The following is a 243,901-nucleotide window of genomic DNA, read 5'->3' on the forward strand; positions in this document are numbered from 1 at the left end:
TCATATGTGGCTTCCATGATAGCTTCCCATCCAGGATGAACCGTAGATATTTCACTATGTCCGCCGGTTGCAGACGGACGTCACCCATTCGCGACAGCGGTGGCGGGATCTTGTATCTTCTAGTGTATAAATTTTTATTTGGATTGATGGCGAGACCGTTTACGACTGCCTAATTTGTTACAACGCTGAGGTAGCCCTGTGTCAACTCGTAAACGACCCTCAGGAACTTTCCTTTGACCACAAGCACTACATCGTCTGCTCGGCAATCAATTTGCAACAATGATCTTCAAGTTTTTTAAGCAGATCGTTAACGACCAGGATTCATAGAAAAGGAGAAAGAACTCTACCTTGTGGGGTTCCGCTATTCACATTTTGTCAAGCACGTGTGTTCCCCCATTCCGTTTCGATCACTTTGTCACTCAGAAGACTGAAAATGAGGTTTTTGAGGTTTGATTCAACCCCAAAAGCATCTGCTGCCGGCAGGACATTATTGATAGCTTCCTCTATATCAAGGAAGGTCCCAACAGCGCACTTCTTAAGCCTAATGGCTTCCTCAAGGCATGACACGATAATATGTCTTTACATTAATCAAGTTGCTCCTGATAAATGGTCTCTGGGAATGCGCCCCTTATGTACCAGTCAATCAGTCTCTCTAAAGTCCGTGGGAGCCCTGCTAGCTTTCGAGATGGACAACACTTCCTTACCTTATAAACTCACAGCATCCATTAGCTTTAAAATGTCGCAAATTATATCTGGAAAGCGTTGAAAAATTCTATATGTTTGTTGCTGTCTGTACTCTATATATAAGAAGACTTCACCTCAATTGTGTCGCCACGACGTCATCGATTTTCCAACAATAAACGAGATGAACAACTGTCGACAGTCAAGTTAAGTTTCTTCCACAGTTTATTAAGTAACTGTCACTCAAAGGTAAGAAAATGGCCAAACAAATACACACATATAGTAAACACTCCGAATAAAATAGATGAAGAAATTCCGGCAAAAGCGCTGCAAACGCGTTGCGTTTTGAACAGATGGTGCAAGGGGTCAATGATGTTTGTGGCACACAAAAGTTGAAAGATGAGCTTTAAAATTATGAACAAATGACAAATGCAACCGGAGATGCCTTATGAATAATACTCTGGGCCATTTTGCAGAAAGTGAAAGAGAGCTTGCTTATAAGAGTCGGAGAGGAGAGAGTCAATAGGTGTAACTAGTTAGACTTTCGTTTTTGATCTTAAGTGTTATGAGCAACGAAATACAAGTTGAAAGTTACAAACACAGACACATACAACATATACATACAAGGAAGCCAGAACTATTGTTTCAGCGCAGAAATTGTTGTCCCGGACATCCAGAAAATACAAAATAAATATATATAACAACACATAAGTACTATAAGCATCCTCAAATTCTACCTTAAGTGCGACAAAAACTTTGAAGCCCACACCGTTGCCAGCATCTTCGCCGTCGTCAGTGGCAACTTGAGGTTTGGCTTATTATGACCAAGGTAGCGGCTGCTAGTCAACCAGCCATCGAACCGAACGATCACCCAACCAACACAACACCGACTCAGTCATGCAATCAAACCAACCGAGCAACCCAATTAAATAAACGACTTCAAATCCTTTATAATAATGAACATTTTTGCTTGGTTAGCCAACGAACGTAACTAAAATTTACAACAGCAACAACACGCATAACGGCACTAGCAATACAAACGGCCATATTCTCATACAGGACATGAACGAGAGTACCGAGCATACGCCAGCAATTTACCTTTAGCAAACGCTTTTAAGCTGATTTACTTTTACTTACATTGACAGACAGTGTGTGCGACGAATAATGGTACAAAGAATAGTTTGTGTATTGAAGTGAAGATTTGTGTTTCTAAACGGTTTAAAATCATTGACCATTCGCTTCTCCGAGATTGAATTCTGCGCGAGATCTACGATTACATCCTTCCGGTTTTGAAAATTTGAGAGTACTTCATATATCATTGTAAGATTACCCGAGCTGTACCTTAATTGTAGTTTTTTGCTGTATTCGTGAACCTAACCCACCCTCAGCTCTTGGTTCTGGACCATCAGACCGCTGACTGGGTTCTTTATCTACCTCCTGTAGGACAAGTGAAATAGCCATGATATATTTTACGTCGAGATCCTTTTCTACTGCACCCGTCTTCAACGTGTTTTTGTTATCGTCCCCGGGCGGCATTTCTTGAGGCGAAGGCAAACGCTTCCAACGCCCCTTGCCATCTTCCTGAACCTTGCGAACAGTATATCCTCTGCCGCCTTATTGATCTGGAGGATGTAGGTTTGGCCTCCATTTTCGTTGATGGATTTCACCACGCTTAGCACCCTCCAATCGCTAGTTAGCACGTCCGCAGAGCATCTTCCGGGTCCACCACGCGAGGTATGGTTACCTTCGCCTTGGACACCGATGGAATACTGCTGCGGTCCACCACCTCCAGTTTCGATCCTTCCCACAGGTTTGGAAGTGTTCTGACCGCTTCTTTCAGCTATGTTAGCGTCAGGCCGTCATCGTTTCATTTCAAGATTTTGACTACGCTAAGCCATCCTGCTCAATCAAATGACGGCATTGGTGCCCTCGGTTCGGCGACCATTCTCGAAAAGAGGGCTTCCAATAGATTCATTTCCACTATTTTCCACCACTCCTGTGACGGGAGTGCTGTGTCTAGCTTCCCTGCTACGTCTTTGCACTTATTTTTTTTTCGAGGGCGCCTTCATTTCCTTCCGTCGAATGCTACTTTTTTGCAGCGGTTGCTCCTCAATGCGGTTGGCATACGCTGGATTCGAGGCATTGAACCTTTCTAGACCAAGCCAGCCGTTTCACCTCCTCTTCCTACAGACTGGACATGCCCTTGAAACGGTTGTATATTCCTACCGCCGCATTGTATATCGCGTTTGCTTTTAACCCCTCCTTGATTGGCTTCTTCCGGCCATCTCTTTTCTTGTCAGAGTTGGAACCCTCGGCCGCGTGCAAAAGTGGGCGAAGAAGCTCTTCTTCCGCGTTAGTGCTTATAGCGCTTTCTTGGTCCGAGTATTCTTGAACTGTGGCACCTGTGTGCTGTGGGGCTGGTTTGGCGGTAGTACTTCAGCCACCGCAACTTGCTCCCGTTGCAGTGGAGGTCTGGCCGCTGGCGACAAGCTCCTTTTTTGTCCTCCATATAGAGTTTTAATTCCGGGAGTCTCTAACACTAGCGTTTTATACCTATCCGCAGGTACCTCATTAGCAATGGCCGTTGTATTACCCATTCACCTACTTCTGAGGATGCATAAGGGAATGATTGGGAAATACATCAGTCTTCCTAGGAACCTGAATGTAATAACTCTGCCAGGATCCAGCTTGAGATCATGACATTGTAAACAGTGACATCCATAGAAAACACACATTTCTTGCACCGACTGTGTCTGCAGCGGTTGCTGTCGACGTTTTATGGCAGCTATTCGACAATATGGTTGCTGAGCGCTAACACATACTGAGTGTCAAAGGTGAAATGATTATATGACAGCAGACACTGAACCCGAGCATAGAGAAATCATAAACCAGACAAAAACCGCCGAGCAGCCTCCCACCCAACGAGAGGAAATACATTGTTAGCAAAGTGTTGATTTCGTTAGAAATCTTTCGCAACTTTTGAGGGTATTTTCTTCATAACGGTGCACGGCTGAAAGCACGATTACAAACTGCTAGCATACATATAATGCTTGGTTGCCATATGTCACCAAGTTTAAAATTAAATATCTATCGCTCGACACTCATCTTCGCCACTGCGCCTCTCCACCATCCGCTCACCATGTGTTTAGTATGTTAATTTCATTTCTAATGTCCTGCCACAGACACGTTCACCACCCGCTCACACAATGAAGACTCAACAAACGGCGTGTCCGAGCTTACATAAATGTAGAGGTTGAAAAAGAGAAAGGGAGAGTGAGAGCTGTGTGTACACATGTATATGGTCTCAGCTGGCCGTCAGTTCCAGCTCATAAGTCAAGTTAATTTCATGTCATTTGTTCTCGAAATTTTCAACGCTAGATAAAATTCTTCTTATCTTTTGTGCGAGCGCCCAAAAAGGATACATTACATTAACTAAAGGATATGTGAAATGTATTTATATATATGTATATATCTATGAATATGCGGACGATTTATAAACGCTCTGGATTTTGTGGATACTCTTGTCCTTTCTTCTGGTAATGCACATTTGCATTAATTTTAATGGGATGTTCACAAATTGGAATCGACTTGGAATTCAAAAGGAAATGAAGATGATAAGAAGAATCGTCGTCATTAAAACATAAATAAGATGCATGAGGATATATATTAAATCCAGTCGCTTCTTTTCACATTTAGCGCCAATTCGAGATAACAAGTGCAGCCTGGCCCTTCTACACCTGATCTCTCCAATGGTGTGGAGGTCTTCCTTTTCCTCAGAGCCGGAGTATTTTCATCCATTCCGATTACATGATCTAGCCAGCGTAGCCGCTGTCTCTTGATTCGCTGAACTATGCCAAAGACGCCCTACATCTCTTACAGATTTTCTCTCGAACACTTCTACGTCCGAATCATCAGATGATGTCATTGTCCATGCCTCCGTACCATATAGCAGGACGGGAATGATGAGGGACTTGTAGAGTTTTGTCTTCGGTCGTCTAGAGAATACTTCACTTTTAAATCGCCTACTCAGTTTGAAGTAGCACCTGTTGGCAAGAGTGATGTTGCGTTGGATTTCAAGGCTGATATTGTTGTTGATGTTAATACTGGTTCCAAGACGAAATTAACTACGACTCTCACTTCACTTCATTATCCAGCCTGAAGAAGGCAGAACTAACAGCGCGGTTGTTGAGGCCAATGATATCAATATCATCGGCGTACGCCAGCTGCTGTGCACTCTTATTAAAGATTGTACCTTCACGATCTAGCTCGAATTCTACAGCAGTAGAATGAAGAAGTCACTATATAAGGAGCCTTGTCTGAAACCTCGTTTGGTATCGAACGGCTCGGAGAGGTCCTTCCCAATCCTAATGGCGCTTTTGGTGTCAGCGTCAGCTTACACAATCGTAATAGTTTGACGGGCTATCGAAGGAGGCACCTTCAAAATTAACGAAGGAATGGTGTCTGTCGATCGTCCTTTCAGGGGTCCGTTCAGTAGGCTGACGATATGCTTCCCCCGTAACTTAACTATGTTCTGAACATCAGCCATTAGATCGCTACTTTAGGTCCTACCAGAGTATGCTCCGGATGTTCTCAATCAGCAAACTATTCACTGAAAACTGTTTTCTAAGCTAGATCTGAATACTTCTGCCGACAACGGAAAATCAATAAAGGATATAAAGGTTTTTACATTGTTTGTAGGTCAGAGATAAGTACACAATTGAGTTGGGTTCATAACTGTGATACTGAAAGTGTAAAAGTACCCATTCAATGGCATACGAACGTTGCAGGCCCTGACAAATAAATTTGACATCAGTTCTCTCCTGGAACGTCTTGTCCTTCCCTCGGCGTATTGTTTGAAGGTTATAGCACGAGATTATGGCTATCGTATGGTCCAAACCTAGTCGCTAGTGTATATATCCAAGTTGAAATAAAATGTTTAGTTAACACTTTTCGGTTGACCATTAGCTTCGAAAAAGTTGAAAGCTAAGGAAAACTTCTTGTTCCAAGTTCAGATAACATTTTAATGAAAAAATATTTTCTGATTACCAAAACTCAGGGAAGAAAACTCTGTTCCAAAATTGAAAAAAAAAATTCTGTGAAACATTTTCTGATGAGCAAAATCTACAGATGGAAAGCCTACCCAGCTTAAGCGAGATATTTGAGGTAGTATAGCAAAGCCTTATTTATTTCTATTATGGTAGACTAAGAACAGAACATGTTCTGTCCTTCCTTCAATAACTTTGTATCTCTATTTTTCTTCTGCGGTTCTATGGAGTCGATCACACTTCTATCTTTCATTTTTCCATTTCTACTGTATTTCTATAGATTCCTTCTCAGTCTGCATATAAGGATATAAAGTTTACATACGTTTTAAGTTTACCTAAAGATGTTATCTTCTATATAAACTGATGTATTTCCCAATTGTACTTTTTTCTCTTTGCTTAAGGAGTTTCATGTGTTTACGAGTTTTAAAAATACGGATTTTTTATTTTTTTTTTTTAATTCTACAACATTTCTAGAATTTTGTCCTAAATTTTCAAGTTGATCCGAGTAATAGTTTCGGAGACACAGCCTTGAGAACTTGTGTGCTCCAGGCTAGCTATGCGGTTTTCTCGAAACTGTATTTTTGAAGACAGTTGGCTCAACCGATCTTCATCAAATTTTGCACAGATCTTTGAGATGTAATTCTCAAAGACTTGAACGAAGGGTTTTTTCTATCACAACTATTTGAAAAAAAAATTCTTGAAATTTTAATTTTTTTTTTTTGTAAAAATATCTGCCAAAAGCCAATTTTCAGTTTTTTCCTTCGTCCAAGTTCTTTATTCCGCGGAAATCCATGTAACCTCTTAATAGGAACTTCTGCAAACATAAACAGAAGCCACTCGTTTTAGTTTCTTAAAAGAAAACATGAGAGAACTTTGCTAATTTCAATTATGTTACTTGCCTGATCTATTCAACACTCTCAAAGATTTGAATATGCCACTATGGCATAACTGTTTGTTCGATTCGCCATTTATAAAGCCAAAAATTATTCAATTTTCTTTTATATCCGCTCAAAATCAAACAAATTTTTGCATCTTTAGAATGGGGCTTACTTGAAATCTATATATATTTATTGGATCTTTTGAGTTTTGTATTTTTATAAATATCAACAGAATATCTTAAACTATTGCTCACAGCGAACTGGGTGTTTCTCCAGCAGCTAATGGCACTATGAGATACTTATGAAATCGTTATAATTTAAAATTTTTACATTTCTACTTCATATAACTGTACATTTACCACATTATGTACGTGAAATGTGTATGTATGCATTCTAAACTAGAATTACAAAACATAATAGACTTTACATATACACGCATACATGCACACGTCACTCAAATATGCTTAAACTTAAGGCTTAACTTAACAGTTAGAGTGAAATTTTGATTACGTTCTTAATAATAACGGTAATATAATTTGTTTATATTGATTTTACATTACTTGCTTTAATAAATTCGATATGTGATTTTCTTCGTTTTATAAAACGTTAAATTTCTCCCCCATTTACATACTCTAAGCGAGTACAAATCTAGAACTTTTTAATTACATATTTATTTTACATGAAATCAGTTTAAAATCTCGCAACCTCGTCACCGCTCCGCCAACCGGCATTCGCTAAAATACGATATGAAAACTAACTGCTCGTCCTTAATGACACTTTTCAACCATCCGCTCCACTACCCTACCCGAAACACGCAATATCACTGCTTCGTGTCGAGCAGCAGTTCTTCGTGTGTCTCAACTTTCTGCTCTACGAGCACTTGCAAGCCCAACGCCGTCACCATGGCGTTACGCAGCCGCTAGTATGGACGCCACACGTCCGTCGCTCGAGGTGTACGGCAACGTATAGGTCCGAACTCACTGCGCCACAGCTCGGTGCGGGATGTGGTGCTCACATCGTCCAGATCGATGGTCTCGACAAGCGCCGGTGAGTGTCGCGTTGAGGTTACGGGCGGTGAATCATTCGGATTCGCATTCTCCACACCGGGTGAATGTGAGATTAGCGTTAAGCTACGCTTTACCAAGTTAACGCCATCGCTACCTCCGTCCGTGGCTGTTAGACTCGTTACATTCGGCACTTCGGCTGCTACCGCACCGGGTGCGGATGGCGTTAGGCCATCACCAACAGCATTACCGGCGCCACGAAACCAGGGAAACTCACTGTAGTTGCCATACAATTGCGTATACAGCCATTGACTCGGTTGCGGCAAAAGCGGGTTCTGCAGGAAAAGCTGTGCCGCCAAAGCGGGATTGAAGCTATTCGCCGCGGGTGTGAATTGTGATGCGAAGCCATTGAGCAGTTCGTTCTTACGCAGCGTTTCATTGCGCTGTATAAGGGATGTGAAGGCACCACCACCACTGGCGGAACCACTATTCGAAGGCGGTGAAGTGCTACGTCCATCGTCGTCTTCGTGCAAAGAGGAGGTCTTTTTGGACGAGCCCGTCACCGAAATGCTATCACTCTCGAAACCCGCATCTATATTGTTATTGTTATCGTTATCACTGTTGGTCGTGGTTAAAGGCGGCGATATAGTTAATGTCGGTTGTGCGCCCAAATTAATAGTTGTGGTTGTCGGCGAACCCTCGGGACTGGTGGTGCTATGTGCCGCTGATAATTGACGCAGTTGTGTTAGTTGAGGATGGGTTTCTGTGTGTGAGTGTGAGAAAAAACATATTTAAAGAGAAATCAAAAAAATATTGTAACAGTTAGCGTACCGTTTAGCGCCCGCAGTCCATGTCGTTCCAAATTGCCAGCGATGTTGTGCGCTTGGAAAGCGGGATGCTGATGATGAAAGAATGCTGCGCCGTGCGGAAAGGCCGGTCGCGCCAAAGCCGCTGGGTTACTCAACGCCCGCCAATCGGGCGCATGCAAGTGACTATGCATGCCGACGAGATGATGTGCGAAACCTGGAAAATATCGGAATATGAATGTAATATGGTGAGAAAGCAGGATATATTTAATAAAAATATTTGAAGTTGTTATACTATAGAATATAGAATATTTAAAAGATTCGCTCTGGTTATAGGAATTTAAAATATGTATTTATATAGTACAAATGCGGCGCCGTTCCGATTATGTCATTCTGACTGTTGTGGCTTTGGATCAGGGGTGGTCCTTTTTATCGAAACTTTTTTAGACCTCATAAGGTGCTTTAACTGACCATTTTCCGAAAAAAATAATCGCGAAGGCCCGTCACAATCCGAAATTAGCTATTCTATTCTAAAAAAGAGTTCCGGAATGCGACACTGAGTGGTAGTCATGTACTCCACCAACCTTCTATTGGCAGCTTTTCGACTTATGCCATGAAGGAAACGATTTTATCTCGTTATTAAATTGGACACATAGAGAAGAAATGATGAAGTCCACATATCATCACTGGAATTTTTAAGAGATCGAGTATTTGATCACAGAATTGCATATTTTTAATTAAATATTCCCAGAAACGTAAGGCCAAAGATCCCAGATCCCACATATGACGAATGATTATGATGAAACATAACATTCTCAGATATTATATACAACTTTAAAACTGCCTTACTGGGTCAAGGCTCAACGAATTGACTTTAGCCGATCCAACCAATTTGTCTATATGACATCAGGGTACCCACAATCCAGGTTTTGGATCGGTTATTCCAGTTCCTGATTTGCTAGTCGGACTGTGTAGGCAATTGGCAAAGTCCTCTCTCCACGAACAAAGACCAAATTTTAGAAGTCACTCATCATCCCCGTCCTTCTATATGGTGCAGAAGCATAGGCGATAACAACATCTGAAGAGTCTACGTTACGAGTTTTTGAGAGAAAAGTTCTGTGAAAGATTTATGGTTCTTTGCGTATTGGTAACGGCTAATATCGCCTTCTATGGAACGACGAGATGTACAAATTATACGACGACATTGATATATGTAGTTCTGCCAATTTAGAGACAACGGCTATGCTGACTAGGTCATATCGCTCGAATGGATGAAAACACTCCAGCTCTGAGAGTATATGACGCAGTAGCCGCCGAGAGAAGCATAGGAAGAGGAAGATCTCCACTCCGTTCGAAAAACCAGGTGGAGAAGGACCTAGCTTCACTTGGAATCTCCAATTGACTCCAAGCAGCGGAGGGGAAGACCGACTGCCGCGCTCTTGTAAAGTCAGCTAACGGGTGATTTTTTTGAGGTTAGGATTTTCATGCATTAGTATTTGACAGATCACGTGGGATTTCAGACATGGTGTCAAAGAGAAAGATGCTCAGTATGCTTTGACATTTCATCATGAATAGACTTACTAACGAGCAACGCTTGCAAATCATTGAATTTTATTACCAAAATCAGTGTTCGGTTCGAAATGTATTTCGCGCGCGTGTTTTGTTCGGCGATGAGGCTCATTTTTGGTTGACTGGCTACGTAAATAAGCAAAATTGCCGCATTTGGGGTGAAGAGCAACCAGAAGCCGTTCAAGAACTGCCCATGCATCCCGAAAAATGCACTGTTTGGTGTGGTTTGTACGCTGGTGGAATCATTGGACCGTATTTTTTCAAAGATGCTGTTGGACGCAACGTTACGGTGAATGGCGATCGCTATCGTTCGATGCTAACAAACTTTTTGTTGCCAAAAATGGAAGAACTGAACTTGGTTGACATGTGGTTTCAACAAGATGGCGCTACATGCCACACAGCTCGCGATTCTATGGCCATTTTGAGGGAAAACTTCGGACAACAATTCATCTCAAGAAATGGACCCGTAAGTTGGCCACCAAGATCATGCGATTTAACGCCTTTAGACTATTTTTTGTGGGGCTACGTCAAGTCTAAAGTCTACAGAAATAAGCCAGCAACTATTCCAGCTTTGGAAGACAACATTTCCGAAGAAATTCGGGCTATTCCGGCCGAAATGCTCGAAAAAGTTGCCCAAAATTGGACTTTCCGAATGGACCACCTAAGACGCAGCCGCGGTCAACATTTAAATGAAATTATCTTCAAAAAGTAAATGTCATGAACCAATCTAACGTTTCAAATAAAGAACCGATGAGATTTTGCAAATTTTATGCGTTTTTTTTTTTAAAAAAGTTATCAAGCTCTTAAAAAATCACCCTTTATAACCGCGTATGCGGTGTCTAAGCCAGTAAAGCGGAAGAAGAAGGCCTAATAATGCAGGTTTTGGTGGGTCATTGCAGTTTCTAATTTAAGAATCGATGAAAGGAAATTAATTGTAGACAAAGTGGAGTTTATCAAAGGGTTTTCTTTAATAAATGAGGCGCTTTAGCTGTAAAGTCAGTATCTCGTCAATCCATAAGAGTTGTAAGTACTATATGCTAGATCTTTTATGCTAACAAGACTATTTCTCAACATATTCTATTAATTTTCTCGACTTAGTAGAGACATTCCTCTATAAAACCTAGACCTAAGTTCTCGGTGTACATAAAGCGGAATGATAAAGGACTGCACCGAGGATATTAGATGAGTAGTTAGAAATTAAAGAGTTCTAAGTTCCGGACTATAGCCATTATGAGTTCCCAGAAAGTCTATCATTGCCAATTCAAACACTAACCACCAAACATATAACGAGGTCTACGCAACCTCCACCGAACCACTTTATCGACAATCCTTTCACGAGTGAATGCTATGCACTCACTTCAGCGGCTAAGGCAGTGCTGGCAAAGAGTCTGCCGCCGATACCACAGAAATACGAGTACGACACTTGAGTTTAATGCCTGAGTATGAATTCATACTAACCACTTGCCAGCTCGTGTGTATGCATGAGTGTATGTGTGTATGTGTGTGTGGTAGTGTAGATATTAGCCAAGTTTGCAATGGCAGTGGCTTTGCTTGCACTCCCACTAAAACCTTAAATATGCGGTCCTGTAAGGAAACCCATGTGCGATAAAGGGTTAGCCACGTTGGTCGCAGTTTGTGTTGTGTTCTTCGGCTTCGCCAGTGGGTTGGAGCACGAGCGCAACGCAACGGCAGTGAGAGAGATAGAAAAATTTCAGAGGGCGGAGGGACCATATAGAGCGACTGACACGACAATTCGGTCGCATGTGAGCTCGCCATACTTCGGCTGCCTTTTAAGCCTTCTTCGTGGTTAGGCTGTGTATACAAATGCACGGTTGGGTGTGAGGGTGGGGTGCCACTGTGGTAGTGGTGGTGGCATTGGTGGCGGCGGCGAGAGATGCTACCACAAACACATACGTTAATTTATGTATAAATATATGCTCGTTTGTGTGTGTGTGTGTGTTCGATTGCGAAAATATGGGTCGTCGATGTCTCGTTGTCGCTGTCGTGTCGCATATTTTGTTGGTAGCTGAATTGTTTGCGTCGGCTGCACCGTTATGTGTGTGTTGGCTTTGTTGCTTGTTGGCGGTGGAGCCGACGGGGCATAACGTGGTCCCATTGGTGCGCCGCAAAGAGCTTTCTTGCTTTTGCTTTCACATGCCACACACACACACACCTACACATACATACATGGAGTTAGACTGCAGTGTGTCACAGCCTTCGACAATTGTTGCCACTGCCTGCCTGCCTGCGCCACCAGCACAATTAACATGGCATGCTGTTGCTGTTGTTGCTATTGCTGTAGGAGCAGCCAAATCTGCCACTGGCAGCCATCTCATCGACGCAAGTCTCAGTTGCCGCTGTCTTATTGCCTCCGCTATGTGCTCTGTGTGTGTGTGTGTGCGGACTGCCACTGCTGGCATTTTTCTAGCTGCGCTGCGGCGCTGCGGTCGGACAATCGTTCGGTCGGCAGCCGCCGCCAGTTGACTGTGTGACTGTGGTGGCATTTTGTGGCAGCAGTAGTGGTGGTAATTGTATACATTAGTGTCCCAAACAGCGATGCTGCCGTCGCCTCCGTCGCCACGGCCGCTGCAGCCCCTACCGGCAGGCAACCATGCGCCTGTGTATAAGTATGTGTGTGTTGAGTGTGTATGTGCTTGCTCGATGTATGCCACAGAATTCCAACACAAATTGGTAGCAGCTCCCCCCACAAACTGGTGTGGCTCCAGCCAAACCAGCAACCAACCGACCAACCGAAAGTTCCATGCCTGCTTTCGGTTGGTTCACATTTTCTCAGACGTTTTCGGCGTTTTTTGCCTTCTTTGCTTTCGTTTTTCGTTTTTTGTATTTATTTATGAAATTTTATTTTATTACCCCTTTTTGTGGGGATCGATGTGTGGGTAAGATACACCCACAAATGGAATATTTTACGGTGCAATAAAAGTGGCAGAAATACACGGATTTATGGTGAAGTTTCATGCATGTGTATGTATGTGTATGTGTGTGTGCAGGCGAAGATTGAAACTTGAGGAAATGTGTGAAGAAACTTATTTTAAATGGAATTAGTTTTTAATGCAGAAAATAAAATTTAAATCACTTAGAAAAATGTGGAAAATATGGCAAGTGCGCTGTGCTTCCTGCTTGAAACCGGAGGAAAAGCTTTGCTTGGAAATATATTAAAATATTTTTTTAATAATTTTAGTTATAAACATTTGCTATAAATGTTTAATACATAGGTAATTGAATTTTTAAGTAGCTTTTAGCTAGAGCTTTTTCACAGCAAAATATTTTTATGGAAGAAAAGGTAAATATTTCTTTTAGTATGGATACCAAAAGTGCCAAATTCCATGTCTGTAAAGGTGTAAATGTCTAAAATTAAAATAATAGCAAAAGAAAACGATTAAAATGGTTTGAAAAACATCTTTTTTCTAAAAAACAATGTGTTGAACTTTTCATAATCACGTTTTGGGATGGTCTTCCGCTCCTTCTGTCTCATCTCTCGATCGACTGAAAACGGGTTCTACGAAGCAACAATTTCAGTTTAGGGACCAAGAAAAAATTACACGGGCCGAATCGGGTGAATAAGGTGCTTGAACATTGGTATTCATTGCGTTTTTGGCTTTGTATTCGGTCACAATCGAGCCTCGATGCGATGCTGTATTATCAACACGTAAAATCCAGGAATTGTTCTTTCACAATTCCGGCCGTTTTCGACGGATCTTCTCATGCCAATGCCTCAATACGGCCAAATGGAATTCCTTGTTGACCGTCTCTCCCTCCATTTCGATGATTGTTGACTTCTTTGTATGTCAAACTCATATACCTATATCTCATCGGCAGTTATAATACTCTCCATGAATGTGGAATCGGAATTCGCACGATCAACGATCGCAACGATCTCTCGACCATCTTTAAAGACTTTGTAGCACTCTTAGGTTGTGCTTTTGATAAAATTGAATCACCGTTTAACCAACATTCGCCACGATTTCGCACATGAAAATTGGTTAGAAATATAAAATTTGAGACAAATTTTTTGTTCGCTATTTTTATTTAAAAACAAAATGTATTAAAGTATACTAGGGCGCGTTTTATACTTCGGGATTAGTGAACAAAAACAAATTTTATTCATCAAAAATAGCTTTATTGTTTCTAAGAATATTCTCCATTAAGATCTATACACTTCTGCATGCGTTTAAACCAATTGTCGAAGCACTTTTGACACTCCGATTAGGGTATCTCCAGAACATGCCTTTTGAGTGCATCAACTGCCTTTTCAAGTATCGATGAACGTTGACCTCTTTATATTTATATTTTACGTGCTGGAATAAAAAGAAGTCATTCGGTGCAAAGTGAGGACTTTAAGGTGTATTACTCATCAAATTGATGTGTGAGAACTCGCCATTAGCCCTGAAGTGCTTCCTACGTGAACAACTTTTGTTGGTTTCGGCTCATCTTAAAACACCCATACATTCGACTCCTCTTTACTTTCGGACTCATACGAGTAAATTCACGATTCTACAAATGTCTCGATATCATTGATGTATCGTATTTTTTAGCCTTTTTTGAGCGATTGACAAATTGTGTTGGATCCAACAAGAACAAATATTTTTTAGGCACAAATGACCATGCAATATTGAATGCAATGGTATGCTGGTCCCACAATGCCTAAATTGGGTCTCTATTTTCCGATAGATCACATGAAGAACTGGCCATTTTAGTTTATGCACGGCATCAAGAGTAGTTCCGAAACAAAAGCTGCTTTTAAATGACCGCCACGAAATTTGTCTAAAAGTGATCTTCGACCTCGCTTGAATATACCATACCATACCTTTATGGGGCTTCATCGCCATTAATTAAATTATGTTCTTCGATGCAATGTTCGCTGTATTTATCCACGTAAAATTGTAAAAAATAATCGCGCAAAGATATTCGTGATTTAATTTAAAATTTTAGCGGAGATGAATATTTGAAGTAACTGTAAATAACATATACAGCGCTCTCATGCCAAAACGCTTTGAGTATGCATAGCATCGAAAATCTTAATCTTTACAATAAAATTGTGAGTTGCCAGTTTGAAACACTTGGGTTGCCAAATCCCGAAATATTAAAGTCAATCTACATATAACTATAAGTACTAAGTGATCAGAGTGACGAGTTGAGTCGATTTAGCCATGTTCGTCTTTCTGTCTGTATTTACGAGAATTGATCCCTCTGTGTGCGTCATTTTTTCTCAAAGAAGCCGCGCATTTGTCAGAACCGCTAATTCTTACAACTAAAGCATGTAGTTGTCAGACAAATTGAATTATCGGAATAAAGTGCTTGTATGGAAAGCTTTTCCATTTGAGTAGGCATTTTCACGAAATATAGCACAGTTTTTTACCCAAGACAACGATATACTCTCCAAAGAAATTGTTTAAATCGGTCTTTTATAGCATATAGCTACCATATAAATTGAACTTTCAAAATGAAGTGCTGTTTGGACGAGTTTCTTATTTGAGAAGATATCTTCCAGAAATTTCGTATGGTTCATTGCTTCAGACAAAGATGCAATCTTCGATTAAATTGTTTATTTCGAGACACAATAGCATTTAGTTGCCACACAAATTGATCAATCAAAAATGAAAGACAAGTTCTTGTAAAGAGAACATGATCCTGTAAAGAATTTTATAGCAGCCCAAACTAACACCTTTTCTTGTTTAAATAAAAAATTTTATTTTTTCAGAAATTATGAAGAAATTCATTTCAAAAACTGTTTACTTTTTTGAAACCAAAACTTGAAAACCGTATAATGCCAGAGAATAAATAAAACAAGCTATTTAAACGAATTGATTGGAATACTTGCGTTAAGCCTTCAACATTTTTCCTCGAAAAAAGTTTACTTAAATTCTTTAGCTTTCACAGCAAAGTCCTTTAAAACTACTAAATTTTAAGTAATTCATGAAAAATATAATTGCAAAGCACCAAATACTTAAATCTTCAAACTGTCTTCTTGAAATCGAAAAACTCAAATCTTGAAGTTAAAAAAGATTAAAAAATGTTTGTCTATTATCGCACAACAAAATTCACTAAGTTGAAGTGAGTGAAAGAAAAATTAAAAAAACAACAAAAACTATCGAATACCAAAATCAGTAAATTAATATATACGTATTTCAAAAAATCTCATAAAAATTCTATTTGAACATTCCACCCAATTTTTTAATTATTATTTTAATATTTCTTCAATTTTTAATTAAGAATAATAACCTACAAATAGTACTTTCAGAAATCCCTAACATTGTCCATAATTTCCGTACATGAACTCACTTTTACCGTCGGCATTTGGTCGCTTGATTTTCTTATGCGCCGCAAGTTTCTTAGCCGCAAATTCACCACATCTTGAAATATGATTCCACTCAAAAATCACACTCAATGCCGCAGAGCATTATCCTGTCATGCCGTTAATCGCAACCACATGCCACTACCACTACCACATTTCCATAATAACCTCGACTTTTCTCCACAAACACCCCTAAAGAGCCACAACTACCAGCTGAGGAGACACTCAACAGCGCGGCAATTGAGTGAAGCGTATGCCACTCACTCAACTCAACAGCCAGCGAAACAGCTGTTTCTTGTGTGTGCTCACTCAATAAATGCGCATGACCGCAAATATGAGCGAGGCGCAGCGCAGCGCAGCAACCACAATCAGAGCGAGAGCGACCGCAGTTGCTGCAAACACAGCGAATGCTTTGTAGTTTTGCTGAAACCACCTACTTAGACATCTATTGGTGGCGAGCACGGCCTCGGGTTGCCAGACGACAAGTGCAACACAGCAGCCATCGCCGTGCAACACTATGATCCACTCACAAACACACCGAGCGAGCAAGTACAACCCATAAAATTTTATATCATTTCGTTGTCTTATTTTATTTTATTTACAACTTTTTGCTATTTATCTGTTCACTTTTTTGTCTTTTGTATGTGCTTGTGTGTGTGTTTTACTGGAGAGGTTCTTGGCTTTTTTGGTCACATTATTTGGCTTTTTGTTGCTGCATTCGCACTTATTCGGCTTTTTTGGCTACCCACCCATTTCGGGTATCACATTCGGTGGCATGTACACGCAGCTGGCAAGTATATAAAATTAGTTTTATGTCTCTATGTATATGTAAGTATATTAGTTGTGGAATAAAAAGAAATGATAATGCGATGTCTGGCTGGCTTAAAGAAACTAACGGGTGATTTTTTTGAGGTTAGGATTTTCATGCATTAGTATTTGACAGATCACGTGGGATTTCAGACATGGTGTCAAAGAGAAAGATGCTCAGTATGCTTTGACATTTCATCATGAATAGACTTACTAACGAGCAACGCTTGCAAATCATTGAATTTTATTACCAAAATCAGTGTTCGGTTCGAAATGTGTTTCGCGCGCGTGTTTTGTTCAGCGATGAGGCTCATTTCTGGTTGAATGGCTACGTAAATAAGCAAAATTGCCGCATTTGGGTGTGTAAGAGCAACCAGAAGCCGTTCAAGAACTGCCCATGCATCCCGAAAAATGCACTGTTTGGTGTGGTTTGTACGCTGGTGGAATCATTGGACCGTATTTTTTCAAAGATGCTGTTGGACGCAACGTTTACGGTGAATGGCGATCGCTATCGTTCGATGCTAACAAACTTTTTGTTGCCAAAATGGAAGAACTGCACTTGGTTGACAAGGTGTTTCAACAAGATGGCGCTTAATTCCACACAGCTCGCGATTCTATGGCCATTTTGAGGGAAAACTTCGGACAACAATTCATCTCAAGAAATGGACCCGTAAGTTGGCCACCAAGATCATGCGATTTAACGCCTTTAGACTATTTTTTGTGGGGCTACGTCAAGTCTAAAGTCTACAGAAATAAGCCAGCAACTATTCCAGCTTTGGAAGACAACATTTCCGAAGAAATTCGGGCTATTCCGGCCGAAATGCTCGAAAAAGTTGCCCAAAATTGGACTTTCCGAATGGACCAGCTAAGACGCAGCCGCGGTCAACATTTAAATGAAATTATCTTCAAAAAGTAAATGTCATGAACCAATCTAACGTTTCAAATAAAGAACCGATGAGATTTTGCAAATTTTATGCGTTTTTTTTTTAAAAAAAGTTATCAAGCTCTTAAAAAATCACCCTTTATTTCGGAGTCCTTGTGGAGAGAGAGGAAAAACTTAAATTTAAATTTAAACGAATTTACTAGTCTATAAGGAGTTGAGTGCTCGGAATATTAAAGTTGCTTTTGATACGCAATCCTTTTTAGGTTATAATATGATTTTTAGTAGAATTTTGAGTAACAGAAAACTCATAAATTTGAACATTTTTAACCAATATTTGCAGCATGTGCCTGCAAAGCCACAAACTCTTGTTAATATAGTAAAAATATTTGAAAATAGTAATAAAAGTATTCAAGATGTGCCAATAACTACTTAGTATGGCCAATATGATTGCCTTAAAGTATGCTTCTAATACCAGTATCTTTATGTGAAGCAATTACAAGTAGGGGCGCTACTCTTAACAAAGTAATTCTGCTGCAGTAATTGATTGCTTGCTCTTATACCACTTTCTAACACCACTAGCCATCTTTTAAGGTCAAAGAAGATACTCAAAAACAATGAGCTTTATACATAAGTTGGATATATTATAATATACATAAAGTGAATTTAGTAAGTTTGGACGTATTTCTATCTATAGTATTCAAATGGTGGAGGATGGAGTCATGTAGTTGTCATGTACACACAAGTGTGAAAAGTTCTCTGATCGCCAATCTTGGGAGTGGCCAGAAAGGATTCAAATACAAATGGCTCAAGCAACTCCCGACTTACGGTCTTAGACCAAGTATCCTCTGGGTAGCCAAAAACATACGTTTGAAGGCGAGTTAAAGTAAGAAGGCGAAATATCCCCTCATCAGGGTTGTGCACGGGGCTTGGAACTTGCTACGTGCCAATGAAATGAAGAAAACCTCCTCGGATAAGAGACTTTAACGGTAAGCACGAAGACTGGGGTTCAACATTGCCAAAGTATAAGAGAGCTTTGAGACACTGAGGCATAGCCGATTGATTGGTGCCGAATAATTTGGTCTTTCAGTTCAGTCAAGAGATTAACTCTGAGATATCAGATAACTTCCAAGTACAACCTGAAAGTCTTGGGTTTAAACTGTACAGTGCTTCTTTCGTAATGGAAAATCGCAACTTTTCTTAGAGGAATTAAAAAAAATCTCATTCTTGGAACTTCGTTCATCCACATTAAGAAGGAGAAATCGAATGATCGCTTGAGCGTCGGTTAGGCCTGCATTCCCATTATTTTTCAAAAGTACATCTTCATTTTCACCAAAAATTTCCTCTTAATCTTTCAAAAGACATTTAACTCCGGAAGACTTGGCGACAGAGCGTCAGACATACATTAGTCCAAAAGCCTAGGTAATTTTGCAATTCTGGACGTTTCTTGCTGGCTTTCCAAACTTTTCGATATGATGAACTGTTCTTGTCCCTAAAAATGGTCGGTAATTTTTTAGGAGTCTCTTTAAGCTTTGCTCCAAAGTGCAAAGAAGTAACTATTCAACCTGATAGTTGGGTGACAATACTAGGCTTAAGTTCACTAATCGCTGTTTAAAAAATGTCTAAACTCGTTATCATTGGCAGCAAGTCACTTTGTGATAAGACTAGTAAGGGTGCAAGTGATTACAAAGCTGACGAACTGGTAAGGAAACGGGCCTTAGCACCGCTATCATAAGCATGGAAACGGGTCGGTGCTTCACTCTGCTAATGTGTTCTACTACTGAATAATGGGCTACGCGGAAACTTGGTCAACACTGAACCATCGGTTTCTTTTGGCACAAGTTCGATCACAAGAGGTCCAGTTAGTTCTCTGCTATCACTAAGTCTAAGCTCCCTCTGGTTCTAGGGATTCTGACAGGTTATTCCTTTATCGGCGTACACGCTGTTGGGTTGAGAATCGTATCGAATGCCAGCGGCAGAAATTATTTGGAAGAACCCGATGAATACATTTCTCAATACCTCCTTCTTGATTGTTCCGCCTTTGCGAGTACAAGTCATAAACACCTGGACACCTGGGAACTCATTCTTGTAAGTAGATATCTCACTGAGCTGGTGGGTTCGGCATTTTTTTCGGGATGATTTCTTTCAAATGTTGTTCACGGCTACGTCTCAGATGGTCCATACGTGGTGTCCAATTTTCGATGACACTTTCGAGCATTTCGACAGGAAACTGGCGAATGGCACGTGAGCTCTTTTGCTCCAAAGCCTTAATCGAAGTAGAATGTCTGCAAAAACTTTAGTCTCTATATATCCTCACGGAAAAAAGTCTAACAGTGTGAAATCACACGATCTCAATGAGCAACCGAAGTGCTCTCTCAATACATATTGCGATTAGTGAAAATTGGGGCCGTCTTGTTGAAACCACATGTCCCCTAGATCACGAGTTTCAATTCCAGGCAACAAATACTAGTCGGTTATGATTCCGCGATAATGTTCGCCATTGACGGTTATTTTCTCCCCGGCATCATTTTTGAAGAAATATAGACCGATAATTTTACCGGCCCACAAACCACACCAAACCGTTGTTTTTTCAGGATGAAATGACAGCTCTTGAAACTCTTTAGGTTGCTCTTCATCCCAAATGCGCCAATTCTACTTGTTCACAAACCCATTGACCCAAAAATGGGTTCATCCCTGAATCAAATTTGACTTGGAAACGTCGGATCTTCTTGAATCGAAGATCCATAAAGCGAAGCGATGTAATTTCGGAAAATCGAGCGGCTCCAGTTCTTGCACAAGCTGTATTTGGTGAGCTTTTAATTTAAGATCTCTACGTAAATACGCTGAGTTGCAGCGAATGGCACCGAATCGATACTCCACCGTCTTCGTGTACACTGTCAGCTAGAACTGCTATGGTATTTTCGTCACTGCCTGCTAGACGTGGTCTATACGGTCAAAAATTATCCAATAATGAATGCTGTACCTCAAGAGAGGTGTTGGTGTTGGGAATAGTACGCTCAGTAGACCGATTATGTTGACCATAAGTTGACCGCAGCGCGCGAAATATGCTTTACAGAACATAAATTTTGAAGAAAAGTACAAAAAAAGGCTGTTGGAGAAAGTACCTTTATTTGGATCACCCGTTGTATGTTGAATAGAAACAATGCATTTTCAAAAAAAAAAGTTTTATTTTTTCTTCATAATTGTACCACAGCTTTCTCGGTAAATCGCTTATGGTTCGCAGATCATGCACTTCTTGTTGTAGTCAATTTAGTAGAACTTCCGTTTTATTATGGTATGTCTCCTATATTTTTTTTGCATACACACGGTCACATCGCATCAATGAATGACTACTTCATACCTCATATATGCGCTTTTTTAGTATTAACCAATAACAAATTCAATTAACTGTTGATTATTTGCAAATACTTCAGAGCAAATAGAACTCGAAGCACTTCTTTGCTACTCTCAGCAAGCGCCATCGCTTGTTTATTCGACTGTCTACTCGAGTATTTGCTTATTTATTTGACTACAGGGGTTTGCGACAAGTGTCAAAAAGTGTCTATAACGGTATTATTAGAGATGCCTTTTCCAGCGCGAATTTCGCCTCCATAATTCAAAAGCGTCAAATGATTATTTTTAGATGAGGCAGATGACAGATTCAAACACATTTCTTTATATAACCTATTAGGTACACATACTTATACGTATGAACGTATGTATCTATGTATGTCTGTGTATTTGTGCAACAAAGTTGCTATGTGTAGGCATTCCCTCCTTACCTTGCCCCGTTACAATTGGCTTTTCGCACCCAATTGCAAATTTCCGCACCACCAACGCAACACCCGATTTAAAACCGACAAATTCGCACAGAAACACCAACAACAACACCAAGCGATTATAACAGTAATAACAACTACAGGAGTTGACAACGTGTTACACACAAAAATTTACCGTTACACAAAATGTCAACACACGCAGAGAATGTCAAAAGTGAGACGTGTCGGTTGGGTGTCTACGCCGCCGCTGTTGGTTTTATTGTTGCTGCTTGTTGTCGTCTATCAAGTGGGTAGTTAACCTTAAATTCAGCAAAGAAATTTGCACATCTTCGCAGAACGGGCGAAACACTGGCAAATAATGTTGCGAAGGACTCAATGAACGAGTCAAGGGGCGCAGGGGCGTGCGCTGCGCTGGTGTCGGGGTGACAAAGGTTAAACGCCGGCCGGGACGGGCGGTGAGGCGAATTTCGCAAATGTTATAAATAATAAGGTGAACAAGTTGTCGGCTGCCTGGCATGTGGCATATGTGGCAGCTGTGTGCGTGGAGCGTTGCCTGGCGGCAACTGCCAACCTTCGTACCCCCACCGCCCGCAATCTAACCATTTTGCAAAGTAAGTGTGCGGTAGTTGTTGTTGCTGTTGTTGTGCATATTAGTATCGCATTGACACGCAAATTGACAAGAAATTGAATCAATGCTGTAATATGTCCTTGGGGGTTGTTGCTGCCCTCGGCTCCGTAAGCGTCTTCACGCTGCTTAAAGCTTGCTTGGTTATATTGGCCGACCGCCGTCTACCGGCTGCCTCTGCCGATGACTTAAAAATTTCATTTCACGTTTTTAAATTGAGTCGTATTGAAGTGTGGCCCAACACAGCTCAGTCCAATCGAACATCCCCCGGCCGGTTGCCCGCCGCCTGCGTGTCAAATGGCCAGCTTGCCGAGCATACATGTAATATTTAGCAAGTGATATAGCACTTCCGAGTCAATCAAATGTTCGTGTGTGTGTGCTTGCTCAATAAAGTTATGAATTCTTAGTGTCGCCTTGGCACTTGCGTGGCATTGTTGTTGCCGCTGTATCCTCGTGGGAGGTTAAATTTTCATATCACTTTGTTTGCAATTTTTTATATTCCCTCGGCATTATTCTGCTCGGCATCTTTTGCCCTCCTTTATTAGTTGAGCGTGTCAACAAGAATTTATGATTATATATATGTATCTATGTCACTGTATGTGTGTGTGTGTGTGTGTCAGCACCCTTCCTCAGTTGCACACTTTATTATTTGGCTCTACGATTTGTCATCGGTACATGTTTGTTGTGACATTTTTTAAGTTTTGAAATTATTATTAAAAACAGTTCCGCATGTGTTGCCGTTTCACCCCCCGGTGTGGCATGCCTGCTTTGCTTGTTTGATAATGATGTGTTTTAAATTGCTGTGAAAATCAGAAACTTGCCACATGGATAATTGATGGTTTAGTTACTTGCTTGTCAACGTGTCAATCTTTTGTTGTTGGGTTTTGCTGAGGGTGTGGGTCGATACCGCAATACCTTGGTCGAGGTTTGGAAGAAGTATGGTATAGAGACACTAAATACAGCATCGTACTTCGATTTTTTATCGAAAAAGTGAGAATTAATTTCTCTAACGTTTTGAAAATATCCCCGAATTCAAGCTGGTTACCCAACTTATGAAATAGGAGGTTACTATTGTATAGTATAGACATAAACCCATAGAAAGCTTGCCTCAAAACCATTATATAGAGTGATTCAAGTAATTGTACTTATTCCAATAGCTATTTCTTGACAGATCACGCTTCAGTCGTGTCAAGCTGTCATATTATTTTTGTTCAATATTGTTTGGCATTTCATTCGCAGCATCATCATCCATCTTGAGACCCAGCATTCTTTATTGGAAAATATTCGACCGAATGGAACACGTACAGCTAGTGCAAGAACTAAAGTTGTTCGGCCTTCCCAAGGAACATAGCTTCGCTTTCTCGCCTCTTAAGAAGTTCCAAGAAAATCCGAGTTTTCGAGCCAAATTTTGTTCAGTGATGAGAGCCTTTTCTGGCTCAAACATACAAAATTACCTTATTTGTGACGAAGAGCAAACTGAAGAGACTCAAGAGCTGCCATTTCATCCAGAAAAAAACACCGGTTTGGTGTGGGCCAGTGAAATCATCGGTCCATATTTCTTCAAAAATGATGCCGGTGGGAACGTAACCGTCAATGACGACCGTTATCGCGTTTTGATAACCGATTATTTGATGCCTGAAATTGAAGCTCGTGATCTTAGCGACATTTGGTTTCAACAAGTCGACGGTACTTCCCACACAACGCATCAATCAATGGATTTATTGAGGGAATACTTCGGTGAGCAGATAGTTTCAAGTTTAGGGCCGATCGATTAGCCACCCAGATCGTATGATATCTCACCGTTAGACTTTTTCCTGTGGGGATATGTAAAGTCGAAAGTCTATTCGGATAATCCCGGTTCGATCCAGGCCTTCAGCAAAACAGCACGCTTGTCATTCGCCAGTTACTAGTCGAAATGCTCGAACGAGTCATCGAGAATTCGACTCAACGGATGGACCATCTCAGGCGTAGCCGCGTCCAACATTTAAAAGAGATAATCTTCAAAAAATAAATGCCAAAGAATGTTCTTGCTTTTCGACAATAAATAATCCCCTTTAAAACTGAAATGTCTGTGTTTTTTCTTTAAAAAAGTAGGGAACATATGGAGGTGGATCACCCTTTATAGGTATATAACATATTTATTACTTTTACCGTATGTTAGAGCTTCTACTGCTGAAAATATTACAAAAAATTGCTTTTTGTAGGAATTTTGTTAATGTTATTGAATTCTAAATAATTAATAAGCTAATGAGCCATATTTGTATATGCAAAAAGGAAAAGGGACTAAGCCACTTGAAACACGCACAAGGAAAATCAATTTATACGTAAGTATGTGGGGTACATCTAAGCGCCTTTCAGAGGCTTCAAAGCCAAAACGCGAGTTCTTTTTTTTTTCGAAGTCGCGACCGAAAGGTTGCTTTCTCATCTTTTCTTATGCCTTTTTGCATTTTTAATTTAATTTTTCACTAAATATTTTATGCCGAAAAATGGCTGCCGCGAATGTCAGCTCCACCCCCACCACCCGAGCAACGCGCGAAATAAAATAATGAAAATTTACCGCGGCATCGTAATTTTAATCACATATGAGGCCGAACTACAAGCAAGTATGACCCGCCACATAGCTAGCTCCCAGCAAACAAGCAAACAGGCGCATGTGTTTGTATGTTTGAATGTAAGTGTGTATGTTTTAATGTACGTACATATGTGTGTGTAGGTATATCTCCATGCGAGCCTGCATCAAACAGCCAACCTGTCAACGCATACTCGTTACTTGCGCAGCATTAGAGCGTGTGGGGGGCGGGGGTGAGCTTCGTGAAAGGAAGTGGCGCACTTGAGATGCCAACATGTGGAAACAGGACCTTCGCCATTAGGACGCGCGGGTTGGGCAAATTTATGTAAATTATGTGTTGGTAATAACCCTTTACCGTTAGCTACGGCGCTGACTTGTTAGGCGGCCACACACACATACATATTTTTATGTATACCTACTTAACTGCATGTGTGTGCGCTGGGCGTGCATGTGTGTCGGTAATCGGGTCACACGCACACACTCACAACTGACACTTTTTAACTTGCATGAGTGTGTGTGTGTGTAAGCTTGTTGGTTGTGTTTGGTTACGTGCTCAACACTTTTAAGCAAATTTTAATATATTTTTGGTGAAATTTCATCAACGCCTTGTCAACACTTGTCTTCTGCGCTCGTCTGCACCTCCATCCGCTTTGTTGCAACACACTCTCCACACACTCACACATGCTAGCAAGTGTGGCATATGTGTGTGTGCATCAGTAGTTACATAATGATTTTTGAGAAATTTTCAAATTTGACTTTCCGCTCGGAAAAAGTTTAGCGCCCAACCCCAGTTTGTTCGCAGCTATGTGTGTATTTGTGTGTGTGTGGAAGGATTCAAGGACTCCGTGCATGTGTAAATTAATTCAAGTTGAAAATTCATTTAGAACATTAAAACACGCACACAGCCACACATCAACTCAAATGTATAGGTATGTTTGTTAGAAGAGACCCTGTCGGAAATGCGTTTCATTGGATTTGAGAATATATATAATCCCGAAATTTCGGGATTTTCACTTTTTTATTCTCTTCAAATTGCTCTTTTTTGTTATTTAACAATTACGAATGCACTTTTAATCCCGAAATTTCGGGATTTTAACATTGACATTTCGGGACTCCAATTTAAAGTTTCAATCAATATTTCGAAATTTCGCGGTTCTCACCTTGTTAACCTAAACTAACCTTGAACTCAATAGCGAATTATATTATAATCCAGAAATTTACTCAATTCTTCATCTTCTTCTTCTCCTTCTTCTTAATTGATGTAGACATCGCTTATGCGAAACTCAATTACTCAACTCAACTCACGGTACTTTCAATCCCGAAATTTCGGTATTGTTGAACACATATTTTTAACTTTGAAACTGCTTTTATAGTATTGAAAATTACGAATCCTCTTTTAATCCCAAAATTTCGGGATTTTAATTAATATTGATATTTCGGGACTCCGATATTTTTTATTTTTTATTTTTTATTTTTTAGAAATTTATGCTAAATCAAATTTATTACTACATATAACCTCTTTTTGGAGCATAAGGCAACCGAAGCTTAAGTGAACGACCGAGAAAACTGGTCTAAAAGTGAATAAGTATGCTTGTGAACCGGAAATTTACCGTTTATTTTTTCTGCAGCTATTAGCTTAACATTAATTAAATAATAATTCTTAGACCCTGATTTTTTAAACAGTGTTCTTAGCTTATAAAAACATATTCGAAATCATAAAAATAGTAAACAAATTTCCTACAGGGTCCTTATATGCATAAGTGCATATGTACTAACGTATGTATGTATGTCTGAATATGTAAAAATGTTATATGAGATCATGCATATGAAATTACTTTCGCAAATGAGCAAGCACAAGTCCATATACATATTGTCTGCGTAACCGTGTGAACTCTTTTGAAGGAAAGTGCCAACAATTTTCATAACAAAGAGTACTTCAAGTGGAAAATTTTAATGTAATTTTCACTAAAAACGTCAAACTTTTCTCCTCCACACTTTTTAGACACACTGTGTAGTGCGTTACAAACATACATTGACAAGGAAAGTATGTTTAATATATACACTTGTACATATGTATGTGTCAAGTAGAAGCCGCTAAATATTCATATGTATATATCTACATTTGTGCCAGCATAATTACAAGCATAAATATTTTTAGTTTCAGCCATGATTGTATGTTTGTATGTCTCAGTATATTCCCTAATGCCATCCCATCATCCGCCATTTTGGATCCTAGCAAGTGTAAGGTACATCGCTAATGGGTTGCACTTAACTGTATTTAAGGTATATAAGTATGTATATACGAGTATATATATGTATATGTATATAATGCGAATAAAGCTAACATACACCAAGGCACCGCTAAATACTTACATAAATGGCATAATATAAATAAATAACTCAACATAATAATTCTATCGCCGTAAAACTTCCGCAAAATAAAATTTTTGTCATCGAAAAATACGTACGACCTAATCAAGCGTGTTCTCGTAATACAAAAAAAATTCTATAAGGTCGAATCTTCAAAAGTTTGTCAAAATCTTAGCGGAGTCTAACCGGTACATATGTAAAAAAAATACTTTGAATTTTATATTTCCAGTTGTTCTTTGAAAATATTATTCCAAAGAGGAGCTTCCGTGGTTATTTGCTTTAAAGTTGATGATATGGTGGTAGATTTTTTAATTATATTCCCGCCTGAAGGCCTGTTCGGTTTGGTATATAGTACGTGAAATCACTTCAAGTCAGTCGGAGAAAAGAGGTGTTTTGCTGAAGATCTAAAAATCTCTCTCTTTAGATGCATTCTCAACATATCTCTTTCCATTTTCTCTATTTATCCATCTCTTCCTATATATTATTTCACTTTCTTCTTCTCTATCTATCTTTGCCTTATATCTTTTAACAAATTTTTCGAATTCGACATGCAAGTGAGAGCTCTCTTCTTCTCTCTACCTCTCTTCCACTCCTTAGCACTAAGCTTTTTTCTCCGAAGCTTGCCGATGCTTGCTTTTTTTTTTGAAATTCTAAACACCTCGCTCTCTGTCTATATCTTTTACTGTTTCTCTTTCTATCTCATTCTCTCCCTCTCTTTCTCTATCTCTTTCTATATGGTAGTTCCCTTTCAACTTTTCTCTCTACCTTTTCCTTCTTTCTTTTTCTCCTTCTCTTGTCTCTCTTTCATTCCTTCATTTTCAGCATTTCCTCAGAAGCTGCAATTTCTTTATTTCGAAAATCTAAAAATCTCGCTCTCTATCTATATCTTTTCCTCTTTTCTCTCTGCCTTTTCATTCCTTCGTTTAGAAAATTCTTCGAACTCGACATGCAGGTGATAGCTCTCTCTTCTATCTATCCCTCTTTCGTTCTGGTATCTAGCCAAATGGAGATAACAGATTTTTTTTTGATTTTCTGCAGATCTCGCTCCCTGTGTCTATTGCTCTTCCTTCTTTTCTCTATCTCTTTATATTCTTATCCATTCTTCTTTTCTCTCTACTTTTTTCTGTTTTTCTTCAGCAAGCTCAAAAAATTTGAAGAGCAGCTCGTAGTTGTAAGATGGCGATATGATTTTTTTCCGAAAATCTGAAAATCTCACTCTCTATATATTTATTCATGTGTCTCTTTCCTTCTATATTTTTCACTTCCTTCTTTTCTTTTCTTCTTTTCTTTATTTTTCTCCTCCTCTTTCTCTCTTCCGCTCTTAGCTAGTCCACTGAAGCTTACACTCTCTCTATATCTAGTAAGCCAAGGAAAAATTATGTTTTTCCGAAAATCAGAACACCTCTCTCTCTCCTTATCGCTCTCTTTACCACTTTCTCTGTATCTCTTTCTATTCAATTGTTTTCTTTGTCTCAAACTATCTATTTCTTATACTTTCCTTCTTTATCTCTTCTTCCCTTCTCTCGCCCAGTAAGTTCCCCACACTCAAAAACAGCTTGTATATCCCGCTATTGCTATCCCTCGGGCTTGCTTGCAGCGCTACGAACTCCAAGGGCAGTTTTTATCTCTCTTTCTTTATATTTTTATCACGGTAATACCTTCGAACTCGACCGTTCTATGGTTTTAATAGTCCAAAACTGTAGAAAGTAATGATGAACCCAACTTGACTATAGATTTTCAGTTCTAAAATTAATTATCATTCTCCGGGTCATCCTAAACCCGGCATTTAAAAAATACAGAAACGAGAGTAGTGATGATTTAATAAAGAAAGTGAAAATTTCAAAGAGAGGCGAAAGCAATTTGACAAATCAAAAGAGTTGAACTTCTAAGCAAGTCAAGCCTCCGAATTTTTATCGCGAGGCACTCCTCCCAGCCACCAAAGCACGCGTCACGCGGCTCAATAATAATCAACGAAATGATGTCACTGCATACACTTATGTCATCAGCTATAATCACTGGCAACAGCAACTAGTTGCCAGAAACAATAACAATAACAACAACAGCACTTAAAATAATAAAGCAAATAGCAAAGAAAACAACAGGCAAATGCACAGCAGCGATTAAAATAACAAAAGACGGCGAAACAAGGAGCACCCGGAGGCAATGTGTCGCGATTACACTTGTGTGTGTGAGTATGAGTGTGTGTGGCAGCATGTAGGCTTGCCACGCATATGCAACCTAAATAAGATGGTATTGCTAAAGACGGCGCGCATAAAATCCATTAAAATGTTTAATCCTTTAATAAGGCGACGACGAAATGTTTATGTGTGAGTGTGTGCATGTTCGTTGTACACTTCGGCAGTTCCAAGCTTGGCACAATTTTGTTGCGTCGTTTAGTAATTACGAGGCTGTCGTTGGCTGGCGGCAGAAAGTGTTAAAGAGCGTAATTTTATTACTTTGTCAAGAGAAGTTGGTAAAGCGATGGCTTTTCGGGCTTAACGGTAGATTTCGATGTCAATAAAGAGGCTGCGAAACAAATGTGTGAACATTTTTGAGTCAAATTTACCTACTTTAAGACAATTGGAAGTGTAAAGGGAGTAGGAAGGGATACATATTTCGAAAGTGAAAAGTAAGCAGATCCTTTGTAAGTCTTAGACGCTCCTAAAGTATCATAAACATGTCTGTTATCCCCAGAAAACTAATACCGCTGTGTAAACTGACGTTGAGCAATACCAAAAGCTCCGTCAGGATCGGAAAGAACCTTTTCGAGCCGTTCGATACCAACCGCGGTTTCAGGCAAGGAGACTCCTTAACGTCGCGCTGTTGTAAACTCGGCTATAACCACGTATGCGATGTCTAAAGAATAATATGGTAAAGCTGTTTTCGGTTCACCAGCATTTAAAGTGTGGCGAATCGAACAGTCGTTTTCCAAAACTTAGAATTTTTCAAATAAATGCTATAAACCTCGGCTGGGATGGCCTTCACCGGCTTTGGTTAATTTTGGATTTTTCGGTTTCGGTTTATTTTTCGAGGACAATTCACTAGATCAATTGACCATCACACTTTAATGAGTTATCCAGTTACTCTCTTGTACTCTTCTACATCACAACCAAAACTTGTTTACCAAAAATGTTCCAAGAAATCGAACAGAACTGTCATACAGCAAGTACAGCAAGAAGTGGCGAATCGAATGCGCCTAACTCAAAACAGCTAACAAATTTCGTAGCTGAAATTTCACCGAACTGCGCCCCCTAAAGGCAAATTTCAATTCGAAATCCGCACAAAATCAGCCTCAAATGTTTCGTAAATTAGTTTTAATGATTTACTTAGCCGATGACTTTGTTTGCCTATTTTATGGTAATTTAATACTTTACGACACGCCAGCGCCTTGAGCGATTTTTCATGCGCAGCCAATTGTGTTGCTGTCGAGCCTTGGTAGGCTAGTTGACTGGTAGGCTGGTTGACTGTTAGGTTGTTACGTCGGCAAGCCACTTTAAATATTATCCGCATAATGCCTTTGAAAGCAAGCTCGATGACAACAAAGTGGCAGTCGTAGAGCCGCATGTGTATTTATATGGTGTATGCAAAGTATCCCTTCAGCGTTGGGAAGCAACAGTTTTACCAGCAACAACAAGTGATTCCATTCCTTTTTTGCCGCTGGCATCAACAAATCCCTGACATGATGCAGTGAAAGCGGATAATCGACTGCTGATTGGCGTGAAATTTTCTCTGAATCGCCAAAATCTAGCATTGGAAAGTGCTGTTAAATTGACGGAAGTGAAATGAATACTAAGCTTGAATTTAAAGCTTTTAAAAGTGAAAGCTGTTTATGGTATTTTTAAAAGCTTCCGGGCTTGTGGAAGGTTTTGGATAAGATATTTACGTTTTACTCCTCGTTTCTTGAAACAGGATCGGATACATTTGTGTATATATAATACTATGGAGCATACAAGTCATCAATTCTTTAGTTATTCCATTAATCAAGGATTATTTTCGATGTTTTATACCAAAAGATCCAGAAATCAGTCGATGTACAGCTCCGCTTTCATAAAAGTTACCATTCACTGTAATGCTTGGCATCTCGAAATCAACGGCATCACATCACTTCTTGATAAGACTAGTAATGGTGCCAAGCATCAACGGAATCGGAGATAACGGTAAAGCGAGCTAGCAAGAAAAGCAACTTAGTCCCACTGTCAGAAAAATGGGAATGGGTCGAACCTCTGCTATTTTTTTGCGTTCTACTAGTGGATAGCTGGGCTTCGCGTAAACTTGGCCCAAAGTGGACCACAGCAGACCTAATGACCACTTCGCTCTCATCAAGGTAAACCTTTTTCCAATTGGAGAGATCCTATCACTCGGTAAGGTGTAAATTTTACCGGATGCCAGTTTGTAGAAGCTGTTTAGAAGAAGGCGTAGTGGGAAAATAGCATAATTTCTTCCAGGTTTTGCGAAATAAAGGTTTAAATACCAAAAAACTTGCACATTCGAACATCCCGGTGAACTAACAGGAGTAGAAATAAGATTCCGAAAATGATTTGGCCTCAATGCGCCTCGTCGACTTATAAGATCTGATTACTGGTATCACAGAAGACTATATATGTAGTCAAAACGCCACGTCCATCTTGACGATCAGTCATTAAACCTAAACTCACCTTAACCTGTTAATCGGGGGATCATGATATCGGCAACAGGTCAAAAATCTCTAACTGGGCTGAGTTAATTCTGATCCTGAAGTGCTTTAATATCTTACATCGCTCTTACACAATATACTACGGCTCTATATGTACATATGTATTTACCTGGAAACTTAAACGGCAGTCCACCCATCAACGGATCACCGGGTCCGAAACGCTGCGGTCCGAAGGCAAACGGATGAAAACCCGGATGACGCACCTTGGAGCGTGGTTCGCGCGGACCATCCACCGTCACCTTGATCGCCTTGTTGTAGGTAGCGACCTGTATGGGATTGGTCGATATCACAATGCTCAGGGTGAAGCTTTTACCTGCAAATGAGATGAAATTCGCGTTCGCATCAATGGATGAGAGCTAATTTTTGGTATATTCAACTTAAAACTAATTAATTAAAAGCGCGCATGGATAGTGTTGCATGAATTATGTGCCTGAAATTGCCGTAGCTGTAAAAATGTAAGCGTTAGAATTTACAGCGCGCGAAATAACCATTCAACGCCGCCATAAATTGTGTAACCGCACGACGCACCGACAGCCGCGCGGCCAAACTGGAACGCTTTTCCTGCTGAAATTTCACTGCGCGCCGCATTTATTATAACTTGCTGTGCATGTGAGTGCGTGTGTGTATGTATGTGTGGGTGTGGATGTATGTATATATACAATTCGTCGACAAAATCTAAACAAAGCGCGCGTTGCTGCATTTGTTGCAAGTTATAGGTAAAGTGCCACGTATGTGAGTATGTGGAGTAGATACGAGTGGTGGTCGATAAGTCAGCGGATTTTGAAGGCGAGGGAAGCTAATAAAAGTGTAAAGCAAGTATGAAGGTAGGTCGACAAACGTGGGAAGGTTTTAAGCGCACTGGCAGGTCAGCTTCACTTGTCCATATTTTCTGCAACGAAAAAGCAGACCAGTTAGTCAAGTCAGGACCGTCTCCAGACGAGTCAGAGACAGAAACAATATCACTCCCGCAAGGAACAATCGAGATATCAACCAAATATGGCCAAAATATGACAATACATATACTTAGGACTATTTAAATGGTGCCAGGAAAAGTATATTGCCATTAGAAGACCACACGTTATAAATGGGAACACCAGATAGTAATATTTCCCGCAGCTGTAAACTGAAAGAGACTGAAAAACAGGCAACCTTTTAAGTTACCGGACCGTTATTGCGAAAGCCGGCCTCTAATGCACCTCCAGGCAATTCCAGCATCAAGGCAGTAACCTCGTATCCAATATCGGCCAGAAGTGTCTTAAGAAGCAGGTCAGCAGTAGAAAGTGTTGCCAGAAGCAAGCAACTTCACTTCGACTGGGTGCCAGACCACAAAGACATCGAGCAATGAAACCAATGAAATAGTGGACGAGGTTGCCAAGAATGGTGTACGGCTAACATCCGAAAACTTGATCAATAATGGGAAACCCGTGCATTCTCTTTACGACGATTTCAACAAAAGCATGGTGACTAAAATATAAGCCCGATGAAACGAGCTAACAGGATGCAAAACTACAAAAGTCATGTGCCAAAAGGTAGATAGGAAATATACAAAACTCCTATCGGCACTCGAACAGAAGAGACTGTAGGAACATTATTAGAATACTAACAGGTCAATGTCTGGTAGCGACACACGCCCGCAAGATGAAGCTAACAGATCGAGAAGACTGCAGGAAATACCCAAAGCAGAGCACAGGGAAACAATGGAGCATCTCTTTTGCACTTGTCCCACATTGACAAGACTATGATGTAAGCATCTGGGGTCCCCACAGTATGATACCCTGGAGGAGGTATCGGTAGTGATACAGCAGAGTCTGTTAAAATTCGCGTCAAACGCAGGCATCCTAAACGTTAACTTCTCCTCTTGGACTTAGCAAGAGAACTCCAATCTGGTATCGCAAAGGACCAAACTGATCTATGCGTGACTTATAGGCCTACCTGATTAAACTAACCGAACCTAACTTAATGCCCTACTCGGTTAATCCGGCGGGTCGATTTGTCGTATACAAAGAGCTCTTGTTTGAACACAACAATGGAATGAAAAGTGTATCAAAGCTCGAAGAGGCTGCACTCTTACCTACCAATCCAGTACTGTTGCATATTTGAATCACTTATTATCAGCGTGGGAAGTTGAGTCGATTTAATGATTTCTGTCTGTCTGTATATAAGCGGATTAGTCCCTCAGTTTTGAGATATCGATCTGGAATCTTGCACACGTGCTGTTCAACAAGCGTGTTATTTAACGTTTTAACGATGTTCTCTGGATAAAGTAGCGTATATTTATCGATATCCAAAGGCCATTTGTAAAACATTCCAAAGTTTTGGACGAAACATACAATACCCACAGTTGATCCTGGATCCCGATAATGGTAGATTTCTTTAAATGAACGTGCCGAAAAGTCAAGACAATAGTCTTTCTGGGTGAACTTGGGGATCAAAATGTAGTGAAGAAGCGAGAAATTGTCTCACAGAATTTGAGTTTGAACTTCATGCTGAAAGAAGGTGAGCTTTATAAAATTATTTCGAAATTCTCGCTCATTCGGGATGTTTTAAAAAACTTGGTACATAAAGAGCCCATCAGTAACTAAAGCGCAGAGTTTGAGGATCTTGAAGAAATTTTTTAATCTCGATCAGAGTCCGTTTGAAGGAAAGATACATATATATTTCTTAGTCAAACACCAATTTTCGAAACCAAAACCCACTAACTCATCGAGTTGGCCTCGCATTCATATACACACACACACTCACAAATCCCTGCCAGTGCGTTCGCACCACGTTTGGGGGCATCCATAACGCATTCCCGTATGCATGGCGCAACACAATTATTTTATGAATTTATGGATTTTCTATGCGCGTACACTACCGTCCTCCCCCCCACCACCTGACACGATTGCAAATTTGCGCTAAGCAAAAGCATACAGCTAATAAAAGCGACGCTGCCACGGCACAGCGTCGACGCCTGCAACACATTTTGTTGCGCGCAATGAACTTGCAAAATCATTAAATTAACCCCAAACATAAAACGCGAAATATGCACAAGCCATGCCGCCAACGCACCCCACCCGCGCCTAGCCACACCTGCAACATAGCGCGCCACATTGAAACCGAAACTGAATTGTGCCGAAGGAGACAATGTGGCAGTCATGCAAGCCAGCACACACACAAACACACGCACACCCACCCATCCCGCTGCTCATATAAAATGCTGAAATTTTTGCAACCGAAAATGAAGACATAAAATTTTCAAATGTTTCGAAATTCCGTTGATTTCCCTTTTATTTGTGGCAATTTGTGGCGCGCGCACGCACACACACGTACCAACACCACTACAGGCGCATAGTTTCATTTCGCACACACACACGCAGACAGCGCGTTTGCGAATTGCAATGCCGGAAATGCTGAAGTGTGACTAAGGAATCCAGCGCCGAGCCAAACGCACCGTTATAAAGGCACACATACACGCAGCACGGACGCAATGGCAGCCCTGCTAGTTGCACAGTCCAAACTCGGGGATATCATAGCCATATGTACATATATACATACACTGTATGTATGTCATACAGTTAAGTATGTGTGTGGCCCTGCATTTGTATTACGCTCGCACTTATCGGCCCAGCCCTCGACCGAAAATCACATTTCGCTATTGTTTTCGCAAATATGAATCTGAAAAATTCATAAACTGCACTCCACCCACCTTGCGCCCTCGTAACCAGCGCTCGTCCTAACAACCGTTGCTTCAGAGCTCACCATGCAGCGTCATACTTCGGGTGCATTGCATGCTCTCTCGCACCCGATGCCAATGTGTCTGGTTGGCTTGTCAATTATGCAAGCCAACATCTTTATTGGCTGGAGTTGATTTCTTGCTGCATGTTGTGCGGGGTTATTAGGATTCATTCAACGCGGTTTGGGATTTGAGGACTTTTTAAAGCTTTCAACAAATTTAATAAAACTGTATATTGAATACTATTTGGTCTCTAAGGCATATGACAAGATCGAACTTTTGGATGCATTTCACAACTCAAACACCGAAAGGTCGACCTTGTCATGTTTGTAGGTTTTGGAAGTATTTGAGTAACGAACTACAACCAAACTCTACTTAGATTTAGACTTCGTAACTTAGCCACCATAAACACTCTCATAAATATCACATATATCATACATTTGAAACTAGAGGAGACATGTTTATTATTGAATTTTTTCAAACTTATTAGAAATGTGAGATAAAAATTTCTTTAAAGCGAAACTATTATGACATCGCTCATCTATGGTGTAAGCAAGGAAGAATATTTCTAGGTTATTATGTTGTCTGTGGACTTCAAACTACTTGTCCGTTTGATTTCAAATTTGCAGGTAATATTTACACTTCATAGTTCATTTTTTATAGCTATACTTTATTTTGGAATCTCAACATGTTCCCGAGATAGACATAGATCTTTACGTAGTTCCAGAAAAATCAAGTTATCTACATTGAAATAAAACAAAACCAAACATAATACAATATGGGTATCAAACAAGAAACGTTTCCGAAGTAATAAGTCTGTAATGTGACACTATTTGGAGTAGTATTGCCACCTGTTAAAAAAATAAAATAGAAATACAGCAAAATATATGACACATACCAACATTTTCTGAAAATTATGAGGAAAGTCGTCAATTTAGCTGAAATTTAGAACAGAGTTACCACTTGTCAAAAATGTAAAACTATACAAAATCTTTTCAAATTCTTGCCAAATGTAGAGCATCTTAACAAAATTTCGGGAACATCGTTTTTCTTGAAATATAGGTCTGAAAGATCCACAAATTCCTTAGAAACTGCATAATTTTTTTCTAATGAGTGTGTTCATTTATTTGGTACGACAAACGCTCGCATATAACTAAAGAGGGTCTTAAAAAGAAAGCTAACCGAGATATGTGATAGGTAGGAGTTATTCAGAAAACTCCAAAGTTCGCCTCTAAGCCTAGAAAATCCGCTTGGTACAGGCTAACTGTGCTTAGTTGAAGGAAAAAGTTAGAGTTATCAAAATTTTCGCACGGTAAAATTTTTGAAGTACTCGTCTCTACTCCGTATTCCATTTTGGGCCTGTTGGTATAGATTGAGGAGGGATACTACCTCCTTACTTCTGCGAAAAAGAAAGCAAAACAAGAAAAAATCATCAAACGAAAGGCCTTGGATCCAAATGCCGAAACACTTAGGAAAGTAATCAATAATAATTAGGAACGCGTTTTAAAAAAATTGTATTTCCTTGTTCCCGTAGACCGGATCATTTGAGATTTCTTAAAAACAATGTCTAGAGATGTGGAATATTTTTCTGCTCAAATTCGACAAATTGGCTTTGAAAAAAAGTTACAATTAAAAATTATCGGAAATCTTATTCCTTCGAACATTATCTGACAAATAAAACTATGAAGGTCATATAAAAATTTCACTTGGGAAAAAGGGCTACTTGAGAAAAATTTTTTTTACTTGTTCTGAAAACAGCGTTTCGAGGAAAACAAGCTTAAAGTGTTGGCAACCAACCTCAAGATAACCTCATTTAAAGACTTAAACCTATTTCAAGTCTTAATATAATATAAAATAACAGAATTTTTTCAAATCATTTGCCGACAAAAAAGAGATACCAAAAAGCCTGAGCACGAAGAGCTTGACAAGCTGGCAAAATATGATGCTCGAAAATTCTACGAAAAATGCGGCGACAAACCGACGGTTTCAAGACAGAAGCATACTCATGTAGAACCGCCAGAAGTGATCTAGTGCCCAGAGTATACTAAAATTATGTAGGGAATATTTCTCCAGCCCGCTGAATGGCAGTAAAAGCTTAACACAGAGAAATGGTGAATCCGATTCCCCAATCGATGACTATGGAGTAGACGTTCCCTTGCCCGATCATACGCATAGCAATTGCCCATCTGAAGAACAACAAAGTGGCGAGGGCCGATGGAATGCCAGTCGAACTAGTCCATTACGGCGTCGAAGAATAGATAAAGAACATGCACCAACTTCTTTATAGAATATGGTCGGGGTTTACGTGTGCTCTGCCCAATCCACATAAAGGCAGACACCACAATCTAAGATTTAAGATCTAGGATTCCTCAACATCGCATATAAAGTTATATCGAGCGTACTGTGGAAAATTAAATCCCAGATTTCAGACAAGGCGACCTGCTATCGTGAGACTTCTTCGATCTACTAAAAATAATTCGAGCTGCAAAGCTAAATAGAGGTAGTACCACCTTTTATAAGAGTGTACAGCTGATGGCGATGGCCGATGACATCGATATCATTGGACAAAGAAGCGAAGCAAATAAGTCTGGTAGAGAACGAGGACAAGACAAAATATCTCGGACTAAGTAGGCAATTGGGAAGAAAAGTCTTCTCTCGACGAACAAATACCAATTCTACAAGTCACTCATCAGTTCCGTCCCACTATATGGTTCAGAGACATGGACGATTACAGCATTTGATGAGTCGGAGCTAAGAGTTTTCGATAAAAAGGTTCTGCAGAAGATTTTGGACCTTTGCGCATTGGCATAGATAAGAGACCCCGCCTACGCTGGCTAAGTCATGTGGTCCGAATAGATGAAAACACTCCAGTTCTGAGAGTGTTCGACGCAGGAAGCAGAGAAAGAGGAAGACCTTCACTCCTTTGGAAAGACCAGCTGGAGAAGGACCTGGCTACACCTGGAATTTCCAATAGTCGTCAAGCAGTGAAAACGAGGGACGACTAGCGCGGCTATAATCACGTAAGCACTGTCTACGCTAATAAAGAAGAAGAAATGTGTCACCAAGATCGAAAATCATTCCTACCACAAATGTGTAGTATATCCCACTTTCATCTTCTTAACCTCATTCGAGGAACACACGCTTTGGTAATAAAATTAAGTTAAACGAAGTCGAAAAACTCGCACATTAAATGCGACATTGACCAAAGACAAGCAGAGACATAACAGAAACCGAGGCAACAATACACAGCAACATACCTGCAACCACTGACGCAGATCAAATGAACGAAGCAAGCAAGTGACTAACCCGCAACAACAACAAAACTGAAATGAAATGAAACTTTTTTAATTATGCAACGCTAAAGACAACTGTCGACGCCAAGGAGAACGCCAACCAGCACATAAAGTAAGGCAATGAGGGGGAGGGAGGAAGTGATGCTGCATTGCGAGCAACTGATAAACGGAGACGAAGACACAGCAAGCGGCATGGCAAGACAGGGAAATTCGCAAATAAATCTGTCGCCATTTTTAAGCCAAGACATTAAAGCGTAAACAAGGATAAAGAAGAAGACTCCACACAAACAGGCACAAGTGGAAGAGAGAGGAGAGAGAAAAGGCAAGGTTGTGATGGTGGCAGCGCAAATGAGCAGCGGCAGGCTGGCCACAGCGCCCAAAAGGCGGCAAAGAACTTTCGCTAATAAGACTAAAATTCACAGAGACGAATAAGGAGGGGAAGTGAGGTGAAGGAAGCAGCTAAAGTATAAGCAAACAGTGGCAGAAGCTAAGTGACAAAGTGCAAGAACTCGCGGAGTGGGAGCACAAGCATGCTTAACTACAGATATATGAGAATGAGCCGACTGTTTAACTGTAAGTGTGTGTGAGTGTGTATGTGTGTGTGTTTACCACCACCCTTTGGATTTAACAGACATTTATTTTAACAAAGCGCAAATTATCACCACTTTGCTAAGGCGACAACGGCAACAACAACAACAACAACAGCCACAATTAAAATGCCAGCAACAGTCGAAACAACAGCAACAACAACAAAAATAATTATTTCCATTTAAGACTTTTAAAACAAAGTTGAAACATTCGCAATGAGCAGCGAAGGCTGGCGGCTTTTTCACTTTGCCCGCTAATGAAAATGAATATTGGAGCGTTCCCCACTGCTGCCATTGCTAAGATACTTTCTTGTTGTTGCTGTAGGTGTAGGCAATTTGCAACGCATTGTTTGCGCCCGTTAACTTAGTTTTGCCGTAGCAACTCTGAGGTCTCACCGGTAACTTCTTTCAATTCGAATTGCTGTTAGATGCCTTGTTGTTATTTTTATTGTTGTTGTTTGTTTGCTTTTAGCGGTAGCTGACGTAATTTGACATTAAACAAGTCTGAGGCTGACAACAAAATGACATTTTAAATATACAACAACAACAAACAAAGCAGCGCTAATGGCGTCGAAGAGCGCAAGCAACGTTGTAGGCTGCTCCGCTGCCTCCTGCGGCCGTGCACCGTTTGCCCTGTAGCCGTCACCTGTTGTTGGTGGTTCGTCAAACGTGTTGCCAAAAAGCAAAACAAAATCACTCAACTAAAAGTGCAAGCCATTTCGCAATTTTAACACTTTGAAGCCTGTGCGTTTTGGTGGCCTCCGTGTGGCATGTACTCCTGACCTTGCCACAACTACGCTTTATTTGTGCCTTCCGTGGAGGCTTAACTCAAAAAGCCGTTTTATGCGAAAAGAGTTGAAATTTCAGAAAGCATTATACCTAGCAGCTTCTAATGTTGTTGTTGTTGTGGGTGGTGTTTTTCTAACGCTTAGCGCCCGCCATTGCTTTTGACAGTTTTGACAAGCAACTCATTTGTTGTTGTTAAGGGCTTCAAAAAAGCATGTGTGGATGAAGGCGTGAAGGGAGAGGTATAATGGGGTTCATACAAATTAATGTGGCAAGCGCAGAAAGGAAGAATTTTTCGAAAATTTATGGAGCCAGTATAAATACAGTATTAGGGTTAGAGCCCCTAGACCCCTAATTACACTGTTTTATTGTCTTATCAACCAATAAGTAGAGATTACCCCCTTAATTAATTAATAAGACAACAGACTAGCATTGAAATTTGAAAACAAGTAAGTAGAGACCTTTCAGTTATTTTCTTCAATAGGTTAACAGTCACTTTAACCGGCGGTTAGGTAAATTTCGCCATCAGTCTAACATTGAATGTTGGAAATAGTTATAAATAAAGACCTTTCTGTTAATTTTCCAAATAACTTTTTAACCGCTACTTTAACCGGCGGTTAGTTTAATATAACTCTCATACAATATTGACTTTTGGTAGTCATTATATACAAAAGCCTGTGAGATAATTTTCTCAATAAATTTTTAACCGTAACTTTAACCCTCGGTTAGGAAATTAAACAACAATTAATCGTCATACTAATATTGAATTATGGAAGAATTATAAATAAATAAATGCTTTTCCTATAATTTTCTCAATAAGTTTTTAACCGCCACTTTAACCTACGGTTAGTTAAATTTAGACATCACTTTAACAATATAGTTATAAATAAAAACCCTTCTGATAATTTTCCCAATAATTTTCTTAACCGTCACTTTAACCTGTGGTTAGTTAAATGTAAGCTTCATTCTAATAAGTTTTTAACCGTTACTTTAACCTGCAGTTAGTTAAATTTAGGCATTAATCTAACTTTTAACCGTCACTTTAACCCGCGGTTAGCTAAATTTATGGTCAGGAAATAGTCATAAGTAAAGGCCTGTTAGAGAATTTTCCCAATCAATTTTTAACCTTCACTTCATTCTGCGGTTAGTTAAATTGATCTTCATCAGCCTCAATCTTTCGCCCAAAGACGGCGAAACTTCATTATTGTTATCAATCATTGTTCCAAAATTCCAAAAAATATATACATTTCGACAACTTTACTCCCAAAAAACCAACCAAAACGAATATCTACGACGTCAAGTTATTTATATGTATTTGGTGAGATGAGAATAGCATGCTTAATTATAAGCTTCTTAATCCAAGTAAAATTGTTAATGAAAAATGCTACCAACAATAACTAATCAAACCGAAGTGAGCAAATACCGAAAATAGTAAGGAGTTTGGGACTAGACACGAGGCAATAATTTTCCATCATGACATCGACCTCATTTTGCAAGAACGGTTAAAACTTTGTTTAAATCAGTGCCTGAGAAGTTTTCCCTCAGACGCTTTTATCAGTACTTGCCTCTTCTGACTAGTTAATACATAATGCTATCCTTGAAATGCGGTTCTTTTCATGAAAGTGTATGAAAAATGCTTAATTCATACTTGGCATCGTTGGAACCCACAAATTGTCGGAAAGATTTGACTATACGAGTATCATAGCTAATAACTATAGTAATACTATTGGATTTCACCTAAGAAAAAATGCCGCACATTAAATAGTTATAGTCTAATAAACATATAGGGTGGGCCATATAAATTTTTAAATTTCGAAGATAGGGCGTAAAAGATTGAGTGTAGCGTTTGCTGTATGGCACGTAGCGCCGTCCTGCTGGAACCAAATGTTGTCCAAGTCTTCCTCTTCAATTTGCTTGAAGAAAAAATCGGTTAACATTGTGCGATATCGCTCACCATTGATGGTTACGGTTCCTTCTTCATTTTCGAAGAAAAATGGGCCGCTGATTCCACCAGACCAAAATCCGCACCATACAGTGATTCGTGCTGGGTGCATTTGCTTCTCGGCGATTACGTGCGGGTTTTCTGTGCCCCAAATGCAACAATTCTGCTTGTTAACGTAACCATAGAGGTGGAAATGAGCCTCGTCCGAAAAGATGATTTTTCGGTAAAATTGACCATCCTCGGTCAAACGATCTTCTGCTCAATCTGCGAACTGTTGTATAGTAAATAGCGACCCATTTCGTAAGTTTTGGACTTTTTACTGAATATCTGCCAATTTCCGTATGGTATTTGACGTTTCTAATGTCGAAATAGAGATAAGTCAAATTTAAAACGTTAGATGGTCCACCCGTTACTACTGTGATCAAATGGAAAGATAAAATTATGTTTTTTTCATCTCCTTCAAAGTGATCCCCTCCCGCTGCAATACACTTATGCCAACAAATTTTCTAGTCATCATAGCACTTGGATAAATCCTCCGCCGTGATGGCCATGTGGCCTTCGTCTATTCAGCTTTTATATTCCAATTGAGTCAAAACGGTGTCCTCGGAGTCGTCATGTGGATTTTCTGAATAGCCAGAAGTTACACGAAGCTAAATCAGGCGAATGCATTGGTTCTGACACGATATTAGTTGAAAATGTGACGAAAAAGACATAGTTTTAACTGGCACTTTAACTCTCAGTTGAAAATATGTTTCAATATATGTATGATCGTAATATCTCAATAAGCTATCTACTTTAAATATATGTAATATTTAGTGAGCTTTAACCGGCACTATAACCACCGGTTAGTATAAATAATAATTTAATTATTGTATTTTATTCGTGTAGGTGCAAATTAACGTTTGTTTAACCAGCACTTTAACCGTCGATATCGTTTTAAAAGGCTTATTTTGAATCTTAAATTAATTCACTAATTTAAAGATATACAACTATTGAGTAGAATTTAACCGGCACTTTAACCGTCGGTTAGGAAACATATGATTTAAAAAAAATATTTTGATTAAGATCCATATAATTAAAAGAAGTTACTGCTCTAATGCACGTTTGAAATATGTGCGGTTGGTAAATAGGAGATTTAACCGCCGGTTAAAGTCAGAAGTCAGGTGAGCTTAAGGTAGTTATTTCTATAAGTTCAAAATTTTTTTAATTTTTTTTTCGGAATACAGTTCTAGTTTAACTGTTAATACTACGAACCGTATTCATCTACCTGAAACTTTAACCACGACTTTAACTGTCGGTTAGTGTAGATATAATCATTAAGGTCTCTGCGTACCACAACTGATCCCAAATTATGTAGTTCTGTTTTTTTTTTTGTTTTAAATTGTGAAACTTTAACCACAACTTTAACCGTCGGTTAGTTTAGATAACATTATAAAAGCACTTGTGTACCGCAACTGATCGTCAATTATTTATGTATAATTTTATATGTATATATCCAGTATCAAGGACATTCATCATTACCAATTTTAACCTTCGGTTAACCCTTACTATATATTTTTTCGATATTTTTGTGAATAGGTCTAACTGCTACACAGTCTAATCATTAAATTTCCAAATTAAAACTATTTCTTGTATAGAACAAACCTCGCTATTCAAAAAAGTTCCCAAGCACTTTTTTTTACTGCCTTATTGGCGTAGAGAAAGCACTTTATAAAAGAAAAATTTAACCTACAAATTTCGGTTAAAATATCTTTACCAAACACTTTAAAGTTTTGCTCACCAACAACATTTAAACTTCGCTACCAATAAACGGTTCCCATCAAGTACTTTAAACCGTTAAAAGAGCAAAACGGAAGTTAAAAGTCGCGCAGTCACCCAAAAAAAGGGGTTACAATTTATTATCATTAAACCTTGTCCTCATGTCGGGGGAGAAAGTCAAATATCACACAGCAAACAAAAAGAACAAAAGAAATACAAATGGAGACAAATAATTCATAAACAAAACGGAGGACAAAGAAAATTCATAATTCCCAAAGCAGAGGAGGAATACAAACAGACATGCTTACTTATTCATACACATACGAGCCAAAGTATATAAAATATATAAGTAGTAAGGATTGGTATATATATACATACAGATGCATATATAGCTACACAAATAAACATTTTATGACTCCGTTCAGCGAATAACGCCAAAAACGGGTCACAGCATGCGCTAACAAAACACATTTGTTACACCAAATGTCGCGAAGCCAATGCGCCAGCCAAGCCCCACCTCGTTCACCAGCTTTTAGGGAACAAAAAAACGCCAAAATTTTATAGCAAAAGTCCCCGCTACTCAATTCAACTCTTTCAACACACAACGAATGTGCCTCAAGCAATGGTAGCGCGTTCGAAGGGCACAGCGCCTGGCAGTATGCAATGCTTAAAGTAAATTTGTTTATTTCTTGTTGAATATATACAGTTTCTAACCAAATATTGCACACATAATTTATGGTTGGAAATTGAAGCATTTTTCCACACTAATGTGCATACATAAACAAATTCATATATATGTGTGAGTACATATTTACATATGTATGTTCACACACACACATACACAAACGGTTAGCAAGCGTTAACCCTTTTATTGGAAACATGTTTTATGGCTTAGTTGTGAACGCACCGAACAACTGTGACAATAGCCGCCTTTAAGCTGAAATTAATTAATGCGACTTTGTTCTTAGCCAAATATCCCAAGACAAGTAATTAATAAGCGAGCGCACTCAAACACCAACGCTATGTTTGTACATACTATACAAATTACAAGCATATTTACCCAGGCGCCTCGAGCGCCAATCAGCTGCAAGAAAATACACGCACAAGCACACACATATAACGGGACAGCTAAGCAGGCAGCGCAATATGACGCAAACACATAATGCAATAGATTAAAGTTGACTCATAGACGGGCATACAAACATACATATTATCTCTTGTGGACATGCAAATAGCAACCCTGGAGTAAATATTCTATGTAATAAAAAATATACCTACGCTGGGAATAAAACACTGCTGACTAGTGACAAACTAGTGCTTTGAAGTCAAGACCAAGAAATAATCACAGCATGAAAAAGGTTTAGACCGACCCAAATGCTCAGACGACGAAAAAAGTCCGATCAAGGACACGCCAAAATGCTCACCTCGTTCAACTGCTTTCCGAAAAACACTCTGCTCTGCCGAAGCTACTCTTTGCTCCTTTGTCTCCGCTCAAATACCGTCGAGAGATAGGTGTGTGGATGGTGAGGAGTCACAGTGAGCGTAAAACCAAGATATAATCACAGCATAAAGAAGGTTTGGACTGACTAAAATGCTCAGAAAATGAAAGAAGGTCCAAACAATGACATGCCGAAACTCTCACCTCCTTCCACTGCATTCGGGAAAACACTCTGAGTCAGCGAGGCAACTCGTGGCGTCTTTGTATCTTTACTGATGTGTCGAAACTAGGAGTGAAGGTTCTGCGCCAATCTTAGCTTTGGGCTACTGGACCACTATAGCGTTTTCCATGCAGAAGTGACTGCTATTAAGAGGGCAATAGATGTACTCCTACGAAGTTCAGTCTCAGCCAAGGAGCGGAGTATGCACTCCAACAGCAGAGCGGCAATACCAGTGTTGAGCTCGCTAACTGTGTGCTCAAAACTAGTCAAGGAGTTTCTATCGTCACTAGGAATGACATCAAGCTACTTCAACATCAAACCCGTTTTATCATAGAGGATTCGCTGCAAAGTCGATGAGCTAGCCAGAGGTGGCAGCCTGGCCCCGTTCACATCGGAATGAGATCTAGTTGAATTTCACTTGACAACTTGCGTTTTAACACTGGATCAATGAACCTCGCGTGTACTTAGCAGGCGTCGGTCGACGACGCATTCCGGAACGACTGCAAGATCCAATTGGCCTCGAGTAGAAAGCATAGTATCTTTTGAGCTACTGGCCCTTACAATACATCTTGCCATAGCAATAGGGGGTCTTACTGGACACTGTCCAATAGGCATTTATGAGTTTAGGCTAAAAAATTTGGACGGACGCTAATTGTCAAAGTTGTATGGAGGATGAGATGGAAACTTACAGGCACTTTATCGTCCCTTGTTCAACTTTTGATAGATTTAGGCTAAAACAAATCGGCATTCTTACCTTCATTGTACCCGAAGACATAGCAGTCACAACAAGTTGCTGGCAGGCGAAAAGCGCTTGTCGATTTGTGAGAATTTAATGATCTATTACAGGAGTTTTAGGTAAATCAGTTGACCGGCGTTCTAAGCTGTCCAAGTGAGCTCCTTGTTAGGAAGATCGCTTAACCTTACCAAACCATACGTAAAGTTCAGTAAAGTTATGAAAAGTTTCAGTAGTTGGGCCCAATATCTCGTTAGTAATTCGTGCCGATTTCTTGGTAGAGATGGCAACTAGTCTAAAACCGGTATAAAATCAGGCAGGTAAGTTTATATAGCGTAGAAAGAGAGTGTTAGTGACAGATAGGATGCAATTTATCATCATTTTGATGGTATCACTAATAGTCTTTGGCCGTTACTGAATACTCTTCGCTTTAACAATTTGTTAGTCAAGAGTGATAGCACTATAACCAGAACCAGTATCTAATAAGTTTCAGTGAGTAAAAAAATTTACTGCTGGGATTTCCAGTCGCAAATTATAATACAACAAATACATACACTGCCGTATACTTAAATAAAACAAGCTCGGATGAGCAGTGAAAGCAATAACTGGACCAACATGATCCTGTGTCAACACAAACATATGCTTAAGTAAACAAAATATATATATAAATATACGCAATATATCAATGAATATGAATTTGTATATTTGTAGGTACATTCAAACAAATTCTCATATGTTGGATGCCATAAGTTATGTAGTATCTTGAGTTAGCTTGACATGGGTGCTCGAGTACTCTTGTACTTGGGTGCCTGATTGTGATATAAATACTTATATACTTTCTACTTATATATAGTATATTCATATATGTATGTATGTACTTATAGTCCATGCATAATGAGATTTATTTGGAACGACAACGATTGAAATATTAAAGCGAAAGCTTACTTAATACCAAAAGTATACTCTGGAAAGCGAAACTCTACTGAAAGACGGTTTTATATTTTGAGGAAATATCAACCTATTTATCGAATTTTTCCTTCAGTTGCAAAGTTTATCTCTATATTTCCTAAAAAATGGTGAAGGCTACAACTTTAAAGCTTCGAACGACTGCTGGGCTACATATAAAGCTATCTTCCTCTCGATCACAACAAGCGCTGCTTAATCTGACATTATTCTGAGCCAAATAATTGCGAAAATGGTACAGATTGGCTTAGGATCGTATATTTGAAAATTATTCTACAACTCTGCCATCCCCTTCAAAGTAATCCATTTGGGCAGCTATACAGCGATTCCAGCACGTTTTCCTTGCTTCCTAACATTCCTGGAACGCTTCGACCGGGATGTCCGCGAGTACCCCCGTCACGGCCGCCTGGATGTCCGTAATCGACTCAAAATGGGTTCCTTTGACCACCGATTTTGTTTTATGAAACAAAAAAAGTCACAGGGTGACATGTCGGGCGAATAAGGCGGCTGTTGCAACACGGCGATCGCTTTAGAGGCCAAATACTGGCACACGCTGAGGGCGGTGCGGCACGGCGCGTTGTCGTGATGAAGGATCCAATTACAAGCGATATCTGGGCGCACCCTGTTGACTCTTTTTCCCAATCTTTCGAGTACTTGGCAATAGTAGACTTGATTCACAGTTTTCCCCGGTGGAACGGATTCTTTGTGGACGATTCCACGGCTATCAAAAAAGGCAATAATTATTGTTTTCACCTTCGACTTGCTCATGCGAGCTTTTTTCGGGCGGGGGGCGCGCGGAGACAACCATTATGGGCTTTGGCGTGACTAAGAGCACTACCACAATACACTCTTACAATTTTAGCGTACGTTTCCGAAGCTATTTCGCCCAATCAACAGACGAACACGGAAACAACTGACGGGACGCGGATAAACTGATACACAGCAAAGACCAAGAGACTGTCAAATGGTCGACGTCGGCGATGTCGCTTTCAATTCTGTATCTGCAAGGTTTCTTGACCGTCGACGACATACATTTACACTGAGGAACCAAGCGACTGTCAAAACGGTCAACTTCACCCGACGAACCTGCTTCGAAGAAGACGAAAGCTATCACATCGGCGGGAAAAGGAATGACCATCGTTTGCTGGGGTTCAGCAGCTGTTATACTACTAAGAGCAAAAAATTTTAAGACTTCATAATTTGTTCATAATTTTAAAATACTTTATTCATTCCGCAAAATCTATGGCATCATTCTCAAAGTAGTCGCCTAATTCACTTGGACACAATATTTTTTTTAATCTTGTGCCAACAGGTTTTTAAAATCAATTCTCGAATCCTTCAGTGCTCGAGATTCACGTTTAATGTCTTCAATAGACTCAAACTGGTTGCCCGAAGCGGCCGTTTGAGTTTGCTGTATCTCAGGAGACACACGGAACTAAATCAGATGAATACGGTGGCACGATATATACATATTTTCCAGTATTCCTAGGTGGAACATAGGGTTCATGGCGGCACGATATGGTTGAAAATTTCGCGAAATGCTCAAGAATCAATGCAGTATGCGGCGATGCATCATCGTGGTGCAAAAAACCAAGAGTTGTCCGCCCATAATTCCGACTCTTTTTACGAATAGCAAACGACGGATAACACTCAGTCTTCAAAGTTGACAGTCGGAAAGGAATTCGCAGTGCAAGACAGCTTGATAATCGAAATAAACTGTCAACAAAACCTTGATTTACGACCTGCGTGAACGTGTGGGCGTGTTTTTTCGGCTTTGGTTCCCCTTTGCCACTTTATTCAGTCGATTGATCGTCTGTTTCCGGTACGTAAGCATGGATCCAAGACTCATCGCTAATATTAATACCTTTCATGACATCCTGGTAATCGGAAAGCATTGTTTCACAGACGTTAGCACGATGCTGCTTTTCGAAAAGATTGAATGATTTTGGAACCAATCGTGCTTTCACTTTCCTTAAAACCATATGATCTTTCACTTTATTTTCTTGGTTTTCACTGATCCTTCCGATATTCCAACGATGCTAGTAAGATCTCAGACTGTTAATCGTCAATTCTCCCACACCAATTCTTTAATTTTATGGACATCTTGATCATCAGTTGATGTGGATGGCCGTTCTGGACGTCGTTCGTCGTCACTGACAGTCATACCAACCAAAAAAAATATTTCTATTACAAAATGAGCTTTCGCGAGAAATTTAAATTAAAAAGTACTTTTACTTACCATTTTTTTACTACCTGGAAAAGGACAAAACAATCACAGCGCTTCACCCTGCTAAACTATTAAGCTTTCTCTTTCGCAAACCCATCAATCTTGCCACTCACACAGCTCCACAAAACTGAAAAATCTGACGTTCATCTATTGACTCAACAGCCACTGCCGCCGCCGCCATCTGATTATTTGCACGTAATCTAAATCCTAAATAATTACATTTCATTCTACACAATAACTTGGTCAAATTGGATTTGCAAGCGAGCGCCGAAACGTTAGCAGCGCACAATGAGCGGCAAAAAGCGTTGACAACGCGACTATTTAACACTTAAAAATCAAACTGAGAGGAAATTAAATTTCGCCAAAATCAAAAATGACAATGAGGCAATAAAGGCGACGAGACACACGATGCCGACACACACTGCAATGAATTTGCCGCTTCCTGCGTAGCGCAGCCCGCGACCCAGTAGACGAAAGGCTATGAGGGCGCGAGCCTGGAGACACCACAACGGCGCTTATGCCGCCAACCAGCAGTTGGCAGACAATGAAGCCAGCACGCGCTGTCAGATAGTCAGGCGGGGCGGCTGCAGTGCCTAGTAAATGAATGTGTGTTTGTGCCTCGCGCTGCCAGAGTCAAATAAGTAGACATAGGAAGCCAACGGAGGCAAATATGGCAAGAAGGAAACGACGTTTATTAAAACGGAAACTCGAGCAAATGGTAGACACACAAACGCAGGCACTATATTATATAAGTATATGTAAAAATATACAAACACACAAACATACATACATACACACTTAAAGCAGCAAGAAAAGCTCGCGAGCGGCGACTGAAAATAAAAGTTGGGAAATACTTGAGCAAAACAATGTCTTTAGGCGTTAAAATTAACAACTAAATCAACAATGCGTATCAGCAGCGCAAACACAACAACAACAATAACAGCCAACGAAAATGTTAATAATGACAAACTGAGCAAAAAACGGCGCAGACACGAAGAGACTTCTCTGTAGGCGTTGAAAATGGCAGAAAAAGCAAAAGTGTTTGCGTCTAACTTGATATTGGCAGTGGCTAACAACACAAACAACAATAACTACATTATGGCTAGACTCTGGTGATAATAATGACGGCAGGAACAACAAAAGCGTTAAAGACGCAGAGTGGCCAGTGTTAGAAGCGGCAATAAAATTACAAGTTAAGGATAATGATGGCGAGCATATGTTTGTGTGTGTGCATGCGTATGTGTTTGTGTTTGTGTGTCGAAAAAAATTTTCGATAGCTTAAAGAAACAATCTAGGGGGCTCCTCACATACATATGTATGTTCAATATTTTGCTTTTGTTTACAGCCAAAGAAAATTGCTAGATATTGTCAATTTTATAAAAACAAAATTGGAAAATCATTACTAATAATATTCTTAAAACAAATAAGCTTAGCTTAGGTTCGGACAGTTGAGTCGAGCTCCTGATTCGTGCCCAACCCTGGCTTTGAACATAAGATCGCATAAAGACTTGTGACCTCGCAGCTTTCTTAAATAACCACGGGGTTCATAAAGGGCAACTTTTACAACAACAAAACGCCAACAGAAACAGCAGACGGAACAACAAAATAATGATGATCAAAAGGAGGAATACGGGACCGTGTTCCAGAGAAGTAGCATCAGAGGAAACTCCGGCACACAAGCACCATCAGTAAAACAAAGAGAAGGGAGAAAAGAGTGCTCAGTTGCCACCTCAGAAGGACCTCAAAACTTATCCAAACAAGAGAACATTACACAAATGAAATGGGCAGAAGAGGAATCTCTAGAAAAATGTAAGGGTATCGTGCATATTATGGAGACAGCGATGGCAAAACAGAAGAACGTCAGCATGGATGTTAAGAACGGAGCGGCACAGCTATACGAACTCCTCGACGTTATCAAGAGCTACCGAAGAAAATGAGAAAAAACGGGGATATTTAAGCTGACGCATCACGACCCCCGTATAATAGTCAATAAGAGTCAATAACTTCGAAACGGCCAGGATGGCCAGTGGCAAAAAGGTTTGCCTAAAAAAGCAAGAAAGACCCACGTAAACACGCAAACGAAGGAATGTTGGAGGAAGCACATTAAAACGCGAAAGAGAGATAACAAGGGAGGAATATAGCTGCAAGTCAAAGAGCAAACAATAGGCAAACCACATTCAGAGGCCGTTATCATAGAGCCAGCAGAAGCTAATAGCTACGCCGTGATCCTTAAGAATATCCGCAGTATCTTAAAGAAGCAGTGGTCAACACCAGAGGGATCCACAAAAGAAGAACCGGGCTCGTACTATTAGAGCTGGAGGAGAGACAGTATACAAAAGCCAGCTATTGCGATGTACTTAAAACCACCCATCAAGAATCTGCAACTGTGGTTGAACTTCATTCAAAGGCTATTATAGAGATTAGATACATTAACTCACTTACAACAAAAAAGGAAGTAAATGAGGCTGTAAAAAAAGCGCTAGAAAACCCTATCGAAGACTCGATGATAAGCATAACCACGCCTAACACAAGAGAACAGGTAAGAGTAGTATATATGTATAACGCTCGATCAGGATAAAGTTGAAGTATTGATGCGACAGGAACGCATTAAAATTGTCTGGGTTAACTTCAAGCCTACAAGCTTCCGCAATACTGTAGTATCTTCCAGGCGGAGGTCTTTGCGGTTGGCAAAGCGACCGAAATAACTAACAACGCAGAAAACAACATAAAAAGAATAAATATATACGTCGATAGCCAGGCAAGAAAGAAGACAATAATCTCACATAGCATTACGTCAGAGAATGTCCATAGAACCAATAAATGTAACAGCTGCTTGGTTCCAGGCCAACAAGGAGTTACGGATAACGAAACTGCTGCAGAAATTGCAAGAAGTGCTATCTAGAACTCATCGTAATTATCTGAATATCCACCTAGTATTACTAAGAACCTTTATTTATGTCGTGATAGCCGACCAGGATAACCTGATCTAACCTAACTGTCCGAATTTCAAGTCAATCTAAGTATTCTGCAAAAACAATAACGGGTTCTAATACATATGACCGGGAACATAGTTCGCTCTACCAATTCAATACATCTGTTCTCTTCATAGACGCTGTAGGGAGGTTGTCTCTGCTCCTCTGTTTCATATGTCAACTCGAATATTTCTCAATAATACCTTGATCTAAAACAATACTCTCAAATGACCATTTGACTAACGGTTTTGATTGACATATTGTATCCTATGTCTAATGCAACCATGAAAGTTGGTCACCATACCAAAATACCGTTGAAATAGCGATTATTATAAAACAACTTCAAAACTTTTTTACTCTTAAGTAAGCTTACAGCTTAAATACTCTCTGGACCACCAACATTTTCCCTCGAGTGTAATTTCGTAGGCAGCAGACGCTAAATGTCACATAAATGCCGAAACAATGGAAAAAATACGAGCGCACATACATACATTGTAACGATTATGCCAGTATAAAAGAAGCTTAGCAACCGAAGGCCAAGACGCCAAATTCAAGCACAAACACACAAACAAATATATACGTATATACAAATATACATACATACGCACATATATTCAAGTATACATACATACATAGAGGAATATGTTCAAGATTTGTCATACATCTTAGCGAGGGATTGGCGTTGACCGGCGGGTGGGCGTGCGCCCCCTCTAATACTACACAAGCATTTTATGGCATTTAAGATTTCAGTTTGAGGATTTGATTTTTCACTGCCAATTTTTTTGTTTTTACTTTTCTCTTGCTTCGCCGTTTATATTGGCTCAGTTTAAATCCGCTCATCCCCTAAATTGCTAAATACAATAAAACAAGCAATTTATTCGGTTTCGGGCTTTGCTTTGCCCGCTCGCTTTACGTATTTTGTAAAATTGCTTGTTTTGTCGCAGATTTAAAGTGATTTGCGATTTTGTTGTTGTGAAAATTTATTATGCCAGTGAATTATTTGTGACTGCTAGCAAATTGGGTCAAAACGGATATGGGAGTTTTATTGAGAGACATTTTAAAATATGGCCAATTATGTTCGTGGGGTCTTTTGCGGTTGTGTTTAGGGTTATTTATGACTGTTGGATCAATTTCATTTGTGATTGTATATATGTAGGTATGTATGTAAATAATAGTACTTTGTGTAAGAAAATATTTAATTTTGTTTCCTTTTTTTTACATAATTGCCTTTAAAAATTATCATATATGTATACTAAATGCATATATATTTCAAGGTTCGACTTTTCTGTAGAAAAATTTATATTCGAAAGATAAGACCAGCTTAATAAATTTGACTATTAAGACCAGTCTTTGCATTTCCATCCATTAGACATAGCATTCATTAGACATAATTTTTTAAAGGTAATAAGCAACATGTTATCTTCCTTTCCGGGTGATCTCACCGATTTTCTTCCGAGAAAACTACGAAGAAAACGAAAAATTATGTTCAAAAGACCTTGTTATCTATATGGCAATCAAAGAATAATCATGTAGTTTTTCAAAGTGATGGCATTGCAGATGATGGATTATATTAAGTCTTCTCTTCGCTGTAGACTTATGGAACTAGAAAGGATTCCTCTACAAGTTTTAATATGAAAAAAAAAATCCATACTATCTTCTGTTCTGAAATCTTGAGAAATAAGTTCATTTCGTTTTATCTGCTTTTACGAAAAATATGATCACAACTTGTCTCTGGAAGACCCTGCACGGTCAATTGCTGTTAAATATTTTTCGGGATCATACGCAGAGATTAATTTAATGTGACGATCTTAGAAAAACGTTTTAGAAGCACCGCTATCGTATCTTTTCCAGCATTCTTTAGAACACCAATCCACAAGCCTTTTTTTTGAGCGAAAAAATTGTCAAATTGTGCGAGATCAAATTCAAAACAACCCTTTTTTACGGCCATTTTGTTCATGCAATATCGAACGTTGAAGGTATGTTACATGACGGTCTTGCATTATATTGCATTTGCGGCATCGATGTTTTCTGGCACAAATCTTACAGTGATCTGGTTTTATCACGACCTTCACGGAATTCGTCAATGAGGATACAAAGCCTTCAAAGCCATAGTCGACAGATTCGTTGTAACAGTTTTTTCACCGTGCTGGAGGACTTTCATACCTCTACAAATTTATGAAAATATTAGTTCATCGATGCACTCTTGTCGTGATAATCCACGTCGAAAGTTGTAAAATGTTATCGCCCGAAAATGTTACGAGTCCGTTCGAATGATTTTTATTTTGGAGATCATCAGATTTTTTTAATTCTGTAAAATAACAATTCCGATTAAATGACAAAAACGTTTTTCTGAGTCAATCGATGCCAAACCAAAATGTCAAACTTTCCAATGAGAAAGTGTTTCGAGGATTGGAAAACCTCGTTGCAGCACTTAGTGTTTTCAATCGAGTCCAGATATATATAGCAGCCTATGTAACAAAATATAAACGTGACATTTGCGGAATCGTTGCGATAAAGCTTACAGTGATTTAGTTTTATCATTAATACAAGCCAATGATGGGTACAAACTATCAAACAAAAAATCAGACAGACTCGTTGAAGAATTCTTAAAAAAATAATAACGAAATTATAACAAAAATGGCTTTCTTAAAGTAAGCTAGGGCAACTAAAAGGATTTTAAAAATCTTCAAGCAAGTGTTAAAGAGATGATTACAAGACAACTCCACATCTCTCGCTAGTCTGTTCGAATGATTTTGGGGATATTTTTGATTTCGTTCAGCACCGTCTTGTTCTTCAAAGAAAAATTGCAGCACAGCGCCTTACTCGGCATTGGAACTCGTTTACAGTGGCGATCAAAGAGAAGCACTTTTAACCAAATCTCGACTATTTGTAGGAAGCTTAAGGCCATTCCTTCAAAAAGTGCTTATGATAAGTGTTTCGAGGACTGGAAAACTCGTTGGTATAGGTGTATTCAATCGACTTTTATGGATATCAGCAAAAAAAATAATAAAAACGTAACGGTATGTTTCATTTTATTTTATTTATCTTACATATCAATAATGACCCAAAAAATGACTTTTCATAGCTAGCAAAATCAGCATTCATGTTATGCGTCGTAAGGCGTTAAAAAATTATAATGAATTATGATGCAAAAATGGCTTTTTGGATTAAATTCGGCGTTGGGAACTAAAACTTAAATTCAGCAAACTGTAAAGATACTTTTCCACTAAAAAAAAAAACAATTTTATTTATCTTTTTTTGAATGAGAACAAATTAACGCCATTTTTCTGGTGATCAGTCTATGTATCGTTTTTTAAATTAAACTGCAGCACAGCGCCTTGACATTGATTCCACCAATTTTTGGTAATCTTTATGGCGGCTTGTACTGCAAGCAAGTTATTTACCGTATCACCGGCAGCTCTTAATCCGCGAGTTTCAGCTTTATTAGAGACTTCCTTCTTTATGTCTGTGCACAATTTTTCGATCGGATTGAGATCGGACGACTGGGCGAGCCAGTCTTTAAGCACTTTTATGGAGTTATCAGCAAACCATTTCTTTGCCACTTTGCTGGTATGGTATGATATCATTATCTTTCTGGAAGACCCAAACCAATGACCTAAAATCGCTAGCACTAACTCATACACAATTTTTTTTTATACAAATTTATTTTATTTGTTAACAACTGCAATTTTTTCATCAATTTTTTTTTTCTTCTTCTGCGTCTATAAATAAATTCCTCGAAGAGTCTTAGCCGCCCGTGACATCTGCGCTGCCTCTTTCAGCACACGCATGCGATTTCTGTACAAAACACACACATTCTTATTTAAATATATAATTTTATATATATTTTCACTTCATTTCCCTTTCGGCAGCCACTCATCCGTCAAGTCACCGCCATCACGGCTGGGCGTTTATCACTTCGCTACTATTAATTAAGCTTAACGAGGTTACAACACCGCCACCGCTACGGCGAGGACGACGGTGAGCAACAGCCCCAGATAGCGCTCACTCCCCCACCAACAAAGGTACTATACATATAGATGCATATAAACACATACACACACATATAATATATACATGTGTTAGACTGATGTATCGAGTGCTTAGCTCCTTCGGTCGGCATTTTCTTCATTAACATCCGCTCCAGTTGCTGCCATTGCCGCCATAAGCGTCACTAAGCTACAAAAACCTGGAGCAAAGTAAAACAACAACAACAGCAACAACAAGTTGCATTAGAACACGCGCTGCGCTGTCTTTGGTGGCATCAGCTGCTGCTTACTTAAGCCTTACCTCTTTAACCCTCACGCTTGTGTACGTTTGTGTGTGTGTTGTTGTTATAAGTTGAAACGCAAACTTTTTGGCGAATCCATCCGGTGGCATAATGAAATTTCGCCCTCATCTCATTAGTATTTTAAAAGTAGCAAAGTATCAGCGCAAGCAATACGCTCATGTTTACTTATATACAGGCATATTTACTTACATATATGTATGTATGTATATTATATATTTAAATGCATACATATGTATGCCACCGCAATCACCACCCATCCTGCCAAAGTTCCTTTAACCCCTTCGTAGCCGCATGACACCTTCGTTTCTGCGCTCTTCAACTGATTTAGTTCAACTGTTTGTTGTTGTTTTTATTATTATTCTTGTTTTTATTGTTATTTTTGTACTACTTGTTATTGTTGCATACTGCTCCATTTGCAAAAAGTTGCTGCAGTTCAAAGTATTTAACCTTTTCTTTGCCTTGCTGCCTCCACTCTCCTCCTTCTTCTGCTTCTTCTTCGTGTTCTTTTGGCGTTCTCTCTCCACGGCTCTTCATTACTTGAGTGTCCTTTGCTTTCAACCCTTTTTGTGCTGGTTAACGCCCGCACCAGGCTCACCACATTCATTTGCCTAAGTATACTTCGCCCTTAATGGCTCCGGCCTGCCTTTCTTCCTTCCTGCCTGTCTTCCCTGTCATTATCGGTATCCTTTGACTCTGGCCTCTTGGTGTATTTCGTTTTTAATAATGATAATCATTCGTCGCTTTTGCTAGTCGCTGAAACTTTTCCAAGTTGATATGTTTTTGCGTTTTGGTATTGTTGTTGTTATTCTCACTGTTGTTGTTGTTGGTGTACATTTCACAAGGACTTTCTTTAGTTTGTTGACACATTAACGCGATTAGCAGCTTTTGAATTTATTTGTGAAACACTAAACGCTTTCAACTGCTTTTTCGGCAGCAAAGTTTCGACGAAGTTGTTGTAATTTCAAGTTTAGAAAGCGTATTTGTGGGATTAGAGATTACTTTTAGTCGCTTTTTATGTGAAAGGGAAGTGGTTTTGATAAAGTATTACTATACCAACATATTTAGACTTTGCTGTAATAACTTTGGGTTGATTTGGTTAGAATCGGGAAATTATTTTTCTTTATTGGAGACTTCAAGTGTAGCCAGGCCCTTCTTCACCTGGTGTTTCCAACGGTGAAGAGGTCTTTCTCTGCTTTCCCCAGTGAGTACTCCGTCGAATACTCTAAGAGGTGGAGTGTTTTCATCCATTCGGACGACATGACCTAGCCAGGGTAGTCGTACAGCTCATCGTTCCATCTACTGCGATATTCGCCGTTGCTAATCGTGATATGTTGTACAGCTCGTAACGACGTCATCAATCATCGACTGCGCCTACTCAGTCAGGCCGTTGCTTATGTGAATCTCTCGAAAACTAGAATTCGACGATTCATCTGTGGTGTGTTTTGTCATCGTCCATGCCTCAGCATCATTTAGCAGGCAGCTGAAAATGACTTGTCTAGATATAGTCTTTGTTCTAGAGATAGGCCGCTTGTCATTGCCTACTGCGAGTCAGGCAGTTCCTTTTTGTGCTATCGAAGGTGGCATTCAAACAATAAACTCGAGGAAGAGGTGGTGTGTGTTGATCTTTCTTTGAGGATGGTCTTTTCCAAGATTGGGCGTAACACATGAAAATTCTCAATCTATAGTAGACATGCTTTCGTAGACCGTAAGGTCTACACAGCTGATACCTTATCAGTTCAATCAGTTTGTATGAGCTACGGCATCCGGGGCTTTCATTATTTTCACTCACAATATACTCGTACTTGATTTTTAGAACTCTACTTATGCGATGTCCTAAAGAGGTTTCCGATTTGTGAATTGGCAGAGTATTTTTTAAAAATTCCGAATCGTCGGACATGCTTTCGTTAGACCATAATACAAAGAAGCTGATGCATTCATTAGCAGTTACACTTTCAGAACTTCAGGAATTTTGGATAAACTTTTTTGTGTTTCAAAATAGTTTAGTTTTTGGTGCTTCCGGAAAACTTACAGTAATTTTTCTTTTCTTGTAAGAGTCAGCTCCGCCCGGCATATTTTACAAAAAGACCATGTATGTATCTCCCCACATGAGGCAGCATAACTGGGTCCATTATATGTAGTATGTAGCGATTTTTCCGTTCAAGGATTTAGAGGATCTTAAAATAACCCTAGACCTTTTTAGCTTTTAAACTGGACTGTAATTTAGGGCCGAGACAGCTTTGAGCGATAAGCGAGGCTTGATCTTACTGAACTTGCTGTTTTTAAAATCCAGTACATCCTTATTGTATTATATTTTATTCTCTTACAGGAAATTATTCTGCAGAGATGTTAGAATAAGGAAAGGCTGTATAAGCTCTCAGTTCTACATAATCTTCTGCATGGCTTGCCATGCCATCTGTGAGTGCTTATACCTACTTATATAACCTCAAAGTTGACATCTCAGTGGTAAACAACTATCCACTTAAACGTTTTAGTTCCAATGTTAGTGACATAATGCGAACTTGAAGTTCTCAGGAAAGTTCAATGTTTTACTAAAGGGTGATAGGAAAGCACTATAAAGTTCTGAGACCAAAAAACGCATAAAAACGAATTTGGTTGAAGATAATTTTAACGATCCAAACTGTTCGGAAACACACTGCTGCGTCTTAGGTGGCCTATCAAGAAAGTCCGGAAATGTTTGGGCAACTTTTTAATGGAGCATTTCGGCCGGAATGTCGGCATTAGAGTGAACTATCTCTTCGAACCTTCCTTGGCTTATTTCTGTATACTTTAGACTTGACGTAGATCAACAAAAATTAGTCGACTCTGAAATCGCATAAAAGTTTGGTGAACTTACGGGTCCAGGTTTTATACTTAAAGCTGAAGATTTTTCCCTCAAAATGGCCAAATAGAATGTCATTATGTGGCATTATTCTCCATCTTGTGAAACCACATGTCAACCAAGTTCGAGTATTTTTGGCAATCAAAAAGTTTGACTTAAACGATAGCGATCGCCATTCACCGAAAACGTTGCGTCAAACAGCATCTTTGAAAACAATGCTGTTCCAATGATTCCACCAGGATTTTGAACAGTGCATTCACATGGGAATTTCTTGAACGGCTTTTTATTTTTCACCCCATAATGCCACAATCTTCTGTAAATAAGAAGAAATACATACCAGAAATGAGCCTCATCGCTGAACATAATCACGCTTTTATGCGAAACCATTTCGAACCTGATTTTGGTAGCTACTCCAAAGGTTCTTGCAAGCGTTGCTCGTTAGTAGGTTATTCATGTTTCAAAAAACTGAGCATCTTTCTCTTTGAGTACTAAAGATGTCTGAGTCGGCTCACGTGATCTGTAAATACTAATGCATGAGAGATCCTAACCAAAATAATCACCCGTTATAAGTAGTCATCTGAAAGCACCAATTTCTTGCTTAGACCAAAAATATAGTTTTTTGGAGATTTATTTTTATTATACGATAGAACTTCGGAACATAGCTCGGATTAGGAAGTAATGGCAAGAAAAGAAAATGTTTTAAATCTTTATCGCATACATTATCCGGCATTTCAAACTGTGAATCGAAGATGAACAAAAAGTCGACTCTAATAAACATTATGAACTGGAACGATTAATTTTATACTGAAATATACTGTCCAGAGTTAGGCATTTCAAGTGAAACACCGTTCTATAAGTTACCAGATCACATGCAGCAAATCAAAATCATAAATGACTATAAGCCTTTGATATGAAACAGAGTTTTTGCAGAGCAAAGCTACCTTGGAGAAGTCTTGCCAGAAGCAAGTAACATCACTCTGAATTCCCCACAAAGCATTTTGAGGGCAATGTCAAATATTTGGCACAATCTTCTGTAAATAGAAAAAATATGAAGAAATACATATTTCCGGAACATGTGATCAACCTTCCTTCTTGGAATCCATACTTGTCTATACGAAAACTAGCTACCCGATAAGGCCAATCGATAGAAGAGACGGAATCGGCTTATAAAAATTACAAAACCTGTTGTCAGCTAGCGAGACACGCCTGCAAGAATGGAGTCGGCTCAGACATCGAAAGACTACGCAGGAAATATCTAGAGTAAGGAAGGTTCGAACAATCTCGGCAAAAAACTGTGCCTCGCATTGGCAAAACGGATAAGCTTTATACACTGGAGAGGTTCGACGGTGAGGCACACGTATCGGCTGTATTGAAATCCACTTTTCGCAGGCAACAAATAAATGATGACTGACCCATCATGGACTTAGCCCAACCTCCATCTGTTCGAGAGCAAGGGACTAAAAATAAAATAAAAATAATCCGAGTGTCTAGGAACTATAGAGAAGAAAATTAAGTACTCTTAACTAGCCTTGATGTTCAGGAACTATGAAGAGAAAAAAACAAAAGCTCTCAGCTAGCTTTGAGGAAAGCTCACCCCTGCTAAGGCTGACTAGAGCTTGATTTATATTGAAATACCGCAAGCTGCCTACCATAGCATGGAAGTTTTGTGGCGCACAAGCGACTATATTAGTTATTAATAACACTTTACGTCTATTTTATGCCGTACGATACTCAGCTAATTCCTACAATAATCAAATAAAAGGAAGGTTGCCACTTAGAAGCCAAAATCAAAATCTCTAAAATCGTAAAGATAATCAAATTTCCCATTAATTGAAAGAAAGAAAAAAATCTTCTTGAAGCAAAAAAATCATTTTAGAATTAATTTAATCTTTTCAAGTGATTTACTCGCCCATACACACACTCACCGCTTCGCACGCTGCACGTTGCGCGCACAATGACAATCGTTTTCTCAAATATTTGCCAAAGGACAAGTATTCGCAATTAAATTTCCTCTTATGCAAACGCGCATACATACCCACATACCCCCACACACACAAACACACGCTGTCGCGCGGGCATTCGAATTAATATGTGCATACATGCGTGCCAATAAGCATATGCAAATGTGTGTAAGCAAACACCAAACACATACAGTATCCAATTTCGAAATTACTTGACGTTGAGGAATTCGCTCGGAAATCGAAGGAATTTAATTGAAGTCACGATTTCGCATTTGCCGCAATTGCGAATTGTATGAGTGTGTAGTGTGAGCAGGCACGCATGTATGTGTAGTTATGCCTACAATATACCGTAATGGCCCTGTAGGAAATTTTTTGAGAATTAAATTATTTGAAAAATAAAATTAAGATTTTTTTAATTTTGGATTGATATGAGGACATAAAGGCAGTGACCCTGTAGGAAATTTTTAAAAAATTTAATTGTTTGAAAAAAATTTTAAAATTTGTTTTACATTTTCTATGGATCGGTATGAGAACGTAAAAGTAATGCCCTGTAGGAAATTTTGAAAAAATTTAATTATTTGAAAAAAAAATGTATATATGTACATATGTATGTATATTTCTTTAATTTTCTTTGGGTTTTCTATTGTATAATAAAATATTCCCTTTCATAAAACTTCACACAAAAATAAAAAAAATTAAAAATATAAATAAAAACGTGCGAAAGAAAAAGAATTGCACAAGTGTTGCATATTGGAAAAAAAATTAACAAAACCTTTTCTATAATTTTTTTAACCTTTAATATAAAACACACAAGTGCTCGATGATCCTGCTTTAATAAATTACCATAAATGTAAAAAAAAAAATAAAAATTTATTAAAAATGAATTTTTGCAACAGGACATATTTTTCCTACAGGGTCTTACACAAATGCAAAGGCGTTGCAGTCACACACTTGCCCGTCTCGATCACAAGACAATCGAAATCTCATTTGCGTTAAATCAGTCACTCACTTTGTATGGCTGTACGCATGTGTGTGTGTGCTTAAAAGTAAATCAAGCAATTACTTTAGCGTGCAAAGGCATGTCCGTGTGGCCTTTTTTCGGTTGCTGCTATTTGCTTAAATTCAATTAAATACGCATTTATTTCAGTGATATCTTTGCGATTTTGGATTTTTGATTTTTGCGAAATGTTGACAAGGGCGGTAAGGAGTTTTGCGCTCAAAATAGAAAAGGAGTAGGAAAGATTTCGATATGCCAATAATAATAATTGAGGTTTTGCCTATGATCTAGAGTGCCATCTCCTGTATGGCCATAAAGGCCATAAAGGCTCTGAATAATGCTAGGAGTTTGCTGCAAGCGGTTGAGATGATGTGATCCCTGTTCCTAGAACCTTGAACCTGCTTCTACAAATTGCTGGTAAATCTGGTCAAGAAAGAAGTGTTGAGTTGTTTCCACACCGTCAGCTTCTGCAGATGGCATCTGGTAAGATTCCTAACCTTACAGCATAGACGCCAACATGGCAATGGCCTATAAAAAGTTCCATAACTTAGAAGAGACCAGCCTTAGCGCTTTTGGGCTTTTGAAAAGCGCATGTAACCGACTGGTGGCTCAACGCCGGCCAAGTTTTCCGCTTGAAGCCTAACTGCCTAGTAGTAAACACAAGTTGAATATGAGGAGCTATTTTCCTTGTAAGTTCCACAACCTTTACAATTTCTTGACCCATAGTAAATTAGCTCACTACCTTGACCACCCTGACTTCCGCACTGTATATGAATTCAGAGAAAGTATCCGCCAGAGTTCGGTTTAACGACTCCATGACCCAAGGATCCGGAAGAAGCTGGGTGTGAGGAATTTCCTAGTAACTTTAGACACTGCTACTTCTAGGGACCCAGATTTGGAAAACACTGCAATAGTTCGCTGCCATGAAGTTGGATTGACAGAGAGCTATGTGACAGTAAACCCTCAAATTAAGTCTTGCCCCCATGGATAGATGGACTGTTGCCCTAGATTCGCCGTAAAGCAGACGGATTGCTCCCATTTGCAACGACGTTCCCCACGGGACTCTTGTATGTTATGAGCAGAGAATAAATTCGGTTTATGTGGATTCCATGCCACTTCCAAACTGTACCGTCGAGAACAGTCCTGTGAGGATAAGCGCTAGTATCGTTTACACGTGTTTTTCTCGGAACCACGATTCCCTCAAGCTTTTTATAGCAACTTTCGCTGCCATAAACCTTCATACAATGCCTACGAGCACTATGTGCACCTAGTGGAACACATGCGTTGCATTAAATGCCATACGTTGGAGTTGATCCATTTCAAAGTTGCACCTCACAGCCCTGAAGAGCGCTCCCTGGAAAATGAGGTCTTTCTTTGAGGTTCGATTTACCCAAAGCCGTCAACTATAAAGCTCTATAGAACATAATGGATTGAATATGGTGTCGTACAGCCAGAGAACTATTTTCGATGAGAAAGTCCCATCTTTTGCCCTAATGGCTCCTCAAGCAAGTCAGAATAAGACAATCGTTGCCTTTTTTGCTCCCTCATCGATATTCGGCATCCTTGAAAGATTCCTGTCCAGGATAAGCCCAAGATATTTCACTGCATCCTCCGGTTGCATACGGATAAGAAGGAGAAGCAATAGCTCAAGTGGTCGAAAGTGGATGCCCCTACCAGCCTTTGGGATGATCATATCTCTACTCATATTTGAGATTTTGAAGAATGAATTCCGTTTAATAATCTGTCTCACAGAAGACTGAAAATGAGGTGTTTGAGGTTTTATTGCATCAGACTGTAGACTGAAAAAGACGCACAAGAGCAAAGCTTTCCAGTGAATTAATGGAATATTGCAACAATGGAATAATATTCAAATTACGTCGTCACTTGGAATACCGCACGAACTTTTTAGCCTAATGGCTGCCAGATTTCACTTTTTTCCACGGAACTGGATTTTAAAATAAACATATTACGCTCCTGATAAATGATGCCTCGGAATGCGTCTCCTTAGGTCGATTCCTCGGTCATTACATTGATATTTATATCTCCAGTACTTATTTCTTATAATCTTCTAATCAACAGATTTTTAACCCACCAATCACCTACTTAAGTCTCACAATTCCTCTTCCAAATCTCCCTCACAAAAGCAGCTAAGAAAATTTAACTCCCCTGCCACCATCATTAACCATCCAGAAGTAACCGCTGCATAGCTTTTTAACTTTCTTCCAATACTGTCATGGCCACCGGCATTGCCTAAACTGCCTAACAACCTAACAACCACTTAAGACACACCTGCCACTTAGGCTTCGGCGGCGCTTTCGCTACGCTCACTTTATTTGTAACTTCCTGTTTATTTATCTATGCCGTTGCTCGCCGTTTTCCTGCTTTTCCTTCGCACATTTTTTCCACTTTTCCAGCATTTATTGTGCTTAACAGTTTTTTTCTCAGCGTCCACTTCATTTCTTGCCGACGCCACGTTTATGTCTCGACTTTCATCCATTTTTGTCTAACGACTTCCGCCTTTTAACTTATGCCCCTTGGCTGCCTTTACTGACATGCTTCTTCCAGCATTGTTGCTTTAATACAGTCACTTTGAAGGAAGATTTGGCTTTGCCGGTTGCGCGTGCTTTAAGCTTCCGGCATCCATTAAACTTCATTAAAAATTTAATATTCTCCACTCGCATTCATTATTATTTTTATATACTTAAATTTTTCTTTTCGACATATTCTCCCCAGTTGCCTTTTGGCCGTTTCGTGCCTGCGTCGAACCACTACTTCGGTTTCCTTCGGTGTGGTCATGGTGTTGGCTGCGGAGCTGGAATCGCTCGCGTGTCGAGTGGCGGTTGTTCAGCGCGTTCCACTCACCTGCTTTTTATTTATTATTATTTGTTTTTTTTTGTTTTCTACTTTATTCACCGTTGTTATTCACTTCATTGTATGCAAATTTGTATTTTCTTTGTACCCCAAAGTTTTCTTCATTGATTTCGTGCTCATTTTAACTTTTGATTCAAAATTGGATTTTCTTGTTATTGTTGTTTGTTTTTGGTTGTTTATTTGTTCGACTTATTTAGGCTTGTTAGGCTACTGTTGGGGTCATAATTTGTAATTCAATTTTTTTTTATTAGAATTCTGTTCTCTTCGTTGTTGTTTCTTTAAGACGATAAGGCCAATGATAGAGCCTTAGACACGGTATTGATTTAAGTTTAAAATTTTCGATACATTTCGGGGGTTTGTGGCGGAACGAAATGAAGATCTTAAGGAGTGTCAAAAGAATCAAAACGTACGAAGGAGTTCTGATCGGATTGAGCTGATTTTACCGCGTGTGGAGGAGGCCGTGCCGTGTTCGCGAAATTTAAGGTCGGTAATTCGATTCTGACTTTATCAAATCAAAGAGCGCTTAGATTATATATTATAACAATTAATGACGACTGTTCTTTAATGAGCTCCAACATGAGAGCACATTGGTTGAAAATATGCCCGGATCTTGCATTGGTGTGCCTAAGATAGTTAAGACAGTAGACATCTCAAAAGACCACGTCGGTCATATTCTACGGAAAAATATTTGTACTTGAGAAAAAGTCTTCTGATCAGTGTTTGACGCTCCCTAAGCCCAATCTAAAGGAGTTCGTTCCCTTTGGAGACCGTGAACAAAATATTAGTCTACTGGTACATTTAAGATTCGAAAACTGTTATAATGGCCTGAAAGATCAGAGTGTATAAAGCTAAAAAGACCACCATTTTTTTTTACTTTGCTTTCCTTTTTGTACTCTAAGTACCTATCGATCATGTCAGGTGCCTCGAAAACGGCAACCGCATTGAAGAAGAGCCCACGATCTCGCATTGGCAGAGCGCATATTAAAGTTACTCGATATATTTAAGAGCCTGGTGCAGCTGAAAAGACGGCGTGGATCATATTCTGTACCAAATATTGGACATGAGAGTGATGTCGACGCAATGGTTGCCATATTTGCTTGGAACAATCGCAACCGTCGGACCGATCCAGAGCAGTATTTGACTTTTGAAGCAGTGCTCATAGCAGACAGTCCAAATCGGGAACTAAACGTTCAAAGGACTCTACTTTGCCGATTTATTGAGCCGATTCAATGTGGATTTGAAGAAAAATCAGTCCAATTTAGCGAAAAAGTGTCTTTCCAATATGACAGCGCACCGTTTCACACCACCGACAACCATTGATCGAACTTGATTAAGACTATTGCTCCATTCACTGTTAGGTTCAGTAGTAAGCTCTCCAACTAAAAAAGGCAGGCTACAAAAAGAAGCTCGATGTTTGGGCACCACATGAATTGATCGTGAAAATTTTAATGGAACAAATTAACATCTGCGATTCTTTGCTGAAACGAAATGAAATCGAACCATTTCTAAAGCGAATGGTAACAGGAGATGAAAAGTGGAGCGAATACGACAATAATGTACGAAAAAGATCATGGTCCATGCGTGGTGAGGCTCAACAAATTGTCGCAAAGCTAGGATTGACGCCTCGAAAGGTTATGCTGAGTATCTGGTGAGATTAGAAAGGAATCATCCACTATGAGCTGCTCAAGCCTAGTCGAACGATTGATTCTACATTTCACAAGTACTGTCAACAACTGATGAGATTGAAACAAGCAATCGAAAAAAAAACCAGTCAGAACTGATCAACAGAAAGGGGTTCGTCTTGCATCAGGACAACGCTAGACCACACACATCTTTGATGACTCGGCAAAAACTGGGAGAGCTTGGCTGGGAAGTTTTGATGCATCCACCACATAGCTCTGATCGTGTACCATCGGACTATCATTTGTTTCGGTCAATGCAGAACTCCCTTAATGGAGTAAAGTTGGCTTCAAGAGAAGCCTGTGAAAATTACTTGTCGCAGTTTTTCGCCGAGAAAGCAGAAAAGTTTTACACTGATGGAATAATGTCTCTAGTGGAAAAATGGCAAAAAGTGGTCGACCAAAATGGTACATATTTGGGTCATTAAAGTTCATTGTAAATAAAATATAAAAAAAAATAAGTTGAAGTTTGATTAGAAATACGAAAAGACTTTTTCGACTATCCTATATTGATTTCAAAAGTTATTTACCATATTACCGGAGCTTACTACTCATCATAGAGACCCCTAATACCTTCCTCCGATTCTCACATAATTAAAATTCCTATCGTTTATAAAGCTTCCCTCCAACCTACTACGTGCCACGTAACCCCCAACAACCCGTTAGCACTTGAGAGCTTTCATTCACTGCACTAAAATCACATGAAATTAATTAAGTCTGCAATTAAAATGCTAAATATTGTAATAATCAAATATTAATAAAGTGTTTGTCAACGCATCACTGATTCCTCAATGAGCAATAATCATCAACTGCAGCGAGCAACAACAACACAACATGCGTAGCAAGTTTGCAGCCCAATCCACAAATGCCGCAACAATAAAATGGTTACACATGTTCATCTATTGGCCACACTGCCACACACACACTCTCACTCGGCCTCGCCTGAGACAAATGAAGTGCGGCAACAACACTTGGCTGCAGCCGCACTGATCCGCATTAGTTTGTATGAGCCACGAGTGTGAGTGACTTACATGGAATGCAAATTTGAAAACTTCCACTTCTGCCACTTGCTACTTGCCACACTCGTAGGCGCTCGTGGTGTGGCAAGCAATTTTCCAAATGCATTTCCTGTTAATCAGCAAGTATTTAACGCTTAACGGTAACAATGCAACAAAATAATTACAACGACGCTAATGATTACTTCAAGTGATTAAATGCATTAGCTGTTTGTTTGTTTGTATGTGTGTGTGTGTGCCTATCCACAACAAAGGGTTGCATTTCGCTTGCTATTGTTGTTGCTGCTTTAGCTCTCTTCTTACCAAGGCAATATGGCGAGGATTGGGAGCGCTTATTGACAGCAGCAAAACGCTAAGTCCCCACAAAACGCAACGGGCACTAGAAAATGCAAAGATGCAAAGCAATGCAGATCAACTTAAGTGCTTTGACGACGCCGACAACGACGACGACTACGACGACGGCGGTCCAATCTCCGAAATGGCCAGCTCTCACTGGTCGAAGGCGCACGCAGTAGTTGTAGCGTGAAGTAATAAAGCTTGTACATACTCAGAGAGATTATTCGATGCGGAGCGGTAAGTGCGAGACGGGAGGAGGGAAAGTGCTCACCTATATTGCATTTCAGGAGCTGCTGCTTTTGCTACGCCTGGGATTATGCATTTCCGGTCGAATGAGCACATGTTCATTACCATACATCGGTTTACATGTATGTATATTTGCTGTTACATATAATGGGTTGTTTCATTAGAGCTGCGGAATGTTAATCTGCAGGAATGTAGACAGGATAGTCATGACTCCGACTCTATAAAACAGTAAATATGTTGTTAGGTAAGTGAGAGAAATTTTCAAGCTCAAACTACGGTTTCGTTATTATTAAAAACAAAAAAAAATTGAATTCGGTTGCACCGAAGCTATAATCCCTTAACAAATACAAAAGATTCCTTAAGTTAGGATGAGTTATCTTAATGGTCGATCCTGAGAGGGATCACACTTGTTTAGTCTGCTAAGCGCACTCGAGGTCCATTGGTCTAGTGCTACCAGGCAAGATGCCAGCGATTCCTCTGTGACCAAGCACCCAGTCAAGTCTGATGAAAGGAGCTTCACGCTATTTCCTAGTGATATTAGATACTCCTTGACTAACTTTGAGCATTCAGTTAGCGAGCTCAGCGCAAGTGTGTTTCTTAGCAGCACATTTACCACCAACTGTATATCAGCCAGTTCAGCTTGAAAAACACTACAGTGGTCCGGTAGCCTAAAGCTAAGACTGGCGGAGAGCTGCTTACAGAAAACTTTCCTTTCAACCTTCTCTCTTAGCTTCGACCCATCCGTGAAAAATCTTACTGCGTCTCTTCTGTAGCAACTTCTCCTCATCAACATCTTTAGAGAACCAAGTTTTCAGCAATGCAGTTGAAAGAAGCAACAATTTCGGTGTGTTCTTCTTATAAATATGTACACAGCGTCCTTGAGCCTTAGAGCACACTTCGGACCGTAGATGCTGATGAGAGCCATATATCGTTCCCACGACAGTCGGGTCTACGTAACCGGAACGAACCCGAGTTTTTATACAGCCAAGGACTGTTAACTCGGCAGAATTCTGCTGATACAACAACAACAAGAGAGACACTCTTTGGTCCCGTTCAAACTTTTAAGGAAGTGTAGCCTTTAGAGCCCCCTCAACGTGACTTATACACCATAAAATATTATTGGCTCGATTACGATTTCGTCGAGTTAAAACAATATCTTTGATGAGAATCCACCTTTTCCCTATGGCTCCTCTACAGACAAACGTTTCCTTCCTTACTCTCTCCTCAATATTTGGCCTCCGTGAAAGTTTTCTATCAATTAAACGCTGTAGATATTTCACCTCATCAGTTGGTTGAAGAGGTGAGGCTCCGAATAAAGGGATAGGGAAGCCTGGGGTTTTGTACCTCTTGATAAATAAAAACCATTTCGGTTTTACATGTGTTGACAGCTGACCAGTTGATCTTTTCGACCAGTTGGAACTTACGACAATTTTTTACCATACATAACCTTGATTTTGACCGGTCCAGATCGTCGTATATACATGAATTGACCAATGTTTATCACGTTCTCGAGTGTTAGCCGTCCACCATTCTTGGCAATCTCGTCCACTTTTTTATTGCCTTCGAGGCGTTTGTGGTCTGGCACCCAGTAGAAGTAAAGTTGCCCTGCTTCCCAAGACACTACTAGCCGATATGTGATACGAAGTTACTGCCTTGATTGCTGCCTTGGCTGTCTACGTAGATGTTGACTCTGGAATTGCCTGCAGGTGCATTGGAGGCTAGCTCCGCAGCTTTCGCAATAGCAAAGTCCTAAGCTTGAAATATACTGCAGTGGTCCCGCAACTTAAAAGATTGTACTATGCCTAACTCTGGACCGTGCTTTCCCGCACCAACTTCATCATCCATTTCGAGCCATGTTGAGCGTAGCTAACATACCTCTACACTAGTCATCTTTTTCTATGTTTACTTTGAACCTTCTTTCCTAGTTGAAAGATGGGGTCATGTAGTGGGTAATTTTCCAACCACCATTACCCACCAAGGAATGGCTGAAAGTTCTATATGTAAATTCTCCTGCAGCCAGTAGTCGTCCCGCCGACTGGACTGTACAGAGAGTAATGACCATAACACTGCTAATGGTCTGTAGACAGCTACCCGTTATTTAAAGGGCAACATCGTCCTCATACGCCACCATCTTTAGGGCTTTGCCTTCCAAGTTCCTTAGCAGTTTATTTACCACTAATATCCATAGAAGCGGAGATAATACTCCACCTTGCGGAGTACCTCTAGAGACTTCCTTGGTCTGTAGTAACAAAAATTGTTCCTTGAAACATACAATGCATAACCCTGTAAAAGCAATACCAAGCTGCACCCACACATACATCCATAGCTATATCAGTTGGTTGCACTGGCGATCTTATCATTAGCTTGGAAAATAAATTTAATTAAAATGGGGCAACAACAGCAGCAGCTGCAGCGTGTGCAAGCAGTTCATCAACACACACACGCACATACATACATAGAAAGCTAATAAGCAAGCGATGGCTGACAGACGCATACAAAGAGGCAGCAGCGCTGTGGAATGTTGTTAATTAATTACTAATGCATTACTAATGCTCGGGGCACCCAAAGCAAGCTTATCACACACAAATACCAAATGAAAATTACAACAACAAACACAACAATTGGTACAAAGCAAAAGTGCATAAAATTATTTGTTAAAGCTTTGACGAAGTTTTCCAGTGGACACACGCAACCAACCAAAACTAGAACCAAACCACTCAAGCCTCTGGTCAACACCTGCTAATGCTAGAGCTCTAAGCTCAAGACACAGGCGGTGCCAATGTGCGTCAGTAATATTATATTAAGTGCAGCATTAGATATTTGTGGCAAGGTTGTATATTACAAATGCTGAGAGCTTACGCCAACCACTCGCCTTAATATGCAAATAATTTTCGAAATGAGCAACAAATAATTTGGGAGCTTAGCAGTTAAGCATTAAAAATTACTACTTAATCCGCAGAGTTGCTTCTCTGCCTGGGACTAAAAGGATTTTTCCGGATAATTCTTATTTGTTTTTACTTTTATGCAAACCTTTTTTTTTGCGTTTCGAAAGGATTGACATTAAAAGCTCGCGCGTAACTGTCACTGACCCTAGTAATCGCTTTGTAAATATGCCAAAAGCAAGGCAGGAGAAAGGGTTTAGATTTGATTATGACCAGCATGCAATTTAAATTCATTTGTTCGGCAAGTTTTTCGCTACAAATCCTATAATAAATAAATGAAAGAAGGGACAATTCTATCAAAAGCAAGAAAGAGTGAAGAAACTGTGCTACAACCCTTAAGAACTTCCGAAAAAAAGGAATGATGATACCAAATGCAAATCAGTGAAGGCGAAAAAGCGTATTTGCTAGCAAATCCTCGGGCATTATCGGCCACTTGGCTCGGCATTTAAAATGTCACGCGGCATTTGGGGCGACATGAAAAGTTTAACGGCTGAAAAACATAAAAAACATATAAAAAAAATCCAAAAAATACAGAAAATTAAAAAAAATACAAAAAATAAAATATAAAAAATACAAAAAAAAATATAAAACAAAACTTTCAAGGAAACAACTGTAGAAAACTCCCGAGAATCAGAAAAAAATCACAAAAGACACACGCTTAACGAACCGGCATTGCTTAATGAGCAAATTGTCAAACGCCACAAATAACCTTCCAACCCAAACCTCAGCCTTCGCTACAAACCAAACCTGCCCAGCAAACAGCCATCTTTGCTACCCCAAATTAAAAAGTAACTTCAGTTTCCCTAAGAAATGAAAAATACAGAAATTCTTCCGAAGAAAAAGCTTTGCTAGTTTGTATTTTCTTTTGGCTATCGGTGTGGGTAGTCACTTTGTGGAGCTCAAAATAAACAGCTACGGTGATTTAATTTTCTGTTTAGTGATTTTCTTGTTCCTTTCCCCCACCAGCTACCAAGCTCACACTCAATCAATCAGTTGGTTTGTCTTTTTTTCCTCCCGTTTAGCTTGCTCATTTCGCGTCACCCTCGATTTGCTTTCAGAAGATGATGGAAAAAGGAAATCTTAGCACAGACAAACCAGCAAAATGACCTTCGAGTTGCGCAGGTTGAAGTGTGGCAGCTGCACGCAATAGATTGATTGATGGCAGGCGGACAGCAAGCGTCAGCTTGGAGACTTGGCAGATCACATGCCGACCAGTTATGCAGTGATTGAGAGAAGTATGATTCGTTAGCGAAGACAGATACCATTTAATTCAAAATTATGAAACTTCTTTAGGTCTCAAACCTAAAGAGCAACTGTTGAAAGTCGGTCCAATGAAAATCCTCTACTCATCGGCTCTTAGTAACTGCGGAGTTATGTAAGCCGACCAAAAGGTGTTTAATAATTTTTGATCATATGATGCATGTCTTCGCTAAAGTATGAGACGTGTCTTCACTAAGTGTTTAAGTAATTCCGAAGGTCAGCTTTACAGCGATTGTGAGAAATCGGTAGACCCAAAGCAGTTTAATAATTTTTGATCAAGTCGTGCATGTCTTCGCTAAACTTAATTCCGCAATTACTAAGAGTCGATATGTAGAAGATTTTCGTTTGGAAGACTTTCAATAGTTGATCGTAGCTTGATAAAAATCGAGCACAATTTACCATAAAACTATAAGCTATGAGGTTATTAGAGCTTCGAGAGATATTCTCGCGTGAAGTCGAATATTCGAACAAGATTATGGATTAAGAATTCAGTTTATTTAATGGGATGCCAGTACTTGCCTCAATAGATCGACATTTTTTTACAATCTAAGGGTACACATATAATCCGTCGAAACTAAATAACTGATAGCGTTCCAAATACTTGCCTCAAAACTCATATCGCAGATCACGTGGTTTCTTTATAACGTAATTTCGGACTCAAAGTTGATGAAGCCTGGTCTGGACCCCCATTTCAACCAAAAAAAGTAGCGAATACCTTCTCTTCAAATTCCATCAATAAATAAACAATATTTACCGCCACGCACTTCAACACACATAACTGCATCGAATGATTACAACACCTTCCCCCAGTCGCTATCAAACTTACCACGTCCACTGCGTCCAACGAAGCGCAAATCATTGAATTTGGCCACTTGATTTTTCATAACGGCCGTACAATTCCGCAACTCGGCGCAGTAGTTCTCATCGTTCCCCGCGCGTATTGTTACAATCGTTCCGTCCATTACCTCGCCCAAGGCGAGCACTTTAAAGGCAATTGGTAGCGTTTTGTTCGAGCGCCAATGCGTGGGCAGCGTTGTGCAGACCTGTGGAAATAATGGACAGATTCAATTATATTTCCCCATTCTGTTTGGAAATAAGCTAAATGTCTAGTGTCAATAAATTATATGGTTCGGTAATAACAGATTTGATTGGCGGCAGTTAGACTGCGCTATGGCGTCAATACAGCAAAAAAATTTAAAAATTAGATTTAAAATATTTTGTGAAATAAGTTTTTAAGTCTAGCAAAGGGATGGTGTAATACGGTAGGGTTAAATATCAACCCGTCAAAAAACATCCGTTTTCCTTTTTACAAAGCGAAGATCTCTTCCGAGCTTGAGGCTCCTAATACTCGATGGCTGGGAGTTAGAGGTGTCTTTAGAGGATAATTTCCTTGACATTATTTAACACTGTCCAAAGTCACCAAGGCACTCATAATATGCAGACGCCTAGTCGGCAGATCCTGGGACTGCAAGTTAGGTATCTTAAGATGGCTATTTATCATGATCGTAAGGCCTATTGCCATTTATGGAGCGCTTGCTTGGACATCGTAGGCAATGTAGTCTTCGGTAGGCCTTCAATTATCGAAGCTGGAAAGGCTCATCCGTGTCTCCGCTCCAGGGAAAATGCGCACTTGCTCAACCGCAGCACTTGAAGTCAAGATTACACCGCTGCATCTAGTGAATAAAAAGATAGCGAAACATACCATGCTGCTCATGGCATGGGAAGATAATGTCGTCTCAACAAGTCAAGGACATAGAGGAAGACACAACACTGGCCCTTCATCCAAGGGACGGCTTTACGAAGAGGGTTAACTTTACCAAGAAGTTCAGAGTTACTCTTGACAGTATGGCGGAGTGGAATGATTCCACGCTCGACCAACTACTGAGTGGCAGCACTATCTAGTGGTACACTGACGGCTCGGGAACACCGGAAGACATTGGAGCAGGCATTGCGGGACCGCATACCAAATTATCCATACCAATGGAACGTTTTCCGAGCATCTTTCAAGCAGAAGTCTTTGCTATAAGTCAGTGTGCAGAAATCAATACGACCTTAGTGCTTGAGGTTAAATCGCATTTAGTGGAGGAGTGTATTGGAAGGCTGAAATGTCTATTAGTTTGCAATCTGGGTGTATAGTCTCTTGCGCAAAGTGCCGGTTCTGCGACATAGAACAGGAAACTCCAGAACACATGCTTCTGGATTGCCCAGGAATTTGCAGAAGCAGGCTCAAGGCACTAGGTTTAATGTACTTGGACAGGGATCGCACCATCTCAGTCGCGCCTAGCAAGCTCAGCAAGCTTGTTCAGAATTCTGAACCTTTATAACTACATGAAAAGTAGGAGAGAGCGCAATAGACCATAGGTCGCAGTGCAAATCCTCAATTTTTCTATCTATCTATCGATTGAAAAACAAGTTTCGTCATTTATATTTGAAGAACCAGGACACCATTTACAACAGGTCCTTACAAAACTGCATTTCCGAGTTCGAAAATCTTATTGGTACTGTAATAGTCGTCGTTAGCTTCGTTATAGATTATGTAAATGATGACAACTCTCAAAGCTTTTAAACTTGAATACTTATTCTGTCTTCTGAGTGGAATTGTCCAACCGTTTCTTGGGGACAGAAAGGCATTGCAGTATATGACAACACTGACTGGACTTCAATGCTTCATTCGTCCGCAGCAGCTATAATGAATTTCCCATTGGATTGGTATTTCAGAGAAATGTTCAATCCAAAAATGAATTCTGTGTTTCATACTATTCACGAATCCTCAAAACCGAAGTACCGCTTACATTTCGGTCGAGCTTTCACCAAACTGATTTGACAACCATCTGTTTTGAGAAGGACGGCAGGTAGACTTATCTTGTTCGGGAGCAATATAGAGTTCATATTGGATTAATAATTCGAAGGAATATTCAATCCAAAACCATTCTACAAGTATATTCACAAATCCACAGTACCGAAGTGCCGGTTACACTTCGATCGAGCTTCAAATTGATTTGATAACTATCTGTTTTTACAAGGATGGCAGGTAGTCACGCACAAGTTCTCATTACTACCTTCACGAATTTGGTCAGCTTAAAAGCTTTCCTAAGCTTTAAATTGATTTTGACAACAGGTTAACTGCAATATTGCTTTCCATGAAGGAGAAAACCGATGCATGTATTACCAAATATTACTAAAGCTTAAGAACTTCGTGTGAAAGCTCTAAAAGTTCCTCCTTTTCCATAAAGAGCTTTCATCACATATTTTAATTCTATCTTATAAAATCACACGGAATTAATAAACAGTTAAAGTTGTACATTTAAAGTTACAAATTTCCACACTTACCACATGCGGTGAGCCGGTCTTCACCAATTCTCCCGGATGTTCGGCCAGCAACACATCAACAGTACGCTCGAAGAGATTCTCCGGTGTTAGATATGGGCTGGTATCGATGACTTTCTTATTACCACTGCTCGTATTATTGTTATTAACACAATTGTTGTTGTTGTTGTTGTTATTTGTATTGTTATTGGCATTAGTGGCTTGACGTTTCGACGGCGCACCGCTAGCGGGCGGTGGCTGCTGATGATTCGTGGTTGAACTCACTTCACTTGAGATGTGCATTTTTCCGGATTTTCACACGAGACACAATTTATTTGGGGTTTATAAGACACGCACGTTTACGTCGACGAACTGCAATTGGAAAATTTCGAAAATCACTTTATTTAATTTTTTTTTGCATTTTTTTTTTTTTAATTTTTTTTTTTTTTTTGTATTTATTTTTTTGTTTTTTTTTTTGTGTTTGTTTTGTGCTTTTTACTCTAGAAGTTTGCTGTGTTAAGCGATTGGCACGAATAAACTTTGAACTTCAATTTGGCAAATGAGGCGCATATCCGCACTTCATTTGCATACCAACGGGGGAAGGAGGGGTATAATACAAAGTTAACGGCGTCAAGTCATGTGTTGAGTGTTTGAGTATACATGTGTGTGTGCTTCAGAGTATGTTTGTGTTCCTGTGCTTGGAAGCTTTGAAGTGTGTGGCCACAGCTATCAAAGCGTGTGTGTGGAACCTGTTGAATGGCAAATTTGCAAAACGGAAACGGAAGTGAACTTTCGTCAATTTCAAATGCGCAGCAAAACGCACGTACACACATTCATATAAATTATTGGAAAGGTAGTGGCATTTTTGGCGCTTTTGAAGTTGTTCTCTCTTATTTTTCCGCCACTTTTTCCCCTCTCTCGTGAAAGGGTTGCAAGCACAAGCAGAAAAATTCACAAAAATCGTCAAAAAGTTGAGTTCAAAGTATTGTCACACACGCACACATACGCACGTATAACGGCACCGGCACACAGCACTGTTATCCTTTGATCTGCGCGCTGTTTTCGCGTGTCGCGTCGCTCAAATTGAGTGCAACAATTTTTCACCACAAAACGGCGCGCACGCAACTTTCAGCTGCAATTCAAATGCGGCAAAAAGTCACACAAAATTTACAACAACAACACTAACTTTTGTTGCTTTGATTTTTTCGGCGCTTGCCACGGCATTCTTTTGTTGCGTCCGCATCGTTATGAATCCGTCATTCGATTAAGCAAATCAACTGCCGAACGCCGACACCAAACGCCACACAAACAAACACGCACACACTCACACATGTACAGGGCGGCGCATGAAATGAAAAGTGATTGCTGCGTAAAGTTAAAAGCCAAAAATAACAAAAAAAAATAACAAGAAATCAAAAAACGAAAAATAAATCGGCGAAAACTGCAAACTGCCAAACCGTGGCTGATAATGTGCGGCGTTGCCATGTGTTTTGCAATCAAACAAAAGTCATGCAGGCGCGCTTGAACATGCCAAACACGCACACACATGTTAAATACTCACACACACGCGCATTTGCATACATTTGTATATGCATGTATGTGTGTGTGTGTTTGTGCAACATAGTCCCTTACAATGGCGCATATCCTGACGGCTCGCAGCTGTTTCCAGTTGTAAGCATTAATATTGAAAAAAAAAACATATTTATATCAATGCTTATATGCTTGTATATGTGTATGTACGCATGCTGTTAATTGCGTGCCCACTCTCATTACAACAACAACCGCGCCATTTTACAAGAACATTTTACAATTTTTATTTTTTTATTTTACAGTCTTTTTATTTTTCAGTTTTTTTCAGTTTTTATTTTCCATTTCCTTCTTTATTTACCGTTATTCACTCATTTATTCACTTGTACACGTATTTGCGATTTTTATTTTCGCAATTGTCGCACAGTTTGTTACTCGTTTGCCTTTTTTGTAACAATTTCCGTTTTCATACTACTTTTTTGTAATCAATTTGTTGCTGTTTTTACTTGTAATTTTTATTTCCATATCAAGTGCCTGCGGTGGACCGAATCGCCGTAAATGTTTACGCGTGCTAATGTACCGCAAGAGAGTGTTGATTGTGCTCAGTAATGAGAACTGACAAGAAGTTTCAAAATAAAAAAATGTTTAAGGGGTTACATGGGTTTACGGGTTTCAGAAAATCGTTTTCTTTTATTGTCTTATTAAATTTTACAACAACTCTAAAATACTTTCCTAAATTGTCATGTTGGTGCGCGCAATAGTTTCGGAGATACAGCCTTGAGAACTTGTACGCTCAAGGCTAGCTAGGCTAAGTGACTCGGCTTTAAAGTCGTTTTCTCGAAACTGTGTTTTTGAAATCAGTTGGCAAGATTTCTCGAGAACTACTCGACCAATCTTCGTGAAATTTTACAATTCTTATACGAAGAATTATTTTCGAATACAACTATTTGAAAAAAAATGTGTGATATTTTCACTGAAATTTAAATTCTTTTTTGTAAAAATGTCGGTCAAAAATCCAATTTTCCGTTTCTTCCCCCTTCGTCCGAGTACTAAGTTAAGGTTTTAACTAAAATACATATTTTTCACTTTAGATGCTTCTATAAGGAGTTATCCTGCCAACGCGGGCGCATCTTTTTTCCGAGGGGTCACCGAAAATGACGTCGCAATGGTCGAGTTAGAAATATTTTTGTTCAAAAATTTCAGAACTTGTTTGTTGATAGCGAATGTTTGTAACTATAAAAAATTCTAATAAAATATTTAATTTTTTAAATGAGAAAAAAAATGCTGTTTTTTAACCCAGGAAACCCATTTAAACCCTTAAAGAAAGATATATGAAATAATACAGGGTCATTAATAATAAATAATTTTTAATTAAATTTTTCTGACTAAAAAAATTAAAAATTGTCTCATAGATTCTTTTTAAATACTAAAAATATATATATTTTTTTAATAAAATTGTATGTAGAATGGCGCAGCAGTCATATTTAGAAGACAAGAAGGTAAGTTTCCACCAAATTTCGTGAAATAAACACTTTTTTGCAGAAGATAAAAATGAAAAAAAAAATAAAAAAAAAATTTGGTTAGGCGAATTTTTCACATGAATATTGAGGTTAAATGAAAAAAAGTATACATATTATATCGTCACCTAAAATGCAAAATTGCGTAACATCACTTTTCATTAGTTTACAAGGAAAGGAAAAACAATATAATAGGAACCACTCATATTTAAACAAAATTGGAGTTTTGGTTATAAAATGGTTATGCCAACTGGTTAAATAGTGGTTATATGTATATGCTATGAAATGGTTATGCTAACTGGTTATATAGTGGTTATATATGATATGAAATGGTTATACTAACTGGTTACATATTAGTTATAGATTGGTTGTATATATAGCCGATATCGGTTATATCTGAGAGCGAAAGCTGCAAAAATTACGCTACATACATATATGTACATATGTGATGTAATATAGTGAATCGTAAGCAAAAAAAACTCGATTTCAATTTTTTTTGATGATATTTTGTTTTGCATTTTAGTTGACGATATATAATTTTCATTACCTACAACTTTGCTATACTACTCTTTTCTATAGGACTCGTAGTTTTGCTGAAAATCAAGATAAGCCCATCCTAACTCTAAAAAATTCACCACACCCCTCCCCTTTCTTTTCAAAACGCCCGTCTTTCAGATCTCCTGTAAATTATTTTTCTCTCCATGTTTCTTATTTTAAGTTTCGTTGCCGATGGGTTTCGATCTACGATGAATTTCTTTTTTTTTCCAGCCTTATCTACCCTCTTCTAATTTATTCGGCAAAAAACTCTTGAGGTATACATAAGGTATACATAAGTTTGAGTTCAGTTAAGTGAAATAAAAATTACCGACTTTTACAATTATATCTATATTTTTGAAACCAAATCAATTAACCTAATACCTATCCCAGAAATAATATACCTATCCATTGTAATATATAATAATTGCAATAACTACAATATATTATTATTGGAAACACCTTATAAGTAACCACAAGTATGGAAAACTGGTTAAACTAACGGTTATAAGTTGAGAATAGATTATATATATATGATTCATTGGTACCACTAAATGCTAAATGTATGTATAGTGATGCATTTTAAAAACTACTTGCATACCGCTCTACTCGCCTCCGACAAATATGTTACTCATACGCCACGGTACACATTGCTATAGCGTGAAAAAATAAGCGAAAATACAAAAAATAATGAAAAACACAAAATCGAACAACGGAAAAAATAAGCAAAAATTCAAAACTATTTCTAAATTTCACAAACAATATACTAACGGTTAAAAAAAAAAAACAATTTTCATTATAAAGAGTCTGTATAAGCCAAAAGTAGTAATAATCAAAGTTGGATATTTTTATAACCTAAACAGGGTATATTAAATTTGCCATGAATATGAAGTCGAAGATACTATAAAATTTTTAGAAATGATCAGCATGATGAGCTGAGTCGATTTAGTCATGTCCTTCTGTCATCCCCGTCGTCCTTTTGGCTGTATATACACGAACTAGTCCACCAATTTTTGAGATATCGATATGAAACTTTGCATACATCCTTTTCTGCAAAATAAACTGCTCATTTGTCAGAATCGTCAAAATCGGAGCACTATTGCATATAGCTGTCATACAAAATGAACGATCGACATCAAGGCTTTGTATGGAAAACTTTTTCATTTGACAAGATATCTTAACGAAATTTAGCATGGAGTATTATCTAAATCAAGAATATAATCTCTGAAGGGATCGGATCCCTATAACCTGTAGATGTCATACAAAATGAACGATCGAAATCAAAGCTTTGTATGGAAAGCCTTTTTATTTGAAAAGATATCTTAACGAAATTTTGTGTTTGGTATGGTCTAAAGCCATGGGGAAATATCCGAAGAAACTGTTGTGATCGTACCACTATTACATATAGCTGCCACACAAACGGATCTTTCAAATTGAAGTCCTTGTATAGAAATGAAAGATTCTCATCCGTTTCTCGTTTTCCTCTCTGCAAAAGGGAGGAGGTACGTCGGTATAGATCAGCTTAGTAGTATACACTGAAACCTAAGTACAAAATTGTATCCAAAATTGTATTGGAGTTCTCTATAATCATTTTATGCCTACTTTCCACACACTTAAAAAAGTGAGAAACTGAAATTTGAAAATTGACATAAAAATTTCGATTATTTTTCATCATAATATGCGCCGCCTTACGGTACATTTCTCACATACGTGCGTATTAAAATGAACTGCGAAACTGTTGATGATGACAATAATAATAGCGACCCCATCACCGGCACCGCACTTCATCAGCAGCAGCTCGCATGAGCACCAATTTCGCCATTTGTCCATACAAAATGCAGCAGCTGGGCAATAAACGACAAACTGACGAGCGCGTTAACACTGTTAACCATCTGCTCTTGTCTGATTTGCTGATTGTCTGCGTGAAAGGACATCCCGGACATGCGACCCCAGCGCCACGGCGCGCCTACCGCGCGAGCAATGATGATACCGATGAAACGCCAGCTAATATGTGATGCGGCCGCCGCCTGGTTGACCGGCGATATCCGCGCATATTATTGTGAGGCATTTAAACTTTTGCGCAACTGTTTCATTTTTTTTTGCATTTGTTTTTGCATTTGTTTTTGCAATTTTTTTATGTTTTTTTATTTTTCAAATTTTTTTTTATTATTCTTTATTTTCTATGGCAGAAAGCTGACTCCTTACCATTTGCGGCTTTTGTTCAGCACTTTTTTAATGAAAACACAGCAGCAACGCTGGCACGACCAATAAAATTAGCAGCAAATGCTGCCACACGCGAACACACACACAGACACTAGGACTCTTAAAAATATGCGAATAACCTGAAAACCGATTACCGGCATATCCGGTTTGCAACCGGTATATTAACCGATAATATTATTCGAATAGTTGCAAAATTTACAATATTGTGCTAGTATTCGTATAGTCACTCTGCGAGTGTTTGAAAAAATGGAATTTTTGAATCCGGTTAGCCCTACTCGGTTAATCCAGCTAGTCCTGGTTAATCCGGTTAGTCGATTATTTGAATACCAAGAGCTCTAACTCACACGCAACTGCAAAGTAATTCAAATGCCACACAACGAAAGCAATACTTATAAAAAAATATAAAAAAAAAAATATAAAAAAATACAAAAAAACAATAAACAAAAAGTTGAGTTGTTGGCCATAATGCGTGTTGCCACACCGGTCGCGAACGCGGTCAGCAGCTGCACTAACACAGACACGCACATATATTCCTAGAAAAAATAGAGAACGCTGAAACCGCCACTCGATCTCAAATGGCAAGGAGGAGACCCCAACAGCGATCATTTAATATTGTCCTGCAAATTTTACAACAAATGTATTGCTATTGCACAAGTGAAGAGTGAGATGAGTATGTGTTTGGTAAATTAACAGTTGCGGCAAACAAATGGTTTACCGACAAAAAAAAGCCGGTACTAACACATGCATATGTAAACAAGCACATATGAGTATTTTAATAAGTTCAGAAGTAAATTACTGTCAACGCTTGATAGCGACAAATATTGCGTGATCTGAGGCGAGAGAGAGGCTCATTTTAGTATTTTGAAGTATTGTATTTCATTATTCTTCTTTTTTATATTTGTATGGAATTATTATGCTTTTCAGTCACTTACAATACAGCCATATCCATAATTCCTTCTTAGCCCTACATTAAATTAGTATACAAGGTGAGCCAAAAATTAATTTATTTTTCAACTGAAAGTTCTTCGTGTAATCTTAGTGATTGGAATTTGATGCTTTACGAGTTCACTTGATTGGCTCGCTCAGTAAAGAATAAGTATATCGGAACCAAGATAGTTCAACCATAAACAAATAATCGAAAACAAAAGCTTGAGGAAAAACAGGAAACATGTGGAACGACGAATGAACCACGATCCGATGTACCTAGAATTGCTATAACTTCTGAAAGCGTTGCATATAGCGAATTTTTCAGTAAGAACACTACAAGGGTAGAGCAATAGGGACATCAAACGACGCCAAATTTTTTCCCGATCTTTTGACATTTCTCTTCAGTAGGGTTTGTCATTTGATCATGGAAAGATATAAAATTCGAAAACAAGTCGAAATTATTAAAAATTACTACCGAAATGACTCCGAATTTTGCCAGCCTCCACTTTAAAAGCGCAACGTTCAATTTGTGGCCGTCATAATCGTTCTTTCAGATTAAAAATTGAGGGTTTAGTGGAAAAATTTTAATCCACAGGCACAGCACAAAATATTTCTATGCCATTGACACAAAGAAGTGCCCGTAGTGTCGAGAATAATGCTGCCGCTAGCGCATCAATTGAGGAAGACCCAAATCAGTCTCTCACACGTTGTTCTCAAGCGTTGGGCATCTCTGTGACGTCGTTGTGGTGAATTTTGCGCGAAAAGATCTTGGCCTACATCCTACAAGATCAAATTGACGCAAGAACTGAAGCCGCTTGACCACTAGAATCGTCGCATGCTCGTGCTCTAGGCAACAACTTGAAAGCAAATTTCATCGAAAAATCATCTTCAGCGATGAGGCTCTTTTATGGCTGAATGGCTTTGGCAATCCGCACGAAAAATGACGCCTCTAATAACAAATTGACATTTCATAAGCGTCCACAACTGAGAATACTTTATGGTCGACTTCATCCACAAAAACTATTTTTCCCAGGCTACAGATTTAAATACAAAACAAGGCTTCAACCTAATTCAGCAACTCATTGTCTAACAAGCCAGTGTCTCCTATGAAACTTAATACATTTACTACTGTGGGCAAAAAATAGTACGACTTTTTTAATTGAAATTTCGCCCGAAAACCCATTCTTCGAAATATTCCTTTTCCAGTTTGGTATGACTGTCAGTGAGGTCTGTGCCAAATGTCACATCAAAATTATCATTACATAAAGTCCATTCGGCGATTTTTACGATGAGTGATATTATGTTAGAAAAGACCTTCAGTAATGATTGTTTGTAGCTAACAAGGACGGCCATCAACATCAACTGATGGTCAACTCGTCAATAAAATAAAGGAATAGATAAGTGTTTGGAGTCGACGATTAACAGTCTGAGATCTTACTCGTATCGTTGGAATTTCAGAAGGATCGGTGAAAACCATTTTAAAAGATCATTTAGGCCTAGGAAAAGTGAAACGCAGCGAAGTGTTAATGTCTGTGAAACAATGCTTTCCGACTACCAGGATGTCATTAAACATATTATTACTGGTGATGAGTCTTAGATCTATGCTTAAGGTGAGCCGAAGCCGAAAAACCACGTCAAACAGGGTCGAAAAAGGAATACCATTTGAAGTGTTATACGTCGTTTGCGCTAATCTTTTCGTAAAAGAAGTGTTTTGGGAGACTACTTTGAGGGGAACGACTTAGATTTTGAAGAATAAACTAGGAAAATTAAAGAACAAAGTCTTAAAATTTTTTGCTCATATTAGTATACCCCTCGCAAATAAGTTCCAGAACAGTGCTCAAATTTTGTAACTTCTGATTCACCCTGGTATATGCAAGTTGAACTGAAAACAAATATCAAAGAACATCATACTCTTTTAAATAGCAAACCAAATTTTATTTTGTTTGTATGTATATTTTTAAAATATATCGCGAGTTTTGACTGGTCACCCTGTATGCATTAAGCGCATAACCAATACTGCTTGCAAATAATAACCGCTTCTAAACTATGCTTTACTATTTGTATAAATCCATAATTCAAATGTAATTTTAAAACGGGTGATTTTTTTGAGGTTAGGATTTTCATGCATTAGTATTTGACAGATCACGTGGGATTTCAGACATGGTGTCAAAGAGAAAGATGCTCAGTATGCTTTGACATTTCATCATGAATAGACTTACTAACGAGCAAACGCTTGCAAATCATTGAATTTATTACCAAAATCAGTGTTCGGTTCGAAATGTGTTTTCGCGCTTTACGTCCGACAAATTTTGTTCAGCGATGAGGCTCATTTCTGGTTGAATGGCTACGTAAATAAGCAAAATTGCCGCATTTGGGGTGAAGAGCAACCAGAAGCCGTTCAAGAACTGCCCATGCATCCCGAAAAATGCACTGTTTGGTGTGGTTTTGTACGCTTTGGTGGAATCATTGGACCGTATTTTTTCAAGATGCTGTTGGACGCAACGTTACGGTGAATGGCGATCGCTATCGTTCGATGCTAACAAACTTTTTGTTGCCAAAAATGGAAGAACTGAACTTGGTTGACATGTGGTTTCAACAAGATGGCGCTACATGCCACACAGCCTCGCGATTCTATGGCCATTTTGAGGGAAAACTTCGGACAACAATTCATCTCAAGAAATGGACCCGTAAGTTGGCCACCAAGATCATGCGATTTAAACGCCTTTAGACTATTTTTTGTGGGGGCTACGTCAAGTCTAAAGTCTACAGAAATAAGCCAGCAACTATTCCAGCTTTGGAAGACAACATTCCGAAGAAATTCGGGCTATTCCGGCCGAAATGCTCGAAAAAAGTTGCCCAAAATTGGACTTTTCCGAATGGACCACCTAAGACGCAGCCGCGGTCAACATTTAAATGAAATTATCTTCAAAAAGTAAATGTCATGAACCAATCTAACGTTTTCAAATAAAGAACCGATGAGATTTTGCAAATTTTATGCGGTTTTTTTTAAAAAAGTTATCAAGCTCTTAAAAAATCACCCTTTATATTTCATAAGCATTTATTAAATAAAATCTCTATATTTACCTAATCCAGCACTTGAATAGAAAATATGCAAATACTTAAACCGAAAGTATTTATTTCTGCGTGGTAATTACCTAAGTATGTTTGTAAAGCACTCAGGAAATACTCACAAACATATAAACCGTTAAATCAAAATAAAAACTAAATAAACATGTATATATTCAAATAGTATTAATACAATATATAAAATGTTTGAAATTTCTATGAATGATTGAATATATTTTACCATAAGCGTGTTTTTTAGAAATGTGAGGCATTTGGTTAGAAATTAGTCAGCATATGCTTCATTAGTTCATTTAATCTTATTTTGAAATAAACTTTCCCACCGAATAAAGAGGAAAAGAATAAGCTTCTTGGAAATTAATAAAAAAAGAGAATCTTAAACTATTTTAAATGCCACAGCAACAAATTCTAACAATATTTTACTACATCGTTGAGAATGTTGTAAAAGGCTTACGGTGGTTCAGTTGTATAAAAAACACAAGTCTGTGAGAGGTACAAAGCCTTCAAAGACGGTCGAGAGATCGTTGAAGACGTTCTGAGCGACCTTCGACCTATTCAACTGGTGAAAATATTAAAAAAGTGAAAAATGTGGTGCTTGAAAATCGTCTGACAATGTTAGAGAGATGGCAAGAGATTCAAATGAATTTGGTGGATATTTTGAGTATGAAACTCGTTCCGATAAAACTGAATTTTTCCAAAAAGAGAACCGTAAACAGGTCTCTTTCGACATGCTTGATCATGAGAATTCCGATCCCACATTCATGGAGAGCATTATAACTGCCTTTGAGACATGGATTTATGAGCTTGACATGCAAACTAGACAACAGTCATCGTGAAACTCATTGTTTTTTTCGACATTCGTGGTTTGGTGAATCATGAATTATTTCCGGAGAGAAAGACAGTCCATAAGGACTCTATTTGGCCGTATTGAAGCGTTTCCATGAGAACATCCGTCAAAGACGGCCGGACTGTGGACACCCAACAGGCCACTTAAAAGCGACTACCTCCGCTGGAAATGATTCAGAAACCAAGAACGTGGATTCTTTATGACCACAATACTAAGATAGACACGAAAAAGTGATTCTTCGGTATGACAACGTTCGGCAAATCCATTAAAACCTACCTGGAAGCGCTTAAATGGGAAGACCCAACGCAACCAGCACTAAATTTCCCAGATATTGTACCGTCCGATTACTATTTGTTGCATTCTATGGCACATTTTCAGGGGTTTCAAAAACCAATTTTTCATTATCTACAACATCTCTAGAATAAATAAATCTAAATTCTTAAGTTTTAAGTTGATCCGAGTAATAGTTTCGGTGATACAGCTTTGAGAACTTGTACGCTCGAGGCTACCTAGGCTAAGTTGTCTTGAAACGTATTTTCTCGAAACTGTGCTTTTGAAGTCAGTTGGCAAGATTTCTCGAGAACTACTAAATCGACCTTCATGAAATTTTACACAAGTCTTTGCGATACAATTCTTAAAGACTTGGACGAAGGACTTGGACTTTTTGAAAACAAAAATTGTCGCGAATTTTCACTGAATTTAATTTTTTTTTTGTAAAAATGTCTGTCAAAAATCCGATTTTCAGTTTTCTCTTTCCTCCAAGTTCTAAGTTAAGGTTTTAACTAAAACACGTATTTTTTCACTTTAGATGATCCTGTAAGGAGTAATTCTGCCAACACGGGCGCATCTGTTTTCCGAGGGGTCACCGTAACTGGCGTCGCAATGGCCGAGTTTAAAATTTTGTATTTTCAAAAATTTAAAAATTTCTTTGTTACACCACAATATTTGTCCAATAAAATATTACATTTTTTATATGAGAAAAAAAATTGTTGAAAAAATATTCTTTTTTACCCGCGAAAACCTATGTAACTCCTTGAAGAGTTCCAAGCTCCAAGGGTATTTAGACAAGTAAAGTCTTTTCAGAAAGTCAATCGAATAGGACACGATTCAAAACCAAAAACATTGTCCAATTTTAGTTAAGCGTCATGTCTGATTGCCCTTGTATACCTGAGAGGGCCTGGGAGGGCCTCGTGATAAAAATGTTTCCTTCTGCTTTATACACCAGATAGTTATTTTGATTCCAACAGAGACTTTCAGGACAATCACTCACTTCTCACATGACTTGTAGCCGTTTCTTTAGGGATTTTTGAATATTTGCAACACAATTTTTTTCAATAACAATTTTCATATTTATGTCTAACTTTTCTAGGCCATGATTGCGTCTGCTTTTTTCTTTTGAAATCAATATTTCCTGTATATACTAATACTTATTAACCATCTCCAAATGCATTCACATTTCTTTCATAAAAGTCTTCCACGCGAAATTCAGACTTTAACACGACACTTTGCGGAAAAATCACAACTGACAGCTGTCACTTGACAGACCGTACACCGCACACGAGAAACTTCACGGAAAACGCACTTGAAGTCTTTGACGGCCGACCGCACACCTGCGATAAACGCACAAATTGCAAGCGCAGAACTAAAAGGACAGCGGCTAAAGCGCGTCAGCAAGACACACACGAGCGGATGCGCGGATGAGCGAGTTGCGCAATTATCCTGGCGATCAAATCAAGCGACACGACGATATTAAACTATTTTTTGCGGTAACCATGAACGCGACCGCGGCTATCAGCGGCCAAAGTAACGGCAACACCACGACTATGTGTAAGTATGTAACTGGTATGTGGCACAACAACAACAGCAACACGTGCACGCGCATCAATGTCTAAAACGGATGTCAACCAGCGATGATGACAGCGCCGGCCACGGCAACGGTGATGACACTAAGCGCTTAGATACGACGACAACGGACGACGTGGGCGACGCAGCAGGCGCTGGTGTTGGGGACGTGTGCGGCTGCTGGCAAATTGTTGCGGATAGCGAAATCTACAAACGCGTCCGTAAGAAACACACCCGTAACTATTGGACTGCTCCGGCTACGCGCGCTGGCTGGCACCACCGTACAGAGCGACCACTATCAGCATTTGTGGCGACGGCGATGGCGATGACAACAACAAATTGCCAACGGAGTGGCAGTTTCAGTAGTCAGCGCAAGGGCAACAGCAGCAACAACAACAACAGTGGCCTCACCACCACCGCAGAGCAGTCATCATCATCGTCAACGACACCGCCACGTCGTCGGAGTGGCAATAAGGCCAACAGCAGGTTGCCGCAGTGACGCATTTGGTGCGCAGTGGCGAGCGGCAGCGTGGAGCGGGCAGCGGAAATGGTAGGAGGCGGCAGTCAGCAGGCGCGCAATGCACAAATACAATGTGATGCAACACGGCAATTACAACAACAAAACCAACGCGACGCTTCGATACGACAAGCCAGCCAAGTGTTTGCTTCTCCTTCTTCTTCATCGCGCGCCGTGTTTCTTGAGTTGTTGCTGTACTTTTATTATTTTTCTTGGCTTTGCGAGCTCACCGCGAGAACCAGTAGCAGCGGTTTCTCTTGTGGTGTGACCCGATACCGCACGCCGAAACCCAACAATGGGCCACAATTGCACCGCACACCGTTAACGGCTGACGCGCAGAGCAGACTTTGGCAGCCGCTGCAGCAACAACAAGCAATATTTATTTCGAAAAAAGCAAAACAAGAAACCGAAAAGACTCAACTCAAAACCGCCGCCACCATAGCAATGCAAATCGGCGCAAGGCGTAGCAAAAATGAGTAGCAAAAAAATGAAATCAAAAACTCAAACCCACATCGCCATTTCTCCTGTGCCTCCTGCTTGGGCGCTCCAATTTCCCACGTCTCAAAGCTCGTTTTGAGCATTTTCGCCTTCCATTGCCAGCATCTTGAGACGCAACAACGAAAAACTCAATTCTGAAAAAAATCCCTTCGCCAAAATGTCCTTGGTAGGGGTGGCGCCCCCCATTTGGGCTTTCCATGCCCACAAACACACCGTAATAGCAATGATATTTTATGCCTTCCAAGCGCCAAAGGAAATTGTGCTCACAAGCAGCATACCCCCGCAACATCCAACGGCGGCAGGGGCGACTAGCGCTCAGCATCCGCATTATGGGCAGGTGGGGCACTGCGGATATCAAAAAATACGCGCACATTTCACTCAGCTCAGGCCAGCAGTCGTTCGTCTGGCGCTCCGGCGTTCCCAAATTGAGGGTGTATTTTTTCGTTACTTCATTTTTTCTTTTCTTTCGTTTCTTCTAAGTACCAGTTATGTCAATATTTCTTCTCTCTTTCTTGGCTAAGCGTCGTTACTGCGGCGGGGAGTCGTGGACACTCGCGCGCTGCCGCCAACGTCTTATGTATTGGCTTATGTAAGAGTGGGTATGTGTGCGCTGACAAGAGAGCCAGCTTTGAAATAACTCTGGTCGTTGTGGTAGTAAGCAAAGAAAAGTATTTTAAGGCAAATAGAATAGCTGTCATTTTGGTCGTATGATTAAAAGGCATGTGGTTACCAAGAAGTCTTCAATCTGAGAAGAATTCCACGAGTAAATTTAAAATTTTCGAAATGACACTAAAATGAACGTTCACCATTCCTGGAAATGTGACTAAGATTAGTGATAAACAGGTGCTTAACTGTTGGTAATCAAAGTTTACTTAGTCCTTTGGAAAGCCTTACAAACATCTTCCAAAAGTCATCCATTCTTTCAACTTTTTGGTTTCAAAACATTTGAACGCCATTTTAATGGCAGTCGAGGCTGAAGACTGACTCTACAGATCTTAATCCAAAATTGTAATTGTAATTTTTATTAGTACTTTCGTCTCTATAGACAATTTCGAATATTTCTCGACAGAACCTTTCATCTAATCGATTATTTGTTCGAAGATGATGGAAAGAGCTCGCCCGCAAAGCTTTCAGCTTCATATTGGTTGAGTTGTGGGATGCGTTTCTCGCTTTAACTGTCATCATTTAATGGCTATGAGGTGTTTCATCCACCAATAAAAAAGAAGAAGAGGTGTTTCATCTATTTATCAAAAGTTTATAAACCAGTTTTCCAGGAATAAGCTTCAGAATTGAGAAAACTAGCTTACTACTTCATTTCTGGATGATATTTTAGGAAATAGATTCTATCCTTTGCATTTCCAAGCTCATTGCGACCACATTTTGACAAGGTCTTACCTCCATTGTATTATTTTTACAGCAATCAGGTTGTTTGAATCCAGCACTTAAGCCGTTTGAGCGCTTTAGGTTAATCACTTCAAAGCACAAAAGTTTTTTGAGCTTATTCCAGGTGAGTTAACGCAAAAAACACTCATGGACTGAATTTTCAACTGCGAAACGCTACTGACGAGGATGGTTAGGTCCCATACAACATTGTAAGGCGAAAACGGTCGTGGTCGAATTGCAGTGAGCCGGCGAAAACGATGACCAAGCCAGGACTGACAGTAAAGAAATGCTTCCTAACCGGACGTGGATAGTTACGGCTGATGAAAAATAGGTTCCAAGCCGGAATTGAAAGGCAAGGAGATTTCGTGGGTTTCACAAGAAACCGTCTACTTGATTCCCTACGACTAAACGTTTATCCATGTTCTATCAGTAACTGGACCATCTGGAGGAAGCATTCGCCAGGAGCAACCGCCTTGGGTAACAGGAAAAGAATTTAATTCCCTAAAGACAACGACAGTCCACATACATCGATAAAAACCTACCAGAAACTCCCGGAACTTGGTAGGGAGGTTCCTATCCATCCAACTTATAGTCATCGAACTGCAAATGAAGTACATATTTTCAGTTCTGTAGAATCTACCTCCATTCGCTTGACATATTCCAACAATCAGAGTAGTTCACTTTTGATCCACTAAGCTTTTTCTACAACTCTTGTTATCGACCTCCGACATGGTTAAAGCCCGTAAGTTTGCAAGCTTTTCAAACAGATTTCTCGCAAAACAACTTTCGTTCAATGGTCCTTCACACTAGGACTACCAAATATTAGGAGAACAACAACAGCAACAACGATGAAATCCATAGACTTCTATTATGTCAGCAATTCTGGTTCTACCGTTTCGAAGCATTCAATCAATACAGAATTCTCACTCAGATATGCATACCTACATTCCGAGGCATCTAAATGGACTCACCGAAGTAATTCTTAATCGGGTGGTTCCATGGTAGAATCTTGATAGATAGTTAGATTTATCGAATTAAAGTTCCGCCTTCCGGCTATCGATACTTCCCCCTACCAAAAAAAGATATGTGGGACCTCTGCTTCTTTAACCATGTATAGTAGTTCACGTCAGTGTGGAAAGCTCTCTGAGCGCCATTCACTTGTGAGTGGCCAGAAACAATTCTTTTACATATGGCTCAAGCAGCTCACATCTTCCGGTCTTAGACCAAGTATTCTCTGGATAGCCAAAGAACATTTGTTTGAAGGCGAGCTAAAGTGAGAAGGCGAACCATCCCTCGCCAGGGTTATGCGCTGCGTTGGGGACAAACGCTCCCTGTGAACAAAACAACAACCTATATGGACCATAGTTCCTGATAATTTCGATCAATTTTAGGGATCCATATAGAATTGAATATCTACCTTAATATAATATTTACAAATACAAGGTATACGTATGTACTTTTAGACTCCTGCCGCACATTATCTCTGCTAGTATACTCCCTTGTATCTCTTTATAAGCAAAAAACTACCAAAAAATTCGTGAGTCCATCACACCAGACCGCCAATTCCTCCCCGCACTCAGCAACCACATGAAATCTTTCATTGCAAATTATTGGGTGTCGATATATTGCCCGTGTGGCATTCTTCGTATAGCTTTATGTACATATGTATATACAAATACTGTTATGCGCGGCCGGAAGTGCGAGCGAGTGCGAGAGCTAATGTGCGAACGCAGTAGCAACAAGTTGGGAGTAGCATAGTGCCTCAATGTGCTTGTGGCTTCCATTTGTGGCTAAAGACAACCCATTTACTTTTTTGTCGGCTAACCTCGATATCACCAACTGCGGCGTCTTCCTTTTTTCCTTCATTGCTTGCTCATTTCTACACACGCTCGCTGCTGCTAGGTATATAAGATATTCGGTGAACCTATAAAAATCAAGTTGATGGCTTTTCACTGTGTTTGTTGTTCGCCGCAGTGCTGCAGCTCCTCCTGCATATGGATTTTTGGGCTGACACAGCCGCACGCCGCTGAAACCACATGTGTGTGTCTAGTTAGCCACAGCCTCGGTCTCGATAGCGTTGTGAGTACCGCTAAGTGGGTGTTGCGCTCACGACACACGAGAAAATGCCAGCTACCAAAGTTAGACGCAGCTTGTAATTTCTTAAAACATTTTTGTTAATGTCGATCAAAATGTCTCAAGCAACGGGGCGGAGTCTTTGCGTTCATTCCTACTCACACTCGCATTCCCACATTTGCAGCCAAAATCTAAAACAAAGTCAGCGCCCTCCCTCTCCTTCTCAATTAACTCTTTTCTGGGCTCAATGCATTTTTCACTTGTGGTTTTACAAATCATCCGCCGAAAGGGTGTGTGCCAACGCCTTCCCTCTCACTCACTCACTCGCTGACTGGGAGCGCTACGCATTCGCTGTGCAACATCCACAGTCGCATTGTCTCGCCGCTCACCATGTGTGGTTGTGGTTGAATTATAAAACCGCAAGAATTATTATTCACTGCGGTCAATAAGTGTATAAACTTGCCGACCAATGAGGTTGTCTTGCGAAAAAATGTCGCACGACGGCACTCGGAGTGCAGGGTTGAACTGATTGTGGCATTTGAGAAGATAAGAAATGAAAATGGCGTAGCTACTTGCTGTCGCGGTGCCAGGGAGAACGAAGTCGCTACATAACTAAAATTATTTATAAAGGGTCTGGATAGTAAATTGTTGTGAAAATATTGTAGGGGGTTATTTGTGAAAAATATATATTTTGATACCATAAAATACATACATATACATATGTACCTGAATATATACATAGATGTAGATAGTGGTAGGAAATTCGAAAATTTTTGCAAATTTTATGCTGTGTGCTTGAGGTTAGCCGACAAATAAAGGGATCTTCACAAATTTCTAATCTGAAATGTTCAAAGCCCTCTTTAGAGAACTCCACTCTTAGCACTTCTCTATAATGAACTTAGCTTTAGTCACCTAGCGTAGTCAAAAAAAAAAACTAAGAGTGACTCTAACGGTTCATATAGCAATTAAGAATGTTCAAAACTCTCCAAAAATCAATTTAAAAATTATTTGGAAAATTTAGTTTTGAGTACTAAGCGTGAGAAGCGTGAGGCTTAACTTTATAATTATTTTATTTAGGAGGAGAGGTACCAAAGGCTCTCTAAATTACCCTGTTGGACTACAATCGTAAACTTAATCAACAAAATATTGGCGAAATTCAGTGAAAGGTTGAAAATATGTATAATGATATCAAAGATACCAGAGCACTTTATTAGATCTTTCAGTCTATAAAATATATTCAATAGAAGATTATTTTTAGTTGAAGGTTGATTTTTTAGAAAGTCTGCTTAATACATACATACATATATGTATAATGTACTTGACTTCAAAAGTTTTATTTTATTTTTAATTTATTTTAATTCAATTTAATTTATTTTAATTTTTAATTTATTTTAATTCAATTTAATTTATTTTAATTTTTTTTAATTTGCTTTATTTAATTTAATGTAATTTAATTCAATTCAATTTAATTTAATTTAATTTATTTATTTTATTTTATTTTAATACTTAATTTAATTTTTTAAATTAAATCTAATTCATTTTAATTTAATTTATTTTTTTTTTGTTTTATTTAAGTTAGTTAAATTTAATTAATCTTAATTTAGTTCAATTTAATTTAATTTATTTAATTTAATTCATTTTAATTTATTTTAATTTTTTTATTTTGTTTTATTTAATTTAATGTAATTTAATTCAATTTAATTTAATTTAATTTATTTTATTTTATTTTATTTTATTTTATTTTATTTTATTTTATTTTATTTTATTTTATTTAATTTTATTTAATTTAATTTTATTTAATTTAATTTAATTTAATTTTATTTTATTTTATTTTATTTATTTTATTTTATTTTATATCATTTTATTTTATTTTATTTCATTTTATTTTAATAATTTTTTTCAAAAAAAAATTACAACATTCCATCACCACCCTGTATTTGCAAATTACACAGCCTTTCCACAGCAACTCATTGCGGCTACACACGAATGGTCTCCCACTGACAACGTTTCGTGGTCCACCGAAAATATGCTAAAGGTACATAACAACAGCGGCGGCATAGTCCTGCCAACTCGCGCCGCACTTACTCTTCGTATTATTTACTTAATTTCAGTATGAAAGAATGTGCTAAATCCTTCATCCTAGTATATTTCCGGTGGTATATACCTTAAGCACATAACTAAGTGTATATATTTCAGCTGAAACATTGATACTCACCTATTTCATGCACTTATGTATATATCGAACTAAATATTTCACTCAATTTTCGTATATTTCTTATATATACTTATAAGTATATAAGTATTTCCAACTACTCGCACCACAGTGGCACCCAACTACGAGTATATATGTACAATTAAACAGCATCCGAACACTTCCAATGAACTTTCTTTTGGACCTTACACTCTCCCTCGGTTGCCAAGTCAAATGTTGCTAAGCATTTTCTCGGCATTTTTATTATTTATTTCACTTTTCCTTTTTCCATTATGTCCACCGACGTTCTGCTCACTGGAAGCTGCTTTTATCACGTCTTTTTAGGCGATTTTCTTGTGTTCATAAAAGTCTCACTCATTGTCTTCTTCTTCAAATGTCGTTACCGTCGGCATGTCATCGCGCTTTTCGGTTTAATGTGTGCGTAAGGCGAGCAAATTGTTCTTGTTAAACGATACTTTGGTTACGCCGACGGCAAAAACAATATTCGTTTAATAAAAATTAATAGGGTTTCTAAAGAACCAAAATGATTGTGAGATGGTAGAATTTAGACCACACTTGAGTACACAGATCTAGTTAAAAGTTGGAGATCGCGTAACTTCTTTTGCTTGCCTCTTAGCTTTCGCAAAGCCACAAGTTCTTGCATTATCCTAGCGAGCAGTACCGAACATAGAAAGCAAAAGCGACTGCAATGTGGTTACCATTTCTTTGAATTTATTGTGAAGCTTTGGAAGGTGGAAGCCTTGCCAATCTGCTTCGAAATATTCAATGAAAATTATGGTGTCACTATTTAGGGTACAAACTGATCTGATTTGTTCGAATAGAGCCGACGATACACAAATTGTTCGAAAGTTATTACAACGAAGTTAGGTCAGTCTTATGATACAACTATTCACAATTCTCCAAGAACCTTAACCTTGGGAGTGGATCTGAAGAATATAGAGATATGTTAAAAGTTTTCACATTTCTTCAAGAACCTTAACCTTGGGAGTGGATCTGAAGACTATAGATATATGAAACAACTTTTCACACTCTTCCAAGAACCTTAACCCTGGGAGTGGATCTGAAGAATATAGAGATATGATAAAACTTTTCACACACCTCCATGAATCTTAGAAGTGGATCTGAAGAATATGGAGAAACATAGAGTCGAATTTTATTTACGAAATTTTCACTGAATGAGTTTGGACACGTTCTTAAGTAGGTTAGAATTTTGGAATATTCCGCTGAAGACTACTTACCTCCTAGCTTACTAATGAGCTGAAATACGGAAAGTTGGAAAAGAGTGTAGAAAGTGTAAATTGTCAACGAATGTGAAAAAGTCTCTCCCTAAGAATTGTTTATTTTTACATATGTAGTTAATCTTAGAATGTTTTAAGGCCTGTTTATATGAAGAAGACACTTTAGCAAAGCCCACAATCTTGGTCCTACACTTAACGACCTCGCTTTCAAAACTTGCTTAGGATTGTTTGTGTTCATTGCAAGGCCGAAGAATTATTGGAACTAATAAGGTCTCTTGTAAAAAGAGTTCCGGATCTCTGCCCTCGAAGCTGTGCAGAAGGTGCTTTGGTGGAGTCCACTCAATACCTTCTTTTTGACACAATCTTGTGAGACCGAGGTAGAAAAACTTTAATAACAATTTCTTCACTTCTTCATGGCTCCACTAGATTATACATATGTATGTTTAACATTAATAGTATTGGTGGAACTGTGGCGAGCTGAAAACTTTTGTGTGATATAGATCGAGACTATTCGCTTTAGCAATATCCTAGAAAGAAGACTACATTCTCCTAACTTCATTTAACAAACGATTCCTTAGCAAACCTGGGACCATCTCCATTTTACCGTCTAGCTCAAGATCTTTAATATTACTGTCTCAGCTTGATTTCGAACTTACCCCACAAAATGCCGTTAGTATTAATAATGATTAAAAATTCTTCGACATACAAAGTGCTTACAAATCTTCACATTCGTAGCCAATTAAAATATAACCCAAAAACACGCATTCTAAAGTGGCAAGCACTGAGAGGCCGAAAGTGTGTCTCGCGGCAATACTGTTGGTTCCGCTTACATCACACCCACAAACAGCGCAAATTAAGCTAAAGAACAAAAGGAAAACAACTGTGACAATATACCCAAGGCGAAAGCTCAAGCACCTTGCATACTATACTTACAAATGAATATATACTTACCTAAAAGTGGTAGACCCCTTAGAAAAAATTTGCACTAATCTCTTCTCGTTCCTCATTTGCTACCAGCTAAACTTTGGAAGAGTTATTGCATTAATTATTTGGATCTAGATTCTAGGTGGTTTAATCCAGCTACTTTTTTTTACAAAATGCCGTCATAGAGTCGAATCTTACGAAGTTCGAGCAGAATAAGCATGGACACATTCTTAAGCGGGTTAAAAGTTCGCACCAATCTGGTTAGGGGTACTCACCTACAGACTCCATCATTATCAGAGAGAGCGAGATCGCCGTTTCCATTATAACCTTCCTCCTATAAGTCCAAAATGAAGTCTGCTGATAGTATTTACAGCTTATTCAGATGAGACTTACACTCCAATTTCCGACAGGGCGCTCGCATATTAAATAAGAGAACATGCAGGAGAGTACTTAAAAATATTTTACCAAGGAAAGCCCTGCAAAACAGAAACAAACACATATAAATGCGCCAGTTTCAAAGGCTCTTGCAGTTTTGTTTCTTCTTCTTTTTGCAAGAATCTACAATTCTTGTATTTCTTCTTGTTTACATATTGCATAGTTAATACTGTTGCATTGCTGCTATTGTTATTGGTGTTGTTGATTTTTCTCTCTCTCCCTGTTCGTCTCTCTTGTAGTTGTTAATTTTAATTGTTGCGGACTTCCATTCTGACACATTTGTCAACCTCAGCAACAATGACAGAAGGGTAACCTCCGAGTCGCGCACAGGGATATTTACACGGTAAACACTTGACGGCGAAAACACACGAAGCGGTTCAAGTACACTGACATACATACATATGTGAATACGAAATGTCAAATGAATGAAAGGCTTAGCAATGACGAATGCCGGTAAGCTAAGGCAGAGTGAGGAGGAGTGGAGAGGGGTCCTTTTTTTAGCGAGTTGGATGTAGGTGATGTCCACATACTGATATATCAACATATAGATATGTATATACGTACATATGTATATGTTTCAACGGTCTGCAAGTACTGGAAATGCCGCCGGAAATTTCGAAACCCTTTTACAACTAATGCCCTTAAGGTATCGCTTTGTCTCGAATATGTCCACAAAGCAATGTATTCCTTATGATGTATGTTGCAAGTGTACTGATACATATGTACATACATTGGTTCGGAAGCTCTTTATACCGATACAGATTACATCTCTTTTGTCATTTGTCACAATTTCCTTTGTACAGTGCTCATTGAATTATCAAACGAAATTAGTTCAGGTGTTACAACATAAAAATAAATATTTATAGGTTTCTTCTTATTCTGTTATGACGTAGACACCGCTTACACGGTTATAGCCGAGTTAACAACAGCGCGGCAGTCGTAGTGGAGGTCTTCCTTTTTCTCTTCTTCCACCGGCGGATACTGAATCGAAAATCTTCAAATCTATAGTGTTCTGTTCCATCCAGACAACATGACCTAGGCAGTGCAACCGGTGTCCCTTGATTCGCCGAACTATGTCAATGTCTTCGTATATCTCGAATGCCTCATCGTTCCTATACTGGGGTATTCACCGTTGCCAAACTGCAAAGAACCATAAATTGACCGCAAAACTTTTCTCTCGAAAACTCCTAAGACCGACTCATCAGATGTTTTCATTGACCATGCCTCCACAAAATATAGCAAAAAAAAGAGTGAAGAGAGACTTGTAGAGTTTTGTCGTCTAGAGAGGACTCTACTTTTTAAATGCCTACACAGTCCAAAGTAGCACCTGCCAAGAATGATTCTGCGTTGGATTTCAAAGTTGTTATTGTTGTTAGCGTTGATACTGGTTCCAAAATAGGCGAAATATTCTTCAAATTTATGACTGTCAACGTGACATGCGAGCCAAGTCGCAAGAGCAACAGCTGTTTGTCAAGTCGAAGGGACAAAATTGGGAATCTTCTTATCAGAAACATTGGACGACGCTTGGTATCGAACGGCTCATAGAGCTACTAACCGAACCAGAACTTTTGATGTTGATGTTGCTCAACGTTATCTTACACAGCCGTATTAGCTTTTAGGGGATTCCAAGTTCAGACATGGTGTTATAGAGGCACTTCATTTTTGTGCTGTCGAAGGTGGCTTTAAAATCGACGAATAGATGGTGTAGGTGGTTTCCAGGATTTGGGGCATGGTGAAAGTCTGATCGATAGTAGAATTTCCAGTTATAAAGCCACATTGATAAGGTCCAATCAATTTGTTGACGGTGGACTTTAATCTTACACACACTACGTTCGATCTCTAAAATTTTTTACCAGCAACTCTAAGTACTTTTCTTCGCAGAATGTCCTTTATGATGGATATAATGTATATTTTTGAATCTTGGGGGAGTAACTCTCCATAGTTCACACACCTAAACCAATCAAACCTACCAAGCTCTATTCCACCACCATTCTCCCTATTCTCCACTTATAATGTTCCAATGTGGGATCGGAATTTGCAGGATGAAACATGTCCTATTTACGGTACTCTTTTTGAAAAAAATTCAGCTTTATCGGGACGTCGAGCAAACATGCTTTTTATACCCAAAACATCCACCAAAATCATTCGAACGGACTCGCGAGAGATGTCGAGCTCCCCTGGCATCTATTTAGCACTTGGCTGACGATTTTCAAGCACCATATCCTTCAGTTTTTTAATATTTCCATCAGTTAAAGAGATCGTCCAAAACGAGGCATATCTTCAACGATCTCACGACCGTCTTTGAAGGCTTTTTATCACTCGTAGGCTTGTATTTTTGATAAAACTGAATCAACGTAAAAATATAATAAAAAACGTAGTATATACTGACGTATACCGACTTAAGCAGCTGCCGTAGACAAACTGGTGGACAGATCGCTCTCATATTTAGCATAGCAATTAAGGACAGTCCAACCAACTTACCAAAATACATTTTTTGAAATATCATTTACCCGGCGAATACTCGATCATTTGGTATTCATGGATAATTATATTTTTTATATTACTAACCATTACCTTCAGCGCCATCAGTAACTCCATTTAGCTTCTTTCCTCATCAATGACGGCTCAATATTGCCTAATTTCGTATAAACTCGCCTTTTCTTAGCGAATCCAGCGTCCGACACAAAAGTAGGCATATGTTTGTATGTATGTATAAGTAATATATGCCAGAATACAAAGTACTTACAGCGACTTGGTTTCGATTACACACATGGGAGCCGTAACCGCGTTTTATGGTTTGTTTCCATTGATCAACGGTATTTATTTCCTTTAGCTTCTTTATTACGCCACTCTTTTTTATTGCCGAAATGGCAAATTGTATGTAAGCACGAGTATATACGAAGGTAATTTGGCAATATGCCGCTTAAAAAGCAGCCCCCTTCCCGCCCGCTGTAGTGACAAGCGCTAGCTCAGCCGCAAGTTTTTGTATGAGAAGGTGAGTTTGAATGCATGTATGTGTGTATGTTTGAATGTATGTATGTTTAAATGTTTGTATGTATATTTGAATGTATGTATGTGTTTGTGCATATGCTATTTTTCGCTATTTGCGGGGAGTCATTTTTTGCGCAACCCCCTTTCGCCAGCATTTTTTTGCAACAAATTACGGAGGGTTGCGTTAAATAGCCCTTTTCTGCGGCGCTACTATGTTCTGCCATCGATAACTGTAAATACAAAAACATGTTCTCTTTTGTTATGCAAAATTTATTTGAGAGAAAAAAACGTTGCAATTCATTTATGTGATTTGTAATTTGTAATTAATTGGAACTCTCACAAAAAATACCGCGGCTCTTTTCAAACTACCTTTATATACATACTTATACGAGCTTGACCGAAAACCTTTCCACAACCAGCTCACCCTCACTCCTTATTGGGCCGCTCAATGTCATTGGCATTTTGCTGCGACCCGTTACGTGTGGTGAATGAGCAAAACCACGCGCCCTCTCCCGCTCCGCCTTTTATGCTACTCAGCTTTTTTTTAATAAGTTGCCGCAATACTAAGGTTCTCTGGTGCCGAATTAAACTTCGTCAATAAATTTTTGTTGACCATTGGAAAAATACAAAAAAAAATATTATAAAATGGTCCTCATCGATAGATATTTAATACATATCCACACACATATGATAATCTCTGACGAAAAAAAAAACAAAAAAATAATGATGTCGGAGTCGAGTTCTTCCACCTCTGTCAATAAAATTTGCCACAACAACTGTTACTATAACAACAAGTGATGCTCAGAAATAATGACCAAATACAATAAAATTTACCATTCTCGTTCATAATCTACTGCTTACTGTCCATCCGATAACAATCCACCGATAGAGTTGGGGTATCGCACAGTGGTACATATTCTCGAATTAATAAGCAAATGTATAGAAAGCTAGGTTGGAACCTGCAGTTCCAAAATTATACCAAATTCACGCTCTTCAAGATTCTGCACATACATAAGATCAAACTTTTCAAAAAATGCAATAACCAACCCTTTTGAGACTCTGGTCCACAGTTCGTTGAGTGTGAGCTTCAGCGGAGCTCTCTAAAATATTCCGATTAAATGTCCGTAAAAAAAAATAGAAATGATATTTTTTATGTTGATCATTGCTAAGGAGATTTCTAAGCCTGCTAACCCCAACTCAAGAAATACATTAGACTAAGCAAGGACTATCGACTATAGTGAGCATGTAACGACGAGTTTGAGCTACTTCCTTAAGACTGCTTCGAAGAGCGCTATCATTGACCACATTGAATATGTGTTACGCCAATGATCGATGAGTCTTCTTAAAGGTAACTGGTACGCACACCTTGAGCGAATGAATTTTTTTCTTTTTGATCCAACCAGCCAAAAATGTATTACCGGCGACTAAACTTATGGAAACAGATCGAGGTAGATCGAAATGGCAGGATCCCAATATTAAAAAGTTACTCTTAGTAAATTTACAGCCTGACCCAGCTGAGCAACGCCGTCATCCAAAAAACAGAGCTTTGCAATATCCAGAGTCTATCTATGATCTATATCGTTGACCTCAGATACTGTCATCTTGTAATCCAAAATCGATGGGCTTTCTTCGACGAAATATACAACGAATCTATCAAAGAGTTCTTAGCAAGTAAGTTGTCTTTACTGCGAATATCGACACTTATGACATCAGATCGAAGCAAAGATACTTGCCTGTGGTTAGAAACATGATTCGTTTAGCATTATGGATGGTTCTGATATAAGACAATACCTCAAGCTAAATGAATATTGCCGTACTGAGATTCGTGGAATCAAGTCGAAAACGTCGTGTTGGAAGAAAAATATTGTTTTCAATATCTACGGATTTTAACTTAAATCTAGTCTACATAATAGAACATGAGTACATGCCATAAGCACATAAGAGGAATCAAGATGGAAATTGGATCGCCTGTCATGAGATCAGCTATCTTCATATGTCTTAGAAAGCTCTCTCGATTATGGCGGTAGAAAGTGGAAAAACACTTGACTACTTATTTGACCTAACTCATAATGGAATACTTAAAGATTTGATAAGGACCCAAGAGAAACGGACCAAGAAACAATATACAATTTGAGACCTTTAAACGAATATGAAAACGTTGCTGTGTCAGAATTGCAAAGACAAGTTCTTCTAGCCATTTAGTGCAAAAGTTGGTAGATTAGATCCTTAAGTTTTAAGTTTTGAAAATTCGTAAAACTACCCGTGAAAAGAGGATCGACACCACCACCTTTCGTCGATTTCAAAATTGCTTTTGACAGCACGAAAAGGAGCTGCCTTTATACCGCTTTGTCTGAATTTGGTATACCCGCAAAACTAATACGCTTGTGTAAATTGACGTTGAGTAATATCAAAAGCTCCGTCAGGATCGGAAAGGACCAACTTCGAGCCGTTCGATATCAAACGAGGTTTCAGAAGGCGACCAAACGTGCGACGTCTTCAATCTCCCGACGAACAAAGACCAATCTCTACAAGTCTCTCACCATCCCCGTCTTGCTATATGGTGTAGAGGCATGGACGATGATAAAATCTGATGAGTCTTCGCTACGAGTTTTCGAGAGAAAGATTCTGCCGGAAGAGTTATGGTCCTTTTCGCATGGCAACGGTAAATACCGCCGACATTGACATAGCTCAGCGAATTAAGAGACAGCGGCTACCCTGGCTAGGTCATATCGTCTGAATGGATGAAAACAGTCCAGCTCTGATAATATTCGACGCAGTACCCATAGGAGGAAGCAGAAGAAGAGTGAGAACTCCACTCCGGTTGGAAACACCAGGTGGAAAAGGACCTGGCTTCGCTTGAAATCTCCAATTGGCGCCAAACAGCGTAAAAGAAGAACGGTTGGCCCGCTGTTGTAAACTCGGCAATAACCGTGTAAGACATGTATACGCCAATAAAGAAGAAGAAAAAGTTTGACATACTATACTTTAAGATTTTGAAATAAATATCAAGACTACAGACCCACTGTACTCTTTGTAATACAAAATTGAATTGAAACTTCTTTAACTTTCAATTGAAATGGAAACGCTTGTGCGTGGTGAACAATATCCTTAAGGACATCGGATATGAAGCCACACAATCACACGCGCACACCAAGTAAACATTGCAAAAACAGACACACACACGCGTCGAGCAATTGGGATCATCATTATCATCATCGATTTGGGCGCACATGGGCGAAATCGAACACACACGATCCGAAATGAAGTGGACGAGTGATGGAGAAGGCCATTGAAATTCGAGTGACCCATTCAATTAAGCATGAAAAAATTGCAAAAAAAGGCGAAAAAACACGCAACCCAAAGCACATAAAAAATGTTGCAAAAAAATCGAACGAGACAACAAGGACATGGCAAAAGGACACTTACCACTTAAGGAGTGCCGCAACAAAACACGCATCACTTGTCACACAGCAACCCTGCGTGCCTTTACTTACATGTGTGGATGAGTGTGTTTTTTCAGTTATGCGCGTGTATTAATGTCTTCGCGTGTCCAGGATATCGCCATGTCCTGACCGTTGTTATTGAGGTGTAATACAATTTCGTGCCATGATACCCCGATGATGTGCGGCGACGGACACCTCCAACACTCCGCAGCAGCCGCGACACAGGCATACATACTCATTGCTGAAGCTATGTAAGCATATGTTTGTTATGTGTGTGTGTGTGGTTGGAGACGCAGTGTTATTACAATGGCGCGCAAACGTTTATTATCCTGATGACAAAGATACTGCGCGCGGACAGACAGCAAAGCGCTTGTTGTTGCCTTACCCACATGTCAGTAAATGCGTGTGTGTGTGTGTGTGTGTAAGTATGGCGCTCGTGTGCGCGAGGGTGTCGAGTAGCATCGTTGGCGAAGTTGGCGGCCACATCGCATTAAGTGTAGTGACCCGACCGACGACTGCCCACAATTGGACACATATGGCGGTAAAAGTTGCTGTTGATTCACTTTTTCGGCGCACATTTTGTCTTCTTTATGGCCTTTTTTTCATTATGCTCGCCTGTGTTTTGTGCTCGTTTTTATTGCCTCGCTTGACCGAACCGTAGCAACTGAACGACTCCAGTGAGCGAGTGGACAAGTGTGTGACATAAAGTTGCAATTGAGCCAATTTGTAAAATGCGAAAAGGACATTAATACACTTACACACTGGCAGCTGCACAAACATACACACATGTGCCTGTGTGTGTGTGTGTAAGTGTTGCTTTAAGCGTTGAAGTGTAAGTGCGCCGGAAGCGCATGCGGAAGCATATTGTAGTCACAGGTAGCCGGAAGGAAGGAGTGATTGAGAATATTTGCTTTAAGTAAAATCAATGCTTAAAATAATAAATTGTTCGAATGCCAGTCACAAGCCGTTAAGGCTAGTAAAATTGCCAAAATTAATAAGAAACTGTAAGAAAGCTTTAATATGCTTTCCTATTTGTTATTATTTAAGTTTAAATATTGTCAGCTTCAGGCAAGGCAAGGCTAAATTAGAGGGCTTTCGGTTTTAAATTTTCAGGTTTTTAATGAAAATCACGGTAACACTTAGAACTTTATAGACTTTTAGATGAACTTTGGCTTCAATATTAAATGTCAAGCTTCAAAGCCCTTCTTACTTATACCATCTTTGGGAAGATTACAAAGAAAATGATTACCGATAAAAACCGATTTACTTAAAAGTAACCAGAATCATGTATTTCAAGCTCCCTTGTACTTACATATAAAGGTCAGGGACGGATCCATGGATCCAAGTTCAAAATTATACATTATTTCAGTCATAAGCCATATTCTGCGAAGAAAAGTACTTTGAATTGCAAGTAAAAAATTTTATATTTCCCCCCGCCAAAACTCCTCTCCGGATCCGCACCTGATAAAGGGTGATCCATTTCGAGATTCCCTACTTTAATCATTCGAAAGAACACAGAGCTAAAGAGGCATTTATTTTTTAAAGGTGATCTCTTTCAATGATTGGCCGCGGCTACGTCTGAGATAACCCATCCGTCGAGTTCAATTTTCGATGAATCGTTCAAAAATTTCGAGTGGTAATTGGCGCGCGTGATGGTTTGCTCCAAGGCCTGAATAGGAGCAGGATTGTCCGCATAGACCTTAGACCTTTACACATCCCCATAGGAAGAAATCAAACGGAGTGTAATGATTTTGGTGGCCAATCGAGATTATCTGCCCACCGAAGAGTTCTCCCAATAAATCCATTGATTGATGCGATAATTAGGAAGTGGCGCCTTCTTGTTGAAACCAAATGCCACCGAGATGACGAGCTTAAATAACGCGCGATAACGGTCGTCATTAACCGCTACGTTCTCACAGACTTCGTTTTTAAAGAAATATGGACCGATGATTCGACCGGCTCCCAAACCACACCAAATCGTTTTTTTTTTTGCTGAAATTGTAGCTCTTGAAACTCTTCAGGTTGCCCTTTGTCCCAAATGCGACAATTTTGCTTGTTTACATACCCATTGAGCCAGAAATGGGCCTCATCGCTGAAAAAATGTTGGCTCGAGAACATCGGATCTACTTGGAACTTATCAGGAGCCCATAGAGCGAAGCGATGTCACTTGGGAAGGTCGAGGGTCTTCAATTCTTATACAAGCTGTATTTATTACGCTTTCAATTTAAGATCTCGACGTAAAATGCGCTAAGTCGTTCCATACGTCAGTCCGAGTTGCCGCGTACGGCGCCGAATCGACGCTCCACAGTATTCGTGTACATTCTCAGCTTTTCTTCATCGGCTGCTGGGCGTGGTCTCTTCGGTCGAATGTTATCCAATAATGAATGCTGGGCCTCCAGATGGGTGATGGTGTTGCGAGTTTCATATTATTAAACTAAACACAAAACTAATCCCCACCAGATGTAATACACTTATGCCAACGATTTTTCTAGTCCTCGAAACACTTTTCATATGTACTTTTTTGGATGGCCTTCAGCTCCTTCAGCGAATTTTTTTTATATCTTCGATCGACTGAAAACAGACTCCACGGAGCAACAGTTTTCGTTTGGGGAGAAAGAAAAAATCAAACGGAGCAGCTTTACCGGAATGAGTCGAGCAAGGACGCGTTTCATGCCCAAAATATCCACCACAATCATTGGAACGGTGTCGCGAGAGATGTCGACCTTTCTTTCCATCTCTCTAATAAATACTTACCTGATGATTTTCAAGCACCGTATCCTTCACTCGAGGATGGAGTCATGTGTAGAAGTTCACGCAAGTGAGGAAAGTTCTCTGATTGCCATTGGCTGGGTAGTGGCCAGAAACGATTCTTTTGCATATGGCTGAAACAGCTCACGACTTCCGGTCCTGGACTAAGTATCCTCTGGGTAGCCAAAGAACATCCGTTTGAAGGCGAGCTAAAGTGGCAAGGCGAAACGTCCCCTCCATAGGTTTGTGAGCTGAGTTTGGGAACCGCCACGTAAGAAAAGGCCCCAATGAAAAACTCCCAACAGCCTCGGAAGAGAATACTCGAAAATTCTACGAAAAGATGCGCCGGCAGACAGAAGGTTTCAATACCGGAGCATACCAGCCTGCTGAATAGCTCCTTGTAGAAGTTCGAGTAGCAGTTACCCGCCTGAAAAACAACAAAACGGCGGGAGCCGATGGATTGCCGGCCAAGCTACTCAAACTTGACGACAAACAACCGATAAGAAGACAGCACGAAAAGGAGCTGCCTTTATGCCGCGACGTCTGAATTTGGTATCCCCGAAAAACGAATACGGCTATGTAAACTGACGTTGAGCAATACCAAAAGCTCCATCAGAATCGGGAAGAACCTCTCTGAGCCGTTCGATACAAAACGAGGTTTCAGACAGGGCGACTCCCTTTCGAGCGACTTCTTCTGCGAAAAATTGATGGCCGTTTGCGCGTTGGTCACAGCAAATATCGCATTCGATGGAACGATGAACTGTATGAGACGATGTTAAAAGACAGTAGCTACGCTGGCTAGGTCATGTCGTGCGTATGGACTCTACCGTTCTGCCAGTGCGTTTCATATTTGACTCGACAGTTCTTATATGGATCTTCTGCATGCTCTTTTCCGGCTTTCTACCTCATCTGTGAATGTTGGTGCAAAGTCGTATCTGCTAGCGTGTCTCCGCTGTCCACTATCGTCTGAACTTTTTCAATATAGCTAAGCGCTGCTCATATTTGCGCTTTGATAACCAACTAACCTTAACGGACAGCACCGCTTTACCTCCACCACTTCCACCACATTCGTGTATGAAATCACTTTGAACTTGTCGACGCTTTTAAGGAAGCGAGCAATACTCATTGAAGGCTTTCAAAAGTGTGTATTTGTAATCGTGCATATTTTCGAATGTATTGCATTAGTTTTGCCCACATAACTTTGCATTTATTTGCATGTGTTTACAACAACAACAACAACAAATTCATATAGATTCAAGTCCTGCATAACTTTTACGAAAGTGGTGAGTGTCCTTTTCAGTGCACATGTGTGTACCTGCAGACATTTCTATATACTTAAGTGAGTATTTTGTATTTTACTTTCAGCAAAATGTTGGAGCAAGCGGAAGAAACCCTTTCGAGGAGTGTGGGCGGAGTTAAAAGAAAAGTTTTGACAAATTTAAATAATTTCCGCATCCTTCTACGCATTTCATTAAATGAAAGCACACAGGCACACCAAAGCGCTGATTTATTTGCATATATACACACACACATACATATACTCGCTTCACACACATACACACATATTTGCCTCACGCACACATACACACGGCAGCTGCATGCGCTCAAACAAATCAGCCAACAGCTGGGCGCGGCAAGCAATGCTCTCAGGTCCTTTTTTATCTTTGCCGCACACACATGCGTCAGCAGCAGCATTATCCTTCATCACAGGTCCATTTGCAAAGGACACGGAGGTGTGCGCACATATGCAAATACATACATATGTATGTATTTAATGTGTCTATTTATGTGTTTGTGAGTATATCATTTTCAAGCAGCTACACATTTAAATGAAATCAAATAAAATGACATGAAAAAAATGACAAACACACACACACACACGTACATGCTTTAGAAAGTGCTTAACATCCTTTTGGACCCCACAAAACTATGAAAGCACTCACTTGAAGGCGAAATGTACTGCCAGGCAACTTTAGCTTTTGGCTCGAAAAGACGACAACTCCTTCGTCCATCAGCACTTAGTCGCATTACAGTGTCTTTCGTTATGCTGGCAAACACATACTCACACACACAGACACAGAGAGTCTCACACAGAGTCTCACATAGAGTCTCATGGTTGCATATGACGATTTGTGTGTCCATTGTGGCAGCTTGGTCATACCCACAGCCACGCAAAGTGCCTGCTCGCTCCACTATGCCCCGCTTTCTCAGATAAAAACAACCGTTAGCGCTTACTCGCAAAGCATATCCATGTTATGTATATCCTTCAGCTGCATCAAGAAATGCAAATGCTGAACACATTAAATTTTCTTTCAGTTGCACATTAAAGGAAAAACGACGGAGCGTGGAGGGAGCTATGAGTAGAGCATGGTTCTACTCGCTACTCTGTGGTCCCATTCGAAGTGTGCAATCGTATATTTGCATAAGACATGTTAGCTGGAAGTAAAAAGTTGCTTTATTTGTTTTTAAATATATTTTTTTTAACCTCACTTCTAACCTAACTTAATATTCATGTAATAATGTCGAGAAAATTCTTATTAATAAATCGTTGAAAAATCATGTACCTGATGAGAGGTCTCTCGAGAGCTATAAAATTAAAAAAATATAGAGAAATATTGTTAGTATAATAGAGATAGCAGAGATTCCTAAAACCTCTCAGGGTTTTAGTTAAATATTTTGGTTAATGTTTTGGATATAAACGGGAAATCGTCACAAACCTTTCATTAGGGCTAAAGGGTTTGGAAATAGTTGGTGTCCGATATTGATTTCCATCGACTTTTTCAAAGAACCGTCCCAGTCAGGCAGTTTTCATCATACAATGGCGTATCAAGGATCTCGAATGGATTTTTTATTCCCCAAATATGGCTTCACATACTAGATCAACTCTGTTTCGGAATCTATGCAAACTGATCTTCGTTAGTTCAAATGAGGACTGCTCTCATCGAAGTACTTACACAGTGTTCGACTAGATCTCAGTTACGCAAGGGTTATACTGCTTTCATAATACAACTTAAGTTCTTCAACTCGACATCCCAAGAGATAAAGCATGCAATAGTCTTGTATTTTAGAGCAAGTCGACTTTTTTCTATAAAGCAGCTGTACACTCTTATAAAAGATAGTACCTGCTCGATTAATCTCTGCTCTCAGTTCAAATTATTTTCTCCAGAAGCAGATTGAAGAAGTCACACGATAGGGAGTCGCTTTGTCTAAAACCTCGTTTGGTATCGAACGTCTCGAAGAAGTCCTTTCCGATCCGCAGCTTTTGGTGTTGCTCAACGTCAGTTTACACAGCCGTATTAGTTTTGCGGGGATACCAAATTCAGACATCGCGGCATAAAGACAGCAACCTTTCGTGCTGTCGAAAGCAGCTTTGAAATTGACGAAGAGGTGGTGTGTGTCGATTCATCTTTCATTTGGCGCATGGTGAATATCTGGTCGGTTGTTGATTTGCCAGCTCTAAAGCCACACTGAGGGCCCCCGCCGCTTTGTTGTTCTTCAGGCGAGTAATTGCTATTCGAACTTCTTCATGGTCGAGCAATGGAACAGCTGCTCCATCGACATCGATTGGGGAATCGGGTTCGGCTTTCCTTGCGTTGCACTTTCGCTGACATTCAGCAGACTGGGGAAGTGGTCCCTCTCTAATTTTAGTATGCTTTGGGCATCGGTCGCTAGATCACCTTTGAGGTGTTCTACAAGACACTAAGAGATCATGGACCTAAAATCGGTCTCTAGCCAGCAATATGACATATGTATGTATATGAGAGAGAATATAGTCTAAGATTTTCAAAGAAAGAATGTTACCTAAAGAGAACTCTCAAAATGTGGATTTTAGTTAGGGCCAAGTTGGGTACAAAAGGCCCTCAGGTGTCCTTCTGAAGTTGGCAAGTTTATCACCGTTCATAAATGGAATTGCTTTTCTAACTGTCCACCCATCAATTATCTTAAAGGCGGCACACCGAATTGAGAACCTCGATAAGGTAGATTATCACCGCTGGGTGCAGAATTTTTAACTTTAACATGAGATATTATCTCTCGTCCGGAGAAATGGAAAAACAGTACAAATACCATTTGCAACAAAGAAAACATGTCGACCTTAATGACCCGTAGGTGATCCTGGGAGTGACGGAGTGCTGTATAGGTAATTGGGGTGGGCGACGCCACTGTTGGGAGTTGCGGGGGCAGACTCTTGCAGCATGGGGCAACATACGACACCCTCCACTGGTGCACAGGCCGGAACACGTCGGAAAGTGACACCAGACAGTAAAAGAGTTGCACTTAACTGATGCAACGCTCCGACGACGGTCTGTCACACGGAACAGACACTCGCACGAGGGTTGGAGCGAGATGAAAGTTAGGGGAGTGATCTTAATGGGATCAAGCTGCCTATTTGAGCCCCTATGGACCGTGGTGGTTCTCTGTTAGCGACACTGCTGGAGAGGCGGTGCTGAGAGCGAACTAGGTGCAGATTCTACCTTGGTGGAACGGGGCCACGTTACTCGTGGTCCACTTCTTGTGTTTCTTAAGGCCTGAGCAGGTCTTAAGATGGGTCCATCCATTGCATGTATTACACCCAACCGAGATAGAGTTTGGATAGAGCCTTTTGGCGCAGATGCACTAGAAAAATTCCTCCGGGCCCGGACTTAACTCAATGCCAGCACGCGTAAGGAGGATACGGAGCAACCCTGCTGCAATGCGTTGCTCCAGTGGTAACAAACTTATACTAAGACTTACCGATCTAAACGAGGTTAGATCTCCGAAATAACAGCTCTTGGCCGGAAAAAATCAGGGTCAATTTCGGTACCGTAGAACTTGTGGTTGTGGGAATTGACCCCACCCATTGCAAACGAAAATCTCGAGTACTGTAGTAGGTTAAACTCTTACTTATCCTTAGCGTACATTGAGTCCCCGCATGACACTGGTCACCTCTATGCATGACCTACTAACCCTACTCATCTGACACCTTTCTCCCTTTGGTCCGACCACGAGAAAGCACGTTTCCTGGACCTTCTGTTGGATGACGTCAAGGAGAACTTATCTAATTTTTACTATCCTAACGGGGATGAAGTACTTGTTACAACAACAACAACAATCATATGCAGAAAAGCAAACCCTTAATCACCCATCCCCACGACAATCGGGTCTACGTCACTGGAACAAACCTGGCATTTAATCCACTCAAGGACTTACCACTAGGCAGCATTCCTTCAAATTATACCATTACTCAAACAAAGCTTAGAAAAGAATTTGTATGTGAATTAGACGTAAATGTTTTGTTTACCGAGTTGTAGGATGCCGCTACAGGCTTCCAACAGCGGCACCTCTTGGCGAAGGGATATAACTTACCAAGGTTGACGACTCAAATATAAGATGAAGTGAATTATCTAAAACAAATATAAACACTGATTTTTCAATTACAACAACAGATTTTAATTTTGAAGCAATCAATGTAACATTTTCTATATAAATGTGTAAAATTATTAATTTTTTCGTCTTATTTTCTTAGTTGAAATCTTTTTTGGCTACACGTAACTGCAACCCTGTGCGCTTTTCACAATTCCTTTTATTCCGCTTTTGTTATTTTGCGTATTACGTTTTGTTGCTACTTCGCTATATTTATTTTATCATTCAAACAAGTTGCGCATGCGTATTTTTGCCCCAGTCTTTTACACCAGTTTGTTTTCTTTTCGACTTTTGTGTTTCTGCATTAATTTTTTGTCTCAACTTTCACTTTGTTGTGAATCCACCGTGTGTGCACATTCGACTTGATTGTGGAATTCAATCAAACAAGGTCAACGGAAAAGAAGTCCAAAAACAAATCGTACGCGTCAAGAATATTAGAATTCTTACCAATTTCGTGACAGCAAGACCATAAACCTTTAATAAACAATTTTAGTGTGTAGCTGTAAGTGACAAGCAAACCACCTGCTTAGTACTTGCCAATTGGGAGTGTATGTCTTAAATGTTATTGTTGTTGCTTAAGCTCCAATTGAATTATTACGGAGCCTACAGCAATACACGAACTGCAAGTGTTGGTGGCAAGTCGTAGACAGCTAGACAACTCGTAACAATCATATTTTTAATTGCATGAAGACAACAGGTGATTTTGTGGAACCGTAACGCTACGCAATGACCTCACGATATGAGCGCATCAAAGCTGATTGTGTGGCACGCAATATCCTATGGGAGGATCCCGATTTTGCCGCCGTGCAATCATCAGTTTTCTACTATCAAACACCGCCCTTCACATTCCAATGGCGGCGCATAGCCGAAATTGCGGAAGCACAACAGGCGTGTTTCGTGAATGAAGGAGAAAATTTTGACGTCATTCCTGGCAAAATGGGTGATCGCTGGCTGGTGTCATGCTTGGGCGTTTTGCATTCGCTGCGCAATCTATTCTACCGTGTTGTGCCCGCAGATCAGAGTCTTGACAAAGCACACGGTGTATTTCGGTTTCGTTTGTGGTGGTGCGGTGAATGGGTGGAGGTGCTCGTTGACGATCGCCTGCCTACCATAAATGGGCGCTTGGCATTCCTACAGCCACAAACATCACACTGTTACTGGGCTTCGTTGCTGGAGAAGGCGATTGCAAAGCTGCACGGCTCTTATGAAGCACTCAAATATGGCACGCGTTCTGATGGTCTCAGTGATCTGCTTGGTGGCGTGGTAGAGTGTATACCACTGAAGACAGGCACTAATGCCACAGATCTGCTGCGGCCGCAACAGTTGAAATCGCATCTGGAAACAACCTGCATAGTGACGTGTATTGCAGTAACGGGCGGCACAGCGAGTGGACAACATAAAAGTACAGCTGAGCGACTGGTGAACGGTGTCGCATTCAATGTTAACTACAGGTGAGTGAGCGCGTGCGTAGGTGGACTAGTATTGCCTTAGCAGCACTAACGCCTAGCCAAATACATTAGTATTGAACTAAATTTTTTGCATATTTATTTCGAAAATTTTTAATGCTTTTTGCAGACTTTCTTCGCTGGATAAAGTAGAGACGTTGCTGGGGGATGCGGTGCAGTTGGTGCGTTTGAAAGATCCGCTCGCTTGCAATGGTTTCGACAACAATGCTGTATTTGAAGGCGATTGGTCAGCGCTCTCGGCATCGTGGGAACGCGTTTCAGTGCAGGAGCGTGATCGTCTTTTCGGCCAACTCGATGCTGGTGAATTCTGGATGTCGTTCCTCGAATTCACGCAGACATTCACCAGCCTCGAATGCATTTATCTGGACGCTGACACAGCCAAAGACGAGACAACGCTGCAAGAACGCCCTAAACGCTGGCAAATGAAAATGTTCCAAGGACAGTGGAAGCGTGGTGTCACAGCCGGTGGTTGCCGGAATCACGAATCCTTTCACATTAATCCACAATTATTGTTAAACATACAAGAGCAGCAGGAAGTTGTAATTGCATTGAATCAACACACAGCTGTGGAGCCCAAAGTCATTGGCTTTTCAATGTACAAATTAAATGGCTTGGCAAATGGCGGTAAGGGCAAGTTCAGCGAATGCCTACCAAAAGATTTCTTCAAAACACAGGTGAGCTTCCTGAACTCAGACTACGGCAATACGCGACACGTAAGCTATCGCTGCCAGCTAGAAGTGGGCCAATATGTGCTTATGCCCACCACATATGAACCCGGCGAGGAGACCAGCTTCACCGTACGCTTCTTGGGCACTGCAGCATTGCGTCTCTCACTGCTTGAAACACAAACAATGATGCTGCTAGATCCATTCCCAGCTTTGAAGACCGAGGTGGAGACAACAAAAATCAAAAATGTCTGTCAATATGAGCCAGTGTTCATGCAGTTGGCTGACGAGAACAAAACAATCAACTGTTTTGAATTGCACGAGCTGCTGGAGGCGTGTTTGCCCAACGATTACATCAAAGGTTGCGCCAATATTGATATATGTCGTCAGGTGATTGCATTGCAAGACAAAACCGGCACAGGACGCATCAATTTCCTACAATTCAAAACATTCATGGTCAATCTGAAGTCATGGCAGGGTGTTTTCAAGATTTATACAAAAGAAAAGGCCGGCATACTGCGCGCCGAACGCTTGCGTGACGCACTCTACGATGTCGGTTTCCAATTGAGCACAGAGATAATGAATTGTCTGATGCAGCGCTATATAAGGAAGGATGGCACATTGCGGCTAAGCGACTTTGCATCCGCGGTGCTGCACCTGACAGCCGCGTTCGATTACTTCCAACGCAAGGATCACAATCAAGACAATGTTATCGAAATTGAAATGTCCGACTGGATAAAATGTGTGCTGAGATGCTAACCATACTGTTAGAAATTGTTATAAATCTTACGATTGCTGCAGCAGTGGTCGGTCATTTCTAGGTTATGTCTGAAATTCTGTTTATTTTCGGTTCTATTTTGAGCGTAGTTCAATTTATATGTGCAATTCTGACGTACCTTAAATCAAAAAGACGAAAATCATAATTACTATTTAACGTAGTGGCGTTTTTGAAAACAAATACTCCAAATACTGTTGACAATGTGGTTAAAAATATTTAATATTTACGATCATTAAAAGTGTTACAAGTTTTACCGAAGCTTACTTCGTTGCAGCCAACCCAGTTACCCCAAATAAAAGCAGACAAAGTAAATTGTTGTTAACACATTTTTTTTCTATATGCACGCGCGCACATACTTACATTTTAACACTTAGTATATACTTATGTATGTAAGCAAGCAAAATCTCATTATGTTCATCGTAACAAATTTACAATAATTAAATATATGTATGTATGTATTTACATGTTGCCGTTATAATTACTATGCTACTTTATTTTGAACGCTAAATAATTTTGAATTTCGTCTTCCACCCCGCCAACAACACGTCAGCACTTAACGGCAACCACATTCTTTGGCGACAATGTGCGAGAAACGCATCAAATTCACGCTATCTTCATTGACCGAGTACAATATGGATATGGAGGCCAACTTGACTGGCACGCAACATGGTTTCGGTAGATTTGGGCGCTTCAAATGCATCAGCGTCTGCACAATGGCATGATTGGTGGCATTATGCATCGGTGTGCCCAAGGGGAAATTGCATTCGCCAAAGCAGTAGAAAGCCTCGAAAGTTTTCGGTGCAATCACCGATTTCTCCATGCCCAAATATTTGAAATCCAATGTGAAGTTGCGTCGCTCACATGCTTTGGGTGGCTCAAAAACGATTTCCTTGTTAATATTTATATTGTGCGGCAAATGCGGCGCCGGTGGCTGCCGAAAGGAGTCGGCATGTCGCACGCGACGTTTGTTTTGTTGACTAGAGCGCTGTTGCATCTTGGTCATCAAATCGGGACCATTAAAGTAGCCAATAATGAAGGGCTGCAGGTCAAGCAGCTCCGCTTGCATTTGTGGGGACACTAAACCGACATCAGTAGCAGCAACCTGTTGTAATTTTGCGTTCGCTCCCGCCTTTCTGTGTGGCGTATGCAATGTGACGCCAACCAGCAAGTCATTGCCGTAGAGTATCTGCTTAAGCGTGCGAAAGCGTAACCACTGATTAAGCACATGCGTTACATTCAACTCCAGCCAACCTTTGAAGGCGGTTGTGGCATTTAACGATGCAACACGATGCATATACTCGCCAACGGGCTTGTAGACGGTGATTGTGTAATTATACTCAGCATGCGTGTTGTAGTGTCCCAGTTGCGGATCTTGGTATAAGCGCATAGCGGCATGTGTTAATTCCAAGTCGTTTGGTATGTCATTCAAATTAAAATTGACGAGCATGTCGCCCAAAGGTGCAGAAATCGAATTAAATGACACGGCTGTTAAAGTTAATGAGTAAATAAAATGTATAGCTCAAATGCACTCGAAGACCAAAATATCAAACTCACGTCTGCTGGCGAATGTGATTATGTTGTTGCTCAACTCGATTTCTCTCCGGTCGAAAGGTGTTATGAAGTTGTCCTCGCTGATCGCTCGCCTATGTCGCGTTTTGTGTTGTTTCTGTAGCACTTCTGGTAAATTCTTTTCATCCTCTTCACTGATTTCTTTGTAAACTTCAAGCAAAAATTTCGCCGCTGAATTGCTGTGAGTTCGAAATTGTTTATCAATTAATTTCACTTCAGCACGAAACGTTCCAAGCGATTGCAAGTACTCACCTTAACGATGGTTGTCTTTTAAGACGCGCGCTCGCTTGACTCAAACCTAATAAATCGGCAAGTTGCGCCATTGCGTCTGGTGTGTTCTCTTGCTGTGCAAATATAACTGCTAGACAGCACGTCAATAAAATAAATACGCGATAAAATAATGTTTGTTGTGGCATTTTTGAAGTTTGTTTAGTTTTAGCTAAAATTTAAGTGCGTATGAAATATTTGTTGCGAAGTTATGTTTAAATAAAGCAGCAAGCAGGTACTAACGGCGGGTGTTAAACGGTGATTAGCGTAAGTGCACATAACTACAGGTAGCAAACAACAAAGGCAACAACATAAATGAACGGTCGTAATTTTTGCAGGATTATTAACCCTTGACAGTTTTAGCAAAACTAAAGAAGTAATTAATAAGAGGAGTTTACTGTCAGTAGTGAAACTTAATTTATTTTTAAACTTTTTGCTAAGTATAAGTATAAATGTTTTTTGTGATTTTTATATTTCACAGAAATTCTTAAATTCATAACATAAAATGAAAAAAGGTGTACACGCTATGACAACAAAAATTTGTAAATTTTAAATATCCGCCAACGGCATTATATAGAACTGTACATACACCTCCGCCTGCTCCTCGGATTGCATCATAAAGTGCATTTCGAGCAAACCACTTGCATCCGTTTTGATGGCAACTTTTGTGGCGGCCGCCAGTGCCTTGTGTGTCATACGCATTTCTGTATTGCGATAACATGCCGACGTGGTTTCGCGGCAATTGAACAACATGATCATATCACTAGTTTTGGCCACTTCAACGAACGTCTCGGTTTTCATCACACCCAACGACTCGATTTTAAAATGTGGCGTGCGCGGCGATAAAGTTATTCGCAACTCATCAGCCGCTTTATTTAACTCTTGTATGAGACTCGCTAGAGCCGGACCGCGTATAAATACCACATTTAAGCTAGCACTATCCTCATCAAGATTGTAGTCTATAACTTCATCGACATTGGTAGTTTTAATAGAACATTCTGCTGATATATCAGGTTCATCGTTTGGACGCAGTACGAGCACCAGTGGTGCACCATTGCCTTTGTAGAACATTTTCAAGCTGCATGGTATGCCGGCGAATAGACCCAAACACTCGGAGATGATATTCATATTTAGACCAAAGGTCACCGTATCGACAACATGGAACTCGGCAAAACATGTTGCAGTCATATAAAGATTTGCTTGCACACAATTACCCTCCTCCACGGTGACACGTAGGCCTTCTTCGCTTATTTGAAACTTGCCATTCTGTTGATAATTTATTTAATTAATACTTTTTTATTTATTTTTGAAACTATTTTACTCACGTTTTCAAAATTTAAAGCCTTAATCCCGGTGTAAAATGTCTTGATCTGGTCCAAACGCGCTACAAATTTGAAATTCGAATATTGACGTTGTGTTAACATTTTTAGATTCTTTAAGAGTCCCTTTTCATAGAGGGTCTTTGAATGTTGCATTCGTTAATTTTCACGGCGAATTTTTCTTAAATATTTCTAAAAAGCTGCATTCCATTCGTTCATTCAAATTATTAAATTGTTGTGTTGTCACCGCTTCCACTTTGTAAGTACTTGGCTTTGGACGTAACAACTGTGCGAGACGCAATGCCAATACATGTGCACAAGTATAACTCCGATGCACGTTTTCGCTTTGTGTGGCTGAATTTTGTTGCTCTAGCTCATTTGACAATCCCAATACACGCTCGTCGAATTGTTTACAATTACAATAATTCACACCAGGAAACAACCAAACAGAGCTACTGTACTGTTGATGTTTGATCCGTATCTCGGCAAGAGCACAACTTTCATTAGTGTATAAAATTATGCTTTGCTCATCCAAAATGCACAATGCATCTAAGAGTATATCGCCCAAAAGTGCTTTGAGCTGCAGCAATAAATGATTTGTGTGCACTTCTATATCTGAAAACAGCTAGGAATAAGATTTTTGCTATTTCCATTGAAGCATGCATGAAATTTACTTGACTCTATATCCAGCGCGCTCGTATTTCGTTCGTATTGCTGCAGTGCTTCCTCGATTAGCTTAACAATTATTCGTTTCGCCGGAAAGGTATCCTTCGCTTCCAATTGCATTTGACATATAGAAGCTAGCTTTTCTTATAGAGTTTAAACTTGATTTCGAATTAAATATTTCCAACACAATAAGCCGGGAAATCTAAAAGAAAAACATGTGTAATTTGTTATTCTGCTTATTTACGCTCATTCGTAAACAAGTAACAGAGTTGCAACAATTTACATGTGTTAATCGATAACTAAGAACTTAAATTACTGATGCGTTACGTTTTTAAATTATAAATTATTGTTGTTGCTTATTTTTAATGAAAATATGAAGACATCTTGTCAAAAATTTACTATTCTCAATAAATAACGAAATGCTTACTTGATTAGAATATGTGTAGTAAAAGTTTGGCATAGTTTATTATGTTCCCTGTTTGTACATTCTCTGCTCTCTGTTTATTAATCGAAACAGAAACAGAATGCCCACCAACAGAAATAATCATAAATTCATATACAGTAAACTTAACGTTACCAACTACAGAAATTATCATTTCAGCAACAATAGCAGAAATAAAGCAGTATAATAATTATTTGTATTGTTTGTGTTGTGAAGTTTTTTTTACAAATTATGACGAAAATTAAGTTTACTACTGAGGATGTGGAGAAAATAATAGATTTCGTAAGAAATCACGAAATTCTTTATAATAAGCGCCACAAAGACTTCCGTGATAGAGAGAAGAAACAACGCTTGTGGCTTGAAATAGCAGAGCAGCTCGATATTACAGGTGAACAGTTATGTATTTGTTTTTGTTCTATTTGCGTTTACAAACAAATTTTTTTGATATCAACTGCTGCCAGTGATTTTTGGAAGACCCAAGCACTGACAAAGCCGATATACGCTTGATCGCAGCTTTTTTCAGACTAATATTCATTTTATGTTTTTTTTTACTTAAAAATGTATACATACATACATATATGTACATATATAATTACAACCTATCATATGAATTATAGCTGAAGCCGTTAAGGGAAAATGGACTACCATGCGAGATTACTTCATGCGCACCATAGATAAGCGAGGCAATGGCTCGGTAGCGCCACTTACTAAACGAGACGAATCACTTAAGTTCTTATTGGACACTTCCCCGCAGAAGAAACCGTAAGTCACATTCATGTAAAAACATAATTCAAAGTAAATGTATTAATATTCCTCTCCGCTTTAGAAGCATGAAAGCAAACACTAGACCTTCAAAGCAGCACACTGACAGCGCTAAGGTACGCAACACCGTATTAACAACGAAAAATGAACGCACGCCAGCAGCGCCACCCGTAGAATCCGCACGACGTGCAGGAAAACGAACCAGAACTGTTGCCGAAATCCAGCAAACTACACCGCCAGAATTAATTAGCAAAAAACGTGCAACTTTGGTGGAACCTTTACCGCCTAAGCCGTCGAAAACGCCAAAATTAGCGCAGAATAACAGTTTGCAAATCTTTTTCGAATCTATTGCCAGCACTATGCGCACATTCCCGCCATTGTCGATTGCGAAAGTGAAATTGCAAATCTCACAGCTAGTGGGCAATGAGGAAATTGCTTTGGCTGAGCGAAACGCCAATACTGAGGTGTTCTATCTGACAAAAAATCAAATAGTCTATGAAAGTGAGAAGGAAGCCGAAGTTGATTATGATTCCAACAATGAATCGGTTGTTTAAATACTGAGTAATATGTACATGTGTATGTTTATAATTATTAATTTTTTGTATATTAAGCAAATCGTATAACTGCATTGACTATTCTGCTTCTGCGTGAATTTCAGCGAAAGCAGAATCTGTTGCTGTTATAACTGAATACTGTACTGACCTGTTGCTCAAAATAAGCCGATAACGTAGCATATTTCCATATGTAAATATTATACATATATGTTTTGCTGTTTAAAATGTATTCCAATTTTTATTTTACTTAGATATTCCTCGATTTTTTTTTTCTCGCCAAAAGCTTGTTTGCTTTTCCTTAATCTATACAGCTAGAAATTGTAAAACCATCTTATCTACTATTTATTACATTCATATAGTAAACACTTTATAAAAGCATTTTACACGGACTTACAATAAACATTTTAGTTGTACACTAATATCTTTAAGAATATACAAATTACAAATATAAGCTGACATATTTACAAATACCTAAACTGTATATTTACATGCTGTGTAAACTTAGACTATTTTACAACTATTGCAATGTTCGTTGCTCACATTTGCTTATTGTATATTTACTAACTAAATCGGTGGAAAGACATAATCATCACTCAGACTGTTAATATCAACATACGCCGCACTGGGGCTTAACGCCTTGTAGAGTTCCTCGAAGGTAGGGCGATTTTCGGCGCTCTCATCCCAACATTGCATCATTATGGCATAAACCTGATCCGTGCAGATTTCAGGTTTCTCCAGTCTTTTGCCGGACAGCAAAAATGGTATGAGTTCATGATTGCTGATGGTTGGATATGGTGAGGCGCCCAAAGTGCCGATCTCCCACAGCACGACACCGTATGCCCAGACGTCGCTTTTGTTCGAATAGATATTGTCACGTATCGCTTCAATAGAGAGCCAGCGTAGTGGTAACTTTAAAGAGAAGAGCATACATATATTATATTAAATAATATTGAGTTGTCTCAAGTCGTGATTAGAAACGATTTTTTGACTAAATTAAACTTTAATTAACTAGATTAAAGTAGTACAAATCTTCCGGTTCTTAAAAAATATACATTTTTAACCTTAAGAATAATTGTCAGCAAACTTCGTTAAACAGCCCTAAAAATTTGTAAAATGTATTCCGGTTTCAAAATACGAACCTTTCGAGTTTTTGTATTTGTATAAATACCATGGCGGGATAGACCAAAATCTGATATTTTCAAGGTCTTACGATCGTCAATGAGTACATTACGCGCAGCCAAATCTCTGAAATTTAAAATAAAAAAAAAATTAAAGCATTTTTTGAAATAAAAAGTTTAAATTTTTACGACGAGAAATAACTCACCTATGAGTTATCTCCTGCTCTTCCAGAAATCGCATGCCATTCGCGATTTGTAACGCAAAATTATGCAATTCCTTGTGATCCAAAATATACTCAAAGGTTTCATTATAGTCCTCGTCTTCAACTATAGTATAGGTCGCTATAAAAGAGTTTTCATTTTTACAAATTTATTCACTTTTCGTTTATTACAAGACATTTCTACTCACTCTCCGCGACAGATGTCTTCGGCTGACGTTCAGTCTCATATTCACTATCCACCGATTGTGTGGATAATTTCAATTCAATATATTTAACCTTCGGCTTTGGCTGCTCGGCTGTTTCGCGATTTGTGTACGAGGCGACGTTGCCGTTGGGTTTGAATTTCGTCGAACCCTGACGCACGGTACGCAGGTAAGTTAACTGTAGAAAGCAGTAGAAAATTTTACCAAATACAAAAATAAATGCAACCATAAATATTACCAAATCGCCACGACCCACGAACTCCATGATCATCAGATATGGCGGTCGTATGGTGCAGCAGCCGAAGAAACTCACGATGTTGTGATGTGTGCCCACACCCTTCAACATTTCGATTTCACTTAGAAATTCGCCCACTTCATCCGAAGTTGGATTTTCTGTAAAATTTCACAATAATTAAATATAAAACATTCCATCTATATGTTGTAGATCCTCTCTCCGCACTCACTTTTCAGTTGCTTTACAGCAACAACGGTGCTACCGCGCATTCGTCGTATGTTGACAGCGACGGCCTTATAGACACGTCCGAATGCGCCCTCGCCAATTTCGGGTCCAATCTGTATGGCGGTGTGTGGTATTTCGAATACATCAGCCAAGCCCTTCGCTTGTGCCTCCTGGAGAAAGAAATATATTTGGCTTGTTTAAACTCAAATCCTCAAATATTGTATAAAGTGATTGTACATTAGCGTGGGTTGATTTTTTTCTATAACATAAAGTCGCTTATGCGTGAAATGATCTACGGGTCATTCTGATCTAGTTTGCCTGAGGGACTATAGGTCTAAAACCGGTTTCGAGACAGCATGGGAACACAAACTGATTGGACCTTACTATTGTGGCTTTAGGCTTGGAAAATCAACAAATGACTAGATATTCATCATGCGTAAAATCTTGGAAAAGACCCCTGAAAAGAGGATGGACACACACCATCCCTTCGTCGACTTCAAAACTGCTTTAAAAAACTAATACGGCTGTGTAAACTGATGTTGAGCAATACCAAAAGCTCCGTCAGGATCGGGAAGGACCTCTCCGACTCATTCGATACCACACGAGGTTTCAGATGAGATGATTCCCTAGCGTGCGACTTCTTCAATATACTTCTGGAGAAAATAATTCCAGCTGCAAACCTAAAAGGAGAAGGTCCAATCTTCTATAAAAGTATGGGTCTGGTTGTGAACGAGGACAAGACGAACTATCTCCTATCAACAAACAAGCAGTCGTCGTGACTTGGCTCCGAAGTAGATAATTTCGTCTATTTTGGAACCAACATCAACAACAACGTCAACGAAATCCAATGCAGAATATCTCTTGCCAACAGGTGCCACTTTGGACTGAGTAGGCAACTGAAAAGTAAAGTACTCTCTTGTCGAACGAAAGACCAAATTCTACAAGTCCCTCTTATTCCCCGTCCTGCTATATATGAGGCATGGAAAATGACATCATCTGATGAGTCGGAGAAAAGTTTTTTTAGGACCCGCCGGGGGAAACAGAGCAGGAGGAAAACATTCACTCCGTTGGAAAGACCAGATGGAGATGGACCTGAATACACTTGGAATCTTCAATTGTTGCAAAACAGCGAAAAGTAAAAATAAAGAAGAGTGAAACGTTTGAGAATGGAAGCATCAGTCTTTCACTGATTTTTAACACTTTCAGGGGTTTTCGAGATAAAAGAGATATAAAATCAGATTTGTGGCAAAAGCTGCTTTAAAAAAAAATGTGTGGAATGGCTTTATGTGACTTGCTTTTGGAATATGATTGAACTTGAATGAAGTTTTCAGACAAACTTCAGATCATTTCTTAATTCATTAAATTAAAAATTAATTTCATTCAATTACTCACCTCAACATATTTATCGACGTAGTTGATGTTGTCTTCCATTCTAAAAGTATAAGGTAAATAACTTTCTTAATAAAATATAAAATGGCAACTCTGCACTATTTTATATAAAATTATAACAGTAATCTTTTCAAATTCAGTTATATAGTATATATTGAAAATCATATGATGAAAGCGCAAAGCAAACTTACTCGACCATTGTGGAAAATGGCGCCAGGCAATGTTCTTCCTTCGGTAGAACACCGTTATGGAATTTGGCAATTTTATTACGTCTCCAACAGCAAAATGTCAAGGCCAAAACGACGATGCAAAGGAAAAGCGCGCTGAGAATAATTAAGGCAATGCCCTGTAGAGAGAATAACATAAATGTGTATTTAGAGAGTATTTTAGGGTAGGGTGGTATAAATATGGGGTTCCTAAAGGTTAGCGGTACATGCAGTATTTTAAAATTCCCGTTATTTGTTTTACCCAACGACGCATAGGAATAAAAGTAATAAGAAAAAATGCTTTTCGATGCATTTTTAAAACCATTTAAAGGTTGTCTGGCATGTTTAGGAAACCCACGGTAATTATTAGGGTATAGGGTTAGTACCATTTTGTGATCTTTTCAAGAAATTTTTTTGCTATTTTTTACTCACCAAATCGAAGTCAGCAGCGTCAATGTTTTCGTCCACTTTAAAAAAATCAGGAACTGTAAAAGTGCAGAGAAATGATAAAATAACCTAAAAACATAACTAGCATCCCTGTAGGAAATTGCAACTTACCTGTAACATTTGAGAAATGCTCTGGGCCGCCGCATTGCAAATCGTCTATTATATATGAGCGTATTTTGAGCACAGCATTGGCAACTAATTGCTTCTCTTTTGGTATACGTATTTTGAAGACACCCTTCATGGTGCCCTTGGTGTTAAGCTGTGTCACATTTCTTATGGGATACAAATGCTCTGTGATGGGTAAGAGGCGACCGCCCCACGATAGAGAAGGATTTGTTTGTTCGCTGATGCTGTGAATGTTAAAATGTAGTTACATTAGAAAAAATATAAAAAAAATATAGTTTAGTTCTCAAAACATATATTTCTAATCATAAATTGACAGTTAAACTGTCATTTAAGCTTTCATTAGAGCAAAAGCTCTTTGTAAAAAATTTCCTTACTCACATTAAATATAATTTCCAGTGATGATTTGTATCTATGGCTTCGTGATTATGCTTGTCCATTATTTTTTCATATTTAATCGCCCAATCAAAGATAATCGTCTCATTATCGGGTATATTGACGGATGATAAGACCTTCGGTAGCGTTGCGGCATGTCGGCAGGAACACACGCCCATTATGCAATCTACGAAAGACAGTTATATGAATGACGTACTCAATCAGCAAGTTGTTTCTCTTACATGGCACAGACACGGTCGCCCGTTCGGATATCATCGTATTCGATGTTTCCACTAATACTGTATAATCACAGCCAAACATGAAGCCACACTCGTTTTGATCCACATGCGTCATTGGATTCTCTGGTATGATCATGCTTTTGGTGTCCTGCATTTGAATAATTATGAATTTATGATTTAAAGTTTGAAAAATTTTCTTCAAAATCCATGGCGACTTGAGTTTTAGCGCTATATTTTAGTAACTCTTACTAACCTTAATAACACCATAGACACTACAAGGCGGCTCACTGCACTTCGTGTAGTTTGTGGCAGTCACAATGACATTGTATGAGGTACCTATGAGTCCACATACACATTAATCTTTATTTTTTTGAAAATATATTTTATTTACCTTTTGGCAAATTGTCTTGCCAGCTGATTAATAGTTGCACAATATCGCCTATTTCATGCAATGTTACATTGGTGGTAACACCTGTGAGGAATTATGAAATTTATATTTAGATATGCAGCTTATTAAACTTGAAAGTATGGTTCAATAGGTCTCAGACACTTTATGCTTAGACTTAGAGAGATTTATGAAATTGATATTAAGATATCCTTAAATGAATGGTTCAATAAGTCTCAGAGATGCCTAAAACGCTTGTTTAAAAATGTTAATTTATTGAAATCATAAATGAAAAATTCTCTGAAAACCACAGCAGCATGAATTTGATAAAACCGTTTAAGTCAGCACTGGTGACAGACTTGTTATTCCACTACCTCTACTGACTTATACCACTTTATGCGGTTTATACCAGTATAATGTTCTATTCGCTACTCTCCAAGGCTTAACGCATCGGAGACATCTCTTCTATAGAGTGCTTTCCCGCTTCAGGATTGATTGTTCTTTACTTAGCGTTCTTATTATTTTCTCTCAGTATGGTGTAAGTGATATCAAAAGATGTAACGTCATGTGAATGACAAACGGACGAATAAAAGGAGGAGTTCAAGTTTATTATTACATTTTTTAAATGAAAAAGAACATATTATATAAAAAAATCTTATTATAGATATTTAAGATCCATTTTATTACAAAGTCAAAAGATTTAATGAACCACTCTCAAGAACTATACCATGACCTTTTGTATATAGATTGTGACAAAAAAGCACCCGGTATGAATTTTCTAAGTTAGTAGGACTGTTCTTAATTACTAATCCAAATATAATCGGGATCTGACAACCAGTTTTTGTTCAGCCTCTGCTTAAGTCGGTACATCTCAGTAGTGCGTTGCGATTTTTACAATGGATAAAAATATCGAACAAAGAATTTGTCTCAAAATTTGTATTCTTAACCAAATTTTGTTTGCCGAATCATGGCAAATGTTGGAAAAGGTTTACGGTGATTCAGTTTTGTAAAAAACACAAGCCTACGAGTGATACAAAACGGTGGAGAAATCGTTGAAGACATGTCTCGTTTTGTACGACTTTCGACCTCTTCAACTGACAAAAATTAAAATAAAAGTTATTGATATGGTGCTTGAAATTTGTCAGGCAATTCTTTGAGATATGGCAAGAGAGTTTGACATTTCTCGAGAGTTCGTTCGAAAAATTTTGGCCGATATTTTGAGTATGAAAATCGATGGCTTAAATGTTTTATATCTGGTGGCGATGACTTTGAAGGCGAGAAAATAAATATTGATGAATAAATAAATATTTTGTTTTATTTACAATTTCCAGGTAATTTTTTGTCAGAATGTATAATACGTGATCAACTTGAAAAACGCCGATATCGTAAAATTTTTGTCCATTGCCAATTTACCTGTTATTCTGCCAGAACGAGTCAATCGCTGTAATAAGAAAATTTTATTAATTTAGATTAGTATTATTCGTCATTGAAAAAAAAAATATATAATATATTATAAAAAAAATTTAAATTGCTTGGCAGCACTATTAGTTTGTTTAGCGCACATACTATAATATTAGACGTGGATTTATAATTTTTGAAAATTAAAAAAAAAATCATAGTAACAAGCGAGTTGAAAAGTTCAAGGAAGGCTAACATACGGAAATTTGTTTTTATTCGAAGCACAATTCATTGAATTTCGGCATCGTGACACGATGTTTTGTCTTAAAGAAACCGCACTTTCCGTTTCTTCGGATTTAGTCTGTCAAACCCCTCCAATAACACAATGTAATAGACGCTTTTAATTGTTTTTCCAATTTGAAGTTAGTGTTTAGTATTATATCACATTCATCCCAAAATACGTATGCCATAATTTTACCAGTCGAATTTTGCTTGTTCCCACGCTTTGGGGTTGGTTTGTTATGTGCAGTCCACTCAGCTGACGGTCGATTGGACTTTGGTGTAAAATAATGTAGTCCATGTTTCATCCATTGCCATATATCGACACAAAACTCGGGTTTATTGCATTTAAAGAGCTTCAAATACTCCCCAGAATTAACAATCTACTTTGCAAAGATCCAAATATTTATTCAATACGTTCATTGGTATCTTTAAAGTCTCAGCCCTTTCACACAATTTGATTTTACGGACATGCGATATTATTTTAGAGTGTCGAAAACTCGTTGACGATGAACCACGTCCAGGACGGCCATCAACATCAACTGATGATCAACACGCCAATAAAATAAACAAATTTGTGCTTGAGAATCGACGATTAACAGTCAGAGATCTTACTGGCATCGTTAGAATATCGGAAGGATCAGTGAAAACCATTTTGAAAAATCATTTGGGCCTAAGAAAAGTGAAAACATGTTTGGTTCCAAAATCACTCAATTCAATCAAAAACAGCGTTGCGTTAACGCCTTTGAAACAATGCTTTCCGATTGCCAGGACGTCATGAAACGTATTATTACTGCCGAGGAGTCTTGGACCTTTGCTTATGACCTAGAAACAGATGATCAAAACCACGTCAAAGCAGATCAAAAATCAAGGTTAACTATTTTCTTCAATTATCGAGGTATGATGCACTCAGAGTTTCTTCCGACCAGCCAAACTGTCAACAAGGAAAACTATTTAAGTGTTATGCGTCGTTTGTACGAAGCTACTCGTAAAAAGGGACCGGAATTATTGGCCGACAGCTCTTGATTTTCGCACCACGATACTGCACCGTCACCTATTGCATTGATTCTCCGTGAGTTTTGCGCTAAATTTTTATCCAATATCGTGCCGCAACGATCGCATTCGCCTGATTTAGCTCGAGAATTCCGGAAAATGACTTTAACAACTGTTTCGGGTATTGGAAATATAGTTGGACAAGTGTATTGGGGCAAATAGGGATTACTTTTGAGTGACAGATTTAGAAGCATAAATTAAGAATTTTGAAATTGTGAACAAAGTCTTACTATTTTTTCTCATAGTAGCCTCAATCTACTAAGTACTACAACTTTGCCAAAAAATATTTTTTATTAAATAATTTTTATTATTATTTATTTTATTTAATTTACATATAATATAATGTTAACGGCGTTATCAGCTTTATTGTTGGATGTAAGAGTTTATTATTTTTATTATTTAATTGTAGCCAATAATGACAATAATGACAACAGTAAACAAACATATCTTTGCATAATTTTTTTTTTACAAATATTTTAGCTTTTCCCTACACATACACACATACATATGTGTTACAGTTATATATGTATGCATGTATGTACAGGTGTACTATTAGTTCGTTCTTCATTCGTTTGCAAATATTTACCTTAGCAGGAGCGCCAGCGGCTTCTGCGCCTGTTATTGTTGTTGTTGTGGATGTTGCCAATCGCAAAGTAGCGGTCGTTAATATTGAAAGCAACAAGATGGTCACACACTGCAGATACAAGAGTTTCAAACACATTTTTACACACTACTCATTTTCCAACGGCACCAGTCATTTTGTTGTGGATTTGAACCATTGACTTCTGCTGGAAGATAAATGAAGAAATGCAAAAATTAATTTTATGGATCTTGAGTGTAAATAATAATTAATTATATTGTTTATATAATATACATATGTTGGAAAATATATGTATGTAAATATCAACTCATCTAGGATTGGCCCAGTAGTTGGCAATTTTTTTTATAAATGTCAAACATTTGTTTAATAAGGCCTGATAAGATAAGATTAATAAATGTGGCTTCCAATGTGACCTAAGGTCTATTGTGCCTTCTCCTAAGTCTCTTTAATTCACAACGACCCACTTAGCGCAGGCATATTGATAAGTTCCAATACACTGCTAGGCACTAATGAGACGGTTTGATCCCTATTTCGAAGCATGGATCCAGAGGCCTATATCCTGCATTAGCAGGTGTTCTGGAGTTTCAGGCTCCCTGTTGCAGAGCCGGCAATTTGCAAAAGAATCTAGGCCCATGTTCTGCATTTGGCTCTCTAACCTTAGATACAGAGGGAGCTCTAGAGCATAAGGAATATGCCTTGGATATTTTTCATAGTATAACATAGATTCCTGAAACTTTGAACAGGAACTCATCAAGTATCGATATTGTCGCCTCTCCTGTACTCACTGTAACACTGTAGCAAATAAGTTTCTGCAAAAATTTGAAGAAAGAAAACCCAAACTGATAGCCTTGGTAGACGATGTAGCTATACTATTGACGGGTAAGTTCCTAGACACAATGAGTAGCGTGACAAATAACACTAGAAGCATTTAGACGGTACTGATACGGTACACTTTAGAAAGAGGTACAAGATCTCTTTACAAGGCGGTGCAAGGAGGATATGGAAACCCCCGAAACTCAAAGGTGTACAGCTAACATCTAAGGATCACACCACGTATCAGAGAATAACTTTGAACAGCAATCTGGCGTGGAAGCTCAATGTGGAGGAGAGGTGAAAAGTCGACTGGTAAGCAGGGGCTCAGTGAATAAAATATATCACATATCCGCACTCTTAATATGGGAGACAAGGTTTCAAATCACACTGAAAGTGGGTGGTTAGTGTAGAGACACGTGATCCACCAGCAGAACTTTCAACATGCTTGTATAAATGAATGGATCAAAAATGGCTGAAGGATATGCGCCGAGATCTATAGCGCGGAGCTAGATCTCAGGCGACCCTTCAAGCTGTCGGAATAGAAGTACTGCAGTATCTTCCAGGCAGACGTCTTTGCGGTCATAAAAATCAATATATACGTCGATAGACAAGCGGCAATTGAAGCAATAATCTCCCATTGCAGCATGTTCTTAGAAGCAGGGAGGCAGTAGATATGGTGACTGCGTTCCGGGCCACAAGAGTATTTAGGCTACCGAACTAGTACATGAAGCAAGTCTCTAAAAACCATACACCATAAAACTTGCAAGAGTGCTATCAAGCGGATCAGGGTGATGTGGAATGCCTTAAGAGTAAACAGGATCTCCAAGGTTAGCTGCAGAGAAACGGAAGACTGTAAGGCGGTCTAGTCACAGTTCAGAACCTACTGGAAAGAAAACTATAAAGGGGAGTTAAGATGATTTAAGACTCGTTTAACTCCTACGTGTACGCTCTTTACTCCCCAAAATATAAAATATGTGCCATACGTAAATCCGGAAGGTTCAGTACAGTAAAGAATGAAGGTATTCCAAGTCTTTAAGTACGAAAGTATGACTCACCTCTAATACCTGCTAAGCCTTAGGCTTATAAACTTTATAAATTTAATCAATTTTAGCATTAAATTTTACAATTTTCCTTAAATCAATCGTAGATATGTAAAGGTATATATGTACATATTTATTTTGCAAAGTATCGTATCTAATCCAAATGCATCCGAAATGTCGTTTATCATTACATTTGTATGTGTCATTTGATACAAAACAAATTACGATTTGTAACCCCCAAAACCGCCGCGAAACGACAGTAAATTAAATGAATAAAAGCTCATCAATTAAAGTAACCTCCACGTTCTGGGAAATTTAGCGTTAAAAACTCAGAAACGTTCATCAACTTGCATTACACATATAGAGGAGGCGAGCAGGGGCGACCACCTGTGTGGCGAAATGTCAACATGCGGTAAAAATGCGTGGATGGATTGGTGTTATAAGTACACCGCCCACCCTTAAGATTCGCATCGATTACATAGTACGACTGTTTAAACATATGTATGTATGTTGTACATAGGTACTTATAAAGGGTGATCCATTTCGAGGTTCCATACTTTTTAAAAAAAAACACGGAAACTTCACATTTAATGAGGAATGTTTATTATCATTCGATAGAACATTCTTTGGCATTTATTTCTTGAAGATTATCTCTTTCAACTGTTGGCCGCGGCTACGTATCAGATGGTCCATTCGTTGAGTCCAATTTTCGATGACTCGTTCGAACATTTCGATTGATAACTGGCGAAGGAGACGCGTGATGTTTTGCTCCAAGGCCTGAACGTGAGATTGTCTGCTCACCGCAGTGTTCTAGCAATAAATCCATTGATTGATTCGATGCGATCTGTGGGAACTGGCGCCGCTATGTTGAAACCAAATGTCACCGATATCACAAGTTTAATTTCAGGCATCAAATAGTCGGTTATCATGGCGCGATAACGATCGCCATTGACGGTTACATTCTCACCGGCGTCATTTTTGAAGAAATATGGACCGATGCACCAAATCGTGTTTTTTGTCTGGAAGGAATGGCAAGTCTTGAATCTCCTCAGGTTGCTCTTTGTCCCAATTGAGGAGATTTTGCTTGTTTACATATTGAACCAGAAATGGGTGTCATCGCTGAACAAAATTTGGCTCAAAAACGTCGGATCACCTTGGAACTTTTCAAAAGCCCATAGAGCGAAGCGAGGTTGCCTGGAAAGGTCGAGCAGCTTCAGTTCGTACACAAGCTGCATTTAGTACGCTTTCCATTTAATATCTCGGCGCGAATATTATCCAATAAGGAATGCTGGGGCAGAAGATCGGTGATGGTGATGAAAAAAAATAACTTGACAATTTGACAGTACTCGCGTGATCTGTCAAAAAAGGCTATTGAAAAAAGTACCTATACTTGTATCACCCGTTATTTGCTTTGTAAATATGGGTACCTTGTAGAAACTGTTTGGAGTAGTGACGGTTTAGATAAACTGCTTATGCTTTGACATTAGCTGTAGAAAAGACTAACATTTTCTGGAACTTCAACGCTTTGATGACTACGCTGTTAGACGGCTCGGATAGACTAATTCTTACGAGGATTACATATTAATATTATTAAATAATCTGGTATAACGAATAAATTGTCGACGGTATGAGACTCCCAACAAAAATTCTACTCCAAATTTCTGTCTTCTTCGCTTAAATGACGTTTTCACATTTAGTCACCAAACTTTTAAGGTACATGTCTTTAAATCAGGACTGGTCTAGAATATCTACCATAGAACAGATATTCATCAAGCTTCAAATTTTGCAAAAGACCCCAGAAAAATGGATCCGTTCCACTTATTAACATTAAAACTGCCATTTCGATAGCAAGCAACCGGGATTATATAGCTTAAGATAGATCATAATAAGATCTAATATTGCAGCTTTGAAGATATTGAATGTGGATGAGTTCTAGTTAGACAACATATTCCTATAGGCACATGCTTTGAATATATATAATATAATATATGTTTGTATAATTGTATATATGTACATATATGTAAATATCGTCCTATATACACTCTTAGACTAATGACAGTAAGACTAATTACTATATACTTCTTCGATGACAATGTTGATTGAAACACGTGCTTTCTATTTTGTGTTTATTGATGTGAACTGAGCTCTTAGGGCTACATACAAGTATGCTTATGCAATACATAGTTACAGGTGCATGTTACGTAGGCGGTCTGCAGAAAGCGAAATAAGAAAAAACTTAAGTGTTCTTATCAGTAATTGCATAGACAATGTAATGAGTTAAGGAATTTTCAAATTTAGCGCTTTAAATGCGACACTGTATCTGTCTATCTGTCAGTTGGCGCCTATCAATACTATAAATTAAAACAGCTTAAAGAATTACGCCAACTTAGGAGCCTAAAAGTGGATAATTTTCAAAGTTTATTCTGGGAGTTGCAGTCGTATATCTCCAGTGCTCCCAATTTTATTTATTTTAGGCACAAAGATCCATTGTTATGAGTAAAACAGGCTCTCTCGTTTTCATTGAGATAACTCAAATATTGGACGATATAAGCAACATAAAGTTACCCATAAGTAAGAAAATCTTTTTGTTAGGTATATGGGGGCTCAGGGAAGTATTGACCCGATTCGACCAATTTTTAGCATACAGACATACCATTGTCAGAGAAGTGACTTGAAAGTAAAAGACTCAAATGGAATTTAAATTTGTGCTATATGGGAAGTAGACGTGGTTGTTTTCCGATTTTGCCCATTTTCGCACTGAGACATAAGAATGTGAGAGGAATACGTCGGACTAAATTTTGTCGACACGACAATAATGCGCAAAAAAGATCATGATCCAAGCGTGGTGAAGCTCAACAAATGGTCGCAAAGCCAGGATTAACGCCTAGAAAGGTTAGCTAAGTTTTTGCTGGGATTGGAAAGGAATCATCTACTATGAGCTGCTCCAACATGGCCGAATGATTAATTCTACATTTTACTGTCAACAACTAATGAGATTGAAGCAAGCAATCGAAAAAAAGGCGAGAACTGTTCAACAGAAAGGGCTCCGTTTTCCAACAGGACAAAAACTGGGAACGCTTGGCTGGTAAGTTTTGATGCATCCACCATATAGCCCTGATTCAGCACCATCGGACTACAATTTGTTTCGGCCAATACAAAACTCCCTTCATGGAGTAAAGTTGGCTTCAAGAGAAGCCTGTGAAATTTACTAGTCGCAGTTTTTAGCCGAGAAACCAGAAAAGTTTTGCACTGATGGAATAATGTCTGTAGCGGAAAAATGCCAAAAAGCGGTCGACCAAAATAGTACATATTTGGTTCAATAAGGTTCATTAAAAATATATAAAAAAATAAGTTGAAGTTTGAATAGAAATACGAAAAGACTTTTTCGACTACTCAATATATCCTTGATAGGGTGTCTGGCATTTCCTTTTGGTCATTACAAACAGCGTGACAAATCTGTATGTCCTTTTCAGGGTATAATTAGACGGATTCGAACGAATGCTGAAGTTCGAATCTGTCTACCAAAGTCGGAAAGACCAAACTCTATTTATATTGCAGGTACCATGACAATACGGAAACTTATTCTAAAAGACTGTGGGTCGTAACATTTCCAAGATAAAGTTTTTAAAACGACTTTGACGCCGCTGCACCTCATCTTTTGCTCTTGTTAAGCATTTTCTTTATCCTTCTTATTTGATTTTTTATTTTAGTAAGCATTCGAAAACCATCGAGTCAACCATTCTTAGACGTATTAAAATCCGCGTTATTTCCGTTTACGTATTCCTGACACTCATGGGAACATACTTAACCCGCACAATACTCTATATTTTTGAATATTTAAGGCTAACTGCTGACTTAGTTACTATTTTCAAATCTTGTGGCTACTTTTGGTGAGTTGATATGAAAACGAAGGAGTCAGTGCGAGCTAAAACGCGTAGGAGCATTAATCTCAGAAGGAAAAATGTATGCCTCCAACATAAAGTTTCTTAGAAACCAAGTTAAGAGAGTAGAATATAGGGCTCTAAAAATAACGCTGGCATATTTGTCATATTAATTTCACATCAATATTTGTGTATAGTAAGTGGCAGACATTTAAATCGATATCCAATTGTATAAGGCCAATACTGCTTAGCTATTCGGCCGGTTTGTATATAAAAATAGACCGAAAAGGTATATATCGGCATTGAGTGGAAATTCCCAGTGAAGCTTAGGCATGATTACAAAATTATTACGTACTCAAACATAATTATTTAAATGCTAATGTGAAATTATTTACTGCGCACTCGCACCTGTGCACCTGCATTAATTGAAAACATATTAAAACCGCGGTCAGCAAACAGCCTGAAGAAGTGATATAATATATACTACATTTATGTACATACATACATACATGTTTGTGCCTTGGTCTCACTAATTACCCATGGTATTTGCATATGACTGCCCACCAAAATTTAAAGGACGCCAAACATTTAAAAGCATTCCACCAGCATTTAAGTGATGTCCCGCTCCGTGGACGCTAATGAGCGCTTACCGTTCTGCTTGGATACGAATTATTTAACATTGCTTTGAGTGCTGCTATCCTTGTGGAGAATAAATGTTGTGTTGGCAAAAAATAATTATTTTTTGATTACATAATTGCACAGACCACTAAATCGTACCAATTAAACAGACGACATCAATTTATGAAGAAATTGAATGCAAGACACCCTGGATTAGAAAAAATTATAGCGGTCGTATATCACAGTAGACGTGTAATACAGCTTGAAGGTGATTTAGAACGCGCAGTGGATTTTATGGGAGAATCTCCACATGCTGAATATACAATTTAGTACTTAAGATCACATGAAATACGTTCGTGGTCTTGCTTTATCAATTTCGTGTAACTATACGTTGGTCAGTGAGCCTTCTCGATGACGTTGGAGCACAGAAAACAGTATTTTAGATAGGATGTAACGAAGTTAGATATCTTAACTATGATCGGTCGGCAGCTTGTGGGCCTGTCGAATACGAAGTTTGATGACTTCACTGCAGCTGGATCTCCGGCAGCCGATTCCATCTCTTGTGTAGTAGCATTTATTCAGGCAAGGACTGTTACTTAGGCAATACCAGTTTGTAGTCAATCTGCGACTGTGATGTTAGAGGCTGCTTTTTGCTAATTTTGGGTTGCTAAAATCGAAATTGATAGTATAATTTTCCTAACAAACCACCATCATTTACTAAAATGATATATAAAATTATGATATTGAACTCAAAATCGCAATCAGCACACCTCAAATATCCTAAAAACCTCTTAACACGTCAGTCGTAAATTTTTCCTTCCGATTTTTAAAAAGTGTAGGATAGGATAAGATATGGTTAATAGATGGAGATTGCACCGCGATCTTAGGTATATTGAGCTCTCTCCTAAGTAACAACGACCCACCTAGCCCAAGTATATTAATAAGTTCCAATATAGTGCTAGGCGCTAATGAGGCAATGTGATCCCTATTTGGAGACATGGATCCAAGGGTTTTTATCCTGCGTCTGCAGACTTCTATGCAGTCAATTAGCAAGTGTTCTGGAGTTTCAGACTCCCTGTCGCAGAACCGGTAATTTGCTCAAGAAGTTAGGCTGATGTTATACAAGTCTTGTATAAGGGCTTCTTGAGCTTAAAGTGACCAGTATAGAATGCGACAAGTTTGTCCCTAGGGAGGTATTTATATATATTTAAAATTTCAACCTCCTGAGGTTGTCACCAACCATTAGCAACTTGGCATGGCACATGTCATGGAGTTGTTGCCTAATACTTCTTTCCTTTATGGAATGAGGACCCACCGCGATAAAGAGTTCAGGTGCTACCATGTCAGTGGATGCTGCGGAGCGAGCGAGCTCATCAGTCAGTTCATTCCCGGCCATACCTCTGTGACCGAGCACCCAGATAAGGTGTACTTGGGTACGTTCCGCTAGACTAGTCAGCCGTTCTCTAAACACCTGCACCAGTAGAGATTTGATCTCATAGGCAGAGATTGCTTTAAGTGCCGCTTGACTGTCGCTAAGTATGGTTATACGTTCGTTGCGATAGTTGCGTTGGAGGTTTATATCTACCCACCGACTTATGGAAATGTTTGAAAAATGCAGGGAAAACATCCCACAGATATGGAGAATTTGTTGCGTGTTCCTGCGACTCCTGCATCAATCCTCTCCGACGTTTTCAAGCCGTCGGTGTACTACTTGTTTGTACTATCCCTAAACAGTAGCTCCAGAGTGGGATCATTCCATCCAGCTTTACTGTTTAAGGTAACCTAGAACTTCTTGGTGAAGTTTATCCTTTTGATAATGCTGTTCCTTGGGAGAAGAGTCAATGGTATTACACCACTTAATTCCTTCACCCGTTGGGTTGAGATTATCTTATCTCTACCACATACTTCTGCTGTCATTTGGAGCAGTGCGTGTTTGACTACCTGTTCGATTACTAGCTGAAGTGGTGTGAGCTCAAGCATGACTTCAAATGCTGCCGTCGGACATGTGCGCATGACACTCGGCATACAGATGCAAGCAAGTCGTTGCATCTTCGATAGTTGGAACCCTACAAAAGTCTGCGATGCTTTTGTGGCCCGAGGCACCACCGTATACTATATACATAAGTTGTTCAGCGAACAAATATTTCATTCAAAAAAATCATTAAAACAATATACCGAACTATTTGAATTTAAATTTTTTTGTATTTTTGGTGTCTTTATTGTTGTAAATAAATATTACACTAATAAGTACAATTCCTTTGTAATTTCCACTCGTTAGTCTAGAAACATTATAGTAGTGCTTTCACCACAACAATTAATTTTTAAATACATACATACATATAAACCATAATTTTATTAAGAAAATACATATTTACAGAAGTACTTATAGTAATGACTTGTAATGCTTTTTTACGATTCCTCTTTACTCATGGACTTTCCTTTTGTCTCTGGCAGGAATATGGCTATGTAGAAAAGGCCGAGTGCGGCGAACGAAGCGCAGGCCCACATTGACGCTGACAAACCGAAGGCCTGCATGAATGGTGGAAATACTTTGATCAAAATAAATGTGAAAAGACTCAGCAAGCACAAGCAAAAGGAGGCGCCTTTTGAGCGGATCTACATGGATGAGGAAGAAAAGCGATTATTTTTAAAAAAGGTTGCATTAATTAATTAAACTTGTTCATTACGAATTACTCGACATTTTTGTGCTCCTTTGTTATATATGCTCAAATGAGTATTACTGTTTTTGATTTTTATCAATACAACTCTTTGAATGGGAGGTCCAAATGTTTACATAATTTATAATTTATATAATTTTGTACTTGCAACTCAAAGTCCCTTTCTTCGCGGAGTGTCACTTATGATGGACATAATGTATTACTTTCAACTGTTTGTAAACTCTACGCAGTTCAAAATAACCAGCCGACCCGCCCCCGTGGATCCGCGCCTGATATAAGTTATGTTCGATTTTTCGCAACACGAGAGAAAAATTAAAAATACACTTCAAGGTTGCTTTGGTCTCGAGATGTGAAAAATGGAATCGGATGTTCGAATCAAAATCGAATGTTCATATTTTTACATCACAGAGGACAGAGCAACGCGTGAAGTGTATTTTTAATTTTTCTCTGCGAGGTCAAAAGACCAAAAGTCCATAACACGCTACGCCCATAAAGTCAATATCTCTTTCTTTCTTGTCTTACTTCGGAAAAACTCGTTCAACAGCCTTAAAAAGATACTGTATTGTCTTTTAGAGCTTGATATTAGTTAGTGTCTCTCATCTGGTTATTTCTTTTTCAAAATCCAAGCTAGATGGATTACAAATATCTTGAGTCCGAGTTTTTCGACGATTAAGAAAGTTCAGCGCTCACTCTCAAGCATAGTCTTTAGTTATTGCATATTCTTCTTTTCTTTATTGGCATAGACAACGCTTACGCGAGCCAAGTTTACAACAACGCATCAGTCGTTCTTCCTCTCTCCTGTTTGGCGCCAATTGAAGAATCCAAGTGTAGCCAAATCCTTCTCCACCTGGTCTATCCAACAGAGTGGATGTCTTCCTCTTACACTGCTTCCCCGGGTACTGAGTTGACTACTCTCAGAGCCGGAGTGTTTTCATCCATTCTATATCTATATATGTCGTCGTATATCTCATACAGCTCATTGTTCCATCGACTGCGGTATTCACCGTTTTCAACTCGCAATGCACCATATGTCTTCCGCAGAACCTTTCTCTCGAAAAATCGTAGCGTCGATTCATCAGATGTTGTCATGGTCCATGCTTCGGCACTAGATAGCAGGATGGGGATGCTGAGACTTGCAGAGTTAAGTCTTTTTTCGTCGAGAGAAGACTTTACTTCTCTATTGCCTACTCCGTCCGAAGTAGCATCTGTCGACAAGAGTTATTCTGCGTTGAATTTCGAGGCTGACGTTGCTGTTGATGTTAATGCTTTTTCCAAGATAGATGCTGGGTTCTCAATCACTGTAGTGTTTTTCAAGCAGAGCTACCGTGGTTTGAGCTCGCTCACTGTGCGCTCAATGAATGTCTAGAGTGAGTATATACATCGAATAGGGAGCCAGATTGGTCTCCGTTGTTTATTTATGCGACTGTGAAAGCCTTATATTCTAGTGCAGCACGCAGTAAAACCACTGTTCTACTCGGTCCCAATAAGATTCATCTTCTCGCAATCGTAGTAGTTCTTACCGGACATTGTCCAATAGGTGTACATGCGGTAAAGCTGAAAGTTTTAGTGGAAGATGAGCTGGAAATACAAGTCATTTTTTCCTCCATTCTAAAACGTTTGCAACTCAGAACATCTCAGCAGTCAAATTATCTGCGAACCTGACGATGAAGCTGGAATCGATATGAGCAGACCCAACAAATTTTTGAGAGACTCAAAGCGCTTCGTGGAATTCTGACAGTTTTTTCGTTCAATATATAAGACTTTTCAGATATCAATGAACCGCGGTGCTCAGCAGTCCAAGTGGCACTCGTTTTTTGGATCGAACTTTCAACCTAACCTAATCTAAGAATATAAACTGTTTTTGATCTGCTTCCCTTCACTCCTTCACTTATCCATCATATTCATTATGCCATACTTCATTTTATATATTTTCTTTTATATTAATTTAAGTAAAACCATTTTACATTCTTCTTCAAAAACTTTTCAATTTCGAGTTATGCCCTTTTTGCGTTCAACACCTAATATTAAGGCACTTAAGTTCGCATTTGATTTTCATGTAAGCCACTTTAACGCCACTTAACCGACTCGAGCACAAAAATATCGATAAATTCAAATAAAAATTAGGTGTATGAGTGTGTGTTATATAGATAATTACCTTCGGTGGTAGAATCTCCACCAGCACGACAAATGTGACGGGTATTACGCCCACATTCGCCGCAAGTACGATAAGCGCCATCAGCAGCAGCGGTAACCACGAGCGATAAGGTGTCAGATCCACGCTGGTCTCTTCGGCAAAGAAGGCGTACATACCGAACGCGGCCAAACAAATACCCATGGAGGCGGTGGACAACATGAGCAGCATTTTGCGACCATAACGATCCACCAATATGATGGCGGTTATGGTACCGATAATTTGCACCAAACCAATTATTGTGGTGTTCGTATTCGGATGTATATCCGTTTTGACGGCGCCAAATATGGACGAGGTGTAATTGAGTATCGCGAAGCTGCCGGTGAATACGTTAATTAGAATCAGCATACTGCCCATGCTGAGGGCACGTATGGCGCGTTTGCTAACTGTAGTTGTATAACGGTAAATCGAGGTAGTAAAAAAAATTTGAAAGAGACTTACAGAAATCGCGCCAAGTAACAACGTCTGCTTGCGACTTTTGCGACATCGCATCGCGTAGCTCTGAAAACTTCGCATTGCACCTATCGATATCCTGCTTACTCTCAGCCGTGTGGCCCTGATAGAATTTAAAGGCTTTCTCGGCTTTTTCAACTTGTGCGCGCTGCAAGAGATACGTCGGTGTTTCCGGAAAGAATGTTTCGATCAGCAAGAAGAGCACGGGTAGTGAGATCACCAGCAACGGTATCAAGTGATAAGGTAGATTCGAGGACATTGTATAGCCCACCAACATGCCCGAATTCAAGGTGAGTGTGAATAACGAAGTGAGACGACCGCGTATCCTATGAGAGAGTGCATAGTGAAGAGCTTGTTGTAAATTTTAAGATAAAAGCAGGTTAAAAAATGTAACCTACGCTGGATCGACGACTTCGCCAATGAAAATCGGTATGACGACATAATTGCCACCACCGGTCATACCGCCACAGAAGCGCGCCGCATAAAGATACTCGATGGATTGCGCAAAGTAGACTAGACACCAAAAGCACTGCATTTCAAAAAATTCACTTAAAGTAAACCTGTTTTGATTATTGTTGTTTGTGGCGCGTACTTACAATATGCGGTATGGCCAGACAATATATGCAGGCCTTACGCCCAACTATATCCAATAGATAGCCGAAGAACACATTGGCGAGTAAACTGCCTAGGCACACCAGCGCACCCATCCAGGAGCCCTGCTCCACGGAGACCTCAAAGTCAAGCGGACTTTCGGCGGGTGTCTGCAGCTTGAACAGCATTGGCGCGAACCAGCCAAGCCCGATGCCATGGCAAAATGTGATTATGGTTACTAGGCGGCGACACGAAAGCAAATGCAAAATTTAATATATCGAGTGCACATATTGAGATTTCAGTTTCAGAAATAGATTGTTAAAGTGGTGCTTCTTTTAGTCCCTTAAGCCAATAGAAGGCATGACAAGTGGCAATTAAATTATTTGCAAAAAATCTTTCGTAATGGGTTTAATTATGTGAGTGTGTGTATGTGTTTACAAAAATACGTAAATATTGCGCTCTTATGCATTGAGTGGTTGCTGTTGTTGCTTACTACAATAATATTGCTGACTTCTATGACAGCGGATTATGTAACAATTTTTTCTATTGGATTTCTGAACTTTTTGTTTTGTTGTAAGCATACAGGCAAGTTATGGCGTACTCGTATTTTAATAAAAGTGCAAAATTATTTTTATTTTTAAATATATTTTTAAATATATATTTTTTTTATTTATTTAGCAAATTTCTTTCTTTTTCAGTTAATATTTTTTATTTTTAATTTTTTCTCTTTAATTAGATTTAATTTTTATTTTTTTAATAGACCCTTTTTGTTGCTGTAGCCAACAACAAAATTTTAGCACATTTTAATGAAAGACATATTTTTTAATTTTTATCAAATATTTAAAAATTATACTTCTTAGCTTTCATAACTATTTTTTTTTTGTCTTTTTGATATAAAATTTTTTTTTGGTTATGATATATTTTAATAAAAGAAACCAATTATTTTTATTGCATATTATTGTTTTTTTTTGTTAATTTTGTATTTTTTTATTAACCAATCTATTTTTTTTACATTTACAAAGTAATATTTTTCATTATTTTTTTTTATTTTTTCTTTATTTTTTAAGTGATATTTGGTAATTTTTAATTAATTTTGAGTAATAATAATTTAATATTAATATTTTTAATGTTGCTTTTTATATATACATATATTTTTTTAATTAATTTATATTTTTTTGTAAATTTTTTAAATTATTTTTTTTTTAGAATAAAATAAATATTTATGTAATATTTATTAATTTATAAATTTTTTTAAATTAATTTTTTTTTGTTTTTTTGATTATTTTTTTATTTAGAGGATTTTGATTTCATATTTAAGCAAACACTAAGTTACGAAAATTTAAAAAAAAAATTATAAAAAATATTATTTAATTATAAAAATAAAAAAAATAAAAATTTTTAAAATTTTTAAAATTATTTTTTTTTTGTAAGAAAATAAATATTTATGTAATTTTTATTTTTTATAGAATAATATTTTTGGGGTTTTTTTTATTCATTTTTTTATTAAGAGGGTTTTGAAAAAAAAAATTATTAATTCTTATTTTAATTTTTTATTTATTTTCACTGTAGGCAAGCAACTAAGTTATGAAAAATTTTAAGAAAAAATAAAATGTTTATGAAATATTTAAAAAAAATTTTCAAATTATTTTTCTTAGAAGAAAATTAATATTTACATATGTCATATTTGTTTTTTTTTTAATATTTTTTTAAGAATATTTTTTTTTTCATTTCTTATTTTTATGTATTTAGCGTTTCTTGATGTTCATTTTAGACAAATATTTAAGTTATAAGATATTTTATTAAAAACAAAATATTTTTTTTAATTCTTAAATTACTTTTATGTTTTTTTTTCTCTACAGACAAATAACTATAAGAAATTTTAATAAAAAAAGCTAAATTTTTATTAAATATTCAAAAGTATATATTATTAAACTTTTAGAATTACTTACTTTTTTTTAATATAAAAAATACTATTATTAATATAAAAATTTATTATTATAAAAAATATTTTTATTAATATAAAAAAATAAATTGTTACATTTTTTAAATTATTTTTTTAATGTCTTACAATTTTTTTTTGTTATTATTTTTTTTATTGTAGCCGACAAGGCATTTTTGTATTAAAAACCAAATGCTTCAAATCACTGTCAAATATATTTTTTAGTTTAATAAATTTTATTTAATTTTTTAAATAAATTTTTGGTTATTAACCAAAAAAAATTATTAATTAACATTTTATTCCTTATGTTTTTATTTGTTTTAGATTTTTTTTATTTCTAAGTAGCTATTTTTTGTTTTATTTGGAAATTGATTTATTTTTTTAATATTTTAATTGTTTCTTAATGTTTTTTTCTTAAAAGCTCTTTTTGTTTTAATTGTAAGCAAAACACTAAGTTAATATATTTTTTTTTATTTTATTGTTTACAAAAAATCATGGTTAAATTTGTATAAATTTTTATAAATAGAATTATTTTTTTATTTAAAACCAAAAAACATTTTTTAAAATTTATTAATATTTAATATTTTTTGATTTTTAAAATTATATTTTGACATGAAAAATTAATTTTCAATTTAGTAGTATCTAAAAGTTTTTTAATAACATTTTGACATAAAAACTAGTTTTACAATTATTATTATATTTATTTTTTTTTACCATTTAATCACTTTTGTTTTATTTGTTATTATCTTAATTCTATATTTCCAACTTTTTTTAGACAAAGGCCTTATTTTAATTTTTGTAATTAAATTTATTAAAAAAAAACAATTTTGTTTTAATTAAAGTTTTTTAAAAATTTAATTTTAATTAAAAAAATCTTTTAAAATGTTTTTGTTTTAAAAATATTATTTTTGTATAAAAAATTAATTTATTAATATCTAATATTTTTTTTATTTTTTAAATAATAATCTGACATAAAAAAATATTTTTATTATTATTTTTTTAACCATTTTTTCCGTCTATAATTTTTTTTAATTTGTTATAAATTCCTTTTTTTTATTTCAAACCTTTTTTAGGCAAATGCCATATTTTAACAAAACCAAAAAAATATTTGTAATCATTATTTTTTTTTTTGTTTTGTTTACTTTATTCAACCACACATTTTTTTCTTTTATTTATGTAAATATTTTTTGCACATTCCACTAAGTCCAATATTAAACCCACACTTTGCAGCATTTAACAAATAAATGCAAATTTAGTAAAATTATTATATAATAATGCACTAAACCACTTTGCACTTGTCATGCCCACATTCCGCTTGTAACTATCTTTTGCATATTTTTATGTATTTACCGCTCGCTGCCGCCAACAATTGCGTTCGAAATTCAGCGCGAAAAACGCCCTGTGAATTTTTACACAAATTTAACAACATATTTTGGCTTTTTCTTTTACAGCGTTACAATTTTGCACAGAAAACCAGTTTAACCGTTAAACTAGTTGCGCTTAATCACAGTTATGTACGAGTGTGTGTGTGTGTAAGATTTGCTATTGGATTTCTCTTAGTTTATTTGCGCGTCTCTTTGGTGCTTGGTAACGGAATTCCGACTTGTGAACTCCATCACTGGCGGCGGTGTACTGTCGGTCCGCACTACTCAAAACTCAAACACAATTGCCAAATATTATACATAAATAATTTCTTAGCGCGCTTCATTCGCTTATTTAAATATTTGCTTTGCTTTTCTACTTGCATTTTTATCTCAAAGCAAAAATCGCATTTCATCACTAAAGCTTAAGAAAAGGTCTGTAACGTATAAAGTTTTCATTAGTGATGTGAAAGTGAAAGCTAGCAAAGAGTTTCGGGATTGACGGAATGATTATGAGTTTGCTTCAATTTTTATACAATCCCGTTATTTCGGGATTATTTTGGAATTACATTGTGACAAAATAAGTACACGGAAATATTCAAATATTCAACAATATTTATATTATCGCCTTAAAAGATTTTTCCAACGATTTTTCCAATCCTCGAAACACTCTTCATGCGCACTTTTTGGAATGGCCTTCAGCTCCTTCAGCGAATTTTATTTATCTTTTCGATCGACTGACTACGGGATCTAAGGAGTGGCAATTTCGGTTTGGGCATTCATTGCGTTTTTGGCTTTAAATCAGGCACAATCGTACTATTATCGAACCAAATTCGACTTTATCGGGACGAGTCGAGCAAGAACGTGTTTAATTCACAAAATATCCACCAAAATCATTTGAACAGACTGTCGAGAGATGTGCAGCTCTCTTACCATCTCTCTAACACTTGCCTGACGATTTTCAAGCACCATGTCCTTCGCTTTTTTTTAATATTTTCGTCGGTAAGGTCATCAAGAACGAGGCATGTCTTCTTTGATCTCTCGACCGTCTTTGAAGATTTTGTACGGACCGAAAAAACAAAATTTCTAAAACTTTCGTAAGGTTGTCATGAACAAAAAGTAAGTAAAATTGTTTGTTATTTTTCATATAACTATCTAACTTCGGGATCACTTTTAACTACTCTATTTTATTCCACAAAAATTAATAGTCACTAGACCTGCTTAAAGCCTCCTACAAATGCCAAGCCCTTTACGAGTTGTCTATAAAAGCCACTCTCATAAAGCTAATGCTATCGTAAACAACTTTTTGTCAAAATGTGTTTGTCATTCACTTAATTCCAAATTAAATCCCAGCAAAAGTTGAAGTTAATCTTCATAATCTATCAAAAGATTTTGCTATTAAATGGAAAAAGTCAATAACTTATTGTTAATAGTTGAAAGTGTGAAATGTATGTAAATATTTGCCAGCTGCGATTAAGCTTAAGTATTTGGATGAAGCTTTTAACCGAATAATTGCAAGTAAGGCGATGCTAAGTACGGATGGAAACGTTTCTCACGACGGCAGGGTCTACTTAACCGGCACGGACCCGGAATTTTCATTTAAACGAAAATTTTCTATTTCTCTTAGTTTAGTGCAAGGAAATTTTATTTTTTTGTGACTAGCATAGTAGGTGTGGTTATTAGCTGATGTCGCCTCATTACTAGGACAGTTGGATGGAGAAGGAAATTTATAAAAATTTTTCTATAAAAATTAAATCCTCAAATACCGTTTCAAAAAATTTTGAAAATTTCATTACCCCCAAATTTCGGGATCAACTGCTCTATCAAGCCTATTTACGTAAGTACGCAACGTTTTCACTGACATTGATGCTTCTTTTTGCTGAGGTAGTTGCAAAAAAGTGGAATCCCGCGACAGATGTGTCATAAAAGTGTCAGAGATGTTAAAAAGTAATTTTTATAGCTTTAATTTTAGTATATAAAATGTTTATTAATATATGGTATTTATTTATATATTAAATTTATTTATTTATAAAGTAATTAAAAATGTACATTAACGTCAACGGACGCAACAAAAATGCAATCTAAATCTGTGCGATTTAAATACACATAGAATTTTTCCATTGCTAAATACATATATCTAGATGAAGAGGCGAGAGTGAATCTAACATATCTCCGATCACAGCAAGACAACTAACGGTTAAGTAACTGGTAAATTACCCAAAAAAGTCAGCATATTTATCACACGCTACGGATCACAAGAAGACAACTAACGGTTACTGTCACTGGTAAATTATCCAAAAAAATCACCAAAAATTTCGGTTAAAGTTTCTATGAGTTTCTTAGAAATGAAATGATAAATCTAACCGATACTCTTGTGTACGTGTATTCGTTCATCTCTTTTACGCTTATAAGCTTATGAAATGGAAGGTTATATGGTTTAATTTCCACGACAATTTTTTCAATGGATTAGTGCTTCCCTAGTCGTGACTTCCTGTGGATTGTATTGTTGAGCAATAATGGCTGCTTCTCAATCCTAATATTTACCTACGTTGATGTGACGCCGCCGATAAGAGCAAATCACCGAATATCCTATTTGTCATTGTCATTGTCATTACGTTAAAAGTGTAATCAGATTAAGGCACTCATCCGATTTGAAGAAGTCAAAAAATTACTACATTTTTATTTTGTTGTATTTTGAGAGCTTTGAAATGAAAGCTTTCTCGCATGAATTTCATAATCTCACTCAATGACATCTTCCTCTCCATAGGTCTTCCGCTTAACCGAAAATAGTGACGCAATTTAAAATTGTAACGCAATTGTCTAGTACTTTGAATTTGGTATAAGATTTGCAAACATCTCTTCACATAAAATACAATCAGTTAAAGCAGCTGCCCTCGCACCTTGCTTAGGTGAAGAAGCCGCAGATATCTTTATTGTTTAGTGTCGTATTTGCCTTCGCAGCGAAGCGATTAGTAAAAATCATGATTTGTTTTGAGCTAATGACTTTTGAAAACAACAACAAAGATAAAGTGTGAAATTTTCCTTGTTGTTGCTGATTAAGTTCAAGTTCATTACAGGGCATACGATTCGTAACTACGGAGCGAGTACGTTGCTACAATATCTTAGAAGGCATATAAACAGTGTTTGATATATTCAAAAAAAGCTCTCTTCGCTTTAAACACTTGTTAACTAATTTAGCTATAGGTTAGTATATGTATACATACACACATCTACAGTTAGTTGTTTTGGCAACAGAAAGAAAAAACTCAAAAGTAGTAAATATTCATAAACAGCAACAGTGGTTATCAATATCATTTGATTACTTCGCAAGCAATCTAAAAACAAGGTACGCAATTACATACACTATGCTACAAAATACAAATTCGCCTAAAGTGATTTTTATCGTTAACTGGCACTTTTAGATGCGTTAACCAATATGAATGCACCAGTGTTCTCTCAATAAATCTGTTTATTGATGAGATGTGTAGGAAGTAGCGCGGTTTTGTTGAAACCAAATGTCGCCGACATCACGAGCTTCAATTTCAGGCATCAAATAGTCAATTATCGAGGCGCGATGACGGTCGCTATTGACGGTTACGTTCTCACCAGCATCGCTGAACAAAATTTGGCTCAAAAACGTCGGATCTTCTTGGAACTTTTCAAGAGCCTGTAGATCGAAGCGATGTCGCATGGGAAGCTAGAATGGCTTCAGTTCTTCCACAAGCTGTATTTTCTACGATTTCAATTTAAGATATCGACGTAAAATGATACACGTCATTACATATGTTCGTCAGCCCAAGTTACTGCGAACGGCGCCGAATCGACTATCCACGATCTTCGTGTGCACTCTCAGCTAAGGCTACTATATTTTCTTTACTGGATGCTGGACGTGGTCTATTTGATCGAATATTATCCAATACTGAATGCTGGGTCTCAAGATGGGTGTTGGTGTTGCGAAAGGTAAGCTCAGTAGACCGATTAAGTTAAGCGATGCGCGCGAACACTCATTTTTTACAGAACGTGAATTTTCGTAATAAAGTTTAACGATTTGTAAACGTTGTTCAGGCGTAAGTTTTTGCATGTTTAAATGGTAAACAATACTGAACAAAAATAACATAGCAGCTTGACACGACTCACAACTGATCTGTCAAAAAAAGGCTCTACTAGGATCACCCGTTATATACTTAGTTCTAACTGTCAAGTCGATTGTACTCGAAATACTTTAGAGAATACTTCCTGTCGCTAAAACAACAGAAATAACCAAATTTGTCCGTAACTTTCCGACTTTAATCAGCAAGAACACCGATGTCTCAAAGTATCATCCATGACAGTTGCCGACGTCTTCAATGAAAAATAATGCTTCATGGTTTCAACGTTGCCGGTTAAGGAAACTCTAAGAAAATGTAGGTTATATACTTTATAAAGTTCTGAAACGTGGTTGTTAGTAGCACTAAGTAGCACTTCTATAATTAGATTGTACAACTTAACATTTTTCAGATCTTAAAACTTGCAATGAAATAGACTAACGAAAGACGCACTGTTTAATTTGAGAAGGTTTGAGACTCACTGATCGTCTTCGAGTCTTACCTTAGCTAAATTCAACATAGTTAAATTCAGCGTGTGACCAGTAATATTAAGCCAAACATTTTTATCGAACAGGCTGTACGAAGCTGATGGATGTAACTTACCAACTATGATGTTATGATGGAAGAAAAAACTTTCCATTGTAAACTTTTCGGTAACGAATCGTCTTTACTAAGGCTTAAATCTTTTTGTTTGTATCACCTGCATCTAGTATTAGTAGATAACTCGACCACAAACAATTTCACCAGATTGGAGTACTTGCACTATATATACCAATAGAAGGCATGTTTTTAGTGTGTTTTAAAGTTAAAGTTTAATTTAACGAGGAATAATCCTCGGAGGATGTAATTTACCAAGAAAACCGTTCGAAAGGTAATGACGCAGAATTCTATATAGAGATTATGAGTAGTCTTTTTTACATAATCTGTTTCTTCTTAAGATCAGGGTTATAAAGCGAAAGATTGAAGTCAATCTTGAATAAAATACTATAATCCTATCAACACGATTTTAAAATATAATTATTCACCTTGGTCAGATTTTAATTTCAGTATCGAAATCATCACTTTGGGGGCTATAAATTCAACTTTGTTTTCTGGCATAATATAAAATTATGCCTTTATATAATACCACCAGCCATATCTTGATTAGGAATACTCTTTTCGAGGTTTCCATGTACATTAAATGAAATAAGAACTGAACGATCCCTTCTCGTGCGATTTCTTTAATCTAACATCAGAGATATGAGTTGAAGTGCTTCATTTTTGACAGGCATAATTACGAAATCTTAGATCAACTCGTCTGTCCTGAAAGCAAGTCATCCATATACATACATACGAGTACATGTGAGTATTTTATGATAACTATATCTACCTTGTATGTCGTCAAGGTGTGACTAGAGGATGACTAAAATGAAGGGACTCTCAGAAAAATGAATACAAGTTTAGAGGTTTCGGATATTACGGTGTACTATGACACAGAAACGTTGCCAACATCCAATGGGAATCATAGGGTTTAGGATCCATGAGCTTTGCCAATTTAGAGTAATAGATGAAATGCTCAACTGAACGAACTTTATGAATAACTAAATGACCATTCACTAGAAATTTAATATAGTCTTTATACACGAATTAGTCCATATATTTGGCTTAGTGTGAGTATAACCTTAATATTTAAGGATTAACCGCTAATTTAAGAGCACTTTGAACATCATAATCTTCGTAGCAAAATTTAGAAATAAATCCTAGTACTAACAATCGTTTACTGTTTTGGCGCCCACACGTGTAGGAGATATAAAATAAAGAAAAAATTTTAAAGCTTTAAGCATCACAACAAAAATTTGGCGTTGCCATGGTGGTATTTTCCGCACTTTATCTGAGAGTGAGGCGTCAACGGTTGTTTACTTGATTGTACAAACTTTAAGATAAGGTCACAAAAACTTAAAAAAAATACAACTTTCACCTGGAAAATAATACTTTGTATGTACGTATTTGAGTACATTTGTTTGATACAGCAGAGGGCTCGTGGCAACAGGTACGAGTGTTGTTCAAACACTCGAAATACTTTGTTTATTCCAGCGTTATGTATTGTAGATAAATTGTGGCGTGCTAAATATGAGCATAAGTTATTGTGTTTATACTGTACGGTCAGCCTGACTTACTACCTACCCATCCATCCACCCATCCATTAAGCTACATTAGTAGTGTAAATATGAGAAGACAATTTATGATAACTCCAGCCTTACTTATTTATGTACGTACTTCCTCGCGTGTCATTAAACCACAGGTATATACTTAGCATAGATACAAAGCATAATTTATTGTTGTTGTATTTTCAAATTTATTTTAAATTATTTCCACGCAGCCACATGCACACACATTTCATGAAAGAAGCAAGTAAATTATTTGAGCGCCCAGCTGATTGACAACTTTGTACATAAATAGCCAACATTTGATTCTAAATACCCGCTGAATAAGCTTCCATTACACATGAAAGAAATTCCGTAGTCTCCGCGTTGTGATAAACAAAAACAAAGACGTAAACATTGTTGAAAATTTATGTGTTTTCTTTTGAAGAGGGATTCGTTGCATGAAAGATGGGTCAAAAATTATTATTCAGTTGAATGTACATATTGGTCAAGTGTGATTAATCACAAATATTTGGCGACTGGATGAAGATTGTATGGTAATTCACATTGTTGCATTACATACATACATACTTGTATATCCATAATCTACTATATTGGCGTAGACAACGCTTACGCGGTTATAGCCATAATACAAACTTATATATATACACATATGTACATATGTACATATGATGGGTTATAGTAAGCTTTAAGAATCAAAAAAATAAAAAAACCTAATCAAATGAGCAAACTATTGTCGATGGACTTTGCCGAAATTTTTCTTAACAAAACAACAACAAAAATAAAAAAATAACAACTCCTCCTTTCGTAAGTTTTTATGGTAAATTACACGATATATTCGGCTTGGTTCGCATAGAAATTAAAAAAAAAAAAATAATTATTAAAATAAAAAAAATTAAATCAGGTGGCAACATCACTTGTAAAAACAATCATTTTATACCAAAATACCATTTTAGAAGTAAAACTTCTTTAGGCACACTAGAAAAATGCAACTACTGGAACGAAATTGTACATAGGTATGTATTTATGTATATGGAAATCTGTCCGATATGAAAAACCATTTTTTTTGGATTCTTCGAAATAATACTCGAAGAATTTTCAACAAAGTAATTTGAAGCTCAACACAAACCTAAGAAATTTAAACCTTAGGCATAAGTTTCAAAAATTCACAATTTTAAGAAAACTGTAAATATTTATTTTGGTAGTGTTGCCAGCTGTTTACAGATAAAAATTTAAATATTGTGATAAATTAAATATTATAACGTGAATATCAAACTCAACAGATTTAAAATGACTTGAACTAAAAAAATGGAGTAGCCTTGCCACCTAAATACATTTTTTATTAAACTGTTTTTTTATTAAAGTTGACAAAATAAATTAAATTTAAGAAATATACATCAAACTGAAATGATTTGAGAACGATTTCTGTTAAATTAAAAACAAAGCGTTGCCACCTTTTTGAAAAATTGAACTTCAACGAATTAAAATTATTTTAAAAAATATTCAATGTACACTAAAATTTTCGAAACTTAACCAAACAAAAAATCCTTGTTTCAGTAATTTATTTGAGCAGTGCTGCCACCTGTTTAAAAATATAAAATTTAAATATTACAAAAAATTAAATATTATAACATTAATATCAAACTCAAAATTTTTAAGTTCAAAAAAAGGTATAGCGTTGCCACCTGTGTACATTTTTTTATTAAATTGTCCTATATTAAAGGTGACAAAATAAATTAAACATAAGAAATAAATCTGACAACGATTTCTGCCGAATTTGTAAAAAAAGCGTTGCCATCTTTTTGAAAAATTCTCTAAAGTGCACTAAAATGTTTGAAATTTACGCAAACAATAAAGCCTAAATGTGCTGAAATAATAACATTGTTGTTCGTTTCAGTAATTTATTTGAGCAGTGCTGCCGCCTGTTTAAAATATAAAATTTAAATATTATCAGACTTAAAAGTTTTAAAGTGACTTCAACATAAAAATGGAGTAGCCTTGCCACCTGTCGAAATTTATTTATTAAACTGTCTTTTTTAAGGTTGACAAAATAAATAAAATATAAGAAATGATGATTTAGGAACGATTTCTGTCGATTTTGTACAAAAGAGTTGCCATCTTTTTTTTTTAATTTAACTTCAACAAATTGAAATAAATTTAAAGAAATCTTTATTATACACAATAAACACTATATGAACTGAAATAACATAACTAATTGTCGTTGTTGTTCGTTTCAGACATTTTTTACCTAAAATGTGGAAAACTGCTAACTTTGTGCTGTTAGACTGGCTGGTACAGCAATTTTTTAACAATATCTTAATGAATAGTATAAACACTTTAGTTAAGATACTCGTATTGCTCTACTGTAATTTATATAGCCAACAGCTGTTATTTTAGACGCTACAGCAACATCGTGACCTAATTTCAACGCAACTGAGCCATACCGCTGTGAACTTGTAGAGTTCAATTATCACAAACCAATAATGTCATTCCTAGAATTTGATAAGCGAAAAAGTAAAAGAAAGCCTAATTGTTTTTGCGAAATGTTGAGTTCAATGAAATTTAATAACGTCTTTTTTGAGTTGAGTATACAAGTTTAGAAATTCAATATGAGTGACAACCAATAATTTGTATCTTTGCCATGGCATATTATATTCATATGTTTGTGACGCCATTTCATTAAATAATTTTTACATAAAAGGTGGAAATTTCATAATACAATTTTTTTATACAACTGAAATGCCTGAGTATCATTTATTGGATGAATATATTATAACGGTACTTCACCCTATATAACTGCCCTCTGCCCAAAATCACTAGCTATATATCACTAAGCGACTCCATACAACCACAAACTCTAGATAACACAAATTATGCTATTTTTAATTTTTATGCGTATTTGATATTCGAAATCGAAATCGAAATCTATTTATTGATAATTTATAAATTCCACTCCAAATATAAAAATAAAATTCCACAACTCAGCCGTAGCCTATGGGCGTCATTAGAAGAGACTCTCATACGACCGCTATCAAAAGACGCCATGTTTTTTTGTCTACAAACATGCATACATAACATCACAGTCTTTTTACTTTAAAATACAATCAGTTGACCAAAAATTTGTGACATGCAGTTATTTATATATGTATGTATATATTTCTTTTAGATAAAGAGTGACAAAGCGAAAAGTGTTAAGAAAAGTCTGCATTAATATTACTTTGCTTTATATCACATTAGTGTTTGTTTAGTATTAACTAATAATTTTGAAATAAAAATCGATTCAGTCCTATTTAAAGTTTTCTAATTGAATCACAGTTTGTTATATATTTTATTACTTAATTTCGAAAATCGAGTTTTTAAGTTTTTGGAATTATTCCCACATAGAGTTATGGTTAGATTAGTCGGTTAGGCCGATGAGCTTGAAGTAGTCGTCATTTAGGATGCTTGCGCTTGATGTTGAGTTCACAGACTCTATGACCTCACTAACGATACCTTTTCCAATGTATCATACCGTGGAGACCCCGATTGCTTACAGCCAGTCTTGCCAATGCGTGACAAGATGTTCTATTGTTTCCTGTTGCCTTGCGCCAGACATTTCCTGCAGTCTTGTCGATCTGTCAGCCCCATTCTGCGCGTGTGTGTCGCCACCAGACTGTGACCAGTTAGTGTTCCGATCATGTTCCTACAGTCTCTTCTATCGATTGCCAATAGGAATTTTGTGTACTTCCGATCTATTGTTTTGCACATGACTTTTGCAGTTTTGCACCTGAGTAGCTCGTTCCACCGGGTTTTGGTTTTCTTTACCATGTTTCATAACTATCCGGTTATTATTTTTGAGGAATCTAAAACATTTTTATACCCAAAATAACTTGTTCGTATTCTTAGGGCTGGTAAATCAAAGATTGGCACCAACATAAAGAAAATACGTCTTAATTAAAGTTGTGCTTCCAAAAAAGTGAAAATACCAGAAAGGCGGAATCGGAATCCGACCATCATGTAAGCCAATTTCCACCTAGAAATCGGTGAAAATCGGTGCTGAATCGCAAAAAGATCTATCCATTTCTTAAGCGGATGATTACTGGTAATGAAAAGCGGTTTGCTTACGACAGCGTCAAACCAAAACAGTCACGATCGAATTGCGGTGAGCCGGTGTAAAGGATGGCCAAGTCTGTATTGATGGTCAGGAAGGTTTTGCTATGTATTTGGCGGGACGTCAGTGAATCATCTACTATAAGCAGCCCGTGTAAAGCCAAGTTTTTAATTCGTACCTGTTCTATCAAGAAATGGAACGTCTGAAGAAAGTAATCGCCAGAAGCGAATAGATTTGGACAATTGAAGAGACATTTTTGTTCCAAGAGGGCAACACTAGACCATATACATCAATAGTTACTCATCAGAAGCTTATACAGGTATTCCGGATCTACCTTTTTGGTGAATGATATCACTGCAAGAGAAGCCTGTGAAAACGGACTGTTCCCATACTATTAGTAAATTAGCTAGATCAGTATTTCTTGGCCTAACGTTACTTTTATAAATCTCTGGGTTTCTGAATGTTAATATTGGGTAGTCGAAAAAGTCTTTTCGTATTTATAATCAAACTTTAACTAATTTTTTTATATTTATAATGTATAAAAATAGTAACATTTTGGTCGATCACTTTTTGCTATTATTCCGCTAGAGATATTATTCCATCAATGTAAGACTTTCATCAGTGTAAATCTTTCACATCGAAATTTCCAGAACAGAGCGAGCGAACCATTGTTGTGCTACACGAACTGATACAGCATCGTCTCCGTAATCTTCACAAATTTCATTGGTGGCTTGCGTGGCATTCTTCACTTTTTTATACAAAAATTTCAAAATATATCGAATTTCTTCATTATTTTCACTCATTTTTGAACAGCTGTAACTTTTTTTCAACTTCACCGAATTTAATTTTTTTAGTTAAATAAAGCTTAAGATCTCACCTTTCCAACAGTATATGGAATGACACAATGTGATTGGTAGCATTGGAGATATACGACTGCAACGACATCTATTGACAAAATACGAAAAGACTTTTTCGACTACCAAATATTTACCTAAACAATAAATTAAGAAATGTTTATACACTAGAATTTTATTTTTTGGAATATTCTAGTACAATCCTGTGAATATTTTGGCACTTTTTTGCAGTGATCCCTTTTACAAGCTGTGACCATTTTTGTCATTAATTTAAACTAACCTAAAATTTTTTTTAGAAAATTCTTTGAACCCTTTTTTGTCAGTTATTTTTCTTGCTTATTTTAAAAAAAGGAATTGAATTATTGAAACCGATTTATTTTAAAACAAATTAGTGCAAATCTTTGGATTTACGATTTAGGAACAATAATAAACACATGAAGAAGCAACAAGCCGATTAATGATTGACTCTCTCCTCAAGCAAATGGCAAACAAGCAAACATCTTCAAATGCTCGTAGGCTGTGTTTATTTATACAACTGTGTCACCTTGAACTTTCTCTGTCACTTATTTATGTATGCACACACATTCAATTGTGCAGTGCGTCTTTGCGCACTTCACGCCTTGAGGAAGCAGTAGCTAAGTATCCAACAAGCCCCATAATAAAAATACGCAGACATTCTAACTGACTGAATTTGATTTGATGTGCAAAATTTGCATTGCCAAATTGGCAATACCCAATTGATTCTTGGATATTTGGCGCCGCTGAGGTCACGTTGTCGTTGGACGTAACGACAAGCAGGCCGGGTACCACGCGGCGTATGCGTAATATTGATTTATTATATTGAGTGGAAATCGCACTAAGTAAAAGTCTGCTGTCAAATATTGCTAACATATGTACATACATTCATATGTACATATGTTTGATTGTTGGTATATAAAAATATATGCATGCATGTGTGCGTCCTTATTTTAATTGAATCCGTTCGATCAGCCTTCGGTGGCTATCGCTATAAAAAAGCGAAATCGAAATGATAAATGATGAAACTTCATGACAGCCATTCCGGCTATTGCTTCCGCCCACGGCTCACACGCAATTTTGTATATATATATGTATATAGATGTAATTTGGCGCAACATGTGGCTGTTAGAATAATATACAAATATAAAAGTTAGACGAAAAATTATTTCAGTTCAATTGATATTTCAGCAATGTAGAAATGTGCTATAACAACAAAAATGCTAAGCTTGCAATTAAATATAGCAAAATTACGTACCTTCGCGGCTATAATTAAAATTTTTATAACTCCAATTTATTTTGTTTCTTACCTCATTTTCGCTTAAGCGCAAGCCTTCGCCTTGCTTCACTCACATCAAGCTGCCATTTCTTTATAATAAAAAAGTCTTTATAATAAAAAATACATTTATGAAAGGACTTTATATTTAATTAACGAAACTCCGCCACGTCGCATTAATTGTAGTTCCCAGTGTTGGAAAAAAATCACTTAAATGCTTGCTGTACGATATAGAGAGTAAAACAATGACAGCTGTCCTGATTATAATTATAGTCTTAACCATCAATTGAACCCGCCGTCAACATTGATTCTTTTATCAAAAGTGAAGAGATAAACGAGCAAAGTGGTATTTAGTGCTTACGGAATGACTATCAGACATATGTCAAAATACGTAAATCTCTGTATGCGCGTATAAATATATATTGAATGCGTACGCATGCAACAGTGGCGTGTGCCAAGCGTATTTTGGGGGGGATTATAGTAAAATATATGACTTTAAGATTTCATACAACGAATGTAATACATGTTTGTTATACACGAAACTGGGTATATCAAGTTTGTAACACCTCAAAGGAAACATCGGAGACTTATAATATTTATATGTAAATCAACAGCGTGTCAAGCTGCGTCGATTTTGCCATGTCCGTCCCTATGTATATACACGAATCGGTCGCTCAGGTTTCGAAATATCCATTTGAAACTGTGCACATATTCTTTTCTCGTCAAAAAACTGCTCCTTTGTGAGAACCGTCGATATCGGACCACTATGACACAAAAATGTCAAAGAAACTGACCGGTCAAAATCAAGTTCTTGAAAGGAAAAATATTTATTTGACAAATTATCTTCATAAAATTTGGTATAGATTATTATCTAAAGCAAAACTACGATGTGTGAAAAAATAAATCACATCGGAGCACTGTAGCATATAGCTGCCATACAAACTGACCAAAAAAATGATCAAAATCAAGGATTTGTAAGGAAAACTTTTTTAGTTGACAAGATATATTCACGAAATTTGGCATATAAAATTTTCTAAGACAACGTAATAATCTTCAAACAAATTGTTCAGATCGGACTACTATAGCATATAGCTGCCATATAAACTGACCCATCAAAATCAAGTTCTTGTATGAAAAACTTTTTTACTTGACAAGTTATCAACTCGAAATTCAGCACAGATTATTATTTAAACCAAAGCTGCGATCTACGAAAAAAGAAATCACTTCGCGCCACTAAAACATATAGCTGCCATACAAACTGTCCAAAAAATGATCAAAATCAAATTTTTTTAAAGAAAACTTTTTTATTTGACGTGATATCTTCACGAAATTTGGCATAGATAATTTTCCAAGCCAACGCAACAATTTCCCTACATATTATTCAAATCGGACCACTATATCTTATAGCTACCATACAAACTGACACATCAAAATTAAGTTCTTGTATTGAAAACTTGTTTATTCAACAAATTATCTTCATGAAATATGGTACAGATTATTGTCTAATACAAAGCTATTATCCCCGAAAAAATAAAGCACATCGCGCCATTAAAACATATAGCTGCCATACAAACTGTCCAAAAAATGATCAAAATCAAATATTTTTAAAGAAAACTTTTTTATTTGACGAGTTATCTTCTCGAAACTTGGCATAGATAATTGTATAAGACAACGCAACATTCTCCAACCATATTGTTCAAATCGGACCTCTATAGCTTATAGCTGACATACAAACTGACCAAAAAATGATCAAAATCAAGTATTTTTAAGGAAAACTTTTTTATTTGACAAGATATCTTCACGAAATTTGGCGCAGATTATTGTTCAAAGTACTGCTATAACCTCTAGTAACTGATTTTTCGATCGGACCACTATAGCATATAGCTGCCATACAAACTGACCGAACAAAATAAAGTATTTTTAAGGAAAACTTCTATACAAAAGCCTAAAAATGCTGAAATGCTGTTTAATTTGGCGCCACTTGCGCTCAAGATATCCCTCATCCACTTCAAACAACAGTTTCGCACACGCTTTCAACTGAACACCTCATTAAACAGTACATTGGCGCATCATTGCCCGCTAGCAGCGATTAACACAACTTTGTCGCAACTTAAAAGCTATACAGATAAGAACAATATAGCCTAACTTAAAATTGTTAATTGACTTTTAAAAGGTCTGTTTACTCCAGTCAATTGCTACAATATATGCATAATGACGTATTTGCATGGCTGACACACCCTGTATGCATACAAATTTAGTTAATTGTCTGCTGTTGCAAATTGTGTTTATTCTCTAAAAACAAATAATTTTTCATATATTATATCTGCAGTTATGTTGGTGATGACACCGTACTCTTCACATTCGTAAACCGTTAATTTGCAATTTTTCCTTACGTTAGCGGGTTTCCGTGCCACCCAAGTTCTCAACCCTCTCTTACGTGAGTTTTTCTGTGCAATTGACTTTCGCGCAATGAACGGTAACATTCGCGAAACATGTTTACACACGAGTTTATTGGTGGAATCTGTTTATTTATTGAGCATTTATTGATAGCTTTGTATGATAAATGGGCGCAATGATATTGTCGGAAACATGTGTTTGTTCATGTACAACAAATTAGTAATTGTGTTATTATTAACCATTTTCCAATTGTGTGTCAAGCTATGTAAATCTAATAAAAATTAAATTGTAGGTGGTTTTCGCAGAAATTTTCGACTATAAACTCATTTTATAGACCACGAACTAAATAAGTGTCAAACACATATACACCCACACGCACGCACACACACACATACTCATGCGTGGAGGCGAAGGCGCGCATTTGGCCAGTTTAAAAACAATACACGGACTACTAATTATTGTTTTTACCACATAACTATTTACAATTGCATACATACATACATGCATTCAGCCATACATAAATAAATATGTATGTAAATAGTTAAATGAACCATATGTGTTTTTGTTCCATGAAATTTATAAAGGGTCGTAAATAATAGATAATGAAAATACATACATATGTACATATGCATGTTGTGTCTATCTGTAATCGACACTAGGTGTCTAGATACATATGTTTGAATGTATGTATATAAGTATGTATGTGTGTTTGGTCTGCCGTTTAATTTTTAGATTGTGATTTGTGATGACAAATATGCCTTGTGTGAGTACAACTGTTCCAACTTCAATTAATTTAGCAAGCAAAGGCTGGTCCGTGAGCAAGTTTCTTTTGCAATAATAAAATTTATTTCATAAAAACTGGAATTTTTGAAAAAAAAAAATGTTTTATTGTCGATAATAAAATTATATAGCAATTTATTTTTTGTAGAAGATAGGAGTTGCAATAAAAAAAATAATTTGAAAATTTCCTTAAACGATTTGATAGCGATCGATAGACAATGGCCATCATCGATTCGTCATTTCCCGGCTGCCACTCTTTATATGCTGCTCTCTCCTTCATAACTGTAACGGTTGATTCAAGTAGAGGTACTTTTTTCAAAAGCCTTTTTTCACCATGAAAAGACTTACGCCTGAACAACGTTTACAAATCGTTCAACTTTATTACGAAAATTCACGCTCTTTAAAGAATGTATTTCGCGCGCTTTTCCCAACTTATGCCCAACATAATCGGTACTATTCGCAACACCATCACCCATCTTGGGACACAGCATTCATTATTGGTTGATATTCGGCCACTTCCAAATAGACCACGTCCAGCACGCAGTGAAGAATATAGCAACCGCAGCTGAGTGTGTTGAAGAAGGCTATTGAGAGTCGATTCGCAATAACTCGGACTGTCCTCCTGAATTGAAGGCGTACATAATACAGCTTGTGCAAGAACTGAAGCCGCTCGACCTTCCCAAGCGGCATCGCTTCGCTCTGTGGGCTCTTGAAAAGTAACAAAAAGATCAGATGTTTTCGAATCAAATTTTGTTCTGAGATGAGGCAGATTTCTGGCTCAATGGCTATGTATACAAGCAATATTGCTGTATTTGGGACGAAGAGCTAAGGGAAGAGATTCAAGAGCTGCAATTTCATTCAGAAAAAGAAAACGGTTTGGTGTGGTATGTGGGCCGGTGGGATCATCAGTTCCTATTTCTTTTAAAAAAAAAGATGCCGGTGAGAGAAATGATTGAAAAAATGCTGTTTTTTTCCCGAGGAAACCCATGTTATCCCTTAAAGCAGTAGAGGACCTCGAAATGGATCACCCTTTAACACAAATATACTTGCTAAAAAAGTTAAATTGTATTTTCTAGTTCTCATTTTCTAAGCAATTTGCCTTTAAAGCAAAGAAATACATTTCCAACAACAATATTCGCATACGTATAAAGTTAATATTAAAAAAAATTGCACTAATATGCTGGTCATCGCTGTACAGCAACTATCTGCTTAATTGTTGATTATTTTTCTTTTGTTTTGTATGTTTTCTCTGTTGTCATTATGATTTATGATGAAAAATGTGTACATATCGCTGTTGTCCGCTCTTTCGCTTCCGATGCCACACAACATCAAACTTAATGTAATGCGATAAATGCAGTTTACCACGACTTAGCGAACTAAAGACACGTCCTTAATGTATTATGTAATCTTAAGTACTAAACTTTTTTACACACACACCTTTTTATCATATACCATATGTGTATGTATAGTATATGTATGTAAACGATAGTATACGAGTATATGACAATATATGGCGCATAATTTAGAATAATATCTTGCAATTACAGCTAAGTCCGGTATTGCTGGCACAGAAGAGAAAAAAATTTATATGAAAGAAAGTTTTCGCATCATAGAGAATGGTGACTGGTCAGTTGTTGCTAGTGAACTTCGAAAAAGCTGTAAGAATAAAGCATTTATTTGCATAAGTTATAATCTGAAGTTAACCCAAGAGCTATAAGAGTAAAAGAGAGCTAGTTAGTTCGTGAACTCCCCACCGACCAATATCAAAAACATTTATTTGCCAACAGCCGACATGTCTCCGCTGACAATGACAAATTCTTTAATGTATATCCGCCCTAAAAAAGCTTCCCATAGAACCCATCAGCTGTGCAGATACTGTTTCGAACCCATCAGATCCTATCATTGTCGGAACCAACTAACAAATGACTAAAAAATAAAGAGAAGCGGGTCAGCCAAGCAGCTAATAAGGAATTTAGTATTCATACTCTTACTCTTATATAGAGATTTACAACAGGGCATCCTTTTCAATTTATAAACTGTGTCCTTGTGAAGTTTTCTCCGGAATTCGTGTAATGAATATAAATACATACATTTTGATAACATCCAACCTTTTGATCCAATACGAAGCGTCAGAGATCAGACATTCACTCTCCAACTTTATACTAGGGTTGCCTTTTATATTTCGATATTACTTGTATTATTATTTTTTTTTGTTTGCATACTTTTGAACCAAATCTCAAAGCAGTTTTGCCACTCAGATTGAGGAATCTCCAAAACGTGTGTTCTGAACGCATCAACCGGGTCTTTAGGTGCCAAAAAACGTTGGCCTGTTAGTTCATTTTTTACGAACTGGAATAAAAAAAGTCATTCGGTGCCAACGAAGAACAAGTCGATGATGAGTGCTCAAAAACACATTTGTTTCAGTCGATGTGTGAGAGCTCGCATTGATGTGGTGAAGAGTGATTCGTCTTCGACGGTTGGTTTTCCTGATTTCTTGAAGGACTACTGGCAAACAAATGGTTATATACCACTCGGAATTTACTGTTCTGCGTTGTTTCAGTGATATGATTGCGGCATGCTGTTGGATTCGGCTCATCTAGAAACCCTCATACAGTCGATTGCTGTTTACTTTCGAGCTCATACGCTTAAATCCACTGTTCATTACCTGTCACGATGTCATGAGGTCTTTCGAGACACCGCTTGGTTTTTTTTTAACATTTCTCTCGACCAATCGACGGAGGCCGTTTAGTGAGTGGTTGACGAACTGTTTGGGATCCAACGCGAAACATTTTTTACAGTCAAATGTTCATGCAATATTGAGTGTATGCTGGTCCTACTAATGTCTATTGTAGTCTCAATCTAAAGTTAAGTCTCATGACGTTCTGGCAATATTAGTTTGTACACAGCATCAATAGTTTCCGAAATAACAACTCATTTTGGATAACCCTCACGAAATTCGTTTTGGAGTGATCCACGACCTCGATTGAATTCACCATACCATCGATAAACGCTGGCCTATGATGGAGCTTCAGCGCCAAAAATTAAATTAAGTTCAACGATGCACTGTTGCTAAGTTAATCCACGAGCGAATATGTTCGCAATTTAATTTCTATTTCAGACGAGATGGATATTTTAAGTTACTGTAAACCACACAAACAGCGCTCGTATGTCAAAACGTTCTGAGTATGTATAACATCAAACAAAAGAAATAAAATAAAAAAATTTTCCGAAAATTCGCAGTCATAATCTCTCAAAATATCTAAAAACGAACAAAAAATTAATCTATTTGACAGATGATATTCTTGGAGTATCGTTGAAATAATAATAGTTAGTCTTAGTTCTCTCCAGTTCTTCTCAGTATAATTTCCTGTGCCAGACATATGTCTCATTGGTCATTGATTGTATGAAAAGAAAAATCTGAACCCCTTCTAAAGTTTTCAGTATCCCTGCACTGTTAGGAAAATACTCATATGCACACTTTATTTTATGTTAGAAAGCTCCACAAATACACTGAAATTGGCTTTATGAAACTCATTCTGGTCATATGCTCTATTGGGAAGTTAAATTTTACAAGCAACATAAAAAGTGTGACAACAAAATCGGACAACATATCTCCGTTACTTTTTAATTAAATGAAATGTCTGCGCTTTAATGGCGTGTGTTATCTTTAAACCGCTTTGTTCACTCAGCAGACGAAAAGCTCGAAGTCCACGGCGTATAAGAAACATTGATAAACATTTCGAAGTAATGATTACCACAAGCAGGTAATGTCGAACTTTATTAAATATTTTTGCCTTGACAATGTCATTTGGCGGCGATTTAAGTCCGAAAGGCTACCTTTTGATATCACCGTATAAATACCCATATAAAAGCGTGAAGTCATATGACTAAAAAGAATGAGCTTTGCTTTGTTCACAGAGTTTTCTTTTTTATCGTTTTTAGAAGTAAAGTAACAGTTCTAAATAAAAAACGGCAAATAATCGAATAAGAATTTATTGAACAATATCGCAAATGATAATACAACGTTAGCAATTTTTGAGGGAGGAACATTTATGGCTTTGCTTTATTTTCAGAATTCAATTTCCAGTAACAATAAATATGTATGTATATACATATTCGTAGAAATCAATATTTAAAGTGATGGAATATGAGTGTTTGCCCAGAAGTATACTGGAAATTTTAAAATATATTGAAATAGAGTTGCCACTTATAGAAAAAAAGTATAATATTTTAAAAGTTGTAACAAACAGCGCTTTTTGAATAAAAACTTATATATGAAAAGTTTAAAGCAATTTTAAATACATAAATATTTTGAGTTGCCACTCATAAAAAATTTATAATATGTATTTTTAAAGTTTTGATAAACAAAAATTTTATGAAAATGTTAAAGATTTTTGTTATAATTAAATACAAATATGCAGAAATATTTTGAAAAAGAGTTGCCACTCTCAAAAAAAGTTTATAATATTTTTAAAGTTTAGACAAACCAAAATTTTATGAAAATGTTAAAACTTTTTGGTAGAATTAAATACAAATGTACAGAAATATTTTGAAAAAGAGTTGCCACTCATAAAAAATTTATAATATTTTTAAAGTTTTGACAAACAAAAATTTTATGAAAATGTTAAAGCTTTTTAGAAATTTTAAACGCATAAATATTTTGAAAAAGAGTTGCCACTCATAAAAAAATTTATAATTTTTTCAAAGTTTTGACGAACATAAAATGCGTAAGAAAAATAATTTATTTATGAAAAGTTAGCTTTTAAGTATTTTTTGATACATAAATACTTTCAAATAGAGTTACCACTTGTAGAAAAAATTTAAAATATTTTCAAAGTTTTGACAAACATAAAGCGCCTAAAAAAAAGCTTGTTTATGACATTTTTAAAGCTTTTATAAATTTTAAATACATACATATGTATATGTACATTTTGAAATAGAGTTGCCACACATAGAAAAAATTATAATATTTTTAAAATTTTGACAAACGTAAAGAGCGTAAAAAATAGCTTGTTTATGAAAACTTTAAAGCTTTTATAAATTTTAAATACAAATACATTTTGAAAAGGAGTTGCCACTTATCGAAAAAATGTATAATATATTTAAAGTTTTGTCAAAAAAACAATATGCAAATTTTAACGTTTTTTAGTAATTTTTAATTCATAAATATTTCGAAATAGAGTTGCCATTTATAGAAAAAATTTATAATATACATACTTACAAAATAAAAATTTTAGTATTTTTAAAGTTTTAACAAACAGAAAGTATGTAAGAAATTAATATGACAATTTTAAACTGGGACATACACATTTTATTTTTAGAAAGGGTTGCCACCCATTGAAAAAAATTGGGGGAAAACAAAAGTAATACAAAAGTAAAACCATCAAGTAAGCTTTTATGGCTTTACAATAAGTGCCTAATTTCGATATATTTTATAATAGAGTTGCCACCTACAGAAAAAAGTAAAACAGAAAAGTTTTGAATATGATTTCTTATACGTTTTTAGTATAAGAAAATCTAAAATATTAAATTTAAACATATTTAAGAGAGGAATTTTGTACATAAAAATTCATGGATGAAAACGAAACTTAATATTGTAGTCTTCTATAGATTTTTAACACCACAGAATCGATAAAATAGTTCAGTAAATTGTTAGTCAACTTTAAATTTCAAAATCAAAAATTCAAATCACAAGATGCTTCCATATAGTCAGCATATGCAGCAATATTTTCAATGGGGTTCGAAGACCCTTAACCGACCCCTTTTTATCTCCGTTTACATATACACTTGCATATACATATTCATAAATTTATCTGTATTTCAGCTTGTTGTAAATATCAATTTACCACTTTGAAGTATTTATTTAAGTAAACGAATCGATTACTTTTCGTTTTCTTTGCCATGTTGCTTACTACAGCGCCTGGCGGCATTGCTATCTTATCTTTGTGCTTTTAAGTTAGCGTGAATGATTGCATTTCGATTTAGAAAAAATACCTAGCCGTTGGTAAGGAAACTGATATTAAAATATTTGCGCCTTTCTTAACACAGCGCAGCACACAGAAAGAAGAATAACCATGTTTTCAACTATTCGAAAATAAAATTCCATATTTATGTATGTATATGTATGTATATAATATTTATATATGTATATGTTTGTATTGTATAGTATACAGTAATAGTAGGTTTAACTGGTAGCAATTAGGGAGTTATATAAATATGGTAGTTTGCAGGTTATAAATATTCATTTTGAATTTGTTTAATATTTCATATATATGTATTTGTGATAAGTTTTGTGGTAAAAATATTTTTATGAAAAAATAAATAAAAAAAATAATATAAATATTTTAATAAAATGTAAAAACTTTATTTTTATTTTTTTGAAAAATTTTAAAATTATTATTCGGCAAAAATATCATTCATTAAAATACAAAAATATCAAAAAAAAATAAATAAATAAAGAATTAAAAAAAATAATAATAATTTTTATTAAATAATTTTTTTTTAATAAAAATATTCATTAATTAAAATACAAAAATTAAAAAAAAGTTATTAAATAATTAACAAAAAATAATAATTTTTATTAAATAATTTTTTTAATAAAAATAGTCATTAATACTAATACAAAAATATCAAAAAAAATTTGAAATAAAATTATTTAATACAAATTATTATTATTACAATTACTTAATAAAAATTATTATTTTTTTTAACTAAAAAATTATTATTTTTTCTAACTAACAATTTATTTTTTTTTTTTTAATTTCGTGTTGGTATTTTTGCCAAATAATAATTTTAAAATTTTTTCCAAAAAATACATTTTTTTTTAATTTTTTAATATTTAAAAAAATTTATTTATTTTAAAATCAGTAATAAATACTTAATTTTTAATTCTTGTAAAAAAATACCGTAATTTCGCATATATAAAAATGTATACTTACTCGCATAAATCCAGTCGGCTGACCATTTCATTTAATATTTTGAAGCAACAATTATTAAAAAATTATTTTTTGTGCAGTTTTACTGAATTTAAGCTTTCACAAATCACTGTTCAGTAATTCACGCAAATATTTATAACTTTTGGAAATTTTTTTTTCAATAAAAAAATCGCAAACTCCAAAAAAGTCGCACTTTAACATTTTTATTTATTTTTAATTAGTATTATTTTTTATGTATTTTTATTTTTATTAATTATTATTTTTATTTATTCTTATTATGTAACTATTTTTATTTATACATACATATGTACATATGAATATACATATTTTTTTTTGACGACCAACTACTAATTAAATCTGCAAATAAATTCTCTCCCGCACTCCCGCAGTTATTTCGCTTTTATTTTTATTTACACGTATTTGTCACACTACCCCCCGCAGTTACATAGATTACGCACATAATTGTTGTAAACACACCAGGAAACACTCATTTTCCTTTTCGCACTGCCACTTGATGATTCTCGCCATCCAGCATTCTTTGCCAATTCACACGTTAGCCAAACAGACACGCCAACGCGCACAGAAACGAGCGTTTGTTTACTTCGCTATTAACACACTTTGTCTAAGGGTCACTTAGACACTATATTTATGCCATTATCCACACATTTAAATATATCCATTTGTTATGTTTTCTGACTTCTCATGCGCCTACATACGCTTATTTATTTACACAGTTAGTTTTTAAATTTGTTTTCCGTTTCCGCTTTTCCACTTTTCCACTTTCGCCGTAATACACGTTCCGCACGTTTGAATGCCTTCGAACTTCTGTCGCATTGAGACTTTTATTGGTTGGCCGCAAGCCGCCAAATTGATTGACAGTCATAAAAGCTCGACGCCGTAGCTGTTCTCTTCACAATTGCGCCGATAAATGTTGTGCTGTGTGCGTGCTATCGAAGCTTTGTGCTAACGCAGGCCAGCACGTGACGTCATATGCGCAGAAGAGCACGACTGAGTTTAGTACATTTGACTGACAAATCAATTATTAAGAAATTGTTTCACTTTTTTTATTTAAAAGCATTTAACCCATATCGACCTGTGTAGCTTTGTTGTAGTATAAATCGCATGACTTGCAATTAGTCGGTAATTTAGTTGTTTTATTTTGACAAATTTCGTGGGAATTTTTCAATTTTATTTCATTATTTAACCTCAGTCTAGAAATTTATTTTGAGGTTAAAATTTTTGCACTTTCTTTTGTCTAACGGTACGAAAATTAGTACTGTTTCGATTTTTTCGATAAATACTATCAACTACAGCCCAGCGTTAAAAGCTCTGAAGAGCGCAAAACTTTCGCCTATTATGCTTGTTCTTCTCTCTGAATTGAAAAATACGCGACGGTATTCTTCAAATTGAAAATATTACTGACGTTTGAGTGCTTTAAGTATACAAAAAGCTTTCCCTAAACCATAAAGGCACTGTATGGTTTTTGATTAGGAAACTTTTTAAATACCCTAAGACCTATTACACACTGTCTGTTGAAAAAATTATCATATTTGGTGAATGAAAACTTCATTAGTGTTCAATGGAGTGCAATTTATGACCATCCAGTTGTCCTTCTCACGACAGTCGAGTCTATGTAACCGGAACGGACCCGAATTTTTTATCCGGCCAAGGACTGTCAGCTCTACAGAGTTTTTCCGCTACAACCAATGAGAGTTAAGATCGTAGAGCCCTGTCAAGATTTTTTAATAAAACGAAGAAGTCCACGGAAATTGATACCCATTGCTTTGGGCTCATTAAATCTGTGAACAACTACATGGAAAAGATTTCCTGGTTTTAATAAGATGACTCACCATCTCAATCTGTAAATCAACTCATTCAGTAGTCAAAACATTTGATGTCAATTAAAGATGACACCTACCAGCTATACATATCTTCAGACCGAACTCTCCCAACACCATCCATTCTCGAATAAAAGATTTATAGCAGGCTTAGTTTGACTGGTTATCGGTTTTTGTGCTTTCAAGTTAGAGTTCAGTTACTAGGTCCGAGAGGAGTAGTCATCCTTTAAGATGCCTGCGTTTGACGCAAATTTTCACAGACTCTGCGGCCTCACTCTCGATACCTCCTACAGTGTATCATACCGTGAGGACTCCAGATACTTACAGCGTAGTCTTGTCAATGCGGGACGAGTGCACAAGGCATTTTCTGCAGTCTTTTCGATCTGTCTTGTCTGATAGTACATACTAATGTAGTCTTTTCGTTCTGCTCCTCCCATGTATCTACAGTTTCAAAATTTCTTCTTATAAGATTTATTCTGCTAAAAAAATACATATCTGTGCTTAAAGCTCTTACTTTCCGATGTATTCGTAATCATAATTCAATTATAAATTTTCAGGGAATAGAATTACATTTCAAATTTGACAACAGAAATAGAATAATAGTATTTTTTCGGAGAACATATTTTTTTAGAACATTTTCCATTTCAAATAAATTCTTTTCTTAAGCTTTACAAGTTACAATGTCAACAGAACTGAATTTTCGACAACTTATCGATCTGGCTATCGGTTCACCGGAGCCAGGACATGTAAATTTTTACGCGCTGCATTTTTTACTTTTTTCATTCGCCGAAAAGCTGAATCTTATCGATGAACCTGTGGACAATACGAAGTACGAAAATGTTTCGATAGTTATGAGCAGTGGCAAGTTCGGGAGCGATTCCTGTGATCAATATCCGGGCTCAGTCAGTTTTGCACATAGTAAAGGCTCCACGCTACGTCATGTGAAAGAATCGGCAAAGCCGTTGATGAAACGCAATCGGAAAAGAGAAACGGGCGGTGCTGATCCCGATGATACTGCAACTGCTGAGGGTACAGAAGTTGAAGAAGCGGAAGGAGGTGAAGGAGGCGAAGGAGGTGAAGGGGGCGAAGGTGGAGAAGGCGGCGAAGAAGCGCAAAATATTCAAGAGGCACCTCAGCAAGAAGTAGTGGAAGAAGTACAGTTAGAGGCACCACCTGAACCGGTTGCGCCTTTAGCAACAAAGCAATCAATTGACAAACCAATAGAACTAGAAATTGTACCGGCAACTGGCGAGGAGGTGTTCGATCAACCAGTCGAAGCAAAAACTTCGGGTGAAGAAATTGATCTTGCTATACAATTAGAACATCAACAATTAACGAGTTCCGTCTATCGTGGCATTACCATTATGAAGGACCAACTGGAACTGGTAATGGAACTTATGCGGCTTGTCGTTTCTGTAACAGTGCAAAAGAGAGCCACACCCATGCAAATAGAACAAATGCAATCGTTAGTAAAAAAAATGATTGCCATACAAAAGGAGAATACATATATAGAAAATGCATATGGTTTTCGTATAGACGATACCTACTTCGATCCCGATTTGGACCGACTGGAAGATGGAGTTGAGGATGAGGAAGGTGAGGAGGAAAGTATGCATAGTGATCCCTCCTACAAATCGCCACTGACCTCACATATTGCGGTACCACCAGCCGTTCGGCCAACACAAGAAGAATACGAGTTAGATGCCCATCTTTGCTACTCACCCGATAAGCTATTAGATCAGCTGATGGACCTCAAGTCAGAGTTCTGTATGCTAACGAATAAAGTCAATGAAATTACTGCCACCATACTCGAACAGGATTGTCAACGTACCACAAAGCTGATCGCCGATCTACAAGAACAACTCAGAGATTTGAAATTTTATGTAACCAGTTTGAAAGAGGCTACCGATCGCATGGAATCGAAAAACGTTAATTACAGTGAGACCATTGATGAGCTCACTAAAACCATAGATGAAATAATGAATGATAAGATCGATAAGAGTGAAATTGAGATACTACTAGCTGATAAAGTCGACTACAATCAATTGCAACGTAAAGTCTCCAATGAACAGATGCAAGAGTTCCAGTGCCGTTTGGATAAGAAATTCACCGAAGTTCAAAATCAAATCAAAACCAACGATAAGAATATGTATCAGGCCATGGATAATATAAGGATAACGCTCGGTTTGGCATCTGTAGATGATATACTGAATAGATTTAAGGAGAAGATAGAGGCGCAAATACAAGGGCTGCAGGAAACACTGCGCAAGTATATGGACGCCACAAATGACGAGTGCGCCGCCGCGGGTGCACGTATAAAGGTGCTGCAGGATCTCGCCTGCATCTCCTGCGACACGACATGTGTCATGCGTACCATGGAGAAGTCGAAAGTGGCAAAACTGCCGAATGCGCACGCCTCGAATTTGTTAAGCCCACTCATCACCTACGAAATCGGTTCGATACGCAAGTCAGGCATTATGGGCTATTACCGAAAGGATGATTTCCCACATGCACCGAATGCATGGCTCAACCAGCAGAGGGTTTCGATGCGCATGTGCGTGCCACGTCACGCAGGCGGCGCTCATACTACTCACACCGCCAAGGAACACTTCGAAAAAGTCGTGATCAGTAAAAAATAAGACCTTAATTTTGTGTAGATCCTTAAAGCCAGCCTCTTTCAGTTTCATTCCGTTATGGGCTCTTTAAATATTTTTGTCGATACTCAGCTTATCTAAATTTATATGTTCTAGTATAGTTCTAGGGATTTCAACATTCAATATTTTATTTTCGGATTTATTCCTTTTCAAACGAAAAATTGGATCAAGCTGAATAAATGTAAAGACTTGGAATTGACACTTAAAGAAGCTGAAGTTTTATTTGGATCCATTGTATTATTGACAACTGTTACCTGTCGGGTGTCTCATCCTTCGCGCAAGCTCTGCGTTTCATCGATGTGACTTAACCAATTTTCTGAAGGTGAGATCCTTGAAGAAGCTCAATGGTCTAGGTCAGATAAGGGAAATTGTGTTCCCGTTAGGTAGTAAGGATTAGATAAGTTGTAATCGAGGTAGATCCATCAAACGCGCTTTTTCTACGGAGCCGGACCATAGGAAAAGAGTTGTCAGATGACTAGGCAAGGCATGCAAAGAGGTGATTAGTGTCATGAGGAGGGGTTGCACGTTAGACATATGTTTGATAAGTCAGCGACGATTCTAGAGGCCAACTAGTCCGCCTTTTCTTTTTCGAATACGCTTAATTATCAATTTCTTGTCCACTAGAAGTGTTATGGACTTGTTGGTTAGAGCCGAAGCCCATTTGGCATCTTCTGTCATTTCTGCGAAATCACGCATTAAAATAAAAAATTAAAGCATCCTCTTAACTTTATTCACTCAAAAGCACTGTTTCCATTAAATAATTTCATTTCTCTGAATTTCGATATTTTATAATCGATAAGTTATCGATCAGAAACTGCAAAATTGTCATAACTGACTCAAAATCATAGTCCCAGCTCTAATCAGCTGAATGTACAAAAACAAAATGAATTCAAAACAATAACAAAAATAAAATAAAAGGCAGACAAAGTTTCTCCGTTGTCGATTACAACTTGTGTATTCCATCCAGTTTACTGATTAGCTGAAGTGCAATAAAACCATTGGAATATTAAGTGGACAACCACAGAAAACGAGATAAAAGTTATACGGGAATAAAATCCAGTTGCGGTTTATAATTCCAACCAGGCAGACGTAAGTGATAGCAGAAAAACTTACATATAAATAATAGAACTATAATTTACGGCTAGTTTTTTTACAGTACTAAACTAAGCAAAGTCACAACAAAATGGCCTCCTTTCGTTTGGGTCCACTGACGCACTCTGTGCCAATGTCACTCTTCCGCAAAAACCGTGAGAAATTGTGCGCTGCGCTGAAGGAACATAGTGCTATTAAACCTAAAGCTCATGTTTTACTGGCTGGCGGTGACGATGTTAGCTTCAACGATACGGATGTGAGTTATCCTTTCCGTCAGGAGTCCTATTTCCAGTATTTGTTTGGCGTCAAGGAGCCTGGTTGCTATGGTGTACTCAATGTTCATACTGGCATATCCAATTTATTTGTGCCGCGTTTACCAGAGGAGTATGCCACTTGGATGGGAAAATTATATACATGTGAGGAATTCAAACGAATGTATGAGGTAGATGAGGTGCGTTATGTGGACGAATTAAATTCTTTCTTCACGAGCGCACAACCTTCCGTCATACTGACGCTGAGTGGGCTCAACACGGACAGTGGCATAGTATCCAAACCAGCACGTTTTGAAGGTATCGAAAAATTTATCGTCGATTGTGAAATCTTGCACCCAGTGATAGCTGAATGTCGCGTCATCAAGTCACCCGAAGAGATTGAGGTTTTACGTTATGTCGCAAAAGTGTCCTCGGATGCGCACATACGTGTCATGCAATTTATGCGTCCAGGACGTTCAGAGTATGAAGGTGAGGCTGTATTTTTGCACCACGCCTATGCGGTTGGTGGCTGCCGACACGCCTCGTACACTTGCATTTGCGGTAGTGGTGTGAATTCGGCGGTGCTGCATTACGGTCACGCGGGTGCACCAAATGATGGTCCCGTACGTGATGGTGATATGTGCCTATTCGACATGGGCGCAAATTATTGTGGTTATGCGGCTGATATAACTTGCAGTTTTCCAGCAAATGGCAAATTTACCGAAGATCAAAAATTTATTTACAATGCGGTCTTGGCTGGCCGAAACGCTGTGCTGGCGGAAGCGCGCGAAGGCGTCTCATGGGTAGATATGCACAAGTTGGCGTGTCGTGTTATGCTAAGGAAGTTGAAAGAAGGTGGCATGCTTAAAGGTGAAGTAGAGGATATGCTTGACGCTGGTTTGGCGGGCATTTTCCAACCACACGGTCTGGGTCATTTGCTCGGTTTGGATGTGCACGATGTTGGTGGCTACCTAACAGGGCACCCAGAACGCCCAGCTGAACCATGGCTGTGTAAATTACGTTTCGCACGCACTTTGAAAGCGGGCATGTACGTGACCGTCGAACCGGGTTGCTACTTCATTGAATATCTAATGGATCGTGCACTTGCCGATCCCAATCTGAACAGGTTCATCGTGAAAGAAGTGTATGAACGTTTCCGCAAATTCGGTGGTGTGCGCATAGAAGACGATGTTCTGATTAAAGATGTCGGTTGTGAGAATTTCGCCAAAGTACCACGCACCGTGGAGGAAATCGAGCAGACCATGGCTAATCGCAAGGAATAAGCAAGCTGTTACCTGGCCAGTAATTATCTAGCACGTTATATATCGATTGTTTCGTGTAGATTAGATTGTTGTGAAAGATTTATACTTGTATACCTTAAATGAAAAAAAAAAATGCTTTAACACATTGTATGTATATATTCCCTATTGGAAATTTACGATGTCTACATTATATATTTTTGTTATTGGCTCTGCTATTGTATATTGAATAAAGAAAAGTCTAACTTTTTTAATAATTGTTTACTTTTGTTTACTTTGAAACCAGAGTTGCATTTTGGTTAAAGTTTTGTTAAATTCATAAAGAATTAATGGAATAAAAATTGGAATTATTTTTTTTTTTATTTTGTAGTCCCGTGAATCTTAGTTAAAAATATTTTTTAAATTTTTATTTGCAAATACCGGCTTTGAAAAATAATTTGACCCAAACGGGATTGAAAAATAAAAAAATGTAATCTAAAATCCAGATTGAACATTTTTTAATGCAACAAATTTCTCTTATTTAGTTTTCATTGGAGGTGTTTTTTACGTGGCGGGTCCCAAACCCAGCGGGCAACTCTGGAGAGGGATGGTTCGCCTTCAAAAGGGTGTTCTCTGCCTACCCAGAGGATACTTGGTCTAAGACCGGAATCTGGCCACTCCCAAGTGAATTGCAATCAGAGAACTTTCCTCACGCGTGAACCTCTACACATGACTCCATCCTTCTTTTGTAAAATAATATATTTTTGTGTGAATTTCGAAAATTTCGCTACCTTTTTCCTAATATAAAAAGACAGCAGTATCTTTTCAGCTATTACAATGTTCATAAAATCTTACAGATTATACACCTGACATTCTTGTCTACTCTAACGAATTTATAGCGCTATGAAGGTCATAAAAAAATAATCAATATAAACACAACAATAAATCTAGGAAATAAATATTCATTGAAATGAATGTATCACATAACCATTTATCGAAAAACTACTTAAGGGTAGCATGAAAATCAGAAAAAATTCCGATCTCCCGAAAGACTTCCGAAAAATAGGTCTAGGTATTGATTCTAAACTGTGAAAATAGGGTTTCGAAATAAAAGCATTTAAGGTTATGTCCAAATATGTTCATATGTATGTTCGAAACTATTTTCTGGATCGACTTCAAATTTTCGGGAAATATTCTCAAATATCCAAAAAATCACTCAAGATCACAGATCAATATCGTTATATGGATTTGTGCTATCAGTACATCTAATACAGCGGCATGAAAATTACCCCACCAGCTCCTCAGTTTAGTAGAAAAGCCATTTGGATTGAAGTCGAGTTGCCATAACATCCCAGCTACACGAAATGTTCGAATAAAAATTTAAGTCCAACTTTTAACACACCTTCGGAATTCACTTTATTTCAATGATTATGTAAATACAGAATATTAAATTGGTCTAGTGAACACAGAGAACACACTCTCCACGGACATAACAGACGTAACACGAGTCAATAAGCACACACACATGTTTGCTTGCCCGAAAACTAGCAACAATTACAAGCCAATACGAGCGGGCGTGCGTCTGGGTGTGGCACCACCGGGTGTTATGATCTCCTGCTTCGGCGTCATTTGCTCCTCACGTTGAGCCGCCTGCAATTTGCGTTCTTCCATTTGCTCCTGCGCTAACTGCATCTGTGTCTCCATTTCCTTCAGATGTTCCGCCGCTTGTTTCTTCTTCTCACGTCCGCTGCGACCGGTTTCCTTAACAGAAAAGAACATGGGACCCAGTTCGGCCAACCAATAACCGTCGACGGCTGTGGCGCATTGCATATACTCTTTGGCGGTCATGACGAGCTCATGATAGACCACATAATCGGGTGTGGTGCCGAGTCCATAGAGCGCAGAGGTGGGATGTAGATGACATGGCATGCCGGTACGCAAGTTCACATACTCGCCGATGCCTTTGAGGCGCGCTGCTTGATAGAAATACGCAGAGCAAATGCACTTGCGCACAATGTCCCAATCGGTGCCGCAGGATTTCACATTGAGTTTCTGCTGGATCATAATGTCCTTGAGCTGTTGGCGTACTTCACGCACCTTTCGCATGGCCTTGACGTGTATGAAGTGCTCATTGCACCAGCTGGAATTGTAACTGTGGAGAGTGGAAAAGAAATTGAAGTATGTTAGTGAATGAATTGAGGAAATTAGCGGCAATTACTTACTTATTCTGCTTCCACTGCAGATACACATTGAGGTAGGTGAGATGGTCCGATTCCGGCACTTGGAACTTCTCTCGCACACCATCAGCTTCTTCCTCGCGTCCCTTGGGTCGGTAGAAAATGGAGGGCACAGAAAGCATGGAGACTGCAAAAGGGAGTGAAATACAAGTATTACATGAAAATGTCTTAGCTGACAAGCTAAACATATGCTTACCTATGATGAGCACCTCAGCGCTGCATTCCATTTTGCAGGAAACGATCAGCATTTGGCACTGCGGCGGATCGAGCGGAAACTCGGCCATCTGTCGACCAAGCGGTGTCAATGCGCCAGTGTGGTCCAATGCGCCGAGTATCCACAACTGATATAGCGAATTTAGGATATTATCTTGTGGCGGTGGATCCATGAAATGGAACTGCAGCAGATCCACAACGCCCAACGATTTCAGCAACAACACCGTGTTCGCCAAATTGGTACGTTGTATCTCGGGCACAGTCAGCGGCAGTAGATCTTCCTTGTATTGCCGCTGCGTGTAGAGGCGAAACGCCTGTCCGGGTCCTGTACGACCGGCACGACCCGAACGTTGATTGGCATTCGCTTGCGATATGGGATAAATCTGCAGTGCATCCATACCGATGCGCGGATTGTAGACTTTTAGTTTACAATAACCCGAATCGATGACATAGATAATACCGTCGACAGTCAGTGAAGTCTCAGCGATATTTGTGGCGACCACACATTTGCGTAAGCCTTCAGGTGATTTTTGAAATATTTTCGCTTGTAGATCGGAGGGTAATTGCGAGTAGATCGGTAGTATGGATAGTTCGGGTGCGTTGTCGATTTCTGCCAAACGTTCGGCCAACACTTCACAAGTGACTTCGATATCCTCTTGACCGGGCATGAATAATAGCATATCACCCTCGTTGGGCGTAAGATGGACTTGTAGTGCTTGTTTGACCGCCGATTCCACATAGTCCTCACAAGTATTTTTACTAAACATCACATCGACGGGGAATGTACGTCCGGGTATGGTAAAGTTCGGTACATTACCAAAGAATGTAGCAAATTTCGTGGAATCCATCGTGGCAGAAGTGACGATCAGCTTGAGATCATGGCGACGGGCAACGATCTGGAAAGAGAAAGAGAAGGAAAGATATATAGAGTGTTAAGAAATTAGAATCGAAAAAATAGACAATTATAAGAGAATCAAAGACTTGGAGTTACATATATACAATATATATGTACATATTTTGGAATAAAGTACAAAAATCGGCCCAAAAATTCACGAAATTTTCTGTGGGATTTTATACTTCCCAAATGCTTTTTAATAAAACTTCCATTGAGTGGAGTGGACTGGTAGTGGCCTGGATTCTCTATCTTCAAACCATTTTCTTAAAGCCGTTACACTCTCATTTAGCCGTTGTGGAGGTAAAATAGAATAGGAACATATCGCTGATTTGCGCTTATGACTCAACGGAAGAGAAGGACGATGTGATTAAAGATGTCTTCTATGAGAGCAGAACTCATCACGATGTCAAAATCGTGCTTGGTTAACGCCAAGGTAGGCAAAGAAGGTATCTTTGGCACAACATTCGGTATATTCATGATTTTCCATGATGTAACCTCCCTAAATGGATTGAGGCTGATCGACTTCCGGCTCCGAAATATGGTTATCTGTAGTACTAGATTCCAGCATAGAAAAAAAACCAGATCATTTATGTTGTGATAGACGGAAGACACGTCTCCAGTGTTCTAACCGTGCGTACACTCCGAGGTCCTAACATCGACTCAGACTACTATTTTGTTGCAGCCAAGATACGCACCCGCGCGTGAACAAACACAAGGAAGGTTCGACTACGAGAAGCTGCAATCACTACAGACAGCCGAACGATTTTCTACTAAACTTGCACTCCGCTTTTTAAGAGCACTCGTCAACAACTCGGTATAAGGGAACTGTGGGACAGCATTTCAAGCACCTTACGTCCAGCTGCAAATGAAACCATTGATTTTCGGAAAAAGCAAAAGAACAGCCGCTAAGATGAGAAGTGTCGTGTAGCAGCGAAGAAAAAACAGATCGACTGCAACACGTGCGGGATGGGATAGATATCGAGTGTTGAAGAGGGAAGCGAGACGCATTGCAGACAGAAAAAGAGAGAGGCCGAAATGTGTGTGTATGAAGAGCTTGACAAGCTGACCGATAGGACTAATGATCGAAAATTCAACAAAAAGATGCGGCGACTGACAGAAGGTTTCAAGACCGGAGTCTACTCTTGTAGAACCCCCGGAGGTGATCTAGTGACTGATGCCCAGAGCATATCAAAATTATGGAGGTTCTCCAACAACCTGAATTCCAGTGAATGCATAACACTCGGAGATGGTGAACCTGTACCTCGATGATATTGATATCATTGGCCTCAACATCCGCGCCGTTAATTCTGCTTTCTCTAGCCTGCAATCTTCAAACGTTTAGCTAAATCGACAACAGAATCATTTTTTCAGCAAAAAAAGGGGTTTCATGCTTTCAGTGGCCAGTTGTACAAACTTCATCTCCATCTTCTTTTGATGAACTTCATTAGATACACATAAATACATACATATGTATGTAAGTATACTTAGATATGCATGATATGCTATCTGTGTATGTGTGTCTAGACTGCAACATCAAAATTTTGGGTACCAAAATCTAGTTGATTTCGCGCGACAAACGAAATATTGAACTACCAACAGCTGTGTGCTGCAATGTCAGCATCTTATCATAGTGTGTATTAGGTCAAGGCAACACGTGGATTATGTATTTACTACGGCTGTATGAGAGTATGTGTGTGACTATGTGCAGATTACACTGCAACTTTAATTCGTAATACACAGGCACACACACAAAGAAGTATAGATGTGTAATCAAATAACGCGACTCAGGAATGTACAGTCTCCGGCAGAGTCCTTAGCTTTGTGGTGAAAATTAAACGAAAATAAAGTTAACAAAACAAAGCTTTCGTGCTGGAGCTACATACATGCGCGTGTATTAGTGCACAAAATCCTTGCTCTTCGCCAAACACGAAGCACATTTACACGAACACGACACGGGTCGAACGAATAGCGCTCGGCAAGTAAGAGAAATTTCAAAAAAATAGCTGTTAAATTAAAACAAAAACAATGCTTGGAAATATGTATGGCAAATTCACCACACCAAAGGGGTGTGTACGCGCTAGTTGTATGTGCATAGGTGCGTCGGTATGTTTAAAGTCAAATAAGAAGAAGAAGCACAAAAAGTGGTGGCAGTGCACGCTCCAGGGGCACATGCGAGAAGGCACGTAGGCATGGACTTGGGCTATGGGTAAATACCTATAAGAAAGCAACAACAATACGAAAGCATACACTTAGATAGATTTGTAAGTACTAAGGTGTATGAGCATATGTATGTATGTATTTCTTACAAATTTGTTTTTATTTGCCGTAATAAACGCACACGCACACATTTCAAGCTCATTGTGTGTATTTGAGTGACAATGCCGAGTCTTTTGTTGTGACCTCTTCGGCAATCATTGATAGTAATGCCAAAAGCAACAACAAAAATGCAGTAATAACAAAAGAAAGCAAGCAAGCAAGCAGTGGTTATTGTTTAGATCTTATGTGTGTGTATATGTGTATGTGTGTGTCTGTATTTGGAAGGTGTGTCATTGAGACAACACACACATACAAACATACGTAAATCCATATAATGAACAATACAATCGCAATGCAATGTCACCAAAATTACTTGAGCGAAAATCAACCAGGTGTTCAACGCGTGCGGCGGCAGGAAGCAGTCGGGCCTTTTCAGTGGAATTCGCTTACGCGAAACGCATGCAAATTGTTTGTGGTGTAAACACTGTTGATGGAAAAACAATGTTCCGAAATGGAGGCTTGTACTCGGAAGCTGAATTGCAAATATGTGCAAAAACACACATACATATAAATATGCATACATGTATACATACATACATACATATGTGTGTATATAAAATCTGCAATATAGACGGGAAAATATTTATTGCAGATAAAAATACTTGCCCTCAACGATTTATATTGAGCAAATTTGTGCAAAAATGCGACAGTTTGTATGCTTTCGATACAGTTTTCCGCGCGCTATGACAATACAAAGAAGAGGAAATGCGCTAAAATATGGCAGACGAGCAATCAAAACAAAAACAAACATACACGTATACATATTAACGTGGCTAGTCGGTAAATGGCGCCAATGGCGAAAAGAACATAAACAAATTTTCAATGTCTTAACACATTAAAAAGTGTTTATATGTATAATACGCGAAAATTACGTTGGCAAATAAGTTTATACACATATAAATACATTAATCTACATACATCATGCATACTACATATACATAAATACATACATACATATGTATGTACATACTATATGTGTATCATGAGGCCACTTGTAAAATTTTATTTTGCAAATAAGCGAAAGATTTGCAATGAAACGTACGAAATTAAAAAATACAAAAAAAAATTATATAATACGAACAATATATGTATATACATACATACATATATATACACAAATATTCATATGTATGTACTATATGTAGATGAAAAAAAAACATATCAGACAAAAATAAGACAGCAATCACGAGTTGCTTTTAAATACAATATTTTATAACACAGATACTTAGTCTATATGCACATACACACATATTTATAACTGAAAACACATCTACATACATACATATGCATGTACATACATACTTATGCTTATATCATGGATATGTGCATATGTATGTATGTATATATTCATCTGACATACTGAAAATGGAAAATTAGCAATTTTAAAGCATTTTGATTTTACTATATTTTTGCTAATAAGCATGAATGGGTACAGTGTGCCAGTTTGACAAAAATATGGTTCAAATTAAAGCAAGCAAGAAAACACATTAAATCCATTTGCACGGACTCTATAATACCTTTCACAAAACATATTCCATAGAAGAACTTCATTTTGATCGTCCAGTTTGTATGGCAGCTATATGCTATAGTGGTCCGATTTGAACAATTAATTCACAGATTGCATTGTTGCTTTAATTAAGAAACCATGCAAAATTTCATGAAGATAACTCATCAAATAAAAAAAAATCCATACAAGGACTGTTTTTTGCTCGCTCAGTTTGTATGACAGCTATATGATGTAGGGATTCGATCTGAACGCTTTCTTGCGAGAATATACATTTGGCAAATAAAAAGGTTTTCCATACAAAGACTGTTTTTTGATCGTTTTTGCTCGCTCAGTGTGCATGACAGCTATATGCTATAGTGGTCCGATATGAACGCTTTCTTGGAAAAGTGTACCTTCGGCTCAGAAAATAAAACATACAAAATTTCGTGAAGATCTCTCGTCAAATAAAAAAGTTTAACATACAAGGACTTAAGTTTGATCTATTTTGTAGTTCCGACAAATGAGCATATTTTTGAGTAGAAGCAATATAGTCTCTATATATAGTCCATCCAGAATGTATTCAGCAAAAATTTTAACTTTTTTTCTTACAAAATTATTTTATTTACCCATTAATACAAATTCTGTTTCAACACATTTCCAAATCTCAAAGCGCTTTTGATAAACACATGTGCATTTTATACTTTTTTCGCCATCAACCATGAGATTTTTCTTTACTCTTTAACTCTCTTAGAGTTTATCATCGAAATGTTATCGAATCTCTATTCTTTCATGACTGTTTTCACTTTTGCAAACAATAAAAGGCATAGGAAGATAAATCATATGGAAAGGATGGTGTGTTTTTAGTCTTGTAAATAATAAGAAGACAGGGTCTTGCATTGTTATTTCACACTTCAGCACATTTGTCTTGCTTTTTGTATAACTTCAAGGCATCTCTTAAAATATGTTGACTTAATAACTTTTGTGCTTAGATATCTGCTTAGATCTTACACCAAGTCACTATATTCGAATAACATAGTGGACAAATCCTTGACATCAGAGGAAACCCTGACGGGCTTTCTGCAAACGTGATTCTTCAGATAAAATTTTTTGAGACAATTGGACTTTTGATCGACCTCATGAGCAGCCATTCCACCACAATCGATTCTACGTAACCGCAACGGACTCAAATTTTTGTCCGACCATGAAATGTCAACTTGCAACATTCCTCAAAATTATTCGGATAATATTTTCTGCCGCTATAACTAGAACAACAATAATGTCATAAACGTGAGCTTTACTCTTGGGATATTTTGTGAGTTCGAAATTAAGAACTTTGGAAATAAACATCACATCTACCAATAAGAATGACGTGATTTGAACAGCCAGACGGCCATATGGTATTAGTTCATGGATATGAGTCAAATTATGCCAGTTTGATCAGAAAACCACGCCATTTCATCATGTCACGTTTCACATTGGAACAGCGCTTGAAAATAGTTCAAGATTGTAATAATCATAGATTATAATCCACAAATTTAGATTCATCAAAAAACCATCTACTCAGATGAGGTCCTTTTCTGGCTTAATGGCTTTGTCAACAAACAAAATTGTTGCTATTTGGATGAGGCAAATCCACGTGTGGTTCAGGAAACACAATTGCATGATCGTTTGGTGCGGATTGGAGTATGGCGGCGTCATAGCGCCTTATTGCTTTCGAAATGATAGCTATTGTTGGTCACTACCTAGAAGAATGAATATATAATATCATCGGCCGATGCCGCCAACACATACCACATTCGCGACAGATCTGGAAAAATCATCAACAATGGTATCTATTCCGATTATAGCTATGTCATCTGGAATATTTTTTCGAATGCAAAAATATTTTCCTACATAGATTGGAAAAGGTCTATAATTTTTTATGGAAAGCTAAAACTTTTCCTTCTACGAGTATAATGTTTTTTCGTCCACAAATATTTTGCAAATTTTATGACCATGATGACCATTGAGCAATATCAATGTCAAGTGGTTTATTTAAAAATAAATGTATCTCAAATTAGTAGACACCACTAAATTAATAAGCATTATACATATGTATGTACATACATAAGTATTAACACACAATAAATAACATATAAGAAGGAAAATAAAAAAAATTAAAGCAATTATAGATAAATTTATTGCAGCTAATTTTCACGCCTTTTTATAAAAGTATTTCAACGCAGCAAGAAAAATAAAAAAATCATTTAAATATATCAAACAAATACACACTCATATTTGTAACAATTTATGTACATTTATAGCCATTAATAAACCAATGCGTAAAAACAACAACAAATCATTGTGATTTTTTATGAGCTGACGTATTTTATCTGACCATTAAACAAAAAACGTTCTGCGCGTGAAAAAAAATTAAAAAAAAAATGTAGAAAATTAGAAAAAAAAAATTAAATTGGCACATTTCCAACAATCCGCTCATGCGACCTTCCCAATCATTTTTGCGTGGCGATGCCCGCCTGCGGGATCCCTCAGCATCCCCACTTCAATGCGTAGTTCCACGCGCTCGCTTTCGAGTTTTATAATTAGTGTCTAGTTGTCTAACTTTTGCTATATTTTTTAAACTCGTGACTTGATTCATATACGTTCATATGTTTGTATGTATAAAATGAAAATATTTATTTAAAAAAATATTGTATTATTTGCAATATTATTAATATTCCTTTGCTAAATTTAGAAACTGGAGAATGGAGCTCCATTCTCCAATATTTATTTATTGCAATTACTCATCGGAGCAACCGCGTGTCTACAACAAAGTGCTTTAAGTAGGTGGGCGCTTGTATGTACAAATGTACGTATGTATGTACATATATATACATATGTATATGTCTGTATATTTGTAAAATACATTAAATTTGCGCATTTGTTAATTGAAGCAAGAGTGGCAGCACACATTAAGACACACTAATTGTTGTGAAAACACACTTTGCAGCACGTGATGATGCCGGCTTTTGGAACAGGTTTCCATATTCACAACAAATATTACTATTAATACACTGTCAATACTATAGAAACAGCCAACAAGCAAAGTCAACACATTTAAAATGCTTATTCTTAAAAAAAACGTAAACAAGCAAACAATTTCAAAAAATATCGTTGTAGACAGTGCAGTCTCTTTGTAGGCAGTGATGGGAATGATTTATGCATACAAAATGCTAAAACGACTATTGATGAAACGCAATAATACTTACAATAATATTATTCATATATAAATATGTACATGTTCTACATAAATAATACATATTATACATATATATGTATGCACATCACAAAAACTTCTTGAAAGTCTCAGAAAATAAAATTTTTTTTTAATATGAACGCTACAAAAGTAAACCAATAGGGCCGAACGCTCTTTTGACATTTCTCTTTAGTATCTCTCATCATGGAAGGATATACGATCCGAAAATGAGTCGAAATTATTAAAGGTTACTACCGAAATTCGGATCCAGCGGTCTCAACTTTAAAAGCGCTTCGTTTAATTTATGGTCTGCATAATCGTCCTGTCAGATCTACAAAGAGTGTCGAGCGGAAAATTTTGAATCAGCAGACACAGTACAAAATGTTCCCGTGCCAGACAAAGAAGTGCCAGTAGTGTCGAGAATATTGCTACCGCTGGCGCATCAATTGAGGAAGACCAAATCTCTCAAACGTCGTTCTCAAGCATCTGGGTATCTCTGTGACGTCGTTGTGGCGAACAGATCTTGGCCTACATCCTTATTAGATCAGCCGCTTGAACACCAGAACCGTCGTATGTTCGTGAATTAGGCTGACTAACAACTCAGTTCGGATTTTCATAGAAACATCATATTAATTCCTGGCTTCGTCAATAAGCAAAATATGCGTTATTGGTCAGACAGCAATCCACACGTAGTCCATGAGGCACCAATGCATCCCGAAAAAATTACGGTTCGGTGCGGTTTATGGGACCGGGACTGTGAAATCGCTACCGCTTAATGATAACCATATATTTTTGGACCGAATTAGATTATATGGACTTGGACAATATATGGTTCCAATAAGACGGCGCCACAAGCCACACAGCGAATGTCACAATCGATTTAGTGAATACCAAGTTTGGTGAATGTGTTATCTCACGAAATGGCCAACGTCCGGTGTGTTTTACGTGGGTACCTGCTGACGACAACCTTACTCCACGGCGCTCAAAAGCACAGCGGATCAAATCAATGCGTTGATCAGCGCCTTGAAATGCTAAGCATTTTCAGTACCAATTGGCAGTGTGGAATGGACACACTAACCACCTTGGTCGGGTTCGAGGCCCATCTAAAACCTCTGCCGTGCTTTGGGTCCGGCACCCGGTTGCAATGCAACTCCACATTCAACTGACAAAGTCAGTTCTTTCACGAAATGGCCAGACAATTGGCCACCTTGTTTGTGCAATTTGATGCCGTTAGACTATTTCCTGTGGGGCTATGTCCAGTCTATGGTCTATGGTCTACGCCAACAAGCCAGCGACGATTGATGAAGTTCGTACGAATATTGAATGCGAAATTGCAGCAGTTTCGGCGGAATTGATTAAAATTTTTCTTAGTTTGGTGCAAGCTTTCAATGAATATTGTGAGGCCATCAAAAACTTGCCTCACCCACGTCGGCCATTCACCTCCGCTTATTACAACAACATCAATAAAGTTAAAGAAAAAGTGCTTGAAAATCAATGTGTTGGCGTCAGAGAGATCGCTGAGGACACAACTTCTCATTATGGATCGACTCAACATATTTTAGTTACAGTTTTTTGGTAAGAAGCGTGTTAATGCTATACTCGTATCAAAAGATCTGAATTTCTTCCAAAAACGACATCGAACATAAAAAAATGTAGCATACTTTGAGGATTCAATATGAAATGCAGCTGAAAAGCCCTAATTAATGTAATAACAGGAATATACTAATATAAATGTCAAAAATGAAATTATAGTTATCATGCCAAAGATAAATTTAAATTTATGGTTGAGTCTTTCTATGTTTTTCCACAAAAAATATGTGACTAAGCCACTGTACGGCACCTTGACTTCCACATACTCAGATAAAATTTCATAGTTGACATTCAATCTGTTATGTATGTATGTAAGTATGTATATGATTCATCAGCTTGCCCAATAATAATAAATTAAAGTCAGCAATTTTTACTTTAAGCATCGAAGAACATGTCAAAAAATATAAGGTGTGATGGAAAGCATGGTATAAGGTGCATCGTATCAGCTGATAGCTTCTCTACTCCCTCTTTACGATGATGCAAAGCAAGTCATGGGAGCAAAAGGTTACAAAGCTTGCATGATAAAGATTTTGCTGCGCTTTAAAAAAGAGGTTTTAAAAAATAATTTAAAATATTTTTAATCAGAAACTTAAGTTTTCAGAGTCTAAACTGCAAATTATTTACACAAAACAACTCAAAAGTTATTTCAAACAAGTTTTTTTTATAAGGAGCTACTATTTTTCCTGCTATCGGTGTGATTTATGAACAATTTGTTAAGAAAAAAATACCCAAAATGGCACAGAAGTTGTCGAGTGATGATGCATTTCATTTATATCTACAATAAGATGTACGTACATACATATGCACATATGTTGTACTTTTCTTATGCATGTGTTTAATATGTACATATGTATGTTCATACAGAAAATCAACTTAATTGCACCGACATTAATTCAGTGCGTATTGGGAGCTATAAAAAACGAAATGAAATGACTACGCCTTCATGAGTTGGTGCATAGCTAAGTATGTACATAAGTATACGCATCAGCATACATAAGTACGCATATAAGTATGTGTGACCACATGTAAATGAAAAATTTTCGAATGCGATTGAATTTGCCCACGTACATTTGCAGTGAAACTGCAGGGAATGCAAACAAATAATACATATGTATGTACATATGTATGTACGTACAAAAACCCCTGAAATCCACCTCACCCAGCGCTCTAAAAGCCAATTGAAGCAGATGTTGCACAAATATACAAACATACATACATACCAACAGGCACGAAGACCGCAAATGAATTTGAAGAATTTGCGGCATTCCGAAATTGGCAAGAATTGCAGAAATATGAAAGGTAAACAGAGAAGCAAAGTAAATAGGCAACGAGTAAATTTATACCATTAAATTAAAACAAAATTAATGTATTCATGTCAATATTTTCGAAGCAGCCGAGGCAAGCGAACTGCACGAGCACGAAGCTAATGAAAACATCGTGTGGCTCTTAACAGCATTGTAGTTATGGAAGAAGAGAGCAAACTACGACTCTTGCAAAGCCATGAAATGAGGTGAGTGTGGTGAATTTCTCAACTAAAGAGTGGCACTCGATTTACTCTTAGCATGAAAATACGAAAAAATGTGCTCCAAATTACAGTACTTTTTTTGTTGTAGTTATGTTTGTATATATGTACATATATGTACATATATAAATGAGCTTGAAGTGGCGCGCTGCGCTGAGAGGCAATAAGCCGCCAAGTTGGATGCAAAAAAACGAAGAAAGCAAAGCCGAACGATAACTTCAGCGTTCAATTTAACGGAGCGGTACGGATTAAAAATTAGAAACAGAAGAAAAAATGTAAACAGAACAACGTGCCCGAGGCAATAAAATGAGGCACAAAGCGAAATGTCCGATAAAATTGTGGAGCAAAACAACAATAAAAGATAAGGCCTTATAAGAGGTTTCACGAGTGCACAAAAAGTATATATTTATATATTATACATACATATGTACATACATGCATGTATGTATGCATGTATGCTTTCCCATATGGATCCATGGCACCGTTCGTTTGTTTTTGAAAAACTATTTGACCGGCAGTAAACCTCTGAGGTATTAACCGTTTTGGCACTCAGAGAGAAAACTACACAAAGTGGCAAGAGATCGAATAAAGGACACAGGATTCATAAACAGCTGATCGAGAAGCCAAAATTGTGAGAAAAATCAGAAAATTGCTGCCTGCAACAAATCACCGACGGTTTCGTAGTTTTAAGTCTCTCTAGATGCCAGCTTCATTGGAAAACCGAATTTTTGAAATTGATATTAATTATACCATACAAATAACCAAAAAATATGCATACAAACCGCTATACTCTCCCCATTACACGCGTATAACGTATCGAGCTCCTTTGTGGTGCGGTGTTCGATTTGCAAAATAAATCATCAAAGCAGACAACGACGAACGTCGTGTAAACCCATAAAAAACGCAAAGTTGAATACACTGTGGAGCAACATTCACATGGACTGGACCATGAATGCTTCTCGTGCGGCGCGGGGCGGCACCGGTGTGCCGTACGAAGTAATCGTGAGTGTGCACAGCACGCAAACGAAGCTGAAGCGGTGGGCGAACAGGCGAACGAAGCGAACGTGCGAGCGCGCGGGTTGTTTATTTCCACATCATGCTCACTTTGAATAAATTCAACCTTGTCGAATGCAACAACTTATTGCTTTAAGAAACCGCCGTTGTTTTGTTTATTGCTTTTCTTCTGCTTCTGTTGTGCTTTTGCTGACCACAGACAGACTATATATGTACACTCATTGACGCGGCGTTCGAGTATTGCACGAGGCAGATTTGTCAGCAGGTGGGACTGAAACGGTCGTCTACACTGGAGCACACATATTGCAACCGACGTACTGTTATTGCAATCGGGTAGTGCAACTTTGTTCAAATAACGGGTTATTTCAGTAGTATAGAGGATTGAGAGGGGTTTTCTAGTCCGAAAAGACGACTTGAGAAATCTATGTATGTATGTTTATTGTATTTTAATTTTTATATATTTTCATGAAAAAATGATTTATGGTCTTCAAAAATATAAGTTCGAAAGCTTTGCGGAAAGCTCCAAGTACCCAGAGGATACTTAGTCTAAGACTGGAAGTCGTGAGCTGCTTGAGCCATATGTAAAAGATTCGTTTCTAGCCACTCCCAAGTGAATGGGAATCAGAGAACTTTCCTCACTTGCGTAAATTTCTACACATTACACCATCCTCGTAGTCGTAGATAATTTCGTCTATCTTGGAACCAGTATTAACAGCAACAGTAATGTCAGCCTCGAAATCGAACGCAGAATAACTCTTGCCAACCGATGCTACTTCGGACTGAGTAGACTGTTGAGAAGTAAAGTTTTCTCCCGACGAACAAACACCAAACTCTATAAGTCACTCTCTGTTCCCGCTCTGCTGGTGCAGAGGCATGAACGATGACAGCCACTGATGAGTCGACGTTACGAGTTTCCGAGAGAAAGGTTCTGCGGAAGATTTATGGTTCGTTGCGCGTTGGCTACGGCGAATACCGCAGTCGATGAACGATGAGCTGTATGAGATATACGACGACATTGACATAGTTCAGCGAATTAAAAGACATGGTAATGTTGGACGAATGGACAAAAACATTCCTGCTCTGAGGAAGAGGATGACCTCCACTACATTTGGAAGAACCAGGTGGAGAAGGCCGTGACTTCGCTTGGAATCTCCAATTGACGCCACATTTCGAAAAGAATAAACGACTGACCCGCTAATGTTAACTCGGCTTTAATCGCGAACGCGGTGTCTACTAGAGTAAAGAAAGATGAATATATGTTCGGAGATTGTAGCTTTACATTGAACAATAATCTATGCGAAATTCGAAAGCGAGTTCACAATTAAAGGTTCAGTAACATTTTCAATACTAAAATCGGTGAATCAAACAATGAATGAAGTCGATCAAGATACAAATTTAAATACACACTATGTACTTATGTATGTCTGGTATCTACCATTTAACTCCAAGTCCGCTCAATACAAATTAAACAACTCTAAAAGTTCCGGCTCCGACCGAACTTGCTGCTCTCTGCTCTTCATTACATAGCTTTATTGTTTTAACTATATATTTCATTTTGTTTTTGTTTCATTTTGTTTTGTTTTCAATTTTATTTTCGCATTCTTTAGACGTGAACGTGACTATGTGAAGCACGACACCGCAAATGACTATTTCGACATTTCATCGGTTATGTGAGTCTAAAAATAGACTCAACTCGTCGTAGTATTACATATTTACTAGATCTTACGCATATAATATACATACATATACAAGTACAACAACTTGTAATATATACATAGGTGGGTTGGTAAGCTGCGCAGCTGTGTGTGTTCGTTTTCATACAGGTATTATATGTGAGTGCAAAACAGCTTTTTATAGCATCTCTTAACGGTACTATTGGTCGGAAGTGGGAGTAGTATTTATTTCTCTCTTTATATTGCCCGTTAAAGGTTTTTCGAGAGGGAGAACTGCTATCACTCTCGTTTGACAGGAACCACAAACGCTTTTGGCATATATTCGACAAGTAAGAAACAAGCCTTACAGCTTTTGGGTTTGTTTTCAAGCTATTATGGTACTAAATTTAATAGTGGCATCATAATTCATAAGATTTATAAATAATACTATTTTGATTTCAAAACGTTAAAAGAGAGAGAAACTTAAGTAGTTGTACTTAGTTAAAATTTACGAGAATATTGAAATAAATTCACATCACTGATTCAATTCTGTGAGGTTGTCTTACTTCAAAGTGTGCTTCTTACGAAAAAAAACTATGTAAACCCCTACAATACTGAGAGTATAATGGAATTCAAGTAGCAAGGCATGTGTAGGAAAGGTGATACGAGAGTTCGAAATCTCTCGCGAGTCCGTTTGAATGATTTTGGTGGATATTTTGGGTATGAAACGCGTTTTTGTCCGACTCGTCTCGATAAAGCTTTTTTCAAAAATAGTGCCGTAAACAGGTCTCTTTGGACATGCTTGGTCGTGCGAATTTCGATTCCACATTCATGGAGAACATTATAACTGCCGATGAGATATGAGTTTATGAGATTGACATGTAAATAAGTCAACAGTCATCGGAATGGAGTGGAAAAAACTAGTAGACACCAAAACACCACGTCAAAACCGCTCAAAAATCAAGGTGGTGCTCATTGGTTTTGCAGATATTCGTGGTTTAGGGCATCATGAATTAGTTCTGGAGAGAGATACGGTCAATTAAGAGTTTCATTTGGCCGTATTAAGGCGTTTGCGTGAGAATATCCGTCCAAAACGGCCGGAATTGTGGAAGAACAATGATAATACACCATCGATCGAGCCACGATTGTAACCGAATTTAAAGCCCAAAATGCAATGATTGATTGCCATTAATCAACCACCGTATTCACCAGTTTTGGCTCCGTGGGATTTTTTCTTGTTCCCAAAACTTAAATTGCCGCTCCATGGAACCGGGTTTCAGTTGAGCATAAAACGCTTAAGAAAGTCTTCCATAAATTATACGAAGGGACTGTAGCTAAAGACCTGTGTTGAGTGTTGAGTTGTTTAGTCGAAGAGACCGAAATCTGTATCTAATATAAAAAGGCTTAAAAAATTTTCTATATTTAACTTAAACCTGTTTCGGAGCATAAATTTTAACTATTTTCATAAAAAACATACTATTTCCAAACATACCATATTACACGAGGATTTAATGAACCAAAAGTTTGGCATTATTTCAACCAAATTTTTTAGACATCAAATCTTCTCAAATATTTAATACAAAATTCTTCAAAATTATATTCCTGGCAAATTTCAACTTATTTTTATACATACTCGTACTACATCAAAAATTGCTTAATTTGCCGCCAGAACGATGACGAGCGTAGAAATGACGAGAAGTATACGAGCAGACGGCGACATTTCGAACAGACAATGTTTTTTGCACATTCAATAATTATATGCTTTCCAACTTGCGCAGCTACCTTTGTATACAAGAACCAAACATACATAATGCATAAGTATGTGCATTCATACATATGGACAAACACACATACGTGAAATGCAGAAATGCATACATACATACACGCAGAAATACATACTTATGTAAATGCATACATCTATGTACAATAATACAAAAACGTAGACAAGAACACTTGACTGCTTTGCTATGAAGAGTTGTTGTTTAGCAAAAACCGAGTACACGAGTCCGAGCTGAATTGAATTGAGTGATACGTAGTAGTGACCAATTTTGTGCGAGTACGACATTCCTGCGAATTAGCATTTGAATACATACCGTATTTAGTCAAAGCTGTAGGTAAATTAAGTAGCTTTTATGGCAACCGGCCAGCAAATGAGGTAGGGTAAGCCCACGTATGTACAGACATACATACATACATAAGTGCCAGCGAGAAAAAAGGTATGCCCCACTAGACGTCAGTTGAAATGTGGGATGTTATTGAATATGGAAATTGAAGTATAAGTTAGTAATTTTCTAAGTTGAGCAAGATCATCTCAATTTAAGACGACGAAACCTTAAAAATTTAACATTGGATCATTTTTACAAAATTTATTAACTTCTTTCAACTAGAACAGTAACAACAGTTTTTCAAAGGCCTTCTCGGAGTTTTTTAGTATTCTAAACGAACTTTTAAATAATAGTAAAACCATTTAATATGACTTCCAGCTTTTCTGTGCTATAGCTTCCATCGACTCGCCATAGTTTTTAGAGTGGCGAAACGAACAAACAACTGAGACCAATACCATTTCAAGGACTCATACTCTGCTATTTTATAGAAGATAATTTTTATTGCCATTTTTTAAAGAGATCGGGGCATACATATAGCGACTACAGCGGAATCGCTGGCAACTGTAAGACCAATGGGCTGTTGAACCGCTCACATCGAAATGGAAGTGAGTTTGATCTCCAGTGGAGTCTTGTGATCTAACACTGGACCAATGAACCTCACATGCGTGGTCGCCGTTCAGCTGCCATGCGACTGCAAGATGCTTTTGGCCTAGAGTAGAACGCATGAGATCTGCATTAATCAAAGTTTATCTTGCCGCAATCGTAGCAATTCTTACTGGACACTGTCCAATAGGTATTCGTGCGGTAAGGCTAAACATCTTGTCGAACGATAGTTGTCAAAAGAACCGCTGACATCGAAATAGAAGCGAGTTGGATCTCCATTGGCGTCTTGTGTTCTAGCACTGGACCAATGAACCTCAAGTTCGTGGTTGACGACCAACTTCTGTGCGACTGCAATACCCTTTTAGCCTAGATTAGAACGCGTGAGATCTACTAAACTATTTGCCTTGAGCAAATCTTAGCAATTTTGGCAAAGCCAAACATTTTGTCAGACGCTAGTTGTCAAAGTTGTATCGAGGAGGTTGAGGTGAAAACATTCAGGCACTTTCTTCTTCATTGTCCAGCCTTTGCACGGCTGAGACTGAAACAACTCGGTAGTCTTACCTTCAGCGAACCAGAAGACAAAGCCGAAACATTAGCGGATTCAACAAGTTTGTGATAGGCTCATAGTGCTTTGCCGACTTGTAAGGGTGTTATGATCTAGTATATAGTTTTTAAGTACCATAGGGAACCGGTGTTCTAAGCTGTCCAAGTGAGATCACTGTTTGGATCGACCTCTGAACCTAATCTAACCTTACATAAAGCGAGCAGAGAATTTACGAAGTTTAAATTTATATTTAAATCAAGTAGTGTTTTGATTAAGTAACTGTAAGTAAATTTATAGGAAATATCAGTCTTCGATATCCTAATACTACCAAAATGTATTCAACCAATATCAATAGGAAACATTTTTTAACTATTTAAGTAAGTTATAGTCAAAAGAGTCCTCCTTATGACTAGTAATTATTCTAAAGTTTTACAAAAAAATTGTTCCCTTCCCTCTAAATCTTAAAAAAATTAACTCATAGTCTTTTGGAAAGCAATAAGTATTCAAATTATCCATTCTAAAATATGACCAGAGCTTTGAACTATGATTCACTGTGTTCTAAATCTTACAATTGCGTACATAAAAAAGTACCATTGAATGTGTAATACAAGTGAGTCCATTGTATTTATTCATCGCGTTTATAAAGCTTTGCTGACGTACCCATAAAGGTATTTGCATGAAAGAATATTGAAAGTATAATAGAGCGGTTTGCTGCATCATCTCGAGATAATTATTTGCACGAGAAACTATTGGACCACATAACAGAATACAAACATATTTACTAGGGTATGTACGCGTAAGTAAATTATGACAATTCCAACGTGTTATTTACGTCGTTAATCGTAACGTGAAATAGGTGTGCGGCACTACGTCAGCTGCTGGCAAGGCTACGCGAGAGCGCCAGTCATTTGCACTGGGTTACTTTAGTTGACTTAACACACCACAGCTTATCTACGATGTCAAGGCAAAAGCGAAATTTGACTAATCACTGAAAGAAAGTACAGATAAAGAATTAAGCAGATAAGTAAAGTGACTCAGAATAAATATAATTTATAACGGTAGTAGCGTGGACACACGTACTCATATTTGCTATATGTATTATATAAGTATGTGTGTATTTGCCCTCGTTGCCAATCAAAATTTCACCACATAAACGTCAATATTTCGAACAAAAAGCTTTTTTTCTGCAATCTAGTCAATAATCAAGGCATTTGCATAAATTATTCGACTCAAGGTCATGAACTAGGTTCTTTATCGTAAGAACTTGTATTACTATCGCAAGGCGCGTGCATCAAAAGTTAAACTTACTTGCTTAATAACTGTAATAATTGTATGTAAATGTGTTACGTGCGTTGGGGAACGTTGCAGTCCCAAAAATTTGTATAATCAATAGTTTGTATATTATCTTTATCTCAATATTTTCAATTTCGATCTCGGTGCCTATATACATATGTATGTATGTACATAAATACATATACTATATACATATGTATATAGTTGTCGATATGTCAGCTTTTATACGCTGTCAACAAATATAGAGCACTTCATTTGACATTTACCCATTTGAGTCGCATTATTAATTGTATTGCTGAGTACAAATGTCCAATCATAATGAATATGGGGTTCCTAAGTATATACAGCGCGCTATTTTTAAACCCAACGCATGCTTTAGTCATTAATAATTAAGTGGTTATCATTTTTATATTAAGTGTGCGACTGAGTTCGTGACAAGCAGATGAAGAGTGACGAGTTGAATCGATTTACTTAGTCAAGTCTGTCTATTTAGCCGTTCGTCTACGTGAACTACTCCCTCTTTGAGATGTCGATCTGAAAGGCTCCAAATGTCCCTCGCACCAAAGACAGTGAACAAACTGGACGCCCGAAAGAGGTTGGGACCGACGAAAACTTCAAATCAGTTCACAAAACAATTTTGAATGAACGTAAAGTGAAGTTGTTCGAGATAGCAGGCACTCTAAAGATATTAACTGATCGTGTACCTCAAATCATTCACGAATTTTGGTGTATGAGAAAGCTCTGTGCAAAGTGGGTACCGTTCAAATTCACTTTTGACCAAAAAACAACGACGATTTGATGCGGAGCAATTCAAGCGTAATTAGCCCGAGTTTTTGCGTGGATATGTAACAATGGATGAAACATGGCTCCATCATTTCACTCTGAAGTCCAATCGACCGTCAGCCTGGTGGACTAAACATAAAGAACCGATCCCAAAGCATTGGAAAAACGCCACAGTTCAGTTGCTTGGCAAGGTCATGGCGTCTGTTTTTTGGTATGCGCATGAAATGATTTTTATTGACCACCTTCAAAAAGGAAAGACCATCAAGACCGACTATGTAGTAGGTCTTATTGGACCGTTTGAAAGATGAAAACACCGAAAAATTACCGCATTTGAAGGAAATGAAAGTGCTATTTCACCAAGGTAATGTACACGTCAGGGAAAACGACAGCAAAAAAACATGAAATGGGCTTCGAATTATTTCCACATCCACCGTATTCTCCAGATCTGGCTCGCGAATATTTCCTGTTCTCAGATCTCAAAAGAATGCTCGCTGGGAAAAATTGTCGTCGAATGAAGAGGTTATCACCGAAACTGAGACCTATATTGAAGCAAAGAACAAATCGTGCTACAAAAATGGTATCTAAAAGTTAGATAGTCGCATAATTGATGTATCACCCTTGAACTATTATGGAACTATGTTGAATAAAAAAAAACGAATTTTGCCAAGAAATGTTTTTTACTATGGTAGGTTTTTCAATTGACTTGTTATCTTCAGAAAAACTGTCAATAATAGATGGTAACACTATTGAAAAAATTATTCAAAAGTTAAGACCATCCTACACAGTACTAGAAATCTTAAAAAAGACAAATGACATTAGTAAAAAACTAATACACAATTTTAATATACTTAAGTGCACTAAATGGATGGTACATTGGGCATAAAAGCCATATTGAGTTGGTAATTAAAAATCCATAACTTATGCTAATTACTTTTATATCAAATTTAGTACAAGCCCAATAATCAAGCTGTCAATGTCTAGACTTGTCTGCCACCTGCTGTAAATGTCCTTAATTGGTAAGCGGAAAATTTGTAACTAATAATAGTAACAACACAAAAATCAGATGGATTAGTAGAAAATAAATACTACATATGTACAGTGATTCACGAAATTGAACACGATATCAATACGATTCTAATCGATGATAAAATACTTCTAAACAACAACTAAACTAAATAACAAAGCTGGTGAGTTTTTAAATAACTTCCCTTATATATTTATTTAAATATTTTTTTATTAAAATTTGTATTCAATATTGAAATGATCAAAAAAAATATGCAAAAATTTAATGAAAAAATGATTTATTTAAAAGAATATGTAACTGGTTTAGTTTTCTAGTTTTCTGAGCTCAACATCGCACCTGCGAAGCGTTAAAGTTCTATTGCGCAATTCATAGCTGAGTAAAATTAACTTAAGTAGATATTTCATGATGTTCATGCCGGCATCTGATTTGCATACGCGGTTATGTATTATGCAAATAAGCACATTGGTTTATGAGTTTTGTTCGACTGTGCATATTGGTTCGACAGAAATACTATAGTATACATAAGTATATGTACATACACATACTATACATATACATATAAGTACATAGATACGCATGTGAACCGTACCTACATTTACTCTAGTTCGACCACGCTTTTATTCCCACTTGTAGAAGTTGTCCTTCAGGTTTAAGGAAACCTCGAACAGCTGCTGAATTTCGATTTTCGAACCGATAGTTTACTAACTGTTAGTCACGCACTTGTCTCGGCTGGTTGTCAGAAAACGAGCAAGTAGTGAAGGCAGTTGTAAAGCTTCCGCTTAGAAAGCTGACATAGTACATAATGTCCAACAAACAAATAACGCTATTTTATCATATTTGTTACTCCAACTCCTAATATGATTATTTTTAGGTCACTAGCAAATACAGTTCATAGATTAATTAATGAAGTAATTTAGCAATATTCTCAAAATTTTCCTAAAATCAGTTCAAAATCAAAAGCCCTGGACATCATAAAACACTAGATAGAATTTTCATCGTTCCAACGACTGTGATATTCGCCGTTTCCAAAGCGCGAAGGACTATAAATTGTCCGCAGAACTTTTCTCTTGAAAACTCGAAACGTCGACTCATCAGTTGTTGTCATCGTCAATGACTCTACACCTTACAGCAGGACAGAAAGAATGAGTGACTTGTAGAGTTTGGCCTTTTGTTTGTCGAGAGAGGACTTTACTACTCAATTGCCTACTCAGTCCGAAGTAGCACCTGTAAAAAGCACCTGCAAGAGTTATTCTGCGTTGGATTTCGAGGCCTTCGTTGTTGTTCGTGGTAATGCTGGTTCCGAGATAGACGAAATTAACTACGGCTTTGAAGTCATCACTCTTAACAGTGACGTGCGAGCCAAGTTGTGAGTACGACGACTGTTTGTTTGATGTCAGAAGATATTTAGCCTTCTCTCGTTCACTACCAGATTCATAGGTATAGGTTTGATCAGAAGGCAGCTATTTTCTATTTGACTGTTGAACTGCAGCTTTGACATCCAAGATGTTTCAATCTCTGTCTAGCTGGAAAATTGGTAAAAATTTACTCCAGAGAACATGTCCAACTGACGTTCGTCAAATTTTTTTCTACAATACGTGTACCCATAGGGTATTATTCAAATAGAAGTCCTGTCTTTTGACAAGACGATCATTTGATCAAGATGATTATTAAGTGAAAATTCTTCAGTGGACATCTTGCTTTGTTGTCTAAGTAACATCTAAGTTCTAAGTACATGCTGTTTATTTTGCTGATGTTTGAGGAAAAATATTTTTGATTCTTAATTATGACCTTTTATTAATTTCACTCTAAAAAAAGCTTTCTAAGTCCACATATCACACTAAGTGCAGAAAAATTGCTCGTTGGGTAGATTTGCAAGCACTAAAAGTGTATGTATGTATTTAAGTATTTCATCTACGTATTTGTAAATTTTAGCTGCTTTTGTGCGGATAAATTAAGATTAATGCAAATAGAACTAGGTCTATGCATGTATAGGGTGAGACGAGCTGAGAAGATTCAATGCATTACATTCTCTTTCCCGTTTCAGATCTTTCCAGATCAAACTTTTAAAGAAATCAATTTTTGGAAAAGTGTATTTCAAGAAATAATAGTTGTATTTGATTCGACAAACATTAAAGAGTGGAGAATCGAAAAAATAATAGACATAAACAAATAACCGTTCACACGAGCGTTTCGGTCGGTTCTACGTAAGCAGATCAAAACCCAGATTTTTATTCGGCCAAGGACCGTCATGTAGACAGTATTACTCAAAATTATTTAGCGAATGGTTTCTAACGCCAAAACAACGATTATTAAATAGAGATAAAGGGGCTTCTTCTATACATGCATGTAAACTCAATACTGAATTCGACTGAATGACTTTGTTATTCTTCTTTTTGACAACCGAGAAGATTGAAGTGTGGCAAATCGACAACTGTGAACATTACGATAAATTATTATACCTAATTGCAAAGGGCCTACTGACACACCCTTTACAATGAGATGATGAATGAGTATATTAATGGTGCATTGATTTATGTATTTACATATGTATATGGTTGTGTACATATGCTAATTATAAAATATTTATCCATAAATACAAAGTGACTTTTATGCGCAAGCAAGTTTAACTAAACCGAAAATACAGTCGAGGCATCATAATTGTTACAAATTTATAAATGATAGTGTAGGAAACGACATTCATTATTAGATCATATTCAACCAAATAGAGCACATCCAGCATGCAGTCAAGAAAATATAGTAGTCGTAGCTGAGAGCGTACACGAAGACCGTAGAGGGTCGATTCGGCGCCATTCGAAGCAACCCGGCTGACGTATTTCCACAAGACGACGCCATTTCCCACACATCACATCACTCAATTGATCTATTGAGAGAACACTTCGGTGAGCAGATAATCGATTGGTCGATTGACCATCAAGATCGTGTGACATTACGCCGTTAGACACTTTCCTGTGGAGATATGTAAAGTCTAAAGTCTATGCGGACAATCCCTCTTCGATTCAAGTCTTGGAGAAAAGCATTACGTGTGTCATTCACTATTTGCCAGTCGAAATGCTCGAACGAATCATCAAAAATTGAACTCAACGGACGGACCTTCTGAGACGTAGCCGTGACTAATATTTGAAAGAGATAATCTTCAACAAATCAATGCCAAAGAACGTTCGTTCGAATGATAATAAACATTCCCAATAAATTTAAAGTTTCTGCGTTTTTTTCTTTAAAAAAGTACGGAGCCTCGAAATGGATCCCACAATATAGTATGTCATAAGTATATCCCTAAGAGTTCCCATTTATGTGGGTATTACAAAGCAAACTGAAATAATAACTGGAAGGACCGCCAGTATAAACTTAACCCTTTGATTACTTCAATGGTTTTATACTTCTCTTCTTTTTCTATTTACAAACAACAGAATGTAACAACAGTTACATAATCACTTCGTATTTACGAAAGCTATAAAAATATAACACAAGTGCCAGTATTGTAGGCCTCACTATAATATTACATTCAAATATCATTATGAAATCGATTAGAAATGTGCTCATTAAAGTGCCTTCTCTGTTTGAGTATTGATTTTGAATATGTTTTCCATACAATTGTGTGAGATATTTAGCGAACTCAAGCGCATTTGAGTTTCGACAGGCTATTACCAGTGCTTAGCAGATAAACATGCGCCATAGATCTAAGTGTATATAATATATAACTATTGTATATACTTAGAAAAGTAAATGAATATCACACACACACATACAAGTTGAATATGCATTAATGCAAATTAATTATCAATTATGTAAGTGGGTGAGTAAACGAGTGCCAGAGTGCTCATGTGACGTTTATATTTAGAACATATCAAATTCTAATATGCATTTTAGACCTATTTATAGCGCAAAGTTGTTTACAATTTTTCCGCTTATATATTATATAAGTATCGCATGCTTAATTATGGTAATGTAAAACTGATTTTTGTACCTTAATTTTTATTAATGAAAGTACTTATATATGTATGTATGTATATAAGAATACTCGTAGATATTTGCATAAACACAAATAAAATCGCAAAATTGGCGAGATAAAGAGAATTATGAAATGTTGACGTAATATATTAACGGAATAGCTGAAAATTATAATAGTTTATATTTTTATGGAAAGTTTTGTTTTATAATAAAATAGGCAGATCAAGCAAAAATATTAGAAAGTAACAAGAAAGGAAGCGCCTGGAAGTTTGAAAATCATTGTATTAGCTATATGGGAGCTAAGGAAAGTATTGACCCGATTTAGCCCGTTTGTAACATACAGACATACCACTTCAGGAAAAGCTTTTTTCCGAATTTCAATTATATATCTCACATAATGACCGATATTGATGATTAAATGTCAAGGAATCTCGGCTGAGGAAATTTCTCTCAAAAATTCTGGCACTTCAATGATTTTAATTTTCCAAAAAATTAAGCTTTTTTACTCAAATATTTCTCTCTCAGTTAACTAAAAATTAGTAAGACAGTTTCTCTCAGAGAGAACTGCAGCGATGTCATAAATGACATTTTGCCCTTTCTGAAAGGCCTTGGCCTTAATATATTGAAACCTTATATGTAAGTATATGTATGTAACAATTTTTAAGGGATAAGGGAAGGAACTATGGCTTACCAATAATCACAATTCATCGAAAATTGTTAGTTACCAATATTTCCGGAAACTCACTTAATACATTTTCAAATCCCAACACTATTTTCCAAAATAAAATCTCATTCAAGGTTTGAGTATTGACTACGAGAGAACAGCGTTTCCTTTTTATCATTTTACAACTCTCTGAGAGCGATTTCTTTAATTGTTGTAAACAAATTTATACGAGTTCTCGAAAAATCTGGCAACTACTGACAAAATTTTCAGAACGACCGACAGATACATACATATGTATGTATGTACATAAGTATGTAAAAGATATGATACAGTAAATATCCGTTCAAGGTTTGTGTATTTGCTACGAGAAAACATCGTTTCCTTCCTCTCTTTCTACAACTCTCTCTGAGAGATTTTTTCAAACAAGTTAGTAGGATCAAAATATCTTATATACAAGTGGTATATTAAAACTATTTCTAATACGACTGTTTGATCTTTCTAATGCACTGATCGTAGACTTAGTATGGCAAGCTTATTATATTAACGATCAAATATCAACAAATTACAATAATAAGCCGTTTAAAAAAAAATTATTACTGTTTCTCGAACATTAATAAGTTGTAAGATTTTACCAGAATTTATCAAATGAGCGAGAGTACGCTGTACTCTGGCGGATTACAGGAAAAATATGTATGAATAAATAGCATTCTCTCTCAATCAGAATTTTCAAGATTTTACTAGAAAAAAGTTCCTTTTTCGCATTCAGAATTTTCAAGATTTTACTAGAAAAAAAGTTTCTTTTTCTCAATCAAAATTTTCAAGTTCCCTTTTCTCATTCAGAAGTTACCAGATTTTACTAGAAAAATGTATGGAATCATGGTATTCATTTATTTTCTTGACTCTCTACCTTTTAAGTTCTAAAGCATCATTATATTAAAAGTAGTCGCGATTTTCTTTCCAGTTCTAGAATTTTTAAAATCTGCAAACATAAAAGCAAACTATTTCATAGAGATTTTAAAGATGTTTTAAGCATCTTCTCGCACTTTTTGATATTAATCTTCTCTCTCTAAACGACTTTTTATATTTAGGCAGTTCTACAGGTTTTGAACAGTTCACGAAATGAACTACTTTTAATGCAATTAACGGTATACTGGTAATGTTCTGTGAGCGCCGTGAGTAGAAACCGACTTTTGTTAACAAAAAAACCTTCAAGCAGTGCTTTTTTTTTAATTTTTTTGCTAAATAATTCAAGCTCTCGTGAGGTTGTTTCACCAAAACTGTAACAAGAGAATAATTGCTTTTTAATAGCCTATAATTGTCAGCAAAAAACTGTCGAGCAGCTACTTATTACTGAGGCGTGCTCAATCTTATTTTCGTACATACAAGCATACATACATACATACATATGTAGTATTTCTAATATTTGTTCGATTCGCTGAGAGTCATGATTTCAATAACGGCGTCTAACGCTAGAGCTCGAAATGGGTTAGGTCAGGACCGAATAGTTGTTTTGGTAGGTCAAGATAACTTTTGAAAGTCTATATGAGTATATTTTTGAAAAAAATTAAAAAAATTTATTTAAATTTAGAGCAATGATTTGCAGTGCATCAGTCAAAATTTTAATGAACGTCAAGCAAATGTCATTATTACGCATCAAAAAGTCAATCAAACACAAAAAAAAAACATCAAAGAGTATGTACGTACAATGTAAGTATCTAAAGCGAGTGGGTTAATAAAAGTGCTGATAATAAAAGATAATGAAGATTATAAGAAAAAATAAATAATTAACACTTTGTCTGCAATAACAAAAACAATCAACATTGTGTGGGTATACGACAAATTGCACGAAATCATTTGTTAAGTACTATATGTGCCTACGTTTGCATGTATAGAATTGTATGTATATATGAATATGTGTAGGTATGTATGTATAAATATATGTACGTATTTTACGTATATTTGTATATAAATATGTATATACATTTATTAACTGCAAAAGCAGCAAATTGTATGTTTTCGTCGCTCTTCAGCTGCAACGCTCACACTCAACTCTCGCTCTCTCTTGACTTTTCGCACGTTTTCAACAGCCGCAAAAGAGTTTAATAAATACAAATATTCACCACACTTAAAGGCACATGTATGTACATATGTATGTAAATATTTTTACATATATACAAGCATGCACATATTTACACACAAATGTTGCTGTAGTTGCTGAGTGGAGCCAAGTGCTTTTGGTGAGGGGAGTCATGCGCCAACGTTGATAAGAGAAGCAATTGACACCAAAGGTAAACTCGCGCTGCGTCGTGGCACACAGCGGCGAGCACAAGCGAGCGCGTCAAACCGGCTTTAAATAAACACATGCAGCGCTGCAGGCTGGTATTCGCCTTTTAGGTCTCTTGCTGAGCAGAAGTGAATTTGAATTTAGCGCAACTAAGTGAATTATTTTGCGAAAATTTACGAGAAATAAGCAGAATAGTTGAAATATTTTTTCTGAAATAAATTTGAGATTTATCAAAGAAAATATAAAATAATATTTTGAAACAAATTTTTTGAGGTTAAACAGAGAATTTGTAACAAATTTAAACTAACCCACTGCAAAACAAAAACAACCAAAGTGCATTTTAATGTGTCTAGCGTTTTTTGTCATACAAAAACAAAAATAAATACTAGCGTATTAGAAATCAAACTTTGGCTAATAGTTAGCTACAACAAATAGACTAAAGAAAAAGTGCGTGAGACACGCAACGAACTGCAATTTGTAAAAAACAAAAAATACAAAAACAACACAAAATTCAGTGAAAAATTTGTAGAAAAACTTTTAATTGCAAAGCATAAGAAAAACAAGTAGTGAAAGTCACAAAAGCAAAAAGCTTACACTGAAAACACACACAACAAAGCAAATTAGCGAGCATTTGAAAAACAACAAAACCAAAAAATTGTTTTTGTGCACAATTTGCATTTTACGCGCATTTCACGAGCCAAATCGCTACATTGGGTGCAGCAAATTGTTGTTTACGCTTAGCCAACCACACGGCAGTCAGCACTGACCACAGAATCGGCTCCATATTCGCCACCAAGCAAACGCATCAAGGTGCACGGGACAGTGACAGCGACAGCAGCAGCAGCCGAGCAGCGGACGACAGTAAAAGCCTTAAAATGACAAGTGCCACAGCCACAAACATAAATCGCTCGAACAGCTTTGTGAACGCGCTCAAGTGGTGGCCACTGCAGGGTCACAACCATCAGTCCAATCATGCAGCGCATGGTGGTGGCGGTGGTGGTGTGGGTGGCGGCGGCGGTGGCGGCTGTGCCAGCGCTGGTCCCAGCACTGCCAGTGGTTTGAGTCTGCTGGGTCATCTACACAGCAAGACGTCGACTTTCGGCAGCTCAGTGGCAGTGCAAAAGCTGCGCGAATCCAAATGGTTCAAACGCGATGAGCAGCGCATTTTCTGCGCCGTCGTCGAGTGCGGCTTCATCGTGGAGGTGCGCAGCAATACGAAACCCACCACCAGCCATAACAAGCGTACGCTACGTAGCAATAGCAGCGGCAGCGGTGGCAGCGGCGTCGATGAGTACGATTTGGATGTCAATAATGACGAAGAGGATGAGGAGGAGGAGACGCTGCAGTTGGCAATGCGAGCGCAGGATGAAAACGAAACACCGATGACGTCATGGTTCGGCATTGTCCTGTGCAAAACGGCTAAAGGTGAGTAAACGAACGACACGAAGGACAATAGCAGCGCACAAACACACATACGAGCACATACATACTTACATACATACATATTTATGTAAAGAATAGTTATAAATGGGGTCCGTTGGGTATTTTTGTGCAACAACACTGTCGGTTTATATGTGCTTGCGAAGATAGCGAGGCTTTGTTGACGGTTTTGGGGCGTAGGGCGGCTCGAAAGTGTGGTTCCTCCTGTTTGCTGTGCTGTATACAGCTTTGTATGTGTATGTTTGTACATTTTTAGGTCAGATTAAATGCAGGGCCAATGTACAGCCTGTGCACACATACACACACACATATTTATATGAACTATATTTATGTATGTATTTAAACGGCTTGCTAAGCTTGTGTTGTAAACAGTAAAAGATAATTTAAGTGGCATGTAATGTTTAAATGAGACATATTGCATACATACATATGTATATACATACATACTGAAAGATTTATATTATTTCAAAGTGCAGATATAACCCTTGCTTTCGACCACTTTAGGTAAGTTTATTGAGCAAAAGTAGATTTCTACTAAAATTTCAAACTTTAAGTATCTGAAATTTTGGCCACGTTCTTTTCTCCGCAAAAAGCTGTTCATTTGTCAGTACCGCCGATATCAAACCACTATACCATATAGATGCCATACAAACTGAACGCTCAAAATCCAGTTTTTGTATGGAAAACTTTTTTATTTGATGAGATGTCTTCACGAAATTCGGCATCGATTCTTACACAAGTTAGTGCTACAATCCCCGAAGATATTTTTCAGATCGGGTCACTATACCATATAGCTGTCATACAAACTGACCAATCAAAATCAGGTTCGTGTATGGAAAAGTTTTTTATTTTTCGGGATATCTTCACGAAATTTGGCACAGACTGTTGCCCAAAGTACTGCTACAACCTCCAAAAATAAATTTTCAGATCGGACCACTCTAGCATATAGCTGCCATACAAACTGAACGTTTAAAAATAAGTCCTTGTATGGAAAACTTTTTTATTTGACGAGATATCCTAAAGAAATTTGGCGCTGATTATTTTCAAATAGATTTCTACAAACAGATTTTCAGATCGGACCATAATACCATATAGCTGCCATACAAACTGATCAATCAAAATGAAGTCCTTATATGGAAAACTTAGAATTTAACATGATATCTTCAGGAAATTCGGCATAGATTTTTACCTAAGGTAGTGCTACAATCTACGAAGATTTTGTTCAGATCGGACCACTATAGCATACAGCTCCAGCATACAAACTTTTATTAAATAAAATATATAGTCATTTTGTGCACTCATCCTATGACGCTTAGGCAATAACAGTTGATTAGATAATTTATGCCGCATTTATACATACAAATCCACTTACTTACATATACATATATGTACATAAATTAAATATACAAACGTATAAGCACGTGGAAAAATTATTTACGTGCGAATACTTCAACCGATAATATTTATTTAACTTATCACAAAATCACGAGTGTTAGTCAAAAGAAAAGAAAAGTATGCAGAAGCTGGGCAGGTACATTTTTGTATATAGATACATATATACATACATACCTACATATATACTTCTTAGGTATTATATTACTCGCTGAAAAGTCAAAAATATCCTTTTGTACCAAAAATTACCATTTAAACCCATTGAAAAAGGTTTCTATTTAGCAAATTTTAATTGTAAAATATTTTATTACCTTTTTAAATAATAAAAAATACATTTCAGCTAAATTGTGCTAATTAACCTAATGTGCTCGGCTGCGCGCGTCATTTCTCGAGCCGTTAGCCGAGTCAATGAAACGCTGTCGCACAAAGCTCGTTAATTTCAACGCGGTCACACGCTTAATTTAAACAATTCGCGATTTTTACGAAATGCCTCGAATTGTCGTTTGTTTTTGGCATTAGAATTAATTTTACTTTGCAAATAATTAAAAATAAATATTAGAAATGCGAGTGCATTTGCATAATCGATGGCAACACGTGGCTGTAAATATGGTATAATACGCGCTACATGCAATTAGTACGATGCTAAGCTAATTGGTAGACACTTTCTAAAGCACGCAGCAAGAAAAAGTGATAATTGTTGCTTTTGTTTTAGCGAAAGTACAACAGAATGCCTATTTTTATGCTATTTATAATTATTTATGGTTAGTTTCGTTAGTATAAAGATTTCATATAATTATCTACTGTTGTTGTTGTTGTTGTTATTAGTGAATATTCGTATAAGTACAGTGGTGTAGTGTTAGAAATTTAATACAAAATTTAACAATTTTTCAAAAAAAAAAATTTATTTTTTAAGGCAAACCAAATTATTTTTTTTGCAAAATAAGGCCAAAAAAAAAACAAAATTCAAAAAGATTTTTTTAAAGAGAGATTTATTTTTTTTTTTTTTTTAAAAAGTCAGATTTTTTTCCCAAAAAAAACACAGAATTTTAATAATAAAGGCAAAAAATATTTTCAAAAATTTTAACTTCAGCATGCTTTATAAAATTTGTAAAAATTTTAATTTAATAATTTTTTTTATCATAAATAATTATTGGCTAATTCGACTCAATTTATCTCGCTGTTCATTTTGGATACTTTCTCTCTCCATAAAATCACCGACATTGCCTTCGGATCGACAAGTCAAACATAACGATATATGTATATTTCTTTTAAATGATTTTTTTATTGTGAAAATATTTTTAAAGATTTAATTATATCTCTCGCAGTTGATATTTTGTGGAATTCTTTGCCCCTATTGTTACTCAAAGCCTTAATATGAGATTACTAACTGTTTTTAGCCGATTACACACAATTTCTCGAACTTTAATCCATTGACAGCTCATACAGTTATAAAATTATGAATCAAATCTCAAAAATAGCGAAACAGCAACATTGCCAATAAACGGCAGGATTTCCAGAATTGGATTAAACACTCTCTATAACTACATACAGTACATACATACATACATATCTACATATGTACATATGTTTCCTCATGCCCCTTTATTGCTTAAGACGTCATTTGAATTGCTCCAACAAAACAATTACACACCTGCTTCGTCTAATCTAATCTAATCACCTGTTCAATAAGCTATAAATACTCTCAACAGAAAATAATCGTATTTCACGCAAAAACAAAAAATGCTGCAATTTCAATATAATTTTTGAAATACTACGCCAACGAGTAAACATTTACGCCAAAAAAAGAGAAAATGAAAACAAAACGGTAACGAATAGCGTTTACGTGCACTGTGTGTTACCACGATTGGTAAGAATTAAATAAATAAACGTAGAATGAAACGTAAGAGCGAAGCTGCTGCAGAGGGCGAGGCGAATCTTCTAGAATGAATGAACGACGTGCCGCCTGGCACATTTCACACGCAGCCGAAAATCATGTGTGAAATCACTTGAAAACGCCAAAAATCGAAACGAAGAGCGCCAAGAGCGTAAATATGAGCCACTAACCAAATAATGAAAACACAAAAATAATATTGGCTTAGAATTTGATTAAGTAATGCAATTGAAACGCGCTAAAACTAGTTTTTAAACTATCTAAAAGCAACTCTATACGCTAGTCTAGCTAATTGGTATAGTTTCTAACAGTTTTAACGGATTTTTGCTATTATTAGCCAATTAAAGGGGCGTGAAGAAGCAGGCGGCCAAATGACACGACGCATTCTTCGTTGCATTCCTCGGCTGCAAGCCGTAATTTGTGCGGTTTCTATACGACGCACAGGCGGCTTAGATATTTCCAACATAAATATGTATGTACATGAATTATAGGTATATACATATGTACACGAGTATGTATGTATATAGTACTACCAGCAGCTATAATTCGCGCTGAAAATGTAAAGCGGAAAACACATTGGCTTGTGAGCCAGCGCTTGGACATTCAGTCATTCAGTTCATGATTTCCCACATTTGCCCAGTGTGTGGCGCCTTATTTACAAGCTTTACGTTTTTACATTAACATTTTATTGCTTGTTTTTAGCTGCTTTTGCCATACTTCTTTTATATTTGACGGCGCTCAGCTGCGCAGAGCAGGCGTACGCTCTTTAATGCAAACTCACCACACTTGGGGGACACTCTTAACATGAGGCACGTAGGCAAATAAGTAGATGTACATGTAAATGTATGTACATATGTATGCTTGTATGTAGAGCTACTTGTTAGCGCTTGATTGCTGATTGCCACATCTTCGGTTCAGTGGTAAAATAAATTCTTGAATCGGGTAGGTCCTGGGGGTTGACTTGGTTGAGTGGAGCACAAAGGTGTAGATATTTGTATGCATGTGTGTAAGTATGTATGTTATTTGCTTTAAAAACGTCCGCACTGAACTACTTTTGTATATGCATGTATGTACATATGTAAATATGTATGTATGTATGTGTAGTTGCGCGTTTGCCTTTGTAGATATGTACATATGTACATAACTAGTCGCGTGCTTCACATCTATCGCAACTTTTAAGCACTTGAGTAAGTCGTCTTATTTGCAATAAGATAGGCAGGCAGTCGTCAGTTGTTGTTGTGCATGCAAACGCGATAAGCGATAAATTAATTTTAAAGTATTAAACGCTTTCAGATGTTTGCAGTGCACTTAGCCACGTCCGTAGGCGAGGCTATGTAACAAGTGGGTAGCACAATTTACTTTTTTCTTTTCACATACTTATTTTATATGTGTATATAATGTCCATATGTACATTAAAATTATATAAAAAAAAATTTTTCTCAAAATTTTAAACTTTTATAATTTTTTGTTCAATAAAACAAATATATTTTACCACTTATAAAGAAATATAAAGAAAATGCCCTGCCTTTACAACCCTTTTATGCCACAGCGCTGTAATGTAGGCAACATTTGTGGTCATATTTTTGTTATACAGACATTTTCGTTCACATTTGCATTACACCATGAAGTGTGGGGAAGTTCTATGCAGCTTAAAATGCTGACGTTGCATACTTTTTGGAGCATTACATATTTTTAAGGAAGGGTTAAATGAATATTATATCTCAACTGAAGAGATTTTTAGTAACAAATAATATAAATAAAAAAATAAAAATAACGAAACAATTAAAATGAAAATTCGAATAAAAAAAATAAATGAAAATATTAAAAAAAAATAATATTACAGAAAACTAATATCTCTAACTTTCCTACAACAGCAAATAACTTAATTAAACGAGAAATAATGTAATTAAAATATGAATTCTTTGTGCTTATCAGCAATTTATAATTATACTCGAGGAAAATATGTTATCTGCTCAATAGAGTAATAAATATGTAACAATAAAATTGCGTAACTCAAGAGAGCAAATAGAAATGACTTATAAAACTCGCTTAGAATAGGCGCCTTTAATTCCAACACACAAAAAGCACATATGTTGAAACTCGTGTTTTCGCAAATAATGCTGACTAGACACATACAAACAGTTATACATATACATATGTATGTATGTACAGTTATCATTTGAATTTTTACAAGTCTTTTTTAACAATTGCAATAATTGATAAGTGGAATTAGTAATCGCGAGCGCTAGTCACACATTTCCACACAAAGTAACGGCGATCAACGGGCAAGAATGAAAGAAGAATGAAAATTTTCCACAAAACACAGACAATTAGGAAGCAGCTGCGACTTTCAGGCAAAAATTGCTAATACAATTAGAAGGTGCTTGTGTTAGAATTTCAATGACAGACTTGGAATATTGTCAGCATGTCATAAGATGTGCCAGGTGACGTGCGAAATTATGTGAAAGAAATAGTTTGAAGCAAAAACGAAAACAAATATTAATATTTTTTTATAAAAAGAGTGAATTTCCGAGAGCTTTCGAAGAATACTTCATTTAAGTGCTGTTTTTTTTCATTAGAATATAATTTTCATAGAAAATAATAAATTTTGCGCTAAAATATATTTTTATATATATTAAAAAACAAAAGAAAAAAAATAAATAAATAAATAATTGTAGGATATGTAGCAAAATAAAAGCTAGAAATGTCAGAAATCGCAGCCTTCAGACATAAACAAACATATTAGATACATACATACATATTCACATGTATATATGTATGTTTGTATATATCAGTTAATTAAAGCGCGTTCATTGGCGCTCAGATCACCGCTGATGGGTTAATAAATTATGACCGCTAAATTACCGTTACACTGATAAACCGCTATTTATTAACCTTGTACGCCGTTCAACCAGATTTTATTGAACTATTGCGGTATTTGTGGGATAGTTGATTAGTGGACAAAGTCATATGCTTATGGGTCTATCAGCAATTAAATATTTTGTAAAAAAATGTCAAAATATATTTATAATATTTTCTTTGAGAACTAATAATTCCAATATAATAATGATTTGTTTTTCTACATTTACTGCTAAACATTAAAGGCATACATATGTACATACAAACACGTTTTGACATGGTTATACATCACGTACACCTCAAATATAACCCAGTTACATGCATACATACATACATACATATGTACATCTGTACATGTTCACAGTTACTACAACTAATTGGTTTTTGGCATAGGAAAGAGATTAAATTGATTGTTAATGAAATATGTAGGATTTGTTTGTTTACTTTAGAACCGATTGTAATTTGTGGTTGGAATGCGCATTTCAGCGCTATTTTTAGCTCGGCTTTATTGATAACTGATAAGGCTTGTTTACTATTTAAAAATCAATTAGCAATATTAACAAATTTGAACTTGTAAGCAAAAAATGATTTGGTGATGCAAGAAAAAAATAAAAAAAAATAATAAATAATATAAAAATAAAATAAATAATATTAAAATTAAATATAAAATTAATAAAAAAAAAAATAAAAAATAATACAAAAATATGAAAAAATAAAAATAAATAAATTAAATAAAAAAATTTAATTAAAAACAAATAAAAATATTAAAAGAATAAATAAAATTAAAATTAATAAAAATAAAAATAAATAAAAATAAAACAAAAAAAAATAAAACCATAAATAAATAATTAATAAAAATAAAAAAATGCAAAAATAGAAATATAAAGGAAAAAATAACAAAATAAAAATAAAGAATTAATTAAAATAAATAAAAAAATAATAAAATAAAATAAATAAAAAAAATAATAATTAATAAATATAAAAATAAAAAAAAATTAAATTAAAAAAAAAATACAAAAAAAAAGTAAAATAAAACAAAAAAAAATAAAAATAAATAAATTAAATAATAAAAAAAAAAGAAAGTAAAAACATAAATAAAAAAAAAAATAATAAAAAAGAAAAAAAAATAATTAATAAAAATAAAAAAGAATAAAATAATTAAAAAAAAATAAAATAAAAAAAAAAAAAAGTAAAATAAAGTAAAAAAAAAAAAAACAAAAAAAAAATTAAAAAATAAAAAATATATGAAAATAAAATATTTTTATATGAATTAATTGTAAATAAATAAAATAAAAACAGATAAATCAAATTGAAATTATTTAAAACATAAAAATAAATCTAGTAATTATTATAAACACTTTGCACAAGTTAAAGAAAAATAATTAATAATAAAAAAAATTTAAGTCAAATATAAGAAATATGAAAAATTAAGATATTTAATTTTAAGAAAATTTTGAACAATGTATGTACATATGTATATATAAAATTTTTTTACAAATATTTAAAGAAAAATATTGTTTTGCTTTCATATTTTTTTTAATTAAGTAATTGAACGTTAAATTAAATAACCAAACTATTAAAATAAAAAACAAGAATAAGAATTTAAAGAAACTAAAACTAAAAGAAAGAAAGTAACGAAAATAAAGTTGTGTAATAAAAAAACAAATTTATATAAAAAGGCAAAAATATAAGTTATACAAACAAAATCAATATAATTAAAATTTTTAATTTAAATTTTAAAAAAATTAAAAAAAAAAAAAAAAAAAAAAAAAAAAAAAATAAAATTAATATAAATATTAAAATTAAAAATATAAATTTTACACAAACTAAAATAAAAAAAATTATTATTTTTTTTTATTATTTAAAATGGATCGAAATTAAAAAAACTTTTTTAAAAAAATTTAAAAAATTATAAAATATAAAAGGTAAATAAATTTAAATAAATAATTTAAATTTAGATAACTGACTTCAAGATTTCACGTGAATATATAAAACGCTACAACAAATCTAACAACATAAATAAACAGATATACATACATACATTTATACACCTTTAGCTTTATTTAGACATGGCAGCATTTAATCAAATAACAGTTAGAAGTGACTTGGCACAATAAACTTGAGAATGAATTTCTAAAGCGCAAAACACACACAGACTTGATTTATAGCACTTCTTTTGCACTGGAATATTACTCAGATAAAATAAATTTATAAATCTTGCACGCATAAAAATAATTCAATTATATATGTACATACATATGTATGCATGTATGTATATATTACGCTTCATATCAAAAATTTTGAGCAACAACCGTAAATTTTACTTTACTTTCGCTTCTTCTTGCAGACAATAAACCCAAACCTGAGACCATTGAAATCTACACTGTGAAAATACGTGAAAACGGCACATTCAAAATGCTCAAACTCACGCTGGAGGATATCTGGAATCAAGGCTGGGAACTGCGCATCAACAATTTCGCCGACAAGGAGAAATCGGCACACAATGAGAAGGACATACGCAATCAGGTTGGTTCGCAACTTACAAAAACAAATTTACGCATAATTATGCTAAAATTGTTGAAATAGTTATTTATTCAAAAAAAAAAACATGAAATAGTAAAGCAAGTGGCGCATTAACTCATTTTTATTTTCTTTGCACACGCACAGGTGTCCTTTGCGCGCAAGGCCAAACACAGTCTCTGGAATAATAATAAGCATTTTGTGTACTGGTGCCGGTATGGCAGCCGCCAGCAGGACGTGCGGAAGCGACAGGTTGGTACACTCACGTGCACAAAATTGTACACACATAATAAAAATGCTTTAAAAAAATATAATATAACCTCACTTTTTCATTTATGCCTTTGCAGATGTCCGAGTGCGTGAAGTGGGGCAGCGTTGGCATGAACGCCGGCATGATACTGCTTATGAACAAACAGAAATCCTACTCCACCTCCAAGTGAACAAACACACACATATATATACATGTAGACAACATTTAGCGGCGTAGAAGATTTCAGCAAATCCAGTGAGGATTCACGATCAATCGATCAATCAAAGGAGAGAGATAAAGAACGTAATACTGTACTGAAGTTAAGCAAAACACAAAAAACCCAAAAAGCAAACAAAAAAAACACAAACAAATTGTAAGCACGTCTTCGGATGCTTATTTCATAATTGTTTTCCAATAAGCGACTTACAAAATTACTTTAAATTGTTATTGATAAAAACGTAGCTCATAAATATTGTATTATTATTGTTTAAATTGCACAGATTGGCATGTAAATTTGTTAAACCGAATGGCATGCGGTGCTCAAAACACAAAACGCAAATATTTGCGAAAATTTGTTACAAATGTTCGTGCGCAGGCGCCGCTTAAACAAGAAATATATAGAAAACTTGCTTAGAAAAACAACAAAAACAAGTATTATGTATGAAAAACGCAAAGGAATTTGTAAAAAATCTAAAAACGCATTAAATTGCTATAAAAAAGAGTACTTCAGCGACAGACATTGCGCAAACTACAAGCGAGTTATATAAATTGCAACGTGCTAAGCAACCAAAGTATTACTAGAGGAGTGGTTAGCAACTTTAACTTTGTTTTTAAATGCAGTTTCTTGTTGTTACTGTTATAAAGTGTTTTATTTTTAGTTTATATAGAATTTTTTATTTTATAAAATTTTTAGGTTATAATTTTTTTTTATAATTTTCATTTTATAAAATTTTTAGGTTATAATTTTTTTTTTTATATAATTTTTATTTTATAAAATTTTTGGGTTATAATTTTTTTTTTATAGTTTTCATTTTTTTAAATTTTTTAATTTTATTTATTATTTTTATTTTTTATTCATTTTTTTTATTTTATTTATTATTTTTAGTTTTTATTAATTTTTTTTTATTTTATTTATTATTTTTAATTTTTTATTTTAAATTTTAAATTTTTTTTATTTTTTTTTATATAATTTTTATGATTTTTTATTAACTGACGTAGTTTAAGTTGCGCGCCAAACCTGACATACATACATACAAACACACTCACACACACTTGTATACATGCATATAACTCGCCGCAGTGAGGAGCACGTTCTTCCTCTCGCTGATTATGATGATTGATGGCAGTGAACGGATCGGTAACCAAGCCCCAGAAGCCCCCCAAATACAATAACAAAGCACATGCACTCATACACACATGCATACACATACATACAACTGATTATGTATGTAAAATTTGTTAGTACACAGCAACAAACAAACAAATATCAATCAATAATATGAAACTATTGTAACAACAAAAAAACATTCATGACCTTAAAGTTGTTAAGTTGTTGTATTGTAGCTTTACTTATTGTACAACAAACTGTTACTTAAGGATACATATACATGCATACATACATAAAAAAAAAAACATTTATATAAGTACAATACATAGTATATACAATATATATAGTGTTAAATACATATGTATATGTATATATAGGCATTGTGCGCTCATCTCTGCCACGACGAGTATTGACTTTCAGTACCCGTTACTGATACACTGTGAATTTCTAATATGAAAAAAGACTTGATTTCTATTTATATAAGATTTAAGATTTATGTACCCAACAAAAAAAAAATACAACTGTAAAACTTACAGTTGCGTAAAGTAGCGCTAACTGAACTTTAAAAGTTTGTCCTTATTCGTTTTTGCTGTGGTCCATTGTGTATATGCAAGTAATTGTAAATTTCGTTTATTTACATACATATATACATATGTACTGCAAGTATATATGTATTTGTTAGTTATTATTTAAGTTAAGCCGCAAAAATTATTATGTTTATTATTGTTTTTATCGCTGAGAGTACGTTAGCGTGTAAACTAAGTTTTTTGTATATGCTAAATGCATAACGGTTAAATCTTACAACAATGCTAGTGGAAATTGATGTGATCTGTTTTTGTTTATTATAAAACATTAAAAAACTTTAAATTATATCATTTTTAAGTAGTAACCAATAAGCGTACACGACCACTTTACATATGTACATACATACATATTATGTACAGTGGTGAATATCACGAAAATATTCAATAATATTGCTGGCGTATTCAATGAATCGCAGTATTTACATAAATTAAATTTAATTGCAATGATATATTAAATATCGTATTGTATTTAGAAAATAGCACGTAAGGGTTAAAGCGATAAGCCGCTCTGATATATACGAAAAGCTTATGATATTGAATTAAAAGAAAAATACTTTTTTTTGCATCGAAATTTGAATAAAGGTTCGTTTTTTGACAACAAAAGTCGCAAGTGTGTATTACTTTAAAAAAATATTTGGAATTTTTAGAAAATAAAAAAAGTTTCCATACAAAAACTTGACTTTGATGGTACATTTTATATGGCAGCTGTTGACCGATCAGAACAATTTTTGCGGAGATTAAACCATTCCTTTAGACAATAACCCATGCAAAATTTCTTGAAGATATCTCATCATGTGAAAAAGCATTCCATACAACAATTTGATTTTGTTCGTACAGTTTGTATGACAGCTATATGTTATAGTGGTCCGATATCAGCGATTACGACAAATAAGCAGTTTCTGAGAGTGAAAAGGATGTGCACAAAAATTCAATTCGATATCTCAAAAACTGAGTATAGAAAAACGGACATGGTCAAATCGACTCAGCTCGTCCCCTTCTGACTGGGTGTTTCAAGCATCGTGGCAAACTTAATATACCGTGTTCAGCGTATGAAAATATATAATATATTTCCATAGAACGGAAATAGCATGTACCTTTTTTAATACCTCCACTACTTAGCGCTTAAGTCACGGCCTGCTTTCTGATAAGCGCGAGGTATTTTTTTTCACAAGGCCGAATTCGCTGAATTTTAGTTAAGCAAGAATGATTATAATTTTTGCGATATAAATTTATTACTTCATGGAGGGTAATAATACATAATGACTTAATTGTGACACAGATATGTGCATACATATACATATGTATATTTTATATATGAATGGGGAGTTTTTTACTAGTTTAATTCACATAAGGGTTGTTTGTAAACCAAGACTGAACAAACTCAAGCATTCGAATTTCACAAGCTTTTATTTTCTTTAGAAAAGATAAGTGAGTCAATAAATAGGAAATCGACTACACCGAAGGTATAAAAGTATAAAAGTATAAAATCATCCTTATCTTGATCTGTATCGGTCTGTTTGAATGGGAGCTACATATATGTATGCATAGTTCGAACTGAACTCTAAGATCGGAGAATGTACAGTTGGCTCATACAATAGTCTATATACTTAAAAGAGCTTCCAACGTTTCATACTGGATATTATAAGCTTTGAGTGGTATTTTGATATCAAGCGCCAACGAATTTGAGTGAAATAACACCCCTACTCTGTGCACTTGACAAATTAATAAAATATTGTTTATATTTTGAATTTTTTATCGAGAAAGAAATTTGTTGGTATTTTGTGACAATTTTCATAAAATACAAAGCCACACGTGTTGAACAAAACAATGTAAACAGAAACAGCTGGTATTTCTCTTCAAATTATTATTTCATTAAAAATGGATTCTTCTATAACGTAAGTTTTCATATACATACATATATTTATATTTTTAATGGAAAATAATTTAACTAACTTTAATTTGGCAGCAAATCAAAGCACGAAAGGGCTACTCATGAGCAACTAGAGGCGTATGTATCATTTTGCCGGGCGCACCCGCACCATTTCTATCATATTCAAAAATTAATAACGAAAAACCTTCACACACAAAAAATGAATTAATTCTTAAAAACATTAGATTTTTGTGTCAATAAAAACTTATAACTTTTGGAAATAAATTAACACTTTTAAAAAATTTGGCAAGCACTTACCTCACGTAACAAACCGAAGAGTACATCCGTGGAGAGCGAACGTTCGTGCGCTTCATCCATAATAATGGCAGAGTAACCATCCAAATCTGGATCACGTAAGCTTTCACGCAATAGGATACCATCAGTCATGTATTTGATAACAGTTTTCTCAGAAGTGCAATCCTCGAAACGTATAGCATAACCCACTTCATCGCCTTTAAATAATACAAAAAAATAAATGTATAATAAAATAAAACATAAACAAACAAAAATTAATCAACTAACCCAACTTTGTGCCCATTTCGTCCGAGACACGTTTCGCCACCGACATGGCTGCAACACGACGCGGCTGCGTGCAACCGATCATACCAAAGTTACTATAACCGTCTTCATGCAAATACTGTGTCAATTGTGTTGTTTTACCGCTACCCGTTTCACCCACAATAATAACAACCGAGTTCTCGCGAATTACGTTCAGCAGTTCTTGGCGCACAGCAAATACGGGTAGAAATCTACGCTGCTCAGCGATTGTCTTCTTGCGTGCGAAATCACTTTTACCACCAGAATCTTGTTCACGCATGTGTTCGGCGAATTTTTGATCACGTCGATAATCTGCCGTATCCGTGTCCTTATCGAACTTGGCATCCTCTTCATCTACCTTCTTCTCGATACCCATAATGTTACCCAATTTGGTACCGCCCAACTCCCAGTGTTTCTTTTGGGCCTTACGGCGTTCTTTTTGTTCGCGGTAAACACGCACCAAGCTGCTGCCTTTACGTGCAATCAATGCCATGTCAGAGGTTGGATCTTTGACGGGTATAACGGGTTCGGGTTGCTTGGTGAATACGATTCGTCCATCGAGAAACGGTGGAATGATATGATGCACCAACAAATGCACACGCTCTAACGCTTCCTCGTCGAAATCTTCATTTACATTAATGGACATTACTACGCCTGATGTAAGCATGCGATTGCGCTCCCACAACTCATTATCTTTGTTAATTTGGCGCTGCTGAGCGCTAATACGTTTCGTACGTTTTTGCTCGATTATTTCCTCACGTTTTCTGTAAGAAGCAAGTTATTTGTTTTGGTTATATAATAAATACTTACGTGTAAAAGTGTGTACATTTACTTACCTAAAGTAGTCTGCATTGGCACCGGAGAATGGATTATTTTCATCATCGTAACCTTCATCAATGTTATACCATTCACGATCTAGGCGGCGTTGCTCTTCCTCCCACATGTCTCGATCTTCTTCACTTTCACCCCAAGGTTGCCGATTACTGCGTCCGGTTGCGGGTGTAGCACCAGAGCGTTTACGGTCATTTGCCCAAACATTGTAGTTGTGTGCAGGTGTTGGTCTGGGTGTATCATCTTCGCGTTCTTGACGCGAACGACCACGAGAACTGCTTGTGCCAATGCCACTGCTACTGCTACTTCTCACAGACCAGTCGGAACGTTCTGAACTGGCATATGACTTGGGTGTTGGGAAATCCCAAGAAGATTTTTTTGTCTGTGAAGGTCGATCATTGTCGTCGTCATCCCACGCACTACCATTCAAGGAAATGTCCATAGGTGTGCGTGGCTCATCCTTAAAACGTGGTGTGCGCTCGCCACTACGTACCGAAGTTGCATCTCCACGATTACCACGTTCTGAATTTTCTCTACTACGATCTCGACGTTCTTTGTCTCTATTTCTGTCTTTATCTTGATATCTGCCACGATTGCGATCACGCTCATAATCTCTTGGTCTATCTCTTTCGCGACGACGATCTCTATCGCGATCTCGATCACGACTTGACGAACTTGATGATGAACGATCTCTGTTATCTCGTTTACTGTCTTCACGTGTGGAATAACGCATTCCGCCTTTAGTAGTGCGCTCTCTATCCCGTTTAACATGCTCACGCAAACGTTCTCGCGCCTCTTCAGATACACCACCGGTATGAGAAGGTGTCTCCACTCTTGATTCTCTTAACTGCCTAGTTATCTTATTGGTATCGGGCTTTTTGAAAGCAAATTCGTCACCAGCGGATGTAGCAGATACGCCACCTTTATGATCATCTTCATCATTTTCATTATCTTTAAAAGATATCAATCGTTGTGCTTCCTCTCGCTCTTTACGACGTTGCGCTGCTAAACGATCTAATCCTAGTATGGACGGTTTGGGCATTTTGAATTTACTACCGCCACCCTCCTCTTTCGTCTTTTTAATTACAAGTCCGCCACGAACATTGCCGGTGGAGCCTTCAAGGCGGTGCACACCAACATCGTCATCCTCCATTTTAGCCAATTGATTAACTAAGTTATAATTATTTTAGCATCACTTTAAGAAATTATTTAGAAATTAACTTGTAAACGTTTATCACTTTTGTTTGTGGAACAATGCGTGCCATCAGCTGTTTATGACAAGTATGGAATCTAGTTCAACAACAACGATGCTTTCATCCTCTTTAAAATTTTTAGAAATAAAACATGGATAGTATAGAAAAAAGTTTATTAGGTGAACTTCTAAAAGCAGATATTTGCAAATTGCACAGGAAAAATAGAAAAAGCGCAATATTTTGTAGCGAAAAGCATCAAGCAAAATTCGCAAAATATCGCTGTCAAATCACATTGCATATAGATTTTACATAGCTTACTATTGCCATGGCAACTCTTCTTTAATATTTCAAAATATTGAAGCCTGTGTGGTAATCGTTGTTTAAAAATAGTAAATAAATCGTCTAAAATTAACTTGATGAAACTTTTACGATGAGTAACGAATTTTTGGCTGGTTATCACATCCCAACAATACCTCAAGGAATACCCACAACAACCCCAGTGCCATTTTCCAATGAGGGTCAACTGCAAACTATGGAGAGTCACAATCAATATCAAAATTTTAATAGATATATTCCTCCAGGTTTACAAGGTATCAGCACCACACCGTTGATGCCCCCCAAGCCACTTAAACGTAAATATGATGTGGGTCCTGGCAGCAAGGACATGGTGACGGAAACATCTACAAATGGGCAGCTAGTCATATTTTACGGCCGGGATGTTAGCTATCCGGAAGACTTAAATAAACTGTTGCATCCGCTACATTGCACATTGTGTGGGGTACAAATGAATTCGTCAAAGAGCGCGAAAGATCATTACGAATCTAAACAACATGATCGTCATATAACAAATTGGTTAAAAATAAACTATACTGAAAAAGGACTATCTGCGCCGACAGTGAAACGATTCATTAAGGACGGTCCAAGCGGACCAGATAGTTTCCATTGTGAAGTATGCGATTTGAATTTCGGTTCTTTGGCACATGCAAGTCAACATTATGCGGGTCGCAAACATAAACTGGTGATGGGCAAAATTTCACAACCATCGGGTTCTGGTTATTACAATGCAGAAAATAAATGGGTCCGAACTGGTACGAAATTTATACCAAAAACGGATAATGATAATCGTTTTGGTATCGGTGAATTATTTAAGCAACAAACCGATGAGACAGCTATCAACATTGCATCCACCGCCGATACTACTACTACGCAAACATCTGTGCCAGAAAACATTGCGTCTAATTCGGTCGAAAAAATTTTAGTTTCCACCGGGGAAACACTCAACACGAAAGCTTTACCACTGCATTGTGAGATATGTAAAATAAATGTTACGTCCGAGGTGCAGATGGCAATGCATTTGAAAGGCATAAAACACAAGAAAAAGTTGAAAACTTTAAGCATAGATGAGACACTCGAACAAAGTCCAGTTGTATCCAGTGTGCATGCTGTATTGATTAAAACCGAAGATACTATACTGGAAAGCCTTAAAAAGAGTAATCCAAGTACAGATTTCTCAATGTATCGCACACCAAGCGGCTCCTATTATTGCGAGTGCTGCAATATGTCCATGTGCCATCTAGCAGCGTTACAACAACACTTGACCGGCAAAAAGCATATGAAAAAAGTAATCGAAGTTAAAGACAAGGCTAAAACCAAAGCCGATTCAAAGCTATAGGTGGATTTACTTAACTATTTGGTTCTGCAGTATGGAGATTTTAGAAATGTGCTCAGCTCTATAATTCTACTTAGCCCTGTAGTTCTTATAAAAGAACGTGAATTGCAAACGATATGTTTTTGCTCTGCAATACTATTATATGGAGTCCTTGGTTACTGCGTATTTTGATGTTAAATGTTCTATGTTCGGAAGGTTTAAACTATTGCTAACGAAATTCATAAAACAAGTATACAAATCAACAAAATCAAAATGTTTATTGTACTACAACAAATGTTAACCATCCTTTATTGGGTTGCCACAACTTATGACTGTATTGAATGAAGAAGCCGTGCTGTAGGGCAAAAGGCAAACGTTTATCAATAGCACATGGTGCAATATTTTTACACATGTATGTATGTTTAGCATAGTAAAATTGTACACCAACAAACATTGAATAAATGTTTACAAGAAGCATGTAAAATCTGAATTGCTCTAAACTCAATAAATATTCGGGGGCCCTGAAAGAGTTATACCCAGATTTAAAATCATAATTGTTTGCTTTGAAACATGGACACAAGCTAAGATTGAGAAGTACTGGATATATATATATATAATGTTAAAGATATCTTAAAAATATTATAAAATATGTCTAGTAAATAGTGTTATCATAAAAAAAGAAAAGGCGGTTACTTCAATAACCCAGAAGCTAAAATGAATCTTACAGATACCTAAGGTTTTGTACCGTTGCTTTGAACATTCTACCATGCCAAATTTCGAGGAGATCTATGGCCAAATAAAAAAGTTTTCCATGATTATGATCGTTCAGTTTGCAAGGCACCTATACACAGATCTACAGTGTCCCGATAACGGCGGTTACGCCCGGATATTATCTGAATCCGCTCCAGTTCTGTCAACTTAAATTCAGTTATAAGATATGTACATATGTAGACTTACGACTAATTTCTCTATCAAATATAAATTCATGAATTATTCGAAAATTTGGTGGTACCACTAGGAATTGTTAGGTTAGAAGTGCGTTATTTCAAGCATTCGATAGGTGGCGCAAACGATCATTATTCTCGAACATTCTAAGGAACATGTTTTGAAGCGACTGTACAAGCACTACGTACAGCAGTGACTCACAAAGGCACAGTGGTACAAAATGACCGAATCACTTCGTACCAACTACCACCACTATAGACACACTTAACATACACCTATATAAATATCAAGTCCATTCTCAATAATGAAATATGCAAGCAGTTTTGTTTATGTTGTCATTTATTTTTATAGCTTTTTTAATTTGTTTAATACAGTTATATGGTCTAAAAATTCACTTATGTAAATTAAACCTTCCGTTCCCTCGTCTTCACATTCACCTGATTTGTTTGTATCAAAAACAAACCAGGTTTTATGACTGCACCGCTCGCGTCTACTGCAACATATTCTATTCGGCAAGGATATTTGAAATAATGAGAAAAGTTTTGTCTGGCTAATAATAAATGCTTTCTTTAGTTTCCATTCATAAATTAAAAGTAATTCGATACAAACTGCTTATTAAATAATCGTTAAGTTAATGTATTAGAAAATGTAAAATTTATAAATGGATGATGTGATCCATTATGTTGCAAGCACTCTTGAGCGGCTGTGGATGTCGTCTCGCACACGGTCAACAAACTCTTGTTTCAAACTGTAATTGTTAAATGTGAGCCGATTCAATTTTGAGCAGCATATTTGCGTTTGAGAGGGATATTTGCTGCTCACATAGTATTTTTCAGCTTATTTTGGATGACACTTATTTTAACTTCTTATCATTTCTGTATGTATTATTAAATTGATTTGTTTTGTAATATTTAAGTTTTTGTTTATTATAGACTTTCTTGGTTAATTTCAAAATTAATTTCGGCCTCCCGTTTGTTGTTGGTATACTTCAATGGTGTCGCCTTCCTCCATCTCCAATGATGTTGGTGTATCATTTTCATTTATTGGCTGACCATCAAAGCGAAACCGTACTACTTGCATCGATAAGCCCTGCAAGCAAATAATTCAGTAATTAGTATTTACATACCAGAAGAAATTTTAGATTTCATTAACTTACCGCTCTGTCGCAATATGCATTCATAAGCTTTCTTAAAGGTGTATGCTTCTTTATTTTGAACTGAACGACGGCATTGTCTTGTCCCAACACTTTCAGATTGATGTGCTCTGTTTCTCCCTGGAAATAAAAGATAATGATATATAAATTAGTAATATTCAACCATTATATTACGAGTAATAATCAGGAAACACACAAAATAGTCTGTATGGAAAATGTTTAGCACTTTTTTAACGAATTGCTCCACTGTGCAGCCATATATAAAAGGGCTTGCATTTCATATTTTTACAGCCGATCAAATATATACCTTTTAAATCACAATCGCAAATTTAGTGGTACCTCTAAACTTTCATGTATACTTTTTTTTTTTGATACCGCGTTGCCTACCGTCATGACGGCACGGACGGAAAACTGTGGCAGTCAAGAGATAAAACAAAGCTACTTTTAGGTTAGGTCAAAGCCAGTTTCTTGAGCACAAATTTATTTAACAAATTAAAGTAGGAACAAGCTGTACACATGGTATGCATATACATAAACAATTTCTGATGTTGCTATTATGTTTAATATTTGTATATTTCACGGTATAAGCGTCCAAATCCGCACATACCGCGCCATGTTGTCGGCGTCATACACATTTTTTTTTTTCTATTTGGTTCGCACACTTTTGACAGAAGTACACTTTGTTTCTTGCATTTTGCATGTTTCCAGGAATATTTTCACACAATTGTTTGTTTCAGCAGATGCACAAACTTACCTTCTTTTCGTCAGACATATTTGATGTTTAGTTTTTTACTTAGTTGCAGTTAAATAGAGATAAAAAATTGAAATCACCGATGCCGCACTTTGTTAAATTAATCGGTGCAAATTTTTTACTTTTCCTCCTTCCTCTTGCGATCTTGATGAAGTAGTGAAAAATGCCGACCACACAACGACGTTGAAAGACCGAACAGGCGCGAACGACGCCACCAGGGTTGCTGTGTGCTACTACCAAATTAAGCAAATATGGCGAAGCGTGATGCCAGATTACATTAAGTTCGCTGAATTGCTGAATAGAATGGATGAATAGAAATAAAATTGTAAACAATCCGTACATTTAGGGTTATGAAACAAATATATGTATCTATATATACAATATTTCATAAATTCCATATATTTAATATATTTGTAAAATTCAAACTTTTAACTTATAAACAAATTAAGGACTCGTAATTGCTTACAAATTACTTTGAACAGTGCAGTAATTCTAATGCTGAAAGCACAAAGGAGGCGGCAGACTTCAAGTGACATCTGTCAAATATTAAAATATATGCGCTTTTAAGGGCACAGTTATGTAGTCGTGCAGCTGTCTAAATAACTTTTATATATGTATAAATTAGGATGTTAGGATGTATATCTTAGAGTTGAAAAGCTCTTAATTTACTAATAAGATTAATCTTACAGCAGTATTTTCAATGTCTTGTTAGCAGCCATCTGCCAGTGAAAGTGATAACTTAGTCAAAGTGGGTGATATAAAAGTTTTGTTTCGAAAATAGTTCTGTTTTTAATTAGAAAGCTGCAGTTTGAGTTATTTTTAAAATATTCGTTATATGGCAACGCCAAATTGAAAATTTATAGAAGGTAAACAAATACAACCATGTCGGCACGAATGAGGGAATATAAGAAAATAAATACCATTTGATCAAATTTGACCCGGACTGGGCCTTTTAAACTACCCGCGAAACCCGAATCAATAAAATTAGTTTTTTCTACATTGGCACAATCTTTTTTATGTTCGTGTGAATTCTGATATTCGTATGTCAATTATTGTGTGTTTTGGCAGCTGTTTGTTTACGACACAAGAAGTTTGGCAATTTTTACAATGGAAAAAAGAATTGAACAGCGAGCTTGCCTGAAATTTTGTGCTTCCAACGAAGTCACAGCTACGGAATCGTTGAAAATGTTGCAAAAGTGTTTTGGGGAACACACTTTATCACGATCACAAGTATTTTCATGGCACAAAGCATTCAGTGAAGGTCGTGAAGTCATCGAAAACTTGCCTCATGCATGTCGTCCATCCACCTCTGTTAATGACAGTAATGTCGATAAAGTTACAGAAACAGTGTTAGAAAATCGACGTGTTGGCATTAGAGATATAGCAGAGGATCTCAACATCTCTTATGGATCGACTCAACAAATTTTGAATAATGTTTTAGGTATGAAGCGTGTCAATGATACTCTCGTACCAAAAGACCTGAATCTTTTGCAAAAACGACGTAGAGTAGAGATCGCAACAGAGATGCTTGACAATTTAGCTGAGGATCCTAAATTTATCAAACGGATTATTACTGGTGACGCGGCGTGGGTTTATGAATATGACGTCGAAGCTGCCGAAAAGTCTAGCGAAAAGAGCACAAATAATGAACCAAAACCGAAAAAACCACGTCAAAGCCGGTCAAAAATCATTGTGATGCTCATCGTTTTCTTTGATTACCGCGGTGTGGTACATCATGAATTCGTTCCACAGGGTCAAACGATCGATAAGGAATACTACTTGGCCGTTTTGAAGCGTCTACATGAAGCAATTTGTCGTGAACGACCAGAATTGTGGGCGGAAAATTCATGGATTTTACACCACGATAATGCGTCGTTACATTCTAACATGATGGTGACTGACTTTCTGGCCAAACACGAAACGAGAGTCATCACTCAACCACCACACTCGCCAGATTTGGCTCCCTTCGACTTTTTTCTCTTTTCGAAACTGAAAAATATGCTGCGGGGCACGCGCCATGAGTCCGTTGAGGCCATACAAAGTCATGCGCTGAAGGCACTGATGGCCATTCCAGATAAAGCATATAACAAATGTATGGAAAGTTGGGTGAAACGCTGGCATGCTTGTATTGGTGCAAATGGAGATTATTTTCAAGGCGATAATAAAGATTTACATTAAAATAAGTAAAAAGTTTGTTTCTTCATAGTCCGGGTCGTATTTGATCAGATGTTATTAACCCTTAACGTACCGGCAATTATAATTGGGCTTATGTATAAAAAAAATTCTATAATTTATATACGAAAAGCAAGAATTTTCTGGATATTTTGAAAATATTATTTACATATTATAAATTATGTAAATTTTTTTTAACTGCTCGATTTGGTATTTTTCGCCTGCTTTTCAGGTATTCATGTGTAACCTGAAGCATGTTTTTGCAAAATTTGTAGCAGATGTTTGTCCGACGATGACTGACCTTCATACCTGCGTGGTACCCAAGCATACATATGTTCTTATGTTTTTGGAAGTATACCAACAAAATGTACAACCTGCATACATACACACAGATAAGCAGCTCTATGCATAATTTGGGTTTTATTTGTGCGTATATTTGCTTGTAAGTTGTAATTTTTTGAAGCGAATGTACCTACATACTTATGTACCACGCCAGCCACGGCTAACCATGGCAAATATACCTACATATATGAATGTATACTGTTTGGTTATCTACACAAATATGTTTGTATTTACCTTATGAAAAGTGGTACAGTACCGCATCAGAATTTTGCCGAATAATTAAAAATGCAAATAATTGTAATTAAATAACTCAATCCTTTATTTTTATTACTTGTTACTTATATGGATCAGATCATACATATGTATATATAATTATATGCTCATACATAATATATAGTTTTTTTATTTTTATTCATTTTTGTTTTATTTTATTTTATATTTTTTTGTATTTTTTTATGTTGAGAAATCTGAATACAATTACATTTACGAAATTCTTAAGTGTTGTATTCAATGTTTTATTTATATAAGTATATATTATTTTCTTTTGTTTGCTTATTTTTATTTATTTATGCTGGTCTATTTTGCTCAGTGTTTGTTTTTGCCAAATGTATGATTGTTGTTTTTTGTTTGCTTATTATGGCACCAGTACCATAGAAGTTTGCATAAATAAAATAATTTGCAAAGTTTTGACACTCGCAATAGATTTTGACAGCTGTTATTTGTCAAACTGCTTCTGTATATTTATTTTTGCAACCTTCTAAGGTAAAAGTCGAATTTTAATGCTCGTTAAAGTAAATTTAAAAAATGCTTTTTCAAATGTGCGAGTGTAGTAGGGTAAATAAAATAAGTATCTTCATGAAAAACTAACTTATACACGGAATTATCTACAAATGTTTGTATGTATACATAAAGTTGGCTTCGAAAAGTACTACAAATATTGTCTAAAATACAAAATTACTGAAATAATTATAAAAAAATATGCATTTACAGAATTTTACTTCTAACTTTGTTGTAATAAATTCTTTACAGTAAACGTTAATTGTTGGTTCTCTCTTTAAGACGCTTACTATTTAGCTCTAGTGACTAGCGTTAGCTTAGGGTTTGGAAATGCCTCTAGGCTTTGGAATATGCGTGGTGATCTTCAGAATTTTGCGCATTTTTGATTTTTCAAATGTGAAAATGTTTCTTTTTGGAATTGCTGCTGATGATTTGGTATGAAAAAGTTGAATTCGTGTAGCTTTTGCCACACTTCGGCTATTTGGTTTATGACAATGACTGTTTGACTGCATGGTCGTGTTGATTTCAAATACATTTTCGTTTTATTTCTTTTCAGTGTTTTTGTTTTCTGTTTTTTACTTTGCTGTTATTTAAATTTAATGCTTGCTTAATTTGTTTTCCATTAATTAGTCATGTACATATTGTAGCGCCTGTAAGATTTAATTGTTTTTATCTCTTACATTATATTTATGTTAAATATATGTATATAAATTTGTTTTTGTTTTGCATTTCAGCTACTTTTTTACCATTTTACTACGGTTGTCATTTTCTTTTCTCTTTGCTTGAAATCAAATTTATAACTAATAATGATAATAAATTATATACACTAAATTTTAATTGAAATGAGCATTCATTTTCTACAACTCGCGGTTTGTGGAATTTATTTAATTACTTTTTAATTTTTATTCATTTATTTTGTTTTGCAATAGTTGTTCGTGTAAAGTTGCTTGGGTATGAAGAATACTGTGTGACTGTATAAATTTGAAAATAAGCTGTTTTTTCTTGTTGTTGTAAGCTTTATCTTTCAAAATGTTCATATTTAGGAGCGTTTGTTAAATTTTTTTCAAAATTTTTGTTTTTAATTTTGGTTTTTGAATTTTTTTTTGTAATTTGTAATACTGCATGCAATGTGTTGCTCAATTGCAGTTTAGCAGCAATTTGGCTCTCATTTACAGTTATTACTTTTTTATTTTTATTTATTTCATTATTATTTTTTTTTTGGTTTTTGTATGCAAAATTTATTTGGTGGGAGTAATCTGAGAGTTTTACTTGTTATCATTACTTGCGTTTTGTAGTTTCTTCGCATTAAAATTTTTTGGTTTTAAGGTTTGCGGGAGTTGGTATAATTGAAGTATAAAAATTGTATAGCGAAAAAGAAAAACAAAAAAAAATGTTTAGTTAAAAATAAATAAGAAACAAGAAAAAGTGGTTTAGTTGAAAATAAATAATAAATTGTTTAATTAAAAATAAAAAAATGAAGAGTAAGAAAAATTGTTTACAACCAAAAAAATTTAGAAAAACTAATAAAAAAGAAAATATATTAAAGAAAAAAATATTCTATAAAAATTTTTTAGTGAGCCAGAAAAACAAACATATGTATTTAAACAAATAAATAAATATGAAATACTAAAGTTAAATAAAAATAAAAAATAAATTGTTTAATTAAAAAAAAAATTTGTAAAAAAAAAATAAAATAAAAAATATAGAAAAAAGAATAAGAAAATAAAGTAATTTGAATAAAAAATTGTTTAGTGAAACAGGAAACAAAAATATTAACAAAAAAAGTTATTCAGTTAAAAATAAAAATAAAAAAAAAAAAAATTTTTTCCGAAAAAAATTTTAGTTTAAGGTGGAAAAATAAAATAAAAAATTTTAGTTAAATAATAATTATAAAACACACATCAAAAAATGTTTAGAAAAAAAAATAAAAAAAACTTAGCTAAAAATAAATTTTTTTAATAAAATTGTTTGCTAAAAAAATTTTAGTTTTAAATTAAAAAATAAAAAAAAAATGTTTAGTTAAAAAATAAATAAAAAACACAAAAAATGTTTTTTAGTTAAAAAAAATAAATTGTTTAATTAAAACAAAAAAAAAAGTTAAAAAAAATATTTTGTTAAAAAAATAAAAAAAAAATGTAAAAAACAACAAAAATAAAAAATATGGAAAAGAAAAAGGAAATAAAAAAAGAAAATCTACTAATTTAAATACCAAAAATTTTAGCTTTTTATTTCATTAATTTAAAGCCTTCCAAACGATCAACGATCCTCTAGAGTTTTAAAATGAAATTTCTGTATTATCAAAATTATATTCTAAGCATTATTTGCTAATATTAAATCTCTTCGCACCGTTGTTTGTGGCTACCTGCCTTCGTTCTGCCAAAATTTGCAAAATGGCGAATCAAAGAGACTAAGAGAGAGAGAAGAGAGGTTAGACCGCTTTATGCCGCTCCAACCAGCTCAACGCATACTCGCTGTAAGACTTTGTTGTTGCACATACATATATTTTTTTTACAAGCGAGCAGATCTCAGTCTTAGCGAGCAGAGCAGTGGCGAATCGAAGCTGCCATTTACTCAAAGAGGAACAGCTGTTACAATTAAAGAAATAATAATAAATAATGGTAATTCTAAAATCACCTTCTCGGTACGAATAATTTAACAAAAATATATAAAATTATAATAGAAAAAAATAAAAAATAAGTTTAATAATAAAATTTAAAGAGGAAAAAAACGAAGTTTGTAAATTAACTATAGAAAAAACCGAAAAGAAACGAAGTTTGTAGATTAACTATAGAAAAGCCTTAGTTTTTTTATACATATAATCATCATAGTAAAAATTTTGTGTTTTCTCATTTCATCCCTCAATTAACACAGTCATTATCCTACCGCTCCTTGTCACCTAATGCATTCTTATGCCATTTTATAGTTATAGTCGTACAAAATGTTTCGTGTCCAGCACATTTGTTATTGCAAAATATTACTGTTGTTGCTTGCTACTTGCGCGTCTAACAGAAAGGCTTTTAAATTCATTTTTTGCAAAGAAATTTTCTTTGAAGAACAGCTGTTTTTTATAACATGTCTACACTGAGCGAAATTTTTTAATTTCTGTTCAAAAATGTGTTAATTTCAGCGGAAAAATATTGAAAAACATTTTTGCTTTTCTTTTGCCATTGACTTTGTGGTTTTAAAAATTCACACCAGAAATTTTCGAAACTCAGTGGCATGTTTTTCGCTTTTTCAACTTTGAAATTTGAGCGTTGCTAATTTTTTCCTACTGAAAATTTTTTTTCCTTTCATTTCAGTGCCTTAACTGTAATTTATTTATATTTTCTGCTGCTTGCGCTTATTTTTGTTTTCAATATCAATTGCTTTGCTTGTTTTCTACTTGAATTGAGTATGAGTTTTAGGTTAGTTGCCTACAGTTGTTGAATTTAGTTTTCATTTCTATATTTTTAAATTCAAATAAATTGTATTTTTTTAGTATAAAAATCACGTAAAAAACTTGTTTTGCCAATTACAAAAATAATTAGTATAAAAACACTTTTAATATACACATTTTTGCATTACTTTATTACATACATACATATATTTTTATTTTATTTTATTTATTTTTTTACATTATTCTTCATAAGTACAAATTGTATGTGTTTTTTTTTCTCAGTGTGTGTGTATAATAAGTATTTCTTTCAGTGTGTTTATTTATATTTAATTTTTTATATTGTTAATTATTGATTTTTTCTTATTTTGTTTTTGATATATTCAGTTAAGTTGCACATTTGCAAATACAAATATATATATATATATTCATAATTTACATTTATGTATGTTTGTTTGCCAAATAGAAATGCGAATAAAAAATCTACAAATTTTATATGCTAATAGTAAAAATTTTAAAAGTTCTCTTTGTTAGTTGATGTTTTTTATTTGTTAATTAAAAAAAAAATATTTAAATAAAAAATATTAAATTTTTTTTGCCAGTGTACGAATTTGCTGCATTGCTTACTATATTCTATAATTTTTTAATTACTTCTTGTATTCTTAATTAATTTCAAATTTTTGAAAAAGTATTCACACATAGATTTTTTAAAGAATATTCGCAAACAGATAAACAGTATTTTCGTTTGGCATTTAACACACACATATATAGTCGTATAAATGTATAAAAATGTCGCATTTGAGAGGTTATAATAGTTTTAGGTTATGTTTACACTGTGAATTAACTTATTGAACTTCTTGTTTTGTACAACAACTGTATTTTAGCGCATTAGTTTAATATTTAAGTTATGTTTTTTCGAAATAAATTGATAAAAATTAATTTTTCCAAATAAATTGTTAATAATTAATAAATATTTTAACTACTGGCAACGCTGAAACTTAAACTTTTGAAAGCTTTTGGACTCTAAAAAATAGGAGAAACAAAAAAAATTATTTTGAGTAACATAACATAACTTAACATAAATATAACATAACATATTTTAACTTAACATAACATAACATGATATAACTTAACTTAACATGACTTAAAAGAACAAACCTTAGCAAAAAAATAAGAAAATATGAAACGACTTTATTTTAACCTTCACTTAATAATTGTAATTAACATAAACGTAACATAAAATAACGTACCGTAACATAACTTGACGTAATGCAACTTAACATTACTTAACTTAAATAACTAAATATAAACATAACATAACATAACGTAACTTAACATAACGTAACGCAACGTATCATAACTTAATATAACGTAACGTAACAGAAACAAACCATAGCGTAACGTAGCTTAATTTAACTTAATAATTTTATGCACAGCGTTTGCCTCAAATAGTACTTAACATAAACATAACGTAAAATAACATACCGTAACATAACATTACTAAACATAAACATAACATAACAAACGTAGCTTAACATAACATAACATAACTTAACTTAACGTAACGTAACTTAACATAACATAACTTAACTTAACGTAACGTAACTTAACATAACATAACTTAACAGTAACATAATTTAACTTAAAACTACATAAGAAAATAAAATAACTTAAACTTAATCTCAACTTAATAAGTTTATTTACAGCTTTTGCCTCAAATGTCAACAAATACATAGCAATATTCTATGCCAGCCTGCAAAGCGTAACTTTTCTTCTCATTTATTAACAAACATTAATTCTCAATTAATTGTGCGACATTTATGTAAGAGAACCAGGTACTTTAGAGCATTTTATATAAACATACACATACATGTACAAAAAAGGTACCTGAAGTAAGTAAAAATATCTCATATGAATATGCTACATATCTTATTGTTGCTGTATGTTTGTATGTGTGTATGTTTTATGCTTAGTTATTTTGGATTTTGCCATTACTTGCCTTGCTATGCACTTTATATAAGTATATTATTTTATGTTTTTGTTTTCTGTTTTTACTCGCATTCTGCGCATTCAACTAATACAATCTGCTATTGAGCATTAATTTAATTTTATTTTTAGTGTCTTAATTTTGGTTTTACCGTTTTTATTTACTTCAAAGCAAACATTGACCGCGCTCTCTCCAGCTCGTGCTTCGTCGCCTCATTATTGCCGTACTATTTATACGCGAGCTTAATACATTTAACTACTTTATACGCTATTTTGCTCGCTTGTAACTGCATATTATCCGTAACAAAAAGCTTTTTCGGTAAGCTTACGCTCATATTTCCGAGTATTCACTATATCAGTAATATTTTGTTATTTCTTAAATGTCCAACCAAACATTCAATTACTCTTATATACAACGTTATATGTACAAATCTGCAAAACTGGACTTTGAAAAAGCTTTCGCGTTTTTGATTGAAACGAGCTTTCACATTTCATTTGAAAAATTTTAAATTTTATGAACAATATATTTGTAAAAAAAAGTTTGTAATAACTAAATAGTTAATTTAGGTAGCTTTCTTAGGTCCAGTTTATAAAAGCTTTTCCTTAAGAGCTTGAAAGAGCTTTGAAAATTGAAATTTGTTTTTAAATATGTTTTATTGTATTTTTTAATATAAAGTATTCCAAAGCTTTCACTAATGTTGGGGTCGCTCGACCAAATCATTTTATAAAGCTTTTCTTAAGCTTAATGAACCATCAAGTTAATTGAAAATTTGTTCTCTAAATTCGGTTGAAAAAAGCTTTTTTATTTAATTTAAAATGTTTAAAGTTTATGAGCTTTTAAAAAAGCTTTTAATAATTTTTGCTGTGCAAATTAAATAAAAAGGTTTAGACTTAAAGCATTACTGAAAAAAAAAATAAAACCCAAATTTTTTGTAAAAAAAGTTTCAAATAATTTTTTACACAGAATCGTAGATCAGTTAATTAATTTAGCTTCCTTAGGTCCAGTTTATAAAAACTTTGCCTTGAAAGCTTAAAAAAGTTTTGCAATTTTATTTTTCAAATAAGTTTTTACCTATGTATGTAGGATTTGATCCACCAAAACATTTTATAAAGCTTTTTTTAAGCTTAATAAGCTTCAAGTTAATTGAAAATTTGTTGTTTAAATATGCAATATGCACTTTATATTGCAAAGTACTCGAAAGCGTTCACCTAAATAGGGTTCGATCGACCAAAACATTTTATAATTTTTTTTAAGCTTAATAAGCATCATGTAAATTGGAAATTTGTCCTTGAAATATACTTTCCTGTACTTTATATTGCAAAGTATTCGAAAGCTTTCACCTGAATAGGGTTCGATCGACCAAAACATTTTATAAAGCTTTTTTTAAGCTTAATAAGCATCAAGTTAATTGTAAATTCTTTCACGACCAAAATATTTTACAAAACTTATTTTAAGCTTATTGTAGTTAGTTGAAAAAATCCAAAAATTGGAGAATGAAGCTCGATAAGCTTTTCGCTTTGAGTAAGCTTTAACTTAAGCACTTAAAGTCCAGTTGCACTAACATTACGGGGCTTTGGAATAACTTAGAGCTTTCTACCTACGTATAACATTTGAATCATTGCATAATCCCTTACCAAGCCGTTTCATGGTGTCTTTGAGATTAACAAAAAAAATATATATTTTTGCCGAATAAGCCGATTTTTTTAAATTTAACGTTGCATACTTTTAGGCGGCAAATTTGTTATAGTGAAATTCGCATGCTCTAAGCCGGTTACACGTTTGTATGTTTATGTTTTTGTAATTATGACTTTTGCATGCAGCTGCAGGGTTGCATTCGAATTAATTGATTACTCGGTATTTGCATTTTTCGTTATTTATTAGTGAATACTGGTTACATATGATTATTTATATTTAATACACAGGTATACTTGTAAGAAAACGCACATAATATTGTACTGTTATACGTATTTACATACACATACATATGTAATATAAGCGTAATTATTATTCGAATTTACATGCAAGGTATAAAATAGACAAAAAACGGCTTGAAAACATTCAGAATTGAGAATCGTATTTGCTATTTCGCTTTTTTGGAGTTTCGGATTTTTGTATTTGGAAAAAAATACGTAGAGATTTCGTAAAATGTCAAAAATGGAATATTTAAAATTTTGCCAATTTTTTTTCTATATTTTCTGCTATTTTTTACATTACTATAAACTTGACATGTGACCTTATAGCTAGAAACTACATACATATAAGTAGTTATGCAAAAATTGTATAGGTACAGCTGCACTTAGCTAAATAGATGACTGTGTTGAACAGTTATAATATTTCTATTTTTTGCGTGTAATTTTTGTTTAATTAATTAATGTATATTTGTTTTTGTTTTTTTGGTTATAATCTTACACTGTAATAGTACAAATATTATGAAATATTATTGTTTTTACTGATATGCAAGTTTATTTTATTTAATTACATTACTTATTGTTATACACTGTTGCATTATTCACTGTGTACCGTTTAGGCGTGTGTGTGTTTGTGGGTTGCCAGCTAAACATACACCAAATATATTTTGCAATTTTCATAATACTTTTCTTGCTTGCTTTGCTTGTATAGAAAAAAGTTATAATTAATTTTTGCTAATTATAATAAATTTTTTAAATTATGGTTAATTTTTAAAATTATAAATTTTACTTTTTTTATTTCTAAATAAAACTGATTTTTTAAATATAATTTTAAATATAAATTATTGTATTTTTTTTTTATAAATTATAATTAAATTTTTTAAACTATACATTTTTTTAAATTATGTATGTATAATTAATTTTTTTTAAATAGTTAGATTTTAAACTTGTAAATTATAGTTAATTTTTTGTAATTATAATTAATTTTGTAAATTAAAATTAAAAAAAAAATAAATTATACTTAATGTTTTTAATTGCAAATATTTTTTATATTGTAATTAATTTTTAAAATTATAAATTATAGTTAATTTTTTTAATTATAAAAATTTAATTTTTAATTATAAATTATAATTAATATGTTTGTTTTTTTGCTTTATAAATTATATTTCGTTTTATGGTATTTAAAATTTGTCTATGCTATTTTTGTTGCTTTTTGTTTGCTGCTACTTTTTCAGTTTCTAGTTAATACTTGCTGGTAGACAATTTGCAGTTTCCGTTATGGAGTTTAGATAATTGTGTTTTTTGCTCGGTTATGTTAATTAATTATTTTTGTTTTTGTGTTCATATTTGACATTTCACTCGTTTATAAAATTAAAAAAATATGTTTTATTTTTCACTTTACAGGCCCTTTAGTTGCTAAGCTGCTTAACGGTTACTTTACTGGTTACTTTTCGCTATGCTTACATGCTTGATTTCTGCTTTTTACAACTCTTTGCGTTTGGAGACAAAACTTTTGAAAAATTTTTGTGTGTCTTTTTTGTTTAATTTTTTTATATAGTATATATCTTTGTTTATTTATTTTTATTTTTATTTTGTTTTCTGCTTGAAAAGTTTTTTGTGGTTATTTGCTTGTGTGTAGTTATTTTTATGCAGTTACTTTTAAGTATATTTTTAAATTTTTTTATTTGTGAGCAGAACTATATACAGCTTTTGCCGCTAGTTAAAAAAAAATATATATTTTACAGACAAATTTTTTACAAAAAAATATTTTTTTTTCGCAAGAAAATTTATTTTTGCAAAAAAAAAATCTTTAGTTTTTGTTTTCTGGACAAAACATATTTTTTGTAAAAAAAAATATTTTTGTAAAAAAAAAATAAATTTTCTTACCAAAAAATTGTTTTCCTGCAAAAATAAATTTTCTTATCAAAAAAAAAAAATTTCAAAACAAATATTTTTTTCAAAACAAATATTTTTTTTTTGCTTTCTTGATAAAAACTATTTTTTCTTGCCAAAAAAAATATTTTTTTCAATATGTTTTTCGCTTTCTTGACAAAAAATATTTTTTCTTGCAAAAATAAATTTTTTTATCACAAAATATTTTTTCTCGCAAAAATTAATTTTCTTACCAAAAAATATTTTTTTTGCAAAAATAAATTTTCACGGCCCAAAAAATATTTTTTCTTACAAAAATAAGTTTTCTGTCGCAAAAAAATATTTTTTTTTGTTTTGTTTATTTTGTTTTTTTATTTCCAGTTTCCAGTTTTGAAGTTAGAAACTAAAATTGGCAGCAGTTAATTTATGTAAATTGTTTTCATTTTAAATGAAATCGCTCACCAGATCCACTATAAGCAGCAAATTATGGTTTTTTACTTTTATAAAAATATGAAAAATTGCTTAAATAAATTTATTTGCATTTTTTAAATATGTATAGTTTATAGCTTTTACTATATAATTAAGTTTTTTTTACTATATATAATTATATTTTTTTACTATATAATTAAGTTTTTTTTTTACTCTACGCACATTTAAGTACAGAAGTAATTTTAGTATTTATTTTTTTTTCAGTGTATTTTTCATTTTTTGAAGTATTTATTTTTCTCAGTGTATTTTTTCATATTTTGTAGTGATTGTGTCGCTTTTTGCTACTTGATTTTCGAAAGTTTACACAAATTTACGCTTGGTTTGTTAGTATGTGTCGCCATTTGTGTTGAAATAAAATGTTTTTTTCTAATTGAGTTTTATTATAAAAGTACAAAAATTATGACAAGAATAAAAAATTCACTACTGCAATATATTTATATATATTTTTATATGAGTATATATAGTATGCGCTATTTTTGTAATTTTTGCATTGTTTTTGTAATTCTCTATGTTTTTGCTTTCATAATTTATTTATTTTCACTTTTGTTTTCGCGTTAGTTTTCTACAGTGTATGTAGTTTGTATGAAATATTTTTTTTAATATATATTTATATATATGTATGTATGTATATACAGTTTGTTAATTGCTAAAATACTCGCGCTGTTCACCGACTCGAGTACCGTCTATACACTTAAAATAATTTTCAGTTTTTCAAATACACAGTTTTATCATATGCATATATGTAAGTATTTATGTATATATATATATATTTATATTAAATTTGTTTAAAGGTACGTAAAGTGTTTATTACTTGTTGTATTGAGTTTTGTTAAAAAAGAGTTATTCGTTAAACTATTTCAACACACAACTAACACACAAATATTATTGAATTATAAAAGAGATGTCTATGCATTCCGTTAGTTGGAAATGTGGAACTCAACAAATTTTCAAAATTAAAACAGTTTTACATATTTTATTTACTAAGCGTAGGTACGTGGTTTCGTCGTGTATTCCAAGTGAACGCCGCCATTTTGCGCGTACGCCTAGCAAACTGTTACACTAACGACGCCGACACATCGGCTTTACTACGGACACTTCGGCTTTACCCGAGGCATGCGTCTAAACGTAGCCCCTTTGCATGTATGTGTTGACTTAGCAAGTTAAGGTACAACTAAGTTTTCATATAAAAAAATCTTTAGCGCCAGTCTTGCACTATTTGTTGAGATTTCCAAACTCTTTCCAACCTCAACAAGTAGTAGTTCGGGTGGGGCGTAATTTGGGTAAATTTTTTTACTATTTTATATATACATACAATTATTGGTTAACTTTTAGATAATTTGGGTAGTTCGAAGCGTAATAAATATTATTGAAATGATTTTATTTTTAATATTAAATTCAAGTTTACGTAATATACATTTCAATTTCAATATTATATACGTACTAATGGTTTAAAAAATATTGTTTTTTCTATAAAAATGGTGTCGTTGCCGATTTAAACAACAACAACGCTAGCACATTCGATTCATTTAATTTGTTTGCTATACACATCAATATTTACTAATTATTTTTTGTTTTTTTTTTAGAAATTATTGAATAAGTTTTTTGTATTTACAAGTGACTTTAATAGTTAACAAACAAATATTAAAATGTTAAAAGTTAAATAAAAATGTGAAGAAAAAATAATTCAAAATATTATTGAAAACATTATTATCTTAATAATTTTAACAATGATTTAAGTGAAAGCTTGATAAGCTTACAGCAGCTAAGCTTTCATCTTTCAATAATAACTTACTGAGAGCATAAGCTAATTTTTTTAAAGGTGAAAATTCCTTCAAAGCTTTAAAAGCTCGAATAGTTTAAAACAGCTAAGCTTTCATCTTTCGATACGAACTAACTGAGAGCATACGCTATTTTTTTAAATATGAAAGCTTTAAAAGCTCGAAAATTTTAAAACAGCTAAGCAATCATCTTTTCATAACTAATTATTGAAAATATAAGTAAAATTTAAAGCAAGTGAAAGTTTAAAAGCTCTCAAAGATAAGAGCCGCTAAGATTGCTTCTTTCAATAATAAGTTACTGAGAATATATATGTATATGTAAGTATATTTAATATAAGTGAAAGCTGTAAAATATCCGAAAGCTGTAAACTGTTGATTGAAGGCAAGTGAAAGCTTAAAGCGGGTAAGTTTTCATCTTTCAATAATAATTTATAAATATATCTGAAATAAGTGAAAGCTTAAAGCAGCTAAGGTTTAAATTTTCCATAACGAAATAAAGTGAATAAAAAAAATGTTTGAAAGCAAGTGAAAACGTAAAAGCTTTCAAGTAAAAAATTAAGGCCAGACCTAAAAAGCTTAAAGCAGCTTAGTTTTCATCTTTCAATAATAAATTATTGATAATACAAGTATATTATATAAGTATATTTAAAGAAAGTGAAAGCTTATAGCTCTAAGAGCTTAAAGAAACTAAACTTTCACCTTACCATAACTAATTAATGAGAATATAAATATAATATAATTTTTTTCCAAAAAAAAGTTAAAGTTTTCAAGACATACGTAAACAGCTTTCACGCTGAATATTTGTTAGAAAATAATCTACCGAAAAAAAATTAAAAAAAATTGTGTCTTAACTGTTGTCGCAATTTATAAGCATTTTAAACTGTGAACTTGTTTTGTGCCTTAATCAGTGTATTTAAAATAAGTGAAAGCTTAAAAGCTTCGAAAGCTCCGGAAGCTGAAGTCAGCAAAGCTTTCATATTTCCATAAGTAATTAATGAGAATATAAATATAATATTTTTTTCTGAAAAAGCTTTACGAAAAAACGGTAAAAGCTTTCACGCTGAGTGTTTGTTTGAAACTAATGGACTGAAAAAAAAAATTAAAAATTTAAAAAATTAAATTTAAAATTGTTCTTGAAAATAAATCGCATGAAGGTAACGCAAACCTTCGAAACTGTGAACTCGCTTTATTCTTTAATAAGTGAAAAGCTTCTAAAGGACACTTTTTTTCAGGTTAAATATATTGAAGTATTTTATTTCAAAAACGACTTATTAATGCAATTACTGATTCTATACTCAAAATTTGCAGCATTTTGTTTAAATTCATATGTTCTTATGGGGGTAGTTGGTTTAAATTTTTGATTGTATTTTTTTCTTAGAAAAACTTTTTGTTTTGTTGGAATTTAATTTAATAACTTTATATAGTCAACGATTTTTTTCGGAAACTTTAGAACAATTTTGTATTTATTTGGGAATATTTATATCAGTTGACTTATTATAATTGAAGATAAATGACAACATCAAGTTCGTAGAAAACATATTTACTTTAGTTTAATAAGAAAATTTGAACACGAACTCGCACGATAAGACATTTAGAGGTATAATATTAACTCTTCAACTTCGTCTTGAAAAATCTGTATATAAGAAGAAGATTCTGAAACACTTTAACAGCTTTTCAGGGGTCAAAATATATAAGTATATATATCATTGGAGTCTTTTGTGATAATTTTAAGATTATATTGAATAATGTTGAATTATTGAAAATACATACTTTTTATGATTGTTGTAAATTTTTTATTTTTAGAATAATTTTGGGTTAGAAAAGTTAGTGAACTAACGAACTGTTTATCAAAGAAACAAAATTCGAATATAGTTTTTGATAGTCTTTTGTTGAATTATGGAAAAAAAAATATTTTTTTTTGAAGTTAGTGAAATTTGATATATTTAAAAATTTATTTTATTAGAATAATTTCAATATATTAGTGGTTTGTCGAACTGTTTATAAAAGAAATACATTTCGAAAATAGTTTCATTGAATTTTTTGGGAGAATGCAGCTCTGTTTACGCTTCGGAGTAAAGTTTTTGATTCAGAATGCATGCATGGATGCTCAAACTTTGTTTTTTCCCATTTTTTAAGCAACCAACTTAAGTACACTGAAAGAAAAAGTTGTGAAGCTAAGTTCTCTTGCTGTCAAAATATTGGTTTGGTTTATCAATTTTGTTTGTTAGAAAGCAAGTATATAAGTGATTTATTCTAAGTTTTGGGGTTTAGTTATTTCAAAAATATAAAATAACCGTTTAATTGAAATTATATATTTAAGTTTATAGTCCAATACAATTTGAGAAAGCTGGTGCAGGTCCTGATCTTGTTTAAATTCTCTTTTGCTTTATGAAACCTATTAAGAAAAGGTTGAAAACAGTAGACGTATAAAAAAAGTTATTTTTAAACACGAAACTCAGTTAAAAAAATTAAGTGATAATAAAAAATTGTGATTTCGTATAAAAGTACGGGATCGTCGAAAAAATTTATAATTTTATCGTGATAAAAATGTAGATAAATATATTTTTGTCGCGATAACTGTCAATAGTATTTAAACATAACTTTCCAAAAATTTTTTTTAGAAATTTTTCGAATTGTCTATCTTCGAAAAAATGTATAATTTTGTCAAAATAAAAAAATATATATTTTGTCGTGACGTGTAGACTAAATAGTATATAAAACATAACTTTCTAAAAACTTCACTGGAGTAAAATTTCAGAATTTCGAAAAAATTTGTAATTTTGTCAAAATAAAAAAATCCATTCTTGCTTAGGTAGAACACATATATTCTATATATTATAGTCTATCTTGTTCGTTTGTTCTAAATGACGCTGGGAATCTTCGAAAAAATATTAACAAAATTTTTTTCAGTGTAAACAAATATATATGCTGTAAGTATAAAATTTAATGTTCAAAATATACTTCACTGAAATTTTTGAAACGAATTTTTGAAGTATCGTTATACTACAGATAAATTTATCGATAACAAAGGGATCTTCGAAAAAATTTATAATTTTGTCAAGTTAAAAATAATTGCAGTTATGTTAAAGTAAAAAACATATGTGCTATATATTATAGTCTACAAATACTGTTCATTTGTTCTAAGTGATGTTGGGGATCTTCGAAATAAATTTTATATAATTTTTCTCAGTGTAAAAAAATATAAAAACTATGTATTATACAAAATTTAACTTTCATAATATATTTTGCTGAAGTTTTTTTTTGAAATTAACGTCGGTACACTATCGATAAATTTATCGATAACAAACAGCTCTTCGAAAAAATATTAGTATTATATAATTTTTGTTAGTGTAAAAAATATATATGCTATGTAGTATAGAATTAACTTAAATTTTACCACATATTTCGGTGAAGTTTTTGAAATGAATCGATAAATTTATCGATAACAAATCTTTCAACGAATTATCAATAACAATTATTTAATAAAATTTTTGAAAAAGAACGGCGTTATACTATCGATAAATTTATCGATAACAAAAGGATCTTCGAAAAAATTTATAATTTT

At 36.4% G+C, this 243,901-nt stretch overlaps 13 protein-coding genes across 18 annotated transcripts; 6 read left to right on the plus strand and 7 right to left on the minus strand.

The window, feature by feature from the left end:
• Nucleotides 1-6,755: 6,755 nt before the first annotated feature.
• LOC105226986 (uncharacterized) lies at nt 6,756-96,245 on the minus strand. 2 transcript variants are annotated; one of them, XM_049455236.1, is made up of 6 exons: nt 95,766-96,245; nt 76,422-76,769; nt 73,918-74,134; nt 32,129-32,332; nt 8,440-8,631; nt 6,756-8,371 (listed from the first exon to the last, which is right to left on the minus strand). In XM_049455236.1, the coding sequence occupies exons 2-6, from the start codon at nt 76,698-76,700 to the stop codon at nt 7,524-7,526; spliced, it is 1,740 nt and encodes a 579-aa protein (XP_049311193.1). In that variant the 5' UTR covers nt 76,701-76,769; nt 95,766-96,245; the 3' UTR covers nt 6,756-7,523. The 2 variants fall into 2 exon arrangements, with proteins under 2 accessions (XP_049311193.1, XP_049311192.1); XM_049455235.1 differs by having other exon boundaries at nt 95,585-96,245.
• Nucleotides 96,246-112,923: 16,678 nt separating this feature from the next.
• On the plus strand, nt 112,924-115,981 carry LOC105226936 (calpain-C). The gene is made up of 2 exons (XM_011206073.4): nt 112,924-114,211; nt 114,336-115,981. Exons 1-2 carry the CDS (start codon nt 113,487-113,489, stop codon nt 115,648-115,650), a joined length of 2,040 nt encoding a protein of 679 aa, XP_011204375.1. The 5' UTR covers nt 112,924-113,486; the 3' UTR covers nt 115,651-115,981.
• On the minus strand, nt 115,978-117,781 carry LOC105226937 (protein screw). The gene is made up of 3 exons (XM_011206074.4): nt 117,491-117,781; nt 117,224-117,417; nt 115,978-117,154 (listed from the first exon to the last, which is right to left on the minus strand). The coding sequence occupies exons 1-3, from the start codon at nt 117,652-117,654 to the stop codon at nt 116,223-116,225; spliced, it is 1,290 nt and encodes a 429-aa protein (XP_011204376.2). The 5' UTR covers nt 117,655-117,781; the 3' UTR covers nt 115,978-116,222.
• A 117-nt stretch (nt 117,782-117,898) lies between these two features.
• On the minus strand, nt 117,899-120,013 carry LOC105226939 (cell cycle checkpoint protein RAD1). Of its 3 annotated transcripts, XM_011206075.4 has the most exons (4): nt 119,918-120,013; nt 119,499-119,692; nt 118,831-119,439; nt 117,899-118,771 (listed from the first exon to the last, which is right to left on the minus strand). In XM_011206075.4, the coding sequence occupies exons 3-4, from the start codon at nt 118,978-118,980 to the stop codon at nt 118,055-118,057; spliced, it is 867 nt and encodes a 288-aa protein (XP_011204377.1). In that variant the 5' UTR covers nt 118,981-119,439; nt 119,499-119,692; nt 119,918-120,013; the 3' UTR covers nt 117,899-118,054. The 3 variants fall into 3 exon arrangements, with proteins under 3 accessions (XP_011204377.1, XP_029406351.1, XP_049312664.1); XM_029550491.2 differs by lacking the exon at nt 119,918-120,013 and having other exon boundaries at nt 119,499-119,801; XM_049456707.1 differs by lacking the exons at nt 119,499-119,692; nt 119,918-120,013 and having other exon boundaries at nt 118,831-119,492.
• On the plus strand, nt 119,998-121,485 carry LOC105226940 (uncharacterized). 2 transcript variants are annotated; one of them, XM_049456708.1, is made up of 4 exons: nt 119,998-120,320; nt 120,550-120,694; nt 120,759-121,270; nt 121,353-121,485. In XM_049456708.1, exons 1-3 carry the CDS (start codon nt 120,164-120,166, stop codon nt 121,246-121,248), a joined length of 792 nt encoding a protein of 263 aa, XP_049312665.1. In that variant the 5' UTR covers nt 119,998-120,163; the 3' UTR covers nt 121,249-121,270; nt 121,353-121,485. The 2 variants fall into 2 exon arrangements, with proteins under 2 accessions (XP_049312665.1, XP_011204378.3); XM_011206076.4 differs by having other exon boundaries at nt 120,000-120,320; nt 120,759-121,474.
• On the minus strand, nt 121,459-168,725 carry LOC105226987 (mast/stem cell growth factor receptor Kit). Of its 2 annotated transcripts, none has more exons than XM_049456704.1 (17): nt 167,890-168,725; nt 129,731-129,929; nt 127,828-127,855; nt 126,421-126,501; nt 126,283-126,365; nt 126,033-126,177; nt 125,797-125,977; nt 125,404-125,642; nt 125,278-125,330; nt 124,831-124,985; nt 124,643-124,682; nt 123,255-123,420; nt 123,029-123,183; nt 122,776-122,968; nt 122,573-122,708; nt 122,388-122,493; nt 121,459-122,157 (listed from the first exon to the last, which is right to left on the minus strand). In XM_049456704.1, the coding sequence occupies exons 2-17, from the start codon at nt 129,863-129,865 to the stop codon at nt 121,813-121,815; spliced, it is 2,241 nt and encodes a 746-aa protein (XP_049312661.1). In that variant the 5' UTR covers nt 129,866-129,929; nt 167,890-168,725; the 3' UTR covers nt 121,459-121,812. The 2 variants fall into 2 exon arrangements, with proteins under 2 accessions (XP_049312661.1, XP_049312660.1); XM_049456703.1 differs by having other exon boundaries at nt 129,731-129,932.
• On the minus strand, nt 138,424-145,610 carry LOC105233811 (facilitated trehalose transporter Tret1). The gene is made up of 6 exons (XM_049456705.1): nt 145,300-145,610; nt 142,016-142,248; nt 141,818-141,948; nt 141,408-141,745; nt 140,931-141,352; nt 138,424-138,713 (listed from the first exon to the last, which is right to left on the minus strand). The coding sequence occupies exons 1-6, from the start codon at nt 145,376-145,378 to the stop codon at nt 138,507-138,509; spliced, it is 1,410 nt and encodes a 469-aa protein (XP_049312662.1). The 5' UTR covers nt 145,379-145,610; the 3' UTR covers nt 138,424-138,506.
• Nucleotides 168,726-170,279: 1,554 nt separating the features above from the next.
• On the plus strand, nt 170,280-172,576 carry LOC105226941 (uncharacterized). The gene has a single exon (XM_011206077.3). It carries the CDS (start codon nt 170,405-170,407, stop codon nt 172,361-172,363), a length of 1,959 nt encoding a protein of 652 aa, XP_011204379.2. The 5' UTR covers nt 170,280-170,404; the 3' UTR covers nt 172,364-172,576.
• Nucleotides 172,577-173,261: 685 nt separating this feature from the next.
• Nucleotides 173,262-175,237, plus strand: LOC105226942 (xaa-Pro dipeptidase). The gene is made up of 2 exons (XM_049454780.1): nt 173,262-173,467; nt 173,535-175,237. Exon 2 carries the CDS (start codon nt 173,562-173,564, stop codon nt 175,002-175,004), a length of 1,443 nt encoding a protein of 480 aa, XP_049310737.1. The 5' UTR covers nt 173,262-173,467; nt 173,535-173,561; the 3' UTR covers nt 175,005-175,237.
• Nucleotides 175,238-176,351: 1,114 nt separating this feature from the next.
• Nucleotides 176,352-221,245, minus strand: LOC105226945 (pre-mRNA-splicing factor ATP-dependent RNA helicase PRP16). Its single transcript, XM_049456300.1, has 6 exons — nt 219,955-221,245; nt 219,104-219,882; nt 218,840-219,033; nt 177,393-178,305; nt 177,182-177,323; nt 176,352-177,111 (listed from the first exon to the last, which is right to left on the minus strand). The coding sequence occupies exons 1-6, from the start codon at nt 221,100-221,102 to the stop codon at nt 176,514-176,516; spliced, it is 3,774 nt and encodes a 1,257-aa protein (XP_049312257.1). The 5' UTR covers nt 221,103-221,245; the 3' UTR covers nt 176,352-176,513.
• LOC105226944 (uncharacterized) lies at nt 204,467-215,407 on the plus strand. The gene is made up of 4 exons (XM_049456301.1): nt 204,467-205,813; nt 214,318-214,496; nt 214,638-214,742; nt 214,838-215,407. The coding sequence occupies exons 1-4, from the start codon at nt 205,264-205,266 to the stop codon at nt 214,928-214,930; spliced, it is 927 nt and encodes a 308-aa protein (XP_049312258.1). The 5' UTR covers nt 204,467-205,263; the 3' UTR covers nt 214,931-215,407.
• A 141-nt stretch (nt 221,246-221,386) lies between the features above and the next one.
• Nucleotides 221,387-223,258, plus strand: LOC105226943 (zinc finger matrin-type protein 3). The gene has a single exon (XM_011206080.4). The coding sequence runs from the start codon at nt 221,573-221,575 to the stop codon at nt 222,812-222,814; it is 1,242 nt and encodes a 413-aa protein (XP_011204382.2). The 5' UTR covers nt 221,387-221,572; the 3' UTR covers nt 222,815-223,258.
• A 798-nt stretch (nt 223,259-224,056) lies between these two features.
• LOC105226946 (small ubiquitin-related modifier 3) lies at nt 224,057-225,826 on the minus strand. The gene is made up of 3 exons (XM_011206084.3): nt 225,643-225,826; nt 224,892-225,008; nt 224,057-224,824 (listed from the first exon to the last, which is right to left on the minus strand). Exons 1-3 carry the CDS (start codon nt 225,658-225,660, stop codon nt 224,690-224,692), a joined length of 270 nt encoding a protein of 89 aa, XP_011204386.1. The 5' UTR covers nt 225,661-225,826; the 3' UTR covers nt 224,057-224,689.
• Nucleotides 225,827-243,901: the final 18,075 nt, after the last annotated feature.

This window comes from Bactrocera dorsalis, chromosome 4 (assembly GCF_023373825.1).
Source record: "Bactrocera dorsalis isolate Fly_Bdor chromosome 4, ASM2337382v1, whole genome shotgun sequence".
NCBI lineage: Eukaryota > Metazoa > Arthropoda > Insecta > Diptera > Tephritidae > Bactrocera > Bactrocera dorsalis.

Excerpts from the sequence above, each read along its gene's own strand:
- LOC105226944 (XM_049456301.1), top strand. The coding sequence starts at position 205,264 with ATGACAAGTGCCACAGCCACAAACATAAATCGCTCGAACAGCTTTGTG. Across the intron at positions 205,814-214,317 it reads CCTGTGCAAAACGGCTAAAG|ACAATAAACCCAAACCTGAG; the intron begins GTGAGTAAACGA and ends TTCTTCTTGCAG. Across the intron at positions 214,497-214,637 it reads AGAAGGACATACGCAATCAG|GTGTCCTTTGCGCGCAAGGC; the intron begins GTTGGTTCGCAA and ends GCACACGCACAG.
- LOC105226936 (XM_011206073.4), top strand. The coding sequence starts at position 113,487 with ATGACCTCACGATATGAGCGCATCAAAGCTGATTGTGTGGCACGCAAT. Across the intron at positions 114,212-114,335 it reads GCATTCAATGTTAACTACAG|ACTTTCTTCGCTGGATAAAG; the intron begins GTGAGTGAGCGC and ends TGCTTTTTGCAG.
- LOC105226940 (XM_049456708.1), top strand. The coding sequence starts at position 120,164 with ATGACGAAAATTAAGTTTACTACTGAGGATGTGGAGAAAATAATAGAT. Across the intron at positions 120,321-120,549 it reads AGAGCAGCTCGATATTACAG|CTGAAGCCGTTAAGGGAAAA; the intron begins GTGAACAGTTAT and ends TATGAATTATAG. Across the intron at positions 120,695-120,758 it reads ACTTCCCCGCAGAAGAAACC|AAGCATGAAAGCAAACACTA; the intron begins GTAAGTCACATT and ends TCTCCGCTTTAG.
- LOC105226946 (XM_011206084.3), bottom strand. Across the intron at positions 224,825-224,891 it reads ATGCATATTGCGACAGAGCG|GGCTTATCGATGCAAGTAGT; the intron begins GTAAGTTAATGA and ends ATTTGCTTGCAG.
- LOC105226945 (XM_049456300.1), bottom strand. The coding sequence starts at position 221,102 with ATGGAGGATGACGATGTTGGTGTGCACCGCCTTGAAGGCTCCACCGGC. Across the intron at positions 219,034-219,103 it reads CGAAATGGGCACAAAGTTGG|GCGATGAAGTGGGTTATGCT; the intron begins GTTAGTTGATTA and ends TATTATTTAAAG. Across the intron at positions 178,306-218,839 it reads TCTTCGGTTTGTTACGTGAG|ATCGTTGCCCGTCGCCATGA; the intron begins GTAAGTGCTTGC and ends TTCTCTTTCCAG.
- LOC105226941 (XM_011206077.3), top strand. The coding sequence starts at position 170,405 with ATGTCAACAGAACTGAATTTTCGACAACTTATCGATCTGGCTATCGGT.
- LOC105226987 (XM_049456704.1), bottom strand. The coding sequence starts at position 129,865 with ATGTGTTTGAAACTCTTGTATCTGCAGTGTGTGACCATCTTGTTGCTT. Across the intron at positions 126,366-126,420 it reads GCAAGACAATTTGCCAAAAG|GTACCTCATACAATGTCATT; the intron begins GTAAATAAAATA and ends GTGGACTCATAG. Across the intron at positions 122,709-122,775 it reads GAAGACATCTGTCGCGGAGA|CGACCTATACTATAGTTGAA; the intron begins GTGAGTAGAAAT and ends ACTCTTTTATAG.
- LOC105226942 (XM_049454780.1), top strand. The coding sequence starts at position 173,562 with ATGGCCTCCTTTCGTTTGGGTCCACTGACGCACTCTGTGCCAATGTCA.
- LOC105233811 (XM_049456705.1), bottom strand. The coding sequence starts at position 145,378 with ATGTTGTTAAATTTGTGTAAAAATTCACAGGGCGTTTTTCGCGCTGAA. Across the intron at positions 141,949-142,015 it reads GTCTGGCCATACCGCATATT|TGCTTTTGGTGTCTAGTCTA; the intron begins GTAAGTACGCGC and ends TTTGAAATGCAG. Across the intron at positions 141,353-141,407 it reads TGTTACTTGGCGCGATTTCT|TTAGCAAACGCGCCATACGT; the intron begins GTAAGTCTCTTT and ends ATACAACTACAG.
- LOC105226939 (XM_011206075.4), bottom strand. The coding sequence starts at position 118,980 with ATGCAACATTCAAAGACCCTCTATGAAAAGGGACTCTTAAAGAATCTA. Across the intron at positions 118,772-118,830 it reads AGGCTTTAAATTTTGAAAAC|AATGGCAAGTTTCAAATAAG; the intron begins GTGAGTAAAATA and ends AATTATCAACAG.
- LOC105226943 (XM_011206080.4), top strand. The coding sequence starts at position 221,573 with ATGAGTAACGAATTTTTGGCTGGTTATCACATCCCAACAATACCTCAA.
- LOC105226937 (XM_011206074.4), bottom strand. The coding sequence starts at position 117,654 with ATGCCACAACAAACATTATTTTATCGCGTATTTATTTTATTGACGTGC. Across the intron at positions 117,418-117,490 it reads AAAAGACAACCATCGTTAAG|CAATTCAGCGGCGAAATTTT; the intron begins GTGAGTACTTGC and ends TCGAACTCACAG. Across the intron at positions 117,155-117,223 it reads AATCACATTCGCCAGCAGAC|CCGTGTCATTTAATTCGATT; the intron begins GTGAGTTTGATA and ends TAACTTTAACAG.
- LOC105226986 (XM_049455236.1), bottom strand. The coding sequence starts at position 76,700 with ATGCACATCTCAAGTGAAGTGAGTTCAACCACGAATCATCAGCAGCCA. Across the intron at positions 8,632-32,128 it reads ACTGCCGTTTAAGTTTCCAG|GTTTCGCACATCATCTCGTC; the intron begins GTAAATACATAT and ends GATATTTTCCAG. Across the intron at positions 8,372-8,439 it reads TGGACTGCGGGCGCTAAACG|AAACCCATCCTCAACTAACA; the intron begins GTACGCTAACTG and ends ACTCACACACAG.